This window comes from Syngnathoides biaculeatus, chromosome 16, assembly GCF_019802595.1.
Source record: "Syngnathoides biaculeatus isolate LvHL_M chromosome 16, ASM1980259v1, whole genome shotgun sequence".
NCBI classification, from domain to species: Eukaryota; Metazoa; Chordata; class Actinopteri; order Syngnathiformes; family Syngnathidae; genus Syngnathoides; species Syngnathoides biaculeatus.
In genome coordinates, this window is record NC_084655.1 from 12,844,413 (window position 1) to 13,123,176 (window position 278,764).

The 278,764-nt window shown below is 42.2% G+C and overlaps 23 protein-coding genes, 3 long non-coding RNA genes and 1 pseudogene across 61 annotated transcripts; 9 read left to right on the top strand and 18 right to left on the bottom strand.

Moving 5' to 3' along the window:
- Positions 1–807: 807 nt before the first annotated feature.
- On the top strand, positions 808–34,021 carry mapk8ip3 (mitogen-activated protein kinase 8 interacting protein 3). Of its 9 annotated transcripts, XM_061845348.1 has the most exons (33): positions 810–1,455; positions 2,594–2,863; positions 5,699–5,819; positions 5,950–6,020; positions 6,976–7,061; positions 9,291–9,438; positions 11,662–11,896; positions 11,996–12,098; positions 13,351–13,469; positions 13,993–14,004; positions 15,373–15,430; positions 16,029–16,181; positions 16,996–17,053; positions 17,526–17,677; positions 20,369–20,425; positions 20,515–20,685; positions 21,670–21,796; positions 22,979–23,029; positions 23,537–23,626; positions 24,428–24,583; positions 25,423–25,588; positions 25,715–25,912; positions 26,022–26,205; positions 26,264–26,383; positions 26,931–27,011; positions 28,090–28,157; positions 28,437–28,585; positions 28,665–28,836; positions 28,993–29,106; positions 30,695–30,733; positions 31,587–31,751; positions 32,769–32,915; positions 33,008–34,021. In XM_061845348.1, the coding sequence occupies exons 1-33, from the start codon at positions 1,420–1,422 to the stop codon at positions 33,130–33,132; spliced, it is 4,002 nt and encodes a 1,333-aa protein (XP_061701332.1). In that variant the 5' UTR covers positions 810–1,419; the 3' UTR covers positions 33,133–34,021. The 9 variants fall into 9 exon arrangements, with proteins under 9 accessions (XP_061701331.1, XP_061701332.1, XP_061701326.1 ...); XM_061845342.1 differs by lacking the exon at positions 30,695–30,733 and having other exon boundaries at positions 811–1,455; positions 21,637–21,796; XM_061845344.1 differs by lacking the exon at positions 30,695–30,733 and having other exon boundaries at positions 811–1,455.
- On the bottom strand, positions 33,951–37,638 carry nme3 (NME/NM23 nucleoside diphosphate kinase 3). 2 transcript variants are annotated; one of them, XM_061845354.1, is made up of 6 exons: positions 37,458–37,638; positions 36,879–36,997; positions 36,273–36,403; positions 36,074–36,175; positions 35,825–35,937; positions 33,951–35,014 (listed from the first exon to the last, which is right to left on the bottom strand). In XM_061845354.1, the coding sequence occupies exons 2-6, from the start codon at positions 36,922–36,924 to the stop codon at positions 34,897–34,899; spliced, it is 510 nt and encodes a 169-aa protein (XP_061701338.1). In that variant the 5' UTR covers positions 36,925–36,997; positions 37,458–37,638; the 3' UTR covers positions 33,951–34,896. The 2 variants fall into 2 exon arrangements, with proteins under 2 accessions (XP_061701338.1, XP_061701339.1); XM_061845355.1 differs by having other exon boundaries at positions 33,951–35,011; positions 37,458–37,627.
- Positions 37,639–38,399: 761 nt separating this feature from the next.
- On the bottom strand, positions 38,400–40,899 carry mrps34 (mitochondrial ribosomal protein S34). The gene is made up of 3 exons (XM_061845353.1): positions 40,582–40,899; positions 39,978–40,020; positions 38,400–38,826 (listed from the first exon to the last, which is right to left on the bottom strand). Exons 1-3 carry the CDS (start codon positions 40,897–40,899, stop codon positions 38,528–38,530), a joined length of 660 nt encoding a protein of 219 aa, XP_061701337.1. The 3' UTR covers positions 38,400–38,527.
- Positions 40,900–42,240: 1,341 nt separating this feature from the next.
- On the bottom strand, positions 42,241–47,077 carry spsb3a (splA/ryanodine receptor domain and SOCS box containing 3a). Of its 2 annotated transcripts, none has more exons than XM_061845352.1 (7): positions 46,913–47,077; positions 46,273–46,458; positions 45,989–46,163; positions 44,946–45,133; positions 44,756–44,858; positions 44,514–44,639; positions 42,241–42,987 (listed from the first exon to the last, which is right to left on the bottom strand). In XM_061845352.1, exons 2-7 carry the CDS (start codon positions 46,399–46,401, stop codon positions 42,596–42,598), a joined length of 1,113 nt encoding a protein of 370 aa, XP_061701336.1. In that variant the 5' UTR covers positions 46,402–46,458; positions 46,913–47,077; the 3' UTR covers positions 42,241–42,595. The 2 variants fall into 2 exon arrangements, with proteins under 2 accessions (XP_061701336.1, XP_061701335.1); XM_061845351.1 differs by having other exon boundaries at positions 46,909–47,077.
- A 385-nt stretch (positions 47,078–47,462) lies between these two features.
- On the bottom strand, positions 47,463–55,845 carry atp6v0ca (ATPase H+ transporting V0 subunit ca). 2 transcript variants are annotated; one of them, XM_061847168.1, is made up of 4 exons: positions 55,608–55,845; positions 51,807–51,990; positions 48,397–48,550; positions 47,463–48,302 (listed from the first exon to the last, which is right to left on the bottom strand). In XM_061847168.1, exons 1-4 carry the CDS (start codon positions 55,681–55,683, stop codon positions 48,270–48,272), a joined length of 447 nt encoding a protein of 148 aa, XP_061703152.1. In that variant the 5' UTR covers positions 55,684–55,845; the 3' UTR covers positions 47,463–48,269. The 2 variants fall into 2 exon arrangements, with proteins under 2 accessions (XP_061703152.1, XP_061703151.1); XM_061847167.1 differs by having other exon boundaries at positions 47,463–48,550; positions 55,608–55,844.
- Positions 55,846–56,702: 857 nt separating this feature from the next.
- On the bottom strand, positions 56,703–61,791 carry ypel3 (yippee-like 3). The gene is made up of 5 exons (XM_061847340.1): positions 61,443–61,791; positions 60,641–60,759; positions 60,205–60,248; positions 59,356–59,464; positions 56,703–57,852 (listed from the first exon to the last, which is right to left on the bottom strand). Exons 2-5 carry the CDS (start codon positions 60,755–60,757, stop codon positions 57,763–57,765), a joined length of 360 nt encoding a protein of 119 aa, XP_061703324.1. The 5' UTR covers positions 60,758–60,759; positions 61,443–61,791; the 3' UTR covers positions 56,703–57,762.
- Positions 61,792–63,215: 1,424 nt separating this feature from the next.
- Positions 63,216–68,791, bottom strand: gdpd3a (glycerophosphodiester phosphodiesterase domain containing 3a). Of its 3 annotated transcripts, none has more exons than XM_061846199.1 (11): positions 68,695–68,791; positions 68,426–68,624; positions 68,197–68,239; positions 67,895–68,030; positions 67,491–67,536; positions 67,246–67,364; positions 66,495–66,584; positions 65,225–65,293; positions 65,036–65,095; positions 64,760–64,811; positions 63,216–63,811 (listed from the first exon to the last, which is right to left on the bottom strand). In XM_061846199.1, the coding sequence occupies exons 2-11, from the start codon at positions 68,562–68,564 to the stop codon at positions 63,783–63,785; spliced, it is 783 nt and encodes a 260-aa protein (XP_061702183.1). In that variant the 5' UTR covers positions 68,565–68,624; positions 68,695–68,791; the 3' UTR covers positions 63,216–63,782. The 3 variants fall into 3 exon arrangements, with proteins under 3 accessions (XP_061702183.1, XP_061702181.1, XP_061702182.1); XM_061846197.1 differs by having other exon boundaries at positions 65,225–65,358; XM_061846198.1 differs by having other exon boundaries at positions 65,036–65,293.
- A 1,872-nt stretch (positions 68,792–70,663) lies between these two features.
- Positions 70,664–85,663, bottom strand: mapk3 (mitogen-activated protein kinase 3). The gene is made up of 9 exons (XM_061845463.1): positions 85,225–85,663; positions 82,180–82,362; positions 81,363–81,552; positions 78,987–79,103; positions 78,802–78,916; positions 78,583–78,714; positions 77,029–77,138; positions 75,710–75,838; positions 70,664–74,169 (listed from the first exon to the last, which is right to left on the bottom strand). The coding sequence occupies exons 1-8, from the start codon at positions 85,440–85,442 to the stop codon at positions 75,719–75,721; spliced, it is 1,185 nt and encodes a 394-aa protein (XP_061701447.1). The 5' UTR covers positions 85,443–85,663; the 3' UTR covers positions 70,664–74,169; positions 75,710–75,718.
- nudt9 (nudix (nucleoside diphosphate linked moiety X)-type motif 9) lies at positions 85,003–90,926 on the top strand. Of its 3 annotated transcripts, none has more exons than XM_061845465.1 (8): positions 85,003–85,235; positions 86,845–87,120; positions 87,503–87,592; positions 89,186–89,272; positions 89,432–89,543; positions 89,645–89,791; positions 89,984–90,068; positions 90,185–90,926. In XM_061845465.1, exons 1-8 carry the CDS (start codon positions 85,192–85,194, stop codon positions 90,328–90,330), a joined length of 987 nt encoding a protein of 328 aa, XP_061701449.1. In that variant the 5' UTR covers positions 85,003–85,191; the 3' UTR covers positions 90,331–90,926. The 3 variants fall into 3 exon arrangements, with proteins under 3 accessions (XP_061701449.1, XP_061701450.1, XP_061701448.1); XM_061845466.1 differs by lacking the exon at positions 85,003–85,235 and adding an exon at positions 85,779–86,073 and having other exon boundaries at positions 90,185–90,925; XM_061845464.1 differs by lacking the exon at positions 85,003–85,235 and adding an exon at positions 86,306–86,630 and having other exon boundaries at positions 90,185–90,922.
- An 882-nt stretch (positions 90,927–91,808) lies between these two features.
- On the top strand, positions 91,809–96,505 carry si:ch211-11k18.4 (uncharacterized). Its single transcript, XM_061845460.1, has 12 exons — positions 91,809–92,101; positions 92,690–92,801; positions 92,916–93,009; positions 93,166–93,220; positions 93,550–93,690; positions 93,832–93,992; positions 94,971–95,069; positions 95,175–95,320; positions 95,482–95,653; positions 95,754–95,866; positions 96,067–96,151; positions 96,237–96,505. The coding sequence occupies exons 1-12, from the start codon at positions 91,984–91,986 to the stop codon at positions 96,291–96,293; spliced, it is 1,353 nt and encodes a 450-aa protein (XP_061701444.1). The 5' UTR covers positions 91,809–91,983; the 3' UTR covers positions 96,294–96,505.
- Positions 96,506–97,743: 1,238 nt separating this feature from the next.
- On the top strand, positions 97,744–107,535 carry rabep2 (rabaptin, RAB GTPase binding effector protein 2). Of its 6 annotated transcripts, none has more exons than XM_061847227.1 (12): positions 97,745–98,008; positions 99,866–100,021; positions 101,434–101,507; positions 101,590–101,928; positions 103,339–103,434; positions 103,527–103,625; positions 103,784–103,897; positions 104,203–104,284; positions 104,458–104,469; positions 104,680–104,834; positions 105,955–106,071; positions 106,623–107,535. In XM_061847227.1, the coding sequence occupies exons 1-12, from the start codon at positions 97,963–97,965 to the stop codon at positions 106,725–106,727; spliced, it is 1,395 nt and encodes a 464-aa protein (XP_061703211.1). In that variant the 5' UTR covers positions 97,745–97,962; the 3' UTR covers positions 106,728–107,535. The 6 variants fall into 6 exon arrangements, with proteins under 6 accessions (XP_061703215.1, XP_061703211.1, XP_061703212.1 ...); XM_061847228.1 differs by having other exon boundaries at positions 104,206–104,284; XM_061847231.1 differs by lacking the exon at positions 104,680–104,834 and having other exon boundaries at positions 97,744–98,008.
- A 154-nt stretch (positions 107,536–107,689) lies between these two features.
- Positions 107,690–137,336, bottom strand: atp2a1 (ATPase sarcoplasmic/endoplasmic reticulum Ca2+ transporting 1). 3 transcript variants are annotated; one of them, XM_061845833.1, is made up of 28 exons: positions 136,870–137,336; positions 136,760–136,792; positions 124,962–125,019; positions 124,798–124,885; positions 124,355–124,492; positions 123,830–123,847; positions 122,390–122,472; positions 119,835–119,939; positions 117,868–118,006; positions 117,593–117,673; positions 117,431–117,516; positions 116,834–116,989; positions 116,599–116,740; positions 116,278–116,444; positions 116,105–116,193; positions 115,932–116,034; positions 115,722–115,853; positions 115,491–115,616; positions 115,128–115,346; positions 114,066–114,177; positions 113,740–113,963; positions 113,421–113,641; positions 112,978–113,180; positions 111,374–111,459; positions 111,108–111,241; positions 110,090–110,207; positions 109,619–109,736; positions 107,690–107,902 (listed from the first exon to the last, which is right to left on the bottom strand). In XM_061845833.1, the coding sequence occupies exons 5-28, from the start codon at positions 124,470–124,472 to the stop codon at positions 107,892–107,894; spliced, it is 2,991 nt and encodes a 996-aa protein (XP_061701817.1). In that variant the 5' UTR covers positions 124,473–124,492; positions 124,798–124,885; positions 124,962–125,019; positions 136,760–136,792; positions 136,870–137,336; the 3' UTR covers positions 107,690–107,891. The 3 variants fall into 3 exon arrangements, with proteins under 3 accessions (XP_061701817.1, XP_061701816.1, XP_061701818.1); XM_061845832.1 differs by lacking the exon at positions 124,962–125,019; XM_061845834.1 differs by lacking the exons at positions 124,798–124,885; positions 124,962–125,019; positions 136,760–136,792; positions 136,870–137,336 and adding an exon at positions 124,591–124,655.
- Positions 111,830–136,702, top strand: LOC133514283 (uncharacterized). Its single transcript, XR_009798761.1, has 4 exons — positions 111,830–112,047; positions 115,099–115,310; positions 115,529–115,643; positions 133,508–136,702. It is a non-coding gene; the product is annotated as an uncharacterized LOC133514283 (long non-coding RNA).
- On the bottom strand, positions 114,819–114,937 carry LOC133515174 (5S ribosomal RNA; annotated as a pseudogene).
- A 4,389-nt stretch (positions 137,337–141,725) lies between the features above and the next one.
- On the bottom strand, positions 141,726–167,530 carry nherf1b (NHERF family PDZ scaffold protein 1b). The gene is made up of 6 exons (XM_061845835.1): positions 166,444–167,530; positions 151,361–151,531; positions 148,817–148,970; positions 146,030–146,073; positions 143,666–143,770; positions 141,726–142,895 (listed from the first exon to the last, which is right to left on the bottom strand). Exons 1-6 carry the CDS (start codon positions 167,026–167,028, stop codon positions 142,758–142,760), a joined length of 1,197 nt encoding a protein of 398 aa, XP_061701819.1. The 5' UTR covers positions 167,029–167,530; the 3' UTR covers positions 141,726–142,757.
- Positions 167,531–168,590: 1,060 nt separating this feature from the next.
- On the bottom strand, positions 168,591–181,646 carry LOC133514762 (ras-related protein Rab-37-like). 2 transcript variants are annotated; one of them, XM_061846703.1, is made up of 10 exons: positions 181,340–181,641; positions 181,034–181,253; positions 180,019–180,129; positions 176,144–176,185; positions 174,188–174,254; positions 173,971–174,023; positions 173,563–173,628; positions 172,895–172,951; positions 170,691–170,767; positions 168,591–169,644 (listed from the first exon to the last, which is right to left on the bottom strand). In XM_061846703.1, exons 2-10 carry the CDS (start codon positions 181,139–181,141, stop codon positions 169,539–169,541), a joined length of 687 nt encoding a protein of 228 aa, XP_061702687.1. In that variant the 5' UTR covers positions 181,142–181,253; positions 181,340–181,641; the 3' UTR covers positions 168,591–169,538. The 2 variants fall into 2 exon arrangements, with proteins under 2 accessions (XP_061702687.1, XP_061702688.1); XM_061846704.1 differs by lacking the exon at positions 172,895–172,951 and having other exon boundaries at positions 181,340–181,646.
- LOC133514585 (uncharacterized) lies at positions 177,886–178,709 on the bottom strand. The gene is made up of 2 exons (XR_009798821.1): positions 178,472–178,709; positions 177,886–178,436 (listed from the first exon to the last, which is right to left on the bottom strand). It is a non-coding gene; the product is annotated as an uncharacterized LOC133514585 (long non-coding RNA).
- Positions 181,647–187,641: 5,995 nt separating the features above from the next.
- xylt2 (xylosyltransferase II) lies at positions 187,642–202,295 on the bottom strand. 2 transcript variants are annotated; one of them, XM_061846928.1, is made up of 11 exons: positions 202,040–202,295; positions 196,377–196,920; positions 196,236–196,288; positions 195,025–195,227; positions 192,960–193,040; positions 192,061–192,277; positions 190,712–190,888; positions 190,355–190,611; positions 190,052–190,247; positions 189,553–189,886; positions 187,642–188,263 (listed from the first exon to the last, which is right to left on the bottom strand). In XM_061846928.1, exons 1-11 carry the CDS (start codon positions 202,169–202,171, stop codon positions 187,941–187,943), a joined length of 2,517 nt encoding a protein of 838 aa, XP_061702912.1. In that variant the 5' UTR covers positions 202,172–202,295; the 3' UTR covers positions 187,642–187,940. The 2 variants fall into 2 exon arrangements, with proteins under 2 accessions (XP_061702912.1, XP_061702911.1); XM_061846927.1 differs by having other exon boundaries at positions 196,113–196,288; positions 202,040–202,294.
- A 2,019-nt stretch (positions 202,296–204,314) lies between these two features.
- On the top strand, positions 204,315–214,188 carry si:ch73-364h19.1 (uncharacterized). 2 transcript variants are annotated; one of them, XM_061846574.1, is made up of 5 exons: positions 204,315–204,565; positions 205,305–205,414; positions 209,182–209,274; positions 210,119–210,289; positions 213,097–214,188. In XM_061846574.1, exons 1-5 carry the CDS (start codon positions 204,490–204,492, stop codon positions 213,259–213,261), a joined length of 615 nt encoding a protein of 204 aa, XP_061702558.1. In that variant the 5' UTR covers positions 204,315–204,489; the 3' UTR covers positions 213,262–214,188. The 2 variants fall into 2 exon arrangements, with proteins under 2 accessions (XP_061702558.1, XP_061702559.1); XM_061846575.1 differs by lacking the exon at positions 209,182–209,274.
- A 1,722-nt stretch (positions 214,189–215,910) lies between these two features.
- Positions 215,911–220,055, top strand: si:ch211-120g10.1 (E3 ubiquitin-protein ligase TRIM22). Its single transcript, XM_061846457.1, has 10 exons — positions 215,911–216,108; positions 216,403–216,471; positions 217,383–217,484; positions 218,142–218,243; positions 218,379–218,513; positions 218,606–218,743; positions 218,808–218,856; positions 218,951–218,977; positions 219,094–219,120; positions 219,213–220,055. The coding sequence occupies exons 1-10, from the start codon at positions 215,911–215,913 to the stop codon at positions 219,758–219,760; spliced, it is 1,395 nt and encodes a 464-aa protein (XP_061702441.1). The 3' UTR covers positions 219,761–220,055.
- Positions 220,056–220,757: 702 nt separating this feature from the next.
- On the top strand, positions 220,758–237,634 carry recql5 (RecQ helicase-like 5). Of its 3 annotated transcripts, none has more exons than XM_061845014.1 (19): positions 220,758–220,907; positions 221,106–221,227; positions 221,307–221,828; positions 222,935–223,031; positions 223,114–223,225; positions 223,309–223,471; positions 223,584–223,666; positions 228,000–228,212; positions 228,284–228,377; positions 231,383–231,419; positions 231,526–231,584; positions 232,930–233,000; positions 233,072–233,159; positions 233,263–233,412; positions 234,646–235,199; positions 236,043–236,106; positions 236,173–236,379; positions 236,479–236,551; positions 236,710–237,634. In XM_061845014.1, the coding sequence occupies exons 1-19, from the start codon at positions 220,793–220,795 to the stop codon at positions 236,847–236,849; spliced, it is 2,964 nt and encodes a 987-aa protein (XP_061700998.1). In that variant the 5' UTR covers positions 220,758–220,792; the 3' UTR covers positions 236,850–237,634. The 3 variants fall into 3 exon arrangements, with proteins under 3 accessions (XP_061700998.1, XP_061700999.1, XP_061701000.1); XM_061845015.1 differs by having other exon boundaries at positions 236,064–236,106; XM_061845016.1 differs by having other exon boundaries at positions 220,894–221,032.
- LOC133513928 (uncharacterized) lies at positions 223,704–239,031 on the bottom strand. Of its 4 annotated transcripts, none has more exons than XR_009798653.1 (5): positions 238,894–239,031; positions 225,690–225,820; positions 225,453–225,575; positions 224,594–224,712; positions 223,757–224,518 (listed from the first exon to the last, which is right to left on the bottom strand). It is a non-coding gene; the product is annotated as an uncharacterized LOC133513928 (long non-coding RNA). The 4 variants fall into 4 exon arrangements; XR_009798651.1 differs by having other exon boundaries at positions 225,680–225,820; XR_009798650.1 differs by having other exon boundaries at positions 223,755–224,518; positions 225,453–225,820.
- cdr2l (cerebellar degeneration-related protein 2-like) lies at positions 238,965–247,259 on the top strand. 2 transcript variants are annotated; one of them, XM_061845019.1, is made up of 6 exons: positions 238,965–239,307; positions 239,678–239,815; positions 242,833–242,945; positions 243,144–243,292; positions 243,594–243,758; positions 245,460–247,259. In XM_061845019.1, the coding sequence occupies exons 3-6, from the start codon at positions 242,907–242,909 to the stop codon at positions 246,340–246,342; spliced, it is 1,236 nt and encodes a 411-aa protein (XP_061701003.1). In that variant the 5' UTR covers positions 238,965–239,307; positions 239,678–239,815; positions 242,833–242,906; the 3' UTR covers positions 246,343–247,259. The 2 variants fall into 2 exon arrangements, with proteins under 2 accessions (XP_061701003.1, XP_061701002.1); XM_061845018.1 differs by lacking the exon at positions 239,678–239,815 and having other exon boundaries at positions 238,970–239,307.
- A 28-nt stretch (positions 247,260–247,287) lies between these two features.
- Positions 247,288–262,873, bottom strand: LOC133513927 (rho GDP-dissociation inhibitor 1-like). 4 transcript variants are annotated; one of them, XM_061845024.1, is made up of 6 exons: positions 262,825–262,873; positions 252,356–252,551; positions 250,951–251,034; positions 248,612–248,688; positions 248,474–248,537; positions 247,288–248,394 (listed from the first exon to the last, which is right to left on the bottom strand). In XM_061845024.1, the coding sequence occupies exons 2-6, from the start codon at positions 252,543–252,545 to the stop codon at positions 248,192–248,194; spliced, it is 618 nt and encodes a 205-aa protein (XP_061701008.1). In that variant the 5' UTR covers positions 252,546–252,551; positions 262,825–262,873; the 3' UTR covers positions 247,288–248,191. The 4 variants fall into 4 exon arrangements, with proteins under 4 accessions (XP_061701008.1, XP_061701007.1, XP_061701005.1 ...); XM_061845023.1 differs by having other exon boundaries at positions 262,812–262,834; XM_061845021.1 differs by lacking the exon at positions 262,825–262,873 and adding an exon at positions 261,881–262,037.
- Positions 262,874–263,841: 968 nt separating this feature from the next.
- alyref (Aly/REF export factor) lies at positions 263,842–266,795 on the bottom strand. The gene is made up of 6 exons (XM_061845020.1): positions 266,424–266,795; positions 265,038–265,190; positions 264,826–264,973; positions 264,482–264,545; positions 264,220–264,406; positions 263,842–264,137 (listed from the first exon to the last, which is right to left on the bottom strand). The coding sequence occupies exons 1-6, from the start codon at positions 266,667–266,669 to the stop codon at positions 264,123–264,125; spliced, it is 813 nt and encodes a 270-aa protein (XP_061701004.1). The 5' UTR covers positions 266,670–266,795; the 3' UTR covers positions 263,842–264,122.
- A 497-nt stretch (positions 266,796–267,292) lies between these two features.
- mcrip1 (MAPK regulated corepressor interacting protein 1) lies at positions 267,293–270,858 on the bottom strand. 2 transcript variants are annotated; one of them, XM_061846040.1, is made up of 5 exons: positions 270,721–270,858; positions 270,031–270,116; positions 269,802–269,920; positions 268,651–268,755; positions 267,293–268,556 (listed from the first exon to the last, which is right to left on the bottom strand). In XM_061846040.1, exons 2-5 carry the CDS (start codon positions 270,036–270,038, stop codon positions 268,492–268,494), a joined length of 297 nt encoding a protein of 98 aa, XP_061702024.1. In that variant the 5' UTR covers positions 270,039–270,116; positions 270,721–270,858; the 3' UTR covers positions 267,293–268,491. The 2 variants fall into 2 exon arrangements, with proteins under 2 accessions (XP_061702024.1, XP_061702025.1); XM_061846041.1 differs by having other exon boundaries at positions 270,031–270,111; positions 270,721–270,851.
- Positions 270,859–272,724: 1,866 nt separating this feature from the next.
- Positions 272,725–274,234, bottom strand: ppp1r27a (protein phosphatase 1, regulatory subunit 27a). The gene is made up of 3 exons (XM_061846458.1): positions 273,826–274,234; positions 273,580–273,730; positions 272,725–272,860 (listed from the first exon to the last, which is right to left on the bottom strand). Exons 1-3 carry the CDS (start codon positions 274,232–274,234, stop codon positions 272,725–272,727), a joined length of 696 nt encoding a protein of 231 aa, XP_061702442.1.
- Positions 274,235–278,764: the final 4,530 nt, after the last annotated feature.

Below are 278,764 nucleotides of genomic sequence, written 5' to 3' on the forward strand. Positions count from 1 at the left end.
TAACTGATCAAAGTGTGATTAAACAATAGGCACATAATGAACTTTTGCATGATGATGTAAGTGAACAGAATTCTTCCATCATCAATGATTGAAGGTTACTTTTATATTCTGTCCAGCTTTTGTCACTGATGCAGTGTATCATCGGCTGTCTTTGTCTGTACAGTGAAGCATCAGTTTCAGAGTGCGTCGTCATTATTATTATATTGTATCGCCAGACACTTTTAAGGCCTAAGCGCCTTGGATAATAGACTACTTCCGGTTTTAGCCAACAGAAGTAAAATATGGCTTTCCACGTGATTTATAGCTCACAACAATTTCTACTTCAAAATGAGTTGCAATGTTATTAATAATTTATTGTATAGTCACATAACATTTGGTAAAGAAATTCATGCATCATTGACAAAGAAAGATGTTTCATATGTTGTGCAGTAACCTAAGCGTACTAGTAGGAAGTAACAGTAGAAATATTTTGTTATATTCACACTTTTGATTTCAGAGAAGCAAGATATTCCTGATCCGTGGTCTTATTTAAGATGATTGTTTGACACCGTCAGACTTCAAGGATGATTTGTGGCAAATGCAACGACCAGTATATGGCCTTCGAAAATTATCTAGTTTGTCTGCGGATAATTTTTCACTCCATTGGGAAAATTTATGTAATGTTTAATTGATAATCAAAATCGTTCGTAGTTTTACACTTGAGTTCAACAGACTTAAAGCTTGGTGACTTTTTATTTTTTTAAACCTGATCTTTCTGCTTAAATATCTTCACGTTTTATCTTGAAGTCTTCGGTCTAGTTTCCGGTGCCTCGCGCTACCTTGGCGCAGGCGCTGTGACGTCACCGCCATTGGGTCAGCTGGCTCCTCCATCTGAGCGGTAGCGAGAACCTCTCCCATTGGGAGACATCACCATCACCTCCCGACCCCGAAGAAAAATGGCACAGACCTATTTATAGTGGCGTCCGTCGTCGTTTTGGGGGTCTCATTATCATTCTTTTCCTTAATTCACGTATTAATTTCCCCAGCCAGCAATGGCTGGGCTCGGTGGTGGCGGCTGCTAAGAGGCAGGTGCGGCATTACCGACGACGGCATCGCTCTCTCCCAACTCGGCATGGGCCGGGAGAGGCCACATCCACTGAAAAGACAGCCCCACGGTGTCCGCGAGCCCTGAGGCCGCTTTTCTGTGCTGTTCGGAGGGACTCGTCCAGCTGGGCCGCCGCACGACGAGCCGGCGCTGGCGGGGGAGGAGGAGTGGCCCTCTGAATATTTTCATCCTCTTCCATTTCCTTCGCCGAGGTGACTGTGATGCGGAATCGCGCGTTTTCCCTGCGTTGACCCGATCCGAAAACACACTCCACAGTCGACGAGACCCATTGAAAGTCCGCGTCTGGATCACCGCGGCCGGCTGCAGCCGCCAAGATGATGGACCTCCAGATAGACGAGGTGGTTTACCAGGTAGGCTTGCACAGGTGCACTATCCATGGGAAACTAAGATGATGTATTGTGGAAACATTACAAATTGGAAACTTGGCGGGAATTATGGGGATGAAGCCCGAATACCCAAAGAAAACCCACACAAGCGTGCAGAGCATAACATGCAAACTCCACACAGCAGGACGTCAGGTATGCACCTCACAGTTCTGAGGTTTTGAGTTTGAATCTGTCCTTTGGCCCTCCTGTGTGGCGTTTGCACGTTCTCCCGGTGCTTGCGTGGGTTTTTATCCAGGTGTGCCCCAGGTGTATCCTCTGTCCTGCCTTCCAAAAACATGCATGTTAGGTTTATTGAAGACTGAATTGTTTGAAGGTGTGAATGTGAGCGGAAGTTTGAAAGTGAAGTTTTTTTTTATGTGGACTGTTTAGAACTGGCAACCAGTCACGGGCGTATGCCGCCAATCGGCCAAAAATCAGCATGGGAATGCGCCACGTTACCTGTTCCTGTTACCTTGTCAGGAAAAATGTGGAAATGGTCGAAATTCATTAGAATATTTGGGAATTGCCTGAAAATTTAGGTCAATTTAGCGGAAATGTTTCATATTCAAACATCGGAATCATATTTAATGGCCTAGTGTGTAACACACATTACAACATACATTAGCACTATACATACATAAATTTTTGTCTTCCCATAAGCAGACGTTCACACGAAACACAGAAATACCCACACGGGAGGTGGCAAAAAGAAAAAAAAAAAGAAACTCCACATCACTTGAGAGTTCTCATACTTCAAATTTTGTTCCACAAGCAAAAAGCAAATAAATCGACAAGGTGATGACTCCGCATGTCTTAATTCAATGTACAAGTGGTATTATATTTAGGGAATATTACTGGCTGTCAACCAGTTCAGGGTGTACCCCGCCTCCTGCCCGTTGACAGCTGGGATAGGCTCCAGCACCCCCCATGACCCTCGTGAGGATAAGCGGCAAAGAAAATGAATGACTGGATATTTTCCTCTTTATTTACAGTTCCCTATTACAAGCCAATATTTCGTGTTGTAAATTCAATTTCCCCCTCTAAATTCCTGTGATTTCCCACAAATAACCACGAAAGTTTCCAACTTTGACAATTCCATCAATTTTGAAAACCCCCCCTCCAGGACGACTACGGCTCCTGCACTGTCATGTCGGAGCGGGTGTCGGGCCTGGCCAACAGCATCTACCGGGAGTTCGAGAGGCTGATCCGCAGCTACGACGAGGAGGTCGTGAAGGAGCTCATGCCGCTGGTAGTGAACGTCCTGGAGAACCTGGACGCCGTGTTGTTGGAGAACCAGGAGCACGAGGTGGAGCTGGAGCTCCTGAAGGAGGACAACGAGCAGCTCATGACCCAGTACGAGAGGGAGAAGGCGCTGCGCAAGCAGGCGGAGGAGGTGAGTCACCCTCCTTGGGCCACATCAGAACCTCCTCCGTCCATCCTTTTGGATCAAACACAATTTTGTCGTGGGCCACATGCTATATGTGCGATATATTTATTGTTCAGCAGCTTTCAGCAGTATTGTGATGATACTTGATGGTTGATATGACGATTTTCATGTTTGAAAACTATTTTTTATCATGATCGTAAAAAATTGCTAGTGGCAGCCCCCCGACCACCTTTCCCTGTCTCACAAAATGAAAGTAAAATTTCAGAGAGGAACTCTATCCACGATTATATGAGATACGGTTATCATACGCGCCGTGGAATATATTTTTCTACCACCAGATTGATCAGCTGATGCCTGTTTTGTTGCGAGAACTACAGTTCCCATGATCCCGAAGGATGTCGTAAGAGGCGTTCAGATGCAAGACAAAAACAGGATGTAAAGATATCAGGGCCATGGTGGGGGAGGGGAGGACATGATCACTGGAAATCAATACCGTAAAGAGGTGGTCTGGCACTCTTAACCCGATTTGTGATCGCAAGCATTAGAAACCGAGCAACAAAAGCTGAGCAATAGAAGCAAACCGAGGTTTACAGAGCCACGCCGTTCACAGAATGAGCGGAAGGATGTAAATAAAGGAGGTGGCTGAGAAAAACTGCTGCTCGCGCTGGGAGCAAACAGCGGCCAGCAAACAGCGGTTCCAATTACAAGGTTATCAGGGGCAAGCTAATTAGTAAACAAGGCCAAAAACTCGTTGTCTCCTCCTTGACACCTATAGCAAAATGTGCAGGAGAATTATTTACTTGGAGAGGGCAATCAGTCGATTATATCAGTTGTTTTGAGTGTCAGGATGATTTTTTTTCTTTTTTTTTTTTTTTGCCCCAAGCGGCTTCCTCAGTTCAAAACATAACACTGCTGATGTGCACTGCATCCACTTACAACAAGCCTGTAAACAGATATGAACTACTTAACAAAAGCACAGTCGGTGTCGGCAACTCAGTGTTTTGGGAGCTTTATTTAGAATCTTTACTGACACCTCTAGCAACCCCATTTTTTTACGTTGAAAATAAATTTAAAAAAAATAGATTTATTGACGTGTTGGAAAGATTTGACATCAGGTATGTACTTCCGGGCTGAAAATATCTAGTAGTGTAAAATAATTACCAGCCAAGCTATTGAGTGTGATGCAACGTTTTCATAGCAAAAAAACAATGACGCTAGTTTTGCTTCAAAAGTCAAGTGTCATGAAATGGATGATTTTTAGTATGTAATTAATGAAAAAACAGCAGCCGGTATGGACCCATCCATTCTTTCACCACAAAACATGATTTTGATGTATATGGCTTTTTGTAACTCCCGCCATGAAAATCCTCTCAAGGGATTTGTTTTTGACAAGAAGCAGGAAGTGACGTTGGAGGAAGTAGCGCACTCAAGCGGACTCGTTTCTTTCTATTAGTTTTACCTGCGGGAAGGTAGGTCGTTGTTCCTTCGTGTTAGCCAAAATGCCGGCTCGTTGTATTGCTGGGTATTGCTCGTTGCACGGGTGCAAAGGACGAGAGCTTCGTGGGTTCAAAATGACAGGTAGGTGTGTATACGGCAACTAAAAAAAATAATAGTTTGGGGGGTACCACGTAATCCGTCTCTCATAACGTAACAAAAGATCCGCGTACGTATGACAGCGGTGCTAAATGTGTTGATGTGCGCGCGGCAGCTTCCGGGTCGGGGTTGCCGGCGGAGGCTGCCGCATCGTGCCTCGCGGACAAGCACGGCTTTGGCCGGGCTGGCTCATACATACTGTCTGGGAGTCTGTTGTCAGTTAGAAGTGATCCGCATATCATCTAAATATGGCTCGAAACAATTGGGTAATATTGCCTTCACTCGGATGTTTTCATCTCCCACAGTCGGGGCCACAGCGTGTTTTCAATGGCAAATGTCCCAGTGTGATGTCACGGACAGTAGATACAGCCAATATGGCGACCACTTGGATGTCGAATGACACTTCCGCAACTTTGCGCATGGATGACGCGCTCTCCGCTCATATTTATTTTTTTGTATGGACATTGACGTGAATAATGTTACGTGTATTTTTCATTTCAATATCTATTTTAGAATGTTTTTAGGCATGACTCTTGACCTTTAAACTAAGCATTATTGTGTTTTTTTTATATTGTGCTAATATTAGTGTACTTCATGAAGTGATGGATATGTAACAAGAAGTCAAAACAATGGAAACAGATGCAAATCTTAATTTTGCCTGCACAAATATATTGAAACCAGCTGTCAGTATGATGCAGTGCAGGTCCACACCATCGCAAATTACAACTGGCATAATCTATTTCGTACAGTATTCCGTTTTGTTTCCCTGCAGCATCAATCGAAATGTTTTTATTGTCTTTACAAAGGGAGATATTTGAGTGAAGGGAGTGGATTTGTGAGTGGATTTCTCTTGTTTGTAAATATCCCTTTGAATGTCTAGTTTATCTCGCTCTGTCTAGGTCTTACATATATATCTGGCTCCGACCGAAGTTCAGGGACTTGCTGGGATCCTGAACATGTTCAGCAGTTAATTTATTTTTTTTTAAATGGTGGATGGACCGTATAGGAGAAAGTGGACGTAGAGATTACTTTATTCCCTCCCAAATATTGTACATACTACCCAAGCAATGGTCTTCAGTGCTTCTGTTTTCACAATACAATTAAATGTACTTTCCATTAGTGAAGTAATAATATTAGGTTGTGTTTACTTGCTCAGAAATTACATGTTGCAATTATTATTCTTAATGTTGGGCATTTGTGCACATTTTGAGTGAAAGCTTTGTTGTGCTCACTTGTCATTTCCTGAAGAAATTCATTGAGTTTGAGGATGAGTTGGAGGAAGACAAGAAGGACCTTCAGGTCCAAGTGGAGTTTTTGGAGCTGCAGGGGAAACAGCTGGAGCTCAAGTCCAAGAACTATGCTGACCAAAGTGAGTTGACTGAGAAGCTCAGTCCGAATCTGTCAAAATGAATTACTGGTACTCAATTGTCATGAAACGGTGTTCACTAGGATACAATGTGAAACACTCGTTACTTACTTCATTATTTGTTTTGTTTTAGTCACACGGTTGGAGGAAAGAGAGTCTGAAATGAAGAAAGAATACAATGCTCTGCACCAGCGTCACACTGAGGTAAATGCTAACAAATAATTGATTTAATTGAAATCAACTTGACTGTATTCAGCGTACAAACATAAGTGGTAGCTGAGTTGTTATTGAAACATTATCCATTAAAATCACTATTATATTTTCCCTCAGTCTCAAGAGGGTGAGCACATGCTATACTTGTTATTTGAAGTTTTATTATTGCACCCTTTAGACGACTGATTAAAATATGATCGCGTCTTACTTTAAATAATAGAACTGTGTAATATACCGTAATTCCCGGCCTACAGAGCGCACCCGGTTATAAGCCTCAGGCAGTACATTTGTAAAGGAAGTACCATTTGGTACATACATGCGCCGTAGCTGTGTAAAAGCCGCAACATTGAAACCCACATTGAAACATGAAATATTTACAAAAAAAGAGGGTACACAGATTTTAACGCTAATGCTTGCGCCGCGCTAACGCTAGCACCGCGGTAAATCACTGAGACACGGCAGTAACTCGCTAACAGGTAAAAGTCACTTCCTCGGCACATATATTCCACTGGTCTCACGCTTACCTTCTCCGCCGGAGTGCCCCCTTGCGGCCGTTAGGAAAAAAATCCACAAATTAGCCGCATCACCGCATAAACCCCATGGTCAAAAGCGTGTGAAAAAAGTCACGCTTTATAGGCCATAAATTACGGAACTTTGCTTGCATTGTATTTTATCCCTGAATAATTTGAATACTGTATTTCATTACTATGTTTACCTTTCTTGCTGTCTGATTATAAATTAAAACGTAGCTACTATAATGAGGCATCAATTTTGAGTTCAAATTTCAAATCACCAAATATAGTTCCCAGCCATACAAAGGGCTACAAAAGCAGTTTTCAGTACGGGAATTCATTTTCATTCTCGCTTAACTGACCGTTCTTTTTCCACCATCGACCTTTCCCTCTGCACTTCTTCTTCTCTTGGATCTCACCCTCTGTTATTAAAGATGATCCAGACGTATGTCGAGCATATCGAGCGCTCCAAATTGCAGCAGACAGGGAGCAACAGCCAATCAGATGGCAGTGGACGAACGTGAGTAGCATAGTGTTAGAGTATCTACTCATTATGTATACTATACTTATTTATTGTCTTTGTGAGGTTTTCAATCGTGACTTTTCATCCACCGTCTCGCTGCTGATGTCTCACGTTCCATCTTCCATGTATCTGTCTTCTCGTTTCTTCACCGCACCGCTGCTGCCATTTGTTGTTCTGAGTCCGTCACACACGGGTTTCGTGCACAAACTGGGATTAGGATACACCTTAAAAAAAAAAAAAAGATTAAATTTTCCTGCTTAAAGTCTCTAGCAAATGAGTTCCAAATACTTTTGAGCATGATACAATCTGGGGCAGTTGCCTTTGGACAACCGCAGATTAATCACCTCCTGTCCAATACGTACACATCATTCCTAAAATCTCCTCGACTTCGAATAAATCATAATCCTTCCAACATGCAGTGACTGAAAGAAATTGAGCCCTGGCATGTGATTCTGATGATTTTTTGTTTGTCCGTTTGTTTGTTTGTTTGTTTTTTAAGGGGGGCTGATTACATCGTAAACAAGGGACGGCGCAAACATTCATTCCATTAAGGATGGATTAATAGAGAGATTAGACATAAAAAATACCTTGAACGTTGAGAACCCAGACAAGAACAAGTCAGGAATTGAGTGAACAAGTGAAGTCGTTATTTTTCAATGACGTGTAAGAGTGGTTTCATGTGTCTTGTCGATGTCTTTTGCCAATCTGACACTGTGTGTCCTGTGTGTCTTACCGGCTCGCTCTCTGTGCTGCTGTGCGCACGCGCAGTCACCGTCACACATGGAGGAAAAGGTAAATCCAACACGGCCATTAGACTGTCGCCCTCGCCTTTCCCTCAACTCCTCAACCTGCCTGCTCGGATTTGACTTTCCGGATTCCCACCTCGTTAAACGCTCGGCATGTTGTCTCAAAAACAGGAAGCGGAATACTTGTAATGACTTTGAAGTGTTGTGAATTGTTGCCGGTAACAAGTGGCAGACGTTATTATATTTGGTTCTGATAACAAATATATGACGAAGCGCTCAGGTTTATCACTTTCCTCCATCATGTGCTTGTTGTCCATCTATGAGCATTTTCTTCTTGTCTCCTTGGTTTCATAGTTATGCATTTATTTTAATTGAACCAAAAAAAAAAAAAAGAGAGAGAATTATGCATGTGAGGTGAAGATTCTTGTTTCCTGTTCCTTTGACTTTTCTTTGTAGTATGTTGCTTTCGAGGAGATTATTTTTCCAGAGATTAAATTCATCAAGAGGCAGATATCTTTAGTATTGTTAATGCTAATAATAATAATAATAATATTGAAAATACTTGGGAAAAAGTGGAGCACGTCTGCCTCAGTTCTGAGTTTCTGGGTTCGAATCTCAGCCTTCCTGTGTAGAAACTGTATGTCCCCCCCCCCCCCCCCCCGTGCTTGTGTGGCATTTCTCCAGTCTTCCTCCCACATCCCAAAAGCATGCATGTTAGGGAATTAAAAAGGAAACAAAAGTGTCAATAGATGTGAATGTGCGTGTGAAATGTATTTGTCTACATATGCCCTGCCATACGATGGCGACCAGTCCAAGGTATACTCCATCTCTTTTGCAGTAAGACAGACAGGATAGTTTCTCGCTCACCCGTGACCCTAATGAGGATAAGTGGAATAGAAAGTGGATTATCTATCCACCCTCTATTCCACTTATCCTCATAATTAGATTAATTCATTAGAGACTGTTTAGGCGGGTGACACGGTGGGTCAGCTGGAATCCGTTGGCGTCACAGTTCTGAGGTCCCGGGTTCAATCCCGGACCCGCCTGTGTGGAGTTTGCATGTTCTCCCCGTCCCTGTGTGGGCTTTCTCTGGGCACTTGGGTTTCCTCCCACATCCCAAAAACATGCAACATTAATTGGACACTATAAATTGCCCCAAGGTGTGATTGTGAGTACGACTGTTTGTCTTGATGTGCCCTGCGATTGGCTGGCAACCAGTTCAGGGTGTACCCTGCCTCCTGCCCCTTGACAGCTGGGATAGGCACCAGGACTCCTGAAACCCTTGTGAGGATAAGCTGCACAGAAAATGAATGGATGTATTATATGAGAAGTGTTTCTGGAGAAACTGATTCGTGTGCATTTATTTGCATCCTGGACTCGTCTTCGGTTGTCTTATGAATAACAACATAACATAGGGATATTGTTTGGAATCTATAGCTAACATTGAGTCTACATCTGTGTGTGTGTTCCCTGCCAACAGCAAAGCAGAGCGGCCACCATCGTTGAGCCTGTATCCCACCGGCGAGGGCATGGTACGTGGGGGTCACGGGGGGGCTAGGATGATGCCCGGGAAAGACATCTGGCAGGTCAGCGAGCTCGGCCAGTCCGCCCTCAGTTCGGCCTATCAGGTGGGACAAACAGCGGCCATTTCTTTTCTCCACAACCGCAACCGCCAGAGGTGGGGGGACTCAAGTCACCTGACTTGGCTCAAGGCAGACTTTCTGCATGTTTCCAATTTTAGAACTTGTAAAAGACTTGACGTAGACTCAACTACACGACTTTCTAAATCTCGCTGAGGCAACCACACAAGTTGAGTATCATGGCAGGCGCTCTGAAGATTACTCAGTTTTTATTCAATGATTATGTTTTTGATGAAGTCAGGAAAACGGAAGGGTCAACACGAATAAATTCATCCAATCTTAAAACGTCAGTTTTGCGTTTAATTGAGAAGACGGTAAAGTAAGATACAGTATGGAAATCCCGTGACCAATGTTCCCTCTTATTTTTGATGTGTCTGAGCAAGCGCACTAAGCCCGTGAGCGCCCCCTTTGATCACTGTGAGCAACATCAGACTTACGCAATGTGGTCAGATCAGTGTCATCCATTGAAGTTACATGGCTCATTCAAAGATCCAGATTACAGCATTCACATTCCCATCAGAACATTTTTAAGAACAATTTTGTGTTTTTGCAAACTTACAATGAAAACGTCAACAAACAAAATTACATTGCTAACCAAACCAACCAACTATGAACTATAAATTTGAAAGGACGTTTCCAACTTGGTTTCTTTTTTTTTTTTTTAACCCACAATGATATCCCCGTCCTTTTTTCTTGGTGTAAAACTGAATAATTGTTTGCAGAATATCTTAAGCAATGCATGTTGAAAGCTGAATGATGCTCCCAAACAGTTTTAAGTTTTATTTAAAATACAGAAATAGCTTTTTGTGCACTTTATTGTTTGTGCTATTATCCTCGATCAGGCTTTGCCAAGGTGGAATTTTAACATTTTACACCATCCCATCCTGTACTTTTTACTTTGGCTTCAGACCAGAGCTTTTTTAGTCAAAAAAGAGAAAATTTCGTCCAGTTTTGCCACTTTTTCTTCTTTTATTCACATAACAGATTAATTGACAATACCGAGACTGATTTAGGACTATTTTAGAGTGTGATTGTAAATGTTTCAGTACAGGTATCTAACACAAGTACAGATATGTTGCAAGCACGATTGCGTGAGTTGACGTATGACTTGCTTAACCCAAATAATGACTCAACTTGACTCGCTTGATTTTTGTCAAGACTTGAGCGTTGTGACTAAAACACGGCTGACTGACCCCCACCTCTGACAACCGATGCCCGGAGAGCGTTTACGTCGCATGGCCAGCCTTAGCGCTGACCATCCGGAAAGCCACACCTCCAAGGACCAGCCCACCGTGCTTGCGTCACTTTTGTTGTCATAATATAATTCTCATTTAAATCTAATAGTACACCATTTGGGATGTTTGGGTGGCGACTCAAGCAAGCTAGGGTCCTTTTCGATGGCTTTCTTTTGAACTTTGTGATCATGTATTTGTGATCATGGAGCTTCTGTCTCGTGTGCTCGTGTTTTAAGTTTTGTTGAGGTTTGTGCTTTTGGATGCTGTTTGTTTACTCGGATATGTCGATTGCAGAATACTACTCTAGATAAGGGAAAAATCTTTGGCTTTATTAATTTCTTGTGCTATACATTTAAACATTTTATTGCTATCATGCTTCTTTCCACAATTAAACGATAATACAAACATGCGCTCGTCTAAGTTCCTGATATATCGAATAATATCCAAAAGCCTAAATTCCACTGGAAACTCTTTAAAAGTTTACTGGTCAGTCAAAGTAAAAATTGCAATTATACTAAATGGGTAAATGTAGAATATGTATATATTCGCACTCTTTGATGGCCCAATACGATATACATGTATTTTTGGGTTGTTTCAGGTGCATATAACCATGAATAATGGTTATACGTATAATAATAAAATGGTGTAACAGTGTTGCTTTGACACCATCTTGTGGCATCTTGGTCCCAAGGTACTATGTCGAAATGAGTTGAAGTGCTCCGTGTAGTGGTTTTCTCCCATTTTGTGGCATCTATAAGCAATTCTAAACATTCGCACTATTTTGGACTTGAATAAAGTAACTTCAACTAAAGCTAAACTTATCTTATGATTGGAGATAATATCTGTTTGAACTCCAGTTGTTGAGATTAAATGGGTCACACAGATCTTTTAGGTGAAGTTCATCTTTGACTGTACCTCCAGCATGTGATGCTTATGCTGTATATTCTTGTCTTTTGCTCCTCTCATGCCACAAAAGGAGGATGGATCGGAGTCTGACTCCGTGGCAGCCACACCCAGCAGCGCTGGAAGCAAGTCCAACACACCCACCTCCTCTGTCCCGTCTGCCACCGTCACCCCAATCAACGAGGGGTTCCTACCATCCGCTGACTTTGATGTGATGCGGGCCGGAAGCCGGGGCAGGAAAAGCGGCAAGCGGCTCAGCCGGAATATGGAAGTCCAGGTTTCTCAGGAAACTCGGAACGTTAGCATCGGTAATATCACTGATGATCCCGGCTTCCACCCTCCTTACCCAAAACCCATAAGTTTTGCTTTCTGCAGCTGAATTTGTCATTTCTGGTTTTCTTTTTCAGGCATGGGAAGCAGCGATGAGTGGTCAGAGTTTCAGGAAATCATCGATTCTACTCCTGAATTGGACATGTGTGTGGATCCCCGAGTGTACGGAGGAGGAAACAGGTACCAAATGATTTAGAAAAGCTGGAAATGCTGGAAAAAAAAAAACAACAAATAAAGGAAAAAACAACAACAGTAAAAATAGTAGTTTATTCTTACCAGAGTAAAATTGTGCTACTAAAAATATATATATTTATTTACTTTTTATAAGTGAAAGCCCCTCTCTGGAGGACTACCACATTCACACTATAACATCTTCAAATATTTGTTGAAAAACACTAGTTGAAAAGGCATTCATTTCAGGGTTTTTATTTGTATTCTTTCTCATAAAGAGACAAATGTTTATACAACCACATTGAACGATTTATACTGACGTGTGTTGATATGACAAAGTATAGACTAGGTCAAGTTTGACAAACGTGTACTCACCTGACAAAGTCCTCAACAGGCCTAAACGTAGTCCTCATACTGTATGTTTATTCATGTAAAAGAAAAAACGTGATGTCATAATAAATAAACTGATGCAAACCTAAACAAAATGGACACATCTGTTTTTCCAGGAGGGAGCTTGACCCTTTTTTTATGAGGCAGTCTTTTGACATATTGCAAAGATGATGATCAGTGTGGCCAAGATAATTTGTATACATAGTATATATGGTCACAAAGAGTCCAGACTACATCTTTTGAGTGTTTTTAATATATACCGTAATTCCCGGCCTACAGAGTGCACCAGGTTACAACCCTCAATGAGTACATTTGTAAAACGAAATACCATTTGGTACATACATATGCCACAGCTGTGTAAAAGCTGCAAGTGCCCACATTGAAACCCACATTGAGATATTTACAAAGACGGTACACAGAAAGAGTTTAATGCTAGTGCAGCGCTAACGGTAGCACTAACACTAGTGCTGCGCTAGTGCGAACAGGGCTGGTTAAAATAAAACTTACCGGTAAATATCACTGAGACACGCTAGTAACACAGTAGCAACACGCTAGCACAGCACTAACAGGGCCGGTAAAAGTCACTTCCTCGGCACATATATTCCACCGGTCTCATTCTTACCTTTTCCAATCAAGTGTCCCCTTGCAGGCGTTAGAAAAAATGCACAAATTAGCCGCATCACTGCATAATACCGTAGGGTTGAAAGCGTGTGAAAAAAGTTGTGGTTTATCGGCCGGAAATTACAGTTATCAGCTCTTTGCACGTCTCGATTAGTCTTGAGCTGAAACACCACACATCATCAATTACCCCTGCTTGGGTTCATGGAGCTGAGCTCAAATGTCCAACATGTGCTATGTGTTGGTGTTGTAGCCCCTCCCAGGGAATCGTGAACGAGGCCTTCGGCATCAACACAGATTCGTTGTACCACGAGATCAAAGATGCCAAGTCGGACATCATTGGAGATGTAGACGCCGGTGCGGAGCTTCTCGGTATGACGACAACAAAATGTCTTAACATCCTTCACACCTTTTTGGGAGGACCATTTTGATTCTCCCATGCTAACCAGACTGTTCAGATTGGACTAATTTTGGGGGAAATAGGAGTTGAGCCATGAGCATGCGTGTGCATGGGTGTGGATGCATTTGACTTGGCATGGCTGAGGCCGGAATTCGCTCTGCGGCTGCAGCTCAGCAGCTCATTCGTCACTGCAGTCTTCCCGAGATCCTCTCACTGGCAGTCTGTGTAATCCATGCTGCTTATTTCATTTACGCCTTTATTTTGTTGGTCATTTTTGGCTTGTGCAGAGGCATTAAGCCCTGAAAGGGACTTTTTAAAAAAAGGCAGCAAAATATTTTTACAAACGCTTTTTTCCCCCAGTTTTGAACCAACTTATATAGTTTGAAATTATGTTCTCATTTTAATGTCAACATTGGAGGAAGTGATTCTATTCTGCTAATCTCCCCCTCTTTTTCTTTTGTCCCCTATTTGTGCTTCTGCCGGTGACACCCATAGGCGAGTTCTCAGGTGTGTATTGAAACACGTTTTTATTTTATCTCCTGTCTTTCACCTCTTGGCGCTCTGCAAACGCACAATCCATCAAAAAGTAACTTTTCATTTCGATTTAAAAAGCAGAACAAATAAATTACTTGTTAACTTTCAAGTGTAGCAGTTATATTCCTGTCCAGTAAACTACCACTACACATTTTAAAATTGGGATTTCATTTGGATAATTGTTAATTGAAACGTATTGTGAATATGCTTGATTATTTAAATAATAATATATTATTAATATTAATATTGCACATTTTTTTTAAAATACCCTCCTTTTTTCTGGTCGTGTTCAAAGTTCAGGACATAGATGGTATTTGATTCTTCAAGCGTCCATTTGTAAATTTGATAAATGCTCACCAGCATCTTCTCTCTCCAACCTTTTTTTTCTTCTCCATCCATCATCTTCCTTCCCTTCTTCCGCCTTCTCTATCTCTCTCTCTCCCCTCTTGCGCCTCCAGTCCGAGACGATTTCTTCGGTAAGGCGCCCTTGCCTTTAGAATTTGCTTCAGCTCACATTGGCTTGTTACTTCATTTGGACTAGGCTGATTGTACACTTTTAATACTTGTTGTGTGGGTTTATTGTTTGTTTGTTTGTTTGTTTTTGCCACCTTTTCTCACATTTACATTTAACCATAGTTTGTTTACTTCTGCCACTTGTGACACTTAGTTGAACTTCCCCAAAAGTTAATTACAAAATCAAAGTGACAGAATATAGAAAAAATCATACTGTTTGACACCTGTTTTGTTTAATTAAATTAAATGAATATCGATTTAATAGTGTATTTTAGCCTTTTCAAAAAAACAAACCAAAAAAACAGTACTTCAGATGTTCAGTGATTTAGTTGCACAATTTGTCCTGTTGTAGTACAGCCCCTCCCCTTTTCTTTATTAGTCTGCATGATATGACTCAAATTTTCTTTCCATCTCCAATTTTTGCATAAAACTTGTCATTTGTGTTTGGCTCGTGTTGCCTTTGCGTGCAGCTTGCTTTGATCAACGCGCTTGCTTGGTGAAGCACAACAGCGGTGAACCCCGATTTTGTGAATACCAGGAAATTCTTCCCCATATTTTCGCACCTTTCAATCAGTAAAGATATACAGTAAAAGTTTATTTTGCCTCAGGGTTCATTTGGTGTTTACCCAATATTCAACGTATACAATTTAGTACAGATTTTTTTCTTCTTAATAGCCGTACTGTACTAAAATATAACAGCATGCACTGTGGGAAGAGTTCTCATCATTTGTCCTCCTTAGGGTTCATGCAGAAAGACTGGAAATGCTTCTAATTTTACACAGCAAAAACATGTGGTGGTGTGATGAGTAACAAAGGTGTGTGTTTCAGGGATGGGCAAGGAAGTGGAGAACCTGCTGACAGAGAACAAACAGCTCCTAGAAACCAAGTAAGAAGCCCAGACTTGCCTCATGTTCAGCAGTCAGCATTACGGGACGCTTTTTTATTTTAATACACTATCCTCAAAAAGCGAATGATATTGAGTGTAATATTATAGGGTCAACCTAAAATGCAGTATGCTGTCATTTCAAAAGTACTGTAATTCCCGGTTCTACAGAGCGCACCTGGTTATAAGCCTCAGTATACAGAAAGAGTTTAACGCTAGCGCCGTGCTAGCAAAAGAGCTTAACGCTAGTGCCGCGCTAATGCTAGCATTAATCTCTTTCTGAGTATCAAGGCTTACTTTATAACTAGGTGTGCTCACGCTAGCGCCGCATCACTGCATAAACCGCAGGATTGAAAGCATGTGAAAAAAGTCACGGCTTGTAGGCCAGAAATGACGGTAAATTCACTAAGTATTTCATGAATAAAGATCTTTGTTTTATTCCTATTTCAATTGTAAAGTAGCCTTAACATTCAGATTTTAGGTTTGTCCCTCGTCTGCATCCCGTCTTAAAACCACAAATGCAATTTTTTTCCGGTTCGACTCACATATGCGCGAATGGAACGACTTGTAAGTTTTAACCCTCCTTTTTTTTACATGACAGAAACGCTCTCAACATTGTCAAAGACGATCTTATTGCCAAAGTGGACGAGCTGTCCAGCGAGCACGAGGTGCTGCGGGAGGAGCTGGAGGCGGTGAGGCAGTCCAAGAACAAGGTGGATGCCAGAGTCAAGGAGCTGGAAGAAGAACTACGCAGGTAAAAATGATTGTCAGCTAATTTGAATCTTTTGAAAGAATTATTTGCACAGATGTGTTTTATGGAAGTATTGTACACACTTGCTCCCAGGCAAACAAGTACCGTAATTCCTGGCCTACAGAGCGCGCCTGGTTATAATCCTCGGTATACGGAAAGAGTTTAACGCTAGCGTGGCGCTAGGGTTAAACTTTCTGTGTACCGAGGCCTATAACCAGGTGAGCTAACGCTAGTGCCGCGGTAACGCTAGTGCCGCGGTAACGCTAGTGCCACGCTAACACTAGCGGCGCATAAACACTAGTTCTGCATCACCGCTAAAGAACACAGGGTTGAAAGTGTGTGAAAAAAGTCGTGGCTTGTAGGCCGGAAATGACTTCTTACGTACAATTAGTTTATCTTATACCAGTTTTGAATGTTAATACATACCTTCAAGGGTTAAGATCAAATTGATCATAGCAACTGAACAGAAAAAGAGTCATGTGAATATTTTGTAAAAGTCTGGTCTGTCTTAGTTTGAGCACCACGGGAACAAAACATGGGTACAGGTATTTATGGAACGCTACTCTGTGAATAGCCTGAAATGATCCCCAGTGATTTCATAGCCAAAAGCTCAATGTTGTTTTCGTTATTACTGAGTGGAATTTATGTATAGTTTTTTTTTTGTTTGTTTTGTTTTAAAATCTGCTCAAATATTGATTGACTCCGACAGAGAGAGTGTAAAACTCCATTGCTGTATCTTGAGACGTCTTAGTAACATTTTCCAAAGCTGTTAACCGCATAGTACACGTGAAAACCTATTTCTGTATTTGGGCTGCAGGTTAAGAGCAGAGGCTCTCGGAGCATCTCGGGACTCCAAGGATGAAGGAAATGATGATGTGAGTCCTCCTTATTTGTCAATATACGTCCGCACTAATCATCTCCAATTGAAAAAAAATGGTGTCGTTGTCAAACTACTCACTAAGGTAATCGTACTGTAATCGCCAAATGTTGAAGTAGTGACTTTTCCACCATTTTCAACATTGCGAATAATTTAGCTTTGAAGACTGAGTGAGAAAATGTAGACACGATTCGCGGAGAAGTTACTTAATTAATTGCACGCCAATACAATGTAAAGTGCCAGTGATGACGTTGGATGCGATGATGTGTGTGCGCTTGCTCCAACTCGTTAAAGTGCAGATAGTATGTGTCCTTGTTTTGGTACCTTATGACCTAATGATATAACCTTCTTTTTCAGATTTCACATTTTTATTAAACTGAGGCTGTATTGTTTGTCATAAAATGACCTCAGCTAAGCAGCATATGTAAATATTTGCTTCACCACCCAAACAACTGCCACCTGTCGCTCAGTTTTCATCACCCATACAAGACGGCGACATGACCATGACCCAGAGGCGACGGTTTACCCGGGTAGAGATGGCGAGGGTGTTGATGGAGAGGAACCAGTACAAGGAGAGGCTGATGGAGCTGCAGGAGGCCGTGCGGTGGACGGAGATGATCAGGTATGCGGAGCCAAGAAGACGCTGGAGAAAATAGTGATACTGTTCGCTACCTCTCACACACTACTGAAAGGTTTGCAACTGGCAAAAACATCCCCTCTCGCATACTCCAACAAAAAAAAAAAATCTGCTGGGTATGTGAAAGCATTTCAGTAGTCTTTGAAAGGTAGTCTGATTGATGTCCCACTCATATTTTGCATTGTGCTGCTACCTTCACACTAAACGCAAAGCAAACTTTTTCCATGCGTCCCTCCCACGGGTTTGATCACGGGAGTAATTGTGCACACATCCGCTTCATGTGTACCACATTGATGTACTCCTCCCACATCGGTCCTTCTCAGCGGCACGTCCGACAGCGGTGTGCTGTAAGCGGCCGCGGCCAGCACGAAAAATCAACCCGGCTGGTTCCTTTATTTCTTGATGCTCCTGATCCTGTGAGCCATCTTATGAATTCTCTTTTCAAGTGTGTTTCAGGATTTGATTCTGATAAAAGTTGACTTCAAATGTGTATTTTTCGTAAAGTGGGAAAGCGTCTCTGTCCTCAAATCCGTTATGACTACACAAACAATAATACAACATTAATAATAAAAGACGAACATAATGTGTGTACATCTGAAAATGAGTTGCAAACAAGCAAGCAGTAATCCTTCTCTTATTCACTGACAAAACTTGTTCAAGTACATGCTTTACAATTTTTCTCTTAGCTGTTTTTGACTCTTTTTGTTGCATGACAGTTAAAAAGTGAAAAGCAAGGAGTCTTCATGCTAAGTGATTCACTAATTCACGTCTCCATACTACTTTATCACTCATCATTAGTTCTTGTTTGGCTATTGTTTTCTTTTGTTGCAAGATTAGCAGTAGTTGATTTTGCATCTTTCAATTCTACGACCCCTGCGACATTAATGATTTTACTTAAATATTGCTTGTACAGTGTTCCCTTGCTATTCTCAGGGGACAGTTGCTACGAAAAATGAAAATTCGTGATTAGTTGATGCTACCCTAAGAAGATTTATAATTACCTCTAGATGCCACAAGTACGACATGTACTGACCGGTGTGACGGTCTGAGCGCTCCCCCGTCCTGAAAAGTCTCCTTGTGATGAATGGACGTGCGTTACTAACAGGGGAACTCTGGGTACGTAGCAGATACTTATGGCCCCGTCACACCATGACGTTCTGGTCAGCTTTCTATAGCGTTTGAGAAAACGTTGGTAGTCGCCCATAGTCGCCGGGATAGCATCAGAAGAGCATTGTTTGAACGCTAGTGAACGTCAATGATCGCTGGGAATCGGCGGAGAACGGCGGTCCGGAAAAAAAGTTTTGAACATGCACAAAAGTTCTCACCGAGACCAGCGTTCATCAACGTTTAATTTTAAATGCTGCAGAACGTTCAAGAACATTCGTGGAACGTTTTACTAAGGTTCGCCGAGTGTTGCACGCGTTTGGCTATCGTTAGTCAGTCGTTACTCTAGCGTTACTTGGTTGTTGCTTAATCGTTTGCTTTGCAGTGAACCACTCACTGACGACCTGTCAACGACCACTGAACAATCCCCGAGCGCACACAGCGTGTAACTAAAGTCAAACAAACGTCCTTTGGCGTCCATTGAGGGTCATTTGTGTGTTTCCCGAACGTCCATGCATATGGGTATATAAACCGATGCTTTTCATTCTTACTTGCAGCGCTAGTTGCTGAAGTCCGCTTCCCACCTTTTTTTCGTTTAAGCAGCATGATGCTGACTGTTCAAACTCACCAGAACAACTGAAGTGAGTATGAAATTGCCAACGTTTTCGTTCCCGTTCCACTGTAAAAATTACACGCCAGCAAAAGGCTATTCTGTCGTTATTCACCCGTTTAGTCACACGCTCAACACGCTCGTCTGACGTTGACACATCGGTCGTCACGCGCCAGAGATACGTTAGCATATGCTAATGGTTTTTAGGGGTATCTTATTTGGTCGCTGTTACACGCTTCTCGTGCGTTAGACACACGTTAGTCATGCGTTAGACACACATTAATCACACGCCAGATGTGTCATCCTCATTTGAGAACGCTGAAAAATAGAACGATTGAAATGTTCAGAGAACGTTGACCAGAACGTCATGGTGTGACGGGGCCATTACTGGGAAATCTCCCGGTCTCATAGTTCCCCTTCTTCCACATAGTGGGAGCTAACATACATTGTAACCTAACCCTAACCTATCCTTAAAACAAAAGTTAATAAAAAAAGAAAAAAGAAAAGATATACACATGTATGTACGTTCACTGTCTTTCTGAGACATCCATAGCAATCCTGAACACTCGGCGACAACTTGTTGAATGGCACATGTTGAAGCACGGATGGGAATGTTTCAGAATGGCCGGAAGTTTACAAAAAATATGCGCATGCGCATTACTCACAAAGAGACTTTGCAGCACCGGGAGCGCTCAGACCGTCAGACCTGCTCAACTAATTCGTAGATTCATCGGCGCCAAAATGTCACAAGAAAAGTATTATGTACAAGACTACAACGAAATTGGTCACTTTTTTTAGCCAATAAAGGAGGGTAGGCTAAAAATATTCTGTGAACACTGTATTGTAAATATAGGTTGATGATGAATAAAATAATTATCTCCAAAAATAGATTCTGTTGATTTTTTTAAACGTCCACTTATCTTTATATTTATATGTGTATATGTATATTTTCCCGCCCCCAGGGCTTCCCGCGAGAGTCCTGCAATACAGGAGAAAAAGAAGTCAACCATCTGGCAGTTGTAAGTTTCTGCTTGAAACAAACCTGTTTTTAGTCGCCCCCCCCAAACAAAACGGGAAACAAAATGACAACATCTATGCATCCCTCCAGCTTTGCGCGTCTCTTCAGTTCATCGTCCAGTCCTCCGCCTGTCAAGCGTCCGTACTACAGCGTCAACATTCACTACAAGTCGCCCTCACCGGCGGGCTTCCCCCAGCGCCGCAGCCACACCATGTGCCAGATCTCCACCTCCAACCGCACGTTGGAGTTCTTCCCAGAAGAGTGAGCGCGCGCCACTGGCTTCCTCCCTCTCCGTGTTAACGCCTCGCCGCTTTGCTCGCTTTAGCTGGCTTAAATCGCCTCACGCACGACAAAGATGAAAACACGTGAATTACGGTCACCCCCCCCCCCCCCCAATTCATCGCGGGAGTTCATACTACGCACATCCACCCACAAAATTATCAGTAAATTATCAGTGACGGGCCATGCATTTTGTACCTGGGCCTTTAGTAAGGCCTTGTCTGACTCCACACACTGTTTTTCATACTCCCATTACCACCTCACAATTACAGAAACCATCACAAAAATTCAACACAATGTCACGCAGAATAATTTTTAAAATTTTAATCAAACTGCTATCTTTACAAGAGATGCTGATTAATAACTATCAATGTGTACAGAATGTTTTGCTCTGACCAACCAATCAGAGGATAGAAAAACGCGATGTCATCGGCGCCCAATGATGCAGGCCCGTGAACACGAATTTGAAAATCTGATTGGTGAAAGAAACTACCATTGGATGTGGAGTTTAAACTGCCTTTGTCAGCATGACTGGGCAGATTTACATTATTGGAAATAAATAAATACACGGAACAAGTATTGTAATTTCGGTTGTAAATGTAGTGAGCGTTTTGGTCAACAGAGAAGCCCTTGTTCACCCTGACGTCCAAGCCCTGTAAAATGTCTCTTCCGCACATTGAATTCACATTGTAAACAGAATTTTTAAACACGTAACTCTTTTTCAACGCAAAAAAACTTGTATATGTTTAGCATACCCCAATAGGTGAGGCGTGATATCGTGGGGGATTACTGTATCGTATAATAGAAGGCAAGGCCAATTGCAAGACATCTTCATGTGTGCGGCTTGCTGCTGGCTGCCTCCTAACGCTTGGCTTTCTCTCTCCTCGCTCCCCCCCCAAAAAAAAAACCCTCTTACCTCGCCGCTGCTTCCAGACTGGCCAGTAACGGTGTTGCGTCTCTCCTCAGTGACTCGGCACTGTTGGCCCGCCGAGAGCAGCGGCGGGAACAGTACCGGCAAGTGCGCGAGCACATGCGCCGCGACGACGGCATCATGCAGGCCTGTGGCTGGAGTGTTCCGCCACGTTTCAAACAGGTACACAGGTCACCCCGACCCGCGTGACCCCAGATCTTTCTGGTCATGATCAAGATGAATTTGCGGCCGCGACCGTTGAGACTGCAGTGCTGCAAATAATTTTAGTTAAGATTTCCCGTAGTTGCCCTTTCCTACCAGATTTATACCATGTTACCTTTGGAAATGAGGGATGAAGATGTACATAATGGCCCCGTCACACCATGACGTTCTGCTCAGCGTTCTGTAGCGTTTGAGGAAACGTTGGTAGTTGCCCATGGTCGCCGGGATAGCGCCAGAAGGGCATTGTTTGAACGCTAGTGAACGTCAATGATCGCTGGGAATCGGCGGAGAACGCCGGTCCGGAAAAAAAGTTTTGAACATGCACAAAAGTTCTCACCGAGACCAGCGTTCATCAACGTTTAACGTTCAAGAACATTCGTGGAACGTTTTACTAAGGTTCGCCGAGCGTTGCACGCGTTTGGCTATCGTTAGTCAGTCGTTACTCTAGCGTTACTTGGTTGTTGCTTAATCGTTTGCTTTGCAGTGAACGACTCGCTGGCGACCTGCCAACGACCACTGAACAATCCCGTAGCGCACACAGCGGGTAACTAAAGTCAAACGAACGTCGTTTGGTGTCCATTGAGCGTCATTCGAGTGTTTCCTGAACTTCCATGCATATGGGTATATAAACTGATGCTTTGCATTCTTACTTGCAGCGCTAGTTGCTGAAGTCCGCTTCCCACCTTTTTTTCGTCTAGGCAGCATGATGCTGACTGTTCAAACTCACCAGAACAACTGAAGTGAGTATGAAATTTCCAACGTTTTGCTTCCCGTTCCACTGTAAAAATTACACGCCAGCAAAACGCTATTCTGTCGTTATTCACCCGTTTAGTCACACGCTCAACACGCTCGTCTGACGTTGACAAATCGCTCGTCGCGTGCCAGTGATACGTTAGCACATGCTAATGGTTTTTAGGGGTATCTTATTTGGTCGCTGTTACACGCTTCTCGTGCGTTAGACACACGTTAATCACACGCCAGATGTGTCATCCTCATTTGAGAACGCTGAAAAATAGAACGATTGAAATGTTCAGAGAACGCTGACCAGAACGTCATGCTGTGACGGGGCCATCAACTACCTACTGGAGCGGTTCAGTCCATTGACAATATGAGAGTCTTGAGACTAACGCTGGTCTCCCACAGACTGGCGGTCAGACGGACAGCGCTCAGGACAGCCAGCTGAAAAGACAACAGGCAAGTAACACCAACAGAGTCTCGGCTTGAGCGTCCATTTAACACGCATCCCTACGGCGCTGACCTATATAACAGGAGAGCCACCGACGTGCTGACCAAAGCGGGGACACAAATATTTCTCATTACTGTTTGCCTCGTGTTCAACCGTTCAATGTTTGAGCTGAATGGCCAAATTCACAATAGGTGTTTGATCCACTTGAAATCCATGCTATTATTACCACCATCTTTATTCTATACAAATATTGTTTACATATTGGGATATTTGCGTCCTCTTGGTCACTCAGTCCAACACAAAGTGAGGAATCAGGATCAAATATGAGTTTTTAATGAATACAAACCAAACAAAGTAGTTATTTAAGTAGAATTTTTCTCGAATGCCTCCAAGTTTTCTTTTTTGTTGCTGTTGTTATCCTGTCCAGCAACCCAGAATGTGTTTGAAGAGGAGCCACACAACCAATGTTTATTCATTTTTATTTTTCTGGCCCACTTGCCAACTTTTGCTTTTAGACCAACAGTGAGAAAGAGGACAATCGCATGAAGAACGTTCCTGTCCCGGTGTACTGTCGACCCTTAGTTGAGAAAGACCCCAACAGAAAGGTAAGAAGTTCTTTTTTGATTTTTCTAAATTAACTACACCCTAATGAAATTCACACACTGCACTCTGCAGGAGATCACAGGCATAGAATTGCAGGTTGGCAGAGATTGATAATAAAGCAATCTTCACGAAGGCTGGACAGCCGTGATGATGCTTGAGAATTTCATAAAAGGAAGAATTACACGTACAGTGGTGCCTTGACTTTTATCTTGGTCATTTTTATCTATCTATCTATATCTATCTATCTATCTATCTATCTATCTATCTATCTATCTATCTATCTATCTATCTATCTATCTATCTATCTATCTATCTATCTATCTATCTGTTACATTGCGAGCCAAAATTTTAATTACGATCGAGATTGAGCAAAGCTGCTGCTTGAAAGATCTACATAAATAAATAAATATTTGTTTTATAATGTATTTATTTATTTGTTATCCTCTTTTGCTCTGTTCTATTCTTTTCCCATAAAATGGAATGTTATTTTTAATTATTATAAACATGAAGCATTTTTTGTGGTTTTTTTTTTTTGGGGTGGGGGAGCTCCAACAAATTTTTAGTTTTTTTTTAATTTTAATTCACCATAGAGAAGAAAACTGCTCTGACGTACGACTAAATTGAGTTACAGGCTAGGTCACGAAACAAATTAAACTCTGAAGTCAAGGTATCACTGTTTTTAGAATAGATGAATGTCATACTGGTTCAGGGAGAATGACTTCAAATGTTCCACGTAGATTTTTTTTTAATTTTTATTTTTTTAATGGCCTCACTGATTATGGGCGTCTTTGTGGCTGCCTCAGCTGTGGTGTGCAGCTGGAGTGGACCTGGCAGGATGGAGAGCCACCAGCCAGGAGTCTGGACCACTTCAAGCGGTCCCCAGTGGCAGTGACCCCCTGCAAGCGGAGGAGATTGACGGAAGCAAGAAGAGCAACCACAACTCTCCCGAGAAGAGGAAGGTGAGCCTGCGACCCATCATTGCCTCTCAGTTGATCTGCAGTGGGTAAAAGTAGATTTTTCAGATATCTCTACCGGAGTAGTTATATTTTGGAGAACCTTGTACTTTTTTTTTCTCTCTCTCCATTTGAAAACAGATATCTGCACTTTGCACTTTGTCAAATTTGGCTTGTTAGTTTTTTGTTTTTTTTTTTTCAACCTCCGTGGACGATGTTGCAATATAAAAAGACAAAGAGACAGATGTAAACGTTAACTTCAGTTGACAACTTGTGGCCTTAAACGCCAGGTGTCAAACACAAGGCCCGGGGGCCACATACGGCCCATCACATGACTTTATGTGGCAAATCATGTGTGCCAACTTCCATGATTCTTGTGAAAATCTGTACCAAAATTTGAAATTGTCATATGTCCAAAATAACATTGAGATATTACAACCATTTTTGCATTACCAAACATGAGCAATTGTTGAAAAACCCATTTCCCTTGATTTCTGATTCCCAAAATAGACAACATAGCAAAGCTATGCGATCACATTATCTTGATAGATAAAAAAAACAAAAAGTGGCATGCAAAATGATTTTTTTTTCTTCTTCATGTCAGTACAAGCACTGTGCAAGTTAATAAAACAAGGAAATTATGGATAACTGTGGCAAGTTATCAGAATGGGTATTGCACATAACTTGGCATTTCCACTTTACAAACTCTATACTATTTTACCCAAGTACCGGAATAGAATCACAACTTGTACTCGTACCTTCAAATATCTCTACATTTCTTGAAGTAGAGAGTGAGTATTTGTACCACCCGCGGCCGAGCCTCTAAGGCTCTTCTCCTCCTGCAGTCCAAGGAGCTGCAGGAAACAGACAGCATGAGCAGCCGCGTGTGGATCCTCACCAGCACGCACTCCGCCAGCAAGGTGGTGATCATCGATGCCAACCAGCCGGGCTCGCTCGTCGACCAGTTCAACGTCTGCAACGCTCACGTGCTCTGCATCTCTAGTGTGCCAGGTGAAGATCACAGCTCACGCCATCAACTGGTTCCATTCTCCAAAAAACAGTTCAATATGATAAAATAGAATAGAAAGCAATGAAGTGGTTTAGTGTTTGAACTTTTTGGTGCGTGCGCCTGTGCAGCTGCCAGTGAAAGCGATTATGCGGCTGGTGAGATCGTGTTGGATCCGGGTGGTGGTGGTGCAGGGGGTGGCGAGAACAGCGGCAGCGTGGAGGGTATGTTGGCTGGTATCACGCTAGTGGGTTGCGCCACTAACTGCAGTGTTGCCCGTAGCAACTGCTCCTCACGCACTGACACTCCCATAATGGACAAAGGACAAGGTGGGCACCCCCTGAATGCACCCTTACATTTGCATTTAACCATGGAGAGGTGAGACCGTGTCGGCTCCGCCAGGCGTCATGTTAATTTTGTCACGATGTTGCGCTGTAGCGCCTGTCGCGCCCCCTGCAAGTGGCAAGATTCACTCGGCCCAGTCCGCTGAGGAGGCCACGGAGGCCACCGAAGTTCCCGAGTCGACATCCGGTCACGCGGAACTCGGGTCCGCACCTTCAGGACCGTTCATGGAACACGTGTTCACCGATCCGCCGCCTCGTCCAGCAGACACCACTGACAGGTACAATCAAAGTGCGTCAGCGAGGAGACGGAACTCTGCAAACTGTCCTTGCACGCAGGGCCGCTGGTCAGCCCAAAGAAGAGACGTCAGTACCTCCAGAGATGGAAGATGGTGTTGAAGAGTCCAAGAATTACACCAGCATGGCACCCACCATGTGGCTCGGGGCCCAGAACGGCTGGTAAGCAAGCAACTGTTATTGTATTTTCCGGACTATAAGGTGCACTGCAGTATAAGGCGCACCTTCAATGAACGGCCTATTTCAAAACTTTTTCATATATAAGGTGCACCGCATTATAAGGCGCATAGAATAGACGCTACAGTAGAGGCTGGGGTTACATTATGCATCCATTAGCTGGAGCTGCACTAAAGCCTCAATATTGATCCATATGTAAGGCGCACCGTATTATAAGGCGCATATAAAATGAAAGGCTTTTAGGTGCGCCTTATAGTGCGGAAAATACGGTACATCAAAACAGAGCTTTTCATGATAATCTTCTAATGCATTGCATATTTTAATCAATGAAGACTAATTTTGGCTTACATGTTTACCATACACTACATCAAACATGATAAGCGTAGGAAAAGGATGTGATGGGATAGTGAGCAAGTTTCGTATTCGTATTTTTTTTTTTTATACACAAACGTCTTCCACTTCTGTGACCGTTGCTCCAATGAACCATGTCTAAGAATTTGTGTTTCTCTGACTTTTCTCTATCACCCTCCAGGCTTTATGTTCACTCTGCGGTTGGCAACTGGAAAAATTGTCTCCACTCCATCAAACTCAAAGACTCGGTGCTCAGCCTGGTGTAAGAGACTCATCATTTCTCTCTTTGATGGTTTAGAGCGGGAGTCGGGAACCTATCGCGAGGCACACCTGGCTCTTTTGGTGTTTGCGTATGGCTCGCAGAGCCCTCATAACCACATACTGTATACTGCAGGGGTGCTCAATGTGTCCTCGATCACGAGGACGTTCTGGTTGATCGCGTGACTGCAACGCTTTGCCACCGTGCCGCCCCGACAACATATTCTTTAGAATTTGTTTCTAAAAGTGGGTCCCAAATTAGAAAAATGTAGGAATCGGCAGATAACAGTTGAGTTGCGGTGCTGTAACGACGTGGAACCTTGTGTGTTTTTGACTTGTCCTGCTAACAAATTGAGGCGAATTTCATTGATTGATTCCATTTGTAAACATCATCGTCTGTTTTTGTTTTCCGGTCAGATTTTGTTTCCACGCGTGCTCGTGCCATCGTCAATCAAGAATTGTGCTTCTGACACTAAATATTGTTGGAAAAAAGTGTTATCGTGAGCCGTTGCTATTTTTGTTTGATTGATGGCAACATTTTTTTTTTTTAGATTAACATAGGGCGACCTAGTGGTGGTTCAGCTGGAAAGCGTTGGCCTCACCGTTCTGAGGACCCGGGTTCAATCACAGCCCTCCCTTGTGTGGAGTTTGCATGTTCTCCCTGTGCTTGCGTGGGTTTCCTCAGGGCACTCCGGTTTGCTCTCACATCCCAAAAATATGCAACATTAATTGGACACTCTAAATTGCCCATAGGTGTGATTGTGAGTGCGGCTGTTTGTCTCAATGTGCCCTGTGATTGGCTGGCGACCAGTTCAGGGTGTACCCTGCCTCCTGCCTGTTGACAGCTGAGATAGGCTCCAGCACTCCCGCGACCCTCGTGAGGATAAGCGGCTATGAAAATGGATGGTTGGATTAACATACATTAAGAATGTTGACCGTATTACTGCAGCTCACTATTAGTTCATTTTGGGTAAATACTGCAAATGAAAACACACAAAAAATGTTGAATGCGAATGTTGCCATGTGAGTAGTTGTCAAAATTTCTCCAAAGTTTTTTTTTTCTTTCCCCCTCACCATTGCAGGCACGTGAAGGGTCGTGTTCTGGTGGCCCTCGCTGACGGGACCCTTGCCATATTCCACAGATCCGAAGGTAACGCTTACATGTCTTTTAAATGATTGTGTTTTCAGGTTTGCACCAGCACAAGAATTCATTGAAATTATGAGAGCGTTTATGCTTCTTTTTTTTTTTTTTTTTTTTTTTCCCAAGTTTATCTGCGACAGTTTACTTAAAGTGCTCCCAGTGGTGGGTTGTGCATTCCTCACCCTTCACTCGAGTAAACGTAGATGAGTGCTTATGGTAGTTTTTAGGCCAGCAGAGCAAGTCTTGCCTCTCCTGAGCGCTACGAATGAGTTTGTGGTCTTCATGCAGACGGCCAGTGGGATTTATCCAACTACCACCTGATGGACCTGGGCCGACCTCATCACTCCATCCGCTGCATGGCGGTCGTCCACGATAAAGTGTGGTGCGGCTACAAGAACAAGATCCACGTCATTCAGCCCAAAAGCATGCAGATTGAGGCGAGTTTGCTCCTTCTCTTCCGCCGTGTGCTGTATAAAAACCCGTCGTCACGTGTCCCGCCGCCGCCTCCCCTGACAGAAGTCCTTCGACGCCCACCCTCGTCGGGAGAGCCAGGTGCGCCAGCTGGCGTGGATCGGCGACGGCGTGTGGGTGTCGATCCGGCTAGACTCCACGCTGCGCCTCTACCACGCCCACACGCACCAGCACCTGCAGGACGTGGACATCGAGCCCTATGTCAGCAAGATGCTCGGTGAGGGGGCGTCTTTTGCCGAGATGATGCTCAATATGTAAAATATATGAGCTTGCATGGTAGTTTTATTGCACCTATAGCCAGCAAAATCATGATATTCAATTTTTGTGAATCCTCTGATCACATTCCGCTTGAATCGCAACTTGTGATCCGCAGGCACCGGCAAGCTGGGCTTCTCATTCGTGCGCATCACGGCTCTTCTGATTGGTGGAAATCGCCTGTGGGTGGGAACTGGAAATGGGGTGATCATCTCCATCCCGCTGACAGAGAGTGAGTGTCAGTCGCACACAGCCTTCATGCCATTTGCATCAAACGTGCGGTAGGAAATTGACTGGGTGGGGGGCACTTTGAGTCACTGGCAGCAGCTCTTTACATTTTTGGGGCCTTACAAATTTTCTTTTGTCATTTGTTTGTTGTGAGTTATTGTGCGTCTTGACATCATGTAGCTTCTGAAATCAAGAAAATTTGGCTTGGCTTTCTAAATTCCAGCTTGAGTTTTTGATCACTTCCCTTCACGGCAAAATCGCTTTTGTATCAAATCAGTCACATGACCCGAGCAGTCTTCCCCAACCTTTCTTGAGACAAGGCGCATATTCGACATCAGGTAACAAAAAATGTTTGCATATAGAAAGAACCACAATTTTTAACTAATTAAAGGACTTGAGTCATTTTACACACCGGAGGTTGCACTAAGGTAATTCCCGGCCTAGAGCGCGCACTTGGTTATAAGCCTCACCGAGTACATTTGTAAAGGAAATACCATTTGGTACATACATACACTGCAGATGTGTAAAAGCTGCAAGTGCCCACATTGAAACCCACATTGAAATATTTACAAAGAAAGACGGTATACAGAAAGAGTTTAACGCCACGCTAGCGCTGCGCTGACGCTAAAGGTAACAGGGGCGGTTAAAACTTACCGGTAAATATCACTGAAACACGTCAGTAATACAGCAGCAACACGCTAGCAGAGCGGTAACGCCAGCGCAGCGCTAACAGGACTGGTAAAAGTCACTCCCTCGGCACATAAATTCCACCGGTCTCATTCTTACCTTTTCCGCTCGAGTGCCCCCTTGCGGCTGTTAGAAAAAAATGCACAAATTAGCCGCATCACCGCATAAACCGCAGGGTTGAAAGCGTGTGAAAAAATTTGCGGGTGGTCGGTTCATTCAGGTTCATTAGAATAGATTAGCATTTGAATTTATTCTCATTTTTGCAGTTTAGTGGTTGTCTGAAGACACCAAACTAGATGCAGGAGCAAAATAAATAACAAAAAAACAACTACCTTAGACTTAAAAAAAAATAAAATAAAAACTAAAAAGGGAAATGTGAATGTATGCTTGAAAGTTAAGACATTTTTGTAGTACAGGGCGTTAGAACGAGTACAGTGATGTACTGTAAATGATAAAATAATAAACACAATAAGAGTGTGGTCAAATGAACGAGAATCTCAAAATAAATATTCAATCATTTACTGCACGGGTTAGCCTCACTATATTATGAATCTCATTCATTTGATTAAAAAACTGAATTAATTAGTGCAATATTATGCAAAATAGGGTTGTGGTTTTATTAGTTAAACGCAAAGATCCACCCAGCATCCTTAATTTGTATTTTTCTATCAAGCAGAAGCAGTTTAAATCAATTCACATTCAATGTAAAGTCTATTTTTAGAAATAACCCACATTTGAAAAGTAATCAAAGATTTATTCCACTTCAAAAGGCCGTCCATGTTGGGTTTCCCTTCTCCCCCGGACAGTCTGGGTTCTAACTATTTCTGCTACTCTACGTTCTCATCTGCTCTCTTTCCTCCTCCTCTTCGTCCTCCTCCTCTTCATCCTCCTCCTCTTCGTCGTAGCGGTGGTCCTTCACCGGGGACAACTCCTGGGTCTGAGGGGTAAGTGGGGGCGCTCCTTCCTCCCGCTCCCGACCCTCCTCTTCACCTGCCTTTGTGACCCTTTAACAACCAACAAAGAAAGTGACATACAATACTTGCAAAAAACAAACAAAAAGAAAACTTGCACTCACCCTTTCCCGGTGGACCTCATTTGGCCTTTTCTGGATGTACGAATGTAGCTTTGCAACTGCTTCAGTGCTGCTCGTTGTGCAAAAGTATGTCAACGTTGAGCGGATGAGCGTTCAAAACTTTACAGATGGTCAAATGAAATTCACCTGGAAAGGTCGAAGTGCGGTTTAGAACTGGAAAGCTCAGCATCCCTAACTTTTACTGAGTGCTGTATCTGCAGGGCCCTTTTTTAAAAAATTGTTGTCGAGTATAACCTTTTTGGAGCTCATTGTCTATAACAATTAATTTGATATTTCAAACCATGTCAGCTTTCTAACATGCTAAGTAAAACGAACAAAAAGAAGGTCAATGCTACGCAGCACGGCAGCATTGACCACAAAGCGTGTTATTAGCATGCTGATGTTAGCATTCGGCTCCAGCGATGCTAAAGGTCGGGATCTCTTGAAGGTGGTTGTTTTTGATTTCCGCCAGAAATTCACGGCACTCCCTCGGTGGCTGGTTGCTTTGCATGCTTTTTTTGTTTGTTTTTTTGCCACATTGTGGTGATGATGATGATGACCTCTCGGGGACATGCTGCTGTGGCTTCCATCTATTGCATGCGGAACGTGCGGAAACCCATCACTCTTAATTTGTCGTTACTTCATTTAAGTTAGTGTACTGTATGTCAACTTTTTCAGCCTCACATTGGCAATTTTGTTTTCTCCCCCTCTTTCAATTTTTTCAGCCAATAAGGTATCCCCGACATCTTCCGGGGGAGTGATCCACGTGTACGGCGACGACGGCTCCGAGAAAAGCAACGGCAGCTTCATCCCCTACTGCTCCATGGCTCAGGCCCAGCTCTGTTTCCACGGACACCGCGATGCTGTCAAGTTCTTCGTCACAGTACCTGGTGGGCCTAAGTCTCGCTCTCTTGTCGGTCGAGCATGCAAACGTCGCAGCGAATGCTTTTGATTTTCAAATTTCACACGGTATGTCTCAAAGGCCATTTACATGTTATAAACGAGGGGTGCTCAATGCGTCGATGTTGATCGCGAGGTAGTCTCGGTCGAGCGCGGGACGGCGTGCCGAAAAAAAAAAAAGATGTCAGTGAATGTTCCCTCCATTGGTTTCTTTTAGGCAGCACACGGAACTTTCTCCGACAACGACCGCTGCTCCGCCACACTCTCTTTTTCCTAGTTTACCTTACACCCCCCACCCCTTGCTCTTAAAGGCGTACACTCATAATTACAAATTGTGTCAAATCAATGTGTTTTATAATGACAGCGTCCACCACCGCTGCTTTAGTTAGCAACACAGTATGGGCAACGTAGAGCGAAGACAAGCTTGACATGCTGCTTATTTTTACTTTCTGTATTAATGGAGGAAGTTAAAAAAGAAATGCTGTTGTTGTAAGATCCAATGACTTTTTAAAAGTAGATCTTTGGGTAAAAAAAGTCTTTGCACCCCTGTTATAAACTGTAAAGGTGAGTGTCTTGTAACTGTTCTTGAGTATATTAGAACAATCTCACCACACACCAGCAACTCAAAATGTCACAAAAAGCATATATAGTACAGTGAAACACGACTGTTCACTAAGAGAAGAGACCGAGCAATGCATTTAAATAAGTTTACATGTGTTGAAAGCATGTGGCAAGGTCTCTTTTGTGCAGGTTTTCTAACGAGAATATTCAGTGAGATAAAGCGGGAATGCTGAAATGGTACCAAAAAATTTGCTTACTGAGTGCAAAATGCGGGTACGTGCAGTTAAACAAGAAGGCTGATGTACTCGCAGAAATAAAAGACAGACACACAGAGATATTAATTCATACTTTTTGGACCAATGAAGTCAAATCCAAACATTTTCCACTGCACACCTGACGGATCTCTGAAGTAACATGAGGTTCTTTTTTTGTTTTGTTTGTGAAAGGCAACGTTCTGGCCACACTGAATGGCAGCGTGCTGGACAGCCCGTCGGAGGGTCCTGGCTCCACGGCCCCTCCGGAGACCGAGGCCCAGAGCCTTCAGAATGTGTTGGTGCTCAGCGGCGGAGAGGGTTACATCGACTTCCGCATAGGTGAGCGTTCGCGAAGCCGCTCGAGTTAAACATCAGAGATGCAATTTGCATAATTTCAACACCCTTTTTTTTTTTTTTTTTCCCGTCCTCAGGGGACGGCGAGGATGACGAGACAGAGGAAGGCGAAAGCGACGGAGCCTCCCAGGTCAAACCTGCTTTGTGCAAGGCCGAGCGGAGCCACATCATCGTGTGGCAGGTGTCCTACATACCCGAGTGACGTCTCCCCCCTTCAGCCACTCAACACCCTGCGGTGGAAATCCCCGGTCATGTATCAGTCATCCCTCGGCTCTAAAAGCGTACGAGCTGCGCGTCATCCCTCGCGCCCAGTCAACTACTAACGTTAATTAATGCCTCGTACCTCGTCCTAATCTGCCTGCCATGCTGTTCCTGTCCCATCAAGGGCATTCTAAATATCATCGTGGGCCTTGTAACTCGGTTTCATAACTACCTCCCTGCCCCACTTATCTGTCGTGTAGTCACCCCTTCAAGCACTATTTCCTTCTATATCGTCCTGCATCACCCAACGGTTCCTCCTCTTCCTTTACGTTTGCTGCCCGGCGAACCCAAAATCGTTCTCAAAGCAGCTCAAAGCCACCCTGACAAAAAAAAAAAAAAAAATCCATCGTATGTACCAAAACCATCCCGAGATTGACGTCAAGATTATCTTCAAAGTTGCCGTCGGTCAAATTTCATCCATTACGATACTTGTAAGAATACATTTGCACTTGAATACAAAGTAATGACAAATGGATGGATTCAAAGGTGAAGGCATGTTTAAATGACGTTACCCTCCGTCAGAGATATTTATTGATAGAAACGTTTGATGGAAGGTCGGAGGTTATTGCGGTTCTTTAGGTGACCCGGAGCGGCTGGATTGTTGTCACTGTGTACAGGGTCGCCGTGAAGCCCTTCCTTTAGTCAAAAATTGAAATTCATGCATTGATCTCTGTGTGGATTCTAAAATATTAAATGTGTGCTGATAAACAGCAAAGTTAGTGCCTGTGCGTGTGTATGCATCTCACACACACAAATGCATCAAATGAGTGATGATATATTTTATTCGAGCAATTGCAAAACAAAATCAATCGTCCATCATCAAACAAAAATAAAGCAGGCTGGGTGTTTTATGTAATACAGTAATTTAAACAAAAAAGCACTGACAAAAAAAAAAATGTTCTGCTTTTTCACCAATGGATGTTTTCGATCAGGGGTTTCAAACTCGTTCTTGTCGTGGGCCACGTTGGAGTTCCGGTTTCCCTCCTCGGGCCATCATGACTGTGAAACCATCATAATCTTTGATCGCCTCATCATAATTTCAAATTTTGGCACAGATTTCAACAAAAATCTCGGGAGTTCATACACGTGATTTAGCTTTGTGGGCCACATAAAATCACGCGCCGGGGCGGATCTGGCCCCCGGGCCTTGAGTTCGACACCCGTGTTTTAGATATACCGCAAAGAACAAAATTCTGATAAAAGGCAAACATTGGCGTATAGTATCGCTGTTGCTGTTTGAATAAGACATTTGTTCCCAATCTTTTATTTTTTATGACATTCTTGCATTTTTTTCTTGTCTTCATGGTGCACTAATGATGGCGAACTCTGGAGTGAAGCTGAAAACTAAACGCTGCATACATCTCATTTGTTGAAAATTAGGTGACTACAATGTGCTCACAGCAAAAATGCACGAGCCATAGAGGGGGAAGTACATTTCAATACTTTAAACGGAATATTACAGAATAATATGGTGGTTTCATTCTAATTTTTTAGCATCTGTGAGACATTTCTTGTAGTCTTATTTAATAATAACAAAGTCGGAGTTTAATTGACGTCGTACGTCAGGTCTTCCTTCCCTCAATATTGAAGTATAAAAATAATTTTTTGTCAAAAAGCCGCAGGAAGTCCTCCGCTGACATCGGGACGAGCGACCCGACGGCAAAGCGTGACGATGAAGCTGAAAGGCAGCAGTGGTGTTTTTGTCCTCAGTAGATCCAGGGTGCGCTGTTCTGCTCCCACAGCTGGAGCTCGCCCTCCCTGAACCACAAGAAGATTTCCTTCTGGGCGCTCAGAACAGAATCGCTGCCGTGGATCACATTCCTGCTGACACGCACAACATCAGCGCGCTGGAGAATCGCTGTATTGATTAGGAGTTATTGCTCAGGATACTGTTATTTCTGGCCTATTAGCCGCGACTTTTTTCACACGCTTTCAACCCTGCGGTTTATGTGGTGATGCGGCTAATTTGTGCATTTTTCTAATGGCCGCAAGGGGGCACTTGAGCGGGAAAGATAAGAGTGAAACCGGTGGAATATATGTGCAGAGGAAGTGACATTTACCGGTCCGGTCCTGTTAGCGCTCTGTGTATTGTGTTTATGTTTTTTTTTTTTTTACCTGTTAGCACGGTGCTAGCGTTAGTGTTAGCACAGCGGCGGCGCTAGCGTTAAACTCTGTGTGTATCGTCTTTCTTTGTAAATATCTCGTGTTTCAATGTGGGCACTTGCGGCTTTTACACAGGTGCAGCGTATGTATGTACCAAATATCATTTCCTTTACAAATGTACTGGGTGAAGCTTATAACTGTAGGCCGGGAATTACGGTACATTCTTTTGCAGCTCCCATAGTCCTCACTCATACTCACAGATTACACCGACCACATGGCTGCAAACAAGAGAGTTGCTAGTTTGCAAAACCACAGTCAGCGTTGCTTAATTTGTGACTCATGCGGGGTGTGCTAAAAAGTACTATTTTGAAAACGATCGGAGGGACAGCTGAAAGGGGTTCTATATTTATGATCACAAAACCTTGTGTGCTGTCAATACCAGTGCGCCACACGCTCGCTAAGGACGCACATGCCAATTTTACTTACTTAACTTACTTACTAAACACTGAGTAAATTGTCAGTTGTTCTTACCTTCCCACATCTACGCAGAAGTCTCCACGAATGGTCCCAGGCAGAGACTCCGCTGGGTTGGTCTCGCCCAACATCTTGCGGGCGGTCTTGACTACATCGAGACCCTGCCACACCTGAATTAATACACAGCCACGTGGACATAATATTAAAACATTTCCTCAAAGCGGACATACATGTAGGCACAGCAACTTTAGATAGGTGGGAGGGAGTTGAGGGAGGGGTCCTTCAGGTACGGTGATAGCATCTCACCATGGCAACAACTGGACCAGACCTCATGTAGTGGATCAGTCCTTTGAAGAAAGGCTTGTTCCTCAGATCCCAATAGTGTTCCAGAAGAAGGTCCTCTGATGCCTGATAGTCGCACACACACACACACAGACTTGGTGTAAATAATAACAACAATAAAGCACTCCACGCTGTATGTATCTGCTCTGTTCTTTTCCGATACCTGCACAAGTTTGAGTGCCACCAGTTTGAAGCCTTTCCTCTCAAAGCGCTGTACGATTTTGCCAACCAGTTTCCGCTGCACGGCGTCTGGTTTTATAGCAATGAAGGTGCGCTCGTTCACACCTGTCCATCCTGCAAGATCGGCCACAAGAACGACAAGGTCACATGTTAGCATCGACATGACATGGGACACAGTTCTATGAAATCAATTTCAAAAAGGTCATTTTATCATTCAATAGTGAGGTCGAAAAGGCTTTTTTCGGCCCCATTGCAGCGTTTCTCATTCACAGTGCCGGTAGAGGACAGCACTAGTATTACAGTACATACAAGTTGTGTACAGTAACCCCACTTCCTTTCCTGTATTTTAACATGCCGTCACGCAGCCTTGTTTACGTTCACCATGGATACAGCTAGCTTCAAAATGGCCGCCACATCCCACAATGCAAGGCGGTTTTCAATGCCATTGCTGACTTCACCCAATGGGCTAACCGGACAAACGCTGCGGCGACCGTATGGCGTCAAAATGTGGACCTCTCGCCGTGACTGGCATTGGCGTGAATAATCACACGGTGACGAATTGTAAGGTATAAACGAATGTAGCACCAACCTGACTGGAAGATTTGAGAAAACAAAGAGAGAAAGAAGCATAACATGTTGCCGTGAGCGGCTGGGGCTGAGCACGCGCTTCCTTTGCTTTAGCGGAGAATGGCGGAAACGTGTTCAGTCCTGATAGAAAGATAAACCCATGAGTGTTAGTTCGACGTATTTGTATAATTTTAAAAAATAATCCACTCGTCAACATTATTTTTATATTAAATGAAGGTGCCGTAAGAAATTCTGTCGTTATCCAAGACATTAGTCTTGTAACACCGCAGCATATTTTCTCTATCTTCCAGGACCTCAACGTACTGTAAATTATATTTACAAAGCCCTGCTACAAAATTCATTCCATCCAGTTCTCTTGGATTCCACACGCACCCCACAATGACAATCATTTGGTTACATTACAATATTTAAAAAAAATACACCTCTGTAAGTCTCAAACTTCCACAGTTGGCAGTGCGTGTCAGAGCACAAGTCAAAAGAATTGTCTGTAGACCTCAGAGACAGGATTATTTCGATGCACAGATCTGGGAAACAATAATAATAATAATGTACTGTTGAAGGGCCCAACGAGCACTGTTACCTTAATCCATTGATAATCTATAAATGGAAGTTCAAAACTACCACGACTCCTCCACGGAAGTAGATTAGTGCCACCAGGGTTTCAATTTGAAATGCCACAGAAAACAGGATTTGAATTTGAAATGTAAAGTAATGACGTTTTCAATAGTTGTATTTCAGTGTAACTTTTCAAAGTGAACAAGTCAACTGGCTACAATTCGGTGTCTAAAATTCACCTGCTGCGCCACCAGGCAGGGTTACTTGGCGAGAACCAAACAGCCAGCCAATCGCAGTTACGCTTTCTTAGTATGTGACGTCACGTGAGTAAGAGAGCGTAACTGCGATTGGCTGGTGGGACAGACGTGAATTTTAGACACCGAATTGTAGCAACTATTGAAAATGTGATCACTTTACATTTCCAATTCAAATCCTGGTGGCACTTATCTACTTCCATACTCCTCTAGTTGTCCACCTTTCAGACAAGAGAGAGAAAACTTAATTTAGGGAGCTGACCAAGAACCCCAATGGTTACTGTGAGCACTTCACCAAAGAAACTTTGCAAGTTGTATTTTTTTATTACTTGAAATCAGTCGTTTAGGTATTATTTTGCACTAGAAAAATGTTAAACGTGAATGATAGTCCTTGCATTACTTACCCAAAATTAGTCTTGACTGTGTGGACCCTGCCTCAAAGTCAACTGGGGGAAGGTTCCAGCTCTCCCGACCACAACCAAGAAAATCAGCGTATTAAAATCTACGAATTTCCATTCATCTCCTGAAAATGGTCACTTTTGAAGTGTCCACCAACATGGACCACCTTTACCGTGTTTATGTGGTTTAATTGAAACCTTTTTGGTGTGTTGTCCAAATTTCAGTCATCTTAACGATCCCTCTTTGATGTTTTGATGACAAAAATGCCAGTTTGATCACAATGCTGTAATGGGGTCAAGAGCAATGAGGGAGGGGAGGGTTCACATATTTGTTTAATCTTCATCATACATTTGACAAGTGATTTTAAATGTGGAAACGAGTCAGTTCCATACGACGGAAGCACAATTTGGGCTCTTGTCCTTGAGTTTCACAACTGCAGACGTCACACGGCCGTCTCCTGTCTCAATTTCTTCCCGTGGTCTTGACTCTGGAAATATTCTTTGGTGAGCACCACTTCCCTTTCCAAAGGCAGAAGGGGCTCCTCGTTCAGAACGCTGCCTTCCGTCTGCTTGTACCGCGCCAGCTTCATGGCGCGCAGCAGCGGAGGGTAAACGACGTAGCGTACGGGCGGCTCAGGAAGAGGCACAAAGTCCTTCAATTGTTGCTCCATGTGTTTCGGAACCAGACGCCAGTCGTGGTACATCACCTGATCCACTTCCTTGACCTCTTTCTCCTCTTTTCCTGAGAAATACAAAAAGATTAAGATTCATTTTGGGCAATTTAGAGATGATTTTCTTTAAGAATGTCAGGGGACCACAGACGTATTGATAGCACAGAACGATACAAACACACGTGGAGATAGGGAAATGCTAATTGGGACTCAGGACTCAATCTCATGGCCGTGGTTTGAACTTAAAGGTCCACTGTCATGAAATACATGATTTTTAGTACGTTACTAATGAAAAAAAAAAAAAAAAGTTTTTTTTCTCACCACAAAACATGATTTTGACATATATGGCTTTTTGAAACTCCCGCCATGAAAATCCTCTCGAGGGATTTGTTTTCGAGAAGAAGCAGGAAGTGACATACAGGGCAGTAGCACACTCAAGTGGTCTCGTATGTTTATACTGGTTTTCCCTGCTGGAAGGGAGCTCATTGTTCCTTGTTATTGCTGGATATTGCTCGAACACTCAGGAGGGTGGATTCGCGCTTCATACTCTTCCAAAAGACCTGGTTTGTCATAAAAAATGGATTGCACAGGTGCAAAGGACGAGAGCTTCGTGGGTTCCAAATGACAGGTAGGTGTGTATACAGCTACTAAAAAATAAATAATAGTTGGTGGGGGTAACGTAATTTGTAAAGTCAGGGGTGCTAAATGTGTCGATGTGCCACCCTGGCCAAAGCCGTCATCGGCGGACGTTGGCCTCGTCGCTCGCGGGCGGTGTTGTTTATCACCGCCACGGAGGTGGATCGGGCGGGGAGGTGGTTTGGCCGCATGCGGTTTGGGCGTGAGCCGCATATCATCTACATATAGCTCGAAACAATAGGCTAGTATTGTCACAGTCACTTCACTCGGTTGTGAAATGTTCTCTTCTTTGAAAAGAGCTTCCGTGTCTGAAGCGGCGTGTCCCACAGTAGGAGCCACAGCGTGTTTTCAATGGCAAATGTCCCGGTGTGAAGTCACGGACAGAAGATGCAGCCAATATGGCGACCACTTCAATCTCGAATGAGACTTCCGCAGCGTTGCGCTTGGATGACGTGCTCCCCACTCGTATTTATTTTTTCGTGTAGACATTGAAGTGAATAATGTTATATGTATTTTTCATTAAAATAGCGATTTTCGAATGTTTATAGGGTTGACACTTGACCTTTAAGACACCCTTGTTGCTTACCTTTAAAGGTGAGGATGCCCCAAGCTTTTCCATGATCCATGTTCTAGAAGAAACACAAAGCACTTGGATTATGGAGAGAACCGACACCAAGTGGATTTGTTAACTGGGCTCTCAGTGGGGGACTGCCTGACTGAATTAATCAAACTATTTAAAATTAATTTATCACACTCAGTCATCATCTAAATTTAACATGATTTAATAACATGTTAGTTCAACTCATTTTAAACATGAGCAACAGTTCTATGTGATTGAATGTTTTTTTTTTTTTTTGTTTTTTTTTTCCAGTGAATTTGCACAGAGCCGCTAAAGATGTTTTGCAAATCAAACTGTGTCCTTACGATGACCAACCAATCAGAAGGTGGAATAATGTTGACATTTTGAAATCTGATGCGCTAAAGAACCAGTCCTATTGCAAATGTAGTTTTAATGACATCGGGCAGAACAAATGATTCCGGAAGTGCTGGGCAATTAGGTTGACATGGCAACCTACAAGCGATTGAAATCTGATTGGACAGAAAACTAACATCTCCATAAGTAGTGCAAGAAGTGCTGACAAGGGAAGCCTTGTTGGGAGTAAATTACTACGTTTTTATGGAAATTTTACCTCAGCTGTGTAGTCCACCTTGACTTTGGTGAGCTGCCAGTAACTGGGCTCCGTGTGATCCTCCAGCCACGACTTGCGAGTGAAGACTCGGCCCACACCGAACATCCGCATACCTGCCAGCAGAGAGAAGAGGCGACTCTCGCGGCGGACATCCTTCCAGGCCAGCACGGGCAGCATCTTGCCCGTGTGAGGCCGCCTCATGGTGTCGTAGTCGAGGGCGAACTTCTGCGATTCCCGCGGTCGGTTTTTCAGTTCCCGGTAGGCGCGGACCTTCCGAGCCATCTCCGCTATGAGACGAAGCGGCTTTTTCTTCACCATGGCGGTGATGGGAGCACCTGTGGGGAAGAAAGCGGACCTGACTTCATCTTCCTGCTCTTTCTCGGTTCGTAACCCCCGTGAAGTAATTCCAATCTTAGTCTTGCTTAGCTATAATTTCTTCCAATCAAACATAGACGCCGTTAAAACAAATTACCTGAAGGTTTGTTGTTGAAGATAGAATTTCAATTGACCTCCGCTAACACAACACGCAACTTCCGCAATGTTGGTCCGACAGTTATCATGAGCCGTCTGAATCCGTTGCGGGCTTTAGTTCCTATACTTTTTGACCATTTATTATAGATAATTTACGTGATAAAATAAATAAATACAGAAGCTAAAATCATTTTTGTTGATATTGTTTGAGTAATATTTCCCTTGAGATGGAGACTTTGGTTTATCGTTATCTTGAAATTTGTTTGCTAAAATTAGTTTAACCATTTTTTAATTTATTGAAGAGCAACTGTACATTTAAAACGTGTTCTAACGAAGTTTATTACTTTATTTTATTCTTTAACTTTTGCTTTAACCATTACTCACCAACATTCTATGTAAACATAGTTCCATGCTCATTTCGTTTAATTTCATAAGCACAATTTGCCTCTTAATTTGAAATAGTGGACAGATGAAAAAAAAAGTTAAAATGCCAGTCATTGTGCTCAGAAACCATGTTCTTCAATATTCAGCATTCATTTATTTTCATCAGAAAATCATGCTGTCAACAAAAAAAGGCAAATAAAAGTTCTTTAATACAATGATTGATAGTAAAAAAAAAAAAGTACATTTTCATTTTTTATCAAATGACAAGTGCTTGGTTGCATCAATAAGACAAATCGTGAGAATAACAGCTGCCGTAACCCAGCAGTGACGCGACCAGATCCGCAGGGGTGAAAATTGTCATTTAGCTAACACTGTAAACAGAGGCCACTCTTCCTGCACCGCAATGGACAATTTCTTCAGAAAGGACAAAATTTTTATATTGCATCATAGTCATAATGGGCTATCTTGGAAGATCACAATCTATTATCTCTTGCAAAACTAAACTGACTGAATTCTTTCCAATTAAGATGTTTTCTCAATTTTTTACAGCTAATGTGAATGTTTGTAGGCTACAGAATTAAAAAAAAAAAACATTACAGATTTTAGTTTTTTTTTTTTAAATTAAAAAAATGTCCAAAGCATTAAAAAGTAGACTAAGGCATTTGGAAAGTATAAACAAAATATTTGAAAAGGTCTCGTTATGGTGTAGCAGTAAATAAAGGCAGTTGCATGTAACAGTTATGAATAAAGTAAAAAGGGTTGCTGGTCCTTCTTTTGAAACATTTTCATGAATTAAGCACACTCAGAAGTAGTTCTCTTATTCTTCATCTCACAAATAAATAGTCAAAGCAAATTGCAGAGTGCAAAATAGATTAGTTTGATTAAGAAGTGATAGCGTTTGAATTTAAGAATATACATGATTTGCATAACTAGACAACAACATAGAACATGGCTGCGTGGCTCAGTCAGAGAGCCACTTCAGCGAAATACTGCCACGTTTGAGACTTCAGTGTTACGCTCTACAGTACGTCCTCATCTTACAAAAGCCTGTCCATGAATGACAAGAGACGTCAACAGTAAGAGGTCTTTTCGCTACAGTAGTCCTTGTCCTTTGAAACCTGTCGCGACAGGAACATCTGCCACATTTCATCGGAGGATGTCAAGTCCAGCGGCACCTCTTCCTCTGGCAGGCCTCGGGGTCGGACGTGCAACCCTCCGAATCGCTCTCAGAGGACGACGGCCCGGCCGAGGGAGGGACGGGCGAGCGCGGGGAGCGTTCTGGGACGTCCGCCGTTTCTTCCGTGGCGCCGCCGTGGAAATTGAGCAGCCAACCCAGTTTGTTATGGAGCAGGTGGCGAAGCCCCGGCGGCAAGGGGAGCGCGTCCAGGGTGTCCGTACATTCCGGCAGGAGCTGGCGGAGGCGCGCGCAGCACAGGTACAAAAGGGAGGTGGATGCCGAGCACGATCGGATCACCTTCATGCTGCTTTTAGCGGCTGTGGAGCACGCCATCGGGTAAAACCTTTTGTTGTGGAGATCCGTGGCGGCAATTCCTAGTTTGACAACGGACACGTTCATGAGCAGCTTTTCACTGAGCAAACGCCAGCGCAATCCAATGAGGGCCAAGATGAAAAAGTGTGATCGGAGTCCACTTCCGATTTTCACAAATATCGTTGTCAGACGTGAAGTGAGGTCGTTTTGAATTTACAACTACATTTATACAGCAAACATGTGATTTGACTGAAAAAAAAAAAAAAAAAAAGACAGAAAAATAGCCGGGGGTCTGGGGGCTGCAAGCATGATCAAAGGATGATCACCACTTTTAACGTGTAAGTTTTATAAATTGTATTATGAATGAAATATATCTAGTACATCTATAAATAAATGCCATTCTGTTTTCAAAATGTACACAATATTCATTATTTAGGTGCATACCTTTATCCCCAAAAATGACAAATTCAACTAAGTAAACTACTAGATTAAATTCAGATTTGCATCATGGCATACAAGTGTGCTTTCATAGCGTGTGTGTCACATCAATTCAAAAACATTTTAATTTCTTGTTTTAGAAAATGATTGAAACGCACAAATTTGACAACAATTATTAACGTCATGTGTCCTTATCAGGAAGTAATAGACATTTTTAAAATTATTTGCTTCTGAACTCTCACCTCGTTATTGCGGTGGTCGATCGATTTTGCGAATGAAGTCGCTTTACAGAGTGGTAACTTCCTGCTTTTCAACTGTCTCGACGATTTCTCGTTCCATCCAATCCCATCGGAACTTATTTATCAAATTCTTTCACTCGAGAAGCGTCTTTCCTCTTGTGCACTGCCAACGTGTTCACTTGAAAATGGGCCCGTGATCTGCCTCATATGCAACAAGCGTTTTCATTGGTCAGGAGGAACACATTCGACCAATCAACAGACGTGTGTCTAATCTTCCACCTTGCCTGCAAAAGTCCGACTAGAATATGAACGAGTGTGGATTCTGGCACGGGTTATGGTCGGAATATTGCAGAAAATCGGAGAATATATATATATATTTTTTTAATCAATGCAATTTAAAAAGATGGAATTCCATCTATAAATGGAAAAATCATATCTGATACAGTGAGTCCTGGTTTTGAGCTACAAAATAATACAAAACAAAATAAAAGACTGCATCTTGAAAATACCATCCATCCATTTTCTTTGTCGCTTATCCTCACGAGGGTCGCGGGGAGTGCTGGAGCCTATCCCAGCTGTCAACGGGCAGAAGGCGGGGTACACCCTGAACTGGTTGCCAGCCAATCGCAGGGCAGATTGAGACAGGCAACGATCGCACTCACAATCACACCGAGGGGCAATTTAGTGTTGCATCTTTTTGGGATGTGGGAGGAAACCGGAGTGACTGGAGAAAACCCACGCAGGCACCGGGAGAAAATGCAAACTACACACAGGTGGGGCCGGGATCGAACCCAGCTCCTCAGAATAGTGAGCGCACCGGACTGGATTACAGCATCGGCATCGATACAGATGATATTTACTTACAGCACATTTGTATTTGGAAAAAAAAAAATGCATACTCCAGCACTCACCTATGCACTTACGATTCTTAAAGAACGTAAGCGTTCCGTGCCACGTGTCCAGGTGAACCCCAATGATGGAACCCTGGCCGAAGCGAGAGGAAAAGTTCCTCTTGTCTCCTTTATGATGCAACAAGCCTGTCAAACAAAAAGAATGTGTCTTTTGAACTATTAATGGCTTGGCTATCGAAATTCTTGCTTTGGTTTTGTTTTGTGCATTATGGGGGGTCGGGGGGGGGGGGGGGGGGTCATACCAGTGTAAGACAGACCCCAGCTGTCCACATCTTTCCCCAAAAGGCTGCAGAATGAATGCCTGTATTTGTCCAGGTTCACGTCAGAGGTACCGATTCCAACCATCTGGGCAAAATGTCAATTTTCAGAACAAATTATCTTTAGCTTTACATTGCCACAACTGGTTTCCGTTATTCCCAGTAGGGCACATACCATGTCTGTCCCGTACACGGGGGATGTCATCTTGATTTCCCAAAAGTGTTGGCCCTCCCCCAACTCCTTGGAACCGCGGATCGCAGCCGTGCCGCAGCTGTACTCGGAGTGGAAGTTGACTTCGCGGTTGTCGCATCTCAATAAGGTCGCCGTCGATCGGCTGCTGGCATCCCAAACCCAGTCAAATTCTAAAAATGGTCCAAACGGTCAAGATGCTGTTTTGCCAGTTTCACTGGTACACACGACACTCATTCACTGCCACTCACATTTTTAGAAGTCAAATATCCATCTTCATTCTTTACTGTCTTGGACTCTTACTTGACGATGGTAAAAGTACTATAAGTTAGCATCTGCTTGCTAATATTCATTTGTATAACGCTGGGGTTGGGTAGAATCTTCTCACGTTGAAAGGCATGACTTTTTACGAAAAACACAAAAATGTTTTCTGAGCCATGATCACTGAATCGTCAAAGAGAGCGAACCATTTTCAACACTTAAGATTTGGCAACCACTTGTACAAAATACCCATTAAACGAGAAATGCAATGGGTGACGAAGTACCATTTGTAAAAAAAAATAAAAAAATACTAAATTGGCCAGATTTGGAGATGAGGTTGTTGCTAAACAGTGACAACATGCAACCAATATATAATTAACACTTTTTGCACATATTGAATTAAAAGTGAGATTGAACTGTGAGACAGAGTTAATAGATTTGCTCCCAAGGTATTAATGTTTAGGATTATGTTGTAATTAAAAAAAAAAAAAGACTGGATCATGTGGTGAAAGACCAATTGTATTGTTTTCTGAAAAAAAATAATGAATTGATCCATGACATTTCTGAGATGGAGGAGGAAACGAAAATACCCAGAGAAAACCCACATTAGCATGTATAGAAATGCACTCTCACACTGATAACTAAGTGCTTACTACTACTACTAGAATGTGAGCATGTTCCAAAACAATTGTGATTTTGATCCCATCCCGAAAAATATTTTCAGCATACGCGAGATGCAAAATAATGGAGCCCACAATATATCTTACCTTGGTCATCCTCGCCACAGTGGCAGTCTTTGACTTGGTAAAAACTTCGCAGATGGTGGATGGTCTCAGCCTGGTAGTCGCAGCCACAGTAAGACTCTCCGGTGACGGGCACAGCGCTGGGCACCGGAGGGACCATCCCCGGAGAGTAGTCGACCTCAGAATCAGAATCGCTGTACTTGAGAGTGGAGTAGAAGAAGGGAAGAATTCAGATATCATGAATGCCATACATTTCTTCTGCATTTCAATTGGAGTTGGAAAAACAAAAGCAGGAGCTAAGTGCTAACCTCCAGGCGCTCATAACCCCATCGGTCACTTTCGGAGGCCATGACAAGCCCTCTTGCATCAGCATCCCGCCGTATGCCGCCCCAAACGTATCGCCAAGCGCGGCTGTTCCTGCCTCGCCTGGACATCATCTCACTTGTCGGTCACGCTTAATCGAAATGCCAACGGTGTCAAACAGCATCCATCAGCTGCCGCAAGTACAACACAAACCCTTTTTAATGAAGAACCCTGTGCTTATCGATCATATCGTGAGCGTAATAAACACTGACTATTTCTCTCACCTTCAAAACAATAAAAAAAAAACAACGAATGTTCACATGATTCTGGATGCTTGACATGTGATTATTATTAATTATTTAAGAATCATCGAACCGCGTGACCAGCTATCTCTTGTTAGCAACTATTTCGTTCTATAAGCATTTTTAAAAACGTTAAGAAGACGTACTCCAAAAAAAAAAAAAAAAAAAAAACTTATTTTTGCCGAGACATTTTTGCTAAATGACTACTTAACGAGCAGCCAACCGTGCACTGTTCCGTTTCCCGCAAAACGAGAATGTGATGCAGACCTAGCATAACCACACAAGCTAGTTAGCTGTCGGGAGCTCCTTCTGCTGCTATTTTAGTTGCACCAACGTTACCTGCCTGCTGGCGACCGAACCAAATCTTCATTAAAGATGCATATCCGGAGACAACGAAGGAATGTGTCACTCAATGCGTTCTCTTTGCGTATGACCCAATTTCCCCTGAAAGCGTGATCGCAAACAATAACATGCAGGCTCTTGGAGATCAGTCGTCACATGTGCCTCGCCTTCCCTTTCCGGGAGTTTCGATGGAAATAAGCTATTTATAGTCATTTTACGGACGCTATCGCATATTTTTTATGCAATTAAGTAGTCACAAACTAGTCAAATAACAAAGAAAAATATAATACAAAAAAGCAGGATAAAAATACCATTTAAAAGACAATAGCAGTGTAATATTAGTAACATGTACACTATTCTGCTCCAAGACATTGTGCATGTTAAAATTAGAGCATGTTTCTCAACCTTTGTTCTCGAAATATACACTGTCAGGCGCTACAATGGACATGGATTTTTTTTAAAGTCATGTAAGAAAGACTCAACTGTTATTTCTAAACCGCTGTTCAATCATTTTCAATATCTAAACGTAAATAAATACCTTGACCATTGCGTTCTGGAGGAGGATGAGTTTTATTTGGAAATCTGAATACCACAGTTGAACAGTGATCTCAAAACAAACAAAATCAAGACAGCAGCACTACAGGTTAACAATAATAGTCTTTGAGGATGCCATAGTAAACATAAATGTATTTGCACACGATGCATTCAGGTCACGCACACTTTCAACATGTGGACATCCTCCAATAATGAGTCACACTACATCCAGAGGAATTTCAAGCACTTAGAACAATTACCAACAGTGCAATTACTCTAACTATACACAGATAATGTATATATTTGAATGTGTATAGGGTATTTCATAAACAGTACTCCATTTAGACAATTTCATTAAGTCTTCATAGCGTTCCATAAATAGCAAAACAAAAGTTGACAGCTCTTCACTGCTGTGATTCCAAAAAATGGTCCCCAAAAAGAACATTCAAATAAAAGAAAATACTGATGTGCACAATTCTGCTGTAGTGTCAGGTAAGAATGACAAAAGCAAAAAAAAAAAAAGAAAAAAACAGAGGGAATGGGTGTGAACGTTGATACTCACCACAGCACAGACCGATTACTACATTTACAAGGGGGTGACCACTGTACAGGATAAAATCAGACAACACATCAGGCAGACTGTCCACACATCATCCCACAACAACCAAACACATCTTCATGCTCGCTCTGTACACCCCACCTGACACAACTGGATGGCTTGGAAAATACAATTTGGGTAGATCACGACTATTGATGACAAAACTGCCAGGTCCAACGGCAACACGCTTCAGCTCGCCATCCCGTCCCGCCAGGCCCTCTTGGTGTCATGGAAGTTGGTGAAAATCTATTTGTTCTCGCTGCTTGGATGTGGAATGAATGAAATTGCATTGACACGGACGCTTATTTTGTAGACAGGATGAGAGCCACGATCAGCCCGTAAAGCCCCAGCACCTCGGCGAAGATCAGGATCAAGATCATGCCCACAAAGAGGCGGGGCTGCTGGGCCGTGCCTCTCACGCCAGCGTCGCCTACAATCCCGATGGCGAAGCCGGCCGCCAGACCGCTAAGGCCCACGCTCAGACCGGCGCCGAGATGAAGGAAGCTCCTGTTGAAGGAAACGGAAATGGTAAGCGGCAACATTGGAAAACTGCTCCAAAACAATAATAAGAGGGGAAATGTGCCATAAGGCCCGCTGCACCGAGCAATTTGATCATACGTGACTGACACGTCACGCAACGGGCTGTGTGCTGTTACTTGTTTTCATGAGCGGTAAACGCATCGGCAGCGGCCATGCAAAATGCCACGTTGAATTACACGAGCTTTCACAACAAAGTGCGTCTTTGGACAAGCTACATTCAGATGGCCACCACCAAGCCACACCAATACCGCGTATTATTCAATTATTACACTTTATTCTTTTAGGTATTTGCCTACTTGCTTTGATTCACTCAAGAATGTGTGACATCGCGTTCTAATTTTTTTTTTTTTTTTAAATTATGGTCACACATTTTGGCTGGAATGTTTAGGCAACAGCTTTTTCCTGTGAAAAACGCTACTGACAAATGTTTCTTAGTAGTTTAAAGTAGTTAACTTTAACCAGGGTACTTTGCCACATTGTGGCTGTCGTCTGTTTTGGGTGGTGTCAAGCCAAGCTGCCTGGCAACATCCGCCTCTACTAAGCCAGCTTGTTAGCTTAGCTGCTAGTTAGCGGTAACTGACTCACTCTCGTTAATCATCTGGCATGTTGTTGTTGAATGAATCTTGCGTAACTTCATCCGATTCATCTGCCGCGGTCACAGTCATGAACATCTGTGCAGCTCTTCATGCACGACATATCGGACGCCTCGCTTAGTGGAGATTACCGTCTTGGGGGAGACGGCCATGTGCGTCAGTGATTCAAGATAAAACACGGGACTTGGAAGCTACTGGACAACTGTGCATATGCGCATGTGCAGTTAGTCAAAATTGCGGTCGTAAAACAAAGGAAGTACATACTGGCAAGGCAGCTTCTTGTCATAGTACATTATTCGTTGATTCATTTTCACTCAAAACGGAAAATTCTTACTCTGCTTTTCTTCCCTGCACTCGAGCATAAAGTCAATTCAGAACTGATTGACGCGAAGCACTAATAGTATTATTACTGTAATTTCCGGCCCATTAGCCACCATTTTTTTTCCACACGATTTCAACCCTGCGGCATAAGCGTGATGCGGCTAATTTGTGCATTTTTTCTAACGGTTGAGAGGGGGCACTTGAGCAGAAAATGTGAGACCGATGGAACATATGTGCAGAGGAAGTGACTTTTACCAGTATGTTATTTCTTTTTAACTGGCCCTGTTAACGCAACACTAGTGTTAGCGTTGTGCTAGCATTAGCACCGTGCTAGGATGTTGTTGCTCTGTTACTGCTGCGTCTCAGTGATTTAGGTATGTTTTTTTGTTTTTTTTTAACTGACCCTGTAAGTGCTGTGCTTCTGTGTATCTGCCTTGGATATATATATATTTTTTTACCGGTATGTGTTTGTTTGTTTTGTTTAACCTGTTCATGCTACAGTGTTGTTGCTATGTTAAGCTGAGCTAAGGTATTAAAACTTTGAAAACTCTTTCTGTGTACCATCTTTCTTTGTAAATATCTCGTGTTTCAAAGTGGACACTTGCAGCTTTTACACAGATGCGGCTCATGTACGTACCAAATGGTATTTCCTTTACAAACGTACTGGGTGAGGCTTATAATGAGGAGCGCGCTGGAGGCTGGAAATTACGGTACTAAAATATGGCAGACAACCAGTTTTACCCCACTGCAGGGTCAATAAGCAGGTGTGAGTGTGACTCGCCGACTAATTTATTCGTGATTGTTCAGTTCAGCTATTTTTGGCGAGTCCAAGACAAAGAAAATTGAAAGGGAACACAGCAGACTGACAGCAGCGCAGCAGAAACAAGGCTGTGCTGTGGAAGAGCTTGAAGCAAGCGAGCGAGCGAGCAAGGCGTACAGTAACAACATTAGGTGCGACTGGACAAATAGATGAGAGCCAATATGACGGCTGTATCTCACAGGCTGCCTTCACAAAAGATCATAATCTTCAGTTTTGATTGAGAGGTATTCATTTAACAATATGTTCATTATTGTAGCAGGGCAGATAAATCATGTGGGCATCAGGCGTTCTCATTTACAGCGGTTGTACAATAAACCAATCGCTATTCACGGGGGATAGGAAGTGAGCACTACCACAAATACACCAAAAAATATTTGACGCAAACTAAAGGTTTACAATTCCCTATATTAATAGTTTAGGTAACAATACTTAAATATTTCAAACATCTTACACCATGACCCTTAAAAAGAAATGACCTACAGATAATTTGATTTCGAAAAAATTAAAGCACTGGGAATGCACGTGTGTTGCCTTTGTAACTGAATTGTCGCCACTTGAACCTTCAAAACGCAATTCAACCGGCTACTATTCACTGTCTGCAATTCACTGATTGCTGTATTTAGACGGTGATTTTCAGACAGCGAATTGTAGCCAGTTGAATCTCAGGAGACTGAACATATTGCGTTTGAATTTTAAAGGGTGAATTTTTTTATATGGCAAATTTAACATTGAAAAGTTAAACTCGAATATAGCTATTCAAAATGTGATCACTTTGAAATAATGTGAATTTTACAAAATAAAAATTTTCACTGGCATTTTTAATCTGAATCCTGGTGGCGCATATTGACTTCCATACCAAAGGGTCAATTTGTGCACAGTGAACTACAATAACCGGGGGGCGCACGGAATAACCGAAGCAAATTATTAGGAACCATTTTTTAAAGGCTGAATTGTTGACAGCTTTTTTTTTTTTTTTGCCTCTCAGTAGACTGTGCAGGCTACCTTTATGTTGTGGCCAGTGAGACTATTTTGAAATGAGGTGTTATTTGGAAATCTAAAAGCATTTTATTAAATAGTTGTGTCCTTTGGCAAAGTACTAATAAAGGAAACAAAGTTTTGACAAAAAAAACATTGGTAAATCCCTTCCTAGATGTGTAGCTAATGCAAGTTCCATTTAATTTGGTGGATGCTGAATCAAAAGCCTGACAGGATGTTGCAATTGTGGATCTTGTCATCTTGGGACTTGGGCAAATTTACTCTCTGAGCAATAGTAACAGTAAAAGTCACCCCCTCCCCCTTTTTGTTCCAAATCTCATTATTCAAAAAAACAAAAAAAAAATCTGGAATTAATTAGCCCACGAGGGACGTTTGATGTCTTAGGTTTTCAGTTTACTTTGGGAACTTTCCTCTCACAGAGCATTCAAGTACACAGCAAGCAGACCATACAAAATTCCACCAGGTGCAGACAGGAGTTTGTGACGAATCTTACTTGTACAGGGTGACCCTCTCTGAGATGTTGTTTGCTATCAGCACCGCCACCACCAGCCCGTAGATGGCTATGATACCCGCCATGACCACAGGAATGATGGACTTCATGATGAGCTCTGGCCTCATCACAGACATGGCAGCAATGCCAGTGCCACTTTTCGCCGTTCCATACGCCGCGCCTAGAGCTTTACAAGACAGACGTTGGTACCCGTTAATACAGTCCTTTATTTTTTTTCATTGAAACTTTAATAATTAGTGATTAAAAATCTCAAGAATGCCCTTTCTAATGTTAAAATGAATTCACTTCAGTTTTAAATGTGAGATTTTAAAAAAATAATAATCCATGGATGAACACAGCAACATTCCTCTTCAGGATGCAACACATTGTGATAACAGCCTCATCTTAAATTGTGAAAAATATAATTATAGCTCAGACAAACTGGAAGAAAATTAATATCAAACCCAACACCAACTCTTCACACTTGCTGAAGGAGGAATAATGACTTTGCACGTTTGAGCACTTGTTAATTTATGGCCATTGAACAACAGTATTTGTTTTCAACCCATCAAACAGAAAAACAACCAAAATAAAGTAATGTTTTTCCTTTGCATAAGAATATTGCTATATTATAAGCCATCATGTATGAGTGCATCATGCAACAGCAGTAGTCTTGTATTTCCTTTAGTGACTGGAAGGGTGAACCACATTATCTTGATGTCCAGATAGTCTGAAGACAAACATTTTAGCCGCATGTTAAATACTCTATCTGATTAAATTTCTTTCAGAATGTATTGTAAACCTACTTGTAATGATGGCTATAATGCCTATGCTATACAAAACCTTATGAAGGAGGGTTGTGATGAAACCTAGAAAATTCATAAATCTAATGCTGTCAGCCTCTTAATCTTCAACGATGGGACTAAAACTGAATGAACACTTAAAAACTGATAGGAATGCCAAAAAAGCACTCAAATCTAAACCAAGAAAATGTATTGTTACTACACGTTAGCACAGTGTGGATAAAAAGGCATCGGGTTCAACCTCCAACAGGCTACCTGATTATTTTTGGGGTGGGGGGTGCTGTTACCACCATGTCTCCGGTTTGAAAGCACAGAGAACTACCAGTAAGTTAAAATTCTGGGAAGCCGACAGCTCATCACCGATGTATGTTGTTGTACCTTGCATTACTGCATGAGCCAGTTTTACGCAACACAACATAATGGTTTTTTTTTGTCCTTATCTGTGTTTAGTTTTCAACTTTCCCTTCTTTGGTAATGTAATGACAGATTGGCAGATGATGCATATGCATTTCAAAAATGTCAGCGTGAAAAAAAAAATCCTTACATTCTGTGTGAAAGTGGTTAGTTTTGCTCTTCTTAGTTGGTCCAGCTCGCCCACTCATTTTTATACCCTTAAGTTTAAGTTTAGCCTCCTAAATTGGAGGCCAACTCAGTAGCTTTCATAGTGAGGATGATAGCCCGACGTCTAAGTTTTAATGTTTTGCGATATACCCAGGCTACCTTTGCAATTGATCAGTAGATCAAAAAGATGTATTGGGCATACCTGAATCAAGCAACAGGATGAATCATAGGCTGACGTGTATTTTTTTTTGTCATGTGGTCATGGGATTGACCAATAATACCTTCATGGCGATTGATGCATTGAGCACCCCGAGATCCCATATCACTCAGTCACATGTCTCCCCTTCTGTCGTTGTTGGACGGGATGACTGTTCTTTGGTCAGTTTCTTCCATGCCTGGTGCATTTCGGTGACATTTTATCGTCCAATTAAGACCCCGCAACGCTAATTGCCCTTTACTTAACATCCCTCACGTGATATTAAAAATGGAAGGCGATACAGGCTAGGAGTTTGTTGATCCAAAATTTCAGCTCCAAAATTTTTCAGATAAAAGCTGTCATCAGTGGACATTAAAAAAAATATATAACAGTTAAAACGTATTTGCTAAACTGAATTGCTATTGATTGGTCATATTTTTACTTATTTTTGATTTGACTGATTTGTTATTTGTGTATGCTTAAAACCGTATTTTAACTGTGTGAAGCACTTTACAAGTTCTCTTTAGGAGAAGTGCTGCAAATAAAAAATGTAATGTACAATATGGCGCACATACAAGTATAGCTTATGGATCAGTGACCAGGTGTCATTATATCACAACCAGTCTCAAGCCACAAATGCGTTTTTAATATATTTTTATCCATCCATCCACCCATTTTCTTTGCCACTTATCCTCATGAGGGTCGTGAGGAGTGCGGGAGCCTATCCCAGCTTTCAACGGGCAGGAGGCGGGGTACACCCTGAACTGGTTGCCGGCCAATCGCAGGAAACATCAAGACAAACAGCCACACTCGCAATCACACCTGGGGGCAATTTAGAGTGTCCAATTAATGTTGCATGTTTGTGGGATGTGGGAGGAAACCGGAGTGCCCAGAGAAAACCCACGCAGGCACGGGGAGAACACGCAAACTCGATCGAACCCAGGTCCTCAGAACTGTGAGGCCAACGCTTTACCAGTTGAGCCACTGTGCTGCCAATATATTTTCAACCCTATTTAATACGATAACTGACATCTAAATCACACGTGTCAAAGTTCGCCCCAAGGCCCGAACTGGCCCTCAACTTAATTTCAGATGGCGTGCTAAACCAAATCATATGTGTCTACTTCATGTTCCTTGCTCAAACCTGTACCAAACTTGCAAATAGTCTTCACATTTGAGGACATTGAAGCCATTTTTAATAAACAGAAAAATAACTGAGTAAGCTCTTTTCCTTGTGAATTCAAAAGTAATTGGTTATCTAGACAAGATAGGGGGTGGATGGCTGTCAAAAACAGGATGAGACAGTTAAATTTTTTTGGGTTCAGTCCTGCAAATGACTGGTGGTGGCAAGTCCAGGGTGTAGCCCGTTTTTTCGACTTAGGTCGGCTGGGATCGGCTCCAACATACCTGTGAGGATAAGCAATATAGAAGATGCGTGCATGGACGATTTTGGTCATCACAGCCTTCTAAGTTAAACCATAACTACAATGTGGCCTGTGACAAGAAGGAGTTTGACTCCCTCGGACTAAAATGTTAATCTTAAAACCATCCATCCATCCATTTTATGAGCCTCTTATCCTCACAATGGTCGCAAAACCCTACCCCGGCCATCTTGGGGGAGGTGGCGGGGTCCACCCTGAACTGGTTGCTCACAATAACACCTATGGGGAATTTAGTCTCCGATTAATGCACGTTTTGGGGATGTGAGAGGTGTACATAATAGTGATGTTCTTAACCTTTCAAGACAGTTGGCAGCTACGCAATGGGTGCACTCCCATGTTCCTCGCCCCGTGTATGTCAAGCAAGATAGGCCCCACGAATGAATGAGTGGATGCACTTGTATTCTCCTTCACTGTCACACACTCTTATCAGGCCTCAGACTCTTCACTATTCCTCATCCGAACTGGTATTCGAATTTTTTAGAAATTAAAAGATCAGGGTTTTTTTTTCAACCCTGATACTATAGTGACTGACGATTGATTCTGCGTCGTTCCATCCGATGACAGGCGAGCAAGCATCAGTCGGTGGCCGCTCGTCTGTTCGACGAAGGCCGGGTGGTAGCAACCAGTCTACCGCCTAATGACACGAATCCCCGACTAGCCTATGAAGTGTTACCAGTTTCTACTCAATCCGAGCTTGCTTCTTTTTTTAAAAAAAAAAAAAAAAGACACGATTCAGGATACACGAAAGGCTAAAAGCCAGTGACGAAAGAGCAATGTGAAATGAAGAAGCAGCTGTAGTTACCGCTGAAGACCATGGCCGCGGATGCTCCCATCACAGCGAAGAATGGCGAGTACTCGGGGCTCTCCTCGGATGACATTCTCGCAGTATTCACGGACCCAAGTAGCGACGGGAGAAGTGTTTCTTACCGTTGACCTCTATCCCACCGTCAGCCACAGACTGGTTTGAAAACGGTGTTGCTACAGGCTACAGCGGGCTAGAGGACCGGTACAGAAGGGGAAAATGGCGAAACGGAAAAAGTCACATGACCAACCGAATCGGAAGTAACCATTTGGACCAATTCGGGGGTGCTTCTCGCCGTGATTACGAAAGTTCACAATTTTCATGGGAATATTTGACGCGCTGTAAACCATTATCGATAACGATGGAGTGTTGAAGTCGTTTGAACGGGTACCTCTCATTACAGCAGTCTAATGGACGACAAATCATTTGACTAGATTGTACCGTGTTTACGCAGTGGTATATTCTGCTGCAAATGCATTACCTGCAGCTCGGACAGCAGTGTACATTTGATTTAATTACTACTTTTGACACTTTTTGTTAGTTAATCGCCAAAACTGCAAATTCGTATCATTTAGAAATACAATAAATCGTTATAATACAAACGCCCAAAATGTAATTACAAATCGGGGTTCCCCAAAATAATGAATATCCTTTTATTTACATGCCCTTCACGTGGTTGGGAAATCACTACTTTCCCATCTGTATTATTGTTCACCCAAGCCCTTAGTTTTAGATCATAGTAGTCAAAATGTGTACCTAATTAAAACAGTATTCCTTCAGTTCACCACACATTGCACTATGCCTTTCTACAAGCGAGAGCTCCAGTAACATGCTGCAAGATATTGTTTGTGTTCTGAGCGAGAAAGTCCTGCTTTCTAGTCAGCAATGCGGCCTTTAAGTGAGTTGTCTCTATCAGGGTTTCTCCCTTGGGCCAAAATGTGGAATCTAACTTCATCTGGGACAGAGACTAACCCATTAGGTGCTATTTAGTGGTTGTCTTCCCCCTAACAAAATGAACAGTTTAGCTAACAGAGAAAGGAATATATTTCTTCAAAAACCATACCTGCTAAAACCCAAGAAAAATTGCACCACACATTACAGACGCCCTGTATTTTAATGAAAGATAATAAAATTATATTTTAATGAAAAGAAGCAGACAAAAAAATTACCATAAATATGCTACATAATTCACACATTGCTCAAAAATGATTGAGTAAATGGAGCTGCAAAAAAGCCTCTCATTGTTACACTACACACAAACACGGAGGCGATATCTCAAGAATGTCAGCAAGTCGTGGATATCCTAATTGTGCAGGGCAAAGTCCAGGCATACTCCGCAAACACAAACTTGAAATTACGTCCCAGCGAGGACACCTCTACTCAAAATTGAATAATCAAAATCAAGCATTGAAGAAATAGCAACGTGCCAGACACATTAACTAAATGTGTGCTCTTTGGACTCCAAATTTCCCCACAGAGCTGAATGAACTAATACACTCAAAACACTCGCATATCTTCTGTACCAAGCAGTAATTCAGATTAAAAATAACTTGCAGGGCATGTGTGTGGGAATGTTTACCATTACTAATTCAACAACTTGTGTCTGATCTTCATTTAAAAACAGAGATTTTTCATAACCAATTGACCATGATCAGAAAAAAAAAAAAAATCTCCACTGCTTCATCAGTTCATTTCCATAAACTATTGTGGCCCGATAGAACTAAACTAGAATTCTAAACTTGGAAAGGGCGGTGGGACACCAGCGCAAGGTTATTGTTTGACTTGCACTGACTGTCCTTGCTCCCACCTAGCAAGTCTTGCTTATTGATCAGTGATAAGCGGTTCATCACTCAAAAATCCAATATCCACACACGTGCCACTGAGTTATTCAGCACACAAACCCGACATTCACTCAAACCTGCCCGTAGCGTAACTAGCGATTTCAGAAACTTCGCTGTGGCTGCTGGAAAACGCACGAAGAAAGGAGGAAGGTAAGGCATCGCATGCTAGTCATGGCAAAGCCATAGCGAGTACAAGTGTGGCACGGCGACGGCTCGAACGCGGGGATGAAGGAAGCTACACTGGAACCCTGCTAAGAACGAAGGGATGCAACTTTGAAAAAAAAAGTCATGGAACACAAAGGAGATTTCCCCTCTCAGTCCCAGCCGTTGTCTTTGATCATGTGGGAGAGCTCAATGATGTATTTCCCTTCCTTGTACTTCTGACTCAGTTCAAAGGCTTGTTCCTGCGAAAAAAAGATGCCGCCCATTATGACGGAAAGAGCAAACAATATTCCATCCATCCTCTTCGCTGCTTATCCTCACAAGGGTCACGGGAGTGCAATCTCAGTTTTCTTCGGCAGGACGTGGGGTACACCCTGAACTGGTTGCCAGACAATCACAGGGCACATAGAAACTATTAAACTAGCTTCGTAGGCTAGAAACTATCAACTACTCGCACTCAAATTGACAACTAGGGGCAATTTAGAGTGTCCAATTAATGTCGCATGTTTTTAGGAGTGCCTGGAGAAAACTCACACAGGCATGGGGAGAACATGCAAGCCCGACACAAGGAGGGCCGGGATTGAACCCTCAGACCTGTGAAGCCAATGTTGCACAACCACGTGCCGCCCAAAAAAACAGTTATTTCTTTCTTTTTTTTTTTTTTTTTGCAAAAGACATGGTGAGGCAACACAGTGGTAAATTGGTTAGGACAGGAGTGCTCAATGCATCGATTGCAATCGGATTGCGAGGCAGTTTCGGTCGATTGCGACGGCGTGCCGAGAAAAAAAAAAGAAAAAGACAAAAGCCATATATTTTTTTTAAATTTCAGCTCACCGCGCATGTGCAAAGAACGACAGTACAGGAAAACACACTGTCAATGAGTATTTTAAGCTCTCGCTTAAGAAATCCAAAACATGAGTATGGATGCTGGAGTCAAGAAAACAAAAACGTATCACTTTCATACGGAATGGGAGGCGGACTTTTTTTTCCCAATGTTATTTTAGAAGTGTGTTTGCCTCATCTGCTAGTGGAGTGAAATGTGTCATGGCATATTCGAACTGTTTATAGAATATACGACACCGACATTCCGCCAAAAAGCAAGCTGAGAATTAGAAAAGTGAACGGACTGGTCGCACAGCAGTCACTGTTTTCATCATTGGTTATTCTAAAAAAAGGTCTCCCCCACCCCTTGATCGCGAGAGGCCGGAGGCTTGAGAAGTAGATCTTGGGGTAAAAAAGTCCGGGCACCCCTGGGTTAGCACGTCTGCTTCACAGTTCAGAAGACCCAAGTTCAATTCTGGCCTCATCTATGAGGACTTAGCATGTTGTCTCTGTGCCTGCCTGCATGGGATTTATCCGGCTACTCCGGTTTTCTCTCATGTCCCACAAACAAGCACGGTAGGTTAATTGAAAACTCAAAATTGTTGGGAGGTGTGAACCTGAGTGTGAATGGTTGTTGGTTTATATGTGCCCTGCGATTGGCTGGCAAACACTTTCAGGCTGTCAGGCAGCCTCTCACCCAAAGATACCTGGGAGACTCCCCAGCGTGACCGAAACTCTAGTGAGGGTAAACGGTGCAACTTGTGCATTTTCCTTAAAAAAAGCAAAATAACAAGCAGATGGGGAAAACTGTATTTGCTCACTGTGTTTTTAATCCCAAATGAGTTAAAAAAAAAAACAAAAAAAACTGATAAATTCTATCTTGCTATTCTGACCAATCTGTGCTTTTCTGTATGTGCACTTACATATTTCCAGCCCAGGGTGGTGTGACAGTTTTCACAATAGATGTCAGCCACCGCATGAAGCCCCGTTAGCAGCAGCCTTTCCTCTGCCGGACCGCAGCCGATGTTCACTCTGGAAATCATTAATATATATAAATATCCTAAATTGCAGCAACAATTGAAATTTCACATTTGTTCAACAAATTAAAAATGAAGCAAGATAAATTATTTCCAGTTATTACATCACATTATCAGGTCAGAGCCAATGTAGTACTGACCTACTAACCCAATAGTAACAAGGCAAACACCCAATGTCAAGGTCCACTTGAGTCCCACATCATATTATCTGTGTATTATCACGCTTGTGCCAACATGTCTGATACTGGGAAATTCTTTAAACTACAACTGGAATAATCGAAAAATTCCATGCAGGGACTAACCAATGATTCGATCCATAACCTTCATTTGGAATTATCAATCCATCCCCTTTCTTTGCCACTTATCCTCACGAGGGTCACGGGCAGTGCCGGAGCCTACCCCAACTGTCAATGGGCGGGGTACACCCTGAACTGGTTGCCAGCCAATCAAAGGGCATATTGAGACAAACAGCCGCACTCACAATCCCACCTAGGGGCAATTTAGAGTGTCCAATTAATGTTGCATGTTTTTGGAATGTGGGAGGAAACCGGAGTGCCCGGAGAAAACCCACGCAGGCACAGGGAGAACATGCAAACTCCACACAGGCGGGTCCGGGATTGAACCCGGGACCTCAGAACTGTGAGGCCAATGCTTTACCAGCTGCGCCATTCTATGCCATGCTGGCTTCATTTGGAATTATTCTCACGAAAACAAAGTAAAACTGGAAATACTCACACAGAGTTGAAGAGGTAAGCTCTGCCTTGACTACCTTGGAACGACTAAGATACACAAAGGAGAAAAATTAGTGATCAAAAAAAATATCTCCAGATCTTTACGGTTTTAGTCAGTCCAGTTTTACCTGTTTCACATGACTATTAATCTCTATGTGACAGAAAAGGGTGTTCTAGTTACTGTAATTACTTGATGGCAGTGTCCGATATTCTAAAATTAGCTCTCAGTTTCACATTAAAAAAAGTAAACATAATATTGCGTTGAATGCTCACACTATATGTAATGCAGTTTGCTCATGTCTACATTAGTATTCGTGGCATACTAAAGTTTACGAATTTTCAAGTAAGGGCATCGTGCAGCAGTGCACTCGGTTGCGTGTGAAAATGCACGAGTCACGTGAAAAGCAATAAATACAGCAAAAGGGTGGGTGGCAGTTCACCTTTGAGATTAGATCGTCATGGTTGGCCAGATGAGCGCGGCAGTGCACACAGCTGTAGCGGCGGTGGCAGGAGTCCAGGTAAGCCTGGAATGTCTTGGCTTTTGTCAGCTTCACCATATCTGAGGAAGGAAGCAGTTGCCACGTTATTCTCGTTCAGGAAGCTTGCGATGATGTCAACAACGCAGTATGTGCTGATGACATGAGACAAAGGAACATTTTACTTATGACATTAGACAAAGGAATATTTGATTGTATTCGCCAGGGATTTTCCAACTGGCACACTAGTGTGTCCTGAGTCTTGGTTGGTGCATGGAATTACTAATTCCACTGGATTTGTCTTAAAATGACTATTCATTACAATGTAACTTGGTCTGAAAATTAACTACAAATAAAGTCTTCAGCTAAATAGCCTGGTTATTCAACTTGTTTTGTCAATACAAATTAATAAATGTGCTTGAAAAAACTTTTTTTTGTTTAATTTCTGTGGAGCTTCTCAGTCATCCAGGTTGCAAAAGATGAGCAAGAGTTATGTTCGGACATGTCTACACCGTGGCATACTCCCTTCAACACAACTAAATCAGTTTGCAAAATCAGTCACCCACTGAGTATGAAAGCATCAACCGAGAGAGCGTTCTACACTCAAATACTGGTTCTGGGGGGGGAAAAAAGCAAGCTGATGAGACCACCAGCAGCTCGGACCGAGCCTGCCTGTTAGCAAGCTGGCTAACCCAGCACGGCCAAAACACCGCAAGCAGCTCAAATGCGCACCGCCCGCAGCCCTTTCCTACGTTTAGCCACTTACCTCCTGATGTCAGGACTTCTGTCTGCTTACACAAGGTGGACCAATGTGACTGACAGCCGAAAAAAACCACCACCAACAAAAATATTTGACTGTAAAGGGTACGAAGCGCCGAAGCTCACAAGAGCAGTCGACCACGCGTTGACGTCTAAAGACAATACAGACAGCATTCGTTTTTGACACGCGTTGCCGCGTTTCTTTGTCAAATGTGATAGTTGTCCCAAAATAGTTCTTGGTTAAAAAAAAAAAGAGGGGGAAGTTCGACAATGCTGGCACTTTGTCAGGTTCGTGACTAATTGCACCGCGGACGGATGAAAAATCGGGTTTGTTTATGAAAACACGCTCAGGGGGAAGTCTGTACCACATGGGAGGGCAAAACAAACGATATGGACCAATAGGAACCGAGGAATGACCCTCACAATGTGGGTCAACCAATCCGATTGGAGTTCACTTTGAGCTGTTTTGTACTTTTTCCAAAGCAGTTCAGAATGATTGTGGTGGCTCATCATTTCCTGCTTTTGGCTGCGAATTCAGGTCCATTTTATAGTAGTAATACATTGCAATACTAAGTTTTTCACGCCCCCCCCCCTCTATTTTTCCACATTATCGAGGGGATATCTGATAATTGTGATTTTACATATACTTTTGGGCTTCACTTGAAATAGTAAATGTAGACAGTATATTCATGAGAGATTCACACTGTATTGCTATAAGATGTGATTACAGAGTCTCCCTGTTGTTTACCCTGTTGTATAAAGCTTGCTAAAAATAAGTGCAAATATTTAAAATGAAAAAAAAAAGAAAAAGTCTCAAAGTTAACTACTTTGGAAAACAAGTCTCAACATTTTAGCCAAGTTTCTGAATGACCTGGACTAGGAACTGAATCATAATCAGTTTATGTTTCGGCATTGTCAGCGCTGTCAATTTGAAATAGTGTCCTGTATTTGAACAAAGGGATGGAAATTGATCGATTAATTGAAGAAAATAATACACAGGTTATTCGATTATTAAAATCATAAACTGCAACCCTGAAAACAATGCATTTTTCCACATAATTTACAACCATTCCCATTAAATAACACGTTTGAATGTGCTATCATCCAAATCCTATGAATCAGGAATTACAGAACACTGTACACCACCCCGGCATGGTTGGTCAGCTGGTAAAGCGTTGGCCTCACAGTTCCGAGGTCCCAAGTTGGATCCTGGACCCGCCTGTGTGAAGTTTGCATGTTCTCCTCGTGCCTGCGTGTGTTTCCACCACATCCCAAAACCATGCAACTTTAATTGGACACTTTAAATTGCCCCTTGGTGTGATTGTGAGTGCGGCTGTTTGTCTCTATGTACCCTGCGATTGGCTGGCAACCAGTTCAGGGTGTACCCCGCCTCCTGCCCCTTCACAGCTGGGATAGGCTCCAGCACTTCTCGCAACCCTTATGAGGATAAGCGGCTAAGAAAATGGATGGATGGAAAAGTCTATTTAAGACAACAATGGGCATCAAACTCAAGGGGCAAGATTCAAAGAGCCATCCATCGTCTCCCACATCGTCTCCCACAAGGGGGGAAAAAACATGCAACATCAATAAAACCAAGAGACTTTTAATCATATAAGCTCACACTTCTTTTCTTTTTGGGTAATTGGTCAAGTGTTGTTATGCAATTTAAAAACGTTTGCCCACAAGCAAGTTGAATTTGGAGTTGGAAGAACAAGTTTTGCCTTTGTAACGTTGACGTGACCCGTTCATATTCCATGAACCCACTTCTCCCATTGCAAGGCAAAGCTATCAAGCCAGAAAAATGCAGCCTTTGTTCTCTGTCTACAGACTGTTTGATCAGTACCACGGCAGTGCAGTCAGACTTCGACCACGGACTGGAAAAGTGTACACGTTCTTTTTTTTTTTTTTTTTTTTTTTTGGTTACTGTTCTAATTATGCTATCACATTCAAACATACAATCATCTCTTTATTGTTGAAGATAAATCCTTCAAATAATGACAAAGTAATCACAGCAGATCATAATAAATGGTTATGTCACATTAGTAGGAATTACATTATTACATTACTGGGTCGTGTCTGGAAGATATGGCGTGACTGGAGATGAATCGTATACAATCATGCATAAGTGAGTCATTCTCTAAATTTGGGATAGTTTTCTAACCCTTAATATTAGCTCGTTGCATTCAGTCTTTGTCGCTCTTTACGCAGCTGCCATTTGTTGATGTCTTGCAGTCGGATGTGCAGCATTCACTCCTCTCGAGCGTTCCTTAAGAGATAGCTTGATAAGAGCGAGGGGTAGTCACTCATCACCCCCGTCGCCCCCACTTCGAATGCCGCTCTTATGTCTTCATCCGTGTTGCACACAAACAAATGCACCTGCAAGGTTGCAATGTTTAGAAGTCAGAGGAAAAACTTCTCAGGAGGAAGCATTGTGACATCTTCTGGGATATACAACATAATGAATGGTTTGTTACACTTTTTTTTCTCCCATGGGCGGCATATACTGTGTTTGTATAATCTTTGTAAACAATTTACTTACGCCATTTCACAGTTACACACATCTTTGGTTACACGAGTGTTGCATCAGCGAGGATTATCGGCGTCAACTGGTCATTTGAATCACACGCAAGTTATCAATTCGTTCTTATGAGCGAGTTTTGGACGTTTGTCCCCGTTTTAGCTCCCCTCAAGCAATCTCATTCCTGTGTGCAGCTGTAATAAGATGACGGCATTTGGTCTTCAATTGTTTTCACACTAAAACTATTAGGAGGCCACTCATGGCCTAACTACGGGGGCGAGCTCATCCCTGCAGAATTTACATCAGGTCACTCACTCACCGTGCCAGTGTGTGCTTCATATAGTTTGCATGAACTCAATTATTGCTTTGTGGGAGGAGTTAAAAGGCCGTATTGTCGTCAGTTGTCTTGGAAAGTAAAACAAAGACTTAAGTTTACACAATAGAGAAGGGTATCAAACTCATTTTTTTGTCACAGGCCACATTGTAGTTACCGTTTCCCTCGGAGGGCCGTTATGCCCGTAAAAACTCCTAATAATAATTGGCTCATCATATTTACACACAAAATGAATGAACTCCTTTTGGAATCAGAAATCAAGGCTCTGTTCCTGTTTGGTAACACAAAAATGCTTATATTATGATGTGGCATCTTGAAATTTTGGGACAGATTTTCACAAGAATCAAGGAATTTGGCACATATGATCTGCCTTCGGGGGCCACATAAAATCGTGTGGCGGGCCGGATCTGGCCCTCAGGTCTTGAGTTTGATACCTGTGCAATAGAGGTTCAAATAGATAATAACTTCATACCTGAATTCCACGGGCTGCAAGATGTTTGAAGAGACTCTTCCTCATAGTTACTCTACAATCACGACATAAATTCAAAATTAATATATTTGACACAGATTAAGATACTAAGATAATTAAAAAAATGTATTTAAAGAAACCAACCAGAGAAAATTATCGTATCGCTGGAAAACATTCTTGACATTTGAAAAAAAAAAACTGCAGGTAACTGCACATACCATTACCAAAAAAAAAAAAAATAAAATAAAAGAACGGTTAAGAAAGGTTTCACTTCCTCACTTTTCCATTAAAGTGACGATGAAACTGTTCCTCAAAATGTTCTTTTCGGGAATAAACGTCCTGCACACAAAGACAGACAGCACGCTTGAACCGTAGAAAACTTGACATTATAGAAGTCCCAGGGCAAAAGTATATGTATGTACAGCTCCAAATGTGGTTCACCCAAGACGTCTTGCCAATAGTCAGCACCTGTTGATGATGCGCGGCAGGTAGAACTGCAGCAAGCTCTCTCCCAGCGGCATGAAGGGCAGGAGGCCGCTGTAGAAGAGGAGAAGCAGCAGCACACCTCGGTATAAAGAAAAACTGTACGGCATGGCTCCGTTCTAGACGGAAGAACACCGAAAGACATTTATGTAGATGCACATATTTACAACTGAGGCACGCTCACATTACACTTTGTTCGGTACAGCCACACTGAGCTGTCGCAACACAAAAATTCACACATGGGCTTTTCATTCCAAAAGTACCGTATTTTCTGCGCTATAAGGCGCACTTAAAAGCCTTTAATTTTAGCAAAATATGGTACTCATTATGTACCTTGTGACAAGAATAGATGGTTTTGTTAAACAGATTCTGGTAAGAGTAGAAATACTGCTTCCACTACCAGAGTTGTTATGTTCTCCACTTCAAATAGTTGAAAAAACCCGTTTTGTTAACTTCATACTGAGAAGAAAAGAAAATCATGCTACATGTTGCCCGTTAGCTAGCTAGTGTTGATGCAACTATTATGCTCCCAAAAAACTCCTCCCGTAGCTTTGCAATTATTAAAAACAAATTGCAAGAAAGACATTGTTAAATTCGCAATCAAATGGGAGTATTAAAAACTTTTCATAAAGGATTACTTTTTGAAACAGATCTCGCATTGACTCATTTAAACGTGCTGGTGCACCAATAGCTGTGGCCAGTGAGGGTGAACTAAATATGTAGTGAAGACTATTTTACTTTTATTCCACTTTCAGACAAGGATGTGTTGTGGACCCCGGTGGTTGTCCTTGATCTTTGTACGCAGAAAACCGGCTGGCGCCGTCCTCCTCTCCCAGGCGTTGCCGTGGAGACGAACGACACCAGATAAGGAGCGGAAAGTTACCATCTGGATCTGACTGCGGGAGGGCAGCCACTTTTACCATGGACCCATACATATAAAAACCTTGTGTTACTGGGGAGTTTTTTTCTTCTTCTTTGGCTATCCTGCCAAAAGACACACATCTCGTGTGCGGCAGATACCTCGATAAGACCCGGACGTCTGTGCTGCACATTCCTTTGTAATAAATCCATTTGCTGTTAACTTTTTCTAATCATTGGTCATATCTTCCTCGATTCGTGAACATGCGTAGGGTCCAATCTCGTAAATCCCTACAGTAGTCATAATAATTAATAATTAGCCAGTGAATTCATGTGTAATTATAAATGATTTCAGTTATATAAGTATTGTAAAGTAGTGTTGATTGGATTTATTCACCGTTTTGCGGCACTTCCTCATGATTCTTGAGCTTACAGACGCCCAGACGGTGATCTCCTCCCTGTGGTAATGTTTGACAAGCTCAGAAACCTACAAAGACAGAATCAGAGTTAAAGTATTCAATGACAAATGATGCATTTGGAGCTTCGCATTCCCTTCTTTGCTTGTTTGAGATGAACATAAAAGTAGAATGAGCATAAAAATGTTAATGCAATTAAAATGCTTTTTCACTCATTTTCCGAGACGCTTATGCTCACAAGGGTCGTGGTGGTGCTAGCGCCTGTGCCAGCTGTCATCGGGCAGGAGGCAGGGTACACCCTGAACTGGTTGCCACCCAATCGCAGGGCACACGGAGACAAATAGCCGCGCTCTCAATCACACATTGGGGAAATTTAGAGTGTCCAATTAATGTTGCATGTTTTTGGGATGCGGTAGGAAACAGGAGTGCCCAGAGAAAACTCACGTAGGCATGGGGAGAACATGCAAACTCCATACAGGCGGGGCCGGGATTTGAGCCCCGGTCCGCAGAACTGTGAAGCCAACGCTCTAACCAGTTGTTCCATTGTGTCGCCCACCTTTTAATATACAGCAGAAATATTTTCTTACAAAAATAGGAAACTTTATTTGGGTATAAATAGTGTCCATTTTTTTTTTTGTTTTTGATTTAATTTCTGCATCTTATGAAAATAGACATTTTCAGTAAATAAAACAGCACAATGGGCAGTACAATATGTGTGTGTGTGTGTATTGCCTTTTCTATCAGCCGGCTGTTGTTTTCTTTAATTTCAATGCTGATTGGGATCTCCGGGAACTTTCTGAACACATCCTCCAGCAAAGTAAACTTCCTGTCAGAACCACTGCTGTAGCGACCTGGAAGACAGAAGCCACACGAAATAGAATAAAATTACACGCAAATGGACACACGATTACTTTTGAAACATTTTGGATATCTTTTATTGACATTTGCAAATGATCTGCTATTTTGGAGTGTCTTACCTGAATAGAAAGTCAATTTGAGCCTCTCCTTGTACAAGGGTAAATCCTGAAACAGCCAGAGGAAGAACATTTGATGTGATTAAATACAAGCGCTTTGTACAATAGCAAAGAGAATAATCCTCAAATGTGATTCACATTGACAGCGGTATTATGATTATGTTTATTATTACGGTATTATTGTACTATTCCCTGGTGTACAACCGCACCATACATCACAATGAATAGAAGGGAATAGAATAGTCAACGGGCAGGAGGCGGGTTACACCCTGAACCGGTTGCCAGCCAATCGCAGGGCACATCGAGGCCAACGCTTTACTAGCTGACCCAGGGTAAGGGTTAAAGGTATATAAATATAAAAAAAAGGGTCCAAACTGTGTCAGCGACAGTCCGCTCTTTCCTCCCACCTGCATGTTGACTGAAGAGATGGTGACGTCATGGCCCGTCTGTCTCAATAAATTCTCATCGTGCGACACCACCACAAGTCTGTCGCGCGTCAAGTGACAGTCCAGCTCCAGCATTTGTGTTCCCTGCGCAACTGCACTGCGAATGAGTGAAAACGATGTTAGCGGTTGCATTAGATGTACTTTTCCAATGCATTTCAGTTTATGCAGTACTCCATGAAGGAATCTGTGGATTTGGTGGAAAGACAGCCAAGACATACTGATATATATAATTTATTATTATTATTTTTGACTATCATACTCACTGAGTGAAGGCCTCCATGGTGCTTTCAATACGCTCTCCACATCCTGGTAAGACAAAATCCAATCAGCATAACAAGCATCTACTTACTCACTGTTAAAAGACAAAAATGATAACATTTGTTCACCCATTGGATGTGATTTGGTTACATCTACTGTGTACTGGGTCGGTACTGACCCAAGTCTAAATTGACACAAGTGCTTCTTCTTCCGAGAAGTCATTCACTCTCTTACCTCCTCTGTGGGAGATGTGTGTACAGTAGAAGCCCATGCATTTCCTCTTATGAAGAACGTGGGGGTTCTTGAGCAGGTATAACGAGGTGAGAGCGTACCCTCCCAATGCTGGAAGGAGGGCACACCAAAAACTGATCATCCCCGTTTGAAAATCTCTGCAAGAATCACCCTCGGACAGAACCAACCGAGTGATTTGTGGCTGGAAAATGCAAGGTTTAAGAGAAAGGTAGCTGATCCAAAAGGCTCAGTAGAACGTTTGCTCCTCTTACTCTTTGTCCGCCTCGGAAAATCTTGACAGACAGGTATTGCCGTCAGCGTCCTGCAGTTGTCGCCGCACAATCTTTGCACTCCACAAAGACATCCTGGAAGTGGTGGAGCTGTAAAAACAAGTTAATGAAGCACCAGAGCTGACCCACACCTCGCCTTTACCTTGCCAGCCTCTCCTTAACCTGTGGCAGTTTTTTCCTCTTTTACACAGTAACTTTGAGTATTTGTACAGTACAGTGAAATACTTTAGTTTTTTTTCCCCTTAATTAGCAAAACAGGATATACTCCACTCTTGGTGAAGGCACCACTATAAACCTGCACTGTTTATTTCTGATGGTTTTGTACATATTGCGAACTGCAAATAGGAATTCATTGACATCAATAAAATAAAGTGCATAAGTACTATAATTTAGATGAAACATCATACGACACAGATTATCCATAAAAGACAAGTGCAGCATGTTAATCATTTTCGATTACGAATCAGAAACAAATGAGTTTTTCACTAGAATAGAACAACCTATTCACTGCACAATAAAGCAAAACCAGCATTTTCCATTATTAGCGGCTTTGGACTTTGGCTACAGGCGTAAATCCGGGTTCTTTTGCATACTCGTGATGTGTGGATAAATTGGCCAACAATCAATGTGCTGTATAAATCATTATTTGAATTCCTAAGCGAGTGATGGAGGGTGCCATTCAATTCCCGGGCAAGGGAATGTAATGTCCGAGATGAAGGTCCGCGCCGTGCCAGGATGTGCCGTAAAGGAGCATACGAAAGTGGTGCAGCTGGAAAAACAAGTTGGTAGAAAGCTCTCAAGTTTTCCTTCAAAGAAACAACACACCGATTGTAGACACGATTTTTTTCACTCATTTGTTCGTTTGGGTACATGAAAAATGGACCAGTCATTATTTATGGTGGGCTAAGTTGGGTATTAAAAAGATATTTCACAAGCAAAATATACTTTTGATTTATTACATTGGACATTAGAATTACCATGTGTACACATACATTTTAATGTATTTTATTGAATTTAATTAAACGAGCCATAAAACAAAAGTACTTTAAAAATTATTGCACATAAGTAGAAAATAAAATTGTACAAATTTTATTAGCGAATTTGTTTGAATTCAATTGTATAAAACTTGACACAATGAATTATTGGCGGCACAGTGGTGCAGCTCTAGAGCATTGGCCTCACAGTTCTGAGGGTCGGGGTTCAAATCCCGCCCTCGCCTGTGTGGAGTTTGCACGTTCTCCCCGTGCCTGCGTGGGTTTCCACCACGCACTCCGATTTCCTCCCACATCTCAAAAACATGCAACATTAGTTAAATAAATTAATTAAATTAAATTGCCCCTCGGTGTGATTGTGAGTACGACTGTTGTTCAACTCTTTGTGCCCTTTGATTGGCTGGCAACCAGTTCAGGGTGTACCCTGCCTCCTCCCCGTTGACAGCTGGGATAGGCTCCAGCACGCCCTGCGACACTTGTGAGGATAAGCGGCTCAGAAAATAGATGGCTGGAAATTCAATTATTGAAGCACGTTAAAATATAAGAAAAAAAAAACAGAAAATATAATTTGATCAGATAATTAAAATTACAACTTAGTTATGGCAGTGTTAATTATTTAAACTATTGGCCTACTTAAACTGTTACTAGAATAAGGATTGCATTATTTTTTTTTAAATGCTATGATTGAATGACTATTTTTCCCTGGCCTAGTTGTCACTTATTATTCTGGTGGACAACGGCAGCGGTTCAATGAGCTGATGGTGATCATAGAAAAGAAGATTTTTATAATGAAGATACTAGTACTAATACTGGCATGCAAATTAGTCAGCAGGATAACAAAAAAATGGTGCCAGATTTAAAAAAATGATTATTACGAATAAATAAAGAAATGATCACAGGTCTAAATGACACAGACTACTATAAAGGATAAACACAGAAAAAGAACAACCCATAATGGCAACAGTATCAGGAAATTTTTATTCAATTATTTGTAATATAATTTTGCTGCTTTGTTAAATCATTTAATTAATATCCATCCATACAATATACAGACTATAACCCTTAACTCATATCTCTTTGACAATCGACAAATGACTCCTTTAAAAATAATTCCTTATAGAGAACTTGGAGGGAATATCCAAAGAAAGAAAAAAAGCTCAAAGACTGAAAAGACTGTCATTAATAATCACACCCTTAAGAGAAATTAGGGGGGGATACAAAACATCCTAATTGTAAAAAAAAAAAAAAAAAAAAAAGTGAAAACTTTAACTCCCTTTTAAGTAATAATAAAAAAAAATATACAACTCACCAGTTATGACAACAACGATAATATTAAGAATCACCATTTTAAAAACAACCATGTCTGGAACCAGGCCGCATGACAGACGGGCCACTAGAATCATCAATACTGCGTAAATGTGTGTGGCATGTTCAAGTGCAACATGTCACAGGCATATACACACACACACACACACACACACACACACACACACAGACACACACACACACCTCAGTCGAAGTGTGCGTGTGTGTGTGTGTGATTGTAAAACACAGTCCTCTTGGCTGAGAAACATGGCAACCACATCTGATGTCACATCACAGAAAAAGCAAGCAGGATTTGTGTACTTGTGGCTGATGGCTATTCAAATGAAACAAACATTATCTTTGTAAGACCCACTTTGCACTGGGAAAAAAAAAAAGTCTCGCAAATTAAAAAGGACAAAGCGGGACGGCGTCCAAGCCAACACGCAAAGTTTGGAAAAAACTCTTGGAGAAGTGAAAGTGAACATAAACATTCAGTTGACAGAAATCAGACAATCCCCCACACAGCATGACACTTAAAGCTGAGCAGGCGGGATAAACACAAGGAGAGACGAACTGAGGACCTAAATGAAAAACAAAGTGCAGACGTGCTGATTGGGTCACGTGATTAGTGGTGGTGGTGGGGGGGTATAAGCGAATGGCAAACGTGCAGTCGTGGCTGGAAAGAAGTGCACACGAGGAGGGACGGGCGGAGGCAGCCCTTCGAGTAAAGCGTGGCAAGAGTCGGGAAGGCGAATATATCAATGGATTTCACCACATGTGCAGGAAAAAAAAAGCCTCACACCCATTGTGGGGGGGGGGGGGGGGGGGAGACAGTCATAGTTAGTGCTGGCTATGGCTTCTGAGAGAACCGCGACGCTTTGGGCAACATTTTTAAAAAACAGGAGGCTGAAGCCAGCAGGCGGTCCAGAGCCCAGGACGTGTTGCTCCATTTTCTTGACATTGATGTCAGTGCAGTTACTGAACTGGACCCATGGGTGGCGCTCCACCGAGCAGCGCTGATACAAACCGGAAAAAAGAACGCACACAAATAGCAAATATACAAGCAGTCTATGGGAAACAACACCACTTGTTTGCACAGTGAGGCGTGGACACTATGGCAACCGGATAAACAAACGGGCAAACACTGGAGAAGATTGGAACACAAAAAAAAAAAAAAAAAAAAAAAAAAAAAAAAAAGAAATCGAGAGGGACACACGCAACCACTAGAAATTTGAAGCTAGGCCGAGGGTAATTTGGGGATTAGTGATTTAAATCATATGGAGTTTCCTCAGTAGTCACAAGAGGGAGTAGTTCTAGAGAAAAAAAAAAAAAAAAAAAAAAAAGCACCCAAGTACAAATTTACTTTACACACATAGACACACCCACATGCATTTACTGAGGCAAAAATAATTCAAACCTGAAAATACTTCCTGACTTCTCAGTCATTAGAGCCCAACAGTTCCTCTCTGACAGTTCATTGTAAACGTCAAAAAAGCAGGATGGGACAATCCCACCATGCTCCGGAATAGGAACCACTGTACTGCCAAAATGGAGGGATATTGATTGGCCTTAAAATTTTGGAGCCATTTTAAGATGAACCTAAAATTGTTTGACCTTCTCTTCTCTCTCTCAAAAAAAATAATAATAAATAAATAAATAAAAAATGTCCCGTGACTTTTCCAGTGTTTTCGTAGCTCTGCTGTAAACTGCCGATGTCATCTTGGTATAAAATATGAACACCAAGATGAAGAGGCCTGTTTAAATATTAATTATAATTGAAGCAGGAAATGCATTGGTCCATTCCTGGATTAAACATGAATAAAAAAACTAATTTAGCAATGAGCACTGAAACCAAACACTGCATTCACAAGTTTAGAGGTCAAATTAGGCTCATACGTCGTTATACTTCTTTTCAGGTCCATCGAGAAATTTCACCTGAAAGTTCAATATCCCTAACTTTTAAATTGAAATGTTGCGTGATCAAATTCCCAACTTTTTAGTAGTGTCTGGTCCCTTGAAATGCAGGCGAGGAATGATAAAGATAGGCCAACCAACTGATATAGTGATGTAACGCAGTAACAGGGTGCCATAACGGCTCCTCGGTGATGATCTACTTTAGTATTGAGCGCGGGAGGGAAATGAGTGTGTGTGCATCTTACTGGTGTTTCACACCTGTACAGTGGTGGGATTTGTGCTTTGACTGGTCACATAATTGTATTGCATGAATTGGGATTTTTAACCAAGTAAGTGCACGTTATCTGCAGAAAGCATCCAAAAGATAAACTGGAGCTTCGTGGGACTTGGCGACGCGACTGCCTCGAACCATCGCCAACTTTACGCAAATAGAGCGAGATCAATCAGTTTGCCCTTTGTCCGAGCCGGAGCTCGAGAAATGTCTCAACGGTTCCAAAACATTAGCATCTCTCATCCGCTTTGGTACATTTCAGGAATGCATGCATTCACATGAACATCATTCAAAATAAAAACAAAGTGTAAACCTGCAAACATGCCAGTAGAAAGTCAGACGTTCGACACGACTTTCACAGATAAATCAGAGAACACGGAAATACAACTAAGCTGATTTTATAGCAATTATGTACGAGTGAAAGTCGTGACGAGCCCGCTTAAAAAGAAAAGCTTTTTTTTTTTTTTTTTTTTAATATTTTGTACTTAATATACATGAACCCACACAATAAGCACCCCCATTCTTTTAGCCCTCGATTGCAAGATCTAATGTACACGTATGTAGCAAGACAGAGTAATGGTGTTGGTTAATAAGGAGTACTAGTCTATATGAGAATAGAGGCAAGAGAGTTAAGGAAAAAACTGCGACAGAGATTGATGGGATAATGACAGCTGATTATGATTGGAGAGGGGAAAGACGAGCTGGGACACTGAACAGGAAACAGAAGAACATTATTTTAAAAGGGGGTGGGGCGGTGAGTACAAAGTAGAGACACGATGGCCCCGCCTAACCACACAAATCCAAAGTTAAACACTTAGCTTTCTTGCAGTGGAAATGGAAAGAAAAGCAGTCAATGTTCAGAGTTTTTCTTTTCCTTGGACTCTTAAGAATGCATTTTTTTTTTTTTTTTAAGCATGTCATCTGGGGGGGTCTTCGGGGTTCCAAGCCTGTGGTTGGCGTTTACACCTTTTTGGACTAAAGGATAGAAAGAGGAAAGGAAAGAAGTACATTTTGTTTAGGCAAATTCAAGATCCCTCCACAGCCGGACACTATATCAACTCCATCCTATGACAAAACCAATTCTTTTTCCGTATTCAATATCACCATAGGGTTCATTTGACAATTGACACATTCCCCATTTCGCCCAAAAGTAGAGATTTTCTATTTAACTTCATATTCATTAAGTTGATACAAATGCATAGCGACCAAGCTCAGACACACACACACACAAAAGTAACTACAGGCAGACAATGTACATGCAAATAGTAAAATAAGTGAGATTGACAGGGTGGACATTTTGGGCTAAGGTTAGCATTTAATGAGCATGTGGTGGACCATCACTTAGGCACATCCTTTAGCACAATGACTGTGTACCTTTTCACGAATATACTGTATTTTTAAAAAAAGAAGTTCATACAGGGATGAGAACAACCAATTTGGAGAAACAAATTGGTGGTGGGGGGTGGTTAAAAGGGGGGTGCGTCCCCTTTTGGGCACAATTTATTATTATTTTTTTTTTTTATAAAACGCACTGTTAAATGGTGACCCTTGGTTACTTCTAACAGTGTAAATACAAGGCAATCATAATATTTTGAAAACTTGAAATATGAGCCCAAACAACCAAAATAATTTTTGCCAAACTTCAGACATAAAAATGTAGACTGAGTGAAATTTATATCAAATAGGCTACTACACCTACAAGTTATACTTCAGAAATAAGTACACAAGTATGAGAGAAAGAGAGAGAGAAATATAAAAGTGAGCGAGTTTTAGTTTCTATTGGCACTGTTACACTTTTTTCAAGCCATGCCCATCAGAGTTTTTTTTACCCCTGGCACGATCTTCAACTTTTCACTCCAAGACATTCGCCATACTGGCAAACATGCAGAGCGCTCGATAACATATGCGTAAGTATGTCTATAAGTTAGAACTATGCCGTAGTAAACAGAATGCTTTTCTATGAAATGTTAACAGGAGAGTGAAAATACCGACAAAATACCGACAAAATGCTGCCGTAATTATAAACACCAAATTTAATGCAGAAAGCAATGCCATAAACAGATAGCAATGCCGTTTTCCGCTATCACAGCTGTGACTAATTTCACGCCGAGCGTTGCCGACAGATGCTGGCAGCCGGTCTTAATCACAGCCTCACCTCGCGTCAAGCCGTACCCAAAATTTTCTCAACGGATTTACAGGTTTCACAAAAATGACATTTTCAGCTGAAAAAACTTGGAATTCCGCGAATCCGTGGAAAATTCTCATCCCTGGTTATATGAATTGTTATTTCACTATGACGACTTCTGAAAATTAAAAAACAGCCTCAATTTAAATACTTATTCTTCAACTGGACACTGTTTTCGTCTTCATTGAAGAAAAACACAATGTAGAACTTCCAGAACTGCTCCATGTCTGACAAATACTGTACCTATTGACTACTATTATCTGCAGTCAAAAGAGTCCCACATACCAAATTAAACTATGCTGGTGTGTGCACGGGTCTTTTTGAACGTACCCGTGCGTCTCAGGAGCCCTGGTAGGTTTCCTGGAAGCGAGACGTCTCCTCAAATATGAGTTCCTTCAGTTTCTCCTTGGGAAGGTCATCCAGTTCCATGGTGAAAGTGAAGGGCTCTTCTGCCACTGGCTACAAAACATCCACACAAAAGCAGATTAGGTCAAGCAAGAGACCAAAGACGCTCTGTCATAATGAGCTTTGGCACGCTTTTGTGAAGTTTGCCTCAGCAAAGGACAAGTGAAACGAGGACAACACCAGAATGAGTCGCTTTTTTTCCTTTCTAGATAGGCTTATAATTCTAATTGGGGTGGTGCTGTGCTGACATTTGTATCGGTTTACATGATCTGCTGGGACGCGAATAGCGATGCTTTAACTGCTCGCAATAAGGTGGCGCAAAAACGTGCGATGAGAAACTCTCCAATATAAAATCAGAAACAGCTTTGAACCAAAACGTGCAACGCAAACGCTGGTGCAGTCATCAGGACAACTGGAACAATTAGGGGTGAGTATAAGAATTGGTGAAGCATTTAATTGATTAAGAATTTTTGTTAATAGTGCAGAAATGATGATTTATCGCATCTTGAAGCATCAGAGACAAAATGGAGGAGCTTCATCCAGCGAAAGGGATAGTGATTAATAATCAACTACTTTCCAGTGTGTGTGTGTGTGTGGGGGGGGGGGTCTTCCTAATATTGGATTCCAATTCGTCAATCCAAATTGGAATTAATTTGAAATGTACCGTAATTTCCGGCCCATCAGCCACAACTTTTTTCCACATGCTTTCAACCCTGCGGTTTATGCGGTGATGTGGCTAATTTCTGCATTTTTTCCCCCTAACGGCTGCAAGGCGGCACTCGAGCGGGAAAGGTATGTGAGACTGGTAGAATATATGTGCAGAGGAATTGAATTTTACCAGTCCAGCCCTTTAGTGCTGCGCTAGTGTGCTACTGCCGTGTCTCAATGATTTTTATCGGTATGTTGTTTTTTTTTTTTAAACCGGTCCTGTTAGCGCAGCGCTAGCATTAACCCGGCGGCGCTAGCATTACACCCTCTGTGTAGCGTCATTATTTGTAAATATTTTGTGTTTCAACGTGGGTTTCAATGTGGGCACTTGCGGCTTTTACACAGCTGCGGCGTATGTATGTACCAAATGGTATTTCCTTTACAACCACTTTATAATCAGGTGCGCTCTGTAGCCTGGGGATTACGGTAGTCAAATGCCAGTCCATTGCAACAATGCTGACAGACTAAAGAGTCATTAATTCTGGAAAGGTATGTGCGTTATTTATTTGTTTGTTTGTTTTTTTACGAGACCATACCTCATCTGTGGGGTCGTAGTACTGCTCCAGATAAGGATGAGCCAGTGCCTCCTCAACACTGATACGCTTGTTGGGGTTAAAGGTCAACATGCGGCCCAGCAGGTCCAAAGCTGTATTACATAGTTAAAAGCTTGCATTAGATCCGCCATCAGAAATAATTTAGAATGTGGAAGAAGAAAAAGAAAAAAAAAAACAAGACCGCATCGGCCCATCGATTTTAAAAAAGTACTCTCTCACAGCAGACTTGAAAACAATACACAAATATACCGACAAACCACTTGACCACATTGTATGAAAGATTACGAAGCGAGAGTGGCAGTCGTGATAAATAGATTAAAAGGATAAAATCCAAGATTTTTTTTTTTTTTGCAGGGGGACTAATGAATAAATCTTAGACCCCCAATTTAGACACCAGACAGTGGTGATTATCTACAGTGGGAGAACAAATTATTTGCCTACTTGAATGTTTATCCACTTCCCAATCGATATTTGTATTTTTTTTTATAGTTTGTGTATTTAACTAGAGAGACAGAATGACTATTGGATAAAGGATTATGGTCTGTAGACTGGCTTGGCCACTCCATAACCATAATATACTTCTTAATAACAACCCATCTTCAGTGTTCTTACTGGGCGAAGTGCCATTCCAAGGATTTGTGGTTATGGCCCATCCATCCACTGGTCACTGAGTAGAAAAATGACACATTTCCACCTCAGTGTTTGACGATGATGATGTCATCTCTGCCTCGCAAAACATTGGATCAATTTGATGCCGAAGCGCTCTCGCGTGGTCTCATCCGACCAAATCACGTTCAGCCACTAAATCGCTCGGGTGTTTATGGGTAAAATTCAGACAGGCTTGTTTAAACGTGCACCCTTTGAGCAGGGGGTATGACAAATATCTTGAGGATATATTTCTTACCTCTCCGATCATTGTTCGTAATGCAGTGACATTTTGTAAACAACCGCAGACTTGGGCGACAATGTTATTTTCGATTCTTCCATTTACAACCAAGTTGTTTCCTTCTCACTAAGCTTCTTAATTGATGCTCTCTTAGGTCATTTCAGCCATGTGAAGGTATACGTCCAATCATCCTTGCGTTGCCAGTGGTGGCACATGATTTGTGAACAAGGATTGTTTCACTTTTTTTTTTTTTTTTAAAGTGAGAGAACTAATCTGTGTACTGCAGGGCCACGTAACAGGATGACAGGAAACGGAGTACTGGCTGGTTGTTGATTCACTAATATACATTTTTTTGTTTGATATTCTGTTAAAACAAAGCTAACAAAAATAAAGACTACATTTATTTGTAAGAGTAGAACTTTACAAAAATCAACAGAGTATTATATAATTACTTCCCCATAACACGAACATGTCTAGTGATGATCCAAATTTGCATTGTTAGAACGGACGCACTGCGCCTTTGTAGTATAGAAACGTAGTCAGGATTTGTTTCCACTTTGCATTCGAGGTTTGTCGACAGGCGCTTTTCCCATTGATTACATCAGTCTTGCTTGATTCCTCTTAGGCAAGTTGTAATCATGTTACTCTACCTTTTGAGTCACCCCTGCAGAAAAGCTTCTCCCAAGGGATCTTTGGTTTGTCGGGGAGAGACTGCAGGTAGTTTCGGGCTTTCATGTTGATAATGCAGTTCAGATCTTCTTGGGATGGAGAGCCAAGGACACCTGCGTAGAGGAAGAATCACGAGGTTTTTTTTTAAATGGCTACTTTGGGTGTTTTGGTGTTCACACACAACAAGGATGTGAGCTCACCCAGAATGTGGTTGAGCTGATCCAGATAATGTTTCCCAGGGAAAATGGGCTTGTTTGATAACATTTCAGCCAGGATGCAACCCACTGACCAGATGTCAATGGACTTGGAGTAGCCCTGAGTCACAGACAGTCAACACAGTGACAATCTTTTAGGCATACAAAGACACACAAACATGCACACTAACCTTTGAATTGAGCATGATTTCTGGAGCCCTGTACCAACGCGTGGCTACATACTCGGTCAGGAATCCTGTGTGGTCGTGCTCAGGGTCAGCAATTCGCGCCAGGCCAAAGTCACAAATCTTGGGACAAAAGAAATACCGTCAATATTGGAGTTATTACAATACATCACTCAAACTTTTTTTTCCAACCCCGACAAGAAAAATCACACCGCTAAAACGGAACAAAATGAAGCTTGATCACACAAGATTCCAACATACGGTAATTAATAGAGTCAAAATTATTTTATTGTCTCATACTCTCGCACTGCATGGTTTCCTGGTATTCCTGTCTAGCGCAGTATTGAATCCATGAGTTAAACTTGAAAACACCACCATATTGCATGTAAGAATATTGAACGAGATTAGTACAAATGGATCACACAAATGTGATTATTGCTATTTGTGCTGGAGGACCGCATTGCATTTTTCCGCACGGGTAAAACGTGTCTGAAAGCCACTACAACAGGTTCCACTTTTGTTCTCCTCTTCCCACATGATCAGCTAATCCGAGGCTTCGAGTTTGCCTAATGAGAGCTCGCAACTGTGCCGGGAAGCCGAACAACAGAGGCAACCCTGGCCATTTGTGTACCGCTACATCCAACTCCAATTCTGATTATAACTGGGAAGAAATGGACAACCTTTTTGAATTTCAATGAATAGTTTTTTTTTTTTGTCAACATAGAGGAGCAAATACAAGAATTAAACATTAATATAGTCCTGAAAAACCTTTTCGCTATGAAGCACCATTTTAAAATTTTCTTGCACCCCAACCATCAGGTTAACAACTCTTTAGTGAGTTTTTGTTATATAACAAAACATGCCAATGACATTGACGCACATGTTGTAGGCTGTACTCTGATAGAATAAACATGCAAAATCCCCGTGTCTTAATTCTCTGGTGGTAACACCCTCTTATTGGGCTGACATCTGTAGAAATAAACTCACCCAGCTATCAAATAAATATGAGTACCATTTTGTGCTTACCGTAATTTCTCATGTATAATGGGCACCCCCAAAGTTGACCAAAGAAAATCAGGAAAACCCTTCTACTAATGTACAACGTGCACCACCAATTTGCCGCTACCCATATGCTCAGTATATTAGGAATGATCTGTATTTATAATTTTGTTAACTTTGTACTTGTATTGTTTTTCAAAAAAACTGTCCGTACAACAATCATTAATAATAATGTGCATGTGCTGATGTAGGGGTAATGTAATCTCGGGACAGGCCACAGGATATGCTTGTCCTGGTCCCTGAAGAATCCCTCAACCAACTAAAATATTGCTCTATGATGGCACCAAATGCAATTAATACTGTTAACACATGTTTCAGTCTTAAAAATATAAACTCTTTAACATTGTTTATCAAACACTGCATTAAATATTTGTGCATAGTGCAGTTTATCCACTACATTACACGTCCATGGCCAAGCCTTCAAAAGAAGCATTATGACTCATCTCCAATCCGAAAAAGATCCACAGTAGCGTTATTTGGTGCAATGCTGTGGAACTCATTATTGATGACTTGAAATTTTTTTTTTTTTTTTTTTAAATCCCAAGAGTTTGGGTTGCGCAGCGTAACCTCTCCCCCTCCGTTCGGCTCCAATCCGTAGCATCTTGCACTATGGTGTCATGTGGCTATCAAAACAACGTGAGCTCAAAGTACGTAGAAACGAGTGCAATGGGCACCTTTTTTTGAAAAGCGAGCATTTCGATTGTGTGCGCTCTCAAAGACCCCATGACGCTCGGATTACGTAGTTAGAGCTCACGTTGTTTTGATACCCACCTGAAGCCACTGAGGCGAGCTATCGTCGTTTCGGACTGCGGCGCTACTTCCGGGTTGGCGGCATCATCGCCACGAGTGATGACATTTCTTTTAAAAGCCGCTGCACAACTAGCTGTTGTAGTCGACATTGTTTGGTCTTAGTTTAAATTTAAACAAACTCATGGGCAGTCGTTTCCGATCTTTGGTGCAGTAGCAACAAGCATGCTACGCTAACGATCGTAAAATGCAAGCTCCCGGAGAAGCTCTGAGAGCTCAGATTGGGGGCGCACATTACCGTAATATATATAAACATAAGACATCAAATATCATATCGAAATGTATATGTATACGTTTTTTACCACGCTATGTACCTGCATGCGACTAAACAATGTGATTGTATTTTTGATTTTTCATCCATACCTAAATATAACGCAGTCTTTTAATGTTTTGAAAATATTTTTGGAAAAATGTGCGCATTATTTTCGAGAAATTACAGTATATACTGGTTACCTGATTGTAAACAGATAAATAACGAAGGGAAGACATGAATGCGCGAGGCTAGTGAGGGCTGACCTTGAGGTCGCAAGTGGTGTTGATGAGCAGGTTGGAGGGCTTGAGGTCCCGGTGCAACACGTTGGCCGAGTGGATGTACTTGAGCCCTCGCAGGATCTGGTAGAGGAAATAGCAGACGTGGTCGTTGCTCAGCTTCTGGCTCTTGAGCAGCTTGTACAAGTCCGTCTCCATCAGCGTTTGTACGATGTAACTGGAGGCACACTCGAGTCAAGGAGGTTCTCAGAGTATCGTTGACACAGACATTATGCAACAGCTCTGTAGAAGTGACTCCGCCGTCATGACGGTTGACAGATAAGACAAGTACACATTTGGCCAAATTACTCAATAACTTCAGATTCATTTCTGCCGCAAATAGTGAAGGCTGAGGACTTTGTCATCTCATAAAATCTTATCAGTCTTCTGTCAGAAAGTATAAACTATAACAGTCGACTTTACTTTCCTTTTTGCAGTGGGAAAAGCACACAAAGCACAGAGCAACACACAACACTGAACTATGGAAACAGAAATTCTAGAATCGCCCATGTACTGTACTGTATTGATTAGTGTACATTCAAATGGATAAGCAGCAAGTTAAGCTGCTCAGGTTGTAGCTTTCCTCTTTTGTGAGACCGCTGGGATCGACTGAGCAGCATCCTGCCTCACATAAAGTGCTCCAATAATAATCTCAAGTTGCACCAAACCCAAAAAGACCGGCACAGCTGACAAATGTCAAAACTGGGTTTGGAAATAACGCCAGGATGTGCGAGCAACTGACGAGAAACCAACTGACTGAAGTGTACATGAACAGGAAGCGGCCGATAAGAGCGCGAAAGGATACACATCTCTCATATTGTCGATGTGGCGAGCCCTTAGAATGTCATTGATACCGATGATATTCTCGTGGTTGAAACGCAGCAGGATCTTGATCTCTCTCAATGTACGCTGGCAGTAGGTTTGGTGCTCAAAGGGGCTGATTTTCTTGATGGCTACTCGCTGGTTTGTCATGTGGTCCAGGGCAGAACTGGATGTGGAGAAGAGAGGCACAAAACAGGGCTCACGTTACACACTGCAGGATTCGTACGCTATATCGGGAACGTTGCTGATGAAAAGGCGTTGTTGTAACAGTCAAATACGCAGAGATGCGCATGTGACACATCGTTTTTGCACTAAACAACCGGAGGTGTATGCTACACCTCCACTCTTTGGAGTAGGTGAACAAGTAATAAAGAGCAGATCAGAAAGTGCTCATGAAATGGCCAGAAATTTAAGGGAATCCTAAATTCAAGTTTCTTCAGAAGAATACTTCACTGTGTTGACAAATATTACCTATAACCGACCCTAGTGAGGAATCTAGCTCTATGCAGCTGATATGGGAAACAAAATTCTTCACATTTTTTTTCCTAGCACGCACTGACATAAAAAATGCAAGATCTTTCTAACAGACTGGTATGCCAGGAGGTGCATGTGAATTCTGGAAATGGAACCCCCCCCCCCTCTCCCCCAAAAAACGTGCAAATTCTTACACATCATCTGGAGTGGGGTTATGCATCAAATGAGGACATGAGTGTCAGTGGAGCAGAAAAGGATGATAATTCACTTTCAAAAATAACACGGACCATTGCTGCATCCTAACTGGAACAAGACGCTAAGTTTGTTAAAGGCAGAAAAAGGATTTGACAGCTTGCCCTGATTCGGCTTTCCTCGCTTGAGTATTGCTGATTTGAGAAAAACTCGCTTTCCTTTGCATTGTGTCATCACCACACACACACACACACACACACACACACTCACACAAAAAAAATCATACATCAAGTGTCTTTGTTTATTTTAAGAAGCGCTATACAAGCGTCCAGCCATCCCTTTTATATAGTACTTGTTTTCACTGTGGCCACCAGGTGAGCACCCCCGAATGTAACATGCACATTTCTGGAATGTGGGAGGTAGCCAGAGCACCCAGAGAAAGAAAACAAACAAACACACAAACAACAAACAAACAAACAAACAAACAACAAACACACACACACACACACACACAAGACATGTCCAACTGTTCATTTGTATCAGCACATACTGCACACTCCCTTTCACACCGTACATGAGGATACATGCCAATGGAGTAGACACAATTGAACGACAGTGAAATTGTCACAATCACATTCACACACATGCCTGTGATTTACAACACTTGGGGAAGTAAACACAGGAAATTCATCTTTTCGTGAGCAGTAATGGGAAGTAACAAAATACAAATGCGAGTAAACAGCTTGTGATTACACTTGCACTGTCATTAGACTTGGATTGTTACTTTTTTTTTTTTAATCTGTGGATGACAACATACAAAAAAAAAAAAAAGGAGTAACGTGAACCAGGAAGCATTAACAACGATGACTCAAGCGATTTGGAGACTCAACATATTCCACATTCACAGGCTTATTGTAGAAATAAAAAATATATATTTTTGCAGTGAATTCATTGTGAAAGTTTGTAGTGTTGAATATTTTTCTAATGTGTATATTTTATCCAGGTCGCACGGTGGAGCAGCTGGTAAAGCGTCGCCCTCACAGTTCTGAGGAACCGGGTTTGATCCCGGCCCCGCCTGTGTGGAGTTTGCATGCTCTCCCCGTGCATGCGTGGGTTTCCTCCCACATCCCAAAAACATCCAACAATAATTGGACACTCTAAATTGCCCCTAGGTGGGATAGGCTCCAGCACTCCCCATGACCCGAGTGCGGATAAGCGGCAAAGAAAACGGATGGATGGATATTTTATCCATTGTTATCACCATTTTATTTAGCTTCTTTTGTTTTTGACCACGACATTATCAAAGTGATGAGAACATGTTTTGATAACGTGTCCAGTATTTTTTTTCTTTTCTGTCAGGCATTACGCAAGTTGCTAAAACGGGGAAGTTAGTTTTGAGTGCAGAAAGCTGTAGTCAAAACAGAGATTGCATATAAATGACGGTAAAAAAAATAAAAACTTTATTTTTGTACTTGAATACATTTCAGTCTGTACTTAAGTAAAGACAATAGACCGGTACAGCATTTCTACTTTTAGTAGTAGGATGTTGTTTTTGTTTTTGTTTTTTTTTATCTTTTTACGCAAGTTCTGCATTTCCTTGCCCTCACGTAGAAAGTGAGAGTACTTTTGCCAGCACGCCACTGTGAGCTGTCTGTGTGACGAGCACATATCCAGCTAAAATCGCATGTTCGGGGTGACACAAACCAAAACATCACCACTAAATGTCGTCAGAATCGTTCTCGCTGATGACTGCACCCTAGCGTGGGCCCAAATGCTCCCCCCCGTAACTTGTGGTCATGTTCGCAGCTCTACGACGACTTCTATCACAGCAGTGAGTTGGCAGTGATACGGTATCGTGCGCAACAGGTTTGCTCAACGTGCCCACACAAGGCTGCAGATCACCAGCAGCGATAACAAGGAGCGAGGAGGCCTCAGCGCAAATCGCAAATCCCCTTTTGCAAACACGATTCCTGCACAGCCGATTATTTTTAGCAATCGGTCCGTGTGCGGCAACGCGTGGGATTACGGTGTCCCTTGCATACATCGGGTGAAAGTGTGGTTGAATTCGACTAGTGGGGGGGGGGGTCTATGCTCAGACAGCAAAACTGCGTCCTGCGCAAAGCTTCTCTATAGCGTTTCCTGTAAAGCGCCTAGCCACGCCTGTAGCTACTTTGCTAACCTGCTTCCCACAAAACGGGGCTGATTTCTACCAAGCGACGTGTACGTGAGAACATGGCTGGAGTTCGCTGAACATTGCAACAATGAACAGTACCGTAGTGTGGGGGGAAAACAACAACAACTGGCAGTCTCGATTGTGGTAGTACGGACCATGAGATGGAACAAGAAGAAGAACTGTACTCACCACACCATTCCGTAAGCCCCCTCCCCGATGTAAGACAGGTTGGTGTAGCGGGGGCCCACGTCAAATATCTGCCCCTTCACCGATTCGGACGCGGCTTTTGGTCCCGCGGCCCCAGGCGCTCCATCATGCGCAACAGTGCCGGCCGCCCCGGCAGCGGCAGCGCTGTTGGAGGCTGAGGCTGCGGCCCCGACCGCTGCGGTGCTACTCGAATCCGCCATTCTTCCTCTTTAAGCCTCGCCTGCACTGTCGGGGAGTTTTCACCGAGGGACCGGCGGCGCTCTCGGCGAGATGTGACGTCTCGAGTTGAGTCTGGAAGAGATCGGGAACTGCGGGGCCACTTTCTCGCACGACGCCGCCCGAAGTGGAAACGGATTGCGTGCGCGAGCTCGGGATTTGGTCGGAGCACTCGGTGTAAATGCGCGTGCTGAGCGCTGATGCAGGGGCGTTACATTTGTTCAAAAGGCCCTCTTAGCTAAGCGGAGTTACGCCCAGCACTCGTTTGCTATGTAGGAGCCGTCGCCCGTCCGTCTGATTTATGTGATAAAACAAATTCAACATACAGCATTGAATAGCGCAACCTCGGGTGGGCGTGACAAGTTATGTTTGCGTGTAATGCACGACAAAAGACGCAGTAAATTCACAATTAGTTTGGATTTCATTGTTATACAACAAATATTCCACGGGCATTGATAGACAGCCGCACATCTACAGCCTTATTATTAATAATAATTTACAACCAGCAATTATAAACAAAACAAAGGGCAGCACCGAGAGGGATTAAGAGATGTGACTCAAATCTAAAAAGATCTAGAGGGATAAAACGTTCCATGTCGGGAGGTATAGTATATGGTAAGGAATAAAAGTCGAGTTATGCTCCGTTTTATAATTCAAATAGTAATATTTGTACATCGAGCGTGGGACAGCACACACGCAATATCTTAATTTTGAAATCCTACAAACACGGACCTAAAAATGATGAATAATTGTGACACTAAAACCGAGACGAGAAAACAGTTCTTTGCATCACTTAGATCGAACACGTTGTGTATTCAGGAAACATGCAGAAAATGTAATCAACCTAAATTCAAATAACAATTTATGCAGTGTGATTTTATTCCAATGTACACATTTAATTACATTTTTAAAAAATAAGATTACAATTGATTTCTATGGAAACGAGTGTATCTATGACCGCGCCCCTTGATTACGTCATCACGCAAACAGTGCACTTCCTGGTTAGGTCGCAAATAATACGTGACATGTTGTTTATGGAACGCTGATCAATTGCTCGATTCTTTGGCTCTAGGAATGATTCGTTCTGTATTGCGGCAAAACTGGTTCGTCTCGCTTCGTTTAGTGCTCACCCTCTTCGACTTCCCGCACACAGTCAGCACTTACGGACTTGGGTATGGATCCTTGTCATAAATACTTAAAGCTGCCTTGAGTTCTCTTAAGTCATAAATCAAGGGTATTACTATTTGTGCAATTGGGTGGCGTTTTTATTATTATTATTATTATTGCGACTACCATTGGCCAGTTTGTGGCTTTTAGTAAACCAAACGATGTTTATGTGTAGAGCTGAAGGATTTCACTTTATTCAGTAAGATTTCGTTGCCGCAGGCCTGTCATCGACTGCTCGGCTGGCCATCCTTTCAGAATCCTTCCAGCCATCGCTCCCATCCGGTCAAATTCTCTTTACTCCAAGAGTGTCTGCACAATGAGCTCTTCAGCACACATGAAATCCAGATGCCCCGAGTACCCTGGATCCAAAACCAAGCGCTTCCCAGTGAGTGATTCCCAGGTGGACTGGAGTCAGGGCTTCCAAGGATATAATCCAGTCAACTACACCCATCCTTCAGTGGAAAAGAAACCAACATGGGCAGATCCGGAAATTGGGTGTGAAACATTCCTACATTAGCATATGCAGTGTGTATTTTGAGAAGCGGCGCATTGTGCATTTAGTACCTGGGCCTTCAGTCAGGCTTTACTGGACTTAATCTACCTCTTAATACCACAAAAAAAAAAAAAAAAAAATCACCCAATTATAAAAGTGTGCTATGTAAATCATCTGGAGCACTTTACATTTAGTATTTATCCATACCGATGGCAATAACAAACAATATTTAAATCCACTACATCATACTCAACAGTAGTGCTGCTTATTACATTCATTACATTATTAGGTTGGGGGGTCAAACTTGGCTGTAGTTGTTCTATGTGTATGGTTTTGATCACATTTTGAAAACAATTATCTCCTTTATTTTTGCCCACCATGCAGCTCCTTCAACCCACAATTTAATTCTTTGGATGGTGCTGTGGACAGAAGAAGCTTTGAGGGTTGCTACAAAGTGGAAGATGGAAAGCCACTGTAAGTTCACCAAGTACCCCAGTTGTAGTATCCAATATTATTTGAATGAGGCATAACATGTGAAGGAATACTGTCTTGAGATCATTAGCGTAACACAAATTAAAAATTTTCAATGTTGCCATATTGTATTGTATTTTCATGACTAGTACTTCTGGATGTGAATGATTGTCGTTTGAGCTAATCCAGTATGACGTATTCTAATGTGTTTGCAAGTTCATGTGCACTAAAAGACTGGTCAGTGTTCTTCAGATAGTAACAAAGAACAAAAATAATGGATAAGCTCAAAATCTCTGTGACCCTCAACACTAAGTGGATTGTTAGATGGATGATAAAAAGATACAGGTCAACACAAACATGTATAAAATGCATACGTGTAACAAAAGTTACAGAACAATGGACCTTTCCGACTGGCGATCTTCAGCTCCACCCCCTTAGCGACAGTTGCCATGTCCCACAAGCTTCCAAAATGGCAACTGAACAGAACAGGTTTGAAGTCGATTCTCTGTCGCATATTCCAGATAATATTCTGGTAGGGTTTTTGGCAAATGCGTCAGACTTGTCCAAGAGAGTTCTACAGAGAGGTCTCAACTATTTCACGCAAGGATATATACACGGAATTAAGATTTTGGACGGAGCAGGACGCACTGTCAGAGTTACAGCGAAATGTTGGGGATCAATGCAAAAAAGTTTGACGCCTCACAAACTTCATATTGAAATCCAACAGGATAAAATAGTGGAATCGTATTGCACATGTAAAGCAGGGTGAGTACTTTTTACTTGGAAAGATCACGAGTAATATCATTGCAGTCTTTATAAGTGAGTGGGTGTATTCATTTGACTTGCCTCGTAATGGAACCCAGTTTTCTATCTTAAAAGTCCGATGTGATACAAATAGGCAAAAAGGCATTTCCCTTGGATGATGTCGCGCATTTACGTATCACTAACCCGACTCTTCGGCATAAAACACTTCATTCAGTAGGTCAGTGATACACTAACAAAGTGAAAGTTGTTCTCCTGCAATGTATAAAGCCCTGATAATAATTCAATCAAACTCAGAGAACATACTTCTCACTTACTTACCTTTGAACATACAGCCTTGTGTTTGTTGATATTGTTCACATTTACACATTGTGGTCTTCCGCAAACCTTAATCCATCGTAGACACTTCGTCAACTGTGTTTTAAGCTTTGGAAAATGAATCAACCGGGCCCCTTGTATCCTAGCAGGATATCTTTCATCAGAATTGCACGTTCCCCAAGCGCATCTTAGGCCCATTTTCTTCATAAGATTAACTTTTCCAAGCGCACACTGCTGACAACCAGTATTGCTTGGGGGGGCAACATGGCGGCGGAGGCGTGTCAAACCTGGGGTTAAGACAATGCGGCTGTCTGATTGGCTATTATTGTGCGAATGAATGACAGATCGGAAAGGTCCATTACAATGAGGTTCATTCGAAGATGTGGAAGGATCATAATTTTTCATCAAATTTACAATCCTCTGAAGCTGTAGAACTTAAACTTTGTTGTGTCAATGCTGACTTTGTGCGAGTGTCATCTGTAATGTCATTGTCAACATTTTTTTATACTTGTGTAGAAATCCTCATGGACGCACAGGGCTAATGGGTAGGGGGTTGCTGGGGCGATGGGGACCCAATCATGCCGCAGATCCCATTGTCACTAGGTAGACCATTTTTTCCCCCATTATTGCACTACTGCTACATGATATACCATTGTATCACTATATCAAATCATCAGATTTCTTCTTTACCAAAAATATGAATCTAACCATCCGCGTGTTGCAGCTTGGATATAATGTATGCTGTATGTTATTGTCCGGCAGATGGAAAGTAGATGCTAAAGGAGAAAAGATTCTTCACCATGTCTCCAAAAAGCCCATCCTGCAATTTGTTTCCATTAAGAGAAAAGATTGCGGGGAGTGGGCCATTCCAGGCGTGGGTGGCTTTTTCCACATTTTATTACTGCCTGTCGTTGACTTTTCTCTCCGTGTTGCTTCTCGGGGCTGTAACTCACATCCTTTTTGTCTGCTTTGCAGGGGATGGTCGATCCAGGGGAGAAGGTTTCTCTCACTCTTCAGCGCGAGTTTTCGGAAGAGGCATTAAATTCGCTGGGAGTATCGCCATTAGAGAGATCTAAAATTCACGAGCGCATCACCCAACTCTTTCAATCCCCTGGTTTCGAGGTCCGCAACTAACAAAGGCAGAGAGAAATGCTTGTCAAAAGAAAAAAAAAATGTGAATAAGAGATACAAGTAATCATACATTTATCACATAAGTGGATGTGTGCTACATGCGGTTATCTGTTTAAGTTAAACTGAGCTTGGACATGTTCATTTTTTAAAAACGATGTACTCTGTATGTACTTTGTTCTGCAGGTCTTTAAAGGATATGTCGACGATCCTAGAAATACTGATAATGCTTGGATGGAGACAGTTGCGGTTAACTTCCATGACGAAAATGGTCAGGAGGTTTTGAAAAATTCAACGTTGTATTCATTGCATAGCAAAAATTTGCAGTACAACGCAAGTGCTTGCTATCTTCAGGAAATGCATTTTTCTCTCTTTGTTTATACGCAGGCAACAGTGTGAGCGAGCTGCCGCTGCAAGCTGGCGATGACGCGGGCCAAGTACAGTGGGTTGATGTGGACTCGTCCTTCCCACTCTATGCGAGCCATTCTCATTTATTGGAACTGGTTGCCAAACAGAGGAAATCCCACTGGTAGACACTGACAAAAAGGAAATAATGGTGCAGTGACATATTAAAGTGTATCTTTATAATAAAAAACAACTTGAGCCCATGTTTAGCTAACCTGATTAATAATATTACATTTGCCTGTGAATTACACGCGCACACAGCGCAGTAGCATCTGATCCGGGGGACGCTTAACATGCGACAGCAGACAAGGCCAACGTGATTTCTGTTGGAGAAAATTATGCTAATATATTCATTGTGTGCAAGGATCACATTAACTGAGTGTGCATGTGTGAGCCAACACAATTAGCTTCATTCATTTAAATGTGAAAAAAGTAAGAGTGCAGTCGCAGTGAACCTTTGCAGGCTGCTCTTTACATGTGGAGAAATGAATGACGCCAGAACTTTTTAATCTTTACCAGTACAGTATATGAGACAAGTATGTAGAGTATATTAAAGTTAATCCAATTGTTTTAATAGTACAATCTACAGGGCTTTCTGAAAGTGAAGCCCAAAATACATTTCAGGATGATACCTTGTGGAATTTGGAGTCACTGTGTCATCCTCTTTTTAATGTTGATTTATTAATAAAACCTATGTATACAAGACAAAGAACACTCTTATAATATTCCACTTCAGAAATATAATTTGTTCTTTAGGTTGCAGATTGTTCCTACATTCTAAAGTCTGAGAGCTCTTGAACACTATAGCCTGGTTTACGAGATGGGTCAAACACAAATTCCAGAACTGGTGTCAAAAAAAATAATAATTTAAATCCAAACAACAACTACAAGTTTTCCCCTTCAAAATAATCACCCTGGAGTCTCATGCGCTTTCGCACCCTTCTCTACCACATTTTCATGCTCCTGGAATGATTCTTCCAGGGTCCTCTGCAGCTCTGCCGTCTCTTTCCTCAAAACGGGTTACCCTGATGATTCCCGTGATATTCGTGGAGGGGTTTTTTTTTTTTTTCATTTTTTTTTTACACAGGACCAGTTTTGGTGAGTAGGGAGGTTGGTCCACCCCTGTAGTATTTTTTTTTCAGCCAGAAATTATTGGGTGCTTGGGTACCTTGTCATTGGAAAGTACCCATGACAGACGTGTCAGAACTCCTGCCCCTTGTCTTGTTCTGAATGAAGGAAATTGTGCAGGATTTTCCCGTCAAAGTGCTCGTTGGGGCCCACACTGATGGGTAAAACCTTTACATTGTACATTCACTGCTAAGAATGACAGATTCCCAAAGTGTACAGTATTATATTCCTGCTATTGATTTTTTCTCAGTGATAACGTCAATATATTCAATTTCTGTACTAACTTTGGGTTTAAATTAATGTACAATTGAATTCACGAGTCCATATTATACATATAATATGTTTTGATTATTTTAATTGATTCTATTTCATCAAACTAATCCTATACTGAAATAATAACGGTTGGATTGGTCGCTCGACACATCCATACGTATGCTCTCGCATAAATAAACTACATTACCCACAAGCCACGGCGGCGAAAGCCGCTCAAGTAGCCGACGTGGCCTGACTGACGTCGCTTTCGTACGTTGCTGTTTCAGCGTACCGGGGCGATTCAAACGAGACAAGGAGCCTCCGCTCATTGCCAAGGGGAAGCTTCGGCTACAGATGGTTTATTAACAATACTTATTAACCGTTTGTATTTGGAAGGTACAATGTCTGGAAAAAGCAAAAACAGAAGCGCGGCAAATGCGGACTCAATATCTGGTGGCGTATCCTGCGACGAACGCATTTTGCGGGATTGTCATCGAGTGTATACGGAACCCGACAGTGGTGAGTTGGCTGAGCATCCAGTGGAGTGAAAAGTTAGCCTGCACACATGCTAGCAAGCCGGGAGGCTGCTCCACAATGTTGGGGGCAAACTGTTAGTTCGCGAGAGTCACACTTTGGGGATTCTTGTCATCTTTTCACGTGTTAGGGCCAAAGCGAACGTTGGCTAGTGCCTATGTTACTTCTTTTTCAGTTCTCCTTCTGAGCGGGCTACTTTCGTCCTAGATTTCCTTAGCCGTCGCAAGGATTGTCGTTTGCCATGGGTGATAATTTAGTTAAGACTTATTAAAACCAACGGATCTGTTGTGTGCCCAAGCACTTGCAACTTGGTGATACCCTGCTAAAAATGTTCTAAAGAATTTGTATAGAATAACTTGTTCTATAGAACTTTGGCTGTGATTTTCTATAGAAATTCTACAGAACAACAGGATTTAAAAAATTCGGTAGGTCTTGGGTCCTAAAGTTCTATAGTTCTTTAGAAATTCTATATAAAAATCATCAAAAAAATAAGTCCAGTATGCCAAAGTGCAAATATGTGGGTGTTCACATGCTGTATTTCAGAACTCTTTACATTTTTATGGGTGTCTTCAGGCTTGATTGCGGTGGCTGAATCTGTGGGTGTAAAGTTGCTGCCTCCCAGGAAGAAGATCACTGTGATGCTGATGGGCAACCATTCTGCTGGAAAAAGCTCCTTCATCAACTGGTATTTTATTGTTTTTTCTGTTATTTTTTTTTGTTCTGATCCTTTCAATTCACACATGTAACGTCTTTTTCAAATTAGATTGGTGACAATTTTGTTTTTTTCTTTGGCTTTCAGGTATGTTGAAGAGCACATCCAGCGTACTGGTGTCGCTATCGAGACCCAGGGATTCAGTTTTGTGACGAGCGGGCGCAAGAGAGAATCCCTCACAGTAAGAATGTCTTTTAATATTTAACTATAAACCCCCAAATTCAACAAACCCGATTCCAACCATGGCTCACAGTGTTACTCCGAGTACTTTCTTCAAAAACGTATCTTTACACAATACTTACCGTACGTACACAATCATGCAACTCTATTCTTTTAGGGAAATGCGACTCTTCATCTGTATCCTCACTTCAAGCCTCTGCAAGAGTTCAAAGGTGAGCTTTCCAAGAAATTCCCCTCATGTTCTACACAGATTCACCTCTCTGCAAGAGAAAATATACTGAAAAGGATACATAGAGTACAGTTGTGATTTATGGTAGATAAACATGGACGCTTGGTACATACTGTAATTTAAATAAGTTGTTATGGAACGCTGAAACACCAACTGATGTGTAATTCTAGGATGTTTCTATCACAATGGATTATTTCTAATTTGCGGCTTTTTGTGGATGAAAAACATGAAAACAATTTTCACAGCTACTAATTTTTGTACATTTTCATCCAAATTGTTTTTCCTTTATTACACCCCTTGTCTTTTTTTTAGGGGTGTCGGAGTATTTGAGCACAGAGATCTGCACATCACGGCAGAAACGTTTCAGCCTGGTGACTTTTGTGGATTCACCCGGGTTGGTGGATGGTGATATGAAGTATCCCTTTGATGTGGATGAAGTTCTTCTTTGGCTAGGTGGGCAAAGACCCATTATTTTTTTTTAAGCAATACAGTCTAGTTCATCACTTACTTAATATCTTTTATGAGGACCACACTTAATAGATCCCGTTTTCTTTTACAGTTTTACAGTAATAGCCTTCCCTCTGTCCCACTCAGGTGAGCTCTGTGACCTGATACTGGTCTTTTTTGACCCAATGGGTCAGGCTCTGTGCAAACGTACCCTCAATATCGTGGAGGCCTTGAATGACAAACATGGGGATCGGCTGCGTTTCTATCTCAGTAAGGCTGATGAAGCTGGGGGAGAGTCTGACAGGCAGGTAGGTGCAAAGCAGATGGGTCAGTCCTCAGTACATTGATGGTGATGTGGGAAATGTTGGTCAGTCCAGCTTGGACCACAGGGAAGGCCAAGTTCGGTCAGGGTCCTGTCTTGTGTATCCAAGAAATTAATCAAGACTTAAACTTAAAAGTCCCATTTTTAGGCTATTTAGACCTCCGTAGAGTGACTCTCTAATGTGGACTTAGTATAAAATTGTCACTTTTATTTCAAAAAACACCTTTGGTTTGTCATATGCGTGTCCACAAAAGGGTTTCTCTGACAACTACTCCTGTTTGACCCAGTTTAGTATCTGCTTTATCCATATTTGGCTATGACGGCCCAGAATGAGCTGATTATCAGGCCTCGGCAGAAAAACCTCAGGAACTCAAGAATGTGTGGCTGATTTTAATTCATATTTCACGTTTACAGCGGCAACATGGAGGCAATATTACACCTCAAACACTAAAACAAAAAACTTGATTTGGGGAAAAAATACCCTCCTTAAGTAATAGTAGTTTTCTACTGTCATAAATTAATATTATATATTTATTTATCAGATGGAAAAGCGTTGGCTTCACAGTTCTGAGGTCCCGGGTTCGATCCTGGACCCGCTTGTGTGGAGTTTGCATGTTCTCCCCGTGCCTGTGTGGGTTTCCTCCGGGTACTCCGGTTTCTTTACTTTACTTTACTAGCTGAGCCACCGTGCCGCCCATCTGAATTTCACTCATAATTAAAATTTTGCCTTAGGACACAAAGAAATAGACCAAATGTTGGGTCGTTACTTTACTTGAAAAACTGGAGAACTTGTAAATTAAGGTACAAATGTAATTGGGTGTTTTGAACAGAAGTTCCATTGATGCTCAAATTCCCAAAAGTTGTTTTCTGACAAGTATTCCTTTCTTTATGTACTTTTGGGAAGAAAAAGAAATGGATATCATTGTGCTCTGTCTCACTGTTTCTTTCACATTTATTCTTTCAGAGAGTAATGATGCAGATTGTCCAAGAGCTCTGCAAGCGACCAGGACTCAACAAGTGTGGTTTTGACATGCCCACCATTTACGTTCCTAATCCAAACAAGGTAACAGTTAGACGACATTCCCGGTCGTACCCTTGTAACGTGCCCCTGACGAATTTGTGTTGTAATTCGAAGTGGCGAACGGATTGCTTACCCTTTGTTTTCTAGCCGAGCCGCTGCGTCAACCAGATTGAAGAAGTGTGTCGCACAATTGAGAAGACCATCAATCAGACAGTCCAGAATACACTCAACTCTCTGGAGAAGGACTGTGAGGTCATCAGTGAAGCAATCACTGATAAAATGACCACCGACAGGTGCCAAATATAATAATACAATCTCCTTTTGAAAATTGAAAAGTACTTAATAATGTGCACCCGTGGGGTTTTATCACCTGTGAACAATCTGATACTACATGTAAACTCCTAACATTTATGTTTTGGAGAACATAGAAAGAAAATTACCTTCTATTTCACAGGCAGATCAGTATTCAGAACCGACGGGCTCGCTGCAAGAGTTGCTTTCTGACACTATTGGGCTTCAGCCTCCCCATGATAATTTTGGCCATTCTGCTGCTGGGCACTTTGTCCAAGGAGGTCCTGGAGATGGGTTTGGGCCGCCAAGGTGTTGAATTACTCTCCCTTCATCTGGTTAGTGTTCTCAATAGTCTTGTTTTTCTTGTGTGTTTTTGTTTATTGATGTCAGTTTTGTTTCAAAACTCTCTCGCCATTATCTCTTTTGTCATCCCAGGTTCCTGTAGTACGAATATTTGAGTCGATGTCTGGCGAGCAGCAGCTTTACGCCTGCGGTGGGATGTTCGTTGCCTCCTTCCTCCTGCTCCTCATTGCACGATTTTCCTTTAGGTACCACAACTATGCATCAATTCCAATTGTAATGTTAAAAATGCACTTTTGCATTGCAGTTTAAGGCACTGTGGTTGAGTATTATAATATTTTTGTGGCGAGCAAATGTAGGTGTCAGTGTTTTCATGGTGGAAGTGAAGACTTTGAGGATTTTGATACATGTTTACATTTTGGATTTTTTTGTCGTTTACTCTTTGCAGGACTCAACCAACTCTGTCAGGCAAGCAGAAAAGACAACTGCAGGAAAAGTTGGACTTTGTTCAGGAAGTGGCAAAGACCAAAAAGGTAGTGCATCTGTATAGTTTAGAATGCTTTTCATAATACTCACATAAACAACAAAATTGATTTGTCAAATGTGTTCTACTTGCAGAAAAAGATGTATGAAGAGTATCTGCGGCAGAGTGTCAGCGATCATGACATGAACTAAAACTTCAAATGGACACAACGTGGACCAAAAGAACAGAAAAGCACTGCCAGCACGACAGCAACAGCTTTTGATGCTAATTCCATTTCAATTAAACTTACAGAAATGTACTTCATAGACCTTTTTAGACAATATTACCTCTGTGGACAAAATACTGTACCTGAGAAGAATCAGGCCTCATTAAACAGGCCGTACTTACTGTAGTTTTCACAATATATGGATATTTAATAGCTGTTCTTTACTTCTGGTCCACTCAATCATGATTTCAGATTAATAATGCACCACTCTTGTTAACTTTTGCTAAGTATTTACAACATTTCTTAATGAGTTTTTTAGTTAATAACCTATGTGGCACTGGTTTTCTATGTTTTTTTTTTTTTTAACCCTTACCAGCATTTTATTGAGTTCTGTCTTCAATTTCCAGAATTAATGGCAGGAGGTGATATCAATTTCACTTTAAACATAGAATGGCAAAAATACATGCAGACTAAGAAAATCAAAATTTTTTTTAGGTTTAAATATTGTGGTTTTCAAATTTACACATTTCCACAATTTCTTAAAAACATTGAAACTAAAAGAAATAAAATGTCCAATTTACAAAGCTTTTCCTTTGTCTTCAGGATTTCTGTTCAGAACTTTCTCTTCTCTCGATAAGTTAGGACTATTTCTTATGTTTCAAAAACAACTGCCTCAAAAGTCCCAAAGGTTAGAATATATGGCCACAAATTCTAGATGACGTAATAGCCATTGGAAATTGGTGAGATGTTTTTATGGTAGATTGGAATGAGAGTTTCTACTGTTCAGGTTCTGGTCATGTAACTACAATATGAATTCCATTGAAAAAATAAAATGTGTATTATATTCTAACTGCTATATTTCAAAGGTTTATTTTAATTGTGACAACAATTCATGAAAATCCCTTATTCAGTGTCTCAGAAAGTTAGAATATGAAGTCTGATGCAACGATTATTGTGGTTCAGTTTTTTGTATTCATGTATCGCACTTTGGTTAATCTGCTTAAGTGTTCTATAAAAAATTGTGATTTTACTTTCAAGAATATTTTTTTCATTTTCCATGGCTTATTCTTATTCCGGGCATAGATACAACGGAGCCTATCCTAAAATTATAATTAATTATAAAACCAAACTAAAAATGAAAATTATTTAGATCAACTATATGCAGTATTTTTTAAAAAAAAAACTAAATCTGTCACTCGTCAGATTATACACAGCTCTTTTGAACAGTTACTGTATTTGTTAAATTTGTACAAAATATTTAAAGTACACTGGTGTATAACGTACACGGCAGAAAACATGCAATCGCCCTCATTTACGTACACATGATTCAGAATATACTATATACTAAAATGTGTTTAGACTTTTTTTTTTCCCTCTTTTTTTAAATTCTCAATTCTACAACGTCCTGTTTAGTGTTGGCACAGGGCAGCAAAGTTCCACCCAAAGAGAGAGCGAGAGCGAGTGAGCGAGCGAGGTGGACACAGGAAGGAGGTTGAGGCGATTTCCGCAGGCTTAGACCGGGGAAAGTTGTTTCCTGAATTTGACGCTCTGCTCGGGAGGGTTTCCACACCAAAATTCTTGGTGTTTGTTAAAATGCCTTGCGCAAGTCCATCGTCCCTTTGGCTGTGTTTGTGACACTTCTTGTTCTTCTATTGATGGAGTTGTCTGAACAAAGGATGAGCTCAAAGAGAGAAGACACAGGTAAACCCAAATTAAAAAAAAAAAGAAGAAAAGTGCATGGGACGTGTAGAATGTCTCGCGTGCAAGTGGGGTGGATGGACATGAACCCATCGTCGTGAGTACAAACGAACTTGTTACTTGTCTGAGTGAAACCTGTTGAAACAGCAACCTGTCAGAGTTAGCCTTTAGCATCACTAGCTCGTGATGTCACTCTTCACTCGACTTTTCCCCCCCACTGATGTGTGAACTTGGTCGATTATCTGACGTATCAGAGATTTTCAGAAGAGGAAATTCGTGCTATCATACAAATATTTACGTCACATATCAAAAGTACTGCCGTTGTAACATATGCGTTTTGAAATTACGACCTCTTATTTTTAAGGCTAGCCTTTAGCCTTATTAGCCTGTCAAATTTTACTTACTCTGTCGTTGTTGATATGGCCATCTCGTATATCTTTTTGATGACATGTATTAATTTCATAGTATCCTAAAACTATGTAAAGCACTACTACTGCTACTAGTAACAGTAATAAGCTATTAATTAAAGTACAGTAACGTCGCACTAGTGAAATAGTACTAGCCGTATAAGATCCTATGTATGAATCTATGCATATGTGTGTATTTAAAACGTATATGTGTATAACTATGTACGTGTATGCATGCAATGGCCATCAAATAAAGTTACAATAATGCATGAAAGATTGTATGTGACAGTATTGCAGAGCAGTCCTGGGAGAACCGGACAGTGATTTAAAATGCCGTGATTAAAAAAGCATTAATAGAAAAAGCTGTCCAAATTGTGCTAAACCCATCTTAATTTTGAGAAATTATTTACAGTGGAGCGCTGTGGTACAATTGTGTACCTGTGTATTCACCTTTGAATTAAATAAAATAAAATAAAATTTCCCTCCCCGTTTTTAAACAATTTTCATGCTTTTTTTCCTTTTTTTTCCTTTTTGTTTTCAATTCTTTCAGGGAGGGGAAACAACCCTAAAAATTCTTATTGGGAGCCTGTTCAAGAACTTTATGGTTTTAAAAACATAATAATTAAGTGCAATGACTGCTAATTAGCCAATCCCCTGCCAATAGTGGGGGTCCGCTATATCTGCATGATTAAATTTCAGTGCATCTGCTACCACTTGCAAATTTTCAAAAGGTAGGAAAGATCTGATTATTATAATGAAGCAGGAGGAAATGATTTTTTGTTAATCGTCAGACAGAATCAAACAAGCAGTGCAAAACCGAAACAATACAGTCAGCCAAGCTGATAAATTGGCAGGAAACCCAAGCTGTGTTCACCCTTTGTCTTCATGAGTGTCCTCCAGGCCATAGCAGAACAAATATACCAATTCTTGTATATGGTTACTATTATTGTTCCAGCCCATATTTCAATAAAATACTAAACTTGTTTTTTGCATTAGCACGAGCATGCTAGACTTGTGGTTGGAACGATTACAGTTCTGAGTTTTGGTGTTTGTGCTTGTGTGGCTTTTCTCTGGGAACTTCAGCTTCCACCCACAATGTAGAAGGATGTACAGTATATCATGTTTATTGAAGACTCCGCAATGTTCTTAGTCCACTAGGGTAGCCTTCAGCTCAGGCGTCATAAAAATGGATGGGTGATTTTTTTTTTGTGTATTTCCATCCATTCTCAATCACCTGGTTTATATGCATAGCCTCCATTCCTGAGATTCCCCATTTACTCAGTCCTTATTTGAAGATTGTCTTAGAAAGAAAAAACACATTAGGTAACATCGCTCAGTCGATGTTTTACTCATGTTTATTTCACCCATGAAACAGTTTCTTCTTTGATCCCATCTTGACTGACTGACGTCACCACTTCCAAAGCATCAACAACACCTGTTTGTCATTTTACAGACGCCATCCTTCAGGCCAAACTGGCCGAGTATCAAGCTCAGGTTGAACACTGGCAGGGTGTGGCGACCATCTGTGAACTGAGCAAACGGGAAGAACTGGCAGAGCTGCAAAAACAATGTGATCAAGAGATCCAGTCCCTTCAGGAGGCTCTCAGGGGTCAGTGCAGTGTTTATTTGTCATTAGCTGTGGTTACACGCCCCACTTATTTGACAGAGAAACAAATGTACGACACAATAATTTTTTTTAAGCCTTGAGCCCAATACAGGTTTGTGGATCGCTTTTTAAATGTTCCCAGGCTAAACAGAATTGAACTAAAGTCAAAAAGTAGAGACACATATGCAATTTTGTTTGACAAACAGTAAATGCAAGAATAAATGGATATTATGAGGAAAAAAAATAAAGGCTGCCCATATTAAAATAAAATACATGCAATATATCTCAGGTGAATTGAAGACTCTAGATCAGGGGTCGGCAACCTTTGAGGCTGAGAGAGCCATAAATGCCAAAATGTCATTTCAAAAGATCCACACAATATTTGAAAAACGAAATCCAGGTGTATTTGAGCATTTATGTAGAAGCAACACTTTCTGAGTACAACAAGTCTCTGAATTCTTTGCAATAACATTGTTATGATGTTGCTAACCAAAGACGACAAAAGTGGTTCTTACCATGAATGCGACTTGTGGTTCTGCTGCTGGCTTTTTCGTCTGTTTCGTACGTCGTCAGATTTTGCTTCCATCCGCTAATCGATTTGATTTGCCGCCATGATGATACGATGGTGAGCACTTCTTGCCAACAATAGCATGTCTTTTATTCCTTTGATGATCTTGTCTTTATGCGAAAAATTGTCAAAAAGTTCATTGGCAACATCAGGCACGAATACTTCGACTTCGGCCTCTTCCTCCTCCTCCTCCTCCGTCTGTGAATGGCTGCCCAGTCTCACCCAAAACTGGAGAACTCGCCATCTTCTTCTTTTTTTTTTGAGCGATCTTGTTGCTACCTGTTCTGCGTTTTGGACCCTTCTGCGTCTGCGCACGACGACTGCTACGGTGAGCTACGGCAAGCCCACTTGGACAAACTGTCTCTGCTCATTTGCGTTGCCTATGGGACGGATATAGAATCGTACGTTATGTAGTGACGAGGGCTCTGCAAGCCATATGCAACATCAAAAGTGCCAGATATGGCTCGCGAGCCACATGTTCCTGACCCCCCTCTAGATTTTTTCTTGTTTTTATTGTGAGTGCGAATGGTCCTGAAATTGGCTGGTGACCACTCTAAGGCTTTTCCCGCTGCTCGCCCAAAGTCAACAGGGTGAGCTCATCCCCCCCCCCCACCAACACACACACACTCCTATTCCCCTTATGAGACAAGTGTTATAGAAAATGGATGGCTGCTTTATGTGACAGCATTTTAGAGCCCGGTGAGCCCATGAAACAAAAAACCGCAATAAAGATAGAAAGACCTTGATACAAGAGAGGTCCTATAAATGAGATTAGCCCACTGTGAACAGAGCTCATCTCCCTGGTGGATAAAGTTTATTTTATCATTATTTCATGATGTCTTTACAGAGACGGCAGCCCAGTATGAGGCCAGGATAGCTGTGCTTCTCGAGGGGAGGAGAGCTAGTGGTGGCCACAATCAGGTTAGCTCGACATTGTTTATTTACTGTGTCATGTTAAACTTCATGAAATTTATCGCGCTATTGGTTCATCTCCATCCAATAGGGGAGTGGAAAGAAGGGCAAAATGGATGCAGAGGTCACCAGCAATGACTCCCAGACGTCACCGAACAGGTTAAACTTCCAACCAACAGAGTCTGAACTTGTACCCGAGGGAGATGCGCCACCCACTAACACAGAAGGATATTTTTCACTGCGGAACTGCGATTCGGCCTCGTTGTCCTCGTTCTCCATAGACACACCCTCTCTACCTAGAAAGCTCCACAATCAGGAAGACACAGAGTCTTTGGCCTCGACAGGAACTCTGGTGCCGGAAGCCATCTACCTGCCTCCAGCTGGCCACCGACTTGTCACCCATAGTGACTGGGAGGCACTCAATTGTCAGGTGGGGTTTCATATACGCTCGTCCCCATTGATGAAAGGTCAAGTGTCATGCCTATAAACATTCTAAAATAGATATTGTAATGAAAAATACATATAACATTATTAACTTCAATGTCTATACGAAAAAATAAACATGAGCGGAGAGCGTATTATCCATGCGCAAAGTTGCAGAAGTCTCATTTGACATTCAAGTGGTAGCTATATTGGCTGCATCATCTGTCTGTGACGTCACATTGGGACATTTGCCATTGAAAACACGCTGTGTCACTTACTATGGGAGACGAACAACAGAGATTTTCGGATTTTTCCGACGCCGCTTCTGACACGCAAGCTCTTTTCGAAGACTGAGTGAAGTGACCGGGGAAATATTACCCTATCATTTCGAAACACGTTTGGATGATATGTGGATCACGGCCAAACCGCACGCGGCCAAATCACCTCCCCGCTCGATCCACCTCCGCGATGGTGATGAACAATGGCGGCCGCGAGCAACGCCGACGACGCCCACGGGCGACGATGACGGCATGCCAAACCGCCTCCCTGTCTGCTCCACCTCCGCAGCGGTGATAAACAACGCCGCCCGCGAGCGACGACGGCGCCGCCATCAAACTGCCCCACCGTCCAATTCACCTCCACGGTTGAGATGAGACACCGCGGGCCGGCGCCGCTGTGGTGGCTTGTCGCGGTGCCGGGCCACCGATCACGGCTTCAGCCGGGGTGGCACATCAACACATTTAGCACCCCTGACTTCCGGATTACGCGCCCACCCCCCAACTATTATTGCACCTGTGCAATCCATTTTTCACGACAAACCAGGTCTTTTGAAAAAGTATGAAGAGCGAATCCATCCTTCAGAGGGTTCAAGCAATATCGAGCAATACAACGAGGCGGGATTTTGGATTACACAAAGGAACAAAGAGCTACCTTACCCCAGGTAAAACTAGTAGAAACGTACGAGACTGCCTGAGTGGGCGTCCACTACTAACGTCACTTCCTGCTTCTCAAAAACATATCCCTCGAGAGGATTTTCATAGTGGGAGTTACAAAAAGCCATAAACGTCCAAATCATGTTTTGTGGTGAAAAAACGAATGGGTCCATACCAGCTCCCGTTTTTTCATTAATAACATACTAAAAATCGTGTATTTCATGACAGTGGACCTTTAAAAACAAGTACATATGAATGTGCTCTGTACGTTGTATGGACAAAAGTATTTGTTATGGTTAAAAAAAATACAATCCATAAATTGAGTATTGAATGAGACCCAACATGCAAACCCTACACGCAAAGTATTGTCCTAAATAGTGTAGCATTTGACACCCAATATGTGTAACAAAGTGTTAAGTTGACACTGTTTGAATAGAAATCAGTGTAATTTTGTTGAAGTTTAAAATCAGATGTATATTGGACAGGTGTCAGAATTGAGATTGGAGGTGACTCAGCTTGTGGAAGCAAAGGAGGAACTAGAGAAAGAACTGGACACACAGACCAACCACACGCACAAACAGGTACAACACAAGCAGAGAGACATGTTCTACGTGCACATTAGTGGAAAATTTACATATGCTGGTATGGCATTTGTGTGTGTGCGTGTTTTCAGGTATCGGTGCTCCAGTCACAGGTCCAGTCTTCAGAGGCCCTTCTTCAGGAATTACAGAAATCTCTCAGCCAGTCACAAACTGCAGTCCAGAGTCGATTGGTGAGTAACGATTTTGAGCGAATGTGGGCCACGTATCCCCGATGCTCCCATTTTTCACCAAGAGTCTGAATGTTGACTCTTAACAAATTGCACACTGGTTGTTTGTGTGTTGTATATGTTCAGAATTCCATGTGTGTGATGTTTGTGTGTGCATCCAGTCAGAGCTGTCCGTGTCCCAGAGGAAGGTGTGCATCGAGCTGTCCAGGTTGAAAGGAGAGACGGTTGAAGATGAGGGAGCGGGCTCCACCTCATCGCTTGCAGGATCACTGCAGGTGCAGTATTCCTTTTTACAAAAACGTCCCGCAGATGCCATTTCCTAAAACATCATTACCCATTGTATTTCATTTAGCTGCTTCGTACAATCTGAGCAGTAAACCTGATTCAATATCACAAGACTTTATTCATTACAGCAACAAGGAATAATAAATCTCCACTAGATGACAGTATTGCTCTTTTATACCTGGGCAAGTAAGGTTGTTAAATGTGTTATTCATTCATTTTTTTTCAGTTAGAGAATTCAAGTAAGTGATGTGTCAATAGTGGCGTGACAGTTGACTGTTGCTTTCAATGTAACCAGCAGGCAGCGCACTGTGAGGAGCGCCTCCGTATTGAGATTGTCAACCTGAAGGACCAACTTGAAATCCGGGCCGAGGAAAATGGTTTGTGATAGGATGGTTGTCATTTGTCTGTGTGTGTGTGTGTGTGTGTGTGTGTGTGTGTGTGTGTGTGTGTGTGTTTTAAATTGCAATTGATATTTTGCACTGGACTGACACATATCGAATTCTTTTTTCTTTTTTTTTTTTCCATCTCCTCACACGTGGAACCACTTCAGAAATTCTGGAAGGTGGGTTTATGAAAAACAGTATTCATTTAAAATACGTTGACTTTTTTTTCCTTTGATTATGCTGTGCAGTTACCTAAAACTCAAGAATAAGTGACTAAAATTACCTGCCCACTTCTCGCCAGATATTTTAAGATTAGACATGTCTTCACCTATTCACATCATATAAGTAAAAAAAAAAAAAACACTTTTTTTTGTAATTGTGTTACACAGTGCAGTTTTCCAGTTTAAAAACTGAGACAGAGAGGATCCAGGCCCAGAAAGACCAGTTCCAGGCCGATCTCTTGGCCTGCCGCACTGAACTCGAGGCCCTGCGGGTGGCGCTCTCTCATGTGCAGGGCAACAACAAAGTCCTCAATGCTGATAATGTGAGTCCACTTCCTCTGTCCTCTGTATGAGGGGGGGCGACTCACATCATACACCCACACAATTTGAAGAGATTCAATACAAAACCTTCATTTTCCAAGACAATAACGCTTGATTTTGAATGACACGCCTAGAGAAGAATTTCACATTGTTTTATTATGGTTGTATTCTCTATTCATACAGGTAATACGTTGTTCATTTTTTTGCGTCTTTTATATACCTAAATATGGCAATATAGCACAGTAGACGCTATTGGATCCAGTATATTTATAAAATACCGCAAACTACAACCTCAGTAAAGCTACAGTGGTCTGCAGTATGTGTCACTTTAATAAAATTAAATGTCGAAAGCTCAATTTAGTTAGGTAGTTCCATTTTAAAAAATGTAACTCATAGTGATGCACGGGAAGCACGGTGGAGCAACTAGTTAGAGCGTTGGCCTCACAGTTCTGTGGAGCGGGGTTAAAATCCCGGCCTCCCTTATGTGGAATTTGCATGTTTCCCCCATGCCTGTATGGGTTTCCTCCTGGTACTCCGGTTTCCTCCCACATCCCCAAAACACGCAACATTAATTAGACACTCTAAATTGCCCCGAGGTGTGATTGTGAGTGTGAGTGTTGTTTGTCTCTATGTGGCCTGCGATTGGCTGGCAACCAGTTCAGGGTGTACCCTACCTCCTGCCCGTTGACAGCCGGGATAGGCTCCAGCACTGCTGCAACCCTTGTGAGGATAAGGACCTCAGAAAATGGACGTATGAATATAGAGATGCACCCCAAAAACTCCCAATGAAATACTTAATGATTTTTATTACATCTTACATCAAACAAATCTCTGGAAATTACTATAGTATGAAACGATCAAGAAAAAAATGATGACTTTTAATCTAGTAATTAGACTGGAATTTGATCTGCAAATCATGTTTTTTTTCCCCCAAGTGTTTAATGAATGCACATAATATATGGGCACTGAAATAAATGTAACCATATTCTAATTTGTTGAGATGTACGTAAAACATTTGCCTGCTCCTCCTTTATCGTTGTGGGTAGCCACAGCATGGTTGTGAAACGTTGTGTTTGCGAATGCCCTCTGGGAAATTTATCTGGACTTTAATCTGTTTGACAGGTGGCCTTGCATCAGCAGTGTCTGGAGCTGCGCAGCCAAGTGATCAGCTTGCGCTCTCAGGTCGACACCAGCCAGACTGTCCAGAGAGACTTTGTCCAGCTCTCTCAGTCACTGCAAGTAAGAAGTGCACTGCGCTGATGGAAGCCCGTCTACTAGAGCGGTGCTTCTCCAACCTTTTATTGAAACATGTCACATATTTCATCTTCGAAAAACCACACAGCACAGCACCACAACACAACACAGCACAAAAAATGTCACTCATTGTACATTATCTATCTATCTATCTATCTATCTATCTATCTATCTATCTATCTATCTATCTATCTATCTATCTATCTATCTATCTATCTATCCATCTATCCATCTATCCATCTATCCATCTATCTCTATCTATCTATATCTATCTATCTATCTATCTATCTATCTATCTATCTATCTATCTATCTATCTATCCATCTATCCATCTATCCATCTATCTATCTATCTATCTATCTATCTATCTATCTATCTATCTATCTATCTATCTATCCTGAGACACACGCACACATAAATATCTGTGAAATCTGAAATTGGATAATCTTGTGGCACTGTGGCTAGGAATCACTGCACTAGAGTTATAAAGAGGTGATTATAACTATCATATTTGACACTGCTCTCTCTTGTCTTAGGTAAAACTGGAGTTAATACGGCAGGCGGAATCTCTCGAACAAGTCAGGGAGATCCTGGGGGAGGGAATCAGCGATGCGGATCCTTCACCTGCAGAAGCCTCCTGAGTCTGCCACTGCAGGCATAAAGCACTGACCAAGGCAAAAGAACGACCAATGAAGCTCAAGTAAGAACAAACATGTGGAACGAGCACTGTTTTAAAGTGACCAAGAAAATGGGAGCTGCTATTGTTTGCGCATGTAATTTTGCTGACCATAGTGAAAGTGCAGTCTCACACTAAACCGCACAAGAGCGCTAAATGTTCACCCAAACATTCATAATTCATCCTCATATAAAATCTCAAAGGGTTTTGACACTAAAGAGTCGGAGAAGTTAGCGGCATTTCTCCACCTTACCCCCGTGATCATCGAACTCTGAGGTGGTGAGCTTCCAGGCGGCTCAGCAGTGCTAGAAAGCTAAAGTATGTCCGGTGGCAAAACGAGCAGGAACTCTGTAAATGTTGTGTAACCTTCGGACATTACTATTGTCGCATGTAAACATTTTGCAACCATCTTTCAAGTTTCTTTTGAAACAGGACATAACGCAATAACCGTTCATGAAGTTGATTTTCGGTAACTGTGAGTCGTGCGTTTTCTTAAAATTTGCTAATTTGTGTCGTTGCTTTGCATTGTTTATTTCTCTCCTTTTAACCAAATCTTCATTTTCAACAGATGATGGTCATTACTCACACGCTTATTTTAAATATTTAACATTTTGTTTTGTGTTTTATCTTTTTTTTTTCTTTGTCAAAAAACACTATTTGAAGAAGTATCTTCAAATGTTAGTTTCAACATTGTATTGAAGTATAAAACATAATGAAAACATTATGGCCATATGTCAAAAAAGGAGCAATAAACTTTACTACAGAAACTTTCATTTTGTGTACCTTGTATTTTCTTTTCCCTGCTCAATTCCAAAATGAAAATAATTAAGAATACACAAAAACTAAACACTGCTATCCAACCTTCCTTAAATATCTTTATTCTTTAAGAATAGAACACTTTATAATTATAATAATTAACTCAGACATATATATTAATTTCAGTACATACACAGGAAAAAAAACATTTGCAGTTTGGTGTATTTTCAGATGGCTTATGTGTGTTCTGTTCTATCAGATCACGCCAAGTGATAGTTGGCGCGCACTCTCTGTCTCTTTCGTTGGGAGCGCTTTGCCTCTTTTGTCCGCTCTTTTTCGCTCTGTGTCGGCTCAGCGTTGTTGAACTTCGTCTTTAGACTTTACCTGCATCGGCAGACAAAAGGTCATCAGTTGAGAACGATTAAAAAACAACACTGTATTCCCTTTTGCCATGCAAGAGGATTTAAATTTGTTGTATATGTGTGCAATGACTTAGGAATGGGCATATGACAAAATTGTCTTGATCCACAATGTTTTTTTGTTTTTTAACCAGAAAAGAATCTCTCATCACAATGTTCTGATTTCCTATTTCTTCAGAGGCCAAACTTACAGTGGATATAAAAAGTAGTCATGTAACTGGTTAATGTAGTCATATGACTGACTATGAACACAGCCACATCCCTTTTACGGGAGGTGTGTATACTGTGCAACCACCTTATCAGGATTGTGTGTACACTTGTGCAACCACATTTTCTCAGTTTGTTTTGAATTCGTCTCTCAGAAATATTTAATATACTTTCAGAACAATGTTGCAAAAAGTTTAGAAATGGTCGATCTTGATTTATTTTTATATATATATATATATATCACAAGCGCCTGGCAAATGTACAAGGTTGTGTTGACTTTTTAATATTGAGTTTGATGTACTGCATCAACACAGTATTTGCTGGTCGCAGCCAAAGAGTGGACTCCATTTTTACCTCAGTTGCTTCAACGCAAGAGGGATCATCAATTGATTGCAATTGGCTTGTTGATTGCTTAGTGATCAATTTATCGACTCATTACGCCCATTCCTAACAAGATGCTGTTGTCATAGTTCAAAGCTCTCTGAAGCTGCACATTTGCACTTGGGCTTCAACTCTATAACTAATGTGAACATGCTGATTCAAGGGATATAATTTTTTTTTTTTTTTATTGTTTAAATGTTTGGCATTCTCTGTACTGATGAGGAATATCATCAATGCTACCGATGTTTTCAAACACCAACTTCACGCTTGCACTAGATGTGAAGTTATTGTCTCTCCAAAATCCTCATTCCTTTATATTGAGGACAAATTTAAACGACTAAGTATTTGCGATCTGAGTCCCAAAAATGTTGTTATAAGTAGCAGTGTTGTTGTGCCTTCGTGGTGGCCATTTTCTAGCGGAGCTGAGGAACTTAGCCATTGTATTACATGCTTTTCCAATACCAATATAAAATTGTAAAATTAAAATGTTTCATACATTGTTGGCTTAATACAATAAGGTTGATTAATTGTGCAGTCAGTGTAACAAGCATTAATCAAATGAAGTTTAATAACCTTCGCTGACAATTCAAGATTGCAATTTAGATGTCAACTGCACAGTACTTTGCATGATGCATAGCAGCAACATGAATAACTTGAAGCCTATTGTTAAACTTTAAAACATGCATAATGCAAAAAAAATTGCTGAAACCTTGGATCAGTGGGAACACCTTGTCTTGTTATTTGGAGATGGAGGAGGAGGAGGCAGGTTTAGACTGGATCGTAAGAGCGGAACAGTTAAAAAAAAAGCATTCAAGGAGAGGAAAATTAGATTTAATCATAGGAAGCATTTGGAAGTGTTTAAAAAGTAAGGAGGAGGAGGTTAAGGGTTTTTAATACATTAACATTAATTAGGTGGTAATCATTTTTATGCATTTTGATTGAATTATGAATGGGGAAAAAACAGCTGAGACAAGGAAATCATACAAGTCATCAACAGACACCAGATACTGTTATACATAACATGAACCTGTACTTGTGTTCTCTTTTTATATGTAAAATATCAACAAAATGCAAAGAAAAATGATAGACCTACCCTCCAGATATGTGCGAGCCACAAACTTGAGGACCTCATCAATTAGAATAACTGGGAAGGAAAGCTTCAATACCACAACCCACTGCTCCACAGTCAAGTGAGTGAGCTTGAAGATCATCTACACAAGCCACATAAAGTATGTTTACTGGAAACCAGAATTATTGTACATATTGGTTAGTCACACAAAGCAATGCACAGTACAGTATGTTACTTTTTTTTACAATGAACTATGTTCTGTGAACAATCATGATCTCCAAAAAATTGGATCCAAAGGAACAGGGAGAACATAAAGGCCAAAAGTTACAACTGGAAAGATGGAATGTAAAGCTAAATTGCCCCTCACATCATAATTTGTCCATCATCATCATCATCCTCCTCTTGGACTACAGTATTTAAAATATGGAAATATGAATGAGGACACATAGGTGGGAGGTGAAAAACAGATTCAGTAGAGCAGGCAGTCCGACTCACGGGAAGGGGGTCCACGTAGATGATCATGAAGTGAAGGGACATGGAGAGGGTCATGGCAGCGACCAGCCAGACGTTGCTCCAAGGAGGCATGCGCATCAGGGACTGGTTTTCAGACAAGCTGTGAGCAGAAAGAGAGAGGGACTTGGATCTCAGTTGATAACATATTGGAACTATGCCTTTCCATATGCAGTACAGTATAAGATTCTAATATAATGTATAAAGTCTGAATTAATAGGCCTATCTATCGCTCTCTCTCTCTCTCTCTCTCTCTCACTCTCTTGCTCTCTCTCTCTCTCCTTCTCTCTCTGTCTGTCTCTGCATATATTTATAATATATATATAATATATTCACTTGAACCGTGACAGTGTCGGACAAAGGAGGAAAACAAATGTGTTAAAAAATGATATACATTAACAAAACAGACACATTATGGTAATAAGTTTCTGGTGTTGTTTTAATTCTTTGCATGGGGAAAACTGTTAAATGTAATGGCACTCAAACAATCTAATAGGAGCCAAATGAAAGAGTTGCATCAGAAATGATGCCTTACCAAAAACAATGCTATTTGGGAGAGAAATATTCACTTAATTGAATGATTAATATGTTCAAGATTGCAGCATTTTAATATTGTACTGTATTTGGCATCAACAGTTAAAATCCTTCTGTGGCAAGAAGTAAAATAATGTTATGAACGTACATTCTTGGCCAGCTATTCGCTAGGGATAGGGATTAAGCCCTCCCACGATTACCAAAAATCCGCCGCAAGTCATTGATGCCCCTCCTAAATAGGTTTCCAATTGCCTATAGATGCCAGAAAATGGTGGCAAATCACTACTTTTGTCCAAATGAATCTCCGTAACTCACTTCAACATAGTTCCTTAACACCAAGATGCCACAAATTGTCGCCAAGGCAATTACTTTTATATGGGACAGGGCTTTGGCTGGAACACAAAAACAGCAATCAGGTGAACACTGTACTATTTTCCACTCGGTATAGCCAATGTTTCATTAGTCCCACCTGTTTAGAGCGTTGCACATCTCAATCGTGACCAGCACAGACAGGGCCATGGTCATTGGAGGAGAAGCCTCAAACACATGACAGTGGATCCCAGCAAAATCCTCGTTGTCGTCACTGCACTGCATGAAGTGTGACTAAAGACAAAGGCGACAAGGATTCAAAATCATTATTTGGTAGAATCCTTGGTGTCTGTACTCAAAGGTTGGGTACAAGACGGCGCGCTATATTTTCCTCAGGTAGAATACTCCACAGTAACAAACACTAACCAGCTGATGGAATGAGACCAACGGGCCGTCCTCGCAATACAGGAACCACCAAGCAGCTGCTGCAACAGTTGCAGCGCCAACGTAGCCTGCAAAACATTTGGATTTTTTTACATACAAGGTTGCTCTTAGCATTTTAGCAAGTCAAGACTGAGGTGTTACCATGGTGACAGCATAAATGGAGGTGCTTTGGAAACTTAGTTGCAAGACTTGGAGAAATCAGTCAATGTATTGTGGTACAAGGACAAAGAATTTTAAATACTGTTCTCTCAACTTAGTTCTTAATTGTGTCCAACATTGATATTGGTCTGTCATGTCCCCCACTACAGAGATTTTGGATCATGTTCCGATTTGATATCTCCCGAAAGAGCTCATGCACCTACGTCATAAAATCACATGACTTTTGTTTACCTCGCCATATTGCCGCTCGAACAAAGCATTGTTCAATGCTAAGTCGGTTGGAGACGACACGAAAATATGTCTTACAGCACGACGCCCAGAGTCTTGTCCGATACCCTTAGACATTTAGAAGGTGAAAATAAACAAAAGTACGTGGAAAAATGAGATAAAGTCGGCATAGATGACCCATATTAAATGGCGAAGTCGATGTTTTCGCCGATAAGAAATTGGACTGTTAATTCGCTTCCCTTGGACAACTGGATCTACATATGGATCTGGTGAGTAAGTCATCAGGATTTACACGGAAACGTTTGAAAGCATTATAAAAGTCTGGAAGCATATAAATACTTCGTTGCTGGATCTGTTCTCAATCAGGAATAAATCCCACAAAGTAACCGGTTGACGGCTCGTGAACACTGAAGCGACATGTTTACTTTTGCCGGAATCCATCAATCTTTTCAGCTAGTATGCAATACAAATAACAATATTTAAATAAATGACCCCTGGTTTTACACAAACTTGCATTCGTTAACTATGATTGAAAAAAAAAAAAGAGGACGGAGTCGTCGACACGGATTCTACATAGAAGTGATGGTGGCCACACTTTACCTTCGTAAATCTCTGCGACAGGCATTTTTTTTTAATACGCAATGTTCTCAAATGAGCCAACTTGGCATTATAAATACGTCTTGGTAATTTGAAATTGAGAAGAATAATTCCTACCTGGAATGAAGCGATCACTACACAGCCGTGTGTGTATTTTGGTTGGTCACCATCCATCATGTTTAATTGCCGAAATCCATCGATATTTTTTGGTCTTTTCAGATGGAATTCCATCAAATGATCTCTTTGAATATCTGTCTCGTCTGTTGTCACAACCAACAGGGCAACAGGTCTCTGGTATTGTAAATATTCTCCTCCGGTTCAATGTCTCCCACAATGTCGAGCAGCTCTGTTTGACCGGCAATATGGCGCCTTCAAAATGGTGATGTCACTTGCACGAGCTCTACTGGTCCCTGACTTCAGTTTTGAAGTTGAGATTTCAATTTGGCTTGATCTTATTATCATAACCCAAGTGACTTTACACAGCAATTCAGTCCCATGAAAAACTGTTGGATACTTGATGGATACGCGATGGTCTTTTACAAATACATTTCATGTGTTGCTAATCACCCAGAGGAAGCAAGTGGAACTACAGTATTTTGTACCTCCGATGGCTAGATATCTGAAGAAGAGCCAACCAGAGATCAAGGGCTCTTTGGGCGATCGAGGGGCTTTTCCCATGATGTCGAGATCTGGGGGGTTGAAGCCCAAAGCGGTGGCAGGAAGCCCATCAGTCACAAGGTTGACCCAAAGCAGCTGAACTGGAATCAGTGCCTCAGGTAGGCCCAAGGCTGCAGTCAGAAAGATACTGAAGAAATACAGGAACAAGTTAGTTCCAGAATTTTCTTTCTTCTGAAAGAATGTAGTACACAATTAGACTTAACTGCTTCACTCTTGGTATTCGTGTTAGCCTACTGCTTTGCTTTAAATCCAAATAGAAGGAATGAAAAAGGATTTGAGCAGCTGTCTCTCTTTACTTTTTGAACTCAATATATTTTTTAAGTCCAAAAATGAAGTAGCTCGTCTATGATGACCATCAAGTACTTACCAGACAACCTCGCCTACGTTCGACGAGATGAGGTAGCGGATAAACTGCTTCATGTTGTTGTAAATAGCTCGTCCCTCCTCGACAGCAGATACAATGGAAGAAAAGTTGTCGTCAGCCAGGACCATCTCAGAGGCAGACTTGGCAACGGCAGTGCCAGAGCCCATGGCGATGCCAATCTCAGCCTTCTTCAAGGCCGGGGCATCATTCACTCCATCACCGGTCTGGACGTCGAGATAGAAGATGTTAGGGGGCAATTTTCTCCACGGATCAGCTGAAAAGCTGATTCCTTATTGAGTTCAGGAGTTGTTAGTCTCCTCACCATGGCAGTGATCTCATCAAAGCCTTGGAGGAACTCAACAATTTTCGATTTGTGGGATGGTTCCACCCTGGCAAAGCAACAAGCCTTACGGACTGCGTTCTTCTGGTCATAAGAAGACAGGTCATCAAACTCACGACCGGTGAAGGCCTTGCTGGTGACGTCCTCATCCTCAGAGAAGATGCCGATGCGGCGACAGATTGCCACTGCCGTGCCCTTGTTGTCACCTGGGGGGAATAAACCAGAATAATTGGGCTTGTCTTGATTGTTTATTTTTTTTTTTTTCAAGAAGAAGGCTCAAGTTAAGGTAGAGCTTCTGGATGACTGACCGGTGATCATAATGACCCGAATGCCGGCAGCTCTGCAGAGCTCGATGGAGCTCATGACTTCCTTACGCGGAGGGTCAAGCATACCAACACAGCCCACAAAGGTCAAGTCAGTCTGATGACAAAAAGACACAAATATTAAGTGGCTTCTCGCAGTGGTTACTTTTATCATCATTTTGGGTAGACTGTCGCTCATTGGGATCCAGTAGAACTGGCTTGAGTATGACATAAAGTAATATAGAGACACAAGTCAGATGTCAGAAAAAAAATTTACTTTTTCTGAGAGTATTTGGGTTCTGTAGTCGTCATTTTCTGTCCCTACAGCTACATTTTGCACAAATTGACTCCATTGGCGATAATTATCAGATTGTACAGTTACAGTACTTTTCCAAGACCACTTGGATATATGTATTTTTTCCAGTCTGTAAACGTCATTCTAACTCAAAAGGAACATCTGGTGGTAGCGTAAGCCTGCAAAATAACTCGACGTCTTTGTACAAATGTACATTTTCCATAGCCAAAAACCTGGAAATTTGGTACACTGTGTTTTAAATCTGTAAAACTCAGTTGTCAAAGGCAAAAAGAAAGAGTTTTAAGGCCATACCATACATGTTTACACAATCTTCTTTTTCTTTCAGCTTGTCCCGTTAGGGGTCACCACAGCGTGTCATCTCAGATGAACGCATATTTGTTTGACACATTTTTATACTGGATGCCCTTCCTGACGCAACCCTCTGCATTTTAGCCGGGGAGAGAAGCTTACAGCAACTGGTATTCCCAGGCGGTCTCCCATCCAAGTACTAACCAGGGCTAAACCCGCTTAGCTTCCGAGATCTGACAAGATCGGGCGTTCTCAGGGCAGCATGGCCGTAAGCCACACGTTTACACAATATGGCACGAAATTAAATACCCAAGGTCCAGATTAGTCTAATAAATCTCAACGTAAAATGTATTTTTTTAAAAAAAGTACATTTGAGGAAATCAACCCAAATACATCCCTAAAAGTACAGCATGTTATTTTTTTTTTTGGTCCCAGATTATATCATAGCAGAGCCTGTCACTCACCTCATACTCTGCAAACCTCGTGGAGTCCTCCAGGTTCATCTCCTCCCTCCTTAGAGGAGAATCACGGGTGGCCAGTGCCAAACAGCGGAGGGTGTCGCGCCCGGTGCCCCACTCCTTGATGACTGCCATGATGTGATCTTTGACGGGCCCAGTCAAGGGAAGACGACTTGTGCCCACGCGGACGTATGTGCAACGCTCAATCACACCCTCTGGGGCACCCTGGTTACACAGTTACAATGTTCAGTCGCATTATTTTGCTGTGTCTCTTAAGATGTGAGGTACACATCTACTTGACTTGATCAGCTTCTACTCCAAACAAAAGTTTAGCCTGCAATAGTTTTGTGCGTTCTATGTGTTGCTCACTTTGACAAACATCTTGTTTCCTACTGGGGCTTTTCCAGACTTTGATGGAGAACAGTACACTGACATGGACTTCCTATCTCTGGAGAACTCCAGTGTGAACTCTTTCTTCATCAGTTGCTTGATCACCTGTCGGAGAAAAGTAGAAATTGAAAGGTTAGTCAGTATTCTTGGATTTAATGTGTCTCAGCGAACTGATACATTTCAGACTTTGAGAGACTTTTGTGGGCTTACACTGCAGCAAGCATTGGCTCGTTCCACCTTGGACAGGCTCCGCACTTCAGTGTTAAACACGTTCATCTTCTCCACCAAGCAACTCAGAGCTGTTTCAGTGGCCTCACCCACTTTCTCATAAATTCCCTTTGACTGCAAAGGGGCGAGACATTTTTAAATGGTTTGATTTGTAATTTCCTGCAGCTGTTGTCTCCTAAGCATTGTACTGACCTCGTTGTAGTCTAGCGAGGAGTCATTGCAAAGAGCGCAGATGGTTGCCAGCTCAACCAGTCCGTCGTACTGGCCGCATTTTACACTCATGCCCCTCCGGGTGCTAAAAAGAAATGATACTGTTGAGGAAATGCCCGTCATTTTAAACTGTCTGTGTACATGCATACACTTACACTTCTCCCTCAGGGGTGTACTTTGAACCAGAGATGTCAAATTGACCAAGACTGACATTGTCGTCATCCACTTTATCGATAATGAACATCTGCGAGGAAACCGTATCTCATCAAATCTCGAGAAACGAATACTCTTCTTCTACTGTATGTTGTTGGGATGTGTTTCAACCTACTTTGGTCACACACATCTGGTTGGTGGTGAGGGTACCGGTTTTGTCAGAGCAGATGACCGAGGTGCAGCCCAGGGTCTCCACAGAGGGCAGGCTTCTGACGATGGCGTTCTTCTTGGCCATGCGGCGCGTTCCCAGAGCCAGACAGGTGGTGATGACGGCAGGTAAACCTGGGATGGTCACAGGCAGGAAGTACATATTAATGTTCAAAGTAAAGTTATGTTGAAGTGCATTGCTTGTATTTATCTCAACGGTGGACTTCAAATGCAAATAAGTTATGTGTGTAATCTTCATTGGCAAGCAGATGGAAGTCCTGGGGCTTACCTTCAGGGATGGCAGCCACAGCCAAAGCCACAGCAATCTTAAAATAGTAGATCGCACCACGGAACCAGGAGCCACCATGGACTGGGTCATTAAAATGGCCAATATTGATGATCCACACAGCCACACAGATCAGTGAAATGACCTGGGGAAGGCAGAGAATCCTAAACCGGATCAGCCACTGCAATTTGTAAACTTTGGGCATGCGTCTTGATTGTTCAATGTTTGGGGCTCCCACCTTGGAGAGCTGCTCCCCAAACTCGTCCAGTTTCTGTTGCAGAGGGGTCTTTTCCTGCTCAGTGGCGGCCATCTGGTCACGGATCTTCCCGATCTCAGTGGAGACGCCGGTAGCCACAGCGATGCCGGTGGCCTTTCCAGCAGCGATGTTGGTGCCCTAAGCAGGGTTTGAATTCATTTTAATGAGCCTTTGCACTGGAGACATTTCAGCAGTAAAATAGTGATCAGGACAGTAGATGGTTGTGATATAAAACTCATTTCCCTAAAACTTTGTAGAAGAATAACAGATGGGGCAAGATGGAACTGTGGATTAAGGTGTTAAAACAGAACCTTGCTATTTAGTATTAATATGGAGGCACATTTACCTTGCAAGGCAGATACAAGTGTGCTTGTATTAGCTTGCAATCAAAACTTAAATCAGAATGAGGACATGTGGAATGGTGGACGGAATGGTGCACTCGTGTTTTTCACGTCTGCCTCTCAGTTCTGACATTTGGCTTCGGTCTCCAGCTTCCTCCAACCAAAACATACTTGTTAGGTTAATTGAATCCCAGGGGTTATTGTGAAATGTCTGAGGAGGTGCGACGTCGACACTCACAGAGAACAACATGTTCTTTTTGTCCTGATTGACGGCTCGGGGGTCCGGGACGGCATCGGTGTGCTTGATCACACTCACCGACTCACCTGGGAGACACAATGGGGGGCGGGGAATCGGTAACACCTCCTTGTAAAGTGTGTCCACGTGTGACGAAACACCTACCGGTGAGGATGGATTGGTCCACACGCAGAGTTGTGGATTTGATGGAGATTATCCTGATGTCTGCTGGTACTTTGTCACCAACTACAAACACGTGCACAAAATTGCCCCCCCCAAAAAACATGTTTGTAAATAACTTGTGATCATGGTTCATTTAAGAAGGTAGTAAATGTCTAGGTTGATCGGGATGGACATCAGCACATTAGATGGATTAGATTCTCAGTCAGTTGCAGAAAAAGAATTCTGGGAAGATTCGGAAAAAAATACGAGGAACGTACCAGAGACCTCCACCACGTCACCAGGAACGATCTCCCTGGCCTTGATTCTCTGCACACTCTTCCTGTCCGCCCGGTAAACTTTACCCATTTCGGGCTCATATTCCTTCAGAGCCTCAATGGCACTCTCTGCGTTGCGCTCCTATGGAAAAAACACAAGTGTCATCATTATAGTAATACAGGATAGTATTGTAATATTTGTGTCTCATGGGGTGATACATTTCTTTTTTAGGTCTTATAGTCTCCTTGTCTGACATCAACACATCAGTCCTGGGGGTGGCCAGTAAACTTGAATACATAATTTTTCAACAAACGACCGTATCGCGAGATTTCCCCCCCCCTCTCTTAATGTTACATTGTTATTCAGGAATTCCACTTTGTATTTACAGTAAATAAAAAAAAGTATTTGAACACCTTCCTATATTGCAAGTTCTCCCACTTAGAAATCATGGAGGGGTCTGAAATTCTTATTGTAGGTGCATGTCCACTGTGAGAGAGATAATCTAAAAAGAAAAATCCAGAAATCACAATGTATGATTTCTTAATGATTTGTTTGTGTGATACAACTGCAAATAAGTATTTGAACACCTGAGAAAACCAATGTTAACATTTGGTACAGTAGCCTTCGTTTGCCATTATAAGGGTCAAATGTTTCCTGTAGTTGTTCACCAGGTTTGCACACACCACAGGAGGGATTTTGGCCCACTCCTCCACACAGATCTTCTCTCGATCAGACAGGTTTCTGGGCTGTCGCTCAGAAACACAGAGTTTCAGCTCCCTCCAAATATTTTCAATTGGGTTTAGGTCTGGAGACTGGCTAGACAACGCCAGAACCTTGATATGCTTCTTATGGAGCCACTCCTTGGTTTTCCTGGCTGTGTGAAAGACCCAGCCATGACCCATGTTCCAAGTTTGAGTCTTAGTGATTGTATGGAGTGGACAGGTGTCTTTATGCAGCTAACGACATCGCACAGGTGCATTTGATTGAGGATAATACATGGAGTGGAGGCGGACTTTTAAAGGCGGACTAACGGGTCTTTGACTGTCAGAATTCTAGCTGATAGACAGGTGTTCAAATACTTATTTGCACCTGTATCACACAAATAAATCATTAAAAAATAATACATTGTGATTTCTGTATTTTTCTTTTTATATTATCTCTCCCACAGTGGACCACACACCTACGATGAAAATTTCAGACCCCTCCATGATTTGTAAGTGGGAGAACTTGCAATACAGCAGGGTGTTCAAATACTTATTTTCTTCACTGTACTTGGGGTGTATTGTGACATATTAAAAGTGGATTGATGATCCTAAATGTATAAGTGATGTGTATATGGTTAAAAAAAAGTGCCAAGAATCAGTAAGGTGGCAAACCCTTTTTCCCCATGCAGCACTGTATACATACATTAATACAAACAGGAGTCCCCCTCCCATTGCCTCAAAGTGTAAAGCCCTCTCCCTCTCCATTCTCATACCCCCTACGTGCGAAACCGCATAGTTTCCAAATGACTGCTTCAGCATTGATGCCCTCCCCTCCTCCATTAAACTTTGCATGAAAACACGGACGGTAGTGTGCTCATTCTTCTGTAGGCAATTTTCAAAGTGTGTAGTCTTCAAGCCAGGCCGGTGTGAAACCCTCCCAAGCTTCCACAACTCGTCCCCCTCTGCACCTCCCTGAACTCGGCTTAACCTGTCACCCCACCTCGTCGCTTTGCCGATGTCATGCCGCTCATTCTGGCTTCACATGAACTTTAAGCTCTCGCTGCGGCTCTGGAAGGAGAAAGGACAAAAGGACTGCGACCTGAACACACCGCTCTTATAATTTATTATGTGTGACTGTTACTAAGAATACGAGTCTATTTAGGTGAGTGTAAAAAAGACGGCCTTCGGGGGGGGGGGGGTTTCAGGTACAGTATGTGTCCTTGAGACTGCGATTGTTAGTGGGTGCGGTTTTGTGAGTCACTGACCTGCCAAACGCCAACGATGGCGTTGGCAATGAGGATGAGGAGGATGACAAAAGGCTCAACGAAGGCTGTGACCGTTTCCTCACCTTCCTCGAACCAAGCCAGGACCTAAGAGAGACACACGCACACACAGCTCAAGTTCAAGGCACCACATGTTCAATTTCTGTTACCTTCGTACATTTTTGTCCAAGCAGATAAAGGTAGATGGGCTCCGTTATAATTAGTTTCTAAATGATGCACTTGGTCCCCAACATAGTTTTACAATTAAAGTCATAAAGTTGATTTTGTAGGAACATTCTTGATTTTGTTCATCTGTGCATAGTGTGCAGAGGATAATTTTCTATATACTGTACAATCAGAATCAGCTTTATTTTTAACTGTTCTGGGATGAAAAACATTATTTGTGGCCATTTTTTTGGCTTATTTTCCTTAGGTAAGATTTGCTATCATATGAGGTACCTTCACATGATTTAGATCAGGGCTCAGCAACCTTTTTGAGGCTGAGGGCTACTTTGTGAGCACCGATCGTTTGAAGGGCTACGTGACCTGTTTGCGGCAAATTTACACGTACATAAAATATTTTTGTTTTAATTTATTGTAATAAATGACATTACAAGTGTTTTAAAATTTTAATTCATGTAAGCAAGTCAGATTCAGAATTTAAAACACAAATAATACTAACAATTTGTAGCCTCTGGTATCTTTAGAACATACCTCGCGGGGGTCATATATGGTACTCGCGGGCTACCATTCGGCCGCGGGCACCGCGTTGGTGACCCCTGATTTAGATACTCCTGTCTAAGAGTTTGTCCAGTACAGCAATGATAATTGACCCTCTCAAATGGTTATTACATAAAAAAACAAATTGTAGTTTTCATTGATGTAGAATAGCATTGCGAATACTGTATTCAAGTCTGACAGTACCAATCAATCATTTTGTATCCAAATTGCTCTCGACTACCTGATGCTTGTGTTATTTCTAATTGTTTCCTTTTTACAGGTTACATGCAAATTTCGTGTATGCGGAACCTCTTCGGTCCTCGCGGTGCTCTTTGCCGCTGATGGTCCAACACTTGTGTGCTCCTGTGCACGTCAGCCCCCGTGTTACTACACGCGGGTGTGTTTTGGAACACTGTCATGTTGACATTGACACAGATTAGCTGAAGGCCAGTGGAGCAAAGTCGTATCTATAAGAGTCCTCACGCCCGTCTTAGGTAGAATCAAACTTGTCATTTTGTCTTATCATGATACTGTAGTCGGCGTCTTTGGTACCAGTACATTTTTTTTTCACACTCTTTCCAAATGTGCACATCGCAGCGGCAGGACGTTCTCATGTGTATGAATAGGGGGGGCCGTGTTTTCCCAGTATTTACTGTTCTCTCTCTTAGAAACCATACACGACTCTGAATCTATTGCCCCCGTTTGTCATCGTAACAAACAATGGTGTTGTGCAACCCAATCCCCGCCACCCTCCTGGGTCCCAATCTCTTGCTGCCGCAAGCCGTCCCTCGTTCCTTCCATCCCTGACCTTTATGCAAGGGTTCAGTTTCTCTTCTCAGCTTGAGAATTTCTTAAAATAAAGCTCCGGCCATGCGTATGTCCACAGACACACGTGGCCACTTTTTTTTTTTTTTTTTTTTCCAGCCCGCCTTTCTCACACGCATGCATACACACCGGCACCATCGGGCCTTCTAAGGCCATCGTGACAGCTGTGTAGGCAGGCCAGAGGGCAGAGATGGGAGATTAAGACAATGTGTGCAGCCTCCCTCTGCTAAACTGTTCTGGAGAGAACAACAGAGGCGGGAGGAGGTGATATGAGAGTGAGGGCACGCTAATATAATTTAGACACTGCAAACTGGAGGCGGTGTTTACAGAAGTTAGACATGCTGCAGCTCAAAACCTTCATCTTATTTAGACTAATGTGTACTGTAATTTTATATGAATGGAATGTACTGCACCTGCAGATTGACTTTCTGTAAATGGTGACGTACAACTTGCAAAAGCTCTTCTGATCATAGCGTCGGAGAATTTAAAGTGTAACTCTTTAAAAATGTGGAATGACACCTATAGATGTCATACTCTGAGTGTGCTCAGCCTTTCAACTGTAATCCCACTTTACTTTTCGGCATTTAATCATACATATTAGAGAACAAGTGGCCTCACAGTTCCGAGGTCCCGGGGTTCAATCCCGGACCTGCCTGTGTGGAGTTTGCACGTTCTCCCCGTGCCTGTGCGGGTTTTCTCCGGGCACTCTGGTTTCCCCCCACATCCCAAAAACATGCAACATTAACTGGAAACTAAATTGCCCATAGGTGTGATTGTGAGTGCGGCTGTTTGTCTCTATGTGCGCTGTGATTGGCTGGCAACCAGTTGAGGGTGTTACCCTGCCTCCTGCCCCTTGACAGCTGGGATAGGCTCCAGCACTCCCCGTGACCCTCGTGAGGATAAGCGGCGAAGAAAATGGATGGATAATCGAGAACAAAATCACCCTTACGTCAGCCTCTCTCAACTGCAACAATTGCTTGTTATGAAGTCCAAAGAAAAGTAATAATACTCACAAAGGAGATGCAGGCGGCCAGCAATAAGATTCGCACCAGCAGGTCCTCAAACTGTTCAACTACCAACTCCCAGATACTCTTACCTGGAAGAAATGCACAAGGTTACATCGAGTATAATCAAGCACTGCACCTGCTGAATGACTTCATTGCACTTGGGGGGGGTGAATCGATTAGTCAACGACTGGAAGAGTCAACTTTTTCATTGTCCCTACATCTAAAGCTTGACTAATCACTAATCGTGGGTTTTTAGTCAATTAACAGAGGACCTACGAATGGCTCGCCTGCTGCTGCCAGCAGACTACTGTGCTCTGTGGAGTAATGACAAATCCAGCCACAATTTAGACAAAGTTCGTGTACTGTGGGTGAGAATAGTGATTGGCCGAGCTTCCACTATTCCAAGAACTGCAAGTTCGGGAATGTTGTCTCCAGGAAAGCGCGGACAACGTCACGAGAACTGTATCCGTCCGAAGTTGCGTGATACGACGCACACCGACATCATGACACTTGTGTCACTTTACAACACTGCGTCGTAACATACAGCTGCGGTATGGTCAGTTACAAGCCTGTGGAAAAACAGGAGCACAGTCAAGTGCAAAACTATGCAAGTTTGTCGACAAATAGAAGTGAAATAGAAATATCAAAACAGATGAACTAGCTACAAACTTTTATCTATGATGAGATGAGCCAGTTTGTTGAAGAGAAACATCCCACTAATCCCAACAATTGCATTCAGCGTGACGGAGAGTTGTATTTTGCACGATTTGTCAATATCTGTTTCTGTTGAAATATGTCTTTACTTTAAATTGGACTCTGGCACATAAAAAAAAAAAAGATTGTTGATGAAGAACTGATTACCGTATTTTCCGCACTATAAGCCGCACCTGAAAGCCTTTCATTTTCTCAAAAGCCCACCGTGTGCCTCATAATCCGGTGCACCTTATAAATGGATCATTATAGTGCAGCTCTATCTAATGGATGCATAACGTAACCCCAGCCTCTACTGTAGCTTCTATTGTATTCGGCTTATAAAGTGGTGCGCCTTATAATGCGGTGCACGTTATATAAGAAAAAAGTTTTAAAATGGGCCATTCTTCGACGGTGCGCCTTATAATGCGGTGCCTTATAGTGCAGAAAATACGGTACGGTACGTGACTTTGCCTCGTCTTTGAGCGCATTATAATTGATAGTCAACCGCTCATGCGTTTTGCATACACCAACAACCAGTTAGTTTATTGATCTGTTAGTTAATCAATTTTTTTAAAAAAGTGCAATGCCAACAGTGAACTCGTTGTTTGCATTGGCGCATGCGGTGTGGCGGATTTCCAAGCAGCCGCAGGCAGGTGTTAAATGAACGACTGTCGGTTGTCAGCGCGTGTGGGAAGCCAGTGTAAGCGTACAGCGCTGATGGTGAAAGTGAATGTGACAGAAAGTGAGACTCACCCTCCTCCGCTGGCAGCTCTGTGGGCGAAGAATGAGAGATTGTTGAGATTATCAGGCCTGGATTACTATTTGGCAATTTTACTGCAATTTTATCATTTGGGCTCCTTGAAGGGACACAAGTCTCGACAACATAACATACGAGAAATATAGTGCAGACACTTTTATGAGAAATAAATATGGATGCAGCGACCTCTTTATCACTGCTTTGATACAAATGTAGCGCCTTTAATAATTGACCTTAATTGTGACCTCTTGTTCCATCTTGCTGTCACAATCCAGTTGTGGGCCAAGATGCTTGACACCCAATGCAAGCTCATTTTACCCTTGAGCATTATCTAACAAGTGCTGAGTTGCTCATATTCTGGTCCTCCTTCAATGATGTGTAATGGTCAGACAATTAGTTAAGTACTGCTGACATTCACAGTCATTTAGCTATTAAAAATATGACACCATCGTGGCCTTGACTTTCCGCTCAGCCGCCGTTAATGCTGCATCCTTGCTATCCCTCCATCCCTCGCCCCTCACCGTTGTAGCCGTACTTGTCCAGGTTCTTCTTGAACTGCTCGGGCGACAGGCCCTTGTCCTCGGTCACGCCGAAGTAGGCCAGGACGTCCTCCGACTCTTTGGTGTGCGCGTTCTCCATCCCGGGCTGAAGCGGAGAGGCTTCGGGACACAAAAGTATGTTAAAAAGTGCGCATGCTTCGCGATACTCACATCAGCTCCTCTGATGCTGCGAGCGCACTTTCCCGAAATTCACCCACCACTTTCCTGAAGTGCGGTGTTTGGGAGCAAAAAAGTGGCAACCCCCCCTCTGCGTTCACACTGACTCGACCCCCTCACTCTCTCACTCTCTCTTTGGGATGTTGCTCTCCTCCAGGAGCCCCCGGACTGACAGAATGTGCAACTTGGCAAACTGCTCTCAAAAGTTTTATACGCGTGAAAAAGTTCCCCGATTGGTGCCCGCTCACCATGCGCTCGCCTCCCATTGGCCACAAGCGTCGCAGGGGAAGGGGGCTTGACGGCGACAACTGCAGAGGGGTCCGCCGGGCCAGGGTGCTGGAAATAAGATGTGTAAAAGAGAGACAACCAGGAGGGGGTGACACTTTCTGAATGAGAGCTAGGGGACACTGACCAACACGTGGAATGACTTTACTGTGTGCCCGTGCACATGTTCACGTTCATTCACTCATCTGCGGATTAAACAAATTACATGACACGATTATCATATTTGACGTGTAAAAACTGTCAACAGTCAAGGTGTGTACGTGACTGGAAAATACAGTACATAGCGATGCAGCCATTATCACACACGCTGCACTGAAGGAAAGAGAAGAGAAAGAGGTTTTTCAAGAATAACATTGTGCATTATGCAGCCAGCTCACTGAAGGCCCAATTCAGGGGTGTCAAACCCATTTTTCTCGCGGGCCACATCGTGGTTCCGGTTTCCCTCAGAGGGCCATTATGACCGTGAAACCCTACAAATATTTAATAGTCTCATCGTATTTACGTCATGAATTTGGAATCAGAAATCAAGGGTAATGTGTTTTTAAACTATTCATGTTTGGTAACACAAAAAAATGCTTGTAATATCTCAACATTATCATTTGTGATACGCGACAATTTGAAATTTTTGTAGAAATTTTCACAAGAATAATTGAAATTGACACTCTAGATTTGGCTTCGCGGGCCACATAAATTCATGTGGCGGGTCGGATCTGGCCCCCCGGGCCTCGAGTTTGACACCTGTGCCCTAATTGGTGCATGACAATGTGAAATAAAGTTGTTCGTTACATTGCATTTGAACTACTCACTGTCCCATCATGCCACACATACTATGGAGAGGTTGGCACACACGGAGGCTGCGTTCCCTTCCAAATGCTACGGGACTGCCATTTTAATTACTTGGCTAATGTAGTTGTCAACGCTGGGGGAGGAGTCGCCATGCCAAAGTTTCTGTTCCCCTCCGCCTCAGTTTTGTATTTGCGGCTCTGGTTTCTTAACTGTGACCCGAGGTGCCGCCATGGGCTGGGGGAGCACAAAGCTCAAAGTGGCGCACTGACATGAGCTCGATCTCTCTTTGGGATCAAGTTTCTGCGGCTCTTTCTAAGCGCTTTTATGCTCATAAAAGACACGGCAGTGATAATGCCGCCTCTAAATACGTACCGACTCACTGGAACGCACACACATGTATACAAAAGAGGGCGTAATTTGACCTGGTGTTGATGTTGATGTTTCAATTTAAAGAAGGCTTTCAACATATTTTTGCATCCTAAAAATACCAAATCTGCTTGACAAAATGCAGTATGTGACAACAGTTCAATGTTGCATGCAAATACACAACCTTAAAATGCATTACAATGTGTAAATGTAACTGCCTTTGAACTGTATGATTATTCATTTGCTGACAAACTAACATTTCAGCAAAAATCCATGTTCTATTTAAAGGGGAAATTCAGTGCTTTGCATAAACAGTGTATCCAATAGGTCATGTAATATGTACTCTATTTTGACAATGTGATGTTAAATCTGCTCTCATTTAATATTGTCTTGAGAAGATTTTTCTTGACAATTACGAATTTTCAGGGGCGCTGCCATTTTTGCGAGTCACATGACCTACGTGTGCAGATGTGATGTGTACTGTGCCGTTCCAAAGGCTCGATTATATAGGACACCTTTATGCCCAGCGCTGATTTCTCGGATTTATCCTCATCTGGTGAAGAAAAAAGAAGTATCGGTTGATCAGGAAGACGGAGGAATACTTCCATACAGATTTCAACCTGTGGCTGTAAATAACGTTGAATATTCAGATAGTTGTTCGGGCGGAATGACGCGGAGTCTGACTACTCGGAGGCCTACGTGCAGGACATAAGTGCGTAAACAAAGGCCGCCGGAGCTCCGGGCTGGCAGCTGCAGATGGTTCTTCGGACGGGATGACGCGGAGTCTGACGAGCGAGCTCCGACGGCAAGCCGTGAGCCGAGCCTCAGCGGCGGCGGAGGCTGTTAGCCCCGGACACCGAAGCTAGGATAAAGGCCTCCGCCGCCGCTGAAGCTCGGCTAACGGCCTTCCCGGTCGTCAAAGATCGGCTCACGGCCCGCTTTTGGCACCGCTACGGCGCGTTAGCCTAGCTTCGGCATCCAAGGCTCACGGCCTCTGGGGCCTGGAAGCTTGACTCGCGGCTCCCCGCCGGCGCTGGCTCATCAGACTCCATGTCATTCCCGTCCGCTGCCGCAGCTCACTCGTCAGACTCCGCGTCATTCCCGTCCAAAGAACCATCCGCGGGTGCCGGCCCGGAGCTCGCGGGGGCCTTTCTTTAAACACTTATGTCGCACGTAGGCCTCCGAGTAGTCAGAGTCCGCGGCATTCTGCCCGAAGAACTTTCCGAATATTCAACATTAATTATAGCCACAGGTTCAAATCTGTATGGAAGTATTCCTGCGTCTTCCTGATGAACCGATACTGCTAATTCTTCATCAGACGAGGATAAATCCGAGAATTCGGCGCTGGGCATAAATGGTGTCCCATGTAAACGAGCCTTAGTTGCGGCCACACTACACGTCACATTCGCGCACGAGTGTAATGTGACTCCTGAAAATGGCAGCGCCCCTGAAATTTCGTAATTGTCGATAAAAATCTTCTCAAAACACTATTGAATGAGAGAGGATTCAACATCACATTGTCAAAATAGGGTACAGTACATATTACATGACCTATTGGATACACTGATTTCCCTTTTTAAGTCTTCGGGCTTTTGAGGACGACAGAAGGTTTGACTGACAATTACCTAATTCATCCATCAATGTATTTTCTATTTCACTTATCCTCATTGGGTGAGGTGGAGCCGATCCCAGCTGACTTTTAGCGAGAGACGTGGCGCGCCCTGGACTGGTTGCCAGTAAATCACAACTCACATATAGACAAAGTATTCACACTCCCATTCACACCTAGAACGTCCTTATTTTTGGAATGTGGTTGCAAGCCGGGGTGCCAAGAGTAAACCGACACAAACATGGGCAGAAAATCCTAAATATATGCAGATAATATATATATAATCTATCTATAGATCTATGTGCCTGAATTCAGATTTGAACCATGAACCTCACTGTGAGGCAGATGTGGCCAACAATGTCAAACACTTGAACACTCATTATTAAACTGAGAGGAAAGGTGTTTTTTTTTTTTTTTTTTTCAAGGTTTTAACTTCTTCCTACTCCTTTTTTGTCTTGGCATTATACTGTTTCAATATTGTAAACTTTGTATTTTTTTTTTTTTTTTGTACAGCACTTTAACAAGCGATGTAACACACACGACCTAACAAGCGATCACAACATAAAACATTCGTACTGGCCGGGAGTCGGAAAGTTTGGGGTCATAAAAAAATGCCCACGCATTTTGGAAACTTTGATGGTTGACTCATTAAATTGGTTTCACAACTACATTTGAAGAGTTTGTTTTCAAAACGAGACATAGGCATTTTTTTCAGATTTACGAAACTCGCGGCAAAATTATCCATTTGGAGCTGGATAATTTCTGCGCGAGTTTCGTAAATCTGAAAAAAATGCCTACGTCTCGTTTTGAAAACAAACTCTTCATTTGCATTCCACTTCCGCATCAAATCATTATGTGCATAATAACTTGTGAGCGTGTGGGGTGGAACCAGTTGCCAGGCCGCGTGGGAGGCGGGCATGCAAAGCTGTGCCCGCTAATCGCTGCGATGGATCCTGGAAGCGCATTGCGGGAGAAAAGTGGGACAGTAGCAGGGAAAGCGACACTTCGCGTGTTCATTGTGCGCGGTATGATTAACGGAGGCCGGGCAGCTGGGGTCCGAAGCGGCCCCCTGTAACTGAACCTATAACAGCAGTTGTGTTCCTCCGGTATAAATAGTGGCGCGGGCATGTGGGCAGGCAGCTATGACACAATGGCAGGATTTCGCTGTTCTTTCGGGGAGGTTCGAGAATGTGACACCCTCTCGGCAAGGACCACCCCCACGCCAGATACTTCCCGGGGGCCTCAAGGTGACATCAAGGTGGGTGTGGGAGCGCGCTGCATTTCTGAGTGATGTCATGACATTTGACATGGATAAATGGATTCGTTTGTCTTGAGAAGTTACAGAAGGGGATGAGCGGCGGTTGGCGCCCTCACATCACACAACCTTTTACAAGTAAATCCACTTGTAGAGCTTCTCATCTAATTCCCGGGGAGGTAGAAATCTTAGTTACCGCGTATGATGTAGAAACACCTTATTGCAATTGCGTACTAAACATATTCAAAATCAGAATTACCGCAATTTCCGGCCTACAGAGCGCACCAGATTGTAAGCCTCACCCAGTACAATTGTAAAGGAAATCCCTTTTGCTACATACATAAGCCGCACCTGTGTAAAAGCCACAAGTGCCCACATCGAAATCCACATTGAAGCACGAGACATTTACAACGAAAGACGGTACACAGAAAGAGTTTTCAAAGTTTTAATACCTTAGCTTAGCTTAACATAGCAACAACACAGTAGCACGAACATGGATGGTGAAAAAAAAAACCCATACCAAAATCACTGAGACGTGGCAGTAAGACCGCAGAAATATGCGAGTGCGGTGCCTTGAGTTTGACTCGGACTGAATGTGAGTGTAAACACGTGTCTGTCTGTCTGTGCCCTGCAATTGACTGGCGACCAGTCTAAAGTGTATTCTGCCTCTCGCTATCAGCTGGGCACCAGCTCAGCCATGACCCCATTGAGGGAAAGTGGGGAAAAAAAAAGGATTGTTCCCTGACAACAGGCACGTGCACAGACATTTTGGGGGGCAGGTGCTCAGGCTAAAAAAAAAGGGTACACAGTCCTAAAATGATTAATACAAGTCATAAAAAAATGTTGCATAGCTTTGACTTGTAAATAAATGTATTTATTTTTGTTAAGACAATTAACACAGTCAGCAATATAACAAATGTCTATTAACTATTAACAAATGTCATATTTTTGTGATATACAAAAACAAGACCAAGATAAATAAACTTCTTTCCACAATTGGTTACCCTAAAACCTATATAATTCAGATTTTTAAAAAAATCAGAGCGGGAACATAAAAATAAACAATTGGGGTAACATGGTTGCACAAGTGCACACACCCTCTTACAAATGGGGATCTCACTGTTTAGAATGAAACCAACAAATTATAGTCAGCACACATGTGCCACCATTTAAAGTATCCATTATTTACCCCAACAATTCTCCCACGCACGCTAATAAATGCCCCATCAAATATTAAAATACAAATGGGTGGCATTGATGACAGAGATTTACGTTTAAAAAAATACTGTTGAATGAAGGGGAAAAAGGGCTGCATCAAGAACGGCACTTTTTTCATCTAACTCAAAAGGGCAGGTCCTTGAGCACCATTTGAGGTCTATGTGTGGACATGCACTTTAACATAACAGTGTTGAAAAGGTGAAGAAAATAAGCAAATAAATACATGAATAAATAAATGCTGCATAGTGATGCCGTAGTTTGCATCTCTGTCTTACATTTGCAAGATTATTGATTTGAATCTCAGCTGCGGCCGATCGGCATTAAGTGTGAATGTCGTCCCCTTGCTTGCGTGGGTTTTCTCCGGCTACTCTGGCTTCCTTCCAGATTCCAATGCATGCATGTTCGCTTCATCAAAGGCTCTAAAGATTTATGAATGTGTGCATGAATAGTTTGCGTATACGTGTGACTGACGGGCAATCAAAGGCAGCTGGGAAAGGCGCTAGCTCACCGATCACAGATCCCCAAATAGAAAAATGGGAGATAATTATTTTCTACAAGCCTGTTCCAAATTGTCGTGGATTTTATTTTTTTATTAATTTTTTTTTGCTTTAACGCTTTTGGCTCAGGTAAATGTGCGTGTTATTATTTATGCCATGATGTAATGATATTAAATGTCGAATATGCAGGCAAAAGGTCAAAACAAAGTCCTAGAAAAGTCTTGCACTGGGCGCCATCTTGATGTTGACACCTTCAGGTGGTTATTTCAGGCTCTGTTTTTTTTTTCTAAATGACTTGTGAAAGTCTTTGCTCGCACGTACAGTGGACAAAAAAACACGTTCACATGTTTTACAAATCTTCCCTTACCGGCAAGTCATGATCATGCGTTTTTGTGTTTTAAAAAGAGATGGCAGTGCAACTGCCGCTTATCCTCACAAAGGTTGCAGGAGGCGGGGTACACCCCGAACTGGTGGCCAGCCAATCGCAGGGCACACGGAGACAGGCAACAGTCGCACTCACAATCTCACCTGGGGGCAATTTAAGAGTCTCCAATTAATGTCGCATGTTTTTGGGATGTGGGAGGAAACCCGAGTTGCCGGAGAAAACCCAAGCAGGCACAGGGCTCAGGATTTGAACCCTGGTCCTGAGAACTATGTGGCAGATGCTCTAACCACTGGCACCACCGTGCTGCTGATTGAATTATAATAATGATCATAATTTTAAAATGTATCCTCGCTTGTGTGGACATGGTCTCGCTATCATACGATAACAACAATAGTGAGTGAGAGTTGAAATCCGAGCCCCCCAGCTAATAGCCATGTAAATGATTCTCTGGCCCGCGGACGCTGTCCTTTCCTGGCTCGGCCACGCCGCGTCACTTTGCCACCACGTGCCACCAAAATGTGGCCCTGGAACATGACCCCGTTGTAGCGTCCCCGAGAACTCAAAGCAAGGACACGCTTGGCCGCTCCTTTCATGGGCGGCACAATTGTAAACCGATGAAGTGCCAATTGCTGCGCGGAAGATGTGTTTGGGCTTTCGGAGGAAACTGATCCAGAAGGGCCAAAGTTAAAACACCCCCGCACACAACACATCTAAATATACACACTCATATACAGTACACTTGGTGCACGGTGTCTTTTGGAAGTGTTTTGTTTACAGGAACCTGTCCAGTCTTTTATGAGCTTCTGACATCAGAGAATGTCTCATTAGTAGCTTCTGCTCTCCTCGCACTCTACAAATGTGCACGCTGGCTTTGGTCATTTCATTCTTATTTACTGCTATGGAGCAATGAATATATAGTAATTTCCAGCCTACAAGGCGCACGTGATTATAAGATTCACCCAGTACATTTCTAAAGGAAATACCATTTGGTACATACATACGTCGCGGCTGTGTAAAAGCCGCAAGTGCCCACATTGAAACACGAGATATTTACAAAGATAGACGGTACATAGAAAGAGGTTTCAAAGTTTTAAAACATTAATTTAGTTTGACATAGCAACAACATGGTGGCACGAACAGGGCTGGTTAAAAAAAAAAAACATACCGGTTAAAAAAACAAAACAAAAACAGCCGCGGCAGCTACACAGTAGCAACACGGTAGCACAGCACAAACAGAGCCGGTTAAAAAAAAAAAAAAAACATACCTAAATCACCGAGACACGGCAGTAACACAGCAGAAACACGCTAGCTCCGCGCTAACGCTAGCTCCGCGCTCATGCTAGCCGGTTAAAAAAAACCATACCGTTAAAAATCACTGAGTCGCGGCAGTAACACACTAGCACAGTGCTAACAGGGCCGGTTAAAAAAAAAACATACTGGTAAAAGTCCCCTGGTCTCACCCTTACCTTTTCTGCTCGAGTGCCCCCTTACGGCCGTTAGAAAAATGTACGAATTAGCCGTATCGCCGCATAAGCCGCAGGGTTGAAAGCGTGTGAAAAAAGTCGCTGCTTAGAGGCCGGAAATTACGGTATGTTATCATCCAGCTAAATAGTAAAGATGGGACTTGGTAAAAAAAATAATTGCTTGTAAAAGTTGTTAAAGTGAAACAAAATTGCTATTTTAGGACAGATTATAAATTACGGTATATATTTTTTGCACGTGTTTCAGGTATGGAATATGCACAATATAAGCTTGCTATACGTATATGCATATGTTATCGTTGACAGTGACATTTCTGGTGTGTTGACAGCGTTATTTACACTACTGAAGATTATCGATGTTGTTGATGTTGATGTTTAATGGCCTGAGGTCATTCACGGTCGTCATCGCTCGTGAGTCACACCGCACATTTTCATGTGGGACGGTGCACAGGTTGTGAAAGTGTGCAGTCGCTGGCACATGCAGGCTGAGGCTTGCAATTGTTGTCACTTAGCTGAGATGTGCGTTTGCGTTTCAGTAGACCTTACTAGAAAAACGTCTTGGAATCGGAAAGCATTTAATGATGCAAATAATAATACCTGGCATGTTGATTTGTACAACGTGCTTGCGAGGGTCTTCCAATTGGATGATTTATTCTGTTGACTCATTACAGGTGGATGCAGGTTCGTTCAATTCATTTATGAAGTAGAAATCAGGGCTAATGGGTTTTCCAACTATTGTTCATATTTGGTTCCACAAAAATGCTTATAATATCTCAATATGAAATGTCGGTCCTGATTTTCACAAGAATCATGGAGGTTGACACAGAGGATTTGCCTTTGCGGGCCACATAAAATCATGTGGCGGGCTGGATCTGGCCCCCGGGCTTGGAGTTTGACACCTGTGTTGAAGTTCTTCACTCTGCCATCTAGTGGAAGGGCATTTAATTGTCCTGCCTAGACAAGTCACAGAGAGATGTAAAAAAAGAATTCGGTAGAATTATATAATTTGCCACAACACACCTGTGATATATTTTCTTTAAATTTAACTGTTTGTTTTGATGTGTTTTTCCCCATAGGAAATAATGAAAATACATCTGTTCCGAGGTCGAACTGTTGCCATCATACCGTGGGGTTCCTCTTTTTGGTCTTTTTGAGGTGACAGGACTTCCTTCACCTGTGAGTATTGTTTTCTTATGGTGTGCCGTATTTTCACAACATTTAGACTTTGTTTACCTGGTTCATTTAATGATATACAATTGCTCTCATGAAGAGTTTTAAACCCGAACCCCTCCCGTAAAAGGCATTGCATTTGCTATGAATGAAAGCATCTTTGAAGTGAATTATGTGTATTATGTACTATGACCCGGATGCCTTTGTATAGTACATGTTTGCAGTAGGGCCGCATGGTGGGGCAGCTGGTAAAGGTCCCGAGTTTGATCCCGGACCCTCCTGTGTGGAGTTTGCATGTTCTCCCCGTGCTTGCGTGGGTTTCCTCCGGGCACTCTGGTTTCCTCCCACATCCCCATAACATGCACCATTAATTGTAACTGTAAATTGTGAGTGCGACTGTTGTCTGTCTCCATGTGCCTTGCAATTGTCTGGCAACCAGTTCAGGGTGTACCCTGCTTCCTGCCCGTTGACTGCTAGGATAGGTTCCAGCACTCCCCGTGACCCTTGTGAGGATAAGCAGCTAAGAAAATGGATTCCCAGAAATTAGATCCCGGACCCGGCTGTGTGGAGTTTGCATGTTCTCCCGGGGCCTGTGTGGGTTTCCTCCGGGTACTCCGGTTTCCTCCCACATCTCCAAAACATGCAACATTAATTGGAGACTCTAAATTGCCCCAAGGTGTGATTGTGAGTGTGGCTGTTTGTCTCAATGCGCTGTACGATTGGCTGGCAACCAGTTCAGGGTGTACCCCCCCTCCTGCCCGTTGACAGCTGGGATAGGCTCCAGCACTCCCCGCGACCCTCGTGAGGATAAGCGGCAAAGAAAATGGAGGCATGTATTACAGTATACACATTGATAGTATCTATCAATCTCTGTCTCTTCTGCTGCACGGGGCATTGCTTACTTGCTCAGCAGGTTACTTGCTGCCATATGAAATTCTTCCTTGTACAGTATATTTAACCACGAGGGTCCCCTGCCGGACGGCCCGCCCCATACATGGGCCGGACCGCAGGCAGGTCGGCGATGGGCAACAGAAGCAGGGCGCGATGACAGGGTGATTGATGAGAGTTTGGCCAAATGGAAGGACTTCACGGTGAAGAAGTTAAAAGAAACACAAAGGTGTGTGTGTGTGGGGGGGGGGGTACACCGGGAAGAAGTTAAAAGAGACACAAAGGTGGCAGTGGTGGTGGGGGGGCAACTTTATGACCAGTGATTATCACCCTTCAGCTTTTTTTATTGGCCAACTGGGGCACTGTGTTGTTTGCGGACACAAGCGCCCTGGTCTCGTCTAACACTGATGAACTTTTTGTGGTTAGATTTAGCAACTTTTCAACGGACCTCAGCAAATGTTTCCCCAAAAATCAACACACTTAGGTGCGGTTAAAATCAGAGGGGAAACTTTTAGCAACTTTTAAAAAGTGAATCAAATGTTAAAACACACACATTATCCTTGTAACCGATGTCCTTGTTTTGACTACACCTGGCTAAGTGAAATTTTCGTTAAAATTCACAGATATTCTCTCTAAATAATTTCAAATTCTTCTCTCCGTTCCATGGTCATAAAAATACACAGCCTGTTTGTCTCATTGCAAAGTGCTTTGTGAGTTGCTAAATTTACTTCAATTCATCCATTTTCTCGCACACTTGTCCACACCTGAGCTCGGGTGAGCTGCAGCCCCTCCCAGCTGACTCTGCTCGAGAGGTGGAGTACACCCTGGACTGGTTCCTAGCCCACTGTCCCACAAAGACACCAACACCCACATTCACGCGTACGGACACCTATTAGTCGTGTCACGCCATGTCATTATCCAAGGCGCTTATCCTCACAAGGGTCACGGGAAAGCTGGAGCCTATTCCATCCAGCTTCGGGCGAAAGGCGGACTACACCCTGAACTGGTCGCCAGTCAGTCGCAGGGCAGATATCGACACCATCACTGAGCGGGAATCGATCCCACACCTATTAGTGTCTTCCACTGACCTAATAAAATTTTTAAAATGTGGATATATGGAAAAAAAAAAACATGCAGCCACGGAGAAAATATGCTAACTCTCTCAAGGAAGGCCTGAACTGGGATTTGAAGTGGATGAAGTTCAAGAACCAAAGTTGAAATCATACCATCATACATCCAAGCATACAAACTATGTGTATCAGGTAAATGTGAATAAAACAAATACAATGTGGTGATGAACTCATAAGTACATTAAAAATCTTTTATTCTCAGCTGTTCGATCAATTTGAGTTACACTACTGCGACATCCACAACCTTTTTAATCCAAATGACAACATTACACAATAGCAACATGATTAACAACAAATTATCACATCTTTAGAAACATCCATCCATCCATTATCCAAGCCCCTTATCCTCACAAGGGTCACGGGAGAGCTGGAGCCTAACCCAGCTAGCTTCAGGCAAAAGGCGGACTACACCCTGAACTGGTCGGCAGTCAGTCGCAGGGCAGATATGAAGACCGTCACTTAGCGGGAATCGATCCCACGCTGCCTGCACCAATTCAGACGTGTACCACTACGATATAAGTGACTTACATCTTTAGAAACATCCCCGGAAAATGAATTGACATCGCTGCTTGTGTACAACCAAAAGATAGCAGACGGACCAAACGCCCGGCATACTTGCAAACACGCAAACATTGAACCGCTTAGGGAATGTGAAAAGCACTTCTGAATTTTGCTCGTACAGATATCAATTTTTCTGAGCAACTCCAACTTTGTACAAATGTGAGACAAGGAAACGGTGTCAAAATAAAGACAGACAGCTATTCAGACAGTCAAATGGACAGTGTATGGCATGCGTCAGACAAGTGTGTGCACATGCAAACAGTGTTTGTGTGCAACAGGTGTTCAATTGGAATGGTGCTAATCTTTAAGTACTGTCCCAGCAAGCCCTATTCCAGGGAAACACACACTTGATGATGATGCTTTTATGATCCCTGTAGGAAAGCAATTGTTTTGAAGCCAATTGCGCAACAACTTCTAATGATTACTTCGGTTTGGAGTGTTTACGCTGGCAAATTTGAGTGTATCACACACATACAAAAATAAAAGTGAAATGCGGGCTTGATTTCTCAGGCTTCGAATCCACCAAAGATGTTTTTGGCTGTGCATCTGCTACGTGGGCCATCATCAAAGAGGACTTACCTGACTGAATCCTCCTCTTGATTCCATTAATATCTATGACAGAAACGACTTGTTTGATACTACTTTTTTTCAGACAAATACTGGTGGCATATTCACTCTTGAGTACTCACCATTATGGAGTATTGATACCACGAGTACTGTTAATACATAAAATTCCAAATAATGCGATGACATATTTGTGAGCAAAGACATTCATTTCTTTCTTTCTGATTTAGATGATGACTTGCTAATGTGTTCACTGCAGAATAGCGCCAGTTACTGGCAAGGAGGACTTACACATCTTTTTTTTTTTTTTGCTTCATGTATAGAGCTCGTGCACCAAGGTCATCAAATCATGACATCATGAGTAATTCGTCGACATTTATTTTGAGCGTGGAAAAGTTTGGAGACATACAAATACTTTGTTGCTGGATCTGTTCTCAACAAGAATAAATCCCACATAGCGATAGAGCCACTCAGATTTTTTCAATACAAATACCAATATTTAAATAAATGACCCCTGGTTTTACACAAGCTCATTAACTATGGTTGGGAAAAAAAAAGAGACAGTGAGTCGGTTCCTCCGTACACGAAGTGTATTGTGGCCACACGTTAAACTCTGATGAACTTCTCCGTGGCGGATGTTTTTTTTTCTTTTTTCTAAATATGCATTGTTCTCAAATGAGTCCAATGCGTATTTAAAAAAAGAAAATAAACTCCTGGGATAGGCTTCAGCCCCCGTACACGGAAGCGTGTTGCGGCCACACATTAACCTACGTAAAACTCTCTGATAGACAGTGTATTTTCTTTTTCTTTCTTTTCTTTTACGCTTAGGACTCATGTGAGAACAATGCATATTTTAAAAAAAAAAAAAAGTCTGGCAGGGAGAGGTTGCCCGCAACACACTTCCATGTATGTTGTAGACAACTTCCTGTCGTTATTTATTTATTTTTTTCAAATACGCATTGTTCTCAAATGAGCCGACTTGGCATTATAAATACTTCTTGAGAATTTGTGATTGAGAAGAATAATTCCTCCCTGAAGTGAAGTGATCGCTGCACAATCATGTGTATTTGGTTGGGCACCATCCATCACGTTTATTTGCCCAAATCCATCGATCTTTTCTCATCTTTTCAGCTGGTATTCCATTGAATGACCTCTTTGAATATCTGTCTTGTCTGTTGTGACAACCAACAGCACAACAAGTCTCGGGCATTGTGAATATTCTGCTCCGGTTCAATGTGTCCCACACAGTCGAGCAGCTCTTTTTGACCTGCAATATGGCGCCGTGAAAATGGCGAAGTCACGTGCACGAGCTCTCTAGATGTGGCTGGTATCAACATACCGATACCTTGTAATAAGGAATACCTTAGGCTGATATCGGTGCTTGCCCATAACCAATACAAATCATTAATACGTTACAAAACCACAGTAGATGTAACAGCTTAAAACTGTGCCACAGATGTCATTATAGTTTTCTGAGTATTGTCTGCAGATCGCTACAGATGCTGAGATGACTGTTGGGAATCCCATTTCATGAAACAAATATCAGAATCCTGGTTGTAAAAGTAGACCATTTACTGCATTTGAGGTGCACGATAACAGAGCTTTGAGTGCTGACGGCAGCGTTGATTCTGATAACGTAAGAGTAATGAGATGTCAGTCGGGTTAGCCAGCGGCGGGATGACGACTCTGCTGTTATAAATCAACGGCGGCATTCGTGGAGTTTCACAGCGGGAGCCAAAGTGGTGAAAGAGAAGCCAAGTAAATGCTATCACACTTAGTTTGTCAGCGCTGTTTGGGAAGAGCCCCCAGGAGGGGCTCATAATTATAAATCGGCAAAGACGACACTAACAACACTGCCACTTTAATTTATTGAAATAAAACAAAGTCTCCCAGTAACAATTCAAAATATGCAAAATGACCTCCACTGGATTGAAAAATCGACGTAATTGAGAGTGGAATGGGGGGGGGGGGGTCGTGGCTTCAATGAGCTGCGGAAAATAGTTAGCAGAACAGAAGCTCTTGTTTCTCCAGAGCCATTTGACAACACTTCCTATTAATAGTGAGAACTGTCCTTGGGTATTTTTCCAAAAGGAGATCTGGTTTTGTGTGAGCCTCGCGCTGTGGATTAAGACAGAAAAGGCCGAAGCTTTCTAGGAGAAGACGGGGAAGAAGACAAAAAAAAAAGAGCTTGTGTTCCAGGAGCATCACACACACGTCACATTTCACCCATCGGCCGACGTTTCGCCTCTCCTCCATCCTCCATCGCTGTATTCTTCATGACACTTATTCCATGAAACTGCTTGAGGCAGTCAGTCATTTTCTCCACTGTAGACACACACGAGGCTATTTTTAGCATGTTAGAAGGTAGATCCGGGTTGACCCTTCGTCTCACCCGAGCTTCAGCCCTTACAAGGTCCCCCAGGGTGCACACGGTTGCCGGGCAACCTGCCGTGTTTGCAACTAGCTGCGGACGTCCAGCGCATGACCCGCACCTGCCCTCCGTCATCCTTCTCGTCCCCATCGCCGGGCCTCCTCCATTTGGCGCTCGTGTCGTGTCTCGCGGCTTTGACTTCTCCTTCCCGTCTCGTTGTCAGGTGCGAACGCTTCGCTTGGGCTGCGTTACCTTTCATGACCGGCTTCACCTCAGCTGAGATGAACTCATCAAAACATCATTCCATTCAGTCAAGTCATGGAAAGTGACCCACTCTATGTTTTTATAAAAGGGGTGGGCAATCTTTTGTACTTAAGGGCCACATTTGACTTTGACAGATAAGCCAGGTCAGAGATCCATCCATCCATCCAACCTTTTTTCCCAGCCGCTTATCCTCACATGTGTCGTGAAAGCGCTGGAGCCTATCCCGTCTATTTTTGGGCAGGAGGCGGGGACCTCTCTGAGCTGAACATTATTATGCCATCATACTGCAAGACTAAGCAGCCACACGGAACACATTAAACATCCATCCATCCATTTTCTTTGCCGCTTATCCTTACGAGGGTCGCGGGGAGTGCTGGAGCCTTATCTCAGCTGTCAACGGGCAGGAGGCGGGGTACACCCTGAACTGGTTACCAGCCAATTGCAGGGAACATGGAGACAAACAGCTGCACTCACAATCACACCTAGGGGCAATTTAGAGTGTCCAATTAATGTTGCATATTTTTGGGATGTGAGAGCAAACCGGAGTGCCCGGAGGAAACACACGCAGGCACGGGGAGAACATGCAAACTCCAAATAGGCAGGGCAGGGATCAAACCCGGGTCCTCAGAACTGTGAGGCCAACGCTTTACCAGCTGATCCCCCGTGCTGCCAAACATTCAAAGGGAAATTCAAACGCCAAATCTCGGCTAAAGGCCTCCGCCAGCGCCGAAGTTCGGCTAACGGCCTCCGCTGCCACCGAGCTTCGACGTCCGGGTAGGCTGTTAGCCGAGCTTCGGCGGCGGAGGCCTTTAGCCTAGCTTTGGCGTTCGGGGCTAATGGCCTCCGCCTCCTGGTAGCTCGGCTCGCGGCCCGCCGCCAGAGCTCGCTTGTCAGTCTCTGCGTCATTTCCGTCCGAAGAACAATCCGGAGCTGTCGGCCCGGAGCTCCGGGGGCCTTTGTTTAAGCACTTTTGTCCCCCCGCGTAGGCCTCCGAGTCGTCACACTCCACGTCATTCTGCCTGAAGAACCATCCGGATATTCAACATTTACAGCCACAGGTTCAAATCTGTATGGAAGTATTCCTCCATCATACTGCTATTTCTTCATCAGATGAGGATAAATACGAGAAATCGGCGCTGGGCATAACTGGTGTCCCATGTAATCCATACGCCCACGTAGATCATGTAACTCGCGAAAATGGCAGCAACCCTGAAAATTCGTATTTGTCAATAAAAAACTATTAAATGAGAGAGGATCATATTGTCAAAATAGGGTACATATACATACATGATCTATTGGATACACTGTTCATGCAAAGCGCTGGATTTCCCCTTTAAACAAATCAAAAAAATATTCTTCAGATAGATTTTTATCGCTTTAACTGCCGATATGAAGCGCAACGAGCTCTGCCGTAATGGCGACAGCTCCGAGGAGGGCTGAGGAGCAGGAAGGTCGCCGCGATTAATGCAAGACAGCTGCTGGAGACGCACTTGGCCAGTTGAAGGACACCGGAGGCCCCCACACGGACCCTCGAGCGGACGCAGACTGTAACGACAGGAAACCATCGAATCTCACGACCCACTTTGGGGCTGGTGAGCGAAAGGACCGCAAACTGTGACCCTAAATGGCGGGTAACAAAATATTATTTAAGTTTAGTTTACTTTGAGTTTTACATTTGTAGTAGTGTACTCATTGTTTCTAATCTGAATCGCATACTACTTCAGTTTGAAAACAGAAAAAATAGGCTAAAGTAGTTACTTTTTTTTCACAGAATCAAAAGGTTAAATCAACAATCTGCATCTTGAAAATAAGTCTTATATCTTGAATACAGTACATACATTTAGCTTAATTTATTTTTCATCCCAGGGGTGTATTCTCTTCGGTCCGTTAAGTTCTTCCACCTTGTTCACCTCAGTGGGCTCACCGAAAGTAAATTACACTTAAAAAACTGTAAGGGGAGTCTAAAAGAAAAATAGATTTTATCACCTGCCATAACGTTGAGATCATTTGCATAATCCGACAAAGACCCAGGAGGTGTTAATTATGTAATACATCGTTAATTACGGAAGTGGATGTGCTGCTATTTTTTTTTGGTATCTTAACAACTGTCCATCCATTTTCTTAGCCACTTATCCTCACAAGGGTCACGGGGAGTGCTGAAGCCTGTCCCAGCTGTCTTCGGGCAAGAGGCGGGGGACACGCTGAACTGGTTGCCAGCCAATCGCAGGGCACATCTCAACAACTGTACGCTGGTTAATACTAAAATGTTACATGAAACATTGCGTTAAATGTTATTAACTTGGAAAGTTTTTTTTATTTAGTTTTTTTTTGTGAGTCTTGAATGCTTCACAGATTTGTTTCATTTAAAAAAAAATTAATTTTGTGTGTCTGTTTTATTCTCAGACGAGCGGTCACAAGCCGCTGAATATTTTACGACAAGAGAAAATTATATTTGATATCTAGCCATGTAAATAAACATGACGTTGATAAGATGATGCTTTATTCCAACAGAGACTCGCCACTCACCGCTTGTACAACAACACACAAGTCCAACGTTCATTTGGAAAAGAAATCACAATACCGGGCAAAAGCGCACAATCTAGGGAAGCACAAACATTCTTTAAGACGTACGATCTCAAACTAAATAAAAATCACTAGAAATGGAAAAAAAAATCTCACAGGTTCCGTTTTGTTTTTTATGAGCAAATAAAAGCCCAAAAGTCTAAACTGAGTCATGCCAAACAGACTGAAAGATGAGAGGCTTTATTTAGCTCATCTGACTTCCATTTTGGAGTTGATCTCTATCAAAAATGTAAAAATATACATGATATATGATATATACATACATTTTATGAGAAGCCTCCTTTTAAAATCATTCCTTTTTAAAGCCATCAGTGCGTATTTTTACCAGTTATAAATCCATTCTTGAAGGACAGAAATGACATTCATCCTCGTTTATTTTTTAATATCTCATAAAACGACGATAACACGTAATTAGAAGTGCTGTTATTAGAAGCAAATATCTACACAAAAATTACTGTTAACAAGTGTACAGAAATCCATTTCAAGACGCGTGATCGGCTCCGAGAGATTATCTGATAAACTAATCGATACTGCGCGATAAACTGATTGTCAGGTGCGTGGCGGCAGGGACGCGCACATGTGCACACACATTCAACAGAGTCCAGTCGTCGTTCACGGTTAGTAGTACGTTACAATTCCATCATTTGCCCAATATCTTTTCATGAATAATAATGAAGAATAGAGCTTTCATAAAACGGGATTTTGCTTTCAAAAGGGTCTTTCTGATCGCTGCGACAATCACTGCAACGCAAATTGGTGTCGTTGTTGTAGTTGTGCGCTGGGCCATCTGAAGGCCTATAGGTTGCTGAACAGTTCATTTTTCTTGGTCCAGTCCATGGCCGGGGCTCTCTTATTGGAGCGTTTCTGATGGGCCCTCTCTTTGACCTGCTGCAGGCTCATGTTCAGAGCCGGGATGGCCTCCGGCACCACGCCCTGGAGACCACACAGACGCGTTGTTATTACCTCCATGTAAAGTGCACAGTTTAGGTCATCCCATGACCAACCTCGTGACTCAACACACTCAGAGAGTACAGTAGCGCTTGATTATTATTATTTTTTAAATAGATACAGCCGTCCATTGGTCGATTTTTTACAATTTTCTTTACTTTAACTTGTGAACAAAAATGTTGAGCAAATTCCAAAAAGAGGCTTGCAGCGTTATAACCGAGCCCAGCTGATTTTTCGTGTCAAAGTAAACAAAAAACATCTGCCAACATCCGCGTGTTAGCTAATGAGCAAAGTTAGCCTCGTTAGTTGGTGTCTGCAGGCCTCAAGCTGAGAAAGACACGCACCATCTGTTTGTTCATATAAAAACTTTGTGATCAGCTCATTATCTGATTTCCGCGATCTTCCTTTCTACCAAGTCTGTCCAGGCAGGGCCTCGGAACCTAACGACCGTAGACCCTAGCAAGACATCTGCTCAACTTGACTCATTCGCACTGGCGGGATTGCTAGCTACTGCCACCACTAGCGGCAAATATCCCTCACGCACTGAACTGCTGCTCCTGCATTAATAGTTATAAATGTATCTTTCACTTGTGCGGCCGTGCAAATGAACTCGCTCCAATGTGATTTTTGATTTGCGATACAAAGTTAAAGGAAAAATAAGTCGAGTGATAACTTGAAAACTTGGAAGTTGGGGCACTGCTAAGTCAAGGTACTGCTCTGTATGTCTTCACAACTGTAAATGTGCTGGGAAATACCTCAGGTGGGGTTGTCGGGGTTGTGATTGAGGCATTGGACGAGGCGTTGGACGGAGAAGGGCTGACTGACAGCTTGGAGTCCCTCTCAGCCCCCCTGCCGTTCACCTGGAAACACAAACGCTAATATTAAAATGACCATATCCATGACAACAATACAGTTGACTTCAGAAATCCATCCACCCATTTTCCTCAGTACATGTCGCCATTAAGCTTGTGGGTGAGCTGCACTGCTCGCCAGTCTGTTAGCTTAAAAGTTGAAGAAACTCATTTTCCATCAAAATTTGAGACAGATAACACCCCATGATGACAACATCAAAAACGTCTTTCATAAAACATCACATCTCTCCGGTTTCCTCCCACATCCCCAAAAACATCAATTGGACACTCTAAATTGCCCATAGGTGTGATTGTGAGTGCGGCTGTTTGTCTCCTAACCCAGCTGTCAACGGGGAGGAGGCGGGGCACCCCCTGAACTGGTTGCCAGACAATCGCAGGGCACATAGAGTCAAACAGCCGCACTTACAATCACACCTCGGGGCAAATTTAGAGTCTCCAATTAATGTTGTACGTTTGAAACTGGAAGTGCCCGGACGAAACCTACGCAGGCACAGGGAGAACATGCAAACTCCACACAGGCGGGTCTGGGATCGAACCCGGGACTTCAGAACTGTGAGGGCAACGCTTTCCAGCTTCACCTATGAAAGCGTCTGGCAAGCCCTGGTGAAGTACCACACCCCCCCCACAGGGAGGCAGCCTTGGGTCTGTAAAGGGGCTGTCAATGTTTGTGAAATGATTACTCTATAAAAACAATGATTTAAAAAAAAAAGACATAAAATATACAAGCACTAAAAATGAGTTTGTAAAAATGTGAGTATGGAGAGGGGTGGGTTCCATTTTAATTAGTGCAGGGGATGTGATTGAAACCACCTGCGTCCTTGAATTGGAATTCATTAGGAGAAAATGTCACTAATGATCAGAAAACAACAGCAACAACAAAAACACCCCGACATGTGTTTCCCGTGAGGATTTAATGTTCAAAAAGTCACATGTTTCCGTCCTTTTATGATACTCGTTAGCCCAAACGAGCTGATGTGCCGACCTGAGGACTTTGCATTGCCCTTGAAGAACAACACCCCACTTAATGGGAGCATGTAAAACCCATCAAGGTCCAGGAATTTTCAACCCAAACCACCAGCCAGCTAAAGGCTGCATAGTCCACCTGACAGCGTTCAGTTTTTTTTTTTTTGTTTTTTTTTTTTAAATCAGTGAGGGTTACATAACAAAAAGGGACCTTCAATGCTGCACAAGCGGTTCGGAACAGGAAGGCTCCGTTTTACATATTTGGTTCATTATGGTTGCTCACGAGCTCATTTCGTTTTCCATTCGCCTGCTGGAGAATGCCGACGATTCGCCAATATTTGTGCAGAATTTAACACTTGCACTTGATGCTCTCGTGCAAATTTGACATATGACTTTTTATTATCTATTTTCATGTCATGTTAATATTCACGTGTCGAAATAACAAAAATACAAATTAGAGTTCACATTTCACACACCAACTAATTTGGGTGCAATCTATTTCTTGGTTCAAGTGTTTTTACTGAATCACATTACAGAAGGTGCTTTAAATGTAAATGATATTTTAATTGTTTTACTATTTTAGAGCTGATTGGCTGGGAAAACGCGGCACGGTGGGGGAGCTGGTAAACCGTTGGCCTCACAGTTCTGAGGTCCCAGGTTCAATCCCAAACCCACCTGTGTGGAGTTTGCATGTTCTCCCCGTGCCTGGGTGAGTTTTCTCCGGGCACTCCAGTTTCCTCCCACATCCCAAAAACATGCAACATTAATTGGACACTCTAAATTGGTGTGATTGTGAGTGCGGCTGTTGTCTGTCTTCATGTGTCCTGCGATTGGCTGGCAACCAATTCAGGGTGTACCCCGCCTCCTGCCCGTCGTCAGCTGGGATAGGCTCTGGCACTCCCCGCGGCCCTCGTGAGGATAAGCGGCTAAGAAAATGGATGGATGGATGGGTGGATGGATGAGAAAAAAATCTATATTTCACAGCGCTTTGGAATGTTACCAATGGTTCATCTCCACTATTCTTGGCTGGTTAAAAAACAAACAAAAAAGTCATTTTTAATGGACCGCATGTAGGGTGGAGCCTCCTCTACTGTGCAGTGCACACTGAAGACAATCACAGGAAAGTATGTTCAGTCCAAGTGGAATTTGGTGATTAATAATTCCTCAGAACGCAACTTCTTTTGTCGTAGCAAAGTGAAGTAACTGCTGCCAAGCAATAATTTTTTTTTTGACGCTCCGCCCCAAAAAAGGAATGACATACTCCATCATGCAAGCAAGTCTTACCTTCTCTTCCGTTCCTCCGTTGACACCGGGCTCGGGTAGCGGACCTGCAGACAAGTCAACGGGGCAAACATCAGCTGAAGTGATATTTGGGATACTTTCACTTGAAATCGTGCACCTTAGAGCAGAGAGTGCCGCTCGCCTTCCGCACCACCACCAGCTACTCTATTACATTGCACATCATCTATTATTCACACGTGGTTCATATCCAACGGGATGTTCACTGTTTGCTTAGCTGCTGCTGCTCCATTGCTAACCTGAACCAAAGGCCTTCTAAACGGCAGACAACGACATTTCCTGCCAGGGAAATTCATGTATGATTGAAAACATCCAAGGTTCAAAACTCCATCTCGCGGCCATCCCTTACCTTCCATCCCCCGGGTCCCTTTATACAGCTTCTTATGTCGTATAATACAGGATAATAATTGCTAGTCCTTCAGTATTAATCTGTGCCTCGGGTCCTCCCTGCCAGTCATTGTGCGCGTGTGTGTGCAAGATGACATGTGTATGTGTGGCTTTGCTCAGAAAGAAAGCTCTCCATGTCCCAGCGCAACTCCAAGCTGAGAGGCCACTCAGAGTGGGCTCCTTGGAAACCAAACAAAAGTGCTGGCTGGCCGGTGTGTGCATGTGCATGTGTGTGTGTGCGTGTGTGTGTGTGTGTGAGGGCAACAGAGTGGAGAGTCAGCGTGGGCAGGTGTCCTCCGAGTAGGCAGTGTGCAAAAACAGCCGGTTACCTGGGAAACGCCTGACTAGAATATCTTCGCTGCAGGGCACTTGTAGTAATGAAAGACTGGGAGAGCGGCCATCATGGAAGCACTCCAGAAGTTTATGAAACGTTTGCCCGACACTTCGGCGGAGGCACTTTTGATCATTACTGAGCCCGTCACGCTCCACCACGCAACTCATCCTTGTACATATATGTACACTACAAGTACAGTCCAGTACAGTTTTTTACTTTCAGGGTGCGTGAGGGTAAAATGCAGTATCTCTTGAATAAATGTTTTCTTTATGAGTGTATTGCTTTCTTTTTCTCATGGGTTGCCATGCCAACAGCTGGCTGCACCATGACTACACGAGAAGTGTTTTGGAGCAGAGTTGCACTATTTGCACTCACACACAGACACACGCTTGCTCGAGTGTGATTTAGCGCCCCCTTGGGGTTTTGGCAGGTACAGCTCAACGGAATTTGACCCTAAAAAGTAGCTCGTCACCTTCTGACCTCTCTGGATGAGTGCAGTAATCCACCCAATTTCTGTACCACTTTATCCTCGGTAATATTCAACTTTATAAACTGAAAAAGTGCAATGTTGTCCAGGGAGGGAAGGTATTCCCAAACCACGGCCTCGTGTATTTTATTGTACAGTAGGGGTGCTCAATGCGTCGATCTCGGGACGGCATGCCAAAAAAAAAAAAAAAAAAAAAACGTCAGCCAATGTTCCCTCTAAACTGTGTCGCTGATGCAGTCCCTCCGCAGGTATTCTGCGTTGCGCACAAAAAAAAAAAAAAAATCCAATTCAGATTGAAAGTATTCAGTTTGTGGCATTTTGCAATGTAATGCAATGAGTGAGGGATGATTGGTTGTTACATCCAATGACACAATTTCACATACGTTCTGTTAAAAATTAAAAGAAGAAGCCACTGGTTTCTTTTAGGCAGCACACGGAACGTTATTTAACAACCGCTGCTCCGCCACACTCTCTTTTTCCTAGTTTACCTTACATCCCCCCACCCTGCTCTTAAAGACGTACATTTATAATTACAAATGTTACAGTACTTACGCAGCCCATCAATGTGTTTTATAATGACAGCGTCCACCACCGCTGCTTTAGTTCGCAGCACAGTCTGGGCAACGTAGAGCAAACACAAGCTACACATGCTGCTTATGTTTACTCTCGATAATAATGGAGAAAGTTAAAAAAGAAATGCTTTTGTTTTAAGATGCAATGACTGTCGGAGTATGAGAATAATCGAAGAAAAAGTGGCGTAACTGGACGAGATTTTCTCTTTTCCGAGTGGGAAAGGTCTGGTCTGAAGCAGGATGAGATGGTGTATAATTTTGAAATTCCACCTTGGCTCAGCCTGATCCAGGATGAAAGCGGAGAAAATACAGTGCACAAAAAAATTAAGTCTGTTTTTTAAATATAGGAGGCAACATAACATTAACCTTAAAACAGTTTGGGAGCATCATCATCTCTCCGCCGTAGCTCTTGAAAAGTAGATCTTGGGGTAAAAAAGTCTGGGCACACTGTTGTACAGTAAATTGTCGGTTACTAGAATTATCCATGGCAAATTTGTCGTGTCAAGCTAAATACCAATGACTTCTGGCGTTCAAAAATTCTCTGTCTAATGTGGCAAAACATAAAGTCAATATAAGGTAACATATTTTTCCCCCAGTTATCATTTTGCTGCCTCAGCACTTTTTGCTCAGTATGCTTATGCAGGAGTGCTGTCAGTAAAGCCCCGTTTATTCTGTCAGAATTTAACTTGCCCGGTGGCTTTTACGACAGTAGTACTTCATTAAACAAGCTATCACTGTGCTCTTTGTCTGTGTTTCTTGGCAGAAGAAGATGACAGAAATACAAGCTGGATGAAGAGACAGCATTTAGGAGCCACCAAGAGGCAAAGTAATGTTTTTTTTTTTTTTTTTTTTTTAGTGCCTACAGGGCGTCTCCTGACAATAAAGCAGCAGTGGAACATTAAAAGATAATTGCAGTCATTTGCTAACTTCTTAAAAAACTAACTGGCTTCGGAGTGAGGGTGCGATTTCATGCTTTGAGTGCGTCTTCTCACCGGTCAGGTGGTCAGATGTGGGGAGCACTCGGCACCTCTTGAAGAAGGCATCGGCGTCGGGGTCCACCACCAGCAGGCGGACCTCGTCCCCGCCGGCTTTAATGGCCGCCACGACCTCGGAGTGTGTTTTGCCCTCCACCGACACGCCATTCACCTGAGGAACACACACACACCACCCGACAGAAAATAAAAATATTTTCTTTGTTTCCCCGCACAGGATTTCTTTGTCAATATTATCAGTTTGTCTGCGAGAGGTCAGGAAATCCTGAGTCTGAACACAAATGCATGGACACGCATTCTTTCAAACACCGACTCGGGCAAACAAAAAAATACATCAAATATTACCATTTGAGTTTAGAGTGTGACGGAATTGATGTATAGACGGAACTTTCTACTCGGTGTGCCGGGAAGAAATCGCCATGAGAAAACATGTGAGAAATGTCTCAGAGAGTGTGTGTGGAATTACATCACAGGGTGGACCTGCTTGTCTAAGCCGGTCCCACAGAGGAAGCCGGACAATAGCAGCCCGGCCAGTAATAGCCGCAACAATGGCGGCGGGCTCCCCACAAAGCCCCGCTCCTCAGTGGGTGGTGAGGCCGTCTGGGGGCCCTTGGGGGGGAACTGGAAGCCCCTCAGCACTTTAATCCATTCAACCTCTCCGTCTTTGTGCATATTTTACACAGACTTTTTTTTTTTCCATTTTCATCTTATTTTGTTTACTTTCTGCACACACACGATTTCTCTGTGATCACAATTTCTGGACTTGGATGACGGATTAAAGGTTACTTCAAATGGCCTGTAAATAATAAATAAAATAAATGCAAGTATTATGGCTGCAGGAATTTGACTCTGGTGGAAATTACTAAGTATGAACAAATTGTAATTTTTGGGATTGGGATTATTTTCAATTTTAAGAGGTTCCTCTGCCTTCCTCTTTAGAATAATTGCTGTTTCTCTTTGGTATTTATTAGTTTGATCACAGGTTAGTCCGTTCATCAATTTTAAATTTCGCTTGTGTTTGGGTTGTGAACGGACTGGAGTCTATCTCAGCTGCCTTTTGGAAAACTGCAGAACACGTAAAGGTGGGGACAATCTCATTCACTCTTACACTTACATTCACACCTATGGACAATTCAGTCTTTAGTTTCTGCGATGTGGGAGGAAGCAAGAGCATCATGAGAAGCAACCACGCAAGCACATTGGAGGGGACAAGCGACACGCAAATTCCACAGAGGAAGCCAGAACCGAAATTCAAACCGGAGGAAAAACTAGGACTGCGATTCGCTTGGGACAGTTTTGGGGTGCACCGCGCCTTTGGGAAAAACTCAGCTGGGACAGGCTCCATTTCCGCCTAATCCTCATGGGAAGATGAGATCTTGAAAATTGATGGCTACGAGAAAATAGTGTTGTTCACTAGAATACAAAAGAAAGTCTTGCTTGATTGAATTAATTGCGCTTTGCCCAAGGGCACTCTGTCAGCACCCAACAATTACATTTCACGCAACCAGTCAATTTCCAGACTTTTCAAAGTGGTGGGGATTAAAAGTGGTCACGACTGCCTCCAGCCTCCGAGCCAAGTCCTGACAGTCGCGAGTAGTGGACTACCTCCCAGTACACTGGTGGTCATATCCCAAACGCTTTATGACGCTGACTATTCCATGGTTAGACAATTACGCTCCAAGGAATTTAAGACCCAGCAGAGCGGCTACGAGCTCACATTCGTCTTTAAGTAACACTCACAAAACGTTTAAACAAGACGAGACCACGTTGGTACCGGTAAGGGATTTAGGTTGCAACACCTAAATGATTAAAACCTCTGTTTTGTATAATATACAATACGTAAGTTTTGTAGTTTCTCCGCATGTGTGCAAGTCTGTAAACTTCTTATTTGTGTTCCTCACCCAAGTGGTTTTATTGCTGCGTTTGTTTGACGGCTTTTAACGGACATGTTGCGTGCCAGATATTCATCGCGGGATCTGAAATGACCCGGATGCAAAGCAATGAATTCAACTGAAAGGAGTCACGGTTGACTGGTTCCAGGGCCTCAGATCAAGCAGAGGCCCCACAATGTGACAGACAGATGATATGTCACCATCATTTTTTTGTTTGTTTCTGGCATTCCAAAGCTGTTCACAAGAGCAGGAAACATCCGTTGGCCTGCACCTCCTGCGCCGGTTCGATATTTGTTGTTCGCAGAGAGAATACATGCCCGTGAGTATTGTTGTGTTCTTTGTATATGTTGCTGTCCCGTGTGTTCAAAAATAAGTTGATAGAATGTTTAGAATAGATCTAATGTTGACAGTATGCTAACTTCAGTTAGCCTGTCTATGGAGTTTAGAAGTACATTTTAGCATTAACCAAGCACATTTGAATGATGTGAAATTATATGGTTTGGATAAACATTTTGGCGTTTAAATGTACAATGTTGAATTCTATTGTGTTTTATTTGTCAGTTTTATAGTAAAATTCATCTGGTAGTGACAAATGAAGAGCTAGAAATAAATGCTATATTCTAGATTTGTCTTTACGCTAGTCGGTCAGTACCTGGACTATCCTGTCTTTGGGCTGCAGGCCTGCTCTCTCTGCGGGGGAGTCTTCATCCACAGCTCTGATGTACTGGCCCGGCCTGGCCCGCTCGCTGTGCAAGTTGAAGCCGTATCCGTTTGCCTCTCGCCGGATCACACACAGACGTGGTCGCAGCTGGGGGCTCACCTCCTACGAGATGGCAAAGGAGAGAAAGCAGACATTTTGGATAAACTGCGTGTAGGCCAGACCTGATGAATTTGAAAATCCCCCCAACCATGGGTGGCTGCTCATGAAGAACAAGAGGTACAAAGATGATTGAGAGCTCCAGGGAATGATTAAGCATGAATATGATGCCCAGGTCAAACATGCAGGAGGTTGCCGCATGCTAATGTGCTCGGCATTGTGTTTGTAACAGTGCTCGGTAAAAGAAAACCGCGTGACGCCAGCCGCTTGCCGGGAAGGAAGCGGTTCGTGAATGAAAGTGCGTGATTGGAGGGACGTTTTGGGGAGGGGTAACCAAAGGGGCACTTGAGGAAGGGGCCCCTTCCGGCGTGTTCCTGGAGCTAACGAGGACAATGGATTCTGGGCGTTGACCTTCAGCCACCTTGTCTAGTCCAGTCCCCCTTCTGCGATGGCAGGATGCGTTATTGTCATGCAGGAAAAACCTCCTAAATCCCTGGACCTCCCTTCCGCTGCAGAGATGAAGTCCCTTTCTTTGTTTAGCTGAGAACGCTCTCATAGATAGTGAATGGAAGCGGTCAGAACATTGGACTAGTTACAGGAGTGACGGTGCACGGGAGAGTCGGGTCAGGATCACCTTTGCTGCTGTGACCCAGCCGCTGCCCTCTGCCAGGGAGAAAAAAAATGTACAGCCTGTAATTATATTGAAATGACTCATAACTCCTTAATAGAAAAACTGGCGAGAAGCACCGTGAGTCAACATTTTTTTTTTTTTGGTACAACTAAGCTCAACTGATCTTTACAGTGAAGAAAATAAGTATTTGAACACCCTGGTATATTACTCCCACTTAGAAATCATGGAGGGGTCTGAAATTCTCATTGTAGGTGCATGTCCACTGTGAGAGACAATCTAAAAAGAAAAATCCAGAAATTACAATGTATGATTTTTTAACGACTCATTCGTGTGATACAGCTGCAAATAAGTATTTGAACACCTGAGAAAACCAATGCTAATATTTGGTACAGTAGCCTTTGTTTGCAATTACAGATGTCAAACGTTTCCTGTAGTTGTTCACCAGGTTTGCACACACTTCAGGAGGGATTTTGTCCCACTCCTCCACACAGATCTTCTCGAGATCAAACAGGTTTCTGGGCTCTCGCTGAGAAACACAGAGTTTCAGCTCCTTCCAAAGATTTTCTATTGGGTTTAGGTCTAGGCCACGCCAGAACCTTGATATGCTTCTTACGGAGCCACTCCTTAGTTTTCCTGGCTGCGTGCTTTGGGTCATTGTCATGTTGAAAGACGCAGCCACGACCCATCTTCAATGCTCTGACCGAGGGAAAGACGTTGTTCCCCAAACTCTCACAATACATGGCCGCGGTCATCCTCTCCTTAATACAGTGCAGTCGTCCTGTCCCATGTGCAGAAAGCATGATGCTACCACCCCCATGCTTCACAGTAGGGATGGTGTTCTTTGGATGGAACTCAACTCATCAACTTATTTTCTTCACTGTATTAAGCTTACTTTATAGTTAGCCACTATTAGGGAAGGAAATAATAGTCAATTGTTTCGAATTAGATTTTTTTGTGTGTAGGAATTGATGTCATGTGACCGTGTCTTCAAGAAACTGAGGAAAAAGGGAGCGCACTATTTGACTAAAACCAGTGGAGGTACTGCTCACTATGATGAAGCCTTTCACTACTGTATCCTGCTCTAGGGAAAATCTGGTTTTAATATGACCCGGTGTAAAGTAACCATTGGCGCATAATAAAATCAAATAATAAAAATAAAAAAACGCAACTGTTTACTAAGACCAGCAATTCGTTCGCAGAGCCTGCCATCCCCTTTGAAAGCAGATTTGCAAATAAATCTCAAGTCCTAACCAAAGGACATTGAAGTCAAGAGTAATGCGAAAGAGCAGCAACGCGTTTTGTGCCGGTCAGATGTTCACCTGACAGGCGCTTTGGACTTTCAGCCGGCGGGTCAATCATTACACTAAAGTGATCTTCTGCGATTTGTCTTCGTATGCCTCGAGCGCAAACAGGGCTCTTAACGCAATCCAAAGTACACAGCACACAGGAAAGTGATGAAGCTCGCCTTTCTCCTATCTTTTTTTCGAGTTAATGTTCACTCTGACTGGGCTGAACCACCGCGTTTATCAGCCTTCTCGCCTTAATTATCTAGTACAGAAGATACGTCCGGTACAGTACCGACTGTTACTTGGAAAGTTAAGATATTCAGTTGATTAAAAGCTACTTTGTATTTTTTGTTTTTCCTTCACTGTGCAAAAAGGATAATGCTGTCAATGTACTGGAGGCCCAGTTCCTTGTGATCTCATGTCATCAGTGTGAAATCAAGCTACTGCTTCCATGACAAAAAACGTCATCAGTTATTTTGCAAATGAAGTGCCTTGAAGCGAAAGATGGACCGATACAAAATTTCTGCTATTTTCTGCCTGATTTTTTTCAACCATCTTGCCACACGTTTCGCTTAAATGTGTCCTGGAGCACAAAGCATTTAAGTTAAGTTGTATCTATCTCTGAACACATGGGGGCGCTATATAAAAAAAGGGTGCATAGATAAGATACAAAGAAGTACAACATAAAGTGAGTAAAAAGAGACAGAAGATGAAAAAAATAAGTCAAAGATATGACATACAGTATGACTGTATTGCGGACCAAGCAGGGCAGTGGATGACGCTTTAAAATTCCACCATCATCACCTCCCGACCCCAAGCAGACCATAATATGCAGTCGGCTAGAAGTGTTGTCACCAGTGTTTGAAGTAGCTCCACTCAGCTGACATGACTTTTATCCAGAAAGTATGTGTCAGGCTGGTTAAGGGGTGTCTGTGTGTAATTCCGGGGCATTTTTATGAGCGTTGGACAGAGATAGAGTTTGTGTACCGATTCCATACTAGTATGGTTCCACGTCCGTTGAAGAAACTGGGATTAAAAAAATAAAAATCAGACATGGTGTCAATTAGGACGGTTAGCGTGAGAGTGGAACGCTGAAAGAAAGTTCCAATGAATGGACTTTGCTGAACACACAAAAGCCTCGAAGGTGACTCAGAAGGACACCCTGACGTGGTTCTGTTGCTCGTTGGCCTTTTTGTAATCTTTATTGAGGTCCTCATTGCAGGTGCAGCGCAACAACCTGATAAACGCAGCAATGTTGTTCACATGTACCGGATGTGGTAAAGCAGAGTACTGGGGGGGTTTACTGCTGATTACTAAACTTTAAAAGACAATCAAGTCATTTAGTTTAAATGGCTTCAAAATCAATGGCATATATTGAAGTTTTTCATTGTGTAAAATGGCATTGTTTCAAGATGAACTACCTCTCAGTGACAAAAACTTTCCCTCTGACGAGGGAAGTGCTACACAGGAACTGTTGACACATCTTCCCTCTGCCTCCGACCAACATCCTGACATCAAAGACGAACCTGAACACAAATCCTCTAAAAAAAAAAAAAAACATGCCCACGCAGACCTCGTCGCATTGGTAAGAAGTGTTTGTGAGAGGAGAGGTACTGCATGTGAAAAACAAATACAAATGGAGCATTGACAAAGAAATTATATTGTAGTATGTTTCTATGTTCTGAAGGTAAACAATGATGAAATCAGGACAAGGAACTGAATCTGAAACATACTGGACCTGTAAACAAGCTGACCGATGGGAAAGGAAACTCAACGTGTCCTGACTGGGATCAGACAACATCTGGGGGGGTGGACAAGTAATCCAATTAAGGCTGCAACGAACGAGTATTTTCCTAATCGGCTTCTAATCAAAGGAGGGCACATTTTCACTGTCCTCTGCCAGTTTGTTTGTTACTAGGAGGCAAAAAAAAGTACCATAAATGATGCTCAAGGAAAATAACGTGTGCAATGTCAAGAATCACGCTCAACTTGACGAGCTCGCTGCTGCAGCAGGCCTTAGAAATCCTTACATTCAATTCATAACACACAATTTAATTGCAATACATTTGCAATACCTCCTTCCGCACAAGTCATTCGTCAGGCAGAATGAGCAGTTTTTGCCACTTTTATCAAAGTTGAGAGTGTTCCACTTTATATGATGAATGACACGAGATGAAGTCAATCATATTTAACTTCATACAACATCTTTTGGGCAATGTGCGGCAGACTGCTTGATCCCATCTGTTATGTTCTTGTCTTTTCAGTCTCAGTACTACTCGTATTATTTATCCTAAAAGTCTAAGAAACAATGACAGGAAAAAGAACATAAAGCTGTATGCTATCGGGGGGGGGGGGTGATGCTAGTTAATCTGTGTGTTTTCAGGAAGATTGACACCTGGACGCAAACTATGACGTATTGTGGGCTCCACAATGCAGTGCGCAGTAGCATGTAAACAGGATTAAGAAGTCTCTTTTGTCTTTTCCCTGTATATTCTTGAAGGTTAATATTTCGATTTCTGTGTAATGAAAACATGCGTATGGACACTGTGTAAATTGTACCGTGTAACTTTTATTTTTTCCATTCAGAACTGACCAGAAAGTGCATTTTCCCGTCGTTCATTTGTAGCTGGAAGTCATATTGTAATCATTGGCTAACAGTTAACATCAGGAAATTCTTCTTCTTTTTCTTTCGGCTTAGCAGTGGAGTGCATAGATCTCGTTTGCATAACAGGACCGGATTTAATATTATATAATAGTTAAATCAGGAAATATAAGATTAAATCTGTTCCTGTTATGTAGACGAGATCTATGCGCTCCGGTACTACAAAATCTGTATCTTTTAGAATGATAACAATACTATGAGTGGCCACATAGTATCCAAATTAAGTAACCAGAATACTAGAAACGACTCTTAACATGATGCAATATAGATTTGTGTTTTTACACAGCGCTTGTATACAATCGGGGATTGTGAGGGTGTACCTAATGAAGCACAAGCGCATCCTCGAGCAGAGTGTGTGTACTTTGAAGATCCGCTTCTGCAAAACTTTGGCATGAAAAAGCGGAAAAGTTGTGCTGAATACCAATCATTCCAAAACAATGCCAAGCCTCATTTTATATTCCCCAAACACAAGCGAATCACAAGATGGCCTCTTCGAATCAGACGGTGCATTGAGTCACTCCTGGAAGAATCAAATTAGTACTGTTAATACTATGTCAATACTATTTCTGCATTAATATTCTAGTGGACTACTCGTTCTACTCGCGCAACTGCAGCCATGCTGTGCACCCAACGTGAAGCATCAACGGCTGCAAGCTTCTTCCCGTCATGCGCAACCCTGGTCAGAACAAGATGAGTGCAAATGTCCAAGTGGAGCTTGTTTTTCCAATTATTAATAGGATCAATTGGGCTCCTCCTGTGCAAGCGTCTGCTCCGGTACGCCGCGCTGACAGTGAAGCTGTCATGCTCAGCTGGTCGCTCTTTCAAGTCACTCGTTCTCCTCTCGTTCCCACCCCCGCCGTTGTGAGGGGGCGATCCTCCCGCACGTTTGGCCCCTTTGATCGGTATCAAGAGCAACGGCACAGCGACGGTTACTCGGTGACATGACAAATGGGGCGTCCCGGCCGCCCTCGTGATTGTCATGTGTCGTTTTTGCATTGTGTCTAAATCTTTGATGGCCTCCCCATTGCGATCTTGGTCCCTTTTCATCCAAAACACTGTAGGTTTTTATGCCCTTGAGTGCATGTCGCGGACCACTCTCGCAGGCGGCACGGCGGTGTTGGATTTCAACCAGGACGCATTGGACCGGCTGCGAGGCAGGCAGAGGAGGGCCAAACAAAGCAAACTACTGTCCCCCCGACTTCCATTCCTGGATGGGACAAATGCAACAAAAGAGCCCAAAGCAGTATTCTCAAGAGGGTTCCCATTACAATACTCACAAAAGCCCTGAAAATAGTCTCTAAAGACTGATAAGATAAAATAGGGAGATATTGATTAACACGCAGCGGGGCTATCGAGGAGATCCGCTCACAGGTTCTGCCCTTTGTCTCAGGTCTGCAGCACGGTCTTGTTTTCTTTTAACACATCTAGATGACCTCCCGCTGACTGATAGCTCAGTGCTATCAAACAGCAAGTTTTATCTCCTCAGCCATTCTTCCTGTCCTCAATCCTCCACCCCTGCTGAGCGGACCCCCCCAAAAGTTCCTCTCATGCCTTCAAGCTCACAAACACAACTCATAGATTCATGTGAGAGAGTCCAGAACAATTAGGGGACAAGTGCATGGGTTGGTAGAAGAACACAGGCATGATTAAGAGGGTTATGGTACAATTACTCCTATTGGGATTTCTTTTTTTTCTTTTTTTTTTTTTTTTGGGGGGGGGTAAAAGAAAAGTTGGCAAAGAGCCGTACACAATTGTAAAACATCCCACATGGAACGTACGTACATTATTGGGTGAGGGACAGGAACTTTAACTGCCCTGTGACCTAGCGCCAAGCTACTCTGAAAACAAGTGTACAGAAAGTGATTAGAAGAGAACGGCAGAGGTTAATAGGAGAAAGATTAATAAGAGTCTGGGGAGATTTATAAAGCTTTAAAATACGTAATAACAAAAAAGATGTGGTTGCTACTTCACGGCTTTCACCTCTTGTGTTGGTGGATTACAATCTAACCCCTGCGATAAACGAGGGATTAATTTATTGCTGTAAAATGTAGTGTATTGCACGATGAGGATTGAGGAGGACAAGTAGGGGTGAGTCTATTTCAGGGTGAGCGGCAAGTCATTTCCCCCTCCGCCCCCGGCAGGGCGCGGCCCTCCCGCTTATTGTCCGGCCCGGGGTGGTGAACCTTTAGAAGAATGGAATGTAGCATTGTGGACTCTTGCGCCGATAGGGACAAAAATCACCATTGCCAAAAAACACACCCGCCCACTTTCACACACATGGACCCAAGGTCCGGGTTTCAAGCCCAGACCGGGACTCGTGACAGTGGGGCTGTTGTCTGAATTAGCATCACGAATATGTATTTGTCACAGAGAATTGTAATTTGCATATGTGACAATATGAAACCAACTCTTTGCATGACTTCATGCTATTCTTTTCATGAACAAACCAATCAAGCGCTCGCTTTATATAAGTCACAACCATTATTTTTCATCACGGTGCATCCAGCCATTTTGTGACATTTGCAAAGCTGCAGTTCTTTACATAAACGCTCACATTCGAAAGGTCAACCTCACAATTTACTCGCACAAGTAGACCACAGTTTCCATGTGTTTCACAGTTTCCATGTGTTTGAGTGCTATATAACAAAATAAGCAGCACATATACTGTGCACGCTCCCAACAATCGTTCCTCATCAGTGTTTTTCAACAGCTCAATTTCCTCCGCAGGAAAAAAAAAAGCAGTTTATTTAGAAGGCTAAAATGACTATTTGGTTCATCCCGACGTCAAGGTTTATACAACGTTGTAGTTGCTGGGTCAATTTCAACTGTTATTCAACCGCACTAAAGGATTATTGTTCTTTCCTAATGACCTTTCTCAGTTCTCTTGCATATCTCTAAGCCTATCGTACCGACTCCGCAGAGGGAACCCGCCTCTTACAGGCTTTAACAATGAAATATTAAATACCGCACGTGAACGTGACTTTGGTCAGTTACCAGGTTTTGTAGCTCGTTGGATCTTTGTTAGTGCCTCGCAGAGATGCACACTATGTTGAGTCCACTTTGAAAGCCCACTCAAGTAACCTTTGCACCGCACTGCCGTTGATTTGGGTTTTGTGTAGGTGAGATGGCAAAAGCTGCATCACAGGGCTTATTTTGTATTATTCCATTTCTGTTATTTTTGTGGCGCACGTGGCTAGCACGTCTGCCTCACAGTCAAAAGGATCAGGGTTCGGATCTCGACCCGAGCCTCGACTGTCGACAGCTGCGGAAAAAAAACAATACATAGATTCAAGATGCACCCATAGCCCAAAATAGAAACAAAATAGTAATCATCTGAAGCACAACGGGATCAAATTGTGACGTATGAAAAGAGTCCCGCTGCTACGTAACAGAATCAGAGCAACACCAAAATTGTGTGGCACGTTTTTTTCTCTGAGAGTCAAACTGTTGTGTTACCTCCTTGAAATAGCTCTTTTTTTTTTTTAAATATGGCAGGACGGGGAAATTTATAAATGGCTTACTGCATATTCAATGCTATAACATCCTTTGGCTGACTTGTCATTTCTTCTGTAAGGCGGCAACAATCAACAAGGACGATAGAGACGGAAAGGGTGAAGTCACAAAAAGTCACTCGTGCCACGCACAGTACGCCGCAATCGTGTGAACACGCAAGACCTTTCAACATGTACTCTGTGATAAAAGACAGGCAGCACCGAGTCAATCACAAAGCATATTTGATCCTGTACACACACACTCAACAACGTAACAATAGTAAGATGTGTACAATACCTGCTTCAGTAATACACAAACTAACAAACACACCATCAGCTGGATTTTCTGTTTACTTTGAACCTTGACTAATATTTAACTTGTCGATATCTATATCTCTTAGCTTTTATTGTTTTATGTTTTGTGTCATTGCAGTTACTGCATTATCTCAGGCACAAAAAAAAAAAAACAACTACACTATCGGCAAAATGCTCTAAGCCACTGGGCTAAAGTGCTCACTTCATTGGACCTTATGTAAGATGCCATAAAAATGTACATCATCCTTGTAACGCCACAGTAGCAAATATTTAATACCTTTTTAGGAGTCATATATAAGACATTGTAAATATAGGGATGTAGGTGTGTGTGTGTATATATATATATATATATATATAATATATATATATATATATATATATATATATATATGGTTATAGCACACCTGAACATTACACCTATACAGGAAGTGAGAAGTGGAAAAAATGTCACTGATTGCACAGTATTATCACTATCTATCTATCTATCTATCTATCTATCTATCTATATCTATCTATCTATCTATCTATCTATCTATCTATCTATCTATCTATCTATCTATCTATCTATCTATCTATCTATCTATCTCTCTCTCTCTCTCTCTCTCTCTCTCTCTCTCTCTCTCTCTCTCTCTCTCTATCTATCTATCTATCTATCTATCTATCTATCTATCTATCTATCTATCTATCTATCTATCATACTTTCTTAATGCACCAAACAGTCTCTCTTTTCTTAAGAGGACAATCAAGAAGACAAGGTGGAGTAAAACCTTCCACCAGTAACAATGACAGGAAACCAGCACAAATGTCCCCGGAAGACTCTGTCACTCCCACACAGCCGCCGAAAGTCTCAACAAAGTATCTCGGCTCTGGAGTTAACTGTAGTTGCTTCGAAGCTGCAGAACGTGACAAATGATTATCAGAGCTCGGACTTTTTGCTCTCCCAGTGTGCAGTTTGGCGGAAAGTGAACAGTTCTTCATTAACAGATGACGCATTTGCTTTAAGCTGTTAATTGATACTCCCAGTTGAGGTTTAGAGTAAACGAACACTAAAAAAAAGAGAATTACTGTAATTTCCGGCCTACAAGCTGCGGCTTTTTTCACACGCTTTCAACTCTGCGGTTTATCCGGTGATGCAGCTAATTTGTGCATTTTCTCTAACGGCCGCAAGGGGGCAATCGAGCGGAAAAAGGTGAGAATGAGACCGATGGAATATATGTGCCGAGGAAGTGACTTTTACCGGGCCAGTTAGCGCTATGCTAGGGTGTTGCTGCGGTGTTACAGGCGTGTCTCAGTGATATTTACCAGTAAGTTTTATTTTAACCGGCCCTGTTAGCATTAGTGCGAGCTAGCCATCGCTAGATTTAGTCCTAGTTTTAAACTCTTTCTGTTTACCGTCTTTCTTTGTAAATATCTCGTGTTTCAATGTGGGCGCTTGCGGCTTTTACACAGCTGCTGCGTATGTATGTACCAAATGGTATATACTTTACAAATGTACTCAGTGAGGCTTATTACCAGGTGCGCTCTGTAGGCCGGGAATTACGGTACTCATTGCATGTTTGAGCAAACACATCGCTTCAGCTTACAAACATCCGCTAGCATAATACTAACACATAACGTAGACAAGCTAATCAACAGCATTAATGTTGCAGTATAAACTATTGAATAAAACATACTTGAACACAAATGGCGCCACAACGTACACTGAAAGATGATATTAAGATGGTAATCAGGGCATATCACTACAGCTTTGTCAAAGCCTTCTTTGTGTCTTTTTATCAAATGCGATATCTGTAGGATTATTCTGTCTGCTGTATATTTAAGTGCCATGCCATGTGCAATAAATGTTTGTTTTGAACAAACAGTGCATCCCTCATAATCATGACCACATATTCTTTTCCAATATCTTTGTTAAAACAGAGATTGATAGTTAATGGGTTTGTACTAACTCCTAATATAGTTTCTTGCACATTTACTAATATATCATGACAAAAGTGTGCTGCTGCTCGCAACTAAAGACAACATTTTCTCCCAAACAAAGAAACAGGAGATTCTGCACTTGTGCGTGGCTGGCTTATGTTTTTTTTTTGACTACACACTGCTTGTTGCTGTATTTACTCTTAACACAATGCAAAAATTAATCTTGGCCAGCAAGCCAAAGGAACGTCACAAGTCGTGTGACGAGCGTTTGAACTACCTTTTGGATTTTCGTCATATTTTCACCTTTTTGAGAGTGAGCCCATACGAAGTCTGTACAAAGGTACTTGGCGACCAAATTGTTTGTCAAGGTGCCAGAATGGCAAACTGGACTCAGAGAATTTTGTACCCCCATGTTGCAATCAGACTGTATTTCTACTATAGCTCAGCAGCCAAGGATTTTCTCCCAACATCCTGTCTGACATTCCAACGACTGAACGCCACGGTCCAACCAGGTTGACACACGCACACGTACAATCGCATACGCAAACTGCCGGTTTCGCTGCCACCCTGAGGTCGAATCACCGCCTGGTCTTTGAAGCAACACAAAAGCGCTTTCGAAGAGCACCACCCTCTCCGGAAGCCGGGGAGAATCTGACAAGGTTGCCATGGCTACGTGGATGCACTGGCACCCGCGTGAGGAGCGTATTTATGTGATTTATGATGAACATGCTGTAGATGAAAGTGAGGAATTGAGATTGCGCATGAGGGCGTGTGATAAATGACGGTCACCACGCTGGGGGTTCATGCCCTCTACGCACCCCCAAAAATACCAAGAGGCTCTGTTGTCGTTGGTAAACAAAGCACAAAAATACACCATTGTCTCCAAAGGTCGTTTTGTTGTTTGCTTACCAGGTGCTAATGCTACTATAAGAAGCAATATTGCTTTTCAGTTATAACTACAGATCCAATTTAAAGTACAACCTCGGGTCTTGACCACAATCTGTTCCAGAAGGCAGTTTGAGAAGCGATTTGTTCAAAGACCGTAAGATCGATTTTTCCCACGTCTGCGTACAGAGGCTGCGTTATACACTATAACAACGCGCGTCGTGGATCAGCTGGTCGGGCCGCGCGCGTTATGTTATTTCCGGGTTTTTTCGCAGTGCGTTCCAATTCACAATAACAACGCCCGGGTTTTGTCGCAGGCGTTTGAGTACCGATTTTCATTTGAAAACAGAAGCAAAAAAATCGACTGATTTGTTCGAGAAGGGAGATGTTCAAGAACCGAGTATTCAATGTACTTTGTAATTTGAATACTAAATTTTGAACACACCAAGACATTTTGGGGAAAGTATTGGCGTTTTTTGCTTGATACGCTGCGGCGACCCCGAAAGGGACAAGCCGAAAGAAACACACGAAATAGGCCTAAAATGTATGTCCACTAAAAGTTGTCTGTATAGGTTCTCAGTTACGCAGGTCAGGATTACAAGTCCAAACTATTTCTGTTTGCTTTTTGCGTGTTTGATTCAGATCACAATCAGCGCAGAGAAAAGTAAATGATGTAAGTTTCCTTTAGTAAGATTGCATAAAGGAAAAAGTACAATCATGAAGTCCAAGAGCGGTTCAGCATCCAAAATGCAGAGTGGAGCACAGATGTTCCGCCGTGGACCCAGACGCGTCTCGTCTCGTTCTCCCGAAACGAGCCCCGATGCTTTTTCGCTCACAGCCCCCACGCGTGCACGCAGACAGACGAGGCGTGGGAACCGGAGAAATAAAAGCAGCCACAGCAACAAGTGGGGGAAGAATTTGGCCATACAAACAAAGATTTAGAGCCTCCAAAATTTCATTTAGTGCGGTTTAAGGAGATTAAGTGGATAATAAGTGTGTCCTGCTCTTGAGGTTTGTTTGTCACTGTAAAATATTTGTCTCGGTTTCTCTTTGTACATCTGTTCATCAATTTTCTACACACCACTCGACGTCATTGAAGTCATGGAATAAATCATCCTTCCAAAATATTTCAGAGGAGGAGTTTGATGGGCCCTCGTTGTGTTTTCATGACTCGAAGCGCATTGTTTGTCCCATCTGAAACCCTCCGCAGCAAATGTCCGGCCCGCAACACGTGGGTGCAGCTCGCTACGTTAGCGACACAGAGGATCTATTCTCCACATCGCTCTCAGTGCTTAATCTCATTTGCAGGGTTCACTCGAAAATGTCACCTGAGGCTTTTCCATCTCTGCTCTGCCAGCTTCAGTTTTTTATGTACGCACTGTTGCCAAACCATTAGGGACACCTGGGCTGTATGGCAGGTCACAAATTTAGATAGTAAGGTACAGTTTTCATCGTTTAACAAGATATTTATTATTGTGGTCACACTAAACACCAACCTTTTTGAAACAAATGTGAAGTGCTACCAATTTAATACACGCGTGTTAAATGATAAATTGGCTCACGTGTATTGATAGGAGATGGTATTAATCTGTGTAAAGGCATAAATAATGTTAATGATTTTGCAATACTCTCAGTGATTATGTTTTAATAAGTTACGATGCAGATAAACATCAGTCTGCAACAGTCTAGTTCTATAAATCGCTTTGTTTTTATATTTGCAAATGATCACTTCTACTGCTTTACTAAGAAATCACAATGTCCAATCTTAGGTGAGTTATTTTTAGAATAGGTCAAAGGGTGACTCATGTGGACCTTGCGGTCTATCGCCTGCCTGCGGCGACCATGTTGTGACGTCTCGTGTGGAGACTCTGCAAACATTTTATACAGTTATGACATCCATACCAGTCAAATGATTGTAGTGAGTGTTATTAATATGTACAGTAGGTTTTAATATAACGAAAGTTGGTTAGCTTGTAACATGAGGTTAGCACGGTTTTCTCTGGGTATTCCAGCTTCCTGCCAATATTCCAAAAACATGCGTGTAGGTTCATTGGAGACGATGAGTTGTCCAAAGAGTGCCCTGCGATGAGCTGGTGACCACTCCTGGGTGTACCCCGCCCCTTTCCCAAAGGCAGATGGGATACGCTCATGCTCACCGGTGACCTTAATGAGGAATATGGGCTATTGAAAATGGATGAACTGGTGGTAAATTTGTTGGACTACATTACAGGTCAATTTCAATTTTGAGAAGCATTAATTAACATAATAATAAGATAAAAGATAATTGCTGTTAGTAAATACCTGGACTCACCATCTTTAAAAAAAAAAAACAAAGAACAAGTGCGAAACATTGATGTTCTGATAGATTCCGATCTGACTTTTAATATTCATGTGCAATAAATTACTAAAGCTTCCTTTTATTAAATGAAGAACATATCCAGAGCAGACTGGGCGAAGCTCATCCATGCTTTTATCTCAAGTAGACTTGACTATTGTAATGGTCTACTGACTAGACTCCCCAAAGGGAGCATTGCTGCAGCGAGGTGACGTCAGCCCCAAGAGCAAATACTTTTAAATCCATGTTAAAAACTCTTTTTTTTGTCATGCTTTTCAAAGCATTTCTATCTTGAAATGATATATCTTGCACTATATGCTTTTTAAATTGTACTTTATTTTCTCTGTTTTAAATGTTTTATTTCTTTGTTTTTAAATGCTTTTGATCGTGTAAGGCACAGTGAGCTACCTTGTGTATAAAATGTGCTCCACAAACAAATTTTCTTTGCTTTCCTATTCCTGCTTCCTCTCCCATTTAAAAAAAAAACATGAATGTTAAGTTCATTAAAGTCGAAATGGTCTAAGCAGCTTTTTTTCTGCTGAACTATGCAAAATGCAATGATACACTTCTAATCATGTCAAGTCATGTCTTCAAATTGGCAAAAATCAGGCAGCGTTCATCTGAGATGACACGCTGTGGTGACCCCAAACAGGACAAGTCGACTGAAAAGTAGTAGTAGACACTAACTAAAAATAGTCACATTAACGACAAAACAGGAAATGTTAAGTGCTGTTAAACAATAATAGAAAAATGTCAGCAATGTGTAACAGACAACTAGAATTATACAAAAATATTGCATCCAGGAATTCCCGAGTGTTGATTTTAAGTGTGAAGAGACTTAAGCAATGAGACTTGAGAAGTTGCTCGGTGGAATGGACTGAGAGGTTACTCGATGACACATTGAAGTCATGGTTTCATAAAAAAAAAAAACGTAAACAAAACATATAAATGACAGCTGAAAATGCCACAAATTCAATCAAATACTAGTAACAAACAAAATACAAAAATTATCATCATTATTACTGCAATGATTCAACATTGCATGCCGCAGTGCATTTTTTTTCATTGCCACTGGATATTTGTGTTTGATTATTTTTGTATAATTTTTAGTAATTTCATTGTGTTCCATACCAAATGTGCATTTTATGAACACATGGAAAATATATTGGAAAATGGATTTTGAAAAATGGATATACCAGTGTGCGTATGTATGGGGGACCAAAAATGAAGACATTTTATTCATCATTTTTTTTTTTAATTATTTTCAATTTTTTTTTTTTTTTTTTTCCAGGGCCAACCATCAAAAGTATTGTCAAAAAAAGTGCGATTTTGTGCGAGATTCCATGAGAATGATCGTGCAGGTACGGTAGCAGATGAAGTGCCCGAAGCCACCCACCTTGTCCGAATCGACGCTCAACTTCCTCTCGACGTCCCGGAGAATTTCTCCGTTCCTGGCAGGTACGGGCGTGCTCCCCCTGGACCCCCGACCTCGCTCCTCCTCCTCCTCCTCCTCCTCCTCCGCCGCCTCCGCCTCGACCCCCTCGGCTCGCCGCTCAACCCCACTTTCCGAGTCGCGGACCTCCGCCTCCTCCTCTCCGCTTCTGTGCTTCTGTGGCTCCTCTTCATGGTCGAAGGGTAAAGGGATCCCGTCGCTGACGTACTCCTTCAAACACTTGATGTTGTGTTTCTTCAGCAGCTGCTCCGTGTCCGGGTCCACCACGACGAGCTCCAGGCGGCCCGAAGTGGCTCTTATCCGGCCCACGACTTGTTGGTGGCTCTCGTTCTCCACGTCTTCCCCGTTGACGAAGACCAGGCGGTCCCCGGCGCGGAGCCCCGACGATTCAGCCGGGCTGTCGGGCTCCACCAGCCGGATGAACTGACCGGTCTTGCCCTTCTCGCCGTGGAGGTGGAAGCCGTAGCCGTTGTCGCCTTTGTCCAGCGTGCAGAGCCGGGGCCGCAAGTACTGGCTTTTACTCGGCATGGTCGGGGCTGCGGCTCAACCTGTTGCTCGATCGCCGTGGAAAAGACTCGAACGGTGGACCGGGAGGGATGCAGGAGCGTCGGGCGGAGAAGTGCGAAACCTCCGAACGAAGAGCCGAGCGCGCTTTTCACTTCTCGCCGAGCGACGGGTTCAAAGTCTGAGTGACTGACTGGGGCTGTGGTCCTCTGCGTGACCCGCGTGCGGCGCGGAGCGAAGGTCCCGGTCCAAAAGCTCCGTCAGCAGACTCCCCACGGCGCAAGTAGAAAGTCCACTCAGGAAGAGGGAGGTGCGTTCACGGACCAGCCCAGCTGGCCTCTTCATGCAAAGCAGTCGGGGAAAGAAAACCGGTCAGCGGTGACTTGGTTAGGAACACTTCTTGCACGACGCAATCGGATCAGATAACTAATAATGTTCGTTTTGACTTTGTATAGTAGCCTCGAAACCAAAATTTAAAAATATGGTATTACAAATAAATAAAAAAAAAGTGGAGGGAAGCATTGCATTTGACAGCACTACAAGCAATTAATAAACAGTATAATAATGTAGAACAATGTCAAAAACAGCAATATTATCTTTGCTGCGTGTCTTCTTAACTTCTTTTTTTAACTTTTTGTCACTCAAACTGGATTTTATAGATTGAATGTTGAAGTGAACAGGTTGGATAGGATTAGAAATGAGGTCATTAGAGGGACAGACAAAGTTGGATGTTTTGGAGACAAGAATAGAGAGAGGAGCAGACTTCGATGGTTTGGACGTGTCCAGAGCGCAGAGGGTCAGTAAATTGGTAGAAGGGTGCTTGAGGATGGAGCTGCCAGGCAAAAGAGCGAGAGGAAGTCCAAAGAAAAGGTTGATGGATGTTGTGAGGGAGGACATGAGGACAGTGGGTGTTAGAGAGGAGGATGCACGAGATAGGCTTAGATGGAAAAAGATGACACCTGTGGCGAGCCCTAACGGGACAAGCCGAAAGAAAAAGAAGAAGATCGTTGGATAGAAATATGAATGTTTCACCAACTAAGCTGCTGAGGCCTCTCCAGGGTGGCTGAATGAAAACATTTGAAGAGCAGGAAACTCCACGCTGAAAAAGGGGAGACACGTACAGACAAGCACTCTTAACCTCCAAGGTGGGAATATAAAGCTGTTGGAGAATCAGCACCGATAAGTCCGCGTGATTAAAGCTGTGCAGCTCTCGGCTCAGCTCATTAGAGGTAAAGGATTGAGAGAGTCCATGCAAGATGATGCACACTGACTCATGTGAGAGGAGGAAGAGGAGGAGGAGGCGTGAAGGCTGGTACAGTGAATCACAGATGTGCTCCATGTTTACAAATGGTGAGATTCATGGGCATAGAAGCGCGTTTAGCATCACGATCAAGATACGCGAAGAATGCAGCATCACCACCGTGGCCTGGAAATACTCAACATTTATCCACTTTTGAGGCAGACAAAACAAACAGGCTCACTGCCGCCACACAGTGGCCGATTGACCTCAGCGCAACCTTGACAACCACAACTTTCCCTCAAAATACTGCACGCACACAAACACATTGGTATAAAACAGCACCGCATACGTTACAAAATATACTTTTTATATATATATACATATAATATGATAACAAAGCACTTTTTCATGGCACTTTGTGATCACTGTGACACCTCAGAGAAGGGACAAATGTGACAAGCGAACATTGAAAATGAACATTGTACAAATCAGGACAGTACAGCGCGTGGAACAAACACAGCTTCTGCACAGTCTCCACAACAACATCCATAGATAAAAATGACACGCGTTTACATTTCAGAGTGTTTGTGAAATAAGAAGGTCGCTAAGCGGAGCGGGAAATAATCTATGGTGCAACAGTAGAAAGATCCTGCAGCAAATCACTTGAACGAAGTCCTGGCTTGGCCCTGAAGCGGATCTGCGGGCACAAACGCACACACGATGGGCGGGTGCCCGCCAATGTTGATTTTATTCACTTGGATGTGTAGCTACAGTCTGACTGTGATGCTGAGGATGCACACTTAGTTTAGATGGAGATTGTAAGGCCAAAAAAAGGATTCACTTGACAGCCTCTGCAAAGTGACATGAAAAAAAAGTCGTGATATTCCCAATCGACAGTCATATTGGTTGTTCATATAAACCTTTACCACACGCGCACTGCAAGTGTACTCCTCATTGTCCCTGCAGATGCATACACTGGAGCTTTTCCTTTTGTAAATCCTGGCTTTTTTTTTTTCTTCTTTTTTCGTTTGAGCACAACTGTCACCACAAAGACCACAGCACATTTCTACAAATTGATATTCACATTTTCAATAAGGGATGGCAATCGGATTCACTGTCGTTCACTTGAGTGGAGAAGGGGAGGGGGCTCTCACTTCTTAGGATTAGTGCCGGGATTGGCTTTACTTATCCACCCTCTCTCCCTCGTTTTTGATCCCTTTCTGTGTGAGTCTGTGTGTGTGTGTGTGTGTGTGTGTGTGTGTCTGTCTGTCTCCCGGCCCGATGTCATCTTTAGCTACACAAGGGTGCAACATCCGGTCTTGTGCTTCTCAGACTCGATGTAGTCGTGTATCTTGAACTTGGACTCGTGGGGCTGGTCGGTGGTTCGGTGCTTCAGCTCCCTGGTAGAAAGAGTAAGAGAAATAGAGAGAGAGAGAGAAAGAGAGAGAGAGGCAGGAAGTCAGATAGTGAGGGGGCGGGTGAGTGGCGCATGGAGCAAATGGAGTATATAAAAAGAAGCTTAAGAAAAAAAAATACATGTGAGACAGGGCTAGAACAACAGCTCTTTTTTAAATTAGCATTTTTTATTTTTTAACCGCATTTAACAAAAATGTATACTCGATTAGCCACAACATCACATTACACAATCTAATTCCGGGTTGGGGCTCAAATTTAACCACATCATTGTGGTTGCCTTCGGAGATACGATTGTAATTGTGAAACCATATAAATCTTCATTATATAATAGAATGATAAAAGATCCTATAATCGATTATTTGTCTTTACAAACAAAGAAGTGGATGTCTTCTTTGTTTCTACATGCACTTCCACCTTCACAACCACTCCCAAAGCATATTTAATTTGAGATGAACTTTATTGATGTTTATTATCATTTCAATGGGCACAAGGGACCCATGACATGCGACTGAGTCACGCTTCCTGACGCTGAGCAGCAAGGGTGCCGTCAGGAATTCGGGATCAAGAGAGACAAACTTTTTTTTTTTTTTTTTTTTTAAATCATTCTGGGCCTCTCCATGTCACCACCGCCAATTGAACATTTTTTGATATCATACATGAGAATCACAACCCAGGAAGCTAAAAATGGTTGTCCGTCTGAAAGTTTGGACTTGATGAGCAAAGGATCAAATTTAGGTTCTGCACTACAACAGGAGCCAATCTGAAGCTGAATCCATAAAACATTCCAAGCAATCTCCATCGTCCTTGCTGTATGTATACGCCTGCGATTTCCTGTGCTCAGCACATATCATCTCTCTTTTAAATGTCAATAGAACACATTTTCACCACCCTCACTCCTACCAGTTGTTTTTCGAACAAGGACTGCCCTTTTTTTTTTTTTTTTTTTTTAAACCCCGTGTGCTGCTGTGACAACCGTCTGCGGGCTGCAGTTGGCATTTGCTGTGCACGAAAAAGCCACTTTGACACTTACTTTGCAATAGCGAGAAAGGCCAGCTCCACGTTGACACCGGTCTTTGCGCTGGTCTCCATAAATGGCACGCCATATTCCTGAAACAATAAGTGTTGCACCTATGAGACTACACACTATAATGCACTGTTTACCCTGGGAATTTTCATCCATTTCTTCAGAAGAGGTCAGAGGTCAATAATATTGGACCTGAGAGAAGACCTGACTCACAATCTCGTTGAGTTTATCACAAAGGTTCAAAGCCATTATGCTACTTGCTTGAAACACTAGAGCACAGTCAGAGTGGAATAGATTTGAGTATCTTAATTTCCGGCCCATAAACCGTGACTTTTTTCACACGCTTTCATCCCTCCAGTTTATGCAGGATGCGGCTAATTTGTGCATTTTTTTCTAATGGCCGCAAGGGGGCACTCAAGCGAAAAAGGTAAGAGTGAAACCGGTGTAATATATGTACCGAGGAAGTGATTTTTACCAGTCCGGCCCTGTTAGCGCTGCGCTAGCGTGTTACTGCCGTGTCTCAGTGATTTTTACCGGTATGTTTTTTTGTTTGTTTTTTTTAAACTGGCCCTGTTAGCATTAAACTCTCTCTGTGCCGTCTTTCTTTGTAAATATCTCGTGTTTCAATGTGGGCACTCGCGGCTTTTAAACAGTTAGGTGCGAGTATGTACTAAATCGCATTTCCTTTGCAAATGTACTGGGTGAGACTTATAACCAGGTGTGCTCTGTAGGCCGGGAATTACGGTAATTGGCTTGGCATGGGTGTGCAAACTTTTGGATTTGGAAACACACATTTGATCTTTGAAATGGACAGATAACATAAAATCATATATGTAAAACAATGCACATGTAAAATAGCTCATTTTAATCATTAGATATAAGTTATTATCCAAGCATTTAATTAAAAAAATGAATCAAATATATGCCCAGTGAAACCTTGACTTGTGAGTTTAAATTATTTCAAGATAAAAAAAAAGCACTGTATTGTATAAAAACAGTTAGTTTGGTGTGAACGTCTGGGTGGGAGCTGTGACCTACAGCAGGTCCTTGCGAGTGTTTGATATTTTGTATTTGTGTGTTTGACACAATTCTGTAATTGGCTGAAAAGTGGCATGTGCTTGCTCACATCTGAGGGCATTACAGCACCTTAATTGCTCCATTTTGTTTCACAGGAGCTGTGTTGTATCCGCAACTATGTGACATTTATTTAAATGCAAAATATGTTGAGAAATGGTAGCACAAACTCAGATTTTTTTTCCAAAGGTCAAGTGTCATGCCTATAAACATTTTAAAAAAGATATTGTAATGAAAAATACATTTAACATTATTCACTTCAATGTCAATACGAAAAAAATATGAGCGCAAAGTTGCGGAAGTCTCCTTCGACATTCAAGTTGTCGCCATATTGGCTGTGGATCTCCTGCCCGTGACCTCACACTGGGACATTCGCCATTGAAAACACGCTGTGGCCCCTACTGTGGGAGACTAACACGCCCCTTCTGACACTGAAGCTCTTTTCGAAGAAGAGAACATCTCACAACCGAGTGAAGTAACCGGGCCAATATTAGCCTATCATTTCAAGCCATATTTAGATGATATGCGGATCACAGCCAAACCGCATGCGGCCAAACCTTCTCCCCGCCAAATCCACCTCTGTGGCGGCGATGAACAACAGCGCCCGCGGCTGGGGGTGACGACGACGGTGCGGCAATTATTTATATAAAATATTTTTTTTAGTAGCTGTATACGCACCTACCCGTCATTTGGAACCCACAAAGCTCTCGTCCTTTGCACCCGTGCAATGCAATTTTCACGACGAACCGGGTCTTTTGGAAAAGTATGAAGAGCGAATCCATCCTCCCGAGTGTTCGAGCAATATCCAGCAATGCAACGAGCCGGCATTTTGGCTAACACGAAGGAACGATGACCTACCTTCCCGCAGGTAAATCTAATAGAAACATACAAGGCCGTCTGAGTGCGCTACTGCCTTTGTACGTCACATCCTGATTTTCATGGCGGGAGTTACAAAAAGCCATATACGTCAGAAGCATGTTGTGTGGTGAAAAAAATGGATGGGTCCTTTCCGGCTGCCTTTTTTTTCCATTAATAACATACTAAAAATCATCCATTTCATGACACTTGACCTTTAATGAAGTGGGTAAGAGGCGTGTCCCTCAACGTTTGCCAACATAAGAGATTTGAAACCTTACCTTAGCCAGTTTCTCTCCGTCCTCCATCTTAACCACCCTCTCTGCTGCCATGTCCGACTGTAAGGCAGCGCAATTAAAAAAAAAAAAAAAAAAAAAAAAAAAGTCATTGGTTCGGAGGTTGGAGGTCACAGGTCACAGATCTACTGCGCTAACTGTTCCAGAATACGACCCACAATGTCAGCTCAGGTTCTCTGCTCATGCGAGAACGGCTGCCAGATAAGAGGATGCTCTCGAGCCGTAGCTCCCTCTGAGCGAAGGGGGTGTCACAAACGTCAACTACAGTGGAGGCCTGACGCCGCCATGCCTGCCGCCCTCGCCACAAATCAGTCTCAGTGGCTTACAGAGTCCTCTCTGAACCGCTAGAGGGAGTCTTTTAATAGATGAGTTACGGTTCTTGCTGGCAGCAAGGATACTCGTCATCACCAGAGGCATTGTGTGGGAAAATGACATGGCTTCAAGCAAGGAAGGAGATTAGGAATTTATAAGTCTCATGTCTCGGGCTGGTTTTCGTGCTTTAAAACATTAATGAAGGACATGGAAAGCACCGAGTTTCCCGTTGAATTGGGGTGTGTTCATAAATCAGCATGGGGGGAAAAAAAACAATACAATAATGGAATCGTCCTCCTGAGCTTTTCGTGTAAGACAAAAATAAAGGAAGCTTTGCTCACCTTGTTGCCCAGCAACATGATGACCACATCCTTCTGGGCATATTCGTGTATTTCATTTAGCCAAGCCTGTAAAAAGTACAAGCAGATATATATATATATATAAATATTTATATATATACACACACACACACACACACACACACACACACACACACACACACAGGACTGATGTGTGATTGTTTTCCTAACGAACATCTCACAAGTGCATCACGCTCGTCCCCGAGGGACGCGTCCATCAATCAACGAGCCCCCAAGGAACACTTTTATGGCTTTTCGCGATCAAAAAGGGTTTTCATATTGTGCAGCTTGGAGGATTACGGAATGTGAGCAAGCCCTTGTTGGAATTTGTAAAGTGGGTTTAGGAGCAGGAAGTAAAAAGGGAAGTAGCCCAAAAAAAAAAAATCTTACCCTGATGTTGTCAAATGACGACTTACTGGTGATATCGTAAAGCAGCAGTAAAGCTGTCAAAAGGAAAAGAGAACCAGCTGTGTTGTAATGACAACACTTATTGTAGATAACACAGACATACACTCATTTTCTACGAAAAGTATTCTAGATTTCAGGGAGGTTGCTCCCACACACAAAGGCAGAATGAGGAAGTAAAGCAAAAACAAGTAAAGGATACCTTGGGCATCTCTGTAGTAGGCGTGTGTCACGCTTCGGAATCTTTCCTGCCCGGCGGTATCCCAGATCTGCGGCAAACCACATAATTGCACAATGACGCAAAAAGAAATGCTGCCATAACTCAACAAGTCAAACTGCTAACCATCAAAGGAGCAATGCAGCATCATGATTCAAATTGTGTCATGTCCTCATCCACGAAGGAGCCATTTTTTTTTTCATTATTATCATTTTTTATTTTTGTTATCATCACGGACAGATTCCAAACAACTTTGCAAATTCCGCCCAAAGATAAAATGATTGTCACTGTCAAGGTTATAATGACCGTGTACTATGAGATCAGATCTAAAGATATACAAGTGAGGTACTACTACTACATAGCTACCCTGTTAGACATTTCATAGCGTTTTTAACAATAAGATACTAGCCAGTATCTTGCTGTAATTCAAGTTTACAGTAACTCACAGTGCCAAATCAATGTTTTTATTCATTATGCCGCCGAGGAAAAACAGAAGCTCTTTTGTCTTACAGAAGAAGTAGGTCAAACATTTATTTTAGCACGCGAGCACAACTGACAGGGATGCCAACTGATTGCGCAACACACAGTCAGAGTTTCATAAAATGCAAAATACATATAACGCCACAGTTAAATAAGGCACACAGTCAAAGTACAGGTAACGTAAATTACGTTAATCCTCCTTGATAATGAACAATAAGGATTAACGTCTTTATTTCCGCAACAGTTCAATTTAATATGGTCCACACATATTCACAATTCTGCTGCATGCAAAATACAGTTAATCCTTGCAATAAAACAAACAAAATTCAAACTAGTTAATTACTGTAAAATCACTTTAAAGCATTTTACTCTTGAGCAGGGGTGTCAAACTCATTTTTGTACATATGGTTTTCCTCAGAGGGCTGCTATGACTGTGAAACCATAAAAACCTTTAATTGGCTTATCATATTTACACACTATTAATGAACTAGTTTGGGAATCAGAAATCAAGGGCAATATTTGTTTTTTTTTGCAACTGTTGTTGATAATTTGTAACAAAAATGCTTGCAATATCTCAAGGTCATCATTTATGATGTGTCAATTGGAAATTTTGGTACAGATTTTAACCCATTCATGGGCAGGGTGACAATTTTTTGCCCAATTGAGATAAAAGTCTCCTAACAGGTCACAATCAAGGAAATAACATTTATTTTTCGTTTATGGTTAAGTTATATAATAAGTTAAGGCAGCCATGTTGGGTCAGGAAGGAAAGGGAGATAACTGTGCTAACTTTGACTGATGAGTTATCCTCTCCTGATACCAAATTATGGCTTCAGATTAAAACACTTAAATATTTTGATATACTGAAGGATGTAAGTGTGAAAATCATGAAAAAAATGGGACACTGCCCAAAATGGGTTAACCCCCCCCCCAAAAAAAAAAAAAAAAATAAATAAATAAAAAATCATGAAAGTTGATACACATGATTTGCCTACACGGGCCACGTAAAATCATGCAGGGCGCCAGATCTGGCCCTGCGGCCTTGAGTTTGACACCTGTGCTCTAGAGTATGTAGTAAATATCTAGAATTTCCAGGAATGTTTAACAGTGCAATCGTGCTTTTAAAATACATTTGGTCTTACATCCTGTGCTACACAAATGAGATAAACTCAGCGGGCTCTTTGTGTCGTTATACTTGTGCAATGATTTTATGATATATAAGAACCATGCAAGAAACAAGAACCGAAGCTACCGCAGAGGCATCGCATTTTGTCACATCTCACCGCAGTTGCACAAACAGGTTCAGACGACAAGGCGCCTTAGCGTGAAGAAATCCAAGAAAGTCCCTTCAATTTATAAATCCTAACAGACGAGTCTGACATAATCCGTTGGGTGTGCGGGTGAACACGTGTTATGCAAAATAGATGAAAGGGGGGGGGAGGGGGGGGCGCGCGCACTCACCTGGAGTTTGACTTTCAGGTTGTCGACATCCACCACTTTATTCTAGGGGCACAGGCAAAAAGAGCAATGAGACACGCGCCGCATGCTTAACAGAGCGCAGCGCTGCGAGGAAACCGCACGGAAATGAATGATGCACATCTGAGGGGACTAAAAAAAAGCACAAAGGCTCAGCGTGTGGCTAAAGAAAAAAGACAAGTACATGTGGCTTTTAAACGCTGCCAGGGGATGTTAATTGCGGCACGCGCACATCCACATCAGTGAGTTGGGACAACGGGCAGAATATCAAAACTGATTCCCACTGTTCATTTCCTCCACCCTCAAAGGGCAGCCATCTGATTGCCTGAGCTAAACTTTGGTCTAGAGCAGTTTAGACCGCTCCGGCCAAAACAAACACACAAACAAAAAACATACGAATGCAGGAGGTTCCAAGAGAGAATAAAAACTGACAGAATATTAGGTACATTTTCACAATCTCAGAAGATAAAATAAAACTACCAATCAGTGAGAGAATGCTGAAGTGAAGAGGTGCCAATCCTTTGATGCAGGGCACACTCGGAGCGGCCTCGGCGTCACTTGGTCTAATGTGGTTTGGGTGAATCTGACCAAGGCACAGGCAAGACAGACTCTTATGTCCATTGAAGGCGGATATCAGATGTCATCCATTCATAAATATGCAAACAGCAGCCCTCTAACTCTTTTAGCCATTGTAGTAATCATTTCACTGAACGCATTATCATCATTATAATACATCCATCCATCTTAGCCGCTTATCCTCACAAGGATTGCGGGGAGCGCTGGAGCCTATCCCAGCTGTCAACGGGCAGGAGGCGGGGTACACCCTGAACTGGTTGCCAGCCAATTGCAGGGCACATTGAGACAAACAGCCGCACTCACAATCACTCCTAGGGGCATTTTAGAGTGTCCAATTAATGTTGGATGTTTTTGGGATGTGGGAGGAAACTGCAGAGTCCAGAGAAAACCCACGCAGGCATGGGGAGAACATGCAAACTCTACAGAACTGTGACGCCACCGCATTACCAGCTGATGCTCCCATCATTATAATCATCATTATTATAATTACTAAATCATCCTGTGAATAATTGGGTGGTGGTGGTGGAGTGGGAGGGGGCTGGGGGGGCTCCAAGTGGCTCACCTCATGGCGTACATCTGTGATCTACACCCAAGCCAAGTTTAGATCTTGGGCCAGTTGGAGGTCTGGTTGCAGTTCGATATCAACAGACTTTGCTCCTTTGACCATCCCTGACTCGAGCAAATCAGCTTCAGTACAGAACTCGTGTGCCAAATTTCAAGGGAATGAGAGGAGCTTCTTTGATTGGACAGGATTGAAGTCAACTGCGGTGATGTCCCACTTTTAAATGTGCCAAGGTGTTTTGATCCAAAAAATTAACTTCAGATCTCACCTTGCCAGCACGCAGATTTATGCCACATGCCATGCCGGACATAGTAAAAGTCATTACAAACACATCAAGCTGCCGACATAGCAGCCTTGGCTAACTTGTTTACACTGCTAATGGTATCTTAGCATTGCTAGCGCTGCTATTTTGATTGACGCTGGATACGCGTTTTCTGTGACTATTCAACACGGTTACTCACGTTCATAATCACATGCCGTTATGAATATGGCCATGTTTGAGAATTGCGCTTGCGCCCGATACTGTGCAGTGATGATGAACTGGACTCCAATAAAATGAGAGCTGTGTACATACTGTGACCTTTTTAAAAAAAAAAAAAAAAAAAAGCGTTTGAGGAAAAATATTCCATAAGAAATTCTTGCAATTGAATTGGAATCGATCTGCCACGTTTTAAAATAGTTAACAGACTTAAGTTCAATTAAGTTTAAAACCATTATAGCATATATTGAATCTGGACTATAACTATTCAAGTGTAAATCAAATGCTGCGCAGTAAAACTTACAAACAATATTTTTTGTATTCATCCTTGACAGAGATAAAAGATGAGGTGAAGAATGAAAGAGAAGATTATGGCTCACACATTTGACGTGACGATTGTTACATTGCTTTCTTTTTCTTTTTTTAACTTATTATTGAATCTGAGTTCCACTACCTCACTTGACATTTTGCTACCCATGCGTCTCGCGTCAACAGTCAGAAAGAGCACTGCGGTTTGCTAACATTTCACAACAATAACCTTCCCACTAGAAAGTAATTTGCAGATAAGGGAAGTCGAAATATGCATGTGTGTGCAAAATATGTTGAGGCCAAAAACAAAAGAAAAACAAACCTCAAAATGTTTTCAGATTTTACAGAGCCACCTGATGAATATTGTTTTCAGATTTTACAGAGCCACCTGATGAATATTGCTCCCTGGCAAAATGGACATGGTTCAACCCCTGCATTAGTTGCCATGGCTTTCTATTTTCCCCCCCAATTATGATGTGAGAGGAGCCTGCATGCTGAGTAACTGCCACAAGGAAGCATGCCGAAAATAGAGCAGCCATGTTACAAGCTGACACAACAGCACTGCCTGCCTTTTCATGCACAAATAATCTCAGCACTCAATTGTTTCGCTCAGCTTACTCCCTTTTTTCAGCAGCTTTAACCCCCCCCCCACCCTCCCCTTCTCACACACAACAAACCCGGAGCAGACTCATCAGAGAATGCATCGTTTCCTTCAGTCTCACTTTCTTTGACCGTTGGTCCTGCCCACGGGACCTGTTGCTTTTCCTTGAGTGGTGGAAAAATAAATTGTCCTCAACTGAGATCATCCACGACGATCAATCTGTCAGACAACTGTTAGCCCGACCCCCCCCCCCCCTACAAGACCATCCGGCAAAGACGAAACATCACTCTGGCTAATGCAACGCAATTTCCGCACTCACTCACCATTAGTGGAAGTATTTTGCGTTGATTGGAGGGAAACAAAAGGTAAAGTGGGTTCACTATTACTTTTGTGTTTAGGTGGTGATTCAGAGTCCAAAACACTGATTTATATTAACAATAATAATAATAAATATATATACATATCTATCTTTGTTCATTAATCTATGCCATTGACATATAGTGCGAGGTAAAACAAAACACTGCTCCTCCATTAAATTCCGGACAGCTGTACAATTAACCCACTAAATCTTTTAAATCCACCTGTTGCGATGCTGATATTTCAGTATTATGAGACTTCCATCGATCCATCTATTTTCTTTGCCGCTTATCCTCATGAGGGTCGCGGGGAGTGCGTGAGCCTATCGCAGCTGTCAACGGGCAGGAGGCGGAGTCCACCCTGAACTGGTTGCCAGAGAGTTGCAGGGCACATGGAGACGGACAACAGTCGCACTCACAATTTACAGTGTCCAATTATTGTTGCATGTTTTTGGGATTTGGGAGTGCCCAGAGAAAACCCACCCAGGCATGAGGAGAACATGCAAACGCCACACAGGCAGGGCCGGGATCGAACCCAGGTCCTCAGAACTACGCTTTACCAGGTGAATCACCGCGACGCCCGCATGAGACTTTTCTCATGTATAATTGAGTATTGCATTGGCTGAGTTGAGTTTGGGGAAAACTGCAATGAGGAAGCTCAGAGGTCAATTGGCTGGATGAGATAGGAAGTTCGCCGGCGCTGAGTCAGAGAGGCGAGGATGTGGGCAGACCTCGGTCTGAGGAGCAGCCGGCGGCTTCTGACGGCACAAGTGGGCTGTGAACTCCAATGAGCGCCTGGTAACGGGGACTTGTACATTAAGTGCTGTCACCACACGGTGATGAAAGTGAGGTGATAATTGGCACACTCAGGAGTGGGCTCCCTGTTTGCTTTACAGTTAGCAGAGTAACAGGAAGAGGAGACAAATGACGAATGTGAGACAAAGTGGGTGGTTTTGCAGCAGGATCTCTTTCTCTCACCCTAAAGTCTATTCCAACGGTGGCAATAAAGTTGCCTCCCACAAATGCCCCGTCTTTAAATCGCAGCAAGATGCACGTCTTTCCCACGGATGAATCTCCCAGCAGCATCACCTGTCAAATAAAAAGAAAGGCCGTGACCAGAGGGGAGGGAGAGAGGGTGTCAAGGGTGAGGTCACAATTCGCTTCAATGCCTTTTGGTAACAATTGCAATTCATCTGTGGAGGAAATAAAAGCTGAGCCTTGTGTGAATCATTTGGCGCGCAACTGTTTCACAACACAAAATGTGATTGCACAACAACTGAGATGAGCTTCATGAGAATTATGACGACGTAGACTGCACTGTGGTCCCAGCAACATGTGACACAGTCGAGTGGATTCGATGATTACACTCAAATTGTCCTCTATTAAGCAGAGCGTATCACCCCCCCAAATACACTCACATAATGAGATCCAACACAGGGTTTGTCACTGACAGGAATATTCATTTTACAATCTATGTGAATATGGTTGTAGGTTGCAGTAGTTTACAACTGAATTGAATCATAGTGACCTCGGTTTCCAATGCATTAGTTATCTTATTTGCAAAATATTACAAAAATAACTCATCATGATGCAATACAGTCGCTAACTCCTCCTTGTCCATGTGTGCCTAAAAAAAGTGCTGTTACAGTTGAACTCTACTGCGGTAATTAATTGGTCGGTGCAATTGAACTTAAACGTCCCCATTGTATGAGCATCTTGACAGTAACAGGTGTGTCTTTCCTGCTTTTGTGAGTGGGAAGTGTGCAAAAAGTACCACCCTCAACAAATATTTGCATCGGCACATGTGGACAAAGGGAAGATTTACAGTCTCACACTGAAACTTGTTACAAATGTCAATTAAAACTTGGGGTAAACGTCGCAAATAGACACAAACCCACCACGTCTAAGCAACTCTATTTATATACTTTGGGATCATTATGCTGCCCCCTAGAAAAGGAAAATTCAGCCTAAACGACATAAGGGAAATACACACCTTGAAGGCAATATCATAATACTCGTTAATAGAAGCGCACCGCTCCAGCACATATTTGGACGTCCCGTTTTTTGACTTTTGCGTCAAGGATCCTTTCCTGGTGGACATCGCGGTGGCAAATGATGCGTTCACGGAGCCGAAGGGACTCTAGTCCGAGATGTACGAAGGGTGAAGAGCTCAGTCTGTGTCTCCGGCAGTCCTCAGCCGTTTTGGTCGCATACTGTGCAGTCACAAAAAAAATGATGATCACCGGAGGGGAGGGAAAAAAATTAATGAGGGGGGAAAAAAAAAAAAAAAGAAGCTCACCCTTCACCGTCTAGATGGGAACAAAACAATGAAAAGAAGAAAAACAACGCGAAGGGGGGGCAACTGAGAAGCATCCAGCAATCAGGAGAGCAGCAAATAACACCCGGGCGGAAACATTTCTCAGCTTCGCCTCCTGGCGTGGGCAGACGACGTGAACCGAACGGAGCCGTGCACGGCGCCGGCGTCGATTTGTGTGAATGTGCGCGCGTGCACGCGTGTGTGCGTGCGTGCGTCAGCGTGTGTTTTCACGAGTGAAACATCATTCGATGCAAGCTCCAGCTGCAAGGGCTCAGATATGAGCCGGTCGCTGACTCATCCGCGCCACAGGTGTTGAGCATACTGTATTGAAAAAAAAAAAAAAAAAATTTAAGACGTTTAGTTTTACTTAACTCATGGGAACGCCCCTAATTGAAATGTGGTGGGACGTTTCATTCAAGACTTATTGACGTAGCCACTATTATATTCGGGAATACTCGTGCATTTCAACATACTCGGTCATCACCCCCCACCCACCCCCGTTTTCAACAGACAACCGATTACCAGCATTTCCTCTTGTCAAGGACTGATAATCCAAAAAAAAAAAAAAAAAAAAAATCGTTTGCTCAGTTAACATGTCCGCCGTGTGAAATCGTTTCACCAAGAGTCAATTTAACAATTGCAAACGTATGTCCCCACCTAGCGTTCGTTGGGAAGAAACTACATGTTGTCGGACGTGCACGTTGATGTCAACTCAGTACTTTTGTTGCTTTTCTGACCAGTAGCGCCCCAGCCACCCCTTAAAGCCCCCATCACCTACTTTTAGAATTTTTTGGGGGGACATTTTTGAAAAAGTAACTGAAAAAGAAGAAGAAAAGAAACGATCACACACACAATTTTATATAAGTTCAGAAGAATTAAGCATTTTTTTTTTCATTTAACAGCTAGTGATTTGTCTTTTGTTGTCTTCTTTTCCTATATTATTTAGTTACCTTTTCACTCTTTTCTTTTTGTTTTTTTCCGTTACTTGATCCCTATTGAAAACTTTGTTCTGTTCGATTGAACATCTGAAATTCAATGAAACTGTTCTGGCATAAAAGGAATACATATTTTCGTTTCTGCTTAACCCCAAACCCAAACAGGACAAACGCAATAATAGTAAAAATAAATGGTGGACTCAACCTTCAACTACTAGAGTGATGGCCATTGGGGTTTTAATCCCTTCCATCCACGCATCCTTTAAATTGCCATATCCTTGATATTTTGAACACAGGTAGTATGTGATTTGTGTACCTAGTGTGCTGGCTGTGTTTATTGTGACTGAGTTCACTTGACCTTAACTTTAACATAGATTAGGTAGTACGCGAATTGTGTATTTTATGTGCTGACTTTGCTTATTTGATCGCTGTTTGGAGACAAGGTTCGAGAGAGCAGACTTCGATGGTTTGGACATGTCCAGAGGTGAGAGAGTGAGTATGTTGGAAGGAGGGTGCTGAGGATGGAGTTGCCAGGCAAAAGAGCGAGAGGAAGACCAAAAGATGACACGCTGTGGCGACCCCTAACGGGACAAGCCGAAAGAAAAAGAAGAATAAAACACGCGTAAACTACATTATATTTTGTAATGCCGTTTGACTTTGACACTTAGTTGAGGATTGAAAGTTATAGTATACTTTATACACAATATTTCTTGTCTTGCTGAAAGCAGCTCATTTAAGTGCGCAAGTGCCCCGAATGTGAACATAAGTGACCGCGAAGTGCATGAGGCCCCAAAAAGACAGCACAGATTCTAATTTCTCTCCCGCGGCAGCACACGTGAGCATTATTGTTGCGGCCTGCTTATGTGGCGCACACACGTCGTTAAACACAATTCCCCCACGCGCTGCGTTGAAAACGTCACAGAGCACTCAAGTAAGTGCTGCTTATCGGACGCTAATGCTGTGAGCTAATGCAAATCTTGCGCGAAGCCACTACTGACTAATTAAGCCGTACCATACCTGCAGATGTCCTCTTGAAAGTAAAGGTCACTGCACAGAAACCCTTAGTTTATTAATAATGGAACACATTATGAGTGTTAGAAAGGTGATATGAAAGGTATGTTTGAAGTTCTTAATGATTACATTTTTTGTGTCACATTCAAAATGATGAACTACGCTCTTGAGTCTGCAAAAGGATTGTAATGAAATGTAAAAAAAAAAAAATAATAATTCACCCTCCACTGAACTGCAGCGGATGACAGAACCTGATATCTTTTCTCAAAAACATCATCAAAATGGAGAAGAGTAAAAATAAAGTCTTTGAAGATATTTTAATGTCACATTTAAATGCTGATAAAAGATTTTGAAGCACACATCAGTGAGGCTCCCCTTAAACACGCTCTGTTAGATTGAAGTGATCTTATATGTCACCAAATATGACTCAGCATGAAGATAAGACTTTGATCTTTAAATGTCACAGCTGACCAATATTTATACAGGACTTGGCCATCATATGGTCATTTTGCCATTTTTACCAAGTAGTGGCATACTTTTGTTTTTCTTATCCTCCTGATGCAAATGTAAAGACTACACAATTATTATTAAGACATATTTATAGGAGGCGGCACGGTGAGATCAACTGGAAAACCATTGGCCTCACAGCTCTGAGGACCCGGGTTCAATTCCGGACCTGCATGTGTGGAGTTTCCATGTTCTCCCCGTTGCCTGCGTGGGTTTTCTCCGGGCACTCCAGTTTCCTCCCACATCCCCAAAACATGCAACATTAACTGGACACTCTAAATTGCCTCTAGGTGTGATTGTGAGTGCAGCTGTTTGTCTCCATGTGCCCTGCAATTGACTGGCAACCAGTTCAGGGTGTACCCTGCCTCTTGCCTGTTGACAGCTGGGATAGGCTCTGGCACTCCCCGCGACCCTCGTGAGGATAAGCAAAGAAGAAAATGGATGGATGGATGGATATTTACAGGGCCGCTTCAAGCTTATCTATAAATTCTCACAGACTCCACCGCGCTGCTCTATAAAGGCGGTGCCATCAAGCCAAAGCGCCGCATCCTCCACTACATTGAACCTTGCCTGTCGTCTGCCCCCCCCCCCTCCCCGTCGCAAAGCATATCATCATCATGGTTTTTTTTTTTTAGCGCCACTGGAGACAACATCTAGAGGCAAAACAGACTGCCTCCACACTGTTCAATGTTACAGCCCTTGTCGCAGTCCAGGAATCATGACAGGAGCATAATTATCCTTAATAACCAAGCATCCGTCAAGAAAACCCCCACAGGATGCTGAGGATCATAATGAATTCAGTGAGAAGATGAAGCTTCTTTCCACGACCGGTCCGTTTTGCAGTCACTTAAGAGACTCGAGCACTCCACAGTGAGATAAAAGACAACAACAACAACAACAACAACAAAGCAGGCCTCCGTTATGTCATAACTTGAGCCCGAACAGCCTGCCGTGATGCCGCGTCCTTCTCATCGCTAAGATGAAGGCAGCAGCTTGTGTGAGGGTGGGGGATGAATCTTGCAAAAACAAACTCCTGGTGAGTGGGTGCGTGGCAGGAAGTGGACTCACTGTGAAACCGATGCCCACGGCGGCGCCGCCGGTGAAGGACCCGGACGTGAACTCGCCCGTTATACTGGACCAATAGCCACATTGCTGTCAACCGCCAAGAATCTGCAAAAACAATAATCAAAATAATGATCAATTTAAAAGATTTCTCAGGCACTCTCTCCGGGAACAAAAAAACATATTTTAAAAACTGAGCACTACAATCTTGTTTTTTTTTTTTTTTTTTAAAACAGCTCGTATCCTTCTTGGATCGTGTAAATGTGGTGAAGTGTGTGACACCGCATTGAAGTATGCGGCCAATTCTCAGCATTGTCGCCATGGTTATGGTTTCATTGTGCCCAGAGCGCATCAGCGGCAGATGCTCACCTCTTTTGCTGACATTTATCAGCTGCTCCTGCTCCTCCTCCTCTTCAAAAAAAAAAAACCTTTAGAACTGCAGTGGTGGGCCACACGTTTGTTATCTCTAACTTTTGTGATATATTATTCCCAGAAAACTTTGGTTGAACTCCAAAAATGGAATAAAATCTGTGGCTTATTAATTTGGACTGGATAAATTCCTCTAAGATCAGCTCAGATGCAGAAATCATTTTTACTGTATATTATAGAATGCGCTATAATACAACAATATAGAGTTGTAGTTCACTGACACTGAGAGGGCACGAGGTCGATTCCCACTCTCTACAGTTTCGTGAACAGTCCAGGCGATCATTGCGATTTAAAAGTTCCTTCAATAATTCATCATATTTTAGATGTTTTGGGCATTAGAAAAAAGATCCTGGAAAAAGAGATGGGAGGCAAGCTCACAGATGCTTTTTCGAGAAAAGATGATTTGATGTACTGAGTTTGAGTTCATTCTGCAGCCCCAGCAGGTTTGACGCGGGATGTTTCCATAGCAACATGACATTACTCAGAGTTCGTCTAATTCTGAATTGTTTCGGCTATTTAAGAGTGACACACTGGAGCTCATAATAATCCAAATGAATGCAGCAGATTAGTACATTAGCTTGGTTGTATTAATGTTGTTGTCTATAATTGATAGTAAATTACAGGACTATTTTTGCACTGGTGCCAAACGTAACAAAATGTAGTACAAGTTGTGGTAGTCAGCATTGGTGCATTTTCAGCTCTTCTTTTTCATGGTAAATATATCTAAATTTACCAATGCAGAGGAAAAATGCTTTACACGGTTTGTAAATAATGTCCAATAAAGAGAATTAGGCAGAAAATTGGTTTAAAACATGAAAGGATGACCTTGTGCATGAGTGCTTAGCAAAGGGGAAGGTGCTGAAGCCATAATTCCATCTTCTGCAGATTTATATATGATGTGCAGGAAAAACATCTTCACCTCCTCTTCCCGGTTTGATCCCTTCCATTCTTTACTGGTCTCCACATATAGCGGCTGCAGATCTTTGCTCACATCCATTCCTGCTGGCTACCCTGTGGATAGAAATGGAACAAGCCTGACTAAATATTTATATGTAGTGTTCAAAAACCAATGTTGATCATTTCAATAAGAAACTGTAGCACTTCTAGTTGGTAAACATATGACACATTTTATTCAAAAGCAAGGAAGTCCAAACCTTTATTTCCGTGTCTTATTTATTGACGTCTACGTTCTTGTAGGAGAGCCAGCACATTGTTATAGGAGCCCACCCCAACCCCCTTAGATGACCACAGCAGCAAGCACGGAAAACTCAACCCCTTGATTACACATCGAGGCAGTGAAATATAACTAGACCACATTTTGATGTTAGTTTGAAATCCAAAGACATTTGAACAGAGTTGTTCTGAAACGATACACAGTATAAAAACTCTTTTTTTTTACATCTGCAGTTGTGTTTTTAACAGACGTTGGGCTTCATTGAAGCAACTGTACTGTGCAAGGTATACAAGGTCACTTGAAAAACCACAATTTTGAAGTACAGAAAAAAAGATCACATTAAATGTGTTGAAATTGCAAACGAAGATGGAGAGTGGGGGCAGGCGGGAATTGCACATCTAGGGAACGTTTAATCCTGCAGTAAACAAGTCATCTCAGTTAAGTCAAGGCAGCTTTGATTCATCTTAATTCTGAGAAACAAAAATAAAAACGTACAGTGTTTAACCATTTCTAGTTGGATGACTTGGAGTGTTTGTCCCCTGAGTGGAGAGCTGACCCATATACAAAAAATAAACAGCATCTAAACCACGACATAGGCGGTACGACATATAAAATACGTTTGAATTTCCCTTCCTACAACAGGTTCAAAATGAGAACAAAGTACTTCTGCGAGCAGTGGTTATAGAACAGAAAAGTGTTGAACACCATGGGGACAACAAATGAAGCAATCTGCCGTCTCGAAATGCTTTCGACATCCACAGAAAATAATTTATACATTTCAGGACTTTAAAACTATTAATTTGCAATAAATGCAATGAAATGGTTGACCGGTACACGAATTCATACTTGTGTGTTGTGAGCCACATGGATTGCGAATAAACAAATCGGCTCAACGCAATGTAATCGAATAACTTTTGCTTAACATTATTTCACGGTATAGTGCACTTCAACTGTTGCATGCTTCTGAGCTAAAATGTTAAAATAAGCATTAAACGATGCAAAATTTTTGTTCTGTCTTGTGATCAAAACAAAAGCATGGCAAGGAGACTGCTGCTGAGTTCAAACTGCATCCTGACTCGAAATAAAGACCAAGTGAAAATTGGTAAAGGGTGAGGTTTCTTTCAAAGACTCACCCATCTGGTGTGAAAACCGTAGCTGTTTTTCAACAACAACAACAAAAAACAAAACAAGAACACATCTGGCATGAATGTCATCCTGAAAACCAAGAAAGTCTCTTAGCTTGCAGTCGTCAATGTGCAAAATCTCCAGCATGGTTTCTACTGAGAATGTTGTGACTCTTCAGTGCAAGTTGTCATGTTGTTTTTATGACCTTCAGCTTCGAGCCAAAGCTCCCACCCACACAGGGTCTCCTGGAGCCCTCATCACTGCTTAGAGACTCTAGCACAGGCCTGCTCTTCCTTGATGTCTCTGTGTTGAGCGGCACTGTCTGACCCCCCCACTGGTGCTACCTGATTCTCCCATCACTTTTAACAGGACCCAGTTCAGACTTGGGGTCCGGAGACAGGGAGCTCCAAGTTGTTTTGCTGCACGACACCAAAGCTGTGCAGGATGAATTCTGTGTGGTGCATAGGTCTCCAACAACCCAGAAGTTTGCCACGCTGCGGTCAACCCAAGCTTCGAGGGGAGGGCCCACCAAGAGGGCATTTCGTTGCGCCTCCAGCATGGCGGGCTCCTGGGGCGGCAGCTTCAGGATGGAGTTCAGTTGCTGGAAGTTCTGGTCCAGGTACAAATTTCCTGACGGACCAGCATGCAGCCAACTGTCCTCATCTGCAGGTAGGTAATCACATTTTACAAACAAAGATGAAAACCATTTTTTGCAGGTATTAAAATGTACAGAATTTGTCAGTTGCTGTCAAATCCAATGAGATGACCAAAACCCAGAACAATATTCATTTAGGAATGTAATGTTACATTTTTTCAGTTATGTACTGTATGATTAAAAAAAACAACAACATTCAATCTCACTTTTATAGTGTCCCTGAATGAACCTCGTGCACTCGCACAGCTGCAAGATAGCCTGACTCTTTTCATTTTGGAGAGCAAAATAGGAAACGCACCAGACGTACATTCTTTATATTAGCATGTCCAAAGAAGTCCCGCTGCTCCTCAATTTAAATATTACATTTAATTCACTATATATTGGAGCAGGCCCTGCATTGTGATTATTGCACACAACTATATTGCGATGACAATGCTCAAACATAATATCATGCAGCCCTGCAATTGATATTATCCATCAATTTTCTACGCTTATCCTGTTCAGTGTTGCGAGGAGATGCGAAGTGTCCCAGCTGACTGTGAGTAAAAGGCAGACAACACGATGTACTGGTTGCTAGTAGCAGGGCACATAAAGACAGACAAGGAGTCGCACTTGGAATGGAGCAATATACTCGTACCAGGTATCTGTATCTGTATCAGACCTTATTTCAAGGTATCAGGTACTTATGAAGGATGCCGAGACCTGCCACAGATACTTAAGGCAAAAAAATAATATACAAATATTGACAAGTTAGGTCCTCATTGCCAGCAGTTGGCACTGACACACAGGAAAATCGTCAAGTGCAGCAGACGAAAGGTATTTCAAGGCTATCCAACATAATTTAGGTATCAAAAGTACTCGTGGTATTGGTTCTGTGATTCAGTGAGTGCTCAAGAGTGAATACTCATATTGGTTTGGGTTTAAAAGAAAAAACAAAACAAAAAAAAAAACGGGGGAGGGACGGTGTTTCACACTGTCACTGAGTGGCACCAGCAAAATATTATATGCCACAAAACAATTACAATGTAATTTTTAGGGACTCTAATAACTAAGAAATGAAAGTTCCTTACCGATTTGACCATTAAAACAGGCCAAAAAAAGGGTGGATATTTCTATGTCTGGTACTGGGGGGTGCTAATGTAAGGAACATTCTGCCATCTTGTGGTTCTATTTTGAACTTCAAAAGCAGCTCCTCCAAAATCAAAGCTTGGATCTCAAGATATTGCATACTTTCATTTGTATTAAAATAGTGAAATGCTTACTAAAATGCATGGATATATAAAAATAAAAGCCTCACCTTTGCGCAGTGGCTGCTTATCTTTAAAGGTCAAAGGCATGACGAGAAAATGAATTTCTGCCACGCGCTCCCACTGTTTCAATACACGAACAGTCCAAATGCCAGGCCGAAGGGGGCGCTGCAGTGGCGGCTTGTACTGGGTGTATTCTGCATCCACATCAACGGTGATGTCGTAAGATGTTGCCACCACCTGGGCAGGGTCAATCCACACGATGGTGGCTGTGAGGTTGGGGCCGCGAGCCCACTTCTGAATTGCCAGCGGTTCATCCAAAGGACCGACGATGCCACCGAAGTTACGAAATATTCTCTCTTTTGGATCCCACTCTGTGCCGATCTGTTAGAGAGAACAATCAAGGGTTTCTATGATCAATATGCATATGGTTATAATTTATATTCAAGAGACCTCTCAATTTTTATTGTTTGTTTTGAAGTAATCAGCCTAACAACAAGATTACAGTGTTAAATACAAAGAACAAGCATCTCGTCAAAGTGTGCGCACCTCCAGGTGTTTAAGCCTTTCAAACTCCTTGAGATTCTTCTCAAGCACCATTGTAGCCTGGGGGACACCCCACATTTCTATTGATTCTTTGACCTTTGATCCCACAGCTTGAACTTCCTGACGTATCAAGTAGCCTTGAAAGCGGTCGTCATAGAAGTACAAGTGCACTGACGAAGGGTAGCCTATAGGTTCAAACCTGCATCGATGAAGAAAAATATACATCGCGTAAACCAGGTGTGATGGTCAAATTGGGGGAAAAAAATAACATGCATTCAAATCACTTTATTAAAAATGTTTCCTGACCTGCAGGCCTTGTTTCTGCCCTGAGATGTCGCAAGACTTTTCAAGCCCAGGCGAAACAAAGACGTGTGAGCAGTCAGTGCCACATCACTGAGTGAGCCCACGCCATCCATCTGCTCAAACTGGTTCTCCCAGTACGCCTTAATGGCAACAGTTCCTGGTGCATACTGGCCGTACAGGTGGGTGTCCAAGATGTCAATGGCTTCCTGGTTCACGGACGACTCAAACTTGCGTGCGAAGAACGTGGGCCGGGACAATTGCTGTGGTTTAAAAAAAAAAAACACAAAGAAAGCTGAAGCAAAGAGAAGGAACACAATTGGTAATACAGTATGGCCTTATAGCTCATGCTGAATCATTCACCTGAATGCGAATGAGGTCTTGGGGTTTGAAGTCATTGGGTGAGCAGCCACACCAATCCACAATGTGCTTGTACTGGCATTTACAGCCCAGTTTACGATTCCAGTTGGTCACACGAAGGTTGTTGTCCACCAGGCTGTCACACATGTGACTGTTTCCAAGCACAGTGTGGAAGAAAGACTGAAAACGGGAAAAAAGACAAACTTAGTAATAGAACAGCAATAGTCTAAGTATTTATTATTTGGAAAAGGTCTTGCAAAAGTTTAGTTTGAACTTACGTAATTATTTTTTTACATGATCGTTGACTAAATGTACTAAAGAGATTGGGATCAAGAACCATGGAAAAACAGTTTTCATTTCAGAAACTTCATGTATTACAGAATCTCAAAGCAAGGTTCTTGTACCTCTAGTGGTACACGAAAGAACCAGTGACAGGTGTGCAATACAGTTGTACTTAACTTTTTAGCACAAAACATTTCCCCATTTAATCTTTAAAAAGTATGTTATTAAACTTTGTAGTTACAATTCTTTCTTTTATGACTTATGTAAAAGACTACCCTACATTTTAATTGAATCAATATTTAAGTACTTTTTTCCCCCTATATTTAAACACAGTTTGAATGTTTAGCTCGGCATAATGTTACTGTGGCATACCATTATATTAAATACACTTTTTAGGAATAAAACCTGTGTTGTCTGTTCATTTCGGTGGTACTTGATGAAAAATGTTTAACAACTAATTCTACATTTAAACTATGTTTCTGATGGCCACGGGAGATCAACTGCCGGGAATGTAGTGCACCATGGGATTTTACCCATTTTATTTTCCATATTTTCAAAGTCATATTAAGTATTCACATCTATTTCCCCATTTCTGTGATGAGCTGTGGGAAGATGGAGATGCTGAGTCCAAGAGGCTTAAAGCTTCACCTTGTTTGGCACCCGGTCTACCAGGGATGCAAGTTTGTTCCCTCCTGGCCTGACTTTTCAATGTTGTCCCTCATGTTGATTCCCGTAACAAATGTTTAGACAAATTAAACCCCTTGCCAGGCATACAGGAGAATCACAATAATGTTTGCCCATTCCATCTTGGCACTTTTGTCTCACGACCATCAGGATTTCTCCACGGGGAGTCTGAAACAGGGCAGCTGCGGCAGCGGGGAACATCGTGTAAATGTAGCCTATAACAAGACTTTTGGGAATGAAACCATAGCAGCAGATGAGACACGTGAAGACGCATCTTTTTATGCTGTGCACACAGCACAGTGGTGGAGTGTGATATTATCTTGATGCGGAGCTCAGTGGAAACAGCACAATATCAGACTATGAAGGCGCACGTCAGGCCTACTCACCTCAGCAGGAAGCAGCGTATATGAATAGAACCGCTTTAGTCCCGACACCAGGTCATCCTGGGATTTGATGACATACTCCACAAAGCGGTGGGTGAGTGCAAACCAATCCGAGCCACCTGAGAGCTCCAGGCCATCTGGAATGTTGCGCTCTCCCAGCCGCCACATGTGATTGTCACACTCGTGGAACAGACGATCAAGGCCCTGCTTCTTGATAAACCTTGAACACAAAAACAATTGGCATGAAATGATTGATTGACGAAATATTTGTTCCAGTAAATGTTCATAGATGTCCCATAGATTTTTTTAATCATAGGGTGAAAAGAGTTCTGTTGTCCACAGATTGGTGCCATACGTAATTTTAACTGTTTAGAAGGTGGTTTACATTTAAGGAGATTACTTGAATTGCGTGACTGTGTTGTCATCAGCCTCTTACATATTATGAAGCTAGGAACAGAGGAACACTTATGATTACCTTCCTACTGATCAACAATTGAAGAACATGAGTGATCAGCAGCAGAAATGCTAATGCTAGTTATTCAATACTCAAGAAATCCCTGCTAAACCAGTGTCCCAGCATGACAACACAAATGCCGGTGTATTTTACTGGCCCTACTTTTTCTGTGCACATCGTCTTTAGCAATGGCAGAGGTAAATCTTTCCAAGGAATAATATTTTCATTTTGTCTGCTGAATTAATGTGGTAACTAATTAACACAAACTATAACTACTTCTACAAAGGCATCACACACACACACACACACACACACACACATATACACAAATTTTGATCAAAATGTTTTTTCCCCATATATATATATATTTTTTTTTTAATATATTTTTTAAATTTGTAGATTTAACTGATTAAAACTGTGATTTGTATTTTACAGCAAGAAGCCTCACCGGGCATTCTCTCTGCCGTGGGATTTGAGGAAGTTCTTGTCTCTGTGCTGTGATAGGAAGGCCACCAGTTCATCATTGGTTCTGTAGTGTGACAAAAATTGCAAGAGTATTTATTCAGCATTAGATGAAGAAAGAACCAAAAACAGAATTCCTTGAAATGTGGTGGTGATTACACTTAATGAAAAGAATAGCTTTGTCATGGACACTACATTGTATTTGTCAGCCCCATGGAGGACTTTCCAAAGCAATCTATTTTATGTGTGTTTTTGCTAAGTTTGTACTCCAAATGAAAAGTTTAATCACAATGATTGTGCAACACTCAAAATGTTATAAATAAGGAATACACGCGGGGAATCACTGCAATGCATCAGGAAAAATAAAAGGATTTAGCACACTCTAGGTTTTAAACAGACTTGGTATTTAGTTGGTTTTCATAGACGTGACAGTTATAGAGCTTTTGCATGTGACGTCACCATTTTCACGGCGCTATATTGCCGGTCAAAAAGAGCTCCTCGACAGTGTGGGTGGCATTGAACCGGAGAAAATTATACACAATGCCGGAGACCAGTCATGCTGTTGGTTGTTACAACGGACGAGACAGATATTCAAAGAGGTTATTCTATAGAATACCAACTGAAAAGACCAGAAAAGATCGATGGATTTTGGCAATTAAACATGATGGATGGTGCCCAACCAAATACACACGACTGTGTAGCAATGACTTCACTTCAGATAGGAATTATTCTTCTCAATCTCAAATTCCAAAGAAGTATTTATAATCCCAAATTGGCTCATTTGAGAACAATGCATATCTAAAAAAAAGGAAAAAAAAATGACGTAGTCGTCTCCAACGTATATGGAAGCGTGTTGCAGCCACACATTAAACTTCGGTAAACCTCTCCCCGACAGACTTTTTTTTTTTTTAATATGTATTGTTCTCAAATGAGTCCAATGCATATTTTAAAAAAAAGAAAATAAACCATCGGTTACACAGAGGTTTACCGAAGTTCAATGTGTGGCCGTAACACGCTTCCGTGTACGGGGGTTGAAGCCCATCCCAGCGGTTTATTTTCTTTTTTTTTTTAAATACACAATGGACTCATTTGAGAACAAGGCATATTTAAAAAAAAAAAAAAAAAAAAAAACGTGTCATGGAGAAGCTTACCCCATTCGTGGGCAGCGTCCCGTTTTTGCGACATCATGATTATATCCTTCATTATATCAAAATATTTAAGTGTTTTAATCAGAAGCCATAATTTGGTATCAGGAGAGGATAACTCATCGGTCAAAGTTAGCAGTTAGATTTTTGGGATGACATTATAAATTAGTAAAGTTATAATATAACTTAGTCATACACAAAAAAGAAGTGTTCGTTCCTTGATTGTGGCCTGTTAGAAGAATTTTATCTCAATAAGTCAAAAAATTGCCACCCTGCCCATGAATGGGTTAATGTGTGGCCGCAACACGCTTCGTGTACAGAGGAGCCGACTCACTGTCTTTTTTTTTCCCCAATCTTAGTTAATGAATGCGAGTTTGTGTAAAACCAGGGGTCATTTATTTAAATATTGGTATTTATATTAAAAAAATCTGAATGGGCCCATCACTATGTGGGATTTATTCTTGATTGAGAACAGATCCAGCAACAAAGTATTTATATGAGTCTCGACTTTTCTACGCTTTCAAACTCTTCCGTGTAAATCTCGACAACTTACTCACCAGATACACGTGTAGATTCAGTTGCCCAAGACCAGCGGAAGCTGGTTAATAGTCCAATTTCTTATCGGCGAAAACATCGACTTCGGCATTAAATATGGGTCCTCTATGCCAAGTGTCTCTCATTTTTTTCCACATACCTTCGTTTATTATCACCTTCTAAATGTTTAACGGTATCGGACAAAACTCTGGCCGTCATGCTATAAGACATATTTTCTCGTCGTCTCCAACCGACTTAGCATTGAAGAAAGCTCTGTTAGACCGGCAATATGGCCAGTCACGTGATTTGATGACGTAGGTGCATGAGCTCTTTATTGGGTCTAAATTGATTTCATAAATTTGGCTGACCAACCTTGTGGGGAAGTCTGTGCCACTGAGATTAATGAAAAAATCCCACTTCCAGTCCAACATGGAGAGGAGGTCATGCATGCTACGGAGGTATGCCTTCAGCAGGCTGGCACCACCCCAAATGGTCACCATTCTCCAGGGCGTCGGACGTACATTTGGGTACTGCTGGGCTATTTGCAGGACCTCCCGATGCATGTAGCCGGAGCGCTGGAAGGATTCAGAGCACAAGGTCAAAAGTGTGAATAAGGGTCTGTTTTTGTGGCAAGTACACAAAGCTAGAAAATGTTGATACAATTTGACACGGCCAAATGAAACATGAAATGAGAATGAAATGTTACAACATTAAATATAAATTATAAAGCTATGTCATGAATCTAGAAAGGTAGTACTAAACATTCCCTTGCCAAAGTAAGAGAAATCATCAGAATTCATAGGAACAATGTTCACTGTGTACTTGGGAAGAAACTGCTGAACACAAATTACACAGAAAAGGGGAACAATTAGAAGAGAATCATACAAAGACAGGGTTGTGACAGCGTGTATTGTACAACCACTACTATTGTCTTACACTTCTATGAGCCACAACTAAAAATAAATAATACAGGAGTTATATTGGCTGTTTTAACTACAGCTTTATGTTAAATTAAATTTAATTATCTTCCGGTGGGATAAGCAGTTTAAAGAATTGAATCATTTGGGGACATGACTTGATGAGCAAAACTAGACAGTCTACATGCACTAGGCAACTGTAGGTTGTTGCTGTAGGCAACCAACATGTTTCAGACCTACACCAGCAGCTTGTTTGCATTTGCATTTTCAATTTCAACAGCATGTGATGGTGCTGTTAACTAAATCCAGCTGCTAAGAATAACATCGCTTTACACTAATCCTCTCAACCATGCTGTTAAACCTGTAAATGTAAGCTATATAGTACCAGTGGAAAGGTAAACATTTTTGAGCTTTGTGCAGCCAACACCTAGCAAAGGCAACAACAAATAATACTGTACACTAGACCAGAGAAATTATTTTCCTTCTGTCTTGTAGCAATTGCGCTATAATTTGTATGCCAGGAAAGACTCCTCATCTCCTTACCTTGTCTACATGGATGTAGTAGTAGTGATCAGAGTGATATATTGCTTTAATGAGACGCTTGAGCTGCCGTACAGAGCGGCCGTGGACCATTAAGACAAAAACCACCCGGACGGGGTTTTCTACCTTGGCCAAGCTGTTCTCCAGCTCACCAACTGCCTGAACTGGACTTGATAAACCTAATGTAGGAAACACACGAAAAAAGGTTTGAGATTTGTGATGTTGAAACAAGATGCAGTATTTGTCCACAGTGTGGAGTGTTCTCACCAAGCTGGGGGCAGAACTGTGGAAGGGCAGCTGGCATGAGCTGCCCGGCCTGATGCATGCACACAATGTTGGCGATCTCCTGGCGACATTGCTGTGAACCGGCACGATGCAGGGCAGACCACGCATCCTTCCCTATGATGTCACATTTGGGCTCAAAATCACTGCTGGGAGCTTGGTGTGCCCCGTCCACGCTGCCTGGCTCCCCTGGTAGGGCAGCAGCAGGTATCCTGCCCGCCATTGGCCCATCAGCACCACCTCGCATGTCACTTAAATTACTGGACGGGTCATGGGGTGCTATACCGTCCAATCCAGTGCCCGTTTGCCCCTGCTCAAGAGGATTCTTCAGCTTGATGCGACTCTTTCCTTGTCTTCGGCTGGTCCCTTGTCTTAATGCACTGGTGGCTGTTCCCCCTGTCCTTTCCAACCTCCCGCTCCATCTGCCCCTGTTACTCCCATACACCGTGTTGTGTCTCTCTAAAATTGTGGCATCCCTCTTGTGGTCCTGGCTATTGTTGTCAGGCAGTTTAGACCGTCTTGTTTTTTTCTATGAGGAAAAACAAAGTGAATTAAAAGAGGTAAACTAAGATGGAAAATCTGTTCATTTCTTCAACATTTTTCAACAGGAGTGATTTTGATGATTCCAGTAAACAAAAAACTCCAAACATCGTACCAGAGCAAAAAGTTATCTTTAAGATTGGCGAAGCATTTATCTATTTATTTAGCTAATGTGTACAAACATTGTGAGAGCTATCGACAAGCAGTGAAAAATGTAACAAGCCCAATGAATGACTGCAAAAACCCCTGTGGCAAACATTGCTGTGGGAAAAGCATACGCTGGTGCTGTGTTCACACGCATTGCGCAAACGCATGGAAACAGCATGCAACCCTCAAAAATTTTAACACTTTGAAAATAATAGTTAGGGAGTGGCAGAATCCAGTAGACATACGAAATTATCTTAGTCGTAAGCAGTACGAATACATTTAGTCTTTAGAATGAGCAATCCAGTTTCATAATTTTATGATGTGTGTGACGCGGCGCGTCCTGGGACAAGGGGAGAGGTTTAATCAATCTGTGAATGGGTCGAAACTAATCTTAGAAATTCCACTGTACTTCAATTTCAAGCGTTGTACAGTGTGGAAGAAATCTGCTTTACTGTAGCACAAAAAATAGAAAACAGCTCTGGGTAAAATAAAAGTTAAAAAAAAAAAAACATTGGCACACCGACATGCAGCACAAAAATTCCTTCAAAATATGTGCTGTATGTGCTCTGAGAGGAGGAAGAACAGCAAACAAGTGGGCTGTGAGATTTGGGCTTCTGTCAGTTGATATAGTAGGACCCGATCTGCCTTGCCTCCCACAGCTGGTGGGCTTACTGCCAAAAGATGACAGAGCCAGGCAAAGGACCAGAGCTGTGTGGTGGTACAGCGAGCCAAATAATATACTAGTTTGCCAATTAAATCAGCTGCCAACAAATACAGCACACTCATATACAATGCCACTGTCTTTCTAAAATCTCTCGCAGTAGCAAGAAGTAGCATATAGAGTACGAACATTTCTGTCAAAAACAAATATCACATGAAATCACTGCCTAAAGAGTTTGTGATGTTTAAAATGACTGAACAATTCAAGAGTGGAACGGGAATTGTTTAAGAATATTTTACATTTCATTCTGTTGGCCAGACACGGTAAGTGGAAGCCTGAAAGCCTTGTTAGCGTTTGCCTTTTGACTAAAATAAATTGGTGACATACTTTCGAGCTCCCTGAGAAAATGTTCTCACACTTAAGACAAGCATCCTAATGTAGCGAATGTTTCAATTTTCCTTATCAGGGATTTGCACAGCTTTTAATTAACGTCATCTCAAAAAAAGTATTGATTCAAAGACAAGCAGGACGGCCTCTTTGCTTTCCAATTAACGAGGAGGGAAACCATATCAGCATTGCCATTCACTAAAGCAGGCAGCAGTACCAAGCGTTAAGTTCCAGCCAAGGCTGATAACGACCTCCGTATTTTCAGCTCGTGCCTTCTTATGTGGCCTGTCTTTAATATAACACATTGTGATGACTGTGTTATTATGCACTTAAAATTGACGGGCAAATTGGAGCATAATTCAATGATGAAAAAAGCAAGTTTATGCAAAGACAAAAAAGATGGGAACACTCCAGTTCAACACACCTGCATGATGGATGTACAGTGGGTGAATGGGGATTATCATAAATGCTTAAGCCTTCTTAAATTTAAGCATGAATTGCAGGGCTTAATTTTTCTGCATGTAATGTACTCTATATGGCTAAATCACATTTCTTGAGGTGAGGGAAAAAAAAGCCACAGCTAGAACTATCATGTGCATGAGCTTGAGTTCCCAGAAATCCATACTACCTACTGGGCATCACCAGTCACTCATTTGAAAAATGTACGGGTGTGGTCAGTAATGCCCGCAGATATAAAGTTGCGGGTGTGATTAGGGATGGAATCTCAAGACCTTAAAAATAACTTACTGAGTTGATAAACCTGAGTATGTATTTGTTACTTAATACCATAATCATAATTTATTGACAACGCATAGACTGAGACAGACATTTTAAAGAGGTCAAAAGACATTCAATTTCAAAACTAAAAATTCATATAATCAAATCATTTTATTTCATCAAGATGTATTGTTAGAATCTAGCGTAATTTACGGCAGTATCTATCGTCAACCCATTGATGAAAGCTAGCAGTAGATGATCTATATCTTCCTAAAGCTTGTAGAGGGGAAAAGTTTTCAACTTCAAGATAACGCGGTACCACAGGGGAAAATGACCGTTCGCATTTAGATATATGGACAGACTAGTCTAACGTTAGGATTTAGATCAAGTTAAAGTAAATCACAATCTCATACTTGTTATAGTTAGATACTGAAACATTACCTGTGTTATAGCCCAGAAATATTTTCAGTGAAACTGAATTTCCTTTGACATGGTTCATGAGGTTGATGACTTTCGACGTAAATGCGCTCACAGTACATGAAGAAACTCCAAACGTGCTATTGGCATAACTTCCAAATATGCTCGTATGGTTAACTTACATTTCCTGTTTCCAGGTGAATACTGATTGGTTAGGATCAGGCTTGTTTAGTTAATAACGTTTATGAAATAAACGTAAATTAATGTCAAGACTACACAAAATAAGCATTATCTATTTTTTTCTACTCGTAAAAATGTTATGTGCGTGATTTTTCATGCTCGACTGTGCAGATTTGCCCTCGTCAAATCACAGTGACTGATATTGGGTATATTTACAGTATATGTGATGGTAAATGAAAGCTCTTCGGCTGGCAACTGTGTCGGTCTTTGCTAAGTGGACAGCAGTATAAAACTGTCGCAAAGTATCATTCAAAACATCACTGGTGAAGTGTTCAGTTCATATTTGTCAGTTTATATGCCAAGAGGTTTCGCTGTGTTTTAATAAAAATTGTTGTAATCATCAAGTAAGGTAAATAATAACGTCACCCCTTACTGTTTCAAATTTGCTCATTTCAGTCCTCAGAGTAGCTCACGTTGACTTATCAGAAAATCTGACTGTTTGCCATGTTTGATCAACTAATCTAAAATGCTGTTGGGTGCTGAGCATTAATTTGGAACAATGTAATGATTTTTTTTTTGACAGGAACTACTTGAGACGTTTTAAAGGTCTACCGGTGGAATTGTCTAAGCCAAAAGAATTGAGTATTTACCAAGACGATGCTATAAACATTGTAGCTGTGCTTCTAAGAGCCTTACAAAACAAAAACAAAAAGTCTGGATAATCTATACTTTTGGGGATACTGGTAATTTTTGTTTTAGAAAATATAGCTGTTGTAACAGTCTTGAAAATAATTTTCGATACAAGAGTTTCCATACTTTTCCAGCTTGGAAATTTATTAAATCATATTCCATATGTGCATAGGAACTGTGGTATTCTAATAACAGCCATTTTGACTGGATATTCTCTTTACTGGCACATGTTTCAACTTGTATGCACATGATCAGAAAGCAGAAGGTGCACTGGTGGATAAAGAGAACTTCTACATTGCTGTCACAAAAACACAACGGTGAGCACATTAATGACTTTTCTTATCAAATACTTTGCTGCACCCACTAAAACTACAGAAAAATAATTGAGCTACTGTTATTTTCCACACGCTAGTTTGGGACACGTCAAAACCACGTAAATCCAATGAAAACAAAAATGGTGAAAAACCAAGGAAACACTTTAAGAGAGTAGTAATTGTACTGGTATGAGTGCAAATGTTTGGCCACTTTTTAGAAGCCATCCAAAGTTTCATTGTTCTGATGTATTTTGATGATGAGAGATTCTGATGAGTGATTTTGAGTGATGGTGACCTCGTTACTGTGTGACATAACAAAAATGGAGCAACAAAAGAACTATGTAGGTCTTTATCAAGGCTGCACAATTCAAAATGGCTAAGTCAACAAAAAAAATCCAACTCTTGCCATACTGGATGACTTAATTTACTGGAATAAAAAGTCATAGCTAATAAGACAATTGCTCAAATTATACAGACTGGATGAGAGCCACTTATACTATATGTTAGTAAACGTTTATTAAGAGGGTCACAGAATGAGTGTGGAACGAATCATTTCTGTGATAATGTTCTTTGATAAAATCAAAATAAACTTTCTATGTTCCAGTGCAACTTTCTTTTTCTTGGAAACCTCACCTCAACTACGAGGGATGGAATGAACAACAAACTTACGATACAAAACAAGTGTGGGTCTTCATGATTCCTATGAAACGGAGTTTTAAGTCGAATAGCTTCTCGAGCTGCACGACTTACAGACGTTTCAATACCCACTAATGCTGACAAACAAACCATCCCAAAAAGCTCACAACGAGGTCATCTTTGAAGAAATACAATAATTCCTCTGTGAGGACTCGGGTTTTGGAACAGGAAGGTCATAGGTCAAGTTGGTGGAGCGATAGTACTCTGCTTCATGAGTCCTTTCAGCACTGTTTGCACACCCTTGAAATCTGACATCTCTGCTTGCATGCCTGCAAATGTGTCATCACTGTGTGATATGCAAGAAAAAATATACAAAGAGTGAGTTTAATTTCCCCTTGAGGGATTATAAGGAGTATAAAAATCCACCCATCCATTCAAAACAAGGAGAATAAGAAAAATTCGAACCCCAAACTTCATAACTCTGAGGCGACCACTCCTCCAAAATACTAACAACGTGTAACATAAAACTATCACAACTAAACCAATGTTTTGTAGATAAGGTCAACACGTGCAACGCATGTGATATATGACAATAGTATATATTGGCCCACATGTTAATGCCAGTATGTATGATTGAACTCTTAAGTACGTCAGTCTTAGAGCAGGACTGATGAAGAAATGAAGTTACTCATGCCTGGCTCCGTTAGCCAACAGAGTGTGTAACGAGTCTTTTTCTTTTAACGTAAGAGTAATGTTTAAGTCGATTATCGGCAAACCAAGCACTAGCTATCTGGTGACAGACAAGCCCGGTGAAGCTTCTTCCTTTCTTACATCGGGGAGCTGTACCATATCTCAAGTGACACCGAGCTAAGCTAGCGGTTAGCGGCTACTGACGTACAAATAAGCCAAACACAAATCGGCGTCATACCGCCGAAATGAACGAGTGAACCGTTTCTCACCTCCGTCTCGCCCTCTTCCAGACTTTTCAGGCTCCACACGACGAGACCTTGAATGAGGAGGATAGTTAATGCGGCGGCAATGGCAAGTTTGTACCGTCGGAGGAGCTTCTGGACTCTCGCGCTGGCCACCATTTTTTCTTCGACTGTAAATTGAAACCGCGCATGGATGTGCGTGGAAGACGCATTCGGAGCTGCGCGCACACGCGCACAAGCGCTTCTGTTGGGCGGCTGTCCTCGCCTTGATGACGTCGGCTCGTTCGGAAATCCCCCCATGTCCTTAATTACAACACCTTCACAAAATTTACATTTCTATAATAAAGTAAACCCTCGGTCAGAGCAGACCATTCTATGAAATAGAGGTGGAAAAAGTTTTCACACTCTCTGCACTCAGGGGCCTACAGGTACTTCAGTTTAAAACAAAAACACTGGTAAAAGTCTCAATTTTGACACTGCTCCTACAAAAATCCATCCATTTTCTTTGCCGCTTATCCTCACGAGGGGCGTGGGGAATGGGCCTATCCCAGCTGTCAGCAGGCAGGAGGCAGGGGACCGAACTGGTTGCCGGCCAAGCACGGCACATGGAGACAAACAACAGTCACATTCACAATCCCACCTAGGGGCAATTTAGAGTGTCCAATTAATGTTGCAAGTTTTTTGGGATGTGGGAGGAATCCGGAGTGCACGGAAGAAACACATGCAGGCACGGGGAAAACATGCAAACTCCACACAGGCGGCGCCAGGCTCAAATCCGGTTCCTCAGAACTGTGAGTCCATCGCTTTACCAATTGATCCCGCCCACTTCAGTACCTTTCTGTAATTCTTCCAATCTCTCCGTATCTTTGTCGCAACCTGCTGATGACACTGACATTCAAATCTCAGTGGCCATTAATTCCCTACAAGAAGCCTCACGATGGCATAGAAAAGAACTGCTGTGTTTTGTTGTCATCTTGCTGTCAAAAAAAAAAAAACAGCATGATGAAGAGGAATTTTTACCAATTCTAATCAAACTAGGAAATCATGTTTTCGATTCTTACTTATTTGGAATAATGCAGTGAACCGCCATAAAATGAACCTCAATGACAGATATCCTTCAACTCATAATCCTACTCCCAGACTCAGGACTGCAATAGTGACTGCCCCCTCCCAAGAAGATTAAATAATAACTGATCATATAATCTTCTTGAAGATGCGTAATGCTGTAATACGCACAGTGCATTGACGTGGGACAGATTGAATTTGGAAAGCATGCACAAACATCTACAATAATTTGTAAAATCCAAATTGTCATGCCGTATTATAAAAAGCATGTATTTATTGCGGCGGCACGTGGTCTCAGGTGGAAAAACGTTGGCCTCACAGTTCTGAAGACCCGGATTCAATCCCGGCCGCGCCTGTGTGGCGTTTGCATGTTCTCCCCGTGCCGGCGTCGGTTTTCTCCGGGCACTCCGGTTTCCTCCCACATCCCAAAAAACACGCAACATTAATTGGACACTCTTAATTGCCCCTAGGTGTGATTGTGAGTGTGGCTGTTTGTCTCCATGTGCCCTGCGATTGGCTGGCAACCAGTTCAGGGTGTTCCCGGCCTCCTGCCCATTGACAGATTGGATAGGTTCCAGCATTTCCCGTGACCCTCGTGGGGATAAGCGGCAAAGAAAATGGATGGATGCATTCATTGTATTTAACTGGGTTCATTTGTTGTCAATGTACTAGGGCAACAAACTGGGAGTTTATTACACTTTTCGATGACTAAACACTAAAAAAAATACATCTTTCTGTTCTGCACAGTTTTAAACTGCAACTACAGCAATAAATCTGTCACTAAACTGATGTTGATCGACATTGTCAATATCTATTCGTCTTTGAAAAGGCACCATACCGCTACATCTTGGAACTTGTTCATTAGCGTGAAAGTACGAGAGTCGAACCATGAGCACTAATTCTACACTTTGGCTGCTTCTGTGAGTAAAGCAAATCATCTCTAAACGGGACGCCTGGTTTCCAGGGTAACAGAAAACCAGTCGAGGCATTCAGACCTCATGGCTGGGATGCCTCTGTGGAGGAAGCAGGAATGACATTCATCTCAATTTCACATTTGGAACGTCCAAAGAATTGCTGTTGGCCCGTGTTGAACACGTAAAACCATGTAGATGTACTTTTTTGTTAAGAGTTAAGCAACTAGTGAATTGTCTAAATCTGAGCGCTGCCCGATGACGTCAGTGCGCATTCGCCGTCTCAGAATCGCGGTGGTGTGTTTACAGACCGCCGGTCACTTGGAGATCCGGCTTGTCGAGTGCATGCGGACTGTCAGCCTGTTGGATTACACCATGTGGAAGAGCTACGGAGCTTGGTGCCAGGACGGACTCTCACATTTAAGAAGATGACAGCTTTGGTGTTAACACAGATCCCCAGGGACGTCTTTGAAAGCAACATTAAGTGTTTACACAGCAGAAATGTCCGCAACTGCAAGTCCAACCATTCCCTCATCTCAGCTGACATCGGATCAACTCACAGTGGTCGCCGCGTGTTGTGAGTGCATTTGGAAAAAGGCTCGTGTTGTTTTCAAACCATCTTTGCCCCTGTTTTGCACTGTGATAAAGTTTTATTTGGACTTACTAACCTTTTTCAATGTAGCAAGACAAGACGTAGCAGTTTTTTCCCCCCCTTGTGAATTTGCACTGAGGGTTTAAGATTTTTTTTTTTATGACACGTATCTAGGGTGTACATTGGTTTTCTCTGATGTAAATCTATAATCACCTTTTCATATTAGTTCACGTTTTAAAATTTCATTAATTTTTAACTCAGAAATCATGTCAAATTGTAAGAGATTTGGTGAGTTTGCTTGGTCAAAAATAAATACTCGGTGAAATAAATGCTTTTAGAACCAGCTGAAATGCTTTTAAATCCGGTAAGAAAGAGGCGGGGGAAAAGTTTTTTTTTTTTTTTTACAGCAAACACAAAATGTACACACTTTATTTTCTTTATGGGCTATACAAAATGATTTGTTTTCTATCTATTTTTGCTTTAATTACCAAGATGTCATTGTTCTTGGCTGTCAAGTCCATCACAGGAGACACAACCCTTGAGTGTTGTATATAAAGAGGCTTTCATCCAATTCCAGTTGTGTCAACGTTGTTTTAAGTATTGTCGTAGCATTTTGTTTGTCCATCTCAATCGGTCTTTCACAAGTTGTTCCATAAGAGTCAAGAAGCAATTGAGAGGCCTGATTATCTGAGATTAACCCTTTCTTTTTCTCCTGCTTACACAGTTTCCTCCCTGGTGTTCTTTGTTGTGATTGTGGTTCTCCTGTCCATCATTTACCGCAAGGACCCTCAGTGCTGCAGATTGTGCTCCTATCAGGAACCCCATGCAGATATGGTAAGCCCTTGGAACAACAAGAAAAAGGAAAATAAACGCCTTTTGTGCCGAGTTGTGTTGTGAAGCGACCCGCGTGTTCTTGTTTGGAGATGGGGCTGAGAAAAGCCAGGCCCGAACGCACCACGTGATCCGCAATGTGTCGCAATTAACAAGTGTCACATTCGATTTGCAGGGCAGTGTGAAAAAAGTCCGACATTAAAGCTGATATGATGCTTGTCTGATAATGGATTTGCCACATCCAATTGCGTGGACAATAATTAACGTGGCAGTCACATAATGCTATTTTTACATTGATGAAACTACAAAAAGTAAACTGGGTTCAAAAGTTTACAAAGCAGTGTCATGTATGCAGTTTTATTTTGCGCATCTTTTTTTTTTTTTTTAAAGAATGTAAGGAGCAGAATCTCAGCCACATATGGCCAATCTACTAAAGATAATCAATTTGTAAAGCTGCAGGCGATAGTGCTGGTGAAATGTAAACACGGCAAAGATGTCACTTTTTCATTGTTTCTGCTTCCTCTTCCTGACTTCCTTCTCACCTCCGTAAATCTCAGAGAGTGAGGTTTGACTGTTATCTTCTTATTTCAGGGGCGTGAGTCATAGTTGCCTCAACCACAACTGACAGGAAACTCTGTTGGGTTACAGTTTTAACGCAGCTTCTGTTAACTCCGCCAAAGAACTAACAGAGCGTTTCACCACAGCAAACAGCTCAAGTTAAACTGAAGCCTCAACTACATGTTGCTGATAAGAGAACACTGGCTGGTCAAGAGTCCATCCTGCACGCCGACCACTTGACGTAACGTAGAATATTTTCCCGGTTGGTAATTTCGCTTTTACTGAAGATGAATGACGCTCGTCATTCATTTTCATTTGGAGTTTTGCTGTCAGTGAAGGATGGCAATTCCACGAGGGAGACAAACGCAAACACACTTGTTCATTGTGTTGCTGTGGGACATTTCCATGTCTTCAACTTCATCGTCACATACCTTCGGCCGCTTTTCTTTGCACTGTGAATAGCGGACAGACCCCACTGTGGGTGTTGGGGACACAAGGAGACAATGGGTCTCCTTTTTAGTTTGCGCTGGTGAAAAAGGCACACCGCCTTCGGGATCCTCCCCCGACTTCAGTGCCAATTTTACACGGTTGTGCTTTTTCACACAAGCGGAGTCAATGGGCGAGACAAAAGGACAACACTCCTTTTTTTCATTCCTTTTTTTGCTTCTTAAAACTGTGAGGGAAAATGACCTCTGACATCACGTTTATAGTGTCATCCCCGTCTCCCTGAAATTATGTGACGGTTACCCCAAATTGTCATTTGTGCGCACCACTTAAAGCAGTGATTCCCAAACAGTGTGCCAAGGGTACATTAGTGTGCCTTGAACACTATTCAGGTGTGCTATGGGAAGTTATCAAATTTTATGTAATTGCTAAAAAAAAACAACATTTATTTCACGAAATAATGTATCTTTATTCATCTATTTGTGCCAGTGAGGCACAATGACAGACAGAACAAAAAAAATTAGTTGGCAGGGAGTACATACAGTAATTAATCTATCCATTTTTGGTGACATTTACTTTTGTTGGTGTGCCATGGGATTTTCCAATTGTAATATATGTGCCTTTGCTCTAGAAAGGTTGGAAATCACAGACTTAAAGTACAAGGGATGTTTCATAATTTCACTGAATTACCATGTGGGGGAAAAAAAAACCCCTCATTTTAAAAAGCTTACCAGTTCTTATCTTCCTGCTAAATTTAGTCAGGCAACAAACTGACTTTGTTGTAAATGACATACAAGGTCATAATGTGTAGTGGAGCGTGCTCGTTAAGCAGTACCTACTGTGGTTAAAAGGGGAATGAAGAGATGCTGAAAAGGCCACACTGTGTGGTTTGTTGCCTAGGGACTCTGATGACACAGTAGGACGCTACATTGTTCCCCAAACAAAGGAGACTCATTTAGACCCCCAGACAATTACCTCGTTTTCCTCACAGGCCTTTTTTTTTCTTTTCCGAGATTCTGACACCTCATACAGTGAGACGTTGACAGGTTATGTTGTAAAAGGGGGTGGGAAAGGGAGGAGGCGTGCAAACTAGAGGGTGGTCGTCTTATTGATTAGATAATTTATGGTATTGCTAGACCGGCGAGTTTCCACAGTGATTAAACAAGGCATGAAAATCAGGCCAAACGTAGCGAAAAATCTGACAAATTGAGCCATTTATGTGTGGATGCGCAGTAAAATTATTGGCAGATACAGTGAAGAAAATAAGTATTTGGACACCCTGCTATATTGAAAGTTCTCCCACTTAGAAATCATGGAGGGGTCTGAAATTTTCATCGTAGGTGCCTGTCCACTGTGAGAGGTAATCTAAAAGGAAAAAACCCAGAAATCACAATGTAAGATTTTTTAACGATTTATTTGAGTGATACAGCTGCAAATAAGTATTTGAACACCTGTCTATCAACTAGAATACTGACCTTCAAAGACCTGTTAGTCCGTCTTTAAAAGTCCACCACCACTCCATGTATTTTCCTGAATCAGATGCACGTGGGTGAGGTCGTTAGCTGGATAAAGTCCACCCCGTACAATCTGTAAGACTCAAACTTGTAACATGGCCAAGACCAAAGAGCTGTCCAAAGACACCACAGACAAAATTGTACAACTCCACACAGCTGGAAAGGGCTCCAGAGAAATTGCTAAGCAGCTCGGTAAAAAAAGGTCCACTGTTGGAGCAATCATTCGAAAATGAAAGAAGCTAAAGATGACGGTCAATCTCAATCAGAGTGGAGCCCCATGCAAGATATCACCTCGTGGGGTCTCAATGATCCTTAGAAAGGTGAGGAATCAGCCCAGGACTACACGACTGGACTTGGTCAATGACCTGAAAAGAGCTGCGACCACTGTTTCCAAGGTGACTGCTGGTAATACACTAAGACGTCATGGTTTGAAATCATGCATGGCGCAGAAGGTTCCCCTGCTTAAACCAGCACATGTCAAGTCCCGTCTTAAGTTTGCCAATGACCATTTGTATGATACAGAAGTGTCATGGGAGAAAGTTTTGTGGTCAAAATTTAACTTTTTGGTCATAATTCCAATAATTTGGAGGAAGATGAATGATGAGTTCCATCCCAAGAACACCATCCCTACTGTGAAGCATGGGGGTGGTAGCATCATGCTTTGTAGGGTGTTCTTCTGCACATGCACTGTATTAAGGAGAGGATGACCGCAGCCATGTATTGTGAGATTTTGGTGAACAACCTCTTTTTCTCAGTCAGATCATTGAAGATGGGTCATGGCTGGGTCTTTCAATATGACTTGACTCGAAGCGCACAGCCAGGAAAACCAAGGAGAGACTCCGTAAGAAGCATATCAAGGTTCTGGTGTGGCCTAGCCTGTCTCCAGACCTAAACCCAATAGAAAATCATTGGAGGGAGCTGAAACTCCATGTTTCTCAGCGACAGCCCAGAAACCTGTCTGATCTAGAGAAGATTTGTGTGGAGGAGTGGGTCAAAATTCCTCCTGCAGTGTGTACAAACCTGGTGAACAACTACAGGAACAGATGGAAATAAATCATACATTGTGATTTCTGGATTTTTATCTTTAGTTTATCTCTCTCAGAGTGGACATGCACGTATGATGAAAACTTCAGATCCTTCTATGATTTCTAAGTGGGAGAACTTGCAATATAGCAGGGTGCTCAAATACTTATTTTCTTCACTGTAGATGGTTCTCCTGTTTTGGATGCATTTTTATAGCTACTTGTTTTACAGGATGCGCCTCCTCAGTACTACAACAGCAGGCAGATACTGGTTGGATCACCTTGTTTAGAGGAGACACACATCCCGGATGCCAATGATACTGACGTGAGTGACCCAGGGCGTATATCAATCAGCCCAATTTGAGCACATGAGAATTTACTTGGAAATGGGTTCGGCACATACGAAGAGTATTTGAGATGTAATATAAGAGCTGCTTCAAATATTGTTGCAATTGAAAATCGGCTTCATGTGGTTGACGTACTTGTGGCAAGCAAGAGCATGTTTTTAAAATTTGGGTTGGAGTTTGTTTCATAATTAGATGTTTTTCTAAAAATATTTTGTTACAGAACCAAGCAAGATGAGCAAACTGCCATCATTGTTGTGTATTGCAATTCTAAATTAAAAATTAAACATATTCTGGACGTCAGTCTAAAATGAACATCATTAATGGTAAAGACAACATTTTGATACACTTCTTGTAGGGATCATTATCCAATGTGCAACCTAATGAAGAAGCCACTGAATGTGTATTATGTTCAAACTGGATTATTTTGCAGCATTCTACACAGCGCCATAGCAACCTAATTAAATGGAATAAAAACAATCGACAAACACAGTGGCCATGCGGTGAAGTGATTCATGCCTTTGTCATGTTATCTTCAAATAATTTGATGCGTTTATGCTAATTACATCGCATTACTTTTTGTATGAACGCCTCCTCCTAAAGACATATTAAATGCAACAAAAAAGGAACTTTACCCACTGAAAAGACTTTTGTTTTATCATAAATATTACGTCAGGCACACAAATATAATTTGTGGTTTCTTTCAAAATGGCTGTAAATCATTATGTGACCAAGACCCATGGCAGACGACAGCGTGTGTCATGTGTTCCTGTTCTCTAATAACGTCCCCGCTGTGTAACATCTTGTGCGCGGCAATATGTGCAGGGGAGTCAGCTGTTCTATGTCGGCCTGCCCTCCAGCTACAGTCTGGCCTCTCTGGAGCCCCCCCTGCCCAGGCTGCCGTCCTATGAGAGTGTCCGAAAAAAGGATCGCCAGAGGCAGATCCACATGATGATCGCGGACCGCTTTGGCCTCAATGGGCCCATTGAAACGGAGGTAGGATACATTAAAGTTGATACAGCCACGCATGATATATGAGGGAGTCAAACTGGAATTGGTCCACCATCGCAGTAGTAATAACGCTTATGGAAACTTGAACACGGCGGGCCCTCGGCTAAGACTTTCAAAGGGCTGCTAATAATACAATTGCACTACCATAAAGTATTGTCGAGACAACAAAGAGAGCCCGTTTGAAGATAGGTTGCATTCAGGGCCAAGTACACAGAACATGCCATTAACTGATCCAACTTTCACTGCCGGCGGCCACGTTTCAAGGTTTTACGGTGTTGGTCTTTCGCTGAGCTTTCGACTTGCTCGAGCGAACAAGGTAATGAGAAAAAGCCACCTCCAAAATAATTAAAGCCAGCACCCTGAGCACAACCTGTGTTCGACAACGCTTCTTTGTACTCGTGTCATTTTTTGATGCTTTGACCTTTTCTCCTTTTCCTTAATTAAACCATCCCCCGTGTGACTGTCTAGTTCTCTCGATATGATTTACCAGGAAACACACGCACACATAGAGCATCCCAGTCACCCTTTTATTGGTCATTGAGAAAGACCCTGTGTTTTTGGACTTGGTTAGACTTTCAATTAATGTTGCATTAATTTCTCCCGTCTTCCCCGTGACCAGAAGCATGATAGCAGTAAACGTTACAGCCTTGTATGTGTTTAATGGGCGTATTGGACAGAGGTCGCTCCAGTCGCATAAACGGGTCCCCGAGCAATTAGAAGATAAAGGGGGTCTCAGAGTGAGATGTCCAAGATGTAATCAGAGAGATAGAAAAACACGTTTCGGGTGGTTAAATAGACAAACTGGTAATGTAAATGGCAAACAAATCCACAAAGAGCTTTTCAGTGTAGGTTATCTCCAAATAGTACCCTGTATCTCTATTTAACTTTCTGTGATATTGCTTTAAAGGCTTTGCGATTCATTGAAATTTTAAGTGTGTCGTTTATTCTCACCCAACTCCATAGAAATCAAGAATCCCTGTCAAAGATAACACAAGATTATAAAAGAAGAGATCATCTTTAATGGGATGGCAAATCAATGATCGAGTCATCATTACCAGTGGAATAATGGTATTAATTTGGTCGAAACTCATTACCTCCCAAAATCCAGACTTACTCTGCTGATAGCAGAAAATTGCTTTGTTTTGTCTTGAACTTTTAAAACGCTCAGAGTACAATAATGGCTCTCTTGACTTGACTGCATTTACAGAATATCATTTTTGTGCAACGATTTATAGGTATAAATTGCATACATACTGTACGGTATTTATAATGTGACTGTAAGCAACATCATTTCAATAGTATGCAAACTGCTGAGTTGCAGGCCTTACCTAATGTGACTCAAATTGAAATATATGGGCGGGACGGTGGATCACCTGGACAGTGTTGGCTTCATAGTTCTGAGGACCCGAGTTCAATCCCAGCCCTCCCTGTGTGGAGTTTGTATGTTCTCCCCGTACCTGTGTGGATTTTCTCCGGGCACTCCGGTTTCCTCCTCCATCCCAAAAGCATGCAACATTAATTGGACACTCTATTAATTGCCCCAAGGTGTGATTGTAAGTGTGGCTGTTGTTGGTCTCCATGTGACCTGCGATTGGCTGGCAACCAGTTCAGGGTGTACCCCGCCTCCTGCCCATTGACAGCTGGGATAGGCCCCAGCGCTCCCTGCGACCCTCGTGAGGATAAGCGGCTAACAAAATGGATGGATGGATGGATGGATGGAATATAGGCTACAAAAATAGTTATATGAGAAAATATGTCTATCTTGAAAAATAAGGCTAACATTCAGGTTGGCATCATCACTGCAATTCATATTTCTCACATTGATGAGGTGAACCCAACTGAACATAAATAGAAAGGTGAATGTCATAGGTGTCAAACTGAAAGCACGGGATCCAAATCCGGCCCACCACCTTATTTTATGTGACCCCTGAAAAGTAAATAATTTGCAGCACCTTCCATGATTCTTGCTGAAATACTGAAATAACAAATTGTCATGCGTAAAAAAAAAAACTCAATGAGAGTGGGAGGGTTTAGCCGTAACACCTGTTTAATATTAAAGGGCATTGGACCCAGGAATATCTTTTGTATTATTTCATAAGGACCGACTGCGCATGTAAAACATTTAACAAGAGTCACTGGTAAAATGTCGATGCATCCTAGACAAGAAGTTGGGTCATAAAATGAGACTGGACATAAAGGAATAAATTGGACTCATCATTAACTGTACACTATTCATCCTAGTTTTAGTTTTGAAATAATCAAAGATATAATTTATAATATTTTCATCATAATATTTTATTTTCCTGATTTTACCTTTGTCCTTGTCAAGGTGACTCAGAAGTGATAGGGCGACGACCTAGCGTCCTTTATGGCCTGCTGCCACTTAATACTACGATGAGCCAATGAAACATGTTTATGGTCTCGTAGTCGTAACGACCCTTTCAGGGAAACCGTACCAACAACGTGGCCCACGACAAAAATGAGTCACACAGTGTATGTATATCTTTGAGACGCCTGAGTCTTGTTTCATAGTACTTTCTGCTGGAGATGTGACCAATAAAGCCATGCAGCCAATAAATGCACTCCTTTATTGCAGGGCTGCCATAAGGGAGGAAGTGATGAGGAGTCTACAGGCCTATGACTGACAGGGGGCCTGGGGAATAATGTTTTCAGTTTGCAACAATGACTTTGCCTCGTCTTGAAAGCATGACCTCATCAAAAAGATTTACGAGGTGTACTGCGACAACTGCTAATCTGCGTTATTTCATTTTATTTTTCAACATTCTTCACAGCCACCACCCTCATACGAAGAAAGCATCCGCCAGTCTGTGGAGCTGCCGAGCGACATCCTCTCTTCTAGTTTGGATCCTACTTCAACATCGGGTAACGAAACAGACTCTCTACCTGTTTCTCAAACGGACAACTCTCAGAGCAGCCGCAGTGATCATCCTGCATGATGCTGAGCTATGAAGACATTTGATGAATGTGGCAAACTTGACAACGAGTGGAATCTAGACCACAACATCGGAACATTCTTGATTGAAATACCTCAAGACGGATTTCTGATTATCAGAAGCTGGGCAACCAAAGAAGAGCTGCACAGATTTGTGCAACGCACAATGGGAAAAAAAGACAATGATGCTGGTACAACTTGAATTGGACGGTGAAATGAAGACTCCATGAAAAATGTTGGCTGAAGGACTGACAAAAAAAAAACGTTTTTTTTACTTGTTATAAAGATATTGTGTCAGTGGAAGTTAGTTTAAATAAAAAGGACGTACAAATGCTAAATTTTGATGAATTAAGGATTCCTGTAAAAAAAAACATTTTCATAATGTAATTCATGAAAAACAAAACAACCAATGGGACGCAAATTATGAATCAACCAAGATAATTATGTATTGTCTTCTTTTCCTTTCGGCTTGTCCCATTAGGGGTCCCCACAGCATGTCATTTTAGATGAACGCATATTTTTTTGGCACAGTTTTATGCTGGATGGCCTTCCTGACGCAACCCCTCTTTAGCCGGGGAGAGAAGCTGACAGTACCTGGTATTCCCAAGTGGTCTCCCATCCAAGTACTAACCCAGGCCAAACTTGCTTAGCTTCCGAGATCGGGCGGTATCAGGGTAGCATGGCTGTAAGCCAGTTATGTATTGTAATTTGGTAAATGCAACAAATGCTATGTGATATCACAGAGGTATTGGACTGGATTCTGGTCATCAATGACCCACTGCAAACCGATCACAGTGGAGAATGTTACAGCCAACAGGTTGTCCACAGAGTATCCGGTCTCCCGTATGTCAGTCACATGTATAGTGAGTGTGGCTTGGCGAGCCTCATTGGACCCGTGTTCCTCTTTGCATAATAGAACATATATTGTGGCCGTCCTGATTCTTTTTTCTCTCTCCACATTTTATATACAAACAGAGAAAAAAAGAAAGAAAGAAAGAAAGAAGGAAAAAGAAAAAAAGGGAGGGAAAAAACAAGTAATTCACATTCATTAACAGTGGGATAATAATACCTTTATAAATGACCGAATAGGAGGGTTTCGCTAATCTCCAATTATCTAATCTAGTAGATCATCCTCAACCAAGATCATACCCGTAAATGGGCAAAAAAAAAAAAAATACCTTAAATGGAAAACAAGAATAATCATAGTAGTGAAAAAAAAAGAAAAATGATATCACCTCTAAGCACCTTACAACAAATGTTCCAAAAACAATCTACAATGATTTACATATTCACTTAAAAAATAAAAAATAAATTTAGGTTTCAAATTTTCTTGGTATCGAAACCCTTGGGTGATGCCTGTTCTGACAACAGGACAAGATGCAATACTTGTGAGTAAAAAAATGACAACAACAAAAGGAATAAGTGGTGGGAAGCAATGAACAAAATTAAGATAAACTTGATTTCACATTATGTAGTAACATTTTTTGATCACCATCCTATTTAAAACAGAGTTACTTCTTGGGTGCTGATTATGACCCTTGCAGTAGTTATAGTCAATAAAGAATAAAAAGTGTCATAGAATAAAAACATAGTCGATAGTTATGTACGTGCCAGTTTATGATAGTTACACGGACAGTCGCACAGCGATTGAACAATGTTGTAATAAATGACCAAAAGCTGACATTCATTGTGTTGCAGCGATTAGCAAGTCTGTGTGAAGTCTACTCAGGAGGAGTGTTAAAGTTCTCCAAGCGACCATTGGAGGGATCAGTCGATAGTTAAATTGTAATCATAATGATGATTAAATTACATACTGTTATAAAGGCACAATAAATGTTATGCTTTATATTTCATGGAGAATAGATAGTGCAAAATATATATACATTTTTAAGTAAAACGTGCATCTTAGAAAGGTGTTTACAACCATTTTTTTTTTAAATCCAGCCATTATTTTTATACCACTTGTCTTCGTTAGGGTCACGGATGCTTGAGAGACTGTTGCAGTTGACTTTGGGCAAGAAGGATGGTACACAGTGTGCTAGTTGCCATTCAATCATAGGCCGACCATGCATGCATTGGGAATGCGGGAGGAAGACAAAAAACCCGCAGGAAAACCACACAAGCACAGGAAGAACATATCATCTCCACACAGGATGCCCTGAGCCAAGATTTGATTCCACAACCTATTGATTATAAGTTGGATGGCGCTAAAACAGTACTAGGCAAATCCAGTACTCGCCCACTGAGTTTGATGGGTGAAAATGATAAACGCACTGTACTGTTACTGTAGTACATGAAATAATCATCAATAATGATGCATAGACAGGATTACAAGAGGGGCAGAAAGAAATATATAAATAGTGAAACAATTAAATATTGAAGTAAAAAAAACACATTAACATTTTTAAACATCAAAATCATTAAATAAAGATTTAAATGCATAAAAATACTAAATCTGGAAATTAATGCATATTGAAATAATATAATATTGAAATAAATAAATACACGTCTAAATAATCGAATAAATACTTGATGAGAAAATACCGCATGACGTTTATTTATTTATCCATTTATTTATTCATTCATTTATTTATTTTGGGTACAGGACTGTACTTGATCACTGGCAGTGGTGACCTCATGTTACCTTACAAACATGGCTGGCGACAATGCCCGCAGTCGTGTTGGCAATCAACGGGAAAAGCCGAAGATCTCCGAAGAGCCGAGTCTCAGCCTTCTACATAAACAAGGTCAGAGACTGCAGCACTCACTCGACGGACTTCATATCGAGCAACTCATCTTTAGGAGAGAACGGGACGAACTCATTTGCTTCCTGTGGCGTCTGACAACAAAGGTAGGTTTTGCGTGCTTTATTATTCGCACTGAAAACGCCATTTCACGGTGACAAATGTAGCGTGCAAAATGTGGAAGAACAGCGCAATTTCGTTGCATATTTGGTGCAGTCACCTTACTTAGGTGCGTAGACGTCGCAGTCTTGGGTGCTCAATGTACGTGTTTTTAATCTGAATATGTCTGAATTAGAATTTGTCAGCAGTAACCGAAAGTGCATGAAAAAAATTGTTTTGATATTTTTTTCAGCATCGTCTCATTTATAATTTTGCATTTGTGACCTTCACTGTCGTCACAGATCGACAGGATGCTGCAGTGTTTCCACTTTATGGTGGAGCCCATCAAAAGCATGACGCTCAAAATTAAGGTAACTTGTTTCATCACAAAGTTAAATCTGTAAACTGAATTTGCTTTTGACACATGAGTCAGTTAAGGTGACAATTAATCTTAAATCATTTTTTCCAAAGTAAACCCTATATTGTAACTTAAGTGGGTGTCAAAGACTTACCCCCAAATCTCCCTATAAATGAAGCTACAATTATACGTACATAAGTGATTCAAGAAAATATTATGAGAATTGTGATGATGATTCAAACCCAAGTATTGTGTGTAATGCATTCCAACAGGTTGCAATTTTGAATTTCCAATGAACGTTATGGAATAGTGCTTTTATTAGATCTATGTTTTGCATTAAACTTAGAACTGCAATCTTACAATTCACTCTTGGGAGGGAGGGGGAGAGAGAGAGAGAGAGAGAGAGAGAGAGAGAAAGAGAGAGAGAGAGAGAGAGAGAGAGAGAGAGAGAGAGAGAGAGAGTTTAAGTGAGGTGAAAATTGGCAAAAGCCCTGGAGGGTATAGGTTTTGTTCTCTGGTGAAAGGTGGCAATCAGTGTCCTTGTTGACTCCTTTCTAGTTTGACTTGATTGCTTTCCCAAACTAGTAACTGTAACGCAGCGATTACAACGCAGTCACAAAGGACAGTTCTTAATGGCACCTTGACACTCCTTAACCTGTTTTTTTTTTTCATTCGTTACGTTTATTGTTTAATTTAACCCACAAGTGGATAAAACACGACCACTGTAAGCCTGTCATCATTGTCAGTGTTTCCAAAAGTTTACACCAGTTTGTAAAACGGGATCTTTAGGAAGCCCAACATGCAAAATTAATACTGAGGAACCACACAACACCCCTAAATCATGAGTTTGCTGAGATGATTTTTCTGTGTGAGCTTTTCAGCATAAAATCTGTTTCATAAAACAAACCTTGATTTCCTTTCCAGGCATCGAACGTGAAACCCAAGAAGAAGAGTAAGACTGACAACCTGGATGATGCGCAGCTATTTGTCGCAGAACTGGCTCGAGACCTCGGTCGAGTATGCCAGGTGCTATCGACAGTGTATACACCAGACACTTAAACTATAAACAAGGTGTGACAGCCTGTTGGGAGGTGTGAAAAACACAAATAATTTCCTGGCTCCAGATATGATGTCAATGTATTCTCTCTACGCACGTATGCATCAGCATCTCCTAATTACAATGATTTTCAAAAAGACGGTTGTTATTACCTCTGTGATCAAGCCTACTCTGTCTCTTTGCCTTGCAAATCTCTTCATATGGTGACCACGTATGTTTGCTTATTAAACTACACAGAGTCCTAAGCAACTTTTTGAGCGAAGGCATCGACTACGTGATAGTTCCTTGAAACTTCTGCCAACTTTAGCTGTACCGATTCCATGTCTACTCTGTGGCTGGTGTGTGTTGTTGTAAAGATGTTTTACATGACGATGTGTGTTATCAGTGATGGTAAAGATAATTACAGCCAAGGATCATCTATTTGCAGACTGGTGTATCTCCCAGGCCATGTCTTACAAAATGAGATTATGATTAATGGCCAGAGATGTATCCATGAAATCAAACATTACGTGACCTTGAGAAAACACAATTAGTGGCAAACACAGCCTGAAACCTCTGAGCAACTGTGAGTCGTTTGCCTTCACCAAAGGCACCACCAATGCGTTCTTCTGTTGTGATCACTGAAGGATTCGTCAGTCCTGGAGCACATCTGGAACCAGGATGAGATCTGGCCGACCTCTCTCTGCTGGATCTCCATTCTTGAATGGGCTTCCATGATAGAGAGAAAGGTACGTATATGGGTAGATTTGTGCTTTCCACAGCAAGATGATACATGGTGTCCATAAAGAGTGGTGGATTGCTAAAGAGCAATGGACAATTTGAGCTTCCTGACAATAACATTTCAGGTGACTTTTTGTCTACAGAAGAGGCCCATGCAGACTGATGGCTGGCCGGAAACTGATGGTGACAAAAGGTGTGAGGTGACTGATGAAAAGGACGTGCTTAAGGCCAAGTTATTCCTCCTGGAATGGATGAAAGACCTGAGAGCTCAGCCTGAGGCAAGGAGCTTGACTGGCTTTGTCCCTCCAAAGATTTCCATAGCTAGATAGAAATGTTGGGCGATAAATCATTATTATTGATCATTATGCAGAAAAGCGTTTGGCCTGGGGAAACGGTGGCCAACATACTGGAGGACTTGAGGTCAGCTTGGCGTTGGGGCCGTGTGCCGAATCTCCTGACTGCCATGGAGCTGGTTTTGTGGACTGTGATGCTGCAGAATTCAGATAAGGTATGTACATCTTTGAATTGTGAATCGTCATATGTAAGATTTACCTTTTATTTTGTTTCCACAGGATACCATATCGCACCAGTGGTTGATATGGAAGCAGCAAGCCAAGATTGGTAATAAATAAATAAACATACGTGAAAGAAGTTTTTGTTGTGACAGTTACTTTATTATGATTTTCTCATCTTTACAATTGATTTTTTTTTTCAGGTGCGATAGCCTACATTCCTCAGCCAGGTCAGTTGCCTTCTGCTGATTGTCATAACAACATCTCAACTTTACATTTACCACATTGGACTTAAACATTCCTTCATGTGGAGAAATGATTTTGTTTTTTTTTTATGTTTTGGCAGTATGGGACTGGATCACAACTGCTGCAGGTACAGTGTTAATTCTATTAGCATTTATAGCACTATAAATTGTACCCAACTTATCTTTCTGTTTAATTCAAGAATTGTATGTTTTGTGCCAGTGGAAGTTACTCTGAACAAAGACACAGCCAATCCTGATCTTCTCATCTCGGGTGACGATAAAAGGATGCGTTGTGGCTTTGAGAGGAAAGACGTTCCCAACTACCACCAGCGCTTTGATGGCTGGTGGTGTGCTGTTGGAACGGTGGGCTTTGAATCCGGTCGTTACTACTGGGAGGTGGAGGTGGGTGAGCGAGACTGGCGGCTGGGCGTGGCCAAAGAGTCCGCTCTTAGAAAAGGGTTCAAGTCCCTCAACACAGACTCAGGTTACTTGACCCTGCGTCTGGAAAGGGGCACTGAGCTTAAAGCGCTCACGGTGCCCTTCACTGCCCTGCCGCCGGGCCTCATCGCTCGAAAAGTGGGCGTCTACCTCGACTACGATGGCGGCCAGCTGTCCTTCTATGATGTGGACAAACGTGTCCACATATACACATACAACGAGAGCTTCAAAGAGAAGCTCTTCCCACTGTTCGGTACTGTGGAGATCACTAATGAGCTGGTGATCAGGACCCCTGAAGCCAACACCCAATGTCTCTGTCTGTGGGTTTGATTTCATAGCTTTCCAACTCTTCCTTCCACATCTCCAGTATATACATATATCATATAAAGGAATTTAAAAAGTGACAAGTTTATGCAAATTACTCATTACTGGTAGGAGTAAAAGACCACTGCTGTGCTTTCAAATAGCTTCAAGGTGTGATCACTCTCTATGCTGCTGCTGCTACTTTCCTTTTTCCCACAATCAAATCACAAACTATCCTCACATGTGTGGTATTTGGGAAGAGAACCGTAGGATCTACAACGTCATGTACTGTAATATTAGTCGAATACGAAATAAAAAATGTTGGTGGTACTTGCTGTGTCCTGTTTAATTAACAATATGTCACATTTACTCTTTTGTTTCCACAATTTTGTGGTGAAATATCTAGTAAGTAATAAAAATCAAATGTAGATAAAATATATACAACACAATAGTATACAATCTCGAAAAATATACAGATTATGAAATTGACCCCCATGCTGTTTGGCAATGGGCATCACATTATCAAAAGACTTTTTTCTTTATTTCACAAAGGAATCAAGATTTACCCTTGATACTGACCAAGAGAGTCCAGTTTAATGGTTTTACACAACAAACAACCATTTTGAAAGCCTAAAAATAAACACATCTCTAATTATATATTGAGTGACGATTAATCTATTCGCAATTACACTGTTATTATTAGTTAAACTAATGTTTTAAAAAAACTAATTGTTCAGGAAGTTAATGTCAATTTACCATTTCACGTTCAAAAAATCTCGAACTTTGAATCATTACGTGTAAAATCATTATGTGTAAAATACCAAAATGTTTAAGCCACATAATTTTATGTAAAATATCGTCGATTTTTTTAAACATATATTTAAAAAAAACACTGTGTTTTCGAAAAATTTTATAATATTTTTAGGAGATCGATGACATTTTTTTAGGCCACAAATATTGTTCGTGATTAAGTCTCGTAATTCGCAATGTTTTAAGTTTGGAGAGCGGGAGTTGGATTGTGATGTCATCAATGTGGGACGCAGCCACCGAGCTCTGCAAATGGAGGCGCAAGCGACGACGAAAACAACAACTTTAAAATTTTGTCTAAAACAGTTTGGGTTCGATAACTTTAGATCAAAAGTGCAAGAAAATGTAATCAAGGCAGTTTTACGAGGTGAGTTCAAAACGGGCTCATTTCCGAATTATTTAATGTGCATGCCTCTTGTAGTTGCTAGGCATTAGTCCCTTTATTAAAGGCTTTAACACAAGAAGAAAAGTACAGTGTTACCTATCTTTTGGGTATGAAGAGCGACATGAAATATTTCGGACAGGTTGTTGTTGTGAAAAAGGTTAATGGCGTGTCCTCCTGTAGGTGACAGAGATGTTTTCGTGTGCATGCCCACTGGGGCAGGAAAGTCTCTGTGTTATCAGCTGCCTGCTGTCATGGCCGCAGGTGTCACTCTGGTTATTTCCCCGTTACTTGCTCTTATTCAGGTCAGTTTGGCTTCATCACCACTTTTTAATCTGCTTTAATTCATTGGCACCAAACACTGTGTCCGTGTTGTTCATCCAGGACCAAGTGGAGCACTTGAGATCTCTGAACATCCCTGCGTGCTCCATCAATTCCAAGGTTGCAGTGGGCGACCGTCGTACGATTCTTGCTGACTTGCAGGCCGCAAGGCCAAAACTCAAGCTACTATACATCACACCCGAGATGGTAGCGTCTCCATCATTCCAACCTTACCTGACTGACTTGTGCTCCCGGGGCCTGCTGTCCTACCTGGCTGTGGATGAGGCTCACTGTGTCTCCCAGTGGGGTCATGATTTTAGACCAGACTACCTCAAGCTTGGTGATTTGCGTGCTCGCATACCTGGGGTTCCCTGTGTAGCGCTCACAGCAACAGCACCCAAAAACGTCCAAGACGACATTGCGCAGTCCCTGAAGCTGCGACTGCCGCTCTCTTTCACTACACCAGTTTTTCGCTGTAATTTGCACTATGACGTCATATTCAGCGAGATGCTTTCAAATCCCTATGTTCACCTCCATGCCTTCATTCAGAAGGCGCTTACTCTTGGCGGTGGCTGTAATGGACAGGTTGGTAAAGAGTTATCAATAAGTCTCCTTGGGTCGCTTGAAAAACACTGTGGAACTCTCAGCGATTACAATTGTTGTTGTTGGTAGTGGGATTCGATTGTCATCTATTATAATAGACAATTTTTAGTACATACTGCACACCCATCTTATGCTGCACATGAGCTTTTCTTGATACCTAATCCATCCGTCCACTTTCTTTGCTGCTTATCCTCACAAGGGTCACGGAGAGTGCCAGATTCTATCCCAGCTGTCAACTGGCAGGAGGCAGGGTAGGCCCTGAACTGGTTACCAGCCAATCGGAGGGCACATGGAGACAAACAGTCGCACTCACAATCAGACCGAGGGGCAATTTAGAATGTCCAATTATTGTCACATGTTTTGGGATGTGCGAGGAAACCGGAGTGCCTGGAGGAAATCCATGCAGGCACGGGGAGAACATGCAAACTCCACACAGGCGAGTCCGGGGTTGAACCCGGGACCTCAGAACTGTGAGGCCAACGCTGTTCCAGCTGAGCCACCATGCCGCGTGATACCTGATTTTCAATACTTAATAATTTTGGCCAAATTTGGGCCCTTTGGTCCATTATCTACATTTATCCCTCATCAATTCATTTCATTTAATTTTTCTCAAGGTGAACAAACTTGGGGGCGGCACTGTGGCTCAGCTGGTAAAGTGTTGCCCTCACAGTTCTGAGGTCCCGTGTTCAACACCGGACCTGCCTGTGTGGAGTTTGCATCTTCTCCCTGTGCCTGCGTGAGTTTCCTGCCACATCCCAAAAACATGCAACGTTAATTGGACTAAAATGCTATGTGTGATTGTGAGTGCGGGTGTTTTGTCTCCATGTGCCCTGTGATTAGCTGGTGACCAGTTCAGGGTGTATCCCGCCTCCTGCCTGTTGACAGCTGGGATAGGCTCCGGCACTTCCCGCGACCCTCGTGAGGATAAGCGTAGAAGAAAATGGATGGATGGATGAACAAACATGTCTTTTTGAGGTGCAACATTAATGATTGAATTCGATGATGGGCCAATAATTATGACAAGGTGTTTATTAGAACAGAGACCAGTATTATTTGGTCCTTTATTTATATGGACTGTTTTTACATAGGGTTGTGGGATCGTATACTGTCGGACCAGGGAGGGATGTGAAACCGTAGCCTACCAGCTAACCAAACTTGGTGTCCTGGCAAAGCCTTATCATGCTGGTAAGTCTTTTTCCTCTGTGTGAGTTAAGGACTGGAATCAAGTGGTTATTTTTTTTTGTTTTGTTTTTTTTTTTACATGCAGGTATGAAGACGGGAGAGCGCACGGAGGCCCAGAGTGACTGGATGCAGGGAAAAGTGGTTGTCATTGTGGCCACCGTTAGTTTTGGTATGGGTATAGACAAGGCTAATGTAAGGTAAACCAGTAAACTTGTAGATTGTGTGCTTGTTTTCTCTCAGTAAAGATGTAGCTTCATAGATCTTTCCATTATTACCACAGGTTTGTCGTCCACTGGAACCTTGCAAAATCCATGGCCAGCTACTATCAAGAATCTGGGCGAGCGGGAAGAGACGGGCTGCCGTCCCTGTGTCGCATTTACTACTCCCGGAAAGATAAAGATCAAATTATGTTCCTCATCAATAAGGAGATAGCTCGTTTAAGGGTCAGTATATAAATGCCTCAAGTTTTTTTTTTTTTTAATTATTTTTTTTTTTTAAAAGAAGCGCTTCTGTAATTTTCAACATCATTTAAAATGTCTTAACTTTCGAATGCAGGAAAAACGAAACTTTGCAAAAGAATCAGACAAATCAGCTATGACAGACTTTGAGGCCATGGTGCAATTTTGTGAGCAGGAGAGGTAAGTAAAGACTTCACACGTGAAATACACTTTCTTTATTACCTTACACTTTAATATTCAAGATAATATATCTTGGACAAAAAAAAAGCAACCCCTTTGTTTTATGCATTGGCTGCATGTTTAATACTGTATAACTAAGTTCGAGTTGGAAAGGAATTTATTTCCTTCTTTGTACAGCAGATGGCAGGTTTGACCACTCAATGAGCACAACTTTGTGGTTTTAGGATGTCCTCCAAAAGCAGCTCACTACAATAAACATCATTCCTTACAGCAGTTATGAAGTTAAGGCAGGCAGTTAAAAACATTTTAATGTGAATGTACTTCATGTTGTTCTGAAATAAGAAAGGTGGAGAAAAAAACATGTTCACCTAAATCATGTTGTTGACTTACCCCATATTATTTTACGTGTATACTTGTTTAAATATGATTTGGTTGGGTATGTCTTGTCGTCCAGCCAGGAGAGATTTTCTTGTACATGACCGATCCAAGGAATGCCGATTGTCTTGACAGTCAACTTCAGAGGGTGTGTTAGGCTGCCAGTCAAGACATCACTGTTGGTGTCAGTTGCTTTGTTGTTGGAGGGCTGGGCCTCTTCGAGCCCCCTGGACACATCTCGCCTGACCGCATTTGCACGGGCAGCACTCCTGTCACGAATTGTCTGAGCAACCTCGGAGCAAACCTGTCTTTTAAGTTTGATAAGTGGTTTAGCTTAACTTAATGAGGATAAGCGGTGTAGAAGACGGGTGTAGTTTAGATGCCTTCAAATGTTTGCGCCCTGCCTTTTCTCCTTGCGGCAGCAGCAACAGCAGCAGTATGTCGTGCAGATCAGGACGGCCATGGCAACAACAACCACTGCATTTGCGCAAATAAACAATCAGCTTGAACAGAAACCCAGATTCATATTCAGGCCAGGGAGCGGAGACTCACAGATGAATGTTAAGAGGATGAAGAAAGCTCCGAGCTCGACGGGGCTGGCATTGGGCAAACCCTGCAGTTTGGCCCAAATCTTGTTTAGAAGATTCACTGCTTGGTCTTTGAGGTCCATCCTAGTAAGGGAACAATAAATGCCGTCTGAATACTATAAAGAAAGTAGTTTGCATAGAATCAAGTTCATTTACTTTTCTATGTCTCTGTGATATTTTTTTTTAAAGAAAGGGAAAGTAGGAAAGTGTTGTGAAAGTGCAAAACAGGATATCAACCCATCTGGTACATAGATAGATTTATTTTTTTTCCTTGAAAAGAAATTATACATCTAAGGTTGCTCTGCTGATGTGTTTTTGTATTTCGTTGATAATTAAGAGATGTACAAGTATGTACTCTGAAACAGGATGTGCGTTATCGGAAATGCTTGCATGGATAATTGAAGTTAGAACAGTATTTCCCAAACCTTTCTCACGCTGCATGCAAAAAAATAAATAAAAAACAAGCAAAGAAGATGAAACAATACACAAAAGAGTTAAATTAAATAGAACTAGTTTCAAACTGCATGGAATCCACAAATAAGAGGACTTAGACTACAAATGCTATTATTCTGTCTGTCTGTCCGACCACCTGTCCATCCATCCATCAATCACAATTGACTCCCGGAAACAGCTAAATTCATTCTTAGCAGAAAGAGATGTTTATTGTTAATGCACCTGATAACATACCAATACCAGAACCACTACCTATGCTAGTCTTAATTTTCCTCACACTCTGAGCCAATTCCAGACTGACTCTCAAGCATTGAAAACTCAATAATGAGCAGACGGGTTCATGGCATGGCGTCACTCCCTGGCAATCTTACCTGGATATCTGTAGTTTTGTTGCCGGGACAAGAAATTCATCATCCAGTTTTCCATACATGAAGCATGAGATTATTTCTCATACCGGGATTAGGAGATAGAATTCTTCAGGTTCAGATGATAATCTGTAAGGAAAAACGCAACACAAAACCAGTGTGCTGCCTTTCATTCCCTCTTCCATCTTCGTCATCGTTGTCTTTAGTTTTAGTTGTTAATGAAGTATACTCACTCCTACTTACTGCAGTTTGTTTTTCAGTCCAAACTGGAAGTAGCAAAGAGTCTTTTTATGGGCTTCTCTCTTTCCCCACCTCCTTTGTGGGAGCGCTTTCTCTCTCTCCTCTCATGGCTCTGTCAACGGCGTCCTGCTTTCCTGCAAGGTAGCCCACATGTTTTTAATGTGGCTCCCAGCACCGCCTTTGTTAATGTGTGTGCGTTTGTGTGCGTACACACTTACATAACCTCAGCTCCAACACTGAGTTGTGATGCCTGTTTTTGTGAGGCAGTATAGAAATTTAGGCGGAGAACATGAAGACAATGTGCTTGTTCGATATAAAATTCTATATAAACAGTAAAGTGTAACCAGTTTACATTTTATTTGTTTTATAACAAAACTTAATCTGTCAACATGGCCTCTCTCATCTTTCTTCATGCAGTTTTTTTCTTAAGGGTTGAAGCTGTCAGCAACTTCCACGCTAGGTAGCACAACTGCACTCTAAAGCAATATGGAGGTGGAGCTAAATTCCCTGCAGTCAATTGTTTGGTGGACAGAGAAATGTTCGTCCCACGCTACTTTGGAATGTTGAGTGGAACGGGAAGAAAACAAAGGCGACATTTCAAAAAATGTGGTTGAAACCAGCCGGGAGTCATTTACGCCATTTGTGTTTGCAGATTTACAGTTATCAACACAGCACTGTATTGTAGTGCGTTGAATCTCTTTTTTGCTTTCTTCACTGATGAACTACTACTACTTCTACGTGTCTGTCATTTTCCTTCTATAATGTCTCATCATTACCATCTTGCAACACCCTGCAATGAAAAGCTTGATCCGGGTGTATCGGTGGGAGCCTGAAGGCTGGCCAATCCTCACATCTGTCAGAAATAATCAGGAAACAATATTTCTGGTCAAAGTTCTATAATGATGCATGTATGTTACCATTTTCGTTTTTTAGCTTTAATTTCTGAAAGGATATGTCTAGGGAATCCTGTTTGATTGTGTATACAAATATTGAGCAAGATCTTATAGAACAACACTACACTTAAAGGCCAAGTGTCATCCCTACAGACATTCTAAAATGAAAATTGTAATGAAAATTACATATAACATTATTCATTTCAATGTCTATATGAAAAAATAAATATGAGCGGAGAGCACGTCATCCATGCGCAAAGTTGGAGAAGTGTCATTCGACAACATCCAAGTGGTCGCCATAAAAGGCTGCATCTTCTGTCCGTGACCTCACGCTGGGACATTCAGTATTGAAAACACGCTGCGCCACCTACTATGGGAGACGAACACACCCCTTCTGACACGGAAGCTCTTTTCAAACAAGATGACATCTCACAACTGAGTGAAGTGACCGGGGCAATATTACCCTATCGTATCGAGCCATACTTAGATGATATGCGGATCACGGCCAAACTGCATGCGGCCAAACCGCCTCCCTGTCCGATCCACCTCCGTGCGGCGGTGATAAAAACAACGCCAACCGCAAGCGACGACGGGGCCAAACCGCCTCCCCGTCCGATCCACTTCCGTGGCGGGGATGAGCCACCACGGCCCGGCGCCGCGACAAGCCACCCCGGCTGAAGCCGTGTTGACAAGGCTGGCGGTGATCCCCTTGTGGATCACCTTGTGGATCACCGCCAGGGATGGGTGATCATGGGTGATCCACAAAGCCTGCGGAGGCCGTCCTTCAGCGGCTGCTGCACGGAAGCCTTCCGATGCGCACATCAACACATTTAGGACCGCTGACTTACGGATTACCCCCCCCCCACCCCCTCTCTTTTTTTTTTAGTAGCTGTATACACACCTACCTGTCATTTGGAACCCACAAAGCTCTCGTCCGTTGCACCTGTGCAGTCCATTTTTCATGACGAACCGGGTCTTTTGGAAAAGTATGAAGAGCGAATCCATCTTCCCGGGTGTTCGAGCAATATCCAGCAATACAATGAGATGGCATTTTGGCTAACAGGAAGGAACAACGAGCTACCTTCCAGGAGGTAAAACTAGTATAATCAGATGAAACCGCTTGAGTGCGCTACTGCCCTGTACGTCACTTCCTGCTTCTTCTTGAAGTCAAATCCCTCGAGAAGATTTTCATGGCGGGAGTTACAAAAAGCTGTATACGTCAAAATCATGTTTTGGGGTGAAAAACCCGATAGATCCATACCGGCTGCCGTTTTTTCATTAATAACATACTACAAATCATGCATTGCATAACAGTGGACCTTTAAAAATCATCAGGTAGACCCAAGCTCATGAAGATGTTAAATCAGGGCCACAACTACGACTAAATTAACTTTCCGAATCATTGTCTGGTTTCTTTTAGTTGCAGACACGCCACCATTTCCAAGTTTTTTGGGGACCAGCCACCGAACTGCGCGGGTGCTTGCGACTACTGTTCCAACCCGAAAGGTGTCCGAGCGCAACTGGAGTCGGTTGTCAACACCGCCGTTGCGGTTCAGCCCAAAGAACCAAAGAAGCCATTTGGTTTTAATCCGGAGGTTTATGAAGGAGGGAAGAAGGGCTACGGGTTTGAGAGGCAGGTTAACGTTTGTCACATTGATTTGCTAAATTTGCACGGCATGATTTGTGACATTGTGCACCTCTTAGGTATGACGAAGTAGGGGAAACAAATAGTGACGACGAAGCCAAGAGGAAAAAGGAATTCTCTGATCTCTTCAAGAGGCAGATGACCTTAAGGAAGGTAGTCATCCATATGCAAACTACTTTGCAGGTTCCCTTCCTGAAATCGTCTATGCTTGCAGTATACTGTACTGTATGTGTTTTGCCTTTCAACACATGTTCAGCAGCTGTCAGCATCTTGAGCTCCTCTACTGAGGCCACCGATACAGCACAGGGGGGGGAAAAAATTAATTCTCAGCAACTGGACCTGGTCTGGACAGTTTACACCACTGTAGCTGTCACTTAGCTCATTTTTTGTACAGATTAATATCATCAGACAGCGTACGCAGTCCTTTTAGATTGTGAAAATTAAGTACAAACAAACACAAAATCAGTTCCAAGGTTACAGCGAAAGATAATTTTATTTTTTTTGGTATGTTTTTTTTTTTAAAGTTATCCCATTTTGCTTGTCAAAAGTGCTAATTTCAAAGGTTGAAAGGAGGAACGCAAATACTGTTCCAGAAAAATGAATTTTTAAGTTTGCAGTATCACAGATCATCTACACTGATGTGAAAAAGTAGTTTGTTTAAAATCATCAAACAACTGTAAATATGAGAGAAATATGTCTCAAATTTAGTTATATTTGAGTATTATATTAAGTTATATTTTCAAGTGAAATAATTTTAAAATGCTGTTTTAAAATGATTTCATTTATTGAGGCAAAAAAAAAAAAAAATTCAGTTACCCCAACACACACGAAAAAAATTATTACCCCCTTGTTAAATCATTAATTAATTTTAAATAATCACATTTTTGGGTTTATTTTCAAGGATCGCACCCAAATTTGTTCAATCAAAAAAATCGCTTACACAGAATCTGCCTCGACAAAATCAAGACCGACGAAAGATCTAAAATTGCTGCAACAAAATTATACAATAATCCATTCAAAGAAATTCCAGAAAAATCGAGAAATAAAGTAATTGACATCTAGTGGTCTGGAAAAGGTGACAAAAGCCATTTCTAAAGCTTTAGGATTCCAGCGAACCATGGGGAGAGCCATTACCCTCACAGGGAAAGAACATGGAACAGTGGTGAACCTTCCCTGGGGTGTCTGCCGTATAAATATTACTCCAAGTGAACAGTAATGACTCATCCAGGAGGCCATAATGAAACTCCTGACAGCTCATAAAGAACTGCAGGCCTCACTTTCCTCACTTAAGGTCAGTTTTTATAACAATAAGGAAGGTACATCCGTGGCAGAGTTCCGAGGCAAAAAACAATGCTGACCAAAAACAACAAAGGCTCGGTTTACTGTTACAATAAAAAAAAAATGTCTGAATGATTCCCAAGACCTTTGGAAGAATAGCTGAGCTTTTTATAAGGTGTGTGTCTGGCATAGATATAGCACAGGATTTCAGAAGAAAGAAGGTCATACTAACAGTCAAACATGGTGGTGGGCATGTGATGGTCTTGAGCTCCTTTCCTCATTCAAGACTTGGACAACTTGCTGTGATTGATGAAACTGTTAACAGAAAATCCTGAACGAAAATGTTTCAGCCATCAGTTTTTGACCTCATGCTGGAGTGCACTTGGGTTCTGCAGCGGGCTAACGATCCAAATCACACCAGCAAGTCAACTTCTGAGTTGCTTGGAAAGCAAAATGAAAGTTTTCGTGTCTCCCCCCCCATAATAAACCAAGTCGCCATTTAAAAACAGGATTTTAAGTTGGCTTGGGTAATATTTCTCTGATATCTACATTGGTTTGATGATAAAAGTGGGGAAACTATCCAAAGATACAGTATGAGAAATTGAGAAGGGAGCCAATAGTTTTTCACGGAGAAAGTTTAAGCTCGATTCGGTTTGACGTCTGAAATAAGTTTGGAACCAAAGCTTTGTCATGGTTTTTAAAAAGAGTCAGATCACTTTGTTGACATGGAGTAACATGTCATTTACACGCCCCTCCCCCAAATTTTGTCATATGGTATCCATTGTATGTAGGCTAAGAATTTTTTTTCCAGGCCTGATGTTGTTTGTTAGGCATTTATTTTCACAAAGTTTTTCTATCGGGGTCACATATGCATGACACTTGTGCATGTTGCAGTACATTAGAACATTTTAATATCCTTGAGTATTCTTATGGGAATATGCTTTCCTGTGGCAACATTTAGTTAGGATTTTGAGCAGAACCTTCCCTTGGAGGTGCCAGAAGACTTTCAAGGGAAGCTCACCCGCGTCAGAAAAATAACAAAAAACACATTTTATGCCTGCTAAATTAGCTTTAGCCGTTGAACATGGAACGTTTTTTGTTGTTGTTGTTATTTCGGTGAAAGTGGAGTGTTTTATGGGGGACTCTCTCCTGATCCCTTTTGGATTCTTATATTAAATGCATCTATTTTGCAGTGGATGTGGTTGGCATGATTTATGTGAAACACATTTTCAGGACCCCCGCCACTATGAAAAAAGCTGTCATGAAAGAGAGCAAGCTTTTTTCAACACTTTAGTTTTGTTAGTATTTTGTAAAAACGACAAAATACTGTAACATGACTGGTCCTGGGTGTGGGCCAATAAGGCCGGAGTTAGTGTTTGAGGGTTTTTACGTCCTTGTGTTTCAAAGTCCTTTTTGAAATTACTGTTACCTGATTATTATTTGGTATTGTTTATCGATTAAAGAAAACCAAATAAACATTAATAAGCACTATCACGCAAGTTTTTTTTTTTTTTAAAAACTGAGCACTACTCCTCTGGTATTGATTAATGCAAAGGGTTTTTTAATATGCACATTTGACTTCGGAGGCCGCTTCAGGTTTGGCTACATATAATTATTGTAGGGTAAAAAATGCGAACATTGTTTTCCAAAGTATAAGCAGATGATTACTCTCTTCAACACAAAAAGATAATCAGTCTGCCTTGACGGAGGACTACAGAAATCAGTCAATATTTACTGTTGAGAGGCTGAAATCAGAGGATGTGGACAATTTTAAGGGCTCTAAACAATTCACTGATTATCAAAATAGCTGTTGAATAATTAATTGCTGCATTTTGTGCAAGTCATCTTTGAATTCTATCCTCATTATGTTTTGTCTTTAGGCGCCTGACAACCAGGAGGATGACTTTATTCCTCCAGGTAAAACCTGAATATCTATTCATCTTTATTAGTATTCTTATGATGATTATCGTGACTCTGAGGAACCCTCTGGCTCATTTGTTCCGTTCTGGCCATGTTGCTGTAGATGCCGACTGCCCACTGAGAGAGGCGGGCAGTCGGAGGATCCCCAAGCTGCCAGTCAAGGTACTGCACAAACACATTCCTCACAGCGATGGCATTAATTATCACATCACAGTTCCCAGAATTCACCGACTCTTGCGCTGGGAGTCATGAGAAGGCAATCTTCAACTTTCTTTTGCTCCACAAACTGACGAGTCAGTGCGTCTCTCGGCAAACTAAATGTGAAGATTTGTTGGTTTTTTTTCAATTTTTTTCTAATGTGGTACATATTGGACTTTTTAACTTACTGTTTGCACGGGAGGAACATGGCCCTCTGTATTTGTGTGGGTTCCCACTGATAAATTATTGGCAGCAGACAAAGTCACACATTTAGGAATGAGACAAATAGAGAACAGTACACAACTGTATGGATTTACATATTACTACGCTGTATTGAATACAAAACAAAATGGAAAATGGACTTAGTGGTTAACGGGTCTGTTTCACAGCTCTGAGATTTGAGGTTCTCAGCATAGCTCCTCCCTTCCTGTGTGCCGTTTACATGTTCTCCTTAGGCCTGTGAGTTTTTTTCCAGGTATCCCAGCCCTCCTCCCACATGCCACAAACATGAACGTCGTGTTTGTCTCTAAAATTGTTTGTTTTTATGTGCCCTGTGATTGACTAGCAACTCTTCCGGGAAAGGCTGCAGCTCAGCAGTGATGACAGGACTGTGTAGAAAATGGACAGATGGAAGTAACGAAGGTTTTCCTTGCCATTGCGACATCTACTGGATTATATGTGGTATTGCCGTACTTGTCACAGTGCATAAAGGGCAACTCGCCACCAACTACATTTTTTTGTGTATGGGACAACCTCGTGATTGACATGTTGCAAGTGAACCACCTCCCTTCAACTTCACACATCTCATCCAAATTCATCCATCCATCCATTTTCTTAGTCACTTTATCCTCATGAGGGTCGCGGGGAGTGCTGGAGCCCATCCCAGCTGTCAAGGGGGAGGAGCCGGGGTACACCCTGAACTGATCGCCAGCCAATCGCAGGGCATATGGAGACAAACAGCTGCACTCACAATCACACCTAGAGGCAATTTAGAGTGTCCAGTTAATGTTGCATGTTTTGGGGATGTGGGAGGAAACCAGAGTGCCCGGAGGAAACCCACGCAGGCACGGGGAGAACATGCAAACTCCACACAGGCGGGTCTGGGATCGAACCCGAGACCTCAGAACTGTGAGGCCAATGCTTTCCAGCTGATTCACCGTGCCACCCATCCAAATCCCTGTATATCTAATATTGTAGCTCATAGAGAAGTCAGAAAGAAATTAAAGTATCTTTTTTTTTTATGTGTGTGTGTGTGTGTAATTGTGCAACATTGTTTTGTATAACATAGAATATATAATTTGTATTTCAGTCCAGAGAGCACTGCCTGGCACTCTTGGAAGAAGCACTATACGGCCGCCAGGGAGAAGACGACTCATTCGGGTAAGCATACTGATGCAAACTTCTGTTTTATGAAGTTTGTTTTTTTGTAATTATGGTGCTTCTTGTCACAGTCCTCTATCCTCAGCTGTGGATATTGAACACGAGGTGTTCAAGAGAAGCAAGTCTTCCAACTTGTACAAAGCGGCAATTTTAAAAAAGGTTCAGCCCCTCCCCACATTACTGGCTGGTGTTCCGTGGGAAAACAAAGTTTGTACCGGAATGACAACGAGTATTTTGAACTGAAGATGGTTTTGTCATTAAGGTGTCCGAGTTGAAGAAAGTACCTGCCGAAAAAGAGAGGAGCAAGAGCCTCAGCGATGGGGAGGCCATCCTAAAACAGGAAGAAAAAGCCTTGTCCTCGACTTCTTCTAATGATCTTCATGGGTTTAAATCTGCGTCTGAGGTCTACTCGGTGAGTTGACAGACCTCATACAAAAACAATTCGAATAACATTTCCATCAGGTGCAACATTATTATAATCAGGGATGAGAATTTTCCGCGGATTCGTGGAATTCCGAGTTTTTTAGCTGAAAATGTCATTTTTGGGAAACGTGTAAATCCGTTGAGAAAATTTTGGGTACGGTTTGACGTAGGGCGAGGCTGTGATCAAGATCGGTCGTCAGCATCCATCAGCAACACTTGTCGTGAAATTAGTCACAGCTGTGATAGCGGAAAATGGCATTGCTATCTGTTTGCATTAAATTTAGTGTTTGTAATAACGAGAACATTCCGATTTCCAGCAGCATCTTGGTGGTATTTCGTCGGTATTTACACCCTGATGTTAACATTTCATAGAGAAGAATTCTGTTTACTACGGCATAGTTATAACTTATAGACATACGTACGCATATGTTATTGAACGGTCGCCACGTTTGGCAGTATGGCGAAAGTCTTGGAGCGAAAAGATGGAGATCGTGCCAGGGAAATTGATAAAAACCGCGCAGTAAATAACTGTTTCAGATGGGCACAGCTTGAAAAAAGTGTAACCGCGCAGATTTGAACAAAAACTCTCTCTCATAATATATATATATATATAGAGAGAGAGAGAGAGAGAGAGAGAGAGAGAGAGAGAGAGAGAGAGAGAGAGAGAAGAGAGAGAGAGAGAGAGAGAGAGGAGAGAGAGAGAGAGAGAGAGAGAAACAAATTACTTGTGTACTTACTTCTGAAGTATAATTTGTAAGTGGAGTAGCCTATTTGATATAAATTTCACTCAATCTACATTAATACATTACAAATTATTTTGGTTGTTTGGACTCATATTTTAAGTTTTCAAAATGTTATGATTGGCCTGTATTTACACTGTTAGAAGTAACCAGAGGTCACCATTTAACAGTGTGTTTTTTAAAAAAAAAAAAAATCGTGCCCAAAGGCACATTTTCAGTGTTTTTCCAAATGGGTCATTCTCATCCATGTACAATAATTATTGCTGTACTACAAGATGACCTCAAAGCTGTATTTAATATTCGAGATGGTTTTGATCTGAGCAAAAAGCAACAAATAGGTGGATTTTCTATTGGATAACATTTTTTTTTTTTAAATCACAAACGTGCTAAGATCTCTAGTGAGTTTGTCACAAATGAAGAACAAATCGGAAGGGGGTTCACTATATGTAATATTTATATTTTCTGATTTGTAATTCCTCCAGATGAAGCGGAAGAGAGTTGGAGCAGGCCAGAGGGGCTCCTCCAACCCCCACGTGGTTGCAGAACATCTGCTGAAAGACTCCCCGGTTGACAGCGGGTCTATTAAGGGAGCACCGAGTGGGAGCTCGGGTGGCATTCAACAGGAGCTAAAAAGAAAATGGTCGGATAACCCTTTGCCTGTGACATCATCTATCCGAGCGAGGGCGAACGCCGCTGCTGCCACCTCCTCCTCCTCGAGCAGCCTCACAAAGGGAGGCAGAGCCGTGAGCAAGAAGCAAAAGCTGGAGGAAGCCGCAAAAAGCTCTCGTTTTATTTCTCACTATTTTGAGAAGAGCCAAACAGTGAAGGAAAGGCAGGAGCGGGAGACCAGAATAAGAATCTCAGAGGGCGAGCCAAACCAGGAGCAGCACTCGCCTATCATTCTGCAGTCAGGAGGTGGTGCTATGGAGCCAAGGATTCAAGATAAGAAGTCAACACAGACCAGACTGGACGTCATCGTGATAGATGACGACAGTGATGCAGCAGTGACGTCGGAACTGAAGCCCCACTCTACCAGGTAGTACTCTATTACTTTTAAAGACACACTCTTGTTACACCACTTTGTTGATTAGGAACGATGAGAACGTTTACACTACAAAAACTAAGCTGGAACCAAGATGAAATATGGCAAATCAAGACAAAATATGCTAGTTCCTTGTCTGGATAATTATTTCTGCTTACCAGGCAGTTTTGTGTGTGTGTGTGTGTGTGTGTTATTTCATCTTCTTACCTCCCCCCACCCCCATAAATATCATAATAAGGTCCACGTACATTTTCCAAGCCGCTTATCCTCACAAGGGTCGCCAGAGTGCCGGAGCCAAAAGAGATTTTATTTCTGGCATCATATGACTAAATACGGGGCGGCACGGTGGATGAGCTGGTAAAGCGTTGGGCTCACAGTTCTGAGGTCCCGAGTTCAATCCCGGAGCCGCCTGTGTGGAGTTTGCATGTTCTCCCCGTGCCTGTTTGGGTTTCCTACCATATCCCAAAAACATGCAACATTAATTGGACACTCTAAATTGCCCCGAGGTGTGATAGTGAGTGTGACTGTTTGTCTCTATGTGCCCAATTTGACAATTTGGCAACCAGTTCAGGGTGTACCCCGCCTCCTGCCCGTTTACAGCTGAGATAGTCTCCAGCACTCCCTGCGACCCTCATGAGGATAAGCGGCAAAGAAAATGGATGGATAACAAATACGTTAATCCTAGAGGTGTATATTGTATAAATACCAACTGTTCATAATTTCTTTAATTAATTACTTGTTTTTATGAGGCCTGTTTTTGCTGTGTACTTTGTGATTTTGTAGATGACAAAAGCATTAGCGGAGATATGTATTTTTTTGCACTTGTACTGATTGCAGCGGTTTCATTTTCCACTCAAGACAGAGCACAACACAAGACCGCAATGCATCTGATCAACAAGAGGTGGGTCCCCGGCAGCTTTTAGGACACGTTCCCAATTCCGGAACTAACGGCATTTTTTCCAAGCAGGTGTGCGCTCCGGAAGCCCCACAAGCGCACCCTCGTCCGGCGAAGCGAGGCCGCTTGGTGGACAAGAACAGCAGCAGAGTCACTTTAGAGCCGACAACCGTGCAAACCGTGCAGGAGCCGACGACGGCCGTGACGCTAAAGGAGGCGGCTAACGTGGTGGTCCGCTATCTGGACCCTTTTTACACTCAGGGAAAGTTTGCCACCAAGGTGTGAGTGGGGAGGGGGAGGGGCAATGCCTCCAAATTTCCAAAGGGACATATATGACCCGAACTGCATTATGTCACATGTCACGCTATTTGTCACCAGGAACTGTTCAAGTCCTTCGCTCGCTACTTGTCGCACCTTCTTGCAGAGGGGAGGAATCTTGGAAAGGGACAAGGTAAGATGAGGGAAGAACTTGGCGTTTTTGGGTCACAGCACTCCTGACATACTTTTCATCGTGTTCTTTGTTGTGTAGCATCGCCGTTATTGGAACAGAACTGTGCTTTCACTTCGTGAACATTTCCGCACTTCTCACTTGTCTCTGTTGGCCCACAGTGAAAGCCGAGGCCAAGGCGCTCATCAAGCAGTTCTTCTGCAGTGTCAAACGCTGCGAGAGCGAGGCGGACTGGAAGCACCTTAGAAGGCCGCGCTGCTGTAAACCCACCCCCAATCAGCAAATGACCATGAGGAAATGAACGGTTTTGGGGATTTCCGTTAGTGCCTAAACTTGTCTTGTTCACGCGAGCTCGGGTTTCGGTGCAAAAACTCGCTGATGCGAAAATTCAGCTTTAAAAATCCAAGCAATAAAAACTTTTGGGACATTTTCCACTTAATCGTGAAATGTCCGGAAGTTGTATTGCTGCCACACTGGGAAAAATTAAAATGGTTCAGTATCACATTATAACGTCCTCGGTTTCATGGGCAAATGTGATAGACTTTCATTATGTTCACATGTTAAGTTTCACGTTATAATGTGAAAAAGTTGGTCTTGCGGTCTCAGTCCTCCTGTTGCGACATTGTGGTCTCTCACATCTTGCCAAGCTGGATTTAGGGACGGACACAGAGGTGGCCTCTGTCATATTAACATGTATCTTAGGTATGAGTGGTAACTTTTAATACATGAGACACAAAAACCTGAACTGGAAGAAATTGCTGTATTTTGGTTAGCCAAATAAGGAAGTCAAATGTTTTACATTTTAATGTGAAAACCTTTTACATTGTAATGTGCAACCTATCACGTAATGTGATTTTGAATTTATTTTATTTTTTCCTCGTGTGACTGCACTACGCCTTTGAAGAAATGAACAACTAAACGGGTGAAATATGTATATCCAATATTATTTCATCTCAAAATGTCTGGAACGTATTGAGAGATGTCACGCACTTTTACTGCTGCTTTATTTGACTGTTGAAGACCATTGACGTTTCGTGGTTACTGTTCAAACGTTTTGTTTTGTAAGGAAGGAAATGTGCTATTCCCTTTTTGTTTATATTTTGGGCATAGGGGGGGTATATTTTGTTAATAATTTACTATCTTACTTCACAACCTGTAGAATCTACAGAGTGTGATAATAAAGCCGAATGTCTTGAGCTTGACTACACTACATGCATTACTGCCGTGTATGTTTGTGGGAGGGGGCTCTTAGTGTGGGCGGGGGCGATGCTGTCATCATAAGGGTGACGTCACCACCAGTCGTGCTGCCTTCAGATGCCTCACGTAACTTCCCGACACTGTCAAATAGCCATCGGGTAAAATTTCCTGTTGGTTGGGATGTATTTATAACTGCATGGGCATCGTGTTTAATGTCTATCCATCAGTTTTCTGACCCGCTTATCCTGAAAAGAAGTCAGGCAACAAGACAACAAGTGGGCGGCATGGTGGACCAGCTGTAAACCATTGACATAACAGTTCTGAGGACCGGGATTCAAATCCCGCCCCAGCCTGTGTGGAGTTTGCATGTTCTCACCGTGTCCGCGTGGGTTTTCTCCGGGCACGCTGGTTTCCTCCCACATCCCAAAAACATGCAACATTAATTGGAAACTCTAAATTGCCCCCAAGTGTCATTGTGAGTGCGACTGTTGTCTGTCTCCATGTGCCCTGCGATTGGCTGGCAACCAGTTCAGGGTGTACCCCGCCTCCTGCCTGTTGATAGCTGGGATAGGCTTCAGCACTCCTGCAACCCTTGTGAGGATATGTGGCTCAGAGAATGGATGGATGAAGCAACAAGTGTGATCTAATATTTATTTCCCCCATAATGGTTAAAGCGCCCTGTAGTCATTTTACGAGTTGCACAGAAGTGTCACCCCCAAAAAATTGTTACTTGGAACTCAAAAGTTGTCATATTAGAGCTTTACTTGGGGGACTGGGAGAGGGGTGGTACTAATAGATGGACCATATCAAGATCCATCCATCCATTTTCTTCATCGCTTATCCTCACGAGGGTCACGGGGAGTGCTGGAGCCTATCCCAGCTGTCAACAGGCAGGAGGCGGGGTACACCCTGAACTGGTTGCCAGCCAATAGCAGGGCACATCGAGACAAACAGCCGCACTCACAATCACACCTAAGGGCGATTTAGAGTGTCCAATTAATGACCATATCAAGATGATCAATTAAATAAAAGTTCGAACGATTACAACGAACAACGCATTAATGTACACGAATAGAAAAAAAAATACAAGATACGAATTACAATGGAATAAAAATAAATAATAAATCAAAGTAAGGAAGTTTCCCCACCCGTCGGCCTCGGTTGTTGACATTCCCGAGTTGCCCTGAAGGCCTCAGCAGCTCAGTGCAGAGCGGACGTGCATGATGCTCATCAAAGGCAGACGGCAGCGACACAAGAAGCGCCTCGATTGTCCTCTTCGACAGTCGGCCCGATCATGTCAACCCTTTGAGCAGCTTTCCTCCATCATAGCGGGCGATCTTTAAGTTGCCTCAAAGGGGTTGACGTCCTCGGGGAGTCCTCACGTCACCACGTTTTTTAGGGGGTAATTGTCACTTCCGGGGGAGTCACCGCCGCTGGGTGGCTTGAATTAGCCGTTCACCGGTGAGCAAGCTGGGCTGCATCGATGCTTCGTGCGGGCAGAATGGAGGAGTTTGTCACGGACGAAGAGGAGCCTTGGTACGACCAGCGTGACTTGGAGCAAGGTGAGGTTTGATCTTGGTCGTGAATAACGTTCACGTGGGGGGGTTGGAAGTCGATCACATTGGGTTTATGTGCACACACAAGCATAGCACATATGCTGTATTTTGAACCTGTGCGTTTAAAAAAAAATCTGGTTAAAACAGTTCAATTGCAAGCCAAATGTGTTCAGTTAATTTATGCATGAATGGCTTCCATTGGATCTGCTGCTGGCCTCAGCGTCACCCCAAAGTCCCGATTACCTGCTGACCCAAAGAGCCAAAGCAGCTTTGTGGCTCCTCATTGTACGACAGCAACATCCCACTTCGGTGTTTTTCTGCACCAAAGTCTGTTTTCATCTCCACCCCCCAACCCCGCTTTGCATGATGTGATTAGGCAGCCCCAGACCAGACCAGTCCAGACCAGACCAGACTTCCGTAGCTCTGCAGTAGCTTGCACAACCTTCTTGCTGTGCTCGTGCCTGAATTTGCTCCTGGAATGCTGCTCTTATGTAACATTTTGGTGGCCTAGGAGGTCAGTCAAATCTGAATACTGTGTAAGAAGATATCAAGTAATTTTTATTACTATTGCACTCACCCTGGTCAATTTCACAATTTTAGAACACAATTTTTTTTTTTTAATTTTTAGCATCTCAATTTTATATGTCGGGAAGTTTGTTTTCATGGCTTTTGTAGTTCAACGTGCATCCCCACTGATGTGCACTGCTTCCACTAACAACACAGCGGGACAAACTCTTCAATGATGCCGAAGTGTCGTCTGTCGCGACATGCAGTAAATGCAGGCGTGTAATTGTTTCCAGTGTCCTTGTTAATTATTCCATCCATCCATTTTTCTTTGCCGGGTATCCTCACGAGGGTCGCGGGGAGTGCTGAAGGCTATCCCAGCTGTCAACGGGCAGGAGGCGGGGTACACCCTGAACTGGTTGCCAGCCAGTTGCAGGGCACATCGAGACAGCCAGCCACACTCACAATCACACCTAGGCGGAATTTACAGTGTCCAATTAATGTTGCATGTTTTTGGGATGTGCGAGGAAACTGGAGTCTCCGGGGAAAACCCACACTGGCACGGGGAGAACAATGAAACTCCACACAGGCGGGGTCGGGATTGAACCCGTGTCCTCAGAACTGTGAGGCCGACGCTTTACCAGCTGAGCCCACTGTTCCTCCACCCTTGCTAATTAATATCATACAAAAAGTAAGTATACTGCTCTGTGTGTGTTGTTTGATGGGTTATGATTTCCCGTAACATTAATGCTTTTATGTTCAGGCAGAATACAGAAATAACTCACCTCACATACTCGGAAGCACAGAAAGTCCCTCTAAGAATGTGACAATCTGACAGATCCAGGACTCTGTGAGGGGTGGACAGTTGGCTTCGGGGGTGTTGTGGGCCACATTGTAGTTACGGTTTGCCTCTGAGAGCCGTTATGACATCATTTGTAAACATAATCATCTTTTAATTGCCTCATCATATAGAACTCGTCCACCTACATCATAAAATCACGTGACTTTTGTTTACCTCGACATATTGCCGGTCAAGCCAAGCATTGCTCAATGCTAAGTTGGTTGGAGACGACACAGAAATATGTCTTGTAGCACGACGCCCAGAGTCTTGTCCGATACCGTCAGACATTTAGAAGGTGAAAATAAATTATGGTACATGGAAAAATTACATAAACCTGGCGTAGAGGACCCGCATTTAATGCCGAAATCAACGCCGATAAGAAATTGAACTGTTAATTCGCTTCCGCTTGTCTTGGACAACTTGATATACAAATGGATCGAGTGAGTCAGTCGTCGAGATTTACATGGAAAGGTTTGAAAGCGTATAAAAGTCTGGACACATACCAAGACTTGTTGCTGGATCTGTTCTCATCAGGAATAAATCCTACATAGTGACGGTTTTTACGGCTCGTGAACGCGGAAGTGTGTTCGGCCACACGTTAACCTTTGCCGGAATCCATCGATCTTTTCCGCTAGTATTCAATACAAATACCAATATTTAAATAAATGACCCCTTGTTTTACACACACTTGCATTCATTAAGTTTGATTGGGGAAGAAAAAAAAAAAAGACGAGGGAGTCGTCTCAACGGAACGCACATGGAAGCGATTGCGGTCACACTTAACCTCCGTAAACCTGTGCGACAGTTTTTTTTTTTTTTTTTTTTTTTTAACACGCATTGTTCTCAAATGAGCCAATTTGGGATTATAAATACTTTTTGTTAATTTGAGATTTAGAGGAATAATTTCTACCTGATCGCTACACAGGTGTGTGTATGTATTTTGGTTGGGCACCCTCCGTCATCTTTAATTGCCGAAAATCCATCAATCTTTTCAGCTGGTATTCCATAGAATGATCTCACTGAATATGTCTCGTCTCTTGTGACAACCAACAGCACATCAGGTCTCGGTATTGTAAATATTCTCCTCTGGTCCAATGTCTCCCACACTGTCGAGCAGCAGTTCTGTCTGATCGGCAATATGGCGCCGTGAAAATTTTGACGTCATGAGCACGAGTTCTAGATACACATACATTTTATGAACTAGTAACAGTTTTTGTTCATGATTGGTAACACAAAATGCTTGCAATATCTCAAAGTTGTCTTTTATGTGACATTTTAAAATTTTGGTACAGTCTTCAACAAGAATCGTGGAAGTTGACGCGCATGATTTGCCTTTGCGGGTTCGTAGGTGTGTGTGGAAAATAATTTGTTAGTGAAATACATTCATGGCATCTTAAAGAATGGGTCGGCTATCACAGTAAAACTGAAAAACAAAGTGTGGATTATCATCACAGAGACAGAAACCTGAACTGAAATACTGTCCAGAAAATGGCGGGCTAAAACACACAGCACAGAGCTGTGTGCAATCCAGCGTTAAAACCAGCCAGCACATCACAGCGTTCGCGAGTCCTCTCGCCAGGCTCGCGTTTTTCAGACCGGCGTGCGGTGACATAACGAGGCGTGCGGCCACCGCGAGAAACCGAGCTGACGACCAGAAGCTCCGTATCTCGTGAGCTCATTAGCGCTGCTCATCGTATCCTGAAGCCTAAAATGATTTGCGCTCATGTTCACAAATGTACCAGCAAGTCTCACACGTTCTCATCTACATTGTGTAAAGCTTCTTTCGGCCTCGGTCTTTTTATAGGAAGGCCTTTCTGCGCGCAGCTCGCATGCTCAATTTGGGTACTCCCAGTCCCCCAACAATCCGGTTAGGTTATACAAAAACTCTACATTCCCAGTGTCTATCCTTCCCCTCGCCCCAAATCAGCTGAGATAGGCTCCAGCTCATCTGCGACCCGGATCAGCACTCGTTCACGTATCTGGATGACAATTTCATTGAAATTGAGCAGGCTTCTATTATCCATCTTGACTGCGCCCGGCGTCATGGCTCCAACCCCCGAATGGAATGATATGACTGAAGAAAGCCTCGACTTTGTGTGTTTTATCTGCCTGTAACTAATTGCGTTCTCCTGCTTCCCTCATTTCCCCGCTGTTTATCTTTGTTCCTCTCCCTCGCCTCCCATCAGACTTGCACTTGGCAGCGGAGCTGGGCAAAACCCTGCTGGAACGTAACAAGGAGCTGGAGGATTCCCTTCAGCAGATGTACATCAACAATGAGGAGCAAGTGCACGAGATAGAGGTACACAAAAACTGTCAGCTCGCAAGCCCTCAGCTCACTCGTCCTAAAATTCGCTGCGGGGCCTTCTGATTCTGAAGGCCCGGGGCAGATTTAGACACTGACACGGCGACACAAAGGCTGAAAATGTGATCAGTTCAAAGAAAATCCAGTGCAGCCAAGAGGCATGTTTATATTTTTGCCATTTTCTTATTCTGGCAGTACCTGTCCAAGCAGCTGGAGATGTTGCGGGAGATGAACGAGCAGCACGCAAAGGTTTACGAGCAGCTGGACGTGACCGCCAGGGAGTTGGAGATCGCCAATGAGAAGCTGGTGCTGGAGAGCAAGGCCTCGCAGCAAAAGATTGACAGGTCAGCGTCTCCAGTCGGCCTCACCGTTTGAAGATATCATTTAATTGGTATTTGCCCATGTCTCCTTGACGCATCACCACTTCCACCAGAATCTTCCTGGAAATTGTGTCCGGGGCTACAATTAAAGCTTGCAAATGGTTCAGAGGGAGCCTTTGTTCTCTCTAAATCTGCTATTCAAGTCGGTAACAATAAGTCCTTGTAGCATTGCAAGCAGTGGTATGCTGAGGAGTAAAATCTCCCATGTTGACGCTATAAGCACTCTGCACACGTGTTTTTTTTTTTTCTTTACGTGTACGTACAGGTTGACGGGCACCATGGAGACCTTACAGGGTCAGGTAGACAGTCTGACAGCCCGGCTGGAGGAGCTGCGAACTTTGGAGGAGTTGAGGGTCGTCCGAGAGAAGAAGGAGCGCCGCAAGACGGTCCACTCGTTTCCCTGCCTCAAAGAACTCTGTGCTGCACCAAGGTGACACAGAACACGTGTTTGGTTCATTTTATTTGATTTTTTTTCATTTAATTTTCACTCACTCACTTACCATCTTGTTGTGCAGTGAAGAAAACAAGTATTTGAACAACCTGCTATATTGTACGTTTTCCCACGTAGAAATCAATGGAGGGGTCTGAAATTGTCATCATAGGTGCATGTCCACTGTGAGAGAGATCATCTAAGAAGAAAAATCCAGAAATCACAATGGAGGATTTTTTTTGCTGGACGATTTGTGTGATACAGCCTCAGATAAGCATTTGAAGAGTGGAGAAAAACCAGTGTTAATATTTGGTACAGTAGCCTTTGTTTGCAATTACAGAGGTTCACCAGGTTTGCACACACTGCAGGAGGGATTTTGGCCCACTCGTCCACACAGATCTTCTCTACATCAGACAGGTTTCTGGGCTGTCGCTGAGAAACACGGAGTTTCGGCTCCCTCCAAAGATTTTCCATTGGGTTTAGGTCTGGAGACTGGCTCGGCCACGCCAGAACCTTGATATGCTTCTTACGGAGTCTCTCCTTGGTTTTCCTGGCTGTGTGCTTCGGGTCATTGTCATGTTGAAAGACCCAGCCGCGACCCATCTTCAATGCTCAGAGGAGAAAAGAGGACTCCCAAGGCAAATCTCACAATACATGGCCACAGTCATCCTCTCCTTAATACAGCGCAGTTGTCCTGTCCCATGTGCAGAAAAAAACCTTCACAGTAGGGATGGTGTTCGTGGGAGGAACGCATCACTCGTCTTCCTCCAAACACAGTTAGTGGAATTATGACCAAGTGGTTCCATTTTGGTCTCATCTGACCACAAAACTTTCTCCCATGACTCTTCTGTATCATCCAAATGGACATTGGCAAACTTAAGACGGGCCTTGACATGTGCTGGTTTAAGCAGGGGAACCTCCCATGCCATGCATGATTTCAAACCATGACGTCTTCTTGTATTACCAAGAGTCACTTTGGAAACGGTGGTCCCAGCTCCTTTCAGGTCATTGACCAAGTCCTGTCGTGTAGTCCTGGGCTGATTCCTCACCTTTCTAAAGATCATTGAGACCCCACGAGGTGATATCTCGCACGTGGCTCCACTCCGATTGAGATTGACCGTCACGTTTAGTTTCTTCCATTTTCGAATGATTGCTCCAACAGTGGACATTTATTCACCAAACTGCATGGCAATTTCTCCGTAGCCCTTTCTAGCCGTGTGGAGTTGTACAATTTTATCTTTTGTGTCTTTGGACAGCTCTTTGGTCTTGGCCATGTTACAAGTTTGAGTCTTACAGATTGTACGGGGTGGACTTTATCCAGCTCACGACCTCACCCACGTGCATCTGATTCAGGATAATACGTGGAGTGGAGGTGGACTTTTAAAGACGGACTAATGGGTCTTTGAGGGTCAGAATTCTAGCTGATAGACTGGTGTTCAAATACTTATTTCCAGCTGTATCACACAAACAAATCGTTAAAAAATCATACATTGTGATTTCTGGATTTTTCTTTTTAGATTATCTGTCACAGTGGACATGCACCTACGATGAAATTTTCAGACCCCTCCATGATTTCTAAGTGGGAGAACTTTCAATATAGCAGGGTGTCCAAATACTTATTTTCTTCACTGTATGTGCAATGTGACTAGTATTAATTTATGAAGGATCCTGGTTAAATGCGGCGCTATATTTCTTTGGAAGGTATGAGGATGGTTTCCTGTTGGCCAACCCTGGCAGCGTGGACCTCGCCGAGAGGCAGCCAGCTGAGGAGGAGAATGAGCGCTTGAGGGACATCGTGACGTCGCTCCGTTCGGCACTGGCTGCAGAGCGCTCCAAGAGGGAGGGCGCCGAGCGGGAATGTGCCGGGGTGCTGCACGAGTTCGACAGGCTAGAGCAACGTCTGCTCGGAGCCGAGGGCTGCCAGGTGCGAGTTCGAGAACTGGAGGCGGAGCTCCAAGAGATGCAGCTGCTGAGGAAGTCCAGGGCGTGTCTGATGGAGGAGGGCATCGACACGTTGCTCGGTAATGGCCCCGAGACAGACACGCCGGATGAAGCCGTGGTCATGGACGCGGGAGGTGAAGTCGGTGCCGGTGACCCGGGAGGCCCCGTGAGGAAAAGCTGCAGCGACACGGCCCTGAACGTTATCAAGGTCCGCGATCCCCCAGGTAGGCGCCAGGCGGGGCGCAAACGAGGCATGTCCATCCTAAGCGAGGTGGACGAGCAGTACCACGCCCTGCTGGAGAAGTACGAGGAGCTCCTGGGAAAGTGCCGGCGCGACGAAGAGAGGCTGTGCCACGCTGAGGTGCAGACGTCACGCCCCGTCTCCAGGGACCCTTCCTTGAAAGAGTACAGCATGGTCTCTTTTGGGGCGGCGGCCGCAGCGGTCAGCTCCCCTCCCACTCCCACCCATACCCCGTCCACGCCAGAGGCCTTGGAAGGCATCAGCAGGCAGGTGGAGCAAGTGGACAAACGTCTGAGCCAGAACACGCCCGAGTACAAAGCTCTCTTCAAGGAAATCTTTTCCCGCTTGCAGAAGACCAAGAGTGATGTGAGCGCCGCAAAGGGGAGGAAAAGTGGCAAATGAGCCGCTGGTGTGCCTGACCTCACAAAGGTCACAGGTGAGTCGGGGCCTGGCTCAGCTGACTTTGGGCGAGCGGCAGAATAGATAATTTTGAGTCCTCAAGGAACCCAACATGCTTTTTGTGGAATGTGAGAGAAAGCTGGAGAAAACCTCAACGCAAGGTTCGCCTCTTGCCTGCTGACAGTCGGGAGAGACTCCCGTTCATCCACAAAACCGATGTGAACTGCTGTCGAAAATGAATTATTTATAAACTGCTTCATTTCTCCAAGGTTCCACTATGTGACTGTCTCAAGACAGTTCGTTTCTGGAAAATTCTGAATGCTTCTCATTCAACTAGTTTTGCGGCATAAAGCAAATGAAAAAGCAGGTTCTAGGGATGTGGTTAATATGATGTGCAAAACTTTTCTAATTGAGATATTAATACACTCATGACTTAATGCTGTGTTGCTTCTAAAGAAGTTTCCCGACCTTTGAGACAAGGTACATATATGGTGAGAGGAAAAAAAACCCTCTTCACTCACAAGAGTACTTAGTGTGAAATCTCAGCATGTGTAACTGAACATGAAGTTGTACAAATGGCAGCACGTCATGACACAATTGTACCTTTTGCCGTCTTTAGCAAGAACATTTGTTCTGCCCGTCACTGACATTGATAATGACAAGGAGTAAATAAGCCATAACAAGATCAGTGACGTGAAATCAGATATTCTGTAGCACAGGTTGGGCATCATGGAAGTGTGTACAGCATCTCATTAAACATTCTGAATTCTCGGAGGTGCATCTAAAGCTTTTAATCTGCTTTCTCCCTCAATAACCTTTCCCACCATAACTGCTGCCTTTTTCTTCCTAGCATGCATTGCAAGATGAACAAATGTTCACGTCATGTCAATGTACATGTTAATTAAAAAGCATTTACCAAGTTTTTGTTTGCTTTAATGAAAGGACATGTTCAAATTCCAACATTTTAATGTTACAAGAGAATTATACTGGGCAGCATGTAGCAAACACTTACTCAAACCCAACACCAACACCAGAAAGATCTCAACGAAGGTGCAACCTCAGTCACGGTCAGAACAACAATATGGGGCCGCTTAACACTGTGGTAGATGCGATGTCCGCAGCGGTTGAGACACTACTTGTGGGGGGTGTGCACTGAGAAACTGCAGGCACAGTCAAGGATGGGTGAAATGGGTAGAGCACAGGGAGGATAAGGAGCTTTTTGGCTCCCCTAGACAGGCTTTGGATGGGGAAAAAAATATGCATGCTAAAGAAAAAAAAATTTCAGTCACAAAGGTGTACAGATCATTTTCGTCATTAAGTCAAACTTGAAGGCAAATCACTTTTTCACGAGGGTTCACGTTAAAAGGCCACATGGCAGCTAATGGGATGGGGGGGGGCTAACCTCTGTAAGCTAATCAGAAAAGAGGTGACCTGAATTCCATATAATTATCAAAATGACAAATCTGCTCAAAGGCTTGAGAAGTCGGTGTCCCGAGAACTCTCCAGCAAAGATGTAAAGTGACCATGCACTGCCCCCCACCAACACATTCAATACATACAGCAATGCTCTAGCTGCCCAAGGCAGATATGGTGATCATAAAAAAAGGGACAAAGCAATATGAAAAGCATACAAATAAATGGGAGTACTGATGCCTAAACAAAACATCACAATATATCATGCGTGTTTCCATCTCGATTTCCAGGATTTAATACTTAAAAGAAAACCCAATTAAAGTGGAAGTGCGAGGGCCTCCATGGACGGAGAAGACATCAGATAAGAAAAACAAATGGAAACACAGCAAGAGAGGAAAGAAAGCGGAGGAAGATGTCGGTGCAGCCGATCAAAGGCGAGTCAGTCTCTCCAGTCCTTCTTGATGGTGAGGCTCCACTCCCAGGACAGGTGGTCGTGTTTGTCGTCGTCGGTGAACTTGGACTTGATGGTGTACGTGCCGCGGGCCATCAAGCCTTTGGGCGCCTCCTCGACGGTGGTGAGGAACTCGTACTCCTCGTTTGGTTTGGGCCCATAGCTGCCCACCATGTAGTCCGATTTATCAACTGGCCGTCAGATTACATTACGTTAGATTCAACCAAATACAGCTAGACTATTACCTTGGGGGTGGAGTTGGGGGCTTACCCTTAATTCCTTTCCTGAATGACTGCTGAATGTACTTCAAACCCGACACAATCTCCTTATTAACCTGGAAAAGACATCGGACGTCAGTGCTTAGAACATAGACCGTAAGACATATTCCAGTGCCGTGCTCTCGCTCACCTTGAAGTTGATCTTTATTTTGTACTCCACGCCCTCTTTCAACACAAACGGATTGCTCTTGAAGTTGTCCAGATTTCCTAGCATAAAGAATCCAGGAAAACAAGACATTAAACCAGGGCACCTCATTTTAAAGTTAAACACATTTAGCAGATAAAAACCCACGTTACACTTCACAACTCCCAGACACAGAGAACCCCCCCCCATACATTTCTAGTTTGACATTTTCTGAATATGGGAGAACCTCCGGGGGCGCTGATGGAACTTTTCAACACTTAAATCGCTATAGTGGCGACACAAACGGAGTGGGCTGAAGCCCCCCTAAAATTGGCCTAGTGACACCAATGGTATGTTTTTTACCCATCCATCTAATTTCTTGTGCGTATCTGAGTTTGGGTTGTGGGAGCAGTAACTTTAGCACAGAAGCCCAGACTTCCCTCTCCACAACCACTTACTCCAGCTGTTCTAAGGGGATCCAGAGGAGTTCCAAAGCAAGCCGAGCCACATAGTCTTCCCAGCGTGTCCTAGCAAGTCCCCGGGGTCTCTTCCCGGGTTAGGGTTCCATCTCTAACCCTAACACCAGGGAGGCGTCCAGGTGGTATCCAAATCAGATGCACCAGCCACCTCATCCGATTCCTGTCAATGTGGAGGAGCAGCGGCTCTATTCTGCGTCCCCTACCGGATGACCCAACTTCTCACCCTCTCACTAAGGGAGAGGCCGGACACCATTTTGACTGCTTGTATCCAGGATTTTGCTCTTTCGGTCATGTGCCACATGTGAGGGTAGGAACACAGATCGATCTTCCGGCTTCGCATTCCAGCTTGGCTCCTTCTTTACCACAACGGACCCATACAACGTCTGCATGACTGCAGACGCTGCACCAATCTGCCTGTGGATCTCACGCTCCATTCTTCCCTCACTTGTGAACAAGACCAGTATATTTGAACTCCTCCTTGGGAAAGAATCTCATCCCTAACATGGAGAGCGCACCCCCTTTCCAATTGAGGACAATGGTCTCAGATTTACAGGTGCTGATTCTGATCAGTGCCCCTTCACACTCAGCTGCGAACTCTCCCGTAAGAGTTGGAAATCATGGCTTGAGGAAGCCAGCAAAACTGCAAAAAGCAGAGATCCAATACCGAGGCAACCAAACGGGACCACCTCTATGCCTCGACTATGCTTAGAAATTCTGTACATAAAAGTTAAAATACTCGCTGACAGAGGGCAGCCTTGGTCGAATCCCAAGGGGGGGGGGGAAATAAAATAATAATAATCAAAACCCCACTTGAAGAGGGGAAGGGGACCAAAAAAAAACAAACAAAAAAAAAAAACCTCAGGGTGGTTCCTCTTTCCAATTAACTTTTCCTTCATAAAGGCATCTGGGTCACGGTGCACAGAAATCTGCATTAGTTCGTCTCGAAAAGCACAATGTAGGTTTAATGTATTACTCTCATTATTAATAACAAAATTACAATAGTTATCAGGAGCAGCCTGAAAAAAACTGCACTAAAGATGCTGACCACCAGGTGGCAGTCTACATCGTGCTGTGAGAAGTCTTCTTTCTTTTCGGCTTGTCTTGTTCATAAAATAGGTGTTGGTCCACTTGTTGGAAATAAAACAACCATAAACAATATCACTTAAGCACAGAAGTATTCAGACATTGTAGAAATGTTGGCTTATAGTAATTTTTTTTTTAAAGGTTATCGTTTGAACAAGGTGCGGGAATACATCAAATTAATGTATTTACCCTTTCAATCGTAAGCGGCAAAAGACAATGTGATATCTCAAATGTTATCTTGAGCGATTACCCTCTTGTGTTGGGTGTGCGATGAAGGGTGAGTGCAACGCTGGTGCGTGCCTGTTTGCACCTGCCCCCCTTTCACATGAGGAATTTGAACGGGCAAAAGCAGCCATCACACTTCATGTCAGGTTTGGTAAATCACATTGTCATCTTTTCGCATACGCTCCCGCCAGAACACGCTAAATAAATGGTACAGGAATATGGCCTGTCTTTGCACAAAAAAAAAAAAAAAAAAGCAAATAAGACCATAACAGTTTCATATTTACCTTAGCACATCGGTTGAGGAAAATGTAAGCGCAGTGCATGTACTATAATACTGTTAAAAATCCAAATCCAACAGTTCACTAAATTAAAATAATACATCCATATGCAATTTTGTACTGGTCCAAATTAGGACTGATGAACCTCTGTACACATTTGTCCAGTCTAAACTAATTAGATAAAATGCATCTAAAGAAACAAAAAGTCAGTTGGAAGTCTTTGGTGTGAACAAAATTACAATATTACATCATTTGCATATGAAACATTGGATCTACTCACCCGTCAGATCAAGTACCAAAGGGGCTGGTGCAGCGTCACATACCAGAGTCATTCGGGTCACTTGGATATTTGGTACGTTGGGATCTACGAGGGAACAGACGACAAATCACATTTATCTTCGGTCAAATGCATTGCTGATTTAAATGGATCCAATATGTAGCAGCACAAGAAACAATGCTTGTACATCACTTACATTTGTTTTATATTTCTGGCCTAGAAGTATTTTCACAAAAATATTTACAGCACGAATGACTTTAGTATTGTTGTAACAAGTCAGCGGTCGACTGTTGTTTCAAATTTGACACTCAAATTCACGGCTGAAATAAGGACAGTAATTTCCGGCCGATAAGATGCCACCTTTTTCACACACTTTCAACCATGCGATTTATGTGGTGACACGGCTAATTTGTGGATTTTTTTTCCAACGGCCACAAGGGGGCACTCGAGCGGAAAAGGTAAGAGTGAGAACCGTGGAATATATATGCCGAGGACGTGACTTTTACCGGTTCGGTCCTGTTAGCGCTGGCGTGTCTCAGTGATTTTTACCGTTTTTTTTTTTTTTTTTTTTAAACCAGCTCTGCCAGCACGGCGCAAACGTTAGCACTGGCGCGGCGAGGCTAACACTAAACTCTCTCGTGTTCCGTTTTTGTAAATATCTTGTGTTTCAATGTGGATTTCAATGTGGGCACTTGCGGCTTTTACACAGCTGCGACGTATGTATGTACCAAATGGTATTTCCTTTACAAATGTAGTGGGTGAGGCTTATAACCAGGTGCGTTGTGTAGGCTTGGTATTACGGTATATAACATTTTTTTTGGAAATGCTTCCAAAGGTGCTCTTGATATGAAAATTTCACTAGATATTGGGAACCATCCATCAAGTAGAACAAAAAGACTCAAAAATTATTTAGTTGTTCAAAATAAATGTAATTTTAATTTCCAATCTGTGAGGTTGGACAAGAACTTATTAATAGCAACCCAAGCGTATTTTACAGTTCCTCTGGCCTCCTGGCGTGGCGGCTCTGCTGTAGAGTCTTTTTCTCTGATGCAGGTGCCTTTTTGTGAGCGGAAAAACAGCTCTGGGTCATTGTTGGCACTCTTTTTCTTCTGGGTGAGAATATTCTTATAAACAGACATGCCACCTTGGATTATGTTTGAGAACTGAAGCCAAGACTGAAACGCTACATGGCAAAGGCGGCTCCATACGCTTCTTTTATGGACCTTGAGTTTCAGATCTTTACATAAAGTTTTGATTGGTTTCAGGTCAGGTGATTGATGGGCCATGCTAGAAGCTTTTTTCCCTCCTTTGAAACCATTTGAGAACTCTCTCTGAATGATTAAAAGTTTAAATTACAACATTTGACAGGTAAATTTTGTGTGTGTGTTGTGGGGTGGAGATCTCTAACCTGCACTCACAGAGGTGCTGCCCAGTAATGCTTCCTTGTACTTGCGCAAACTTTCATCGTCTTTGTCCAGCTCCTGGATCTCCTGTAAGCTCTTCGGTGCCGGAGGTTTGTAGTTAACCCCGCAGTCAGGTTCCTCGTTGGCCGCAGCGAGCGCGGCCAGCTGTTCGGGTGTGGGCTCCGACTCCGCCATGGTAAGCTGCTCGCAGCAAACAAGTGGGAGGAGAAAACGGGAAGTGGGGGGTGGGGGGGGGTATGACAAAATAAAGAATTAAGTGATAAACATTGACCACAAGAGGAAATACAATACTTGGATTTTTGCCATTTAAGGTTAAGACGGTGTGTTACAAATCCTGGTTATTAGTTAGCTAAAGCAGTTCACAAAATGGTTTTCCAAATGGTGTTGCTGAATCAGTCTACGAGCTGCAACTTGTGGTAAGGGAAAAAATAAAAAGTTAGCAAACTACCTGTATGTTCTATTATTCATAAAAGTATGTACATAAAGTGACTGGTGGAGTTGTCCCGATCTGAAAATGTGATCGGAAATAAGGGCCGATTGAGTAATTTTGAATTTTAAACTGGTTGTATCTGCTTTTCATGCAGCAGTTTGTCTGCTCAGCATCCAAAGGGCTCTATATTGGACAGAACCTGTGCCCAAAGCTTGTGCTGCCATTCATTGTCGAGAGAAAAGGGCACAAGTCTTTATGCCAGTCCACAGTACATTAAGGGAAAAGGGGCACCAAGCAAAACATGGAAGAATTTTGCAGACAAGTCTGACAGCAGGGGGAAGCAGAAAGAAACTACAAACCAAATCCGCAAAGCCCGAAAAACGTTCTGACAACACCATCACCAAAGAGATGACAGACAGAGGTTAGCAAATGTAACTTTTAACTACATAAATTCAAAATGAAGTCTAATGAGTGTGAATTAGTTTTTGGCGAGCTAATTTACACTTCACTGGTTGCATTTGATGAGGCAATTCATCAAGAGTTTTGTATGTAGATGAGCGGAGTTGAGCACTCAAACACCAAATACGCAGCTGCATTTTTTTTTTCTTTTACACAGACGTACGTAAATGTTTACTATGGATGAAAAATGCGGACAATGCTTGTGACATCTACTGATTCTCATAATCAAAAAACTTGACCTGGACTTGTGTGTAATAATAAAAAAAAAAAAAAAAAAAAAAAAAAAAAAACTTTAAAAATAAATCGATTTCTCTTACCTACTGTCACTTTGGACCAGTTCAGCATTGACATACTACAATCTGACATTGTTGCACGAACAAACACTAAGTTAGAACAAATTATAAATTACAGGAATAGTCCTATTTTTAGTTTAAACAAAATGTATTTTCCACAACTAAAGGTGTAGTATGATGACAATAACAAAAATATGACTCTTCCCTTGTCAGTGATTTAATTTTAAAACATGAGAATCTTGGAAAAATACAACTATTATCATGAGATTACAACTTTTTATCCCTAGAAACATTTTTTTTCTTGAAAGACAACTTTATTTACTTACCTTTTTCCTCCTAAAAAATGAATTTATCATAAAATAACATTGCAAGTCGTTAAGAAATAGTTTTTACATTTTTAATTCCTATGACATTTAGTGCCACTATTAGAGGTGTGTCTAATTGGCATCTGGCTTTTGCGGGGCTTCTTGGGAAAAAGATTCTTCTGTGTAGGGGCTCCCTGGAACCCAAATGCTTGAGAATGCCTGATCTGAAAGATGATCTAAATCTTAACCCTAACCACTGCTGACACAGCTTCCAGGCAAAAATCACTGCAGCACTGTTTCTTCATATGATCCATCATCTGCAGATTGAAAACACTTATGATAAGAGAGTGCAGCCTTCAAGTGCAAGGGGGATCCACGGCTGAGATCCTCGTGAATGAGCTGCTATTTTCTCGCCTTACTCGCACACATACACTTGGGAGGCATAGTTGCCCAGCTGCATGGTCACACCAGTCACTGCTCATTAGAAGCAAGCGCACAGATACTGTGAGCAGAGATCACCGCAGCAGAACAAAAAGGTGCTTGGATGTGGATGCCACAAATAGGGATAGGGGTCTATGCAACAACTGGCCTTGATTAATGACTTGTGAAGACTAATGCTCAATCACCCATTTTTAATTAAGCCAGCCAAACAGGAAGCCAAACCCAAGGATTTATAGTACACCTACAGTATTTAGTCTCGTTCGCTCACTCTGTTCCAATCAGTTCATGGGTTGGCAAGCTTGGTCTGTTTCAGTCCCTTTTCTTACGGTAAAAAATAAATAAATCAAAACAGGAAAGTGCAGCATCACTATGAAAACACTAATGTTACACCCATTTAATCAGCCAAGAAATGGCATTTTATGATGCTCGGTTATAAGGTCATAATTTGCCGATCCGATCAAAGACGTCATTGATCGGCACTGCAAAAGACATTTACTCCACATAGCCATTGTGGACAGTACATCTGAATCCAGAAGCTAGTTTATTTTTATATAGTAGTATTTAGTTTTTTTTATGTAGTACTGTAAATATCTGACAGTTCATAAAGTTATTTAAAAAAAAATATGTCCCGTGGTATGGGAGAGAGAACGTGTAATGTCCGGATAAAGCTACAAGACAAATTTGCGTTCACGATTGAACTATGTCAGACAACTGCAATAAAGACTTGCATTAATTACAATAAAGTAATTTAACTAAATCCATTTATTTCTGTCTTGTAATTTTGATTTGACCGATTAGAATACCATATTTTCCGCACGATAAGGCGCATCTTCAATGAATGGCATATTTTAAAACTTTTTCATATATAAGGCGCAACGCATAGGATAGACAACAGTAGAGGCTGGGGTTATGTTATGCATCAATTAGATGGAGCTGCACTAAAGGTTCAATATCCATATGGTCCATATGCAAGGCACACCGGATTATAAAATAACATGATCTGAGCAGAGCAGTGATTTCCAACCTTTATAAAGGCAAGCCAAATATTTTACATTTAAAAATCTCACTGCATACCAACAAACAAATGTCACAAAAAGTACTGTAGATACATTCGTGTACTTACTGCCATCTAATAGAAGACCATTAGTTCTGTCTGTCACTAAGCCTCTCTGGCATAAATAGATGAACATTTTTTGTAAATATATATTTTTAAGCAATTAAATATGGACAGGCCACCTAAATAACCATTGCTCCATCTTGAGATCAGATCGGTATATATATATATATATATATATATATATATATATATATATACACACACACACATATATATACACACACACACACTTTTTTTTTTAAACTCACTGATCAGGCCTCAAAAAAACTGAACATGCAAAGCAGCGGTGTCAAACTAATTTTTGTTGCGGGCCACATTGTAGTTATGATTTCCCTAAGAGGGTTGTTATGACTCTGAAACCATGAAAATCTTTCGCCTCATCATATTCACACATGAAATTTATGAGCTACTTTTTGAATCAGAAATCAAGCGTAATGGGTTTTTTAACTATTGCCGATGTTTGGGCACACAATAATCCTTGCAATATCGCAACGTTATCATCTATGACATGACAATTTGAAATTTTGGGACAGATTATAACTCAAATCACGGAAGTTGATACTCAATTTGCCTTCGTGGGCCACCCAAAATCATGCAGCAGGCCGGATCTGGCCCCCGGGCCTTGAGTTTGACACCGGTAATGTAAAGCCTAAAAAACACCGCTCCTAAAATCAGTGTGGATAAAAAAGATGAATCTACTTGTTGTACATGTGTACATAAAAGTGCAGAGAAACCATTAGAGCTTGTCAACACCTGCAGCAACCAGGAGGCAGCTGGTTGCCTGTTTCTCATAACACATAATCGGTCTGGTTTTTGTCTTGTTCTGCCACCATATCAGTACTGTTCATCCACTTGAATGTTGCTATTCTTGAGCAACGGAGGAAAAGTGACATCCATAAATGTATTACAGCTATAACAGTAAACTGCAGCACCAATTGTCACTTTATAGACATTTTTTTCCCCAACACAGGACTAAAATAGACTCCGCCCTCTCATGCCCAATCATCTGCGATAAGTTGTATGAGGAAATAACTCAATCGTTCACATATCTCACAGAATTCAGGCATGAGGCCAGGCTCCAAGAGGCTTAAAGTGCCAAGTTATGCGGTCTAAGGTCAACACAACAAACCCCAATCTTTTCATTATAACTTTGTTGGACTGATTGCAAATGACTAAACTTCACCAAAATTGTAGTTAAATGTTGAAAAATATCTCTTGGTGAGGTAACAAACCATAAAAATGTAAAGTCAAACAAAAACCTCTGCACAATCTCCGCCAAAGTAAAACCTGAGACTTTTTACATTGAGGTGACAGTCGTAAATCACAGGGCAGCGAAGAGAGGGTTGCAAAACTCAATGTCAGCCATGCATAGTCACGTATTAGTCAAGTAGGACCTGCGTTTCCTCACAGGGCCTCTGTGCTTCCATTTAAAAAAAAGTCATTGCCTCTCTGCCAATAGCTTGCAATGACTGCTCAACTGTTTGTTGTTGTAGAGCGAAACAAAGAAACAGGAAAATAAGGCCGGAAAACACCGTGGCACCATAATATTCAGCAAGGAGCAAACATCGGGTGGTTTGTCTCACTTCCTCTTGCATGGGCCTACGATACGCAAGGTTATGTACTACATACCAGAGTAACCAGACTATAACTACAACTAACAGATTAACAGCCATTTTTAATTATTTGAATGACACCAAATCTAGAACTAAATATTGAATGAAAACTGAAAACTTTGATGCAATATCTGGCCCACGTTAATTGATATTTCAAAAAGTATGATCCAAATCAAATAATACTGGCTGATGGTCAACTATGTATTCAATAAACATCCTTAAGAGAACTTTAGGAAAGATGACGACTACAAATCTCCTACTCCCTCTCTCCTGCAGCCATTTTGGAGACTATTTATCATAGGACTCCAATTTCAAATAGCTTCTCATGAAATTGATTACACAGGACCCGGAATAATATTTGAATGGATTTCATGGGGCCCTTTTGCCTTTTTCGGCAAAATAGACCAAAGAAAAGTATGCTTGTGGCTGCTTGCGTATAAGTGCCAAGTCCACTTGTTATCTCGGCAGTATAGAAAAGATTAAAAACCGGGATAATTACATGTTGTAAGTCATGGATGCTGTTAATCAAAACAGCACATATTCTGTCTTTAAGCAAACTTTTTAAAATCCAAATCCAAACAACTGTGTATGTTACATAAAATGAACCTTGTGGCCTTGTATTACTCCTAAATCATCATCATGCATATCAGCACAATAAAGATAATCCAGAAGTAAAATGGATTAGCTGTAACAACATCATCATGGCAGTCATTATGATACAAATTCTTCCAGATTGAAACTGCACACACAACACAACCTCATCTAACTGGCTGCAGGGAGTGCTCATTGTAACCCCGCTGAGACTATTCCTCAGTCATGAGATCATCCCAGCTAATACAGGCTCATATTGTTGACCCTCATCATGCAAACACCTGGCAGCGGTGAGCACCCTCCACAGAGATAACGTACCTTCTTGAGCGGTAAAACATTTTAAATTTGCAACACCACTGTAGAGATTGAGATTACAGTTAATGGGATTATGCCCAAAGCAGCATTGAACGACATGATCGGGAAGTACATGGCTAAAGAGGATTCTCTTGATGGGAATTATCAGTGTCATCAAGAGAACTGATTTCTTGTCTGCATGTGTTGACGATCACACTATTTTCTTAAAAAAAAAAAAAAAAAAAAAAAAATAATAATAATTGCAAGTATTTGGCAAAGCACAAATTGATTATTCTTTGACATCTGAATTTCACCCACTGTGTACTCATTCTATTAGTAGTTGCAATGAGTGCTTTTGACATTTACATAAATTTAAAGACAATATTAAATGTTTAGTCTCAGCACACTGTACTTAAGGCTATATTCATTTTAAGCGTCGGAAATTTGTTTTTTTCTTCCGCAAATTATTCCAAAAAGAGTCCGGGTGCTGTTTTAAGAGAGGCAAGAGCAGCAAATCCAATCCCCAGATGCAGAAAGTGGCAAAAAGAAGCAAAACGGTGTTCTAACCAATGAGGTGATGGTACTTGCCCACATGACACTCTGTGTCAGTGTGCGAAACTCATTCATGGAGGTCAGCGTAAACACCGTCCACTACAGCAATACTGAAGGGCTCAAATTGGTCAGTGCTGGGAAATACTTTTGGATGACACATTAAACTGTGGAGAAGTCCTTCTTCAGACACAGAATCACTGGAGTGGAATCCAAATCATTTGCAAACAGTATCAAGTGAAAAGGCCACATAATAAACTTGATGCTGAAGTTTTCAAATGTGTGTGAGAATTGAGCACAAATAGTGACCAGTGTATTCCACTCAGAAATACACTTTTTATATCCACTGTACTGTGGCATTATTGACAGCCCTACTAGCTTTTGATGATATGCTTTTAACTGACCAAGGCATGTTTAATTCGATAGACAAATTAAACACAGCTCTAATAAATGGACACTAGGAATTCAGAGATGTTCGTAATTACAGGCATCCATTGCCCACCCAATTCAGGAACATAGATGCCTTTAGGCATACAATAAATTCACCATTTAGTTCTCTACTTCAGAGACCGTATAGTCGTGCTGTTTCTCTAAACGATAATGTCGGGCATAGATAATGCAGAAAACAAAAGGCCATCAAGTTCAAGTTTTAGACTATAAAATGGATGGATGCAAACACCATTGCAACATCATGTCACAACGCCAATGAGCATTTGTGCTTCGTTGAAGTTACACAAACACCGCTTAACTGACGAGCGCTTGATAATTCACATGTTCAACTGTTAAACCACACCAGCCAAAGCACAATTTATTGTCTTTAACTTTCTACCAGTATGCGAGCCAACTTGAATTTTTATATGAACTCTTTACAGTTTCATGTGAAAGAAGGCAACATCGAGTTCTTCATACTTGGAGTTAAGCACTGGCACACAAGTAATGAGGAAGTGTTGCTGTAAGAGCTTTTCTAGAACTGATGCAATACAGCGGAAGTCGAGTGAGAGACCCAAAGATTTAAAAAAAAAAAAAGCAAAAAACTGAAGTTATCCAATCAAAAGGGAAGAAGGAAAAGGTGTGATGTACAAGCTTGTTTTAACTGATAAAAAGTACCAGCTCAGCGATCAAAGTTAATCCTATTGTATATTTTAGCCATCGTGAAAGTGATCAGACAGACCTCCCATCAATGCATATGGACATCAGACATATATGACTCGCAGACAAAAAGAACCAAAAGATGACTATTGCAGGAAGGATCAGAACAAACAGAAGCTTTATAAATAAAAGCAGAGAAATCCCTGCAGGCAGTGGCAGGAGGTTGAGACAGAATGGGATAGCAAGGTGGCCAGCGGAAAGGTCACCGACTGACTCCCAACTAAGTAGCCCATCGCCCACACCAAAAGCCCCCACAGCGTCCTTACTCACTCGGGGGGCCTGCCCATGGTCCAGCTTGCTCTTGTGTTTTTCACTTGGGCCCACACTAAGTCTTTGACTTCGAGTGCGTGTGGCATTAAACAGGTATGACATGGTTCGGTGAGTGAGCGAACAAGATTGGAGTTGGCTATTGTAAGGTTAACTGCTGCCTTTTTACTAGCTAAACGTTAGCTAGTCTACGTATTGAGTGGGTGGCCATAGCTGCTCATGTATAAATCTGGAGTGTTAATTTTGTTACAATTTGTTTAGTATAGTGTCTGAAAGTGTATTGGCAACTGTGTCGTTCCTTGACCACTTTTTGAGGCACACATCATTGAATTACAGTGTTGGCGATCGTTAACATGCTGTTATGGTATGTTAGGTAGTTCTTCTTTGTAGTAGAAACACTGCAGAATGTCATCTTTTTAAGTGTGCAACGATCCCAAACTTCTTACCCCTGCCTTGTGACCATCATGCCAATTTACTTCTACACGGTGGGGAAAAATTATGACACCCAAAATTTGAGGGAGATTGCGTGTATAACTAGATTACTCAAATCGTTTTAACCCTAGTTGATAAGCAGATCAGGAAAATTTCAGTGCACTGTCATGTTTATTTCAAGTAATAAGTAGAAGTGAAACCCAAGTCTAACTAAACAATGTAACATTTAATCTTGTATATTTCGTTATATATGTGTTTTCACTGCCTCGTGTCGGTGATAGAAGATTTACAAGCAATTTGGCAATGTGGGCATGCTGATTATTTCATTGTTCAGTCAATGTATTGTAAACATAGCCATGTTGGATATGTCTCACGTGAAATGAAAAAAAAAATGGCTATTTAAAATTATAAATTGGCACTTGGAGCTTCTGTGTAAACCCAGCATATAAGGGTTGGCTGTCATTCATGATCAGTAAGACACAAGCGTAGGTTACAAAAATGTACTATTTAATTTCAATATTGTCAGATGATCGGTCTCATTTGGAAAGGGCGTGGTCCCAAAGTACACAGCAGACGTTACTAAGGTCATACAATTGGGAATTTGAGCAATATATATATTTTTTAAGTAACACAAAAGCATGTCGGTCAAAATGTCATCATTTGAAGACTTCAGCCCACTGCTAACATTAGCTGCTGTCCGCTTTCCACTGCTGTCATAAGACAAAAGTTGATATTTTCAAACAGTGTTTGACTGAGAATTTGAGGTTCAGACATATAAATAAGGCACAAGCATACTCCATACGGCTGTATTTGAAATAAAATATATCGTGTGACATGATGGCAACTCCTAATCGCTGAAGCAGGGTAGAAACAGAAGGAAGGATTTGGAATAATCACCCATCAGCCACAATCACTTGGAGCACATTTGATCCACGCAGGGGTGATGTTCACACGCTTAACTACAATAAGAGTGCTTTTTAAAAAGTGATTCAAATGTTGACGTTTGGTGTGAGCCATGCATGGGAATCCATATATTCAAACGAGAAAGGGGTGGAAAAAAAAAGTTGAGCTCCAGTAAGTTGCATGGAATCTTCCAGTAAAGCCCACATCAGTCTACATTTAAAAAAAAAAAAAGTTGCTTTCTTTTTAAGCGTTTGTGGATCAACTACTCTAATCACCTCTTACATTAAATATCTTTGTATATTGATATGAACAATCGACGGGAAATGACCGATTTCGTACTCCGGTCAGATTTCAAACCCGGAAATCAAATGCAAAAAGCAGTATAAGCCACGCCAAAGAACCACGGAATTAAGAATACTTGCCAAACAATGGAAAAGATAATCAACTCGGAAAACACACTCAAAAGTCTACAATGCAAAATCAAATGTTCATTTAAACGTCCCTGGATTGGGAAGTTGATCTTTGCCCAACTAAATGCTCTTTTTTGGGAGGTTTTCTGGATGAGCTGTAACATACTTCCTCTTTCAAGGTGTACCAAAAAAACTGTTCGCTCGTCGTACAAAACGACTTAATGAAGAGTTTGTCGAATATTTCATAGAATCTTACCGTTTTACCTCGAAAAAAATGAAGAGGATAGTGCGCAGGGTGGCGAAACGGTCTCAAGTGAAGAGAACAAGTGACACGGGGAAAAAGGGTGAGGATTCCCGCGAATAGGCCAAACGACATCCGGTAAACTACCACCCAAATAAAAGCGAGTAAAAATGTTGGTCCTCGTGGGTAAAAAAAGAAAAGTTGCCATGCAAATGTAATTCACGGTGTATTTCTTTTTATTTGTATCCATATTTCTAGGGAAACAGTGAATTTAAATTAAAAAATAGGAAAATGGCTCAAACACGGATTTTTTAAAAACAACATTATTTTTGCGTATAAATATTATGCTAAAAGCACTCATTTAACTCATTCACTTGAAACTAGTAGAAAAATACGTAGACTGAAAGGGGACTTATAATAATTACTCACATCCCACATTGTTAACTTGGCCCAACAACAATAAAAACACACTAAATAGTTTTCCTTTGCAATAATGATAATGAAAAACATAACTTTCTATTTGTGCAGTTGGTTCACAGAATGTAGGTTCAAATCGGATCAACCTGCCCGTGTGGTGCAGGGCGTACCCTGCTTTCGACCATAGTCAGCGGCACATCCGCGAGCCCACTGGGGATGAGTGGGACAGAGATTGGATGGACAATTTTCTAATGGTAAAAAAAAACTGAAAACCTTATTAATGTGAGATTTTTTTTGTCAAGTACTCGAGACGCCCAGCCCGTGACTGGATACTGCCAAGTGCTTCGATACGTCACAGTGGCCGCCATATTAAAGCGGTTTTGCCCGATCAGTACGTTAGTGTGGCGCCAATGTACTTTTTAAAGAACTAATACTACTTTTTACATTTACGTGGTTGCCAATCATTGTTTTTTTTTCAACTATTTATGGTTATCAACAAGGTACAACAAAACTCCGTCAAACTAATTACCTAAACTACTAACCCGGCTGCAGACAGCGGCATCATTGCTTGACAAATGACTGCGGCAAGATGGCGGAAAGCTACACGTAAGTTCCCGACTTTGAATGAGTAACGTAAAAATACCTTTAACAGGAAGTGGTTCGTGCCAACAGCGTGAGGAAGAATGCTTCTCCCCACCCTTCTCGACCACTCAAACAAAATTGTTAGAACTGTAATCGTACCAGGTAGAATAAGAAATTGTAACGGGACAAAAAACACACCAACTTTTCAGTAATATTTTAGTTATGACACCCAGCAACAATGATCACCAGCAACATAGGATGAAATTGTTTGTGAGAATTTGGGACAACAAAGCAAAACATTACAATATTCACCCGCAACAGGGGCCCAAGAAATCCACAATCCAACATGGTTCTTCAGCGCATAATGCGTATGTTTTAGTTTCGTAATTTACGAGAGGACACATTTGAGCTTGCTCGTCTTAATTCCGGACGATAACGGCTGCATAGTGACACCTAGTGCCAGAGCTGTAGTACAATAGGTCGGACGATTTATTTCTGTACTCATACATTGAACAAAATGTATTAACCCCTGCCTTTCCGGGCAGGGGTTGCAAATTTGCAACAGGTTTCATATAATCGAAAATTTCATGTCCAGAGTATCATTTTCTGAAAGTATCAGATTTTTCACTCTGCAAAGTGGACTATTTGGTTCAGTGTGTTAAACTGTACAATGTGTATGTAGGTATGTATAATGTATAAAATTTAAACAGTTGGGCAAATCTGTGCCAAGTCTGAGATGAGTCTTGCGTTTTTTTTGTAGTCAAATATCTACTGTATATATACACATTGTATGTTAAAAAAAACATGAAATATTAAAATGTATGCAGTGGATCTCAAGTTTCACTTTGAGTTTCCATAAATCAAGCTTTTGAAAGTACAAAATCAAATTTTAAAAACAAAATGTGGGATTAACAGACATTAAGATGTAGTTGAACACCTTAAGTGTTGATTTCATTGCAAATGTAGAAAACAATGCAGAAGAGGAAAGTCCGTGTTTAATATACACTGCAGGTTTTATTAGAAGTTTCATTTACTACAAGTTTTCAGGAATGGACTTGGAAATTCCAACTTTTAACCTACAGACTTTTTTTTTTGTCAAAAAGAGGGGGAAAAAAAGTAAAAAACACTTCAGAGCAGTTAAGAGGCTGGAGCAATGACCAATCACATTAGGACAACCATGTGTAAAATAATTTGCACTACTGTAACAAGCATCCTTCTGTGTAGAACAGGAAAGAATGACCAAGAACAGCAACACTTCTTAGCTCGTGTCCATCTGAGAAGACAGAAGCAGAGGATCCATTAGAGTGCTGTTCCACAATTACAAGCCATGAAGTGGGGGGAAAAACCAGACTCACCCTTGCATTGTAGGCATCTAACTGAGCATCAAGCTCTTCTGCTGAAAGCTGTTGTTTGCCGGCAGCCCCTCGGCCACCTCGACCCCGGCCTCTGAAGCCGCCTGTGCCACGACCGATGCGGCCTCCCCTCTGCATGCCGCCAAAGCTGCCCCCGCGACTCCTGTTCATGCCACCGCCTCTGTTCATCCTAGAAAGATCAAGATCATAACATCATAAATTGTGTCATCGTTAGGGACAAGGTTTTGTTGACAAGGACACCTACCCCTGTATTGGCCGCCTCTGTGTATCAATCTGTGATGTGACGAGTTGTATGTTCATGGGCCTCCCTGGAAGGACGGAAAAAACAAACAAACAAATAAAACTTGTAATATGGGTTGGAGTGGCCATGAAGTGAGAAAATATTGCAAATCAATTTCTTAAGTACTGAGGGTGGAGCTGCCAGGCAAAAGATCAAAAGGAAAACCAAAGAAAAGGTCAACGGGTGTTGTGAGGGAGCACATGAGGACAGTGGGTGTTAGAGAAGATGCACGATAGACTTAGATGGAAAGAGATGACACGATGCGGTGATTCCTAACAGGACAAGCCGAAAGGAAAAGTAGTACTCACCATCCAGCGGGATGCCATTGTACTGTTTCATAGCCTTGAGCGCATCTGCCCTTCTTTCAAAGTGGACATCCGCTGTTCCTAGGCTCCTTCCTGAACGATCGTAATGGACCGCAGCCTTTTTCAGTGTCCCAAACTCAGCAAAAAGTTCCTACAAAATACAAGATGCTTCAGTAACGAGGCCCTAATCTTTGGCAAACAAACTGCGATCATACCTGAATATCTGCGTCAGAAACCCCAAAGTCGAGATTGGAGACAAGGAGCTTCCCTCCGGTTTCGACGCCAGCGCCACCACCAGCTGTTCCGTTGAATCCACTGAAGCCGTTGTCGAACATGTCGTGTTGCCATTTATCGGGAAGCTGTTTGGGCTGCAACAGATGAGAGAGAACGCACCTGCTGACTTCAGGAATCCGCCTGCCTCTGTCAATCACAGAGTCCACACGGCTGGGTGTTGGGGGCAAGCAGAGGCTCCACTTCCAACATGGCCAGGGTTGTCAGCTCCCCCCACGAGGGTGCCCATTATTCCCCTTTGCCCACCCAGTAACTACAAGCGCGTCAATCCCCCTCGGAGGATGCGCACACTATAATTATAATCTATGTGGGCTGTATTGTCGTTTATTGCATGCATAATTTTGTTGTAGTGTGACGTTTGGCACTTTTATTCATATTAATCCAAACGACCACACCATTGTTTAAACGGTTCAACTGGCCCACCGAGGCTAACAGCAAATGCGGCCATTCGCCTCCTCCACCACAGCCGCTCCAGAAATGCTCATCTTTGTCCACATCTGAAGCAGCATTGCCTCCCACGAAGAGACTCCAAAAGTTCGTTAAAGCCAAGGAGATGGCTTTCATTGTTTGAGGGGGGTGGGGTGTCCATGATGAATGTGGATGGATCAGAAAACTAGAGCAGCTACGGCGTCCATTTTGAGAACACGCCATTTTGACTTGGGCCTTGTCTGACACGTTCAGAGACGCACGCAAAGTCAGCCTGGTGGTGATTAACTAGCTATCAGTATCACTATGCAAGGGGGGGGGGGGGGGGGGGTTGAAGTCCTGGGATCCATCCACTACAACTCTTGAAATGATTGCACCTTCAAAATGGAGTCAGCCATTCCCGGACAAAGGACATCTTGGACGCTCAAAGCAGTGCTCCTTGAGATGAAGAAAATAAATAACGGATGCTCTCTTGATGTTCTCCTCCCGCCACCAAAAAGACACTTGATGAAAAGTAAAGATATTGTCGATGGACGAAAAAAAAATGTAATCTGCGGTAGAAGATTCAAAATGGCGACGCCAGACCTTCCACGATCCAACTTTAGCTAATGTGCCAAGGCTAGCATGTTTCCTTTCTCAAAAAGGGCTTCTTCTTGGGGGAGGAAAAAAATTGTAACATAAGGTTGGTTTGTTCGGGAAAGGACAGACATATTAAGAATACAATTTCCTTTAATGCTCAACCGCTCGTGTTAAGAGCTCTCCGTCGAGAGAAATTTGGCGGCTAGCATTCGCTTTTATTCGTTGATTAGCAAGCTGGTTGGAGGCTAGGCTGTTACCCAGGCAGTTTGCCCAAGGTATTTCCCTTTTCCTGCCCATTCTCATACCCTGTTGTATGGCGTCGGTCTGCCTCTAGCGCGGTTCGTGTTTTGACGGTTCCTCATGGGGCCGGATCCTCCGCCTCGGCCTCCAAATCCTCCGCCGCTCATTCCTCCTTGGCGACCAGCGCCTCCTCCTCGGCCGCCGCCAAGCCCTCCGCGGCCTCGGCCTCTTCCACCCCTGCCGCCACCTCTATGCTGCTGCCTGTTCTGTTTGATAATGTCGTCTAAAGACATATCCATTTTGTCGGTCATAATGCTGTCTCCCCAAAAAAAGGTAAACTGTTGACAAAATAATGTTTCTTTAAAAAATAAAACTGGCACTCCCTAACCTTACTTGTCTACCTTCCCCAAACTGAAGCCAACTGGTTGGGTAGGCTTAACGCTCAGGGCTTAAAAAAGCTTCGGCGACGTGACGTCAACACGCAACAAACTGAACACACGTACCGACGTCGCTGACGTATAACCAAATTCATAATATTAACCAAACGGCTTTTTCGCTTTTAAAAGAGTTGCCGTTTTCTTCTTATCAGCCGTGGCTTCTACACTGACGCTATATACGATGTATACCCACCAAAAACCTTTTTAAAAAACTTTTTTTTTATACGAATTGGTTTCCTTTTGACACTAAAGTTTCAGTCAACATATGTCCACCTCGCTTAATTTGTATTTTATTAGTTTGTATTTTTTCTGCAAGAATGTTTTGGAAAATAATTGTATTGTTGTTTTAGCATTAGCAATACAAGGCAGAAAGTGTGCTGCATTGAAACATGTAACACATCTTTGAGTTTTCCAACCTGTGCATTTTGCAAAAAAATGTAATTTGAAGTTGATTTAAACAATATTTTCCATTAATGACAAGAATGGATGTTTGTTGAAAACTTTATGCAATAAAAGATGCCAAAACACAATAGTAAAAATGACAGGCCGTTTGTACACAGGCAAAAATGGCCACTAACAAGCTGAAAAGGTAGTAAAATTGAACAAGGCCTAAGTGATAGCTTAACATTGGTCAACAGATTTGGTAAAAAAAAAAACATTCAGAATGGGCGACGACATACTTTTAAACATAAATATTAATTTTATTATTGGACATCTGCAAGATCATTGGTGGCTTAACGGACATAAAAACAATAAAACATCATTGATTCCATGGCATAGCTGCAAGCATTTGCAAAAAGCGCATTGTTTTCTTTCCTTTCCTCCTAATTGACCCAAACATGTGTGTGTGTGTGGGGGGGGGGGTATTTGCATGGTATCCGGGTTTTGCTACTGCATGCTGATGTTATGTTTAATACAGCGTCTTCACTTCAATTCTTTTCCATTTAGGTGACAGCATTTTTCAGCATTCACTGACTTTCTACAGGTAATACCAAATTCTTGTTAGGAATATACAATTTATTGTATTGCAATTGAACCTGGGATATTAAGACTAGTAAACTCCTAGTTACTTGTCAATATCTGTGGCTCATGAATACAAGAATATGCACTGCAAAATTAGTTTATTCAACACTTTTGGAAGCGGTGTTAATCAATGGAATGGAATACTTTGGAAGCTTTCTTACTATAAAGCCCATTTTTATGGAAAACAATTTCTGCAAAGAACATTATCTTTGCATTTTGCTTTTAAATATACTCAAGTGTGCATCCAATGTGTCATAACTAGTGCTACACTTCATCTAGCCAACTATCTTTACAAAACAAACAACAAAACAGAAAAGCCCTTTGCGATTTTTCTTTGTACGTAATAGTAAGCTTGTAGTCTTTTGTGTCCGGTGTAACAGTTGGTACCTCAGCGTCAGATGAAAAACAACATCTACTGGAGGTTATTATCAGTCCTTTTCATACATTATTAAGATGATTTTGTAGCCTTCACCATGGTTCATGACAAGAGATTTTTCAAAGATCTTCTTCATCCCTTGTAGGGTTGAAAGAAAGACACGGGCTTGCTGTGGTTTAAAGTTCATAGAGAATTGTTTGGCATTCTGCCTCAGACTGGCAAATAGGGGTGACTGTCAGAGGAAAAAGTTCTGAATGATGATGGGTCAGAAAAAAAGTGCTTGGACAATCTTGAGGACTAGGACTTCTTTGAGTCCTGTGTGTTACGTTTCTTGAGGTCAGTCAGGTCCACTGGTATGAAAGCTGATGGTCAGGAGGAAGACAAATGTCAGTATTACACTTTGTATCAGTTCTTTACTGATGACTGGGATGTGCATTTGATTGAAGTTATGCTTACAGTGCAGGTTCGGATTTGGATTCTTCTCAACGTATTCCTGTGGTCCACGGTCATTACGCTCGGTGTTTTGTGTTGATCGAATTTCTCTGAGCACGAACTGCCAGGCTGTGAAACAATGAAAACACAAATAGCCTGCTTTATTTTGGGCATCTATTTTAGTTACTAGTGATTTAAGTAAGGACAGGAACAAAAATATTAAGATAATATTAGTTCAGATTAGCGATATCCAAATTACTGTAGAAAATGTAGTGGAATTAACAAAAATGCAGCTCCAAATATGCAACACTTTTTAGCACAACCTTTATTTTACATACAACAAAGAAATGTTTTCAGTTTAAACATCCATCCGGCTATACATCTTATCCTCACCAGGGTCACAGATGTGCTGGAGTCTAGCCCAGGTGACACCCTGAGCTGATTGCCAACCATTTACACTTACACCTATGGACAAGTTAGTCTTCAACTAACCTGCCATCCGTGTTTGTAATGTGAGAGAACACACACACGGGAAAGTGTGAGAACATACAAAACCTGACACAGCAAAGCCTGAGGCCAGATTCGAATCTGCAACATCTGAACTGCGAGGCGGAGGTGCGAACCAGTCCGTCATTGTGCCAGCAGAGTACACATGATTAACACAGATACTACACAATTGTATGGGTGTTTTTTCTCAGTCAGGTGATTAAGACTACAACTACAACTGCATTACAATTCATGCAGTCATGTTCTCACGAGACTAAAAGTCCTCAACTTTCAATTAAAGATTCTTGCCATACAGCAAATATATAGAAAAGTAAGAGCAACTGTTTGTCATATTGATTAAATTAATTATAGCACTTTCCACTTGAATCATTGTTCATGCTTTTTTAATTGTCCAGTTTGTCTGCGTTAGGGTAAATACTGTACAAAACAGTTGTTAATTCTGATTAAATTGTCCATAGCTGTGCACGTGAGTGTGACTGGTTGTTTGGTTCCTTGTGCCTTGTGATTGGCTGGCAACCAGTCCAGGGTGAATCCCACCTCTCACCCAAAGTCAACTGGGATAAGGTCCAGCTCACCCTCGACCCGAGTGAAGATATGCGAGACAGGAAATGGATGGATTATTGTACAATAAGTATCTAATAATCTACACGGTCTGAAATAATACTTACTATCATGGATAAAACGCACATTTTCTTCATGCGCTGGGGTGAAGAGCTCTCCACAGTTGGTAGGCGATCTGGGGCTTGAAGTCCGCTTGTAACTATTCACCATTCTGGGAGCAGATGAGCTTGACAAATATGAAATAACAACATCAACAGAATAAAATGCCTGAAGCAAGCACAGAAGAATATTAACTGACATACATATTATTACTCGTTATAATAATACATAACTTACCTTGTCATTCTGTTTAGGATCCTGCTCTCTACTCACTGCTCTATGGTGAGTGCCTTGGAAGAAGTCAGTGGTTTCAAAGTTCTGAACTAGCAATGAAGAAGAATGATAATTTTAACATAGCTCCATGATCTAAAATGTAAAAAAAAAAATAAAAAATACAAAAACACAATGGTGAAGGAAACTTTCAATCTCATTGGGAAACACAACTATATCTGTCACTTACGAGGAACAATTATACTTAATATAACAGCTGTTTATTTAGAGTTGCTGATATTAATTCTGAAGCAAAGACTCGCTCAACGTCAGCAAATTGCGAAGAGAAATACAATCAGTGACAAAGGAGCTTTGTTTACGTTTGGATTTACGTCGCCCTGTAAATCCATTTTAATATCAGGGAACGCAATCAAAACAACAGTTAAATGTAGTTTCCTATATGGAATGGCTGTTAGTTATTTGAAGGAATCAAGAGGGCTGCGTCTCACTGTAATGAACCCAGGAGATAGGCTACCGATGCAGATTTGTTGACACAATAAATTCTGCTCAAAGTAGCCCGCATAGCTAGCTGCTGTCTTGACGTTACGTTAGCTTCGAACGCCACATTCTTTAGTAACAAAAGCACTAGATAAATTTACTAAGCAATGTAAATGAATAAAATATATGCACGGAACGAAGTAGAATTTGAGAACAAACCTTTAAAAACTCATTTATTGTAGATTTCTTTATGCTGTATAGGACGCAAAATTTAGCTAAAACGTTGCCAATGCCAACCAATCATTTCCGGCAAGAAAACCGGAAGTGTCGTTCTTTGTTGTCGCGTTCTGATTTCGTGATGCCACTGAGCTACTACATACTGCCGCCTAGCGTATTGGAACAGACTCATGGAATACAGGAAAAATAATGGAAAACAGCACAGCGGTTATTCCCATCCACAGTGTGCTGTAATGAGCAATGTAAGAGAGAGAAAGAGGGAGAGAGAGAGGGAAAGAAAGACACCAAATGTGAGGCAGGAAATGATCACTTTGACTCAATTTGCCATAAAAATTATCATTATAACAAGAGTAAGATAATATGTAATAATAATCATCAATAAGGTACATTATATTTGTTCATCTATCTATGGCGAGAGACATATAGTGACAGTCGGAACAACTATATTCGCCACATACAACACAATAATAGCTATGTGTTTTACTCAATAGGTCCAGATTTCACACCAGATCGAGTAAAGTACAGTAGCACATTTCTGAGTAAATTGTGACTAAATCGCTATTATTTCGGTATATGTGTCCTTCCAGAATTGTATGAGATTTTCTTTCTTTCGGTGGATCAGCTGGTAAAGTGTTGGCCTCACAGTTCTGAGGTCACTGGTTCAATCCCGTAACCCCCCTGTGTGGAGTTTGCATGTTCTTCCTGTGCCTGCCTGGGTTTTCTCCAGGCAAGCTGGTTTCCTTCCACATCCCAAAAACATGCAACATTGCCCTGGCATGCCCACCTCCTTGCAGACCGGTTTGCCAAATTGGCCAACATATGAGCGAGCCTTGTGTTTGCACAAACATGAAGATATGTTGTCTTTTGCCTTCCAGCAAAAGTTGCACAGTCTACAAAAATACAGTCCTTAAACTACTCCAATAATAATTTTGGCATGGTCGCTTCATGCCTGTCCCATTTACGTCCACCACAAGAAGTGACTCACATGATTATTTTGGGATTTATATATACAGTATATTTTTAATGCCAGATGCCCTTCGTGATGCAACTCACCCATTATTTTTGAAGTCGTCTTGAGACTGAGTAACTTGATATTGGGACACTGGCCGGGAATTTAATGCTCACTGTCTGTTTGAAAGGCACCAGTAGACTTTATACAGTACCAGTACACTACCAGGGCAAAAAATACTAATATTTATAAAACATTTGTGGCCTTGATTTGGTAAATGAGTGACTCATGGAAGTTCATTCTGGCATCACCTTGATAATTAATGAAGAATAATCGAATCATTTATTCTAGTAAAGGTAAAATACAAACAAAAGCAAGATTTTACACAAACAGCAAAGCTGAGAAGTATTTATAAAAGAGTCTTTATTTATGAAAATGTACAAAAAATGGACAAAATGATAAGACTTTCCTGCTGAGGTTGTTTTCATCAGCACAGTCTCGATGACAAATACATGAAACCAGAAAATGGAAGGGAAATATCAAAGTAATAGAGAAATTCCATCAGGTTTTTCCTGATTAAAATATAAATTTAAAATGTTCATCATCCTTTTTCTGCCCAGCAGCAAGGATTAACAGGAATCATCACCAGTGAATGGTCTGTGAGTATTTCAAATTCCGTTTTGTAAATGAACTGCAAGAGTATTAACACTGGCAGTAATTTTTAAATAGTGGGTTATACTACGAAGAGAAAAGAAAATAAGGAGTCAAATACAGACATTAGAACAAAAATAAAAATAAAAACCAAAAATGAAAATGTCAGTCATCGGAGAAAAGTGGCATCCATCCATCCATCCATCCATCCATCCATCCATCCATCCATCCATTTTCTGAGCCGCTTATTCTCACAAGGGTCTTCACCCAATTTACATAGAAAGAAAACTCCCTTCGTCATCTCAAGCATGCTCTTTTTAAAGCCCCTTTGAAAACAAAACTATTTCCCAAGCACTTCGTTATCTTTTATCTCTTTAGCTTTGTTTCTAAGACGTGCCAAATGACATGCAGCCAGCCTCGAACAGTTTGGACAACTCCGTGCAGTCAGGGTCAATGAGGTCGGCCGGCTTCTCTCCGCTTTCGTTTTCTACGTCTGCGCTGGCTCCCACCGAAAGGAGGTAGCTGTGTGGAGCATGAAGTGCAGAATTTCAGACATTTGACAAAAGAATTCAGTTCCCATTTTTATCTGTTCTGTTCTTTGTTGTCATATTTGGCATTTTGGTCTTTTGTGAGTGGTGAGTTGGAGTGTGTCCTGGTTGTCTCAGGGTGAGTGGCAGGGTTTATCCTGGACTGGTTGCCAGTCTGTAGCAGCACACACATGCACACATACAGAATATACCCATCCATTTTCTTAGCCGCTTATCCTCACCGGGAGGGCTGGAGCTTATCCCAGCTGTCAACGGGCACAAGGCGGGGCACACCCTGAACTGGTTGCCAGCCAATCACAGGGCACATAGAGACAAACAGCTGCACTCACAATCACACCTAGAGGCAATTTAGAGTGTCCAATTCGTGTTGCATGTTTTTGGGATGTGGGAGGAAACCGGAGTGCCAGGAGAAACCCCACGCAGTTCACGGGGAGAACATGCAAACTCCACACAGGCGAGGACCCTGGGACCTCAGAAATGTGAGGCCAACATTCAAACCCCACAAAGGAGGGCCAGAGGCGAGATTTAAACCCCGGACTTTTCGACTGTAAAGCAGGGTACGATAAGAACTAGCTAACCGTGCTGCGTAATGAAGATGCAAATTTAAATATATGCTGTACAATCCAGCCTAATTTTACATTATCCTGCCGTTTTTCATGAATCCTCATCATTCATACCAGTTGGGTGGGTTACCTAGCAATTTCGGGAAAACTGTCACTGCAGGCCATGTGAAGAGGTGTCCAGCCATCCTCGTCCCTCTGATGGACATCAGCGCCGTACTTGACCAGCAGCTTCACCACCTCCAGGTTTCCGGTCAGCACCGCTTCGTGCAGCGCCGCCATACCTGGATGCATCGCACCACTTGAGGCCACCGCAGCATTGCGTCGCCCAAGCGTGCAAAACTTGCTCCACGAAGGAAGCGGTGAGGCACTTACTCACCTGAGTGAAAAAGCGTATCCACGTGAACTTTCCTTGTTCTGATGAAGCGACCAATTTGTTCCAACTCTCCGTGTCTAACAACATCCTGGAAGATGATGTCATTGGGAAAGTGCACAGTTCTCTTGGGGGGTGTGATGGGTATCACAGGAGGCGGATTTTCCCGTGCTTGGGTGTGCCGTGTTGAGCTGTACCGGGAAGGGATGTACGTTGATGTAGACTTATAGGAAGGTGTGTAGTATGATGGGATGTGATGTGCGCTCTTGTACTGGGGTGGGGTGTATTTAGATGCAGAAGAAGAGTATGATGGTGTGTAGTGACTGGATGCATACTGTGTAGGGGTGTGGTAGGTTTGTGTGTACTGAGAATGCCGCGTGTACGTTGACACTGGAATATGGTAGTTGTACTTCATTCCTGCAGTAGAGATCTGTCTCCTTTTATGCTGTCAGCCCAGCAGGGAGGACATGAGAGAGCATACAAAAAAAAGTTCCAAAAAATGAAGACAAAAACAATATCCTTTTTTGTTCCTTTTGTCCTCCTTGTCTTTTATCCTTTAGGTCCCTCCTGGGTCCATCGATTACTTCTTCAGTATAATAAAAGTACTTTTATGTCATTTTCTTGACTTGGATGTCCGACTTCCCTTTTAGCTTGTGTGGTCTTCTTTCTCTCTCTCGCTCTCTCTCTCTCTCCTCTCTCTCTCTCTCTCTCTCTCTCTCTCTCTTTACAATTCTGTTGTAGTTCCCCTGGAAGATTTCAGGTAGAAAGATCGGTCGTTTTATGGCGCAAGGCATACACGGACCTCTATATAGGTTCTGTAGGGCTATTTTGGGGCCTAATATCCAGTGACTTCAGCGTGGAAATGAGAAGCCCTTGTCCCACCCTGAAGTCACATGCCCACTGAAACTGTACCTACCCGTAGCTCATAAAAATGTTGACAGGCATAATGTTCCCTTTGAGTCTGCTTGCAAAAGACATATTAACACCATTAAATAAATATCTAAAAACCGCAACAGTCAATCCTGACAGTGCATTATAAAGAGCATAATCTTTATATTGCATAGATTATGCAATATGTACACAGTTTAATGCAAAATGACACATATACCATGGGCAAGTTTTGAGTTAAAGTGATTTTTAAAAAAAAGTTTTGAACGTGTGAGAGTATTAGATTTTTATACAATTTTACACGATATTTCACAGGTTTTAAACTTTTTTTTTTCCAATGTACTGTTTGCGTTTCCGATGTATGCCTGTCAAAATGGTATTTTCCAAATAAAACGGGAGTCCAAACAGGGATACACATTAAAGACTGTATTTCACTGTAAAGAGGGTGCTCAGTTTACAATGCAGTTCCACTCCATACTTCTACATATATACAAGTAAACATTTATATGAAAAAATCTTCTAGGCCATAAATATAAAACAACACAATGAAAAACAGTATATAAGTATTGCAATAACTGAGCATGCCATGTGCCATGTGATCAGGTATTTATACTTAGCTGTGTGCCAACAAATTCATTGCACACCATACGTAACCTCGAAACATACTGTATGTTTTTATCTTTGTAACCACACGACCCACTAAAGTTTTTTTTTTTTTCCATACAGGCTCTGTCAACTTTTGGGTCTCGTTACATCTGACAATAAATTCCAAAGCATTCTAATCAACTATAAATTCAGAGCATTGAACTGAAACATCAAAAAACAAGTGAACACTGTAAATCCCTTTTCTTTGGCATTTTTTTGTTTAAGGATAATCCCAATTTGGTTCAAACAGATAAACGGTCATTTTGGGATTTGCTTAATGCCATAGCAAGCACTGATAAAATAATAATTAAAAAAAAAAACATGATATGGGGCATTTGAAATTGGGGCTCATTCATTTCTTGGTGCGCATGTGATTCCAAAGAGCAACGCTTCATACATGCACGTTTTCCCCGTGCTTGTCATGGTTGACCTTTCACAACCAGACAGTAAAATTCACCCTCTTGTTAAGGTTATCTGAGTGGTAATGACTGATGGAGTATGGACACCGTACAAAGAGCCCCCCCATAAATGCCACTCAAAAAGTCGCATGGTTTCCAAAATTCCACTTATTTACAACTTTGAACTTTTGCCACATCCTAGAAGATGTGCGTGGCAAATAAAGGATCCAGCACGTACAACCAAATTTCATATTCATCATTGCATGCACAGCTTTGTTTGTCGACACAATTTATGAATCAAACATTAAAAAAATGATTGGTCTGACTTTTTTTTTTTGAACAATTGAAATCAAGAAATGCTCATAACAAATACATACGTGTGAATAATGCTGCAACATTGTGATGGTGGCACCAGCTGTCCTCAGACTCCTCTCAGCCGGGCCCAACTGGTCATAACTGGCTTAAAGGAAGGAGAACCATTTGGACCGTTAATCTACTTTAGGCCTAGTGTTGACAACAACACTAGATTATCTGATCTCAAACTATTTTCTTCACTGCAGGCAATGATCACGTAGCGGCACTAAGAACCAAAAGCACAAGAAGTCATGTTTTGTTGGTTCGTTAGCAGGATTACATTATAAATACCATAGAGCTATCTATCTATTCCCCCGGCCTCAAACCTGGTGGAGTGTTGGAATAGATGCTAAGAATATAATTATAGTCGAAAATATTATAGAGAAATGCATCTTCAGGTTTTTTTTTTTGCAATTTGAGCTACGATGGAAGCTTTCCCCTTATCCCTAAATGCAACAAACAAAACAAAACAAAACAAAACAAAACAAACAAACAAACAAGCTACAGTCCTGTATATTCCTATTCACGGTCATAGTAATTAATTGATTTTTAAAGTTTGCCATTGTAGTATTCTATTATTAGGAGTGTCTCATCGTCTATGGAGTGAGGTATTTGTAATACAAGTAAATGTTATGAATGGTCTCTTTACACATTATAATGAGGTACTACGACCAGTCAATGAAGGGAAAAACAAACAATACGGGAACGAAATACTGAATATTCCAGAATTTTTTTTACACTCTAGTCTAGCCAAATTGTCAATGATCTTCCCGTACTTGCATGGGTTTTCTTCAGACACTTTGTTTTCCTCCCACATCCCAAAAAGATGCATTCATTTGAGATGTTAAATTGCCCTGAGATGTGAGTGCGAATGGTTGTTTGTGTCTATATGCCCTGCGCTTGGCTGGCAACCAGTTCAGGGTATTACCCTCCGCCCCCTCCCTCCCGCCCCAAGATTGCTGGGATAGGCTCCAGTACGATTATGACCCTGTGAGGATAAGCAGCTCGGATAATGGATGGATGTATTACAAAAGTGGATGGATGATTTTGGTCATGGGACATTTTGTCAAAATAAAAGAAAAAAAATTAATGTAGCTAATATTTATTTTTTTCTAAAAAAAAAAACATCACTTAAATCCCATTTTCACTTTAAATTAAAATTAGACCACTGTGAACACTCTGCACTTTTGTGGTACAACTCAGGTTAACAATAATCTTGCTCTTATTCTGATGTCCCATCACTTTTAATAATTAAAAAAAAATTCATTTATATCTATTGTTGTGAAGGGAAGCATGCAAGAAAGTTTTTTAATGTCATTTTATTTTTGTATATTTTACTTTGCACAGGACATTAAACACCTTAAATCTTTAATCTCTATTAACAATTTGGGGAGTTACCGCATAACTGATTTTCAACCAGTGTGCCATGAGAAGCCATCATGTGCACTGCAGGTAATTTTCAAATTTCACTTAATTGGTTAAAAAAATGACGATTAATTAATCATATGTTATTTTTCCCCATCTATGCCAGTGATGTATAGTGGCAGGAAGCCAAAGCCACACCCCTACTTAAGGCTATGCTGATGATGCAATCAGTGCCAGTGTCCGGCAGTTATCCACGCAAGACGTAACATTGCTATCCCGTGAATCCGAATCCCATTAATCCCATTGCTAGCCCATGAATCCGAATCCCATTAATCCCATTGCTCGCCCATGAATCCGAATCCCATTAATCCTTTCCGTCCACGACCGTGAGCTCTGCCCGATCAAGTTTCCGATCAAATGACTGCCCTATAAAGGGTAAACATAACACTGAACAGAAGCTTAGGGCTAATAGCTTCAACGAATGGAAGTGAAAAATTTCACAGCTTGAGAAGGAGCCCCTCTCGGGTTTCAGCATCTCTTATATATATTGCAGGACGCAAGGGTGTCCCTGATCTCCTTCTCTGTGGCTCCTCAAAACAACACCTTGACCACCAGAAGAAACCTTGACTGGTGGAAAATGTGTGCTTGCTACAGACCAGTGATAGGCTTCCTCCTGGGCATATGCCAAAAAGGGGTCTCACAGGCTCCACTGGCTTTCTATACATAGGCTCTGGATGCCCTCCCTCCCACCTGCTGTTTCGGGTGCAAATTACCAAGAAGTCACAGTTGACATTCGGCCGTACGTATCACCACGTTGCCAGCCACGCCCTAGCTTGGTAAAAACAGGATGGTTTTCACATCAGCAGTCTATGTCCATGGCCAAAAGCTCTGCAATGTGATTTTTGAGTGAGTGACCCTTCCGACTCTGGCTTGACGCATTCAAATAAACACAATAGTGTCAAGGCCGTGGATTTAAGTAGCACTGGCCCCTTCTCAGTATTCCATGCCAGGGATAACCCCTCTCCTTCATAAGATTAGATGATTTAATTACCAGTTAAATAATTTTTAGTCTCACGGGATTGTGACACATTAGTATTTTTGTTCAACAAATCCAAACCAAATTATTCCCAATTTTTCCTACAGTGTGTGAGGCTGTGGAGGTGTACTACAAGTAACCCGCTTCCAGCTTAACTACATTTTTCAGTAGCTATATGTAGTGTTGCTGTTTTCAACAGCAATCTGCATTTTAGTGGCAAAACTACTTTCAGAATCACGTTCCAATGACGTGATAGCAT

What these genes read in the sequence shown, in the direction of transcription:
- mapk8ip3 (XM_061845348.1), top strand. Translation starts at nt 1,420, where the DNA reads ATGATGGACCTCCAGATAGACGAGGTGGTTTACCAG. An exon ending in TAGACGAGGTGGTTTACCAG is followed by an intron (nt 1,456 to 2,593) that starts GTAGGCTTGCAC and finishes CCCCCCCTCCAG; the next exon opens with GACGACTACGGCTCCTGCAC. An exon ending in GCCAGCTGAAAAGACAACAG is followed by an intron (nt 23,030 to 23,536) that starts GCAAGTAACACC and finishes TTTTGCTTTTAG; the next exon opens with ACCAACAGTGAGAAAGAGGA.
- nme3 (XM_061845354.1), bottom strand. Translation starts at nt 36,924, where the DNA reads ATGTTATGCTTCTTTCTCTCTTTGTTTTCTCAAATCTTCCAGTCAG. An exon ending in TTCTCAAATCTTCCAGTCAG is followed by an intron (nt 36,404 to 36,878) that starts GTTGGTGCTACA and finishes CCGATCTTGCAG; the next exon opens with GATGGACAGGTGTGAACGAG. An exon ending in TGGCACTCAAACTTGTGCAG is followed by an intron (nt 36,176 to 36,272) that starts GTATCGGAAAAG and finishes TGCGACTATCAG; the next exon opens with GCATCAGAGGACCTTCTTCT.
- mrps34 (XM_061845353.1), bottom strand. Translation starts at nt 40,899, where the DNA reads ATGGTGAAGAAAAAGCCGCTTCGTCTCATAGCGGAGATGGCTCGGAAG. An exon ending in AGGTGGACTACACAGCTGAG is followed by an intron (nt 40,021 to 40,581) that starts GTAAAATTTCCA and finishes TGTTTCTTCTAG; the next exon opens with AACATGGATCATGGAAAAGC. An exon ending in GGGCATCCTCACCTTTAAAG is followed by an intron (nt 38,827 to 39,977) that starts GTAAGCAACAAG and finishes TGTATTTCTCAG; the next exon opens with GAAAAGAGGAGAAAGAGGTC.
- spsb3a (XM_061845352.1), bottom strand. Translation starts at nt 46,401, where the DNA reads ATGATGTCCAGGCGAGGCAGGAACAGCCGCGCTTGGCGATACGTTTGG. An exon ending in CTGTGGCGAGGATGACCAAG is followed by an intron (nt 45,134 to 45,988) that starts GTAAGATATATT and finishes GACCATTTTTAG; the next exon opens with AATTTGACTGGGTTTGGGAT. An exon ending in CCGTGTACGGGACAGACATG is followed by an intron (nt 44,859 to 44,945) that starts GTATGTGCCCTA and finishes CATTTTGCCCAG; the next exon opens with ATGGTTGGAATCGGTACCTC.
- atp6v0ca (XM_061847167.1), bottom strand. Translation starts at nt 55,683, where the DNA reads ATGTCATCCGAGGAGAGCCCCGAGTACTCGCCATTCTTCGCTGTGATG. An exon ending in CGCGGCCATGGTCTTCAGCG is followed by an intron (nt 51,991 to 55,607) that starts GTAACTACAGCT and finishes TGTCTTGTAAAG; the next exon opens with CTCTAGGCGCGGCGTATGGA. An exon ending in GAGAGGGTCACCCTGTACAA is followed by an intron (nt 48,551 to 51,806) that starts GTAAGATTCGTC and finishes TTCCTTCAACAG; the next exon opens with GAGCTTCCTTCATCTCGGCG.
- ypel3 (XM_061847340.1), bottom strand. Translation starts at nt 60,757, where the DNA reads ATGGTGAAGCTGACAAAAGCCAAGACATTCCAGGCTTACCTGGACTCC. An exon ending in ATGACGATCTAATCTCAAAG is followed by an intron (nt 60,249 to 60,640) that starts GTGAACTGCCAC and finishes TGTGTATCTTAG; the next exon opens with TCGTTCCAAGGTAGTCAAGG. An exon ending in CCACCCTGGGCTGGAAATAT is followed by an intron (nt 57,853 to 59,355) that starts GTAAGTGCACAT and finishes TTTTTTTCGCAG; the next exon opens with GAACAAGCCTTTGAACTGAG.
- gdpd3a (XM_061846197.1), bottom strand. Translation starts at nt 68,564, where the DNA reads ATGATCAGTTTTTGGTGTGCCCTCCTTCCAGCATTGGGAGGGTACGCT. An exon ending in CAAATTGACTTTCTATTCAG is followed by an intron (nt 67,365 to 67,490) that starts GTAAGACACTCC and finishes TCTGTCTTCCAG; the next exon opens with GTCGCTACAGCAGTGGTTCT. An exon ending in TTGCAGCCCGTGGAATTCAG is followed by an intron (nt 63,812 to 64,759) that starts GTATGAAGTTAT and finishes GCAACCTTGCAG; the next exon opens with GTGCATTTGTTTGTGTGCAA.
- mapk3 (XM_061845463.1), bottom strand. Translation starts at nt 85,442, where the DNA reads ATGGCGGATTCGAGTAGCACCGCAGCGGTCGGGGCCGCAGCCTCAGCC. An exon ending in ATCGACAATATGAGAGATGT is followed by an intron (nt 81,553 to 82,179) that starts GTATCCTTTCGC and finishes GTGTGCCTCCAG; the next exon opens with TTACATCGTACAAACGCTGA. An exon ending in CTGCAGGGGTGACTCAAAAG is followed by an intron (nt 77,139 to 78,582) that starts GTAGAGTAACAT and finishes TATGTAATACAG; the next exon opens with CTTTGGACCTGCTGGGCCGC.
- nudt9 (XM_061845464.1), top strand. Translation starts at nt 86,533, where the DNA reads ATGATTCGTTCTGTATTGCGGCAAAACTGGTTCGTCTCGCTTCGTTTA. An exon ending in GTCAGCACTTACGGACTTGG is followed by an intron (nt 86,631 to 86,844) that starts GTATGGATCCTT and finishes TCGTTGCCGCAG; the next exon opens with GCCTGTCATCGACTGCTCGG. An exon ending in TAACTTCCATGACGAAAATG is followed by an intron (nt 90,069 to 90,184) that starts GTCAGGAGGTTT and finishes GTTTATACGCAG; the next exon opens with GCAACAGTGTGAGCGAGCTG.
- si:ch211-11k18.4 (XM_061845460.1), top strand. Translation starts at nt 91,984, where the DNA reads ATGTCTGGAAAAAGCAAAAACAGAAGCGCGGCAAATGCGGACTCAATA. An exon ending in TGAAGTTCTTCTTTGGCTAG is followed by an intron (nt 93,691 to 93,831) that starts GTGGGCAAAGAC and finishes TGTCCCACTCAG; the next exon opens with GTGAGCTCTGTGACCTGATA. An exon ending in GATAAAATGACCACCGACAG is followed by an intron (nt 95,321 to 95,481) that starts GTGCCAAATATA and finishes TCTATTTCACAG; the next exon opens with GCAGATCAGTATTCAGAACC.
- rabep2 (XM_061847227.1), top strand. Translation starts at nt 97,963, where the DNA reads ATGGAGTTGTCTGAACAAAGGATGAGCTCAAAGAGAGAAGACACAG. An exon ending in CCAACCACACGCACAAACAG is followed by an intron (nt 103,435 to 103,526) that starts GTACAACACAAG and finishes GCGTGTTTTCAG; the next exon opens with GTATCGGTGCTCCAGTCACA. An exon ending in AGCTCTCTCAGTCACTGCAA is followed by an intron (nt 106,072 to 106,622) that starts GTAAGAAGTGCA and finishes CTCTTGTCTTAG; the next exon opens with GTAAAACTGGAGTTAATACG.
- atp2a1 (XM_061845832.1), bottom strand. An exon ending in CAATGGGAGGCGAGCGCATG is followed by an intron (nt 124,493 to 124,797) that starts GTGAGCGGGCAC and finishes TGTGTCCCGAAG; the next exon opens with CCTCTCCGCTTCAGCCCGGG. An exon ending in AAAAGAACATGTTGTTCTCT is followed by an intron (nt 116,990 to 117,430) that starts GTGAGTGTCGAC and finishes AACCCTGCTTAG; the next exon opens with GGCACCAACATCGCTGCTGG.
- nherf1b (XM_061845835.1), bottom strand. Translation starts at nt 167,028, where the DNA reads ATGCCGAGTAAAAGCCAGTACTTGCGGCCCCGGCTCTGCACGCTGGAC. An exon ending in ACGGAGGAACGGAAGAGAAG is followed by an intron (nt 143,771 to 146,029) that starts GTAAGACTTGCT and finishes TTGTGTTTCCAG; the next exon opens with GTGAACGGCAGGGGGGCTGA. An exon ending in CCCCGACAACCCCACCTGAG is followed by an intron (nt 142,896 to 143,665) that starts GTATTTCCCAGC and finishes TGTGGTCTCCAG; the next exon opens with GGCGTGGTGCCGGAGGCCAT.
- LOC133514762 (XM_061846703.1), bottom strand. Translation starts at nt 181,141, where the DNA reads ATGTCCACCAGGAAAGGATCCTTGACGCAAAAGTCAAAAAACGGGACG. An exon ending in CCGTTGGAATAGACTTTAGG is followed by an intron (nt 176,186 to 180,018) that starts GTGAGAGAAAGA and finishes CTGTGCCCCTAG; the next exon opens with AATAAAGTGGTGGATGTCGA. An exon ending in CGTCATTTGACAACATCAGG is followed by an intron (nt 173,629 to 173,970) that starts GTAAGATTTTTT and finishes TACTTTTTACAG; the next exon opens with GCTTGGCTAAATGAAATACA.
- xylt2 (XM_061846927.1), bottom strand. Translation starts at nt 202,171, where the DNA reads ATGGTGGCCAGCGCGAGAGTCCAGAAGCTCCTCCGACGGTACAAACTT. An exon ending in GGCACAGACTTCCCCACAAG is followed by an intron (nt 193,041 to 195,024) that starts GTTGGTCAGCCA and finishes GTCACACTACAG; the next exon opens with AACCAATGATGAACTGGTGG. An exon ending in AAGACCTCATTCGCATTCAG is followed by an intron (nt 190,612 to 190,711) that starts GTGAATGATTCA and finishes TTTAAACCACAG; the next exon opens with CAATTGTCCCGGCCCACGTT.
- si:ch73-364h19.1 (XM_061846574.1), top strand. Translation starts at nt 204,490, where the DNA reads ATGTCCGCAACTGCAAGTCCAACCATTCCCTCATCTCAGCTGACATCG. An exon ending in CACAGTGGTCGCCGCGTGTT is followed by an intron (nt 204,566 to 205,304) that starts GTGAGTGCATTT and finishes CTGCTTACACAG; the next exon opens with TTTCCTCCCTGGTGTTCTTT. An exon ending in ATGGGCCCATTGAAACGGAG is followed by an intron (nt 210,290 to 213,096) that starts GTAGGATACATT and finishes CATTCTTCACAG; the next exon opens with CCACCACCCTCATACGAAGA.
- si:ch211-120g10.1 (XM_061846457.1), top strand. Translation starts at nt 215,911, where the DNA reads ATGGCTGGCGACAATGCCCGCAGTCGTGTTGGCAATCAACGGGAAAAG. An exon ending in ACCTGAGAGCTCAGCCTGAG is followed by an intron (nt 218,514 to 218,605) that starts GCAAGGAGCTTG and finishes ATCATTATGCAG; the next exon opens with AAAAGCGTTTGGCCTGGGGA. An exon ending in CTGGATCACAACTGCTGCAG is followed by an intron (nt 219,121 to 219,212) that starts GTACAGTGTTAA and finishes GTTTTGTGCCAG; the next exon opens with TGGAAGTTACTCTGAACAAA.
- recql5 (XM_061845014.1), top strand. Translation starts at nt 220,793, where the DNA reads ATGGAGGCGCAAGCGACGACGAAAACAACAACTTTAAAATTTTGTCTA. An exon ending in AGGAGATAGCTCGTTTAAGG is followed by an intron (nt 223,472 to 223,583) that starts GTCAGTATATAA and finishes TTTCGAATGCAG; the next exon opens with GAAAAACGAAACTTTGCAAA. An exon ending in GGAGAAGACGACTCATTCGG is followed by an intron (nt 233,001 to 233,071) that starts GTAAGCATACTG and finishes TTCTTGTCACAG; the next exon opens with TCCTCTATCCTCAGCTGTGG.
- cdr2l (XM_061845018.1), top strand. Translation starts at nt 239,229, where the DNA reads ATGCTTCGTGCGGGCAGAATGGAGGAGTTTGTCACGGACGAAGAGGAG. An exon ending in AGCAAGTGCACGAGATAGAG is followed by an intron (nt 242,946 to 243,143) that starts GTACACAAAAAC and finishes TTATTCTGGCAG; the next exon opens with TACCTGTCCAAGCAGCTGGA. An exon ending in GAACTCTGTGCTGCACCAAG is followed by an intron (nt 243,759 to 245,459) that starts GTGACACAGAAC and finishes TTTCTTTGGAAG; the next exon opens with GTATGAGGATGGTTTCCTGT.
- LOC133513927 (XM_061845021.1), bottom strand. Translation starts at nt 262,000, where the DNA reads ATGTCGTTTGGCCTATTCGCGGGAATCCTCACCCTTTTTCCCCGTGTC. An exon ending in CAGCACCTCTGTGAGTGCAG is followed by an intron (nt 251,035 to 252,355) that starts GTTAGAGATCTC and finishes GTTCCCTCGTAG; the next exon opens with ATCCCAACGTACCAAATATC. An exon ending in TTTGGTACTTGATCTGACGG is followed by an intron (nt 248,689 to 250,950) that starts GTGAGTAGATCC and finishes TCTTTATGCTAG; the next exon opens with GAAATCTGGACAACTTCAAG.
- alyref (XM_061845020.1), bottom strand. Translation starts at nt 266,669, where the DNA reads ATGACCGACAAAATGGATATGTCTTTAGACGACATTATCAAACAGAAC. An exon ending in TTTCTGACGCAGATATTCAG is followed by an intron (nt 264,974 to 265,037) that starts GTATGATCGCAG and finishes TGTATTTTGTAG; the next exon opens with GAACTTTTTGCTGAGTTTGG. An exon ending in CAGAGGCGGCCAATACAGGG is followed by an intron (nt 264,407 to 264,481) that starts GTAGGTGTCCTT and finishes TGATCTTTCTAG; the next exon opens with GATGAACAGAGGCGGTGGCA.
- mcrip1 (XM_061846040.1), bottom strand. An exon ending in TGTGCGTTTTATCCATGATA is followed by an intron (nt 268,756 to 269,801) that starts GTAAGTATTATT and finishes ATTGTTTCACAG; the next exon opens with CCTGGCAGTTCGTGCTCAGA. An exon ending in TCCAAATCCGAACCTGCACT is followed by an intron (nt 268,557 to 268,650) that starts GTAAGCATAACT and finishes CCTGACCATCAG; the next exon opens with CTTTCATACCAGTGGACCTG.
- ppp1r27a (XM_061846458.1), bottom strand. Translation starts at nt 274,234, where the DNA reads ATGAAGTACAACTACCATATTCCAGTGTCAACGTACACGCGGCATTCT. An exon ending in GGATACGCTTTTTCACTCAG is followed by an intron (nt 273,731 to 273,825) that starts GTGAGTAAGTGC and finishes CGATGCATCCAG; the next exon opens with GTATGGCGGCGCTGCACGAA. An exon ending in AGTTTTCCCGAAATTGCTAG is followed by an intron (nt 272,861 to 273,579) that starts GTAACCCACCCA and finishes TGCTCCACACAG; the next exon opens with CTACCTCCTTTCGGTGGGAG.